Consider the following 216,738-nt stretch of genomic DNA (forward strand, 5'->3'; position numbering starts at 1 on the left):
CTGGATTTTTGATTTTCATGAGCTGTAAGCCGTAATCATCAAGAAGCAAAAAAAGGCTTGACACATTTCACTTTACATGCATCGAATCTAGAATATATGAAAGTTTCACTTTTTGAATGAAATCACGGAAAATAATGGAACTTTTCCACAATATTCTAATGTTTTGAGACGCACCTGCACTACTACAAGTTGAGCAGCCAACGAGTGTATTCAGCTGAGGTCGCTTTTTAGATAAGCAAGATGCTCAACCTGACTCTCAAAGGATGCGTCGCATTGCTGCGCTCGATATGAAACCTGTACGGAGACTCCCACGTGTGTCAGTGCCCGGGAGAGATCAAAATCCTAATCACACACTGTTTAAACAGGAGACTGAGTGTTCATTAAAACCACCAACCTTCACTTCCCCTTATCACACCAGGATATGAGACGATGAAAGACAGTAAATGAATAGTCCGTTAGCGGGGATGGCGTTGATCCACACAGAGCTCAGGCCAGCTGGAGCTTGATTTGAAAAACACAGTTGACGTTGTAGGAGAAAGTGACATGAATTACATTTTCTGCAGTGTTGTCAAGACACGATGAGGTTTTTTTCATCCATCAAACCCGTTACGCATTAAACATGCTACAGTAGGTGGGAGAGCAAACCTTCACAACGTCTCCAGTGCAGCTCCTCTTGTTATCGGTACACCGACTCCTTCATCCAAAAGCCCTGTCTGCAGGAGTTAGGAGAGGGTTTGGGAATCGCCTTCACCAGCTTATTTCAGTGATATCAGCCCCATGCCGAGGAGCACTATTTGTGGTTATAATTATTCAGCAAAGAAACAGGGTGTGGTTTTTTAACAAACTCCGGTGTCCTCTCGCCAGTTCTAACACCACGTGGCTTCTCGGCCCGTGTTTAAAACACATTGCAAATGGCTTTGGCCCGTAAAAAAAAAAAAGCCACGCGTTATATTTTCCAAATTCTGACAGAAGAAATGTGTCTGCTCAGTAGTTCTGGGAAGTGGTGAAGCGCAAATTGATCATTAAAACCCCCCGAAGTGAAATGTAATAAATTACGACTGTACACAGCTTTTATCAATCAATGTAGCCTAACTTGTGGACACAGCTGAAGCTGTGCAGCTGATATTACTTCTATACTGAGTGATTTACTCGTTATAGTATAGCCGTCTCATTTACCCCACTTTCATTTAATCCGTTTTTTTGTTGTACTGAAAGCACCAGGAGTGGCCCAGCTGCTTAACAAGGCACACCTACACCACACTAAAACCTCTCTCTGCTGTGTGTGTGTGTGTGTGTGTGTGTGTGTGTGTGTGTGTGTGTGTGTGTGTGTGTGTGTGTGTGTGTGTGTGTTCTAGTGAGCAGAGGGAGACGAGCCTGTTGAGCAGAGCAGATGGTGGGCCATGCCTCTGGACACTGTGTGCCAGACCTTTATATGAAGCCTGGACCAGGGAGCTTGAAAAGCCTAGCTTTCCGATTTTATCCAACGAGGGGAAAATGTTGGTGCACACTGGTCATACATGCTTTCGGACATGTGTGCGATGTATATATATATCCATGCATCACAGAGAAGGTTCGACAGGTTTAAATGGTTTGTATGTAATTCAGCAACACAGCATGATACAAAACGTGACTTCGCAAGGCAAGGATTTAATTTGGTTGTCAATTTTTCAACTTTTGCCTTCCAATTTTGAGCTGCGTCTGATTTCTTTCACTTCAATTGCATGGTGAAAATAATGTAAGAAAAAAACAAAACACAAGATTTAAGCATGAGGCTCACATTATGACAAGGCAATATGATAGCCTCCCTATATGAGGGGCCGTTTAGGCCTTATTTCATTCTGGCACTCTCATATACATATATTCTCACTCTCACATACATATATTCTCACTCACACATACCTATATTCTCACTCTCACATACCTATATTCTCACTCTCACATACCTATATTCTCACTCTCACATACCTATATTCTCACTCTCACATACCTATATACTCACTCTCACATACATATATTTTCCTCTTACATACACATATTCTCACTCTCACATACCTATATACTCACTCTCACATACATATATTTTCCTCTTACATACCTATATTCTCACTCACACATACATATATTTTCTCTCTTTCATATTTTATTTTAGCTTTTATGTAGGCCTATTTATGCGAGAGGAGAATATAGGTATGTGAGAGGAGAATATATGTATGTGAGAGAGAGAATATAGGTTTGTGAGAGTGAGAAATAGGTATGCGAGAGGAGAATATATGTTTGTGAGAGTGAGAATGTATGTATGTGAGAGAGAGAATATATGTATGTGAGAGTGAGAATGTATGTATGTGAGAGTGAGAATGTATGTATGTGAGAGAGAGAATATATGTGTGTGAGTGAGAATATAGGTATGTGAGAGTGAGAATACTGGTATGTGAGAGTGAGAATACTGGTATGTGAGAGTGAGAATACTGGTATGTGAGAGTGAGAATATAGGTGTGTGAGAGGAGAATATATGCATGTGAAAGTGAGAACATAGTTATATGAGAATGCCAGAATGAAATGAGGCCTAAACGGCCCCTCATACCCCTAAGTCAGCATGTGTTCTACATGCAGCAGCTCTGCTCTGCAGGGCAGCTCGACACAAGCACGGCCCATGCTCCATGTCATTCCAACAAGTTGGGCAGAAACATTTTGAATCTACATAAAGTCATCTATCATTAAAAACAAACCATTCAATTATTTGACAATATTATAAAAGAGAAATGTCCATTACATAAGAAACATATTCCTTTATTGTATGAAATACCGAATAATGCTTTAAGTCCTTAGATGCAATGAGGAAGGATTCAAGAGTTTGTAAAAAAGGGTGTTGGATGTGGGCCACTTCAGGCAATGATGCGGCACTGATGGCCCTGACAAAATGGATGTGACCCTGAAGTGGCCCGTGTGGTAAATGGTGAATATGGCCCACCTTTGGCAAATATGTGGCACATGCAGCATTGCTATGGCTTGGTTCTGGCCCGGATCTGGCAAACAGGAGCGGACCGCCCAAGTGCCATCATTCCGTGTGGTATGTGGGCCGGATGAAAGTGTCAGGTATGGGACGAGTCCGGGCCACAGCAATTTTGCTATCTGGGATGTATGGCATTATATGAGAGAGAAGGGGTCATTGACACTGTATCCTCTGGGGAACACACACACAAAACAGTCAACAGACGGATGAGTGCAAAGTTGTCGGGGTCTCCAGGCGCCATTTTTCATCAGATCATCGTGGCTCCATTCACAATAAACATCACAACGGTGAGCTGAGCCCGGGTTACTGAAAACGTGCCCTAGGAAAATCAGAGAGGCACCAGCCGGAACTCCAAAACTGATCCTGGGATTTTGTGTACCATCCTGGTATTGCTTTAAAAAAATAAAAAAATAAATCGTAAATTCAAAGCCCATGCACACCCTTGTCATTCTAAGTAAATGTAAATTATGCATTTACCTCAACCCCCCCCCCCAAAAAAAACCCAAAACAACTTTATGCAGGTTTCATCCTACTATAATAGAGTTTATATTGCACCCCAGGTTTAGAAAAATCTAGGTTCAAGTCCGATAGGACATAGGTGTCAACTAGCAGTACACAAAGGCAATGCATACGGTGCATAGAAGCATTTTGTATTTTATTAATACCATCAGGTGTGGATGTGTTCGTGAAAGAGCTGGGTCTTTAGCTTCTTTTTAAAGATGGAGAGAGACTCAGCAGATCAAATGGAGTTTGGTAAAGTCCCGCCACCAGGGAACTACAGAAGAGAAGAGTCTGGCTAGTGACTTAGGGCCCCGTTGTGGTGGAGGTGCCAGACGCCTTTCATTGGCAGTGCGTAGTGAGCGGGACTGAGTGTAGACCTGAATGAGGGAGTTCAGGTAAATGAGCATCAGGGTTTTGAATTTGATGCGGGCAGCTACTGGGAGACAGTGGAGGGATATGAACAGCGGAGTGACATGTGCTGTTTTGGGTCGGTTGAGACCAGATGCACCACCGTGTTCTGGATCTTTTGCAGAGGTTTGAAAGTGCATGTAGGGAGACCTGCCAGTAAGGAGTTGCAGTAGTCAATGCGTGATATTATCAGAGCCTGTACCAGGAGATGTGCTGCATGCTCAGACAGGTAGGGTCTAATTTTGTGCAGGGCAAATCGGCATGACCGAGCAATCAACACCACGTGAACCTTAAAGGTTAGTTGGTCATAAATCATGACACCCAGGTTTCGGGCAGACTTTGTGGGCATGAGTTGTGTTGATCCGTACTGGATATTGATCTCTTGTTGTAAGGATGGACTAGCTGGGATGACAAGGAGCTCAGTCTTAGATAGGTCAAACTGAAGGGGGCGTTCTTTCATCCATGCAGAGATGTCAGCAAGGCATGATTATATCTGTGCCGAGACTGTGAGGTCATCTGGCGGGAATGATAGGGAGATCTGGGTATTGTCAGCATAGCAATAGTATGAAAACCCATGGGAGTGGATGACTGCACCAAGTGAGGTGGTGTATATTGAGACAAGAAGGGGACTGAGCACTGACCCCTGAGGCACCCCATCTGGATAAGCTGTGCGGTTTGGACACTTCTCCCCTCCAAGAAACTCTTAAAGATCTCCCTGAGAGATAGGACATGAACCAGTGGAGGACAGATTCTGAGATACCAAACTCAGTGAGTGTGGAGAGGAGGATTTGGTGGTTAACCGTGTCAAAGTCAGCTGACAGGTCTAGCAGCAATAAAGCTGAGAACTGAACAGCAGCTTTAGCCAGATGCAATGATTCCATTACCGACAGGAGTGCAGTCTCGGTAGTGACCCCGCTTAAAGCCAGACTGATTCAGATCATACAGATTCTTCTCAGAAAGGAATTCAGAGACTTAGTTAAAAACTGTGCACTCAAGTATTTTTGATAGAGGGGGTGGGAGTGAAACCGGTCTGAAGTTTTCAACCTTGGCAGGGTTGAGTGTAGGTTTTTTGAGCAGCGGGGTGACCTGAGCTTGCTTAAATGCAGTGGGGAATACAACCATTGTAAGTGAGGAGTTGAGGATGTGTATGACTGCGGGGTTAAGTGTAGGGGAAATGGTTTGTAGGAGGTTGGATGGTATCGAGTCCAGCGGACAGGTAGTGGGACGAGAGTCCAGCAAAAGCTTGGAGACTTCCTCCTCGGTCAGGGAGGAGAATGAGGTGAGAGAGGCACTGTTAGTTGGCAGTGGAGTACAGAGTTGGTCAGACTCTGAGAACTGGTTACTGATGGCAGAAACCAAGTCCAAGTACGAGTCATCAGTGCTCAAGTCCAAGTTGAGTCACGAGTCCATAAAATCAGGACTTGAGTCAGACTCGAGTACTACAACACTGCCCTGAAGTGGCCCTTATGGTAAATGGTGAACATGGCCCAAATATCACAAAACAAATATGGGCCACCTTTGGAAAATATGTGGCACATGCCACATTGCTGTGGCTTGGTTCTGGCCCAGATCTGGCAAACAGGAGCAGACCACCCAAGTGCCATCATTCCACGCGGTATGTGGGCCGGGTCTGGGCCACAGCAGTTTTGCTATCTGGATGTGCTTCCAGATCAACCACACTGATGATTTTGCAGGCCGCTCAACCTCAAACCAACAGATTTAAAGCTGATGGTCATACTTTAGAGAACAAAGGTACTGTTCAAAAATGTTCTGGTTTTCTATAACATTGGTTTTTTCTTTAATTTTAGAATGTGCTCTTCAAATCTGTCACAGGAAAATGAGTCAACATTATTCATTACAAAATGTCTATTAAGGTTGTTTATGTATGGTTGATGTATTTCTGTAGGTCACAGCTCTGGATGGATCTCCTGAATGGCTTGTGGGACCGACAGCTCTTTAATGGCAGTCATGAGTACATATACTTAATTCGGTTTGTGTTCTCGGTGGTGCAACAGAGGGACCTTGGTGAATGCAGAGAAATATGAACACCCACACCATTAAACCAGTTACACAGTCTTGTTGCCCTTCTGGTGAACCAGGCGTGATTTACACACTGCCTCGCAGGGGGGATTATATTATGCCAAGTATTTTGACTAGTTTTCTTTTTGCAGTGAAATTTGTAAAAAGCAAAAAACTTTGCCAAAGTTTTATGTGAAGAAAAATCAGCCGTCTGTTCAGGTGGGCTCTTATTGACAGCCGAGTTTTACAGAAAAAGACATGTAGAAATAGTTACTGCATGCAGTACAGTTAACTTTGGTGTCGCTTCCTGGTTAAACAAATACACACATACACCAAAACACAGGCTTATTGCCTGAAAAAGGTTAACACAATAACACGTTTGCTTATTTTACCCCAGGTTTAATGGAAGAGACTGTGGGTTCTCTGTCTCACAGGAGGACTCGGACCAGTTTGTGGTTGAGCATACTACCCTCAATCCATGTGGAGACAACCAGCTTCAGGCTTTCTTTGAGAAATTTAACAGATGAAGTAGTTTGACACCATCTGTGACCTGGCAATCTGGTGTGGGGAACTAAATAACTCTTAAGAACATGGCTGGTTTTTAATCAAAGGTTAGATCAGAATGTGGAAATACATATTTAAATAAATAAATAAATAAATATATATATATATATATATATATATATATATATATATATATATATATCCATCTATCCGAACCGCTTATCCTGCTCTCAGGGTCGTGGGGATGCTGGAGCCTATCCCAGCAGCCTCTGGGCAGCAGGCATTGAGAGACACCCGGGACAGGCCGCCAGGCCATCACATTCATACCTAGGGACAATTTAGTACAGCCAATTCACCTGACCTACACATCTTTGGACTGTGGGAGGAAACCGGAGCACCCGGAGGAAACCCACGCAGACACGGGGACAACATGCAAACTCCACACAGAGGACGACCCGGGACGACCCCCTCAAGGTTGGACTACCCCGGGGCTCGAACCCAGAACCTTCTTGCTGTGAGGCGACCGCGCTAGCCACTGCGCCACCGTGCCGCAGGGGCCCAGCTACAGTGGATAGATGTGGGGACCCTCAGGTCCATATATTACTGGCCATATCCTTGCCTATTGCAGCCCTCCTGCAGCCCTCCTGCAGCCCTTCTACTGCTGATAGAAATGCAACAGTTCAGCACCCAGTTTTGTATAACGTGGCACAGGTGTCAAAGCTTGGCTTCATGCCCAATAGAAAACAATAGATTTCATAAATTGCAACTAACGTGGCTTGACGCGGGTAATTAAGATAGAAAAGTGTGATAGAAGAATATTTGCTACGCTGTATTAGTCACGTTTTGTTTAACTGAAACGTTTTCCGGGTTCCCTTGACCTTATGTAGCAGTTGCTGATGTGGTCTAAAGTGGTCTGTCAGCAAAACCAACACCGACTCCTTCATAATGGCCACAATCCAAGGACCACATGAACCTAATTCTCATCCCTCCTCTCTGTAGGTCCACGTGACTAATATGGGGCAATACCAAATTTCGATTACATCCAAAGTCTGCAGCTAATTAACTGACCATAATATCTACGTTCTTTTCCCTTCCTTCCTTTAATATGAGGGTCCTTCAGGAATGAGGATGGATAAAAAGTTGGGCTGATGCAGCAGTGTGTGTTTCTGAGCATGTGTGCACGTGTGTGCGCGCGAGCGCGAGCGCGTGCGCGGCGAGAGATAATAACGTGCCCTTGCAGTGCCCCAGCAGTAATTTCATCCAGGAGAATGGGCTGAGCCCTGTCACGCTGCGGTAATGAAAGGCTGATGACGTACGGCTCCGAGCCTCCGGCTCGCTCCTCTCTTTCTTCCTCTTAATGATGTGTCACAACTCAATGAGGCAAACTGCGAGGGCGATACAGGATACTGCCCAGAGAGGAGTTTCTGCCCCTTCACGCCGGTCCCGAGGCTCGGGATGAAAAGCTCTGGAGCAACTTGTGTCTTTACCTGTTTCCATCGACGCTCAGTTGCATCCACCGTGCCCCCTTTTACCCTCAGCTTCTACTGCTAAAATGGATGCTGGACTGACCCCCACCCTCAGACCCCCCCCCCTCCTCTGCAACTACTCACGCGGCTCATTGCTTGAAAGAAAGCAAGCAAGCACGAAAGACTTTCTCTGGTCTAAAATAAGGCTGCCGGGGTGTCCGGGTAACGTGGCGGTCTATTCCGTTGCCTACCAACACGGGGATCGCCGGTCCGAATCCTCGTGTTACGGGAAGCCGTATATGGGTATGTGTCCTGGTCGCTGCACTAGCGCCTCCTCTGGTCGGTCGGGTGGATGGATGGGTGGGTGGGCGGGGACTGAGGGGAATAGCGTGATCCTCCCGCGCGCTACGTCTCCCTGGCGAAACTCCTCACTGTCAGGTGAAAAGAAGCGGCTGGTGACTCCACATGTATGGGAGGAGGCATGTGGTAGTCTGCAGCCCTCCCTGGATCGGCGGGGGGGGGGGGGGTGGAGCAGCGACCGGGACGGCTCGGAAGAGTGGGGTAATTGGCCGGGTACAATTGGAGAGAAAAGGCGGGGGGGGGGTTCAAAAAAGAAAATGAAGTAAGGCTGCGGTCGTGTAATAATAATAATGATAATAATGATAATAATAATAGTCATTACATTTATGTAGCGCTTTTCAAGACAAACAAAAAGCCGAAGCTGTGACGTACAAAGCAGCACATCTGGGTGCTGCTTTGTACGTGGGACTCGTGTGCTACATTTAGTTGTGGGTCGTAGTTTTTGTGCTCCACCTACACCGCTTTAAAGGTTTGCTTTCTGAGTGAGTTATAATGGTCTGCGATACTGTAGTTATGACTTAACTGATCCAGATCAACCTGGTCTGTGCAGGACTTTCAGAGGGTGGGGGGTGGGGGGCAGAGGTCACCTCAAAACAAGCTAAAGCTAAACTGCTGTTTACTCAGAAGTGTTGTTCCACTGCACATCTTAGTTTTCCCTGTAACCACACACGCGCACGCACACGCGCACACTGTGGGAAATTGAGTTAGACAAGCAGAGACAGAGAGACACGTGAAAAGTGAACAGGTGTGTGTGTGTGTGCACGCGCATTCAAATTTGCTGCGGGTCCGACCAGTAATCTGCCACCCACGTGACAAATCACAACACAATCCATCCTGACGCGTGACCGAAACTCTTTGATATGCGCCGACATTAGCACGCGGCGGCCAGAGTGATCCACCACCATCATCTCCCGCGGATAAAGCTCTCAGAGAAACCATCGCCATGGGAACTGTTGCCCATGTTAATCTTGGTTGTCAAGGAAACGGGGCTGAGTAATGGCCCCTTACCCCCAAAGCGCCACCTTACCTCTCCATGCATGACTCACTACATGTGTGCTGTTCTTCTGCTACCCAATGTTATCACACGGCTGAGAGAGAGAGAATATTATTAATATTATTAATAATAATAATAATAATAATTACATTTTATAGAGCTTTTCTAGACACCCAAAGCGCTTCACACTGAAAGCGGGAAACTCGCCTCAACCACCACCAATGTATAGCACCAGCTGGGTGATGCACGGCAGCCATTTTGCACGAGAACGCTCACCACGCATCAGCTTGAGGTGGAGGAGTCACTGAGCCAGTTACATAGCCAGGTGGGGGGGGGGATTGCACTTTGCAATAAGTGCCACGGGAACTTGACCAACGACCACAGTGAGTCGGGACCTCGGTTTAACGTCCACCTCCTACAGCACAGTGTCCCCCTCACTGCACTGGGGCATTGGGATTTGTTACGCGGTTTTGGATAATGGATGTTTTTCATTAGGGCCAGCGGGAAGACCGCCTCCTACTGGCCCACTAACACTACTTCAGGCAGCAACTCATTTTCCAGAGTGGTCTCCCATCCAAGTACTAGACAAGTCCACACGTGCTTAGTTTCCGTCATTTGGCTGGGCCAGGGTACATGCTGGTATGGCTGGTATGTTGAATGCGACAAGGCGAACTGTATTGTGGTAGTTACAGCAGTGGCCCCCCTCATTCCAAATGCTCCCCGGGCTCATTGTTGCCACATTGGTGTCAGAAGTGGGATGGTGAGACCGCGAGGCCATCGGAAGCGCGTGCGCCCAGAGGCGCGAGGGAGCTGGTATGCTGATGAAGGGGGGGAGGGGGGGTGTAACAAAGCATGCATGAGTAGACTCGCTAGCCGGTTGGCGAACGGGTCGGGCCCTTTAGTCGACGGGTTAACGTCGTCGCCCGTGGTGTGGGAGACCCGGGTCCGTATCCCGGCGGTGGCGGTTCCCGGCTGCCTCCTAAATCCGCTACAATATGTTTGGGCATTCAACACTATCAATACTGGCATTAGAAATGATAATACCGTTAAAAAGAATAACACCAGCCAAAAAAACAAAAGTCATCATAGTCCCAATAAAGACATTTAATGATGCTCATAAAGGGAACGTCTCCTATCATTGTACATTTATGGTCATCTTAAGAGTGATCATATATCATATCATATCATATCATATCATACCATTTCATATCATATATCATATACCACATCACATCACATCACAACATATCATATCATATCATATCATATCATATCATATCATATCATATCATATCATAAGAGTGTTTTTATGTTTCAGTCTGACTGATTTGGCCCGAGCATTTATTTTGCCATGGTCTCTCGTTACATGTATTTTCTCATTACATTTACATTACAAGTATTTTTTCTTTTTTGTTCTTATTTGTTTTTGCCTTGTCTGGTTTCATTTATTTAGTTATTTATGTATTGGACGCACCGTGTGGCATTGTTTTAGAAAAGTGCTATAAAAGCGCTGTTTTGCTTAGGCCAGGCAGCCTGCAGCTGCTGCACGTCTGAAGCCCCGCATGGCAAAACAAACGCACGGCGGAGGGCCGCATCGTGACGACGGCCGGCGGCCGGCCTCCTGTTATTCATGGTGTGACCAACCGCTGTCCAGAGCCGCCATCTAGCGTAAAGCAACAACCAAACAGATGGAGGCTGATGACGGGACACCTGCTGTCCACTATCGCTGTTATTCCGCAGCGTCGTGTGTCCCCAACCACACACACACACACACACACACACACACACACACACACACACGTTGTCACAGCGCGGCCCCTCCTCCTCCCGTGCGGTCAGCGGTTGCCTGGTAACCAAAGTAAACAATCCCGTACCGATGGTTTGGAAAGAGAGTTTAATGCTAATTTATACGTCATAAGACGCAAATTGAGAGGGGGAAAAAAATAACAAAAGCTAAATCAGCGACTAATTTGCCCACATAACATAACACTATGGAGGTAAGTGAGGATTAAAGTCTCATTGGAGAATACAAATACACCTTCGCTTGTCGAGTTAGCTGGTTAACGTTATGTGCCGCTTAGCGCTAGCTTGTTTCCCCCAGCCGGCCACGGCCGTTAGCAATGAAAGGCAGGTCATCAGGGAGGTCCGGGAAAGCGCCTAATAACGAATTAAGTAGCCGATTTCCGGACGCGGAGGAGCGGGGACATTTATGTGGCCGTCTAGAAAAAGTATTGTGGCGAGCCGGCGTGAAAGCATGGAGAGCCACATTTGGGTCTTCATAATTCTATTATCCATCCCGTTATCCGAACCGCTTATTCTGCTCTCAGGGTGGCGGGGATGCCGGAGCCTGTCCCGGCAGCCACTGCGCGGCAGGCGGGGAGACACCCCCTGCCTTGTCAATAAACCCGAAACAGACTTGCCGGTGGTTTGACATGACTGCCTGGTTGGGTTTTAACTAGTTCTGGATCTGGGCAATGAAGAGCCAACTAACTCATTAAGTCCATAGCGCTGTCCAGTGGCGCCCCCAGAAATGTTTCATAGGGGGGGCCAAATGGGGCCACTGAAAATCTTGGGGGGGGGGGCACACCAAAACCAAAAGCCATGACTGAATTTCGGGAATTCTATGATGCTGCTGTAGTATACTGTATAGCCTAGTGGAAAACTGTCAATATGAGAGTTAAGAAAAATATACATTATTGATTTAAATGAACAGCACCTAATGCAAAATATCAGATAGAAGCATATTATGCATAATCAGAAGCATATTCTGCATATGCGACTTGTGGCTGGGGGGGCCAGCGGGGGGGGCAGTGGGGGCGCCACTGGTGTTGTTACAGGCGAGGATGGAAAGAAATGCGTAATTTCTTTCTATTTGAAATCGCATCACCTGGGGTAAAACAGCACATTTCCCTATAGCCGGGTAGGATGGAATAAAATAAAAGTGAAAAAGCATTGCTGGTTGTTTTCAAGTTTATAGCTAACCCCCCCCCCCACAATACAAAACCTGAAACGCTCCTTAAACCAAATGCAAAACATGCACTAAAGAAATCAACAAGCAAGTCAAAAGTCTTGGGGAAAAGGGAAATTAGTCTGGAAGGGAAAAGGCAAACATCCTGGGTTCTCTAGGCAAGCATCCTGGGTTCTCTTCTAACTTTTTTTTTTAACTTTTCTCATGCTGTGTTTGAGCTACATTCAAGCAAGAAAATGTAGTTAGCAATACAAACCTCAAGTAAAGCTCAGTTTGGGAGAATAGGAAATAATTGACATTAATGATGATTTATGATTGATGGACCCAATTAAAAACTGCACAGGTGTATTCTGCTAATATCTCTCTGCTGCCGTGTTACATATTGTCAGTAATGTAAAGCAAAGTCATGAAAAAGGCAAATTTATGCCATACTACAAAAGTATGGTATTTCATTTGGCTGCATAGCTTGATCATTGATTGACTCATTGATGTGCATGCTCCATCTGCATTCTACAAGAAGAGTGTAGTTACAAAGATATCTACAACGATTAGACCTACACCCCTTATACTTGGGACATTGTTCAGTGAGAGCTTGTACATTTCCTTTTTTAAATCCCAGGAAAATAGCTGCGAGGATGATGATGACACTTATGAGTCCTTGGAGAAGCATTTCAAGGATGTCCTCAATCAGCTGACTGAAGACAAGGACATGTGCAAGTTTCACATGGAATATGAGAAGCTCACCAACGCCCTGAGGAAGTCCCATGAGAGCGAGAGGAGGCTCATGACCAAATGCCGGGAGCTTAATGCAGAAATTGTGTCCAAATCAACCAAAATTGCTACCGCGCTTAAGTTGTCCCAGGAAGACCAGGCAACAATTATTTCTTTGAAGAAGGTAATGTTGTTATGACATGGAGTCCTACATTAAGGCTTGGCCTGTTACTTTAGGTGTTAATTTATTGTTGTAGTACACAAAAATATGATGATAAACTGTATGATGAGATTGTACTTGCACAGACTAAGAGCTAGTTGTGCGGGTAAATGGCTTTAGGGTGCCTGCCAGGTGACATTCATTCATTATTTTTTGTTATCATCAGCTCTACAATTTTTCTTATCAGATCATGAAGTATTTTGTATGTCTCCTCTTCTTTACTGTAGGAAGTAGAAAAGGCTTGGGAAATGTTTGATGCAGTCCACAGCAAAGAAACTATGGCCAAGGAAACAATTCAGTCTTTGAAAGAAGAAATTTCCAACTTGACAAAGCAAGTGGAAGAAGGGGCCAATTTGTCCAAGGGTAAAGACAGGTGACTGAATCATTGCATTGTCCTCCCTCAATGGCATCCTTCGATGGCAAAGTATCCTCTCTGAGTGTATCACATCTCTCTAAACTTAGGCCCTAAAAAAAGTCTCACACCCGTGCTCCATCTTGAGAATTTAGGGAACTGTGTTTTTTTTTTTAGTGTTCATGATCTGTTGAGCATGAATGACAAACTGACCAAGGAGAGGGATGAGCTGCTGAGTACTGTGGAGATCCTAAGAGAAAATTTAACTGAGGCCACCAGCAACCAAGAAGAGATGGAATCCCAGAAAGAGAGTACCTTGGAGACTGTTTCTAAGGTAGGTACATTTTGGATTTTTTTTTTGTTGTTGCGTGAAACCAGTTAAGTTTCTAAGTCCATCGGTAGTAAATTGCTCCTATGTGACTAATTTAACAGTGGGCTGTCTCCCCAACTCTCTGATAAAGAATGAGGGAGTATGAATGATGGATGTTTCTTAAAGGGAAAATCACTGAATTTCAACCTTATCTCTGTCTATCTGCAACAGGGATAGCACATGAAAAAACAGCTGCAGTTTTTTCCCCTCAACCTGTTTCTGCATCTTTGGGGCAGCAGTGAAACCAATTTTTTTTTTTCTGGCTGCCAAGTGACATATCATGATGTCATTTGGCGGCTGGAAAAACTCCAGCCTAGCAGGGCTTCTATTACTCTACTCTACACTAAACACGTTGTTCAAAAAACACACATCCTCGATCCCTCAGTTAAATTTCCAATGGTGGAAATGACATCCAACAGCACTAGCGCAGAAAATTTTATGGATGCCGATACAGAGGCTTATGCGCAATGCATTCTAGGTTCTGTTGAAAATACTCTGTGAGCAGGGGAACACCAATTTTCAAGTCTAACCGATAGACTTGGAAATGTGGCAGTGCGAAGATGAACACAAATCTGCTCAGTTTTAATCGTTTGGCAAAATACATGAAAATAAATTGAATATGTAGTTAAATCAGAGAACTTAATGACTCTAATATGTTTTGCTTTTTTTTTTACAATTCTGTAATAGATTAAGATAAAATACACAATCATGAGCCATTTTGCTTAATGAATTATGGAAAATATGTGAAAAATGTAAACTTGTACAACTAAACACACACTGGCAGAGATAAGAATGTGGTGCCCTGGAAAAAATAAAGTGAGAAAGGGGGAAAACTGTGTTAGCATTCATTTCCAGTCTGCTACCAGTGGCACGTGGGGCTCCAGTGGTAGTGGGTGAAGTGTTATAAAAGCTCTGGGCACCTTGCCAGTGATTTATTGCTTGGCTATACCAAACCCAGCTTCAGCAGGAGCTCCAGGTCTATCAGAGCAAGATCACCAGAGAGTCCTGGCGGAATGAGAAGCTGGAGAAGGAGGTGAATCAGCTGCATGCTGACATGGGGGCCAAGACAGCGGAGATCAAATCCCTCACCCTGCAGAGCCAGCGGGCCAAAGATGAGCAGCAAAGACTGGAACAGCAGCTGGAGGAACTGAAGGTGAACTGTGTGTGTGTGTGTGTGGTGTGGTGTGGTGTGGTGTGGTGGTGGGGGGTTTGCAAGCACACATGGACACACACACATAGACTGACAGATGAATACACACACAAAAACAGAAACACCAGTTGCACCATGTACATAGTGTAGCGAATTCGGGTAACCTGGCAGCAGTTGACTATTCCACAGAAAGACAGCCTGTTACCTGATCTTTGCCAAACCATGGCAGGCCATAGCTTAACTGCACATTCCTTAATAGCACAATTTACTTTAAGTTATTGCAACAAGCAATACCTCAATAACATTAAAGAAAGTATGTAAGAAGTACAGAATGAGTGACAGTGGCCACAATATCATTATATCCAACAACTCTGAAATGACAAAAAGTATATTTTGCAGCCCAGTGCAAATAAAAGCATGATCAGATACAGCCACACATACATATCATGCGCATACATGCACCATTTATATCAGCTCACACCTGTGCACAATCGTGGCCGTGCATAGAACACAGGCCCACACAACAGTGCCCCAAACTACACTTTCCTTTGCCTCTCTGTCTTTCATTCTCTGTTTTCCTATCTTGTATCCTTTCTTCCTGCTTTCCATTACTCATTACATCTGAACTGGTCCCTTCCCATAATCTCCCTGGACAGCCATTTGTTTCCTCCAGTCTTCTCACATTATGTATTATGGCATGACAGTGCCAAGTTTACCCATCTTGTCAGTTGGTTGCACTACCAGCTTAGATAGTGATAAATGTTCAGCTGTTACCTCTATGTTTTGTCTGGCACAAACATAAATCAGATAGTTTTTTCTTATTTATTTATTTGACATTTATGAGTTGCCATAACCTGGAGCATTTTGACATTTTACAAATGGTGGATGGTAAGCTAGCTGTCTGAATGATGTTGGACTAACCTAACTTAATTTACTTTCTTCCACTTTCTGCTTTGCCACCATGCACTCAAATTGTGAAACACGCCTGCTTTCAGAGAAATTACAGAATTTAAGTATTGTTACTTACTTTGTGCATCTCATCTCATGCATTGTCACATGTCTTCCACCCGCCACTGCACCCCCTTCCACACCTGGCTTGGACAGACCCTGAATGACCGAGCCAGCAGTAAGATGGAGCAGCTGCAGGTGCAGAATTCCAAGCAGCAGCAAGAGAATGAGCAGCTTTCCTGGGCCGTAGACCAGTTGTCAACGGAGAATCAGCAGAAGGCAACTGACCTGAAGGTATAAGGCTAGCTAACAAAGATGGACACACGTGCACACACATACAAACCACTAGAGCAGCAGCGGTGTGCATGCACGTGCCCTGAATGTGCAAGAGCGCTTTCCAGTTTGCATGACTTTTATACATGTGCATTTTAAGTATCTGCATGAGTTCACATATGTGTGTATGTGTCCCAGTGTGTGTGATACTGTTCGTACATTGTCATACAGCAAGAGCATTAATGAGAGAAAGGAAAGAGTATGAGACAGGGAAAGAGTGGTGTGTATGTGAGAGAGCGACAGAGAGAGACAGAGGGAGAGAGGGAGAGCTGTCAGAGAGTATAAAGGTTTTATAGGAAATTTTAGGTTCACGAATGAAAGACACCTATACAGCCCCACCTCAACTTGTTGCCCACTGCAGATGGAAGCAGCATGGCTAGTCTGCAGAACATGACATAAAATACAGTGCCGGGGGCTTAGGGTTGCTGTTTTGGGGATGCTTTTCCTTAGGTAAGCCATCTGCAATGAAGTGCATCACAGGTGAAAACAGGATGGATGGACTGTTTACATTTCTGGAAAACAGGGAATTGAATGATTTTGACCTTTTTCAAGTGGTTCATGGGCTCTTATCACCATCCCTCTCTGAGATAGGCTGTCTAAACCACCAGAGGCAGGAGAAGGCTTTTCCCCCCAGAAAGCCTCCTCCCGCCTCAGGCCTCTCCGAGTCCACTGGAACAATACAGTGGAAAGCTAGAGCTGCTAGACTGGCATTCAAAGTTCTCGCTTTTTTCACAGTCAGCACTCAGCTGTCATGTCTGCCAGACAGACATTGAAATTACGGCCCTGTATTTTATGAGTCACGCATAGCAGGAGCGTAGCTGCACTCAATACCGCCCCACAGCTCTTACATTCACATCCAGCTACATTTGTCAGCTGTAATTGTGCTATCTTATTCAGTACGTGACGGATATGAAGAAGTCTGAATACAGGGGAAGCTGCAGAGCCCCCATCACAACCATCTTGAAATAAACATTTTTGTCATATAATTTCATGAAGGCACTAAAATAGAAACTATTAGGGTGACAATATTTCCTCATCTTACAGCAGCATTTGAAAAAGTATGCATTATCTCTCTGAGGATAATATTAAGTTTAAATTGGACACATGCTATTGAACAATTAATCCAAGAAGACAGATTCTGTCATATCTAGCCACAAGGGGGCACTGCGTAGACACAGTTCAAATGGAACGAGAAACAAATTCCATCTGTGGGAACAGTTGAATGCCATCAACCACAAGCAGAGGGATGCATTCTGTTGTTATTATTATTATCAGAAATACTTGAAACATGAAAATATACTGCTCAGCCTTGCATTTAATCCAAACACATCAGCTATCAACAAGACATTTAACCAGTGTCAGTAGCAGAATATTCACAATGCTGGCAAACAAGAGGCCTGCCGATCTCGGATGACTAACTCTCCTCCATTGTTGTCAATTTCCTGGAGAGTAATTTTTAAAAGCAAAAAAAAAAAGAGAGAGGTCCAGAATAAGAAGGATAGAAGAGAAAAGGAATAAAGGGTGGCAATGGAGGAAAAAAAGGAAAGAAAAAGAGTCAAATTTTCTCCCAAACTGCTGCTAACATTCTCCTCTCCCCAACGAATCCACATGGGAAGGAAAACATATCCCCTGAACCATATTCTGAAAAAACAAACAAAAAAAAATAGAGGCAAGAACCCAAAAGCCTGCTGAGCAATCATTCTCTCTCTCTCTCTCTCTCTCTCTCTCTCTCTCTCTCTCTCTCTCTCTCTCTCTCTCTCTCTCTCTCTCTCTCTCTCTCTCTCTCTCTCTCTCTCTCTCTCTCTCTCTCTCTCTCTCTCTCTCTCTCTCTCTCTCTCTCTCTCTCTCTCTCTCTCACGTCCTCTATCTCTCCCCCTCGACCGTTTACCTCCTCACTCCCCCACACCTCCTTGTTGCCAGATGAGGGAAGAAGAGGTGAATCAGAAGCGCCAGGAGATTGTGAAGGTGATGAAGATGAGCAAGGCCATCCAAAAGAAGCTCCACCAGATGGAGGATCAGAAGGCGGAGGCAGACAGGCAAAGGGAGGTGCTGCAAACACAGCTCACCAAACTGGGAAAAGGTAAGGGAGACGCACAATCCCGCCACAAACACTCACACTCTCTCTCTCTCACACACACACACACACACACACACACGTGTGCACATGACAGGGCAGAAAGGAGGGGGGCCGTCTCTTCATCTGCTGTCAGGCTATCCCTCCTTGTGAAGACTTCTTCTCTCTCAATAAGGAACCATTCTGATGTCCCTGTTAAGCTCCTCACACCGGATCGCCCTCCGCCCCTGCCCCCATCCCCCACCCCCTTGGTGTTTTGGTGACATCAAAACCAATGCAGATGGTGACTTTGATTGGGTGGGGTAGGGTTGTTGTTCTCAAGTGGGCCACCCTCTGTCAACAACTGCCCCCCCTCTTCATCCCCGTTCCCCATCAGACCAAACTAAAATGAAACACTCATTCTGCCATGTGACAGTGATAGCTTCTCGATGAAAGGGTGACCTGCTCTTGTTTCGGATGATTGCTTCTCCTGAGTAACTTAAGAGCAAGGTGAAACTCTATTGCACCCTTTGGAGGTTCCAAACAGAAGTCACTAGAGTTTGTCCACTCACACAAAAAGAGCAAGGAAACTTTGGCATTCATGGTGAGGTGTGTTGTGTCTCTCAGTCAGGTTGCCTCAAACCAACTGAAATCCCCACCAACAAAGACTCTTCTAATTCATAGGAAACCAAAAGAAGCGATTCACTTTCACTCGGTCCTTGGCCTCCTTTCGAGCCGGGGAACTATATAAATACCACATGAATAAAACCAGCAACAACAACATTAACAAAAACGGGTCTGTTCTTTAGTTTAAAGATAGATATCTGTGTAATCCATCACCTTAGTGCTTGGGTTTGTCCATAACTGGGGTGGCGTTTTGGTGGGCTGTCTGACACGTGTTGTGATGGATGAGTGTAAAATGCATCATCACATTAACTAATGTCCCCAGGGTGGGGGTGCTGGGGTTGATGAATGATAGCCCCAAGAATGGACAGGGTGGGTTGGAGGGTCAGCACTCTCCCTCTCCTCCTGGTGACTGAGGGGAGTACACAGAATGCCCATTTCTTATGACAACCCAGACGCTCATGCTTCCTGACACCGTATGCACTTAGCAGTGTTCCCTGGCCACCCTGCTGCTTTCTGCGACTTGGCCTCTGCCCACTCTCAGTATTGATATACCTGCTTTCCCCTCTTTCCTATAGCCTCTAGATTTATTTTTCTACCCCTCTCAGGTGATGCCTTTTTTACTAGACTTTGCTGATCTCAGTGGATGTTTTGGTGTTTTTCTTAGCTTCTTGCCACTGCATGATTTCTTTGCAAGCGAGTTCCTCTTCTGAAAAAAAAACACACTTCCCTCCACCCACCCTCTCTGCATGCCTCTTTCTGTTATGTATCCTCTCATCGTGAAAATAATAGGCTTCCTCTCACCAGTGTAATATTTCACTCAGACTCCAAACCCCACATCCATCCACTTAGTGGTTGAAAGCAGGAAAATGGCACACTCCCTGTCACACAGTAAAAGTGGAGTCATCCAAAATATCAAAAACAAATATTGTCTTTGACCATAGCATACATACTGCATGTCCTACCCTTTCTTAGAGCTTGAGGCTTCTCAGAAGCAGGCAGAAGCTGACAGGAAGAGCATAGATGAGCTGGTGCGAGAGAGGGACATCTTGAATAAGGTACGTATTGCTCCCTGGGTTATTGAGACAGATGTAGTTGGGGCGAGGTATATACAAGCCTGTCATTCACGCTCACTCACTTCTGTCAAAGTCTTTTGGTGTAAAGGTCAACCCCCTGCACTTTCAACAAGGTATCACCAGCTCTATTATAAAACTCACGGGAACGTGTTAAAATCTAATATCACCTAGTTCTGGAACATAAATGTTGAATGCATTTCAGAATCACAGGGAGAATTACTTATATGCTGCAGTAAATGCTAAATTTACCATTTACCATTTATATGCTGCAGTAGCCTTTGTAGAAATTACTCCTATGTGCTTTTATACTTTATTATTGTAGATATTTCTATTGCAGACAGTTTGAGTGTTATTTGCCCGAAATAATTTCCCGTGTTTAAATTATAACCAAATCAGTGTATTGAAATTTCTCACTACCCTGATCCATTTGAAACCCAATATGTACTCATTATAGTAACTCAAAAATTTAGTTACACGTTCAACACTTTGAACGTGCAATTAAATAAAAAAGAACCATTTTAAAACGTGTTTCAGCTGAGGAAATATTCCTCGTTCAGAATTTTGCACAGAATCACTTTCAAGGCACTTTGACACCTACATATTACACAATGATGGACATTGTTTAATGAGTTAGCTAGTGTTCTTTGACTGCACGTTGAAAACAACTGACACAACTACACTGAAGACTCACCCTTAATGCCCACCTTACCACCCATATAGCTTGAATATTATGAGCTTCTCACTGGAACAGAATAGAAAAAAAATCTTCCTACAGCATCCATCCATCCAGCCATCCATTATCCAACCCACTTATCCCAATCGGGGTAACGGGATGCTGGAGCCTGTCCCAGCAGTCATTGGGTGGCAGGTGGGGAGACACCCTGGACAGGCCACCAGTCCATCACAGGGCCAACACACACACCCACACACATTCGCACCTAGGGACAATTAAGTACAGCCAATTCACCTGACCTACATGTCTTTGGACTGTGGGAGGAAACCGGATCACCCAGAGGAAACCCAGACAGACACAGGGAACATGCAAACGCCACACAGAGGACAACCTGGGATGACCCCCAAGCCTGGACAGCCCCGGAGTTCGAACCTCGGACCTTCTTGCTGTGAGGCGACTGCGCTAACTACTGTGCCACCGTGCCGCTCCTCCTCCTTTAACCCCATTACATCCCTCATTTCATATGTTTAATGCCAGCAGAGACCTAAACTACTGTTTAAAGAAATGTAGCTATGGTTGGTTTTCACCTTAAAAGTGAAATACAAGCAAAATTCTCAACAGCCACTTGTTATCTTCCTAAAGCAGTTTTTGCTAAAGTAAACATGCATTAAAAGAGGAAGGATTTTTTTCAGTAGCTGCATTTGTACACTGTATATACAGAAGAGTGACAAATGAAAGAAAACCCAACATAAAGTGTCTTAGTGAGGTGTTGGGCCACCATGAGCCTCCAGAACATCTTCAGTGCTGCTTGTCATAGATTCTACAAGTCTTTGACCTCTACTGGAGGGATGGACACCACTCTTCCAGAAGGTATTCCCTCATTTGGTGTTTTGATGATGGTGGTAGAGAGCGCTGTCTTAACACGTCAGTTCAAAACCTCCCATAGGTCTTCAGTTAGGTTGAGATCTGGTGACTGAAGGCCATAGCTTATGAGTTACATCATGTTCATCCTCATCAAACCATCCAGTGACTCCTCGTGCCATGTGGATGGGGGCATTGTCATCCTGGAAGAGACCACCCCTATCAGGATAGAGATGTCTCATCATAGGATGAAGGTAGTCACTCAGAATAACTTTGTATTGATTTGCAGTGACCCTTCCCTCTAAGGGGACAAGTGAACCCAAACAATGACAGGAAAATGCACCCACAACATAACAGAGCCCCCAGACCCCATCACTGTAGGGGTCAAATATTTAGGTTTACCTTTAATTTGTCACCTAACATTATATATATATATATATCGATATGCTAAATTATATACAGTTACATACAGCTGTTACACTGAGTAGAATGGGTTGACAGCCTACTTCTCGATCGGAATCAGAAACACTTTGTCATTTAACTTCATGCAGTTGTGCACATGAAATGAAACAAAACATCGTTTTCCCCAGCCCACAGCAGTGCAACACAGAGACAAAAACACATATTCAAAAACTACAAGAACACATATATCCGAACTAACACATATATCTATACTAAAACAAAAAAAAATCCCTGGCCAGGAGAACGATCGCCAGCCAGGATGACTGTCGGAACTGCTGGTCTGCACGGGCTAGCAGTTAGCTTAGCCTGCCCCGCTGCCGCGTCCTGTCAGACCGCCCTCAGTGCTTCCTCTTCGGGTGCAGCTTCGGTCAGGGCCGTGGTCCTTGGGCCCACAGGACGCAGCAGACAAAGCTCCCTCAGCTAATCCAACGCCAGCTCTCCCAGCCAGACACCTTCGACACACCTCTCCGCACTCCACACGACAACACTAAAAACACTGTCAAAGCTAGGCCAGGCCGCCGCCAGACCGCCCTCGGTGTCATCGGAACTGCCGGTCTGCATGGGCTAGCAGTTAGCTTAGCCTGCCTTGCTTCCTTGCTTGATGTGACGCAAAAACAAAAACACAACAGTATACGGCTATGACAGGCAGGCTCTCTGATATAGAGGGTTTCTGTTTCTAATACAGCATTCTTGAAAGAGTTCAAAAAAGTATTCTCTTCAAGCCTCTTCAAGGCTCTCAGTGTGGGATACAATGGAAAGAAGAGTGCTGCTGCCGCTGATGATGATCTGCAAAAAATATGGTATTGTTGCACATGAGCAGATGAATGGCCATTCATATGTGATTGGCTACAGTCAGTACCGTGTTGCATGCAGCACGCTGGTGTGCTGAGGAAACAGACACGGAGAGAAAGGTCGGCTGCCCTCAGCAAATGAGCAGATGTGAGAAACACCTGACACTGGACTGTTTGTTTCCAACAAGCTCACTGGCGGTTGAGGCTGAATGGTTCTCACCGTCATACGTGGTCTCGGTCTCTGCATCAGTTTGGCATGAGTATTCTGTTCTCCACTGCACATGCCCACATTCCCCTGTGGCTCGTTTCTTCTTCAGTGTGTAAAGACAATACATTTTATCCATTTTGCCAGCTAATATTAGGAACTCCATGTTGAGTATAGCATTGCCTTTACTAATTCTGTTGCTGATTCTGTTTACACAACAACGGTCTCGCTAAAAACGGAAAAGTTTTTCCTTTGCGTTTTAAAAAAGGTCCGCGTCCAGACGACGTCGTTTTGAATACGATCGCACGCCCAGGATCCGCAATAAACGACTGAAAACGCTGTAGTACGCATGCCAGGCCAGTAGTCGGCAGTGAAACTTTGTAGTAGAGAGCCTTTCCGGTGGACCCCCCCCCCCGATAACACCACGCGTCTGCGCACAAACGCTTTCTCCTCAGCGCGGTGAGTAAGCGGACGATGGCGGGTGTACGCTCGAAAACAGATAGTTTTGTCTGGACGGACGAGGAAGTGGCGTCGTTACTCCGAGTGACCCTGGACTATAAAGCAGCAACATTCCAAGAACGTCTGCGCTTTGCTGGAGGAGCAGCAATACATTTAGCAGAGCTAACGGCACAAACACAGCTCGGTAATCCGCCATTGTTAATGTCGTTTTACTTGCGCGCGCATGGCAATTTGACTGAAGACGTAACACGCATGTGTGAAGTGGAGCCGTGACGTCACTGTTCACGGTTTACACGTTTTCAAGATTTCACTCTGCAGCACGGTTTAAGAAGTTTGCCATTCAAGGCCCCCAAAACGCCGTTGTCGTGTGAACGAACGGCCAAAACGCAACAATATTTCGCCGTTTTATGTTGAAAACGTTTCCGTGTAAACGGCCCTGTGTGTGTGTGTGTGTGTGTGTGTGTGTGTGTGTGTGTGTGTGTGTATACATGTACAAGTTATCTTGTGGGTGTTTGTATATGTTTCTGCGTGCATGTAGCGATGTATATGTATCTCTGATAATAGAAATACAAAAGAAAATCGCTTCTGTTGCACCCTTCATTGCCTTTAGTTTCTTGGCATTTGTGTTGTTGTCTCCTGACTAGATCCTTGCTTGTGTTGTATTAACTGTCAGATGTCCGTCTCTTTGGATAAAAGCGTCTGTTAAATGAAATTCTAACATTGTAACATAGTAACACGTATGTCTTATTTCCACCTGGGTGTCTGCATGTCTCCCCTCTCGCCCAGAAAATGATCCAAGCTGCAGTTGCTAAGGAAGAGCAGCAGAGCTTTGTCAAGCTGCAAGAGCAGACCAAGAAGAATCTGGAACAAGAGATTCACAACTACCGGGAAGAGACGGAGAGACAACGCAAGACCATCCAGCAGCTGGAAAAGAACCGCAACCGTCACATCAACGAGACCAGCAGCCTCATGCAGAAGGCAGGTCCCACACGCCCTCATTCATATAGCTGAGTAACGGTACAATAATTCATGGTTGAGGTTTTTTTATTCATCTGACTGTGATGCATGCTGGGAAGGCTTAACTACATTGAGGCATTTCAAGCAGCATGATGTAAGTAGTAACAAAAAAACTTTTGTATTGTTTTCTTTGGAAAGGTCGCACTTTGAATCAGCTTGACCCCATCTTCCTCTCCTTTGGGTAGTAATAGTAGATTTATGTTAAAAAAAAAACTTCACCCATCTGCTACTAGAATAGGCTAAAACAAACACATTTAGCGGGCAATGTCTTGGAATTAAAAAATATATCGTGGGAAGTTCCCTGAGTATCTACAACCTCATGTCTGTGAAGACATCATTGTATTTCATTAAATACATAGAAGTCTCAGTTTAGATTTAGATGTTTGTCAGAATGTACATCCTTGACTGTTGTTGACATTCATTCTCATGTGGTCCTGAAAGACATTTTTATGTTCACTTACAGATGATATTAGCTGGACAATTGTTTCATGTGAAAAAACATGAAATATTTGAAATCTGTTTGTTGGAAATTCTTTCAGTAGTTACAAATTCATCCTCCTGGGTAAACTAACATAAGTTATCCACATTTTGTTTTCACAAAGTTGAATATTATTATTATTATTATTCTTAGTTTTAATGTAGCTCAATTCTTATGGAGAATCTTGTTTGTGTTGAATATTTTGTGGAATATATGCATTTTCTCTCTATTGTTACTCCACACACGCACACACACACGCACAGCAATTGTCCATTGTATCCGGTGATGACCATCTTCTCCTAATTGTGAGTCCTTTGGTGGCTGAATAGTCTGATCCTGGATGCACAGTTGCAGTTGTAGCCCGGGCATCATGTAAAAGTTGTGCTTTGGGGTGGGGGGGCAGGGGTGGCTTTGCAAACGCTGGCTGGGCATGCGAATGACATGCCCAAGCCACCTGAGTCAATGGTGGTTTAGGATAGACTCCACGCTGCAAATGCCTGCCCGTTCCAACACCTAGCGCTTCAGCTCGTTGGCAATAAGTGCTGCTCTGCGTTGAGGTCTGTCTGTACCATGGCTGATGTCCAAGAGTGTCCTTATGTTTCATGCTGCAGTTTTTAGTGGTTTAGTGTGTGCTTTTCAACCACATAGTGGAATGGCCCGGCAGGTGCAGTTTCCTGCCCAGGCACAGTGTTGAGTGGGCAATTTTTGGGCCACTTTTTCTAGGCCGCTCCCCAATTGGGGTGAGCAGTGTGGTCCCTAAATAGGGCTGCTAAGATGCACAGGGGCCTTCCGGAAACAGCTGCCACTCAATCCCAGCTGCTAACAACCGTTGCCCTGTGCAGCTGGCATGCAGAGTTCCAGCTAAGAGCTCCTGGCTTATTCAGACCTGCTCCCATCATTGGATACTCCATCGCCGCCAGACTTTGCGAGGTCGGGGACTCGGGTAGCAGGAGAAGATTCCTGCGCAGAGATGGTTTTTAAAGTGGCATGGGGGGTGCGCTTCTCCCAACGCCGCTGACTTGATTGTAGAGGAGATGATTCCGATGGCAAGGGGGACCACTAGACATCCGGCACCTCCACACAACTGCAGGAGGCTGCCAAATCCAGTTTTTCAGAAACCGCCTCGAAGCAGGTTGGAAGAACGCATGCACCTTCCCTCCAAATACATACTGCTGCACTAGACGCATCACAACACCATGTGGGCAGCCACGCACACACCACACACACCCACACACCCACGCTTTTCCATGGCATATGGGCTAGTATATGTTCTCCCCGTGTCTGCGTGGGTTTCCTCTGGGTGCTTCGGTTTCCTCCCACAGTCCAAAGATGTAGGTCAGGTGAATCGGCCGTACTAAATTGTCCCTGTGTGTGTGTGTGTGTGTGTGTGTGTGTGTCGGCCCCGTGATGGCCTGGCGGCCTGTCCAGGGTGTCTCCACGCCTGCCGCCAAATGACTGCTGGGATAAGCTCCAGCATCCCCTCAACCCTGAGAGCAGGATAAGCGGTTTGGATAATGGATGGATGGATGCTCAACAAAGCTGGAAGATACACATACAGGACATTCACCATACATTTACACACGTTGTTGATGAGGCTGAGAGAACTAGGGAGTAGGCAACTCCATATAAATATAATAGTTTGTCTTGTATGACAGAGCAGCCACACATGTACTGGTGCTTTGTCTAGATTATGAGGTCCAACCCAGACAGTTGTGTTCAGTTTTCCGTGTTCAAGTGATAATTTTCTACATGTTTGTGTCAAATAGATAAATAACAACCTCTCCATACATACAATGAAGCTATTATTGAGTGGATTAAATGTATCAGCAATTGAGTCTGTTTACACACACACACACACACACACACACACTAGAAATTATCATGCATCATGCACCTGAGTGTTCTGCAATCACCTTCTAAAAGGAGTGCGTGCAATTCTTAAAGATGATATTCAAAGCAGTAGCCTGAAGACAGACTTTTTGTTTTACCATAGCAGTAAAGTGTTGTAGCAGGCAACATAAAGACCCTCACCACAAGCATTAATTTGTCATGACACAGTGCTGTTCTGCACTGTCTAATTAGGGTGTGCTGCAGTCCAGCTACACTGATTAATGGCTATATTAGAACTAGCGGTACTGGACCTCTTGTAGTTTTCTCCAGCGCTCTTGTAGCTCACGTTTTTGTAGCAGGGTGGCCAAAGTCACAGAATGATGCCATTTATTGTTTTAATATCTATGTGAGAGCTGTTGTGTGTCAAGTTGAAAAAAAATCACTGTCTATTTTTAACTCAGTTCAGTTCAGCATCAGACTTTATATAGCAAATCCCATCCATTCCGTCTCCTTTCAGTGCCTTTTTTTTCTTTTCTTTTTGCATAAGTTACCCAGGTGCAGTATCGACAGTAGCTGTTCTACTGAACTTCCTGCCAAACGTTAACTTTAATATGGCTGACTGTCTGCTGTTTCTGCTCATTAATCTGCCGCTGCCTCTGTCATTATAGTGCAAACTTTGATTTGTAACTGTCATTTTGTCTAAATCAAAAATCCCGGTGATTTGTTTTAGTTTAAATGTTTGACATCCCGGCGGCATGGTGGTGCAGAGGTTAGTGCGGTCGCCTCACAGCAAGAAGGTTCTGGGTTCGAGCCCTGGGGTAGTCCAACCTTGGGGGTCGTCCCGGGTCGTCCTCTGTGTAGAGTTTGCATGTTCTCCCCGTGTCTGCATGGGTTTCCTCCCACAGTCCAAAGACATGCATGTCAGGTGAATCAGCCATACTAAATTGCCCCTAGGTATGAATGTATGTGTGTGTGTGTGTGTGTGTGTGTGTGTGTGTGTGTGTGTGAGTGTGTATGTCAGCCCTGTGTGGTGGCCTGTCCAGGGTGTCTCCCCACCTGCCGCCCAATGACTGCTGGGATAGGCTTCAGCATCCCCGCGACCCTGACAGCAGGATAAGCGGACCGGATAATGGATGGATGTTTGACATCCCAAGGTAACCATGAAAGCGAAGGCTTCCTGAGGTTAGTTAATATTATCCTTCCCCTAATACAGCCACAGTGACGATGGTTGAAAAGTGATATCAGTGTTTTCCAATATTGGAATTATTTGGGTGTTAAGTGGCCAGGGTGTGGCCTGCACTCATGGCAGACAATTAGCAATCAGTGTTCTTTAAATCACTGCTGCTACTTGGAAGTGTCAGGCAAACAAGCCTAGGTTGAAAGAAGGCTAGAGTGAACAAAGGTAAGCGTGACTTTTTCAAGCCAAGTCATCTGTATTTTGTGTACCTAGTATAGACTATATGGGTCCTTCGCATTCCTGTCCTTTCCTCTTCCCGGGGCTGGCATAGATGTTGGGTCACTCCTAGGCGCTGTGACCCTACCAATCTCATCTATCCCACTCTCTCCACTCACGTTGAGTAAGTGGTGACGGGAGGGCTCTGGAATTGCCAGTCTGCGGTGCCGAAAGCTGAGTTTATCCCAGGCTACGCATCCTTGCTCTCCCTCAACTTTCTTGCTCTAACTGAGACCTGGATCATGCCAGAGAACACTGCCACACCCACAGCTCTGTCTGATGTGTTCTCTTTTTCTCGCACTCCCAGAGCTGGGAGCTGGGGTGGTGGTACTGGCCTGCTAATCTCCCTGAAATGGAAATACTCTCTTGTTTCCATTCCACAATTTTCTCCGCCCTCTTTTGAATTTCATGCTGTTACTGTCTCTTATCCAGTCAAACTCACCATTGTCGTTGTGTACCGCCCACCAGGCCCCCCTGGTGAGTTTCTGGAGGAGCTTGACACACTTGTCTCGCACTTCCCTGTTGATGGCTCTGCACTTATCCCTCTCGGTGACTTCAACATCCACACTAACAAGCTAGATCCTCTTCTCTCTTTCCTCTCCTCCTTTGACCTTCACCTCTCACCCTCTCCTCCTACCCACAAGGCCGGCAACCAGCTGGACCTTATCTTTACTAACTAGACACTGTCCTATTTCCAATCTCTCTGTTACTCCCCTCCAGCTATCTTAACACTATTTCATGTCCTACTCTCTCTCCCTCTCTTCTCCCCCCTCAGCCCCTCCCCCTACCCACATGATTTCCACCTGAAGACACCTCCGCTCTCTCTCCGCCACTGATCTTTCTTCCTCTGTTACCTCTATCCTCCCTACACCTGAATCTTGCTCTCTCCTACCCCCTGACACTGCTACTGATCTTCTTCTCTCTACCCTCTCCTCTCCTTTGGACAATCTCTGGCCCCTCACCTCCAGGCCTGCATGCCCAACTCCACCTGCCCCTTGGCTGACCAACTCAGTATGTACTGACAGACGGAGCCTGAGAGTGGCAGAGCGCAAATGGAGAAAAGTCAAACTCCCAGAGGACCTTCTCAACTTCCAAACTCTTCTTTCCACTTTCTCCTCCTCCCTGTCTGCTGCTAAGGCTGCCTTCTATTGCTGTAAAATCCTATCCTCTGCCTCTAATCCTAAGAAACTCTTTGAAACCTTCTCTACACTTCTTCAACCCCCACCTCCTCCTCCTACTTCCTCCCTTCTCCCTGATGACTTCGCTAACTTCTTTGACAAGAAGGTAAATGACATCAGATCCTCCTTTTTTCACCACCCGGTTAGTGCTGCTTGCACTAGCCCACCCTCTGCACCCTCCCTCACCTCTCCACGTCCCACCCTATCCCACCTCGCTCCCTTCTCCCCCGACAAGGTTCTAAACCTCATCACATCCAGTCGCCCCACCACATGCTCCCTTGACCTGGTCCCCTCCCCTCTTCTTCAGTCTATAGCACCTGAACTCCTTCCCTATCTAATCCACCTCATCAACACCTCCCTCCAGGCAGGATGCTTTCCATCTGCCTTCAAGACTGCTAGAGTCACCCCCTTCTCAAGAAACCATCACTTAACCCCTCTGATGTCCAAAACTACAGACCGGTTTCCCTTCTACCCTTTCTATCCAAAACTTTCGAACGTTCTGTCTTTAATCAACTTTCTTTGTACCTCCACCAGAACAATCCCCTGGACCCCAACCAGTCTGGGTTCAGGGTGGGTCACTCGACAGAGATGGCCCTCCTTGCAGAGACAGAATCGCTGCACTCTGCGAGAGCAAACTCTCTCCTCTGTCCTGATACTCCTGGACCTGTCAGCTGCGTTCAACACAGTGAACCACCAGATCCTCCTCTCTACCCTCGAGGGACTGGGTGTCACAGGCTCTGCACTCTCAATGTTTGCAACCTACCTGACGGGTCGCTCCTACCAGGTGACATGGAGGGGATCTGTGTTGGAGCCTTGCAGACTGACTACAGGCGTTCTACAGGCTTTGGTTCTGGCTCCTCTCCTTTTCTCGCTGTACACAACATCCCTTGGTTCTGTTATTCGCTCACATGACTTCTCTTACCCATTGTTATACCGATGACACCCAGCTGATCTTGTCCTTTCCTCCCTCTGACACACAAGTAGAGACACGCATTGCTGCGTGCTTGACTTACATCTCGGTGTGGATAGCGACACACCACCTGAAGCTCAATCTGGACAAGACAGAGCTGATGTTCCTCTCGGGGAATGTTTGCCCACACCAAGACCTGGCCGTCACCATTGACAACACCATGGTTACGCCAACTCGGACTGTGAGGAATCTGGTTGTGATCCTGAAACGTTGCATCGGTTGCTCGCTCCTGCAGATTTCTCCTCTATAACATCAGGAGGATTTGCCCATTCCTCACCAACGAGATGGCACAGGTGCTCATCCAGGCCCTGGTCATCTCCTGGCTGGACTACGACAACTCCCTCCTTGCTGGCGCCCCGGCATCGGCCATCAGACCTCTGGAGCTTGTTCAGAAAGCTGCAGCTCGTCTGGTGTTCAACCGCCCAAGTTCTCCCACACAACTCCCCTTCTCATGTCCCTACACTGGCTCCCAGTAGTTGCTCGCATCCAGTTTAAGACTCTGGTGCTAGCCTACAGGGCAGTGAAAGGAACAGCTCCTTCCTATCTCCAGGCCATGGTCAGGCCCTACACCCCCGCCCGACCACTTCACTCTGCTGCCTCGGGACGCCTGGTTGCCCCATCGCTCAGAGGCCCCTGCTGCTGATCGACCTTGTCACGGCTCTTTTCTGTCCTGGCCCCACAGTGGTGGAATGAACTCCCCACTGATGTCAGGACAGCGGTGTCGCTGCCCATCTTTTGGCGCAGGTTGAAAACTCACCTCTTTAAGAACTACTACCCTGTTACTTGTTCTTAGCACTTATTGTATTCACTCATTTAAAAAAAAAAATCTCTTTCTTGCACTTTTACTTTAGTACTGGTTTTGCTCTTAGATGCTTGTTTAGATGCACTTATGACCTTTGATGATTAGTAGTTCTCCTGATTTTCTACATTAAATGCACTTATTGTAAGTCGCTTTGGATAAAAGCGTCGGCTAAATGACTGTAATGTAATATATATATATATATATATATTTTTTTGTACTGATGAGGTCTACATTGCTAAAAAAAAAAAATGTTGGCCCCCATGAATATTTCCTGTTTTTCTATGAAATCCGCTGCCACCAGCACACAAAACAGACTCAAACATGCGTGCGCACAGGTGTGTGTATGTCCACGGCTAATCTCGCTAGCAGTGGATCTATCAGACTGCATTTTTTTGTGAACAGTTAGGACTGTATAATCAAGTATCTCTTGTGATTGCGGTGATTCAAAACCTTTGAATAACATTTGTACTTGCTACCGCCGCTCCCTCTCTTCATTTATTCTTTTGCTCGCTTGACCAATGCTACTCTGTCACTGCCCGATCTAAGTCAACCATGCGTGTGCTTGCACGACTCACATCTGCAGTTTACTCGGATCGGACAGCAGCATAATCAAAAGTTATTAAAATAATTTTGATAATCCAAAAAAATGCTAAAGTTATAAAGAAACAATTTCTGTTACACTTATTTATTTATTTTTTGTACACTAACAAGCCGTACTTTGTATCAAATTAGACAAAAACTAGAACTAACATTTGGTCTAACCCTAACCCTATTCTTATTTTCATAGTATAATAAAGCTGGGTAAACAGTTTATGTTTGTACATGCACGACTCACATCTACAGTTGACTCAGATTGGGCAGCGACAAGAATATGCAACACTTCCTGTTTTGACTACAACCCAGAGGAAGTTGTGGTTGCACTTTATTTTATGGTACACTAATAAGAAGTAAAAAGCCATACTTAGGATCAAATTAGTGAAAACTAGAAATAATATATTCTTTATTAGACTGTAAACAAACTCCGTTATACACTAATTAGACACCATATTCTATGCTGTAATTAGAAACCGCATGTAATGCCATATTAGACCCAAAATACACTATACTTAGACACTATTATTTTAACGTCACGTCAAGTACAAACTGGCCAACATGGACTCGGCAGACTCCGACTCTCTGCGGGTGTTATGTCCCTGAAAAAAGGGGTGAAATAATCAATAAAGTGATAAGACGGGTGTTTCCTCGATGAGTATTTTATTGGAATCAGTTCTTCACAAATATGTAACAATTTACAAAATAACGTAGCTACAGGTAAGTAGAGAAGTGAGATAGTAACACACTGTATTTTAACAAAAACAGTTGTGGCTCAGTAACTCATAAAATTCATCAAAACTCACTAAAGTGCATGCCCTTTGGACTTAGAAATGCCCCAGCTGTTTTTCAGGCGCTGGTCAATGATGTCGTCTGAGACATGCTCAACTTATTTGTGTTTGTCTATTTGGATGATATCCTCATCTTTTTCCTCAACGAAGAGACCCACATTCACCATGTTCAGTGTGTCCTCCAGCGCCTCCTCGATCATCAATATCCTTCCTTGGGTTAATTCTTTTTTCTCCCCAATTGTATTCGGCCAATTACCTCACTCTTCTGAGCCGTCCTGGTTGCTGCTCCACCCCCTCTGCTGATCCGGGGAAGGCTGCAGACTGCCCACATGCCTCCTCCGATACATGTGGAGTCGCCAGCTGCTTCTTTTCACCAGATATTGAGGAGTTTTGCCAGGGGGACATAGCGCATGGGAGGATCATGCACCCAACCGACTAGAGGAGGCGCTAACACAGCGACCAGGACACACACATGCATCCGGCTTCCCACCCGCAGACACTACCAATTGTGTCTGTAGGGATGCCTGACCAAGCCGGAGGTAACATGGGGATTCAAACCGGTGAGCCCTGTGTTGTTAGGTGACAGACTAGACCGCCACGCTACCCGGACGCCCAGGGAGTTCATTATTTCTGAGGGGAGAATTCAAATAGGTTGTTTGCATATGATGTCATTAACTACAGTTGGAGGGCATGCAGTGATTTTCTACATAGGAAGCACTGTCACCAACTTTCGAAATACCTATGTTTGGCATCATTAACTGAGAAACCACAAGGAGTTTTTATTGAGTACCAAAAGTTGTTGGTCACAAGGGTGAAAAAAAATTCAAGAACTTGACCGAAACGCAGGAATTACTTTCTGTTTATACCTTTCTGTCATAATACCGTCTAAACTAGCACGGTTCGGGCTAAACTAGCTCCATCTCGTCCATTCTGCTTTTCACTTCCTGCCCTCCATCTGAATCTCGCGTGTCATCCGAATCACGTGCCTGCAAACAAGCTATAGACCTAGCTAAAGCTAGTGCTGTCTCGGTGTGGCCCATTTCGGGCAACCGCAAGTGCGCTTTTTGGGTTTTGCAAATTTCTGCCGAAGATTCATTAGGAACGTTAGTACTGTGGCTGCCCCGTTGCATACTAACCTCTCCCAGTGTGACGTTTCTGTGGAACATATCCACAGAAAACTTTTACTTTAGATTTCTGCTACTTTTGAAGTAGCGACCAGATGTGATTGGTTTCTAATTAGAGTATAATACTGTCTAAGTATATTGTAACGACCACAGATAAATAGGCTCGCTAACCCTTGCCTAACGGATTGGACCCTATAGTTGACTAGTTGGTGCAGTCGCCCCTGGTGCGGGTGACCCGGGTTCGTGTCCCAGATGTGGCGGTTCCCAGCTGCCCCTCCGTATTTGCTACATTGGTGTCAGAAGTGGGATGGTGAGGCCATCGGAACTGCGTGCTCCCCGAGGTGTGAGGGAGCTGATATGCTGAAGCGCGGGGACGCGCTTCCCGAAGGAGGGGGGGATAGTGTAATGATCACAGATAAATAGACTCACTATTCCTTGGCTAACGGGTCGGACCCTTTAGTTGACTGGTTGACGTAGTCGCCCATGGTGCCGGAGACCCGGGTTTGCGTCCCGGCTGCCCCTTGAATTTGCTACATTGGTGTCAGAAGTTGGATGGTGAGTCCATCGGAAGTGCGTGCTCCGAGACGTGTGAGGGAGCTGATATGCTGAAGCACGGGGACGCCCTTCCCAAAGGAGTGGGATAGTGTAACAACCACGGATGACTAGACTCGCTAAACGGGTCGGACCCTTTAGTCGACTGGTTAACGTAGTCACCCGTGGTGCGGGAGATCCGGGTTCACGTCCCGCCTGTGACGGTTCCCGGCTGCCCCCGGAATTCACTACAATATTATGAAAATGAAAATAGGGTTAGGTTAGACCAAAATCCCAGAAAGTTGAATCAGTTCCTCTGCACACAACGTTTAGCGGGAGAAACATTTCATAAGTCATCTAAGTAACTTTGTCAGTCTCTGATGAAGACTGAGACTGACGAAGTTAGATGAGTGATAAAACGTTTATCCCACTAAACGTTGTGTCCAGATGAACTCATTCACCTTTCTATGATTTTGTTACCTGGATTATTGACCATGCATCAAGACAGTTAGACCAACATGGTTGCATAGCAAACCTTTTCTTTTTGGAAAGTACAAGTTCGTAATAGACTTGGTCACATTCGTGCAAGAGTCCCCCTAGGAGGCTGCTCATCCACAGACTGAGAGGCAAAACTTCTTTATTAGGTAGATTTCTTGGCTTGAGCGCTGCCATATTAATTTTTTTCCCCCATAATCCCCATTCAATAGAATTGGGGGCTGCGCAAAAGTCTTGTAATGGCAGAAAAAACACTGGTTTTTCTGTCTGTGTGTGCAAGAATCTGTCTGCTGTTTTTTTTTTAATGCATATATTTCTTTTTTTAAAACAAATGGCAACAGAATCTTTGACAGTATTTTTAAATAAGGCTCATGCAACAGTTTTCCTTTCAAGAGCCTAACAACTGACTGAAGGAATTCAGTCCATTTTTTCTCAACTGTTGCTACAAAATAAATTCTTCACCTTTTTTTTTTAACAGACATTGTAAGACTTTCTTAAATATTGTGTTAAAAAAAAAACTCCAAGGCAGAATCAAAATTATAACAGGGCTCTGCAATATTGCCAACAGACCCCCCCCAACCAAATCAAAGAAACCTAGCAAAAAATACTCACACACCATCCCCACTACAACCCACTCCACACACCACACCATTCAACCAAAATCCAACATCACCCTCCCTCCCTCCCCAATCACAAAAGTGCTCCTCTCCACAAATCCACTAATAAACTCCTCTTCACTAACATAACTATACAACATATTAACATCTCTTTCCATTATACTTTTAAAAACATTCCACACCCCAGCTTTCCTCTTTTCATATTGGGTTATATTCCTCCTTAGATTTACACCAAACCTTGTATGGTTTAAAACACAATTTAATAAATTCACATTACATCCTCTCACTTCACCAGTCACCCCAAACAATCACAATTCTCTCCATTCCATTCTCTCAACAAACTCACCACTCTAACATCTACTTATTAATTCCTTCATTTTCATCATGTATCCCTCCAGCTCACAACATTGAACAAACTCATGCATAAATGTTTCCTCTCCCACACCACACACTTCACATTCTTTCTTCACATTCACATCATACTTACTAATTATTACATTATTGAACACCCTGTTGTGTCTTCATAAAAAAAAAAAAATTCTCACATTCAACTGTTCCACTTCACTCTGTTTCCTCCATAATCCTCCCTACATCCATCTCATTCATAACCCTCTCCCACACTTTCTCCGCAGCCGGTCTTCTCACTTCTTCCCCTCTTAAACATCTATACATCAATCTCGTTTTCACATATCAGACTCACTCTCCTCTCTCCTCCCACATACATTTCTATCTCTCCTTCTCATCCAACACAGCCTCTCTCTCAATCATACTGACCCATTCTCTTGGCATCCTCCCTTTGATCTTTCCCATCATCCTCTCCGCTGTTCCCAACCACATTTCATCACCCCTTCCCCTCACTTCATCTACCAGTACCTGTGCCCTTATAAACCCTGGTACATACTCATATACTAGATCACTTATCTTTCTAAACCCTGCTCTCCAAATCACCCTGTTATAAATTGTGTTCCCCTCAAATGTGATTTTTGGATTTAAAAACGCTGGTTGTTCCCACATCTGCTTCACATTCTTACATTCATACTGCACACATTTTACAAATTCTCCCCACACTCCCAGCACCTCCTTGTAAAACTCAAGACACTCCACTCAGCATACCTTTCTTCATTTGCAGATACACCCCACTCTTCCCACACCCACCACATTTATAAATTGCCTTCCTTAAAAACACCTACCATATATGATCCCTCTTGTTTCTTAAATATCTAACCATCATTTTCACCCCAAGTGCTTTCTTTTTCACCCCTAAATTGATTAACTTCAACCCACCATCTTCATACTCGATTTCCATCACCTCCCTTGCTATCCTAACTCCCTTCCCATCCCACAGAAACTCACCATTCTTTCCGCCTCCTTCAACACTCTCTCAGGCACATCCAAAACATTCATTACATACATAACTGTACTCATAACTAATCCATTTACAACCACCATCTTCACTTTCAGCTTCAACCCTCCAACCCTCCAAGTTTCCAAAACCCTAACATCTTCCTAATTCTATTCATTATCTCTTTGTGCTGTATATCGCTCCCTTCCTTATCCTCAATCCCTAAATTCACACATAACACCCTGAAATAATACTTCTTCTCTTTTAATCCTATTCCCAAATCTTCTCTACCTGCCCCTATATACATAACTTCTGACTTATCTATATTTACTTTAGCTCCTGATGCCCTAACATACAGCTCCAAACTATCTAATACCTCAACTACACTTTCCTTGTCCCTTACTGTAACTGTCATGTCATCTGCATATTGATAAACTAAACTCTCTTGCCCTCGTGTCTGTGAATGTTCTCATTCATCCAGGTCATGGTTATCCAAATGAATTGAATCGAGTGAAACTGGACTTGGTATATATCCGTGAGATGTTTCGCCTCTCATCCAAGAGGCTTCATCAGTTCGTGCCTTTCTGACTAGACCAAGCTAGTCTGACTGGCTGGTGATGAAACTCAGATATTTATTCTCTTTGGAGTTGTTATCAGAGCTAACGATGTCCATGGCTCTTTTTAACGATGTCCATGGCTCTCTCTTGCCCTCCTGGTAACTCTAAACCCCTAATTCTATAATTTCCCCTCGGTAGTGCCGCTAACGGTTCTGCTGACAAATTTCTCTTAACACCCTGTATAAATAGCCATAATCTACCCTATCAAATGCCTTATTCAAATCTAAACTCATCCCCCCACATGCTAATGCTAAGGTAGCACTTAAGCAGCTACAATGTGCCATCAGCAGACAACAGACCAAACACCCGGACAATGCCTTTATCATAGGTGGTGATTTTAATCAGGCTAACCTCAGGGCTGTATTGCCCAAAGTCCATCAGCATGTCTCCTGCCCCACTAGGGGACAAAACACCCTGGACCATCTCTATACAAACATTAAGGACTCATACAAAGCTACTCCCTGCCCCTACCTGGGGCAGTCTGACCATCTCTACCTGTTCCTGGTCCCAGCCTACAAACCCCTAATAAAATGGATCAAGCCAGCAGTAAAGACAATCGCTGTCTGGCCAGAAGGAGCAGTCTCTGAACTCCAGGACTGTTTTGACAACACAGACTGGAATATTTTTGCACATTCAGCTATCCATGGCTCCCATATAGACATTAATGAACAGACATCTGCCATACTAGCCTACATTAACCTTTGCACTAAGAGTATCACAAAAAAAAAAAAATCAACCTGCGCCTTTCCAAACCAGAAACCCTAGATGACCAGTGAGGTCCGGTAGCTGCTGAAAGTCCGGGATGCAGCGTTCAAGTCAGGTAACTGTGAGGCCTACAGTGCAGCCAGATCCAACCTCAAAAAGGGCATCAGAACAGCCAAACATAAATATTCCCTACGAATAGAAGACCACTTTCACAATAAATCCGATCCCCAGTGAATGTGGAAAGGCATTCGGTCTATCACAGACTACAAAAGCTTCAAAAGCGGTCCCACTGTCCATGATGCCTCCCTGCTAGACAAGCTAAATCATTTCTATGCCTGCTTTGACAAGGACAATACTGACCCAGCCACAAAAATCCCCTGCCACCCAGAAAACCAGGTGCTCACTCTACCGATCGCCAAGATCAGAGAATCACTGCGCAGAGTGAACACACGGAAGGCTGCTGGACCGGATGGCATACCAGGTCGGGTCCTCTGGGAATGTGCTGACCAGCTGGCTGAGGTCTTCACACCTGTATTTAACCTCTCACTGTGCCAATCTAAAGTCCCGACATGCTTTAAGACCACCTCTATCATTCCTGTCTCCAAGAAACCAACATCCACATGTCTGAATGACTACCGACCCATAGCACTCACCCCCATTGCCATGAAGTGCTTTGAGAGACTGGTTCTGGCTCACATCAAAAACATTACCCCCCCCCCACATTCAACCCACATCAGTTTGCCTACCGTGCCAAAAGGTCTACTGAGGATGCCATTGCCACTGCCCTGCCCTGCACTACTCTGACCCACCTTGAACTTAACAACACATACATCCGGATGCTGTTTATAGATTATAGCTCTGCCTTCAACACTATCATCCCCGCCAAACTAATCACCAAACTCCTCTCCCTTGGCCTCAACCCCTCCCTCTGTAACTGGACCCTGGACTTCCTGGCCAACAGACCTTAGTCTGTTAGGTTAGGTGACCACACCTCCTCCACCCTGACCCTCAGCACAGGTGCCCCTCAAGGCTGTGTTCTGAGCCCACTCCTTTTCTCCCTCTTTACCTATGACTGCCTGCCAACTCACCCTTCAAATGTTATAGTTAAGTTTGCAGATGACACCACAGTCATTGGCCGTATCACCAGCGATGACGAGACGGCCTACAAGGACGAGATTCAGCACCTCACATCATGGTGTACTACCAACAATCTTGTCCTCAATGTGCAGAAGACAAAGGAGCTGATTGTGGACTTCAGCAGGTCTAGAAGCTGCAGCCACTCCTCCATATACATCAATGGGGTGGAACTGGAGCGTGTTTCCAGCTTTAAATTTCTTGGAGTCCACATCAGCGAGGAACTTTTCAGGACATCAAACACCCAGGCCCTTGTGAAAAAGGCCCAACAACGCCTGCATTTCCTGAGGAGGCTGAGGAGTGCCCATCTATCCCCGAAAATTCTCACCATCTTCTACCACTGCACCATAGAGCGCATCCTGACCAGCTGCATCTCATTGTGGTACAGCAACTGCACCTCAGTAGACCAGAAAGCTCTGCAGCGGGTCGTCAAGGCGGCCCAGCATATCACCGGTACCCAGCTCCCAGCCATAAAAGACATTTATCACAAACGCTGCCTTCAAAGGGGTCTCAGCATCAGCAGAGATCCCACCCACCCCAAACATGGACTGTTCTCTCCCTGCACTCTGGGAGATGCTACAGGAGCCTCAGAGCCCACACTACCAGGCTCAAAAACTGCTTCCTTCCACAAGCTGTTGCCCACCTAAACCTAGCTACCCACTGAATGTCTGTATATATTTTTAAATATTTTGTACTCTTGCTCTTTTTTAACTTATTTTTAGCTTTTGGTCTTCATGTGTGTATATCTTATACTGTGTTTGCTGTGTTTGTCTGTGTCTGTCTGTCTGTCTGTCTGTTTGGTGAAGCCACAGCCCTCATGTCATTTTTAACATGTGCCTGCACATTGTTTTTAATGACAATAAATTGAATTGAATTGAATAACAATCCCTCCTTTGTCTCCCTTCATAAAGTCAGTTGTGTCTCTGATGCTGCTTATTTTATCTGCTATGTTCAAGTTCAAGTACTTTATTTGTCATGCACAGAACTACAAAGTAAAACATGCAATGAAATGAAGAGGGGTACTCCGTCTGTCATTATGTGAAAAAAGACAGGCCTAGATAAAAGACAAAAGATCAGTGCAATGTTTTTCCTTTTTTTAAAGTCAGAATAAACAATAAATAAAAAACAATAAATAACAAAAAAAAAGACCCCAGCTATCTCAAGTATGTGAAAGGTCGTATACGTTGAGAGTTCTTATGGCCTGTGGATAGAAGCTTCTCTTTAGTCTCTTTGTTTTGGCCCTAATACTACAGAGGCGTCTACCAGACCCCAATAGCCTGAATAGTCCGTTGTTAGGGTGAGAAGTGTCGCTCATGATCTTCTTGGCTCTCGTCCTCACCTTTCTGGTGTAAGTGTACTGCAGGATGGGGAGGGATGTTCTGGTGGTGCGTTCAGCTGAATGCACCACTCTCTGCATGTCAACTCGGTCACGGGCAGAACAGTTTCCATACCAGGCGGTGATGCAACCTGTTAGGATGCTCTCCACAGCCGAGGAATAGAATGTCTTCAGGATGGAGGGTGAGACCTTGAATTTCCTCAGCCTGCAGAGGAAGTAGAGCCTCTGTCTGGACTTATTTAGAGTGTGCTGAGTCTGAAGAGTCCAGGTGAGGTCCTCAGCGATGTGTACGCCGAGGTATTTAAAGCTGGAGACCCTCTCCACAGGTTTCCCGTTGATCTTTAGTGGGTTGTATCCTTTCCCCTGCTGTCTCCTGAAGTCCACCACCATTTCTTTGGTCTTGCTGACGTTCAGGGTCAGGTTGTTGGACTGGCACCACTGTGCCAGGTCATCTACTTGGTTCAGATAGGCCTGTTCGTTGTTGTTGGAAATAAGGCCTATTACCACTGTGTCGTCTGAAAATTTGATGATGGAGTTGGAACTGTCGGTGGCTTTGCAGTCATGTGTGTAGATGTTGTACGACAGAGGGCTCAGCACACAACCCTGAGGAGCACCTATGTTGAGGTCCAATATTCCGGAGGTTAGGCCGCCCACCCTAACCACCTGGGGCCGGTCAGTGAGAAAGTTGTACATCCAATTGCACAATGGGGTGTTGATTCCTAGCGACCTCCTCTTTGTGACGAGATTGAGGGGGACTATAGTATTAAACGCTGAACTGTAGTCAATGAACAGCATACGTACGTAGTTCCCTCTCCCCCCATCCAGGTGTTTTAAGGTGGTGTGCAAGAGGTTGGAGATGGCATCGTCTCTGCACCTGTTGTTTTTATAGGCAAACTGGAGGGGGTTCGAATGAGCTGGACAGGGATGAGCAGGTTAAATCTTTCACCAACGTCTCAAAGCACTTCATCACTACTGACGTCAGGGCCGCTGGTTGGTAGTCATTCAGGCATGATGGACTGTTGTTTTTTGGCACAGGGACAATAATGGACCGCTTGAAGCATGAGGGGACGACGGCTTGGGCCAGGGATGTGTTAAAGATGTATGTAAACACTGGAGCTAGCTGGTTAGCGCAGGATTTTAAGACCCAGCCAGGGATGTCGTCACGCCCTGCAGCTCTCTTGCCATTTACCCCCCTAAGGACCCTCCTCACATTGCTTTCAGTGACGGTGAATGGGGGTTCCCGCTGTCTACTGTGGCCATTTGGCTGTTGTTGGTGCCGTTAGCCTCGTAGCGTGCGTAAAACACGTTCAGTTTGTCAGCTAGAGAGGGATCCACACTTATAGCCGAGCAAGGCTTGTTTTTAAAATCTGTAATGACCCGTAGTCCATTCCACACGTGAGCGGAGTCAACTTAATTAAAGTTGGCTTCCACTTTGTCCTTATAGCGCCACTTAGCCTCTTTGACTGTCTTCCGCAGGCCGTAAGATGCTGCTTTATAATCAGTCATGTCACCAGAAATCAGCCCTAAATTGTAGGCGATGGTGCGAGCTGTTAACGCCGATCGAACTGCTCTATCGACCCATGGTTTCTGGTTCGGGAAGATCTTGATCTTGACAGTTGGAATGATAGCGTTTGTTCCTACCTGGTATACTGTAAGCCTGTGTGCTTCCCACCACTGTTCCTATAACTTTTTTGATCCTGTTGGCTAACACCCTTGCTAATATTTTGTAATCATTATTTAACATGCTAAGTGGCCTATAGTTTTCTAGTCTATTGCTACTCCCTTTCTGGAAAATAATGCTAACTAACCATGTCAACATACTAACTGGCATCTCGTTCTTTTCTTCTGTCCACCTAAATAATATATCTAACACTCTCTAAACTCTTATGTATTTTCCCTTCAGTATTGTCCCTTCTCCCAGTAGGTGAAAAAAGGGTGGTTTGTCGCCAAGTCCAAGCACCAAAGAAGGGGAGATATGCCTGGCAGGGATCTGTGCTCTACTTAGTGCAGTCTTCTAGTTTTAATCATGTTTCCTTTCAAGTCATTCACCCTCTTGTAGTGTTTATTTGTTTGTTCATTGCCCAAGGCTGTACATGTAAAGCGATAGCAAAAGGCTGTTCAACCATTTTCTACCGTAGAAGCACCAAAACAACAATAACTATTTAATGAAATTTAAAAAAAAATCAATTAAATGACAATGATTCACACTAATAATCATTTTGTTTGGCTGTGAGTAGGTTCTGCACTTGAGCCGTGGCATAGAAAAACATTAAGTTTTCTTTTCAATCTTTCCCATCGTCCATGAAGATATTTATTTTTCAAAAAAGTGTAATTATTTTTAGATAAATATTTTGGTTGATTCATTCCATTACAAGTATGATATTTGTGTTTGACAATCACTTAGGCTAATGTTTTATAGACATGCGACTCAGTAATAAGAGAGGGTTATCACTCTGATTGATTCATTCATAAATAGAACACTTTTTGAATAAAGTCTCTTATTTGATTCTGTGCATGTTGCCGGGGACTGAGGTGAACTGAACCCTGGAGCCCCATGACTGGATTAGCAGGCCCATGCAGAGAGCTGTATAATACAATCCTGGTAATCTAATTTGATTTAGAAAGGATTTGAGGATGTAATTTGATGTTTCTTATCTCTGTGGATTCACTGGAAAGAGATGAGTTGGAAAAAATGGGCGACATGAAAGCTGTATTGATCTAATTGAAATTGGCATAGGCTGTTAACAGAGCCTTTGGCAGACAACTCCAAAGGCGACAAGAGCAGCTGAAGTTTTGAGTTTACTGGTGTAACACATCCGTCTTATCTATGGACTGTCTTATGCATTTTTTTTTTTTAGCCGATGTTCAGACATCCAACTCTGACTTGAGAGAAGAGGAAAATAGACAGGGATTTTAAATGCTTGTGAGCATCAGACAGGCAGTGTTGAAAAAAGTAATTGTCCCCTTGGATATATAGTGCTGCTTGAAAGTTTGTGAACCCTCCAGACATGGTCACTGTTTTTGTAAAAAACATTAAAATAAGCTTATTACACATACATCCAAATCCCAATTTGTAAAGCACACCTTCCAAATAATGGACACACACACAAAAAGATATATTTTCATTATTTAATTCAACAAAGGTCGTTTATTTCACAAAAACTGAAAATGTAACATGTGCAAAAGTATGTGAACCCTTGTATTAGTAGCTTGTGGCTCCTCCTTTTGCAGCCATTACTTCAACCAAACGTCTTCTGTAACCACTAACCAGTCTCTCGCATCTGCTTATGGGGCTTTTTGCCCACTCCTCCTTGCAGAACTCAGCCAGTTGAGAGAGGTTGGAGGGACATCTGGTATGTACCAACTGCTTCAGGTCTCGCCACAACATTTCAATTGGATTAAGATCCGGACTTTGACTGGGCCTATCCAGAGTACGAATCCTCTTTCTCTGAAGCAATTCCTTTGTAGTTTTGCTGGAATGCTTTGGGTAATTGTCCTGTTGCATAATCCATTTTCGTCCCAGCTTCAACTCCCTGGCTGATGGCAGGAGATTCTGGTCAAGAATTTGTTGATATGCCGGAGAATTCATGGTTCCTTGGATAATATGGAGTCGTCCAGGTCCAGAAGCAGAAAAGCAGCCCCAGACCTTCACATTTCCACCACCATGCTTCACTGTTGGGAGGAGGTTCTTTTCTTCATATGCAGTGTTGGCTTTTCTCCAAACATGTTGGTTTTGATTGTGACCAAATAATTCTATTTTGGACTCGTCTGTTCAGAGAATGGACTTCCAGAAGGTCTCTGGTTTGTCCAAGTGCTCTCTGGCAAAGTTGAAATGGGCAGCTTTGTTCTTTTTTGAGAGCAGAGGATTCCTAGCAACCCTCCCATGAATGTCATGGCTATTCAATTTTCGTCTGATTGTAGACGCATGCACATTTGTCCCAGATGCTACCAGAGAGGTCTGCAACTCTCTAGAGGTGATGTGTGGGTTGGCCTTTACCTGATTTATTATTTTTCTGGTGCTTCTGGGTGATAGTTTTGATGGGCGTCCACTTCTAGGCAGAGTTGCTGTCATGTTGAAGGCCCTCCATTTGTAAATTATTTGTCTTATAGTGGATGGATGGAGCTGGAATCTTTTGGAGATGGTCTTATATCCCTCCCCAGACTGATGGGCTATCACTACCCTCTTCTTCATGTCCTCGGATATCTCCTTTGCTCTTGGCATTGTTGATTTGTATGGGACCACAGTGGTTTGGTTGGTTTCCTCTCTCTTTTAACTAGTGCAGGCCAAACCCTTCCCCAAGGATGTCTCATTTCATTGGTCTGCTTAAATGATTAATTAAGCACCCAAATGTGTTTCACCCGAGTCTGTTACCTGCTTGACTTAACCAATGCAGCTGGGGGTTCACTTACTTTTGCACATACACTAATTCCATGTTTCATGTAGTTTTTGGGCTACTTAAACAAGTCCCACTAAACAAGTACCTGCAACTGATAAACATATATCTGACATTTCATACATAAAAACTGGTGATGATAGAATAAGAAAATCATGGTAAAACAACAGAAAAATCTAAACTGCTCAAGGGGTTCACATACTTTCAAGCAGCGCTGTACGACAGAATAAGCAGCCCCATGTTTACAATGAAGTCTAAATATAAGACCAACGTAACACTCTACATGGGCATTCCCTTGTGTTTCCCTGCCTAAACCCCAACACCTACACAGGTGCAGCAGCACATGAGTGATATTGAGATAAGAGAGAAAGAGCTATTTGAGTACAAGAAGAAGACTGCAGAGATGGAACGCACACTTAAGCAGCAGCAGAACCTGTTTGAGTCGGTCATGGCTGAGAGGAACCTCTACAGCAGGAACCTCGTTGAGAATCAGGTAAGGTGAGGGTGGTTGAGGGACAACACAGTTATTTAGTTTGGTCAGTCAGTGAGTTGGCACTCACTGACTCATTCACTTACTCACTCCAGCTCATTCACTCTCCCACACAAGTGGGCTCACTTGGCATGCTGCCTGTTTTTAACAAGGTGAACCTCTCATGGTATACTCCAGAGCCATACAAAATGCAGAGAGGGGGGATGGGACAGTCTTACACAGGTAGTTTGCAATCTGCAACTGAAATCATTAGCTGATTTGTTTCTTTGAACTGCTTCAGTTTGATCCCCGATTTAAAAAGTTGTTGAGGGCCACTTCTGCCTGCCAAACCTGATGCGGCCTGCCAATATTAATGCTCTGCAGCAACAGTGACTAGAAAAGAGGAAAAATATGACTTTGAAGGACTTTAAGGCCATAAAATGCCAATTATAATGAGGGGGGAGGGTGGAATCAGCATATATCACATAATCTGTCTAGTGCCTTTTTGTCTGTTCAACTTTATTGTGTGCCTTTTAGAATTGGAAAAGTTTGCCCTTTACATTTCTCTTAGTGTCTTCAGTATCTGTCTGTCTGTCTGTCTGTCTGTCTGTCTGTCTGTCTGTCTGTCTGTCTGTCTGTCTGTCTGTCTGTCTGTCTGTCTGTTTCTTTCTGTTTCAGGTTGATATCACAGAGATGAAGATTAAGCTGAAGATCATGAACAAGGAGAATGACCAGCTGAAGGAGCAGTCCAGTGGTAAAGAACTGGCCCTTCTCAAGGAGCACCAGGAGTTCCAGCGTGTGGAGAGGGAGAACGAGGCCCTCAAGGTACTACTGGAGTCTGCTGTAGAGGTTCTCTGGTTAAGTTAATTTTACTATACTGTGGGATTCCACTCAGATTTTAAGAGCAACACATTTATTGTTGTATTACCTGAGATTACCTTTTAAGATTATTCATCTTGAACTAAGCCCAGCATTTTGTTGTATTTATAGTTCCTCTTTTATGAACATGCAAAACTTAATATAAATTCTTTATTGGGATGTAAGATGAACGAACAGTATGTGCAATTACAGCATGAGAGGAAACTAAATGTGATTATCAATCTATCAAACAATATCACACTCTGACCACATAATATATTTACTACAAACCTCAAGGACGGCAAATGTTAACATGAGCTAATAACAGTAACAATATAGTCATTTATCCCCATCAAGAATGAGGAGTACTTTCCTTGTCCTCAGTGTTTCAGCTGAATCAAGTCTGAGGACTCTGCTGCTGTTTGTGTCCACTTGCACTTTTTTCCCGCTAGTACTTTTGGCACTTTGAGATTGTGTGGTCTTTGGGCTTCTTGTAGAGCTGCTTTGTTTTTTCTTTGTTTTTACTAACATTGTTCTGATATTAGCTGGAATCCCTGCTCCCCCAAACAGTGAGCAATTTCTTAATACACCTTTTTGTTTGCGAACTGCTCGGTCAGGGTGCTGCTGACTGACGAGTGCCTAGATTTCGTTATTCAAATATTGATTTGAGACACTTTCAGTGGATATTGTCTTTAAAAAAGTAGGCAATGACCAACTCTGCTAGGTCAACCTGATGGCTCCAAGAACTTGTATTTAGCAGCACCTCCTGATGTAATACTTGATTCAAGTTGCTGGACCTATCTGAGACCGGGTTATCTATTATGAACACACTTTCTGAACCTGTTGGTGCAGTTTACCAGTATGGAACACAATGGCATGGGGCTACAGTGGAAAAAGGCCACTTATGTGTTGCATTCATTAATTCCAGGTATATTACCTAGTTGACCTAATTTACTAGTTGTCTCGCTCACTACTTGGCCTTGAAGTTACAATCCATATCTTATACATACAAATTCTGCCTTTTATTACTAATCTGTGACTAGCTGAGGAAAATGCTAGGATAATTAGTGCTCAAATACACTGCACTTACCAAGGATCACTGTAGGTGTCAGTAAGTAAAACACAAGAGGAAAGCTTCAGGACTATAACTTGTAAGTACTATTTTTGTATTATTGTTCTGGGTCTGGGTGGTAGTGGTGTAGCCGAGCCAAATTTCTTATTTTATTCTATTTATTTTCCCTGAAATCTTTTTTTTAATTGTTGTGAACTTCCCCAAAATTAGTTCCTACCTGTAAATAGGTTCCACCTTAGCGGTTTTAAATGCATACCTTTTGTTCCCCGGGGGCTCTGTTCTGGTGGGACACCTCTGAGCCGAGCTTCAGTGAGCACGTATGCTTGGAGCTGGTGGGTCGCGTTTTTTAATGCTCTCTCCATTATCTTACATATTACCTTCATTTGTTTGGTTAAAGTTATAGTGATACACACAGTATTGTGAGGTGCTAACGAATTTATTGGTCTACCTCCATTGTATAAATGATTTGTAATTTTGACTGACTATATTATTCATGTGTGTTTGGCTAATTTAATTAGCCTCGTGCTAGCTTCAATTTGGCTTTGTACATGCTGGTCTCGTGGATTAATAGGCAGCATGCAATGGTTAGATTTTAATGACGTCTCGTCATAGGTGATGTGATGTTTTGTAGAGTGTTTCATGTTAAGTTTGTATTATTATTATTACTATTGTTATTTTTTTTTTTTTGTAGTATAGAGAGAGCATTAGAAAATGTGACCCACCATCCGAGCATACGTGCTCACTGAAGCTAGGCTCAGAGGTGTCACACCAGAACAGCACCCCCAGAGAACAAAAGGTATGCATTTAAAACTGCTAGGGTGGAACTTATTTACAGGTAGGAACCTTTTTTGGGGAAGTTCACAACAATTTAAAAAAAAAGATTTCAGGGAAAATAAAGAAATAGAATGAATTAAGAAATTTGTCTTGGCTGCAGTGGCTACGGAGGTAGAGCGATTGATCAGTAATCGGAAGGCTGCTGTTTTGATCCTTGCTTGCTCCTCCGCAGAGATCCCCGTACTGCTGCTGATAGGCAGGTTGATGTTTTGCATGGCAGCCTCTACTGTTGGTATTTGTATTGTTTTAATGTGAGGCATTAGCTGTAAAGCACTTTGGTGCTCTGCTGAGTAGAAAGGGGTTATATAAATGAAGTCCACTAATGGGTGAGCTGTTGTACGCAAAAAAAAAGCACATACGTGCAGTTGCTCAACCTTTTCTTAAGTGAAAGAATGAAAGTTTATAAATCCTGTAAACGAGAGACTAGATTTGGTATTTGAGAACATAAAATATACCAATGCCTAAATTAATAATACTGATAGGCCCAGACATAACTACTGCATTGTAATTCAATTAAGATCATTTGGGGATATATTTAAATATATATATATAGATACACCAACACACACACACACACACACACACACACACACACACACACACACACATATAGTGTGTGTATATTGAATTGTACTACAGTAGAATTGTTCTACAGTCAAAAGGAAGAATTACTACAATACTACAGGAAGAATTGTAGTACTGCAGTTCTAATTGTAATTGTACTACAGTAAAAGAAAAAAAATCCTCATCCTTGAAAGAGTTGCCACTGGCCTGTAGATGGTGTAGACTGTGGAGTCCTGGCCTGACGTGTAGCTCTTCTGTGTTGTGTCATCCTCTTGGCCAGTGTCTGTTTGGTTTCCCTGATGTACAAGTCACGGCAATCCTACCGGCACTTAACAGTGTACGCTATATTGCTCTGTTTGTGCCGGGGTACCTGATCCTTGGGGTGGACCAATTTCTAGCGCAGCGTGTTCTGGGGTTTGAAAGCAAATAAGACGCAGTGTTTGGAAAATACATGTCTCAACTGTTCAAACACTCCCGCACTGGTTTACGCTTAGGCAGCTGTTGTCCTTCTCCTCTCTTCGATCGGCTGGTGCACTGTTTAGGCATCTTCCTGGCTTTGACAGATGCCCAGTTAGGATAACCACACTTAACCACGGCCTGTTTAATGTGGGGTTTCTCCCCTTCCCCGGCTGCTGTGTCAGTGGGGACATTGTCAGCTTGGTGGTACAGCGTCCTGATGACTCCTAGTTTGTGCTCCAGTGGATGATGAGAGTCAAACCTTAAGTACTGATCAGTATGTGTTGGTTTACGGTAAACATCAACAATCAAATGTCCCCCATCACCAACAGCAATTTCACAGTCTAAGAAGGCTAACCAGTCATTTTTCACATCCTCCCTGGTGAACTTGGTGTGGTTGTCCACAAAGTTAATGTGGTTGGTGAAATGTGGTACTTCCTGAGATTTAATTTTAACCCTGGTGTTGTCCACAAATATTAACCCAATGCTAGGTGGTTTGCCTGGATAGGACACCAGAGCCCTCTATTCCACTTCCTCTTGTACTAGTTGGCCGCTATAGATGAAATTGGGGGACCCATAGCACACCCATGCTTCTGCCTGTCGTACCTCCCCCTGTATGTGAAGTATGTGGACTGAAGACACAGCTTCAGCAGAAGACACCCTTGGTTGGCGTTAAGGGTGGTCCTATTGCAAAAGGTGGGGTCATCCTGTAATTTCATGCAGACCACCTCCACTGCTTCATCAACAGGAATGCATATGAGGAGAGACGTAACATCATATGAGACCATTGTTTTATCCACCTCCATAATGATGTCCCTCACCTTTTTCACAAAATCCATCGTGTTCTAATGTGATGTTCATTGTTGCCTACCAATGGGTTGAGAATAGATACCAGAAACTTTGAGGTGTTGTAGTGTATTGATGAGACTTACACACCGGGTGTTGTCGTCAGAATACTTTAATTGGTATACACATCCTCCTACCACTTCCAGTTACCAGGTTCTGGCCTGTTAAATGAAGCCACTGCTTAGGTAGCTGTTGTCCCTGTCCTCTCTTCGATGGGCTGATGCAGTTTGGGTGTCTTCCTGGCTTTGACACACGCCCAGTTAAGATAAAGGGATACCGGTCCGACTGCCATCTAGTGGTGTTAACTATATACAACAGTGCATATCAGTACATCTCCCTTTTTTCAAAAAAAGAATAGCTTGTAATATATGTAAATATTGTCACTCATCCCCATTGTCTCTGCCTCTGTCTATCTATTGATCTATCTATTTATAAACACAATTTGACAAAATGTTTTTTTTAAAATGTTCATGCAAACATAAACACTTGCGTCAGTTGTCTGTAGACCAGACGGATTATTTGAGGCAAAAAAAAAAAAAAAAACAAGTCCCCCTGATACTCTCTTTTTTCATTGTTTGTTGCAGCCTAGTTCCCAGGGTAAGACTACATTGAATTCAGTATCACCCATTTTGGTTAAAAAACGTTTAAAATGCTCTACCTTACACCAGATCCCCCCTGGATACTGCTGGAGTACTATAAGCTCTGACCTTAAAGGCTGCTTTGAATGTTATAACCCTGTTTTTCAAACTTTCTTATATTTCTTTCTTATACACGCCACCTTTACATTTCTTCAATTAATCTCCTTGGTCTCACAATTTGTCTTGTCGACCAAGTCAAGTCAAGTCAATTTTATTTTTATAGCCCAATATCACAAATTACAAGTTTGCCTCAAGGGGCTTTACAGCAACAGAACATCATATCCTTAGACCCTCGCATCGGAAAAGGAACAACTCCCTAAAAAAAACCAACCCTTTAACAGGGAGAAAAAACAGGAAGAAACCTCAGGGAGAGCAACAGAGGAGGGATCTCTCTCCCAAGATGGACAACGTGCAATGGATGTTGTGTTTACACAATTTACAGATACAACATTGAAAGAGGATAACAGAATTATAATGTAATTATAAAATGTATGAAGAATATGATGAGGAGGATGCCAAGCAATGTCCAGACGCCACCGAAACTGCCCAGGACCGAAGCCATTCTCTTGATGTTATGTCACCATCCTTGTTTTTGTTTGTCTCTGATAAGACTTAGACTAGACTTAGACTACTTTTATTGTCATTGCCTCATATGCATGTCTCAAACATACAAGGGAACAAAATTATGTTTCACAAGGACCACAGTGTCGCATAAAAACTAAAAAACACAGTAAATATTAAAAACAAAAAGTGCATCAGAAGCAAAAGTTACTTCACAGAAGCACACCTGACAGACAGTGAGTAAGACAGTCAAAAAGTCATTTTGTGTGTTCAGGCTGTTGAGGAACCTCACAGCCTGAGGAATGAAACTATTGCATAGTCTGGTGGAGGCAGCACGGATGCTCCGGTACCTCCTGCCAGAGGTTAGGAGGGTGAAGTGGATGTGTGATGGGTGGGTGGGGTCCTTCACAATGCTGAGAGCCTTCCGGGTGCACCGTGCGTCATAGATGGCCTGGATGGATGGGAGAGCTGTTCCTATGATCTTTCCAGCTGTCTTCACTATCCGCTGTAGCGATTTGCGGTCGGAGGCCTTGCAGTTCCCATGCCAGACAGTGATACAGCTGGTCAGAATGCTCTCTATGGTGCCTGTGTAGAATGTGATGAGGATGGTGGGGGGAGACTCGCCTTCTTCAGACGCCGCAAGAAGTGAAGACGCTGCTGGGCCTTCTTGGAGAGCGCAGTGACATGTGAGGACCACAAGAACTCCTCTGTGATGTGAACTCCCAGGAACGTAACACTGGTGACTCTCCACGTCCATACCATTGATGGTCAGAGGGGTATGGTGGGCGCTGGTCTTTCTAAACTCAATAATGACCTCCTTAGTCTTTCCTATGTTTAGGAAGAGGTTGTTGTTTTTGCACCTCGTCACCAGTTGATCCACCTCCGCTCTGTATGGTGATTCATCGTTGTTGCTGATGAGACCTACCACTGTGCTGTCATCAGCAAATTTTATAATGAGGTTGGAGGTGGATGATGCTGTGCAGTCATGAGTCAGCAGGGTGAACAAGAGCGGACTGAGCACACAGCCCTGTGGAGCACCAGTGCTCAGTGTGATGGTCCTGGAGGAGATCTTGCCAATTTGTACTGACTGTGGCCTCCCCATGAGGAATTCCAGCAACCAGATGCAGAGGGAGATGTTAACGCCCAGCTGGCTCAGCTTTTGGATCGGTTGTTGTGGTATGATTGTGTTAAAAGCTGAGCTGAAGTCAATCAACAACATCCTCACATAGCTGTTCTTTCTCTCCAGGTGGGACAGAGCTGCATGAAGAGCAGAGGTTATGGCATCTTCTGTGGAGTGGTTAGTGCAGTATGCAAACTGGAGAGGGTCCAGCGTGGAGGGAAGGCTGGACTCGATGTGCTTCATGACCAGCCTCTCAAAGCACTTCATGATGATGGGAGTCAGTGCAATGGGGCGGTAGTCATTGTGGCAGAACACAGTGGCTTTCTTTGGCACTGGTATGATGGTGGTAGACTTGAAACACGTGGGGATGACTGCCTGGGACAGCAAGATGTTGAAGATTTCAGCAAGGACATCTGCCAGCTCCTCAGCACAGTCTCTGATGGCTCGGCCTGGGATTCTGTCTGGACTCGCAGCTTTGTGTCGGTTGACTCTGGAGAGGGTCTTTTTCACGTCATCTGCGGTCACCTGCAGAACCTGGTCATCCATCAGGGATGTAGTCTTCTCCACCGGCATGTTGAACAGTCTCTCATACCGTGTGTAGAAGTCATTCAGTGTATCTGGGAGGTGGGGGCACCGCCACAGGTCTGAGAAGGAGGCTTGTAGCCAGTGAGGCCCTGGATGCCCTTCCACAAGTGCCGTGCATCTCTGCTGTCAGCGAAGTGGCTGTTGATTCTCTGTGCATATTGTCTTTTTGCCTCCCTGATGCCACACGACAAGTTGGCCCTTGCTGTCTTGAGTGCTGCCTTATCACCGGATCTGAATACAGCATTCCGGGTCCTCAACAGTGCCCGGACTTCTGCTGTCATCCAAGGCTTCTGGTTGGGCCACGAAGAGATTGTTTTGGTGACTGTGACGTCATCTATACATTTATTGATATAGGCTATCACTGTCACTTTGTATTCCTCCAGATCAATGTGCTCACCAGAGGAGGCTGCTGCTTTGAAAATGCCCCAGTCGGTGCTCTCAAAGCAGTCCTGAAGAGCTGAAATAGACCCCTCTGGCCAGACCCTGATCTGTCACTGAACTGGTTTGGCAAGTTTCAGAAGTGGCCTGTATGCTGGAATTAGCATAACAGAGATGTGGTCTGTCCAAGGTGGGGGCGGGGGAATGCTCTGTATGCATTCTTCTCATTAGTGTAAATGAGATCCAGTTTGTTTTCCCTGGTGGCAAATTTTACATGTTGATAAAATTTAGGAAATACAGTCTTTAGGTTTGCATGACTGAAATCCCCAGCAATAATGAAAAATCCATCGGGGTATACGGTTTGTTGTTTGCTGATGCCGTTGTGCAGTTTGCGCAGTGCCTCTGAGGCATTCGTGCTCAGGGGCAAGTACACAACCACATAGCATAGATAGATAGCATGGCCGGCACTTGACAACTGTGAACTCCACGAGTGGAGAGCAGTGTTTGGAGACCATCACAGCGTTTGCACACCATTCCTTGTTAATATAAACGCACAAGCCACCCCCAGGGTTTTACCTGACAAAGATGATGCTCTATCAGCTCGGTAGCACGCTAGCCCGTCTAGCTGTATGGCTGTGTCCGGAATGTTGCTGTGAAGCCATGTTTCGGTGAAGACAAAAATACAACAGTCCTTAGTTTCACGCTGGGATGTCCGTCGAAGCTGTATGCAGTCCTCTTTATAGGTCCAAGTGAGGTTGCTGCGTCTACATGTGCCGCCATTTAAGGCTTGTTCAATCTAGTATGTATGTGATATGTATATCTGTCATTTCTGGTTGTTCGATTTGACTTGGGATTTTCATGTCATCTGTGTTGCTGTCCATGACCCTGATTTCTTTCTGAGGCACTTTTGGTTGGTGTCTTCTGTTTCACCTCATTGTTTTCCTGTGTTCTGTGATCACCTCAAATGACCAGGGTGTTGTCTGCTTGACCACTTAAGCCAGTAGTTCCCACTGTCCATCACATCTTGCCCGCACTATTTCTTCCTGTGCGAGTGGGCTCAGTGGCTTGGCTGTTCTGTTGTAGGATCCCGTCTGTCTCACTTTAGGAAAGCTCGGCGCACTCTGTTCCATCTGATGTTTCACTGATGGGAGGTATGTCCTTAGCTTTCGTTTCACCAGCACTTCTGCTGGTGAAAGTCCATTCTCCAGTGGTGATGCTTGGTAGTTGAGAGTAGCCAGGTAAGGGAGATGCCTCATCCTACCACTTGCGGTTACCAGGTTCTTGCATGTTACAACAAACTGCCATCTAATGGTGTTAACTATATACGACAGTACATACCCAGTACAATAAGTCACTGAGTTAATCATACTAACAAGAGGCCGTGATGGTGCATCCGTAATGGCACAGTTTCAATGGCCATGTGCACTGTTCACAGAGGACTGGAGAATAGTTGCAATCACAGCATGTGTAAGATGGTGACAGATGTATGCTTAGGGCCCCAGGGCACATGGCCATCGTAGCTCTAGTTAATGGTCAGGGCAATTTGCATATGAAACTGATTGTTGGTTCTGTAGTTATGCAACTGTGCTGGTTATAATGGTGGGATACCTGCAGTCAGATGAGACTGAATAGGTCACTCAGATGAGTGATGAAACATTTCTCCCAGTAAACGTTGTGTCCAGATGAACTGATTCAACTTTGTAATTTCATTTCCTGGATCATTGAGCACGCATCAAGACAGCAAGGTGAAAACAATGTAAATGAATTAGCATTGAATACCACTGGGTTTGGCCTGGCACATGGGCCAGTGTTCTTCACATAAACAAGAGTGGCTAGCATATGGGCGATCATCTCACAGGGTAAGAGAGGAAGAATCCTCCAGGGAGTAATAATCAAGTGACAGATAACTCAATAAGGCTCAAATTAAGTAAGCAGCTATGTAAAGCAGGCACTCAGAAACTCTGTGTTTCCGTGTCTGGAGGAAAGCCCTTGATTATAACAAAAGGGGAAAAAAAATATGCTTCTACATAGCGTACCCTCATTTATTTTACTATACAGTCCTGTACATAAACTGTGTGGTGCAAAGCTGGCTCTCTCTCTCTTCTTTGAGGGAGAGAGAGACCAGTCAGTTGGCCAAATGGGAAGGTGTGTGGACCCAATGATTCCTTGCCTGTGTAGAGAAGAGGCAATTGTGCCGGCTTGCCCGGGACCAGAGGTCCGAACAGATGGATTTGGTGGTGAGCACCGGAAGATTTTCATGGAGAGAGCAGTCCTGATGTTCACGGCTAGCTGACTCCGCCACTGGGGGGGCTATAGCCAGGGTGTGTGTGTGTGTGTGTGTGTGTGTGTGTGTGTGTGTGTGTGTGTGTGTGTGTGTGTGTGTGTGTGTGTGTGTAAACTGTAGAGGCTTAATAGAGATTCCGCTTTTGCTTTTTCAGATTGAATGCATTTTGGCTGACCAACTCTGCCTTCCACACAATTATTAACAGATTATTATAATCATTGTGATTGAGTATATCACAAAAAGGTTCTGGGGGACTGAAATACTGCCCAAAGAGGAGGCTATGGGAGGATAGATAATTATGTGAAAGTCCTCACTAATTCAGTGGTGAATTTCTTTTATCATTCTTTCAGCAGTACCAAATCAACACAATAACAGCCATTAGTGAAAAAGACTAACACTGAATATAACATAATATGTTCTATTATACCCCTCAGAAAGTCTACCCTCAGGGTTCACAAATGGAAATAGTGCCCTCAATATAATAGTGTCAACCTATGAGTAGTTGTTGTGCTGTGATGTGCAGATGTCTAAAACTGGGACTAAACTTTGTAGGTATGGACTGACTGACCCCCCCCCCATAATTAAATAAAAGATAAATAAAAATAAGTAAAAAGCCTACAACCAACCATCAGAGCTATACAGTAATTGCAGGACACTGCCTGTTATTTTTATATACTTTATTTTCACTCATATTATGCAGAGTAAAAGTATATCTTTTCACAAAATAAAAAAAGTCATATTACCCTTGTTGATGTTGCAATATCCTTTATTTATAGCATGATGTACTCAGCTGGCATTCAGACAATTTATTCAAAATTACATTATTCAAAAACATTCAAAACAGTGTAATTGTATAGCTTGGGGTGTACATATACGTTGTTCCGCTCTAGTACTCGACCATGCTGTGCCCAATATACATGGGGCTGAGAGGCAAAATGCTGCCAAGGCTATGCTGCTCAGTCTGGTCTAGAAATGAGACCACAATTAATGTGGGATAGAGTCTGCTGGCCTCCACACCACTGCAGGATCTTGCCTTCCTGAGTCAGGTCTAGCCCATCAGCCCTTACCCAGCATGCTTCAGGGGCCAGCAGCTGTCACTCACAACGGTGACACCCTTGATCCCACAACTTCGACCGTGGTTGCCCTCTTACTGCTGAAGTACTCCCACTGTGTGCGGATCTTGTCCAGTCCCTCAGGAGAAGAGGATGCACAGCCAGCAGGGGCACTGGATTTGGGCCTCCACCAACTGGGCTGCCCACTCATTCCTATCCTCTGCCCTGACTTCTGAATGAATATGTTCAGGGAGCATGAACAGGTAGTGAGAGAGGAAAGCTTGCTACCTGCCCAGGCAGACACATGAACTTCCTCAGTGCGGTCATCTTTGAGTATTTGGATGACGGTTTCAAAAGCAATGCGGAGAAGAAAGGGGGTCTTTTACATTGTCACAGAGATTCTGGAGAATGGCAAACATAGAGGGGGCAGGATTACTTTTGTGACTTCCTGATAAACCATAAAGGGGAAGTGCATTGAATTGCAAAATTATATTTCTGACTCTCATCTTCCGTTTTTCTTTTTTTGTCACCTCCTATAGCACCAGTAGGCCTTTGCTCTGCATATCCAGTCAAAGTTTTAATTATTATGGGATACAACACAGGATCAGATATGGTTTTAATGGTTGACTCATGAGTTACCCCCAATAAATACATTCGTGGCATCACTAGAGACAGTTTAAAATTGAGCATTATTAATTTGAATCTCATAAATTATTTGTAATGGAGCTCTCCATCATATAGAATATGAGAATCCGACTCACACGCCAATGGATTTGAATAGTACACAGCTCAAGGTTAGGGCTTACATCTAAGGTGACATATTGATGCAAAATATTGTCCTGATAAGCAAAGAGAGCTGAACTTCATGACTCTGTAACTTCTGCTCAGTCACTGATTTTTGATTGAGATTGAGAGATAAAATGTATGTGTGTGTGTGTATATGTGTGTTCTTATACTGTATAGTTCCTCCAGAGGATTATGAAATGTTAAAACTCAGTTTAATTCTTTATTTGACTGTATAAAAACAACAGCAGACCTTAAATAGAGCACTTTGAAAACCATAAAATAGCAAATTGACACGGTGCCATCCTGAAAAGGCAAATAAAGGGAAAGACCAGAATAGAAAATTATACATAACATATATTTTCGCTCCCCTTTCATATTCCTTTTTTATATTCAATCATATTTTTGATGACAGAATTTCCTACCTTCCAGTTGCAGCTTTCAGTCTCCAGCTGCCTTGAGCATCAATTTTACCTCAGCGCCATAGTAAAATATAGTGCACACTGAGCTCTTCAGTCCTGTAACCATGGCTCCCTCATGATCCATTGCCTTCTCCTCCAATGACTTTTAGATAGGGGCCAAGTGCGCAGGAAAGCTTGCCATTATAATCGTCTTTAAGCTTCTCATTTTGTCACTTCACATGTCTCTATCGTCTACTTTCTGTCTCACTCTCTCTCCCTATGTCTCTTACCTTCCCTTGCTTGAAAAGCTGCCCATTATCTGTGATGGGGGGCCACTTTAGCAATTCTCTGTTTAGTTTTACTGTTTTGATCAATCATTTCAAACCCTCTCAGCCTCAGCGGCTCGATGAAGGTGCTTTTTATAGCTCAAGTAATTGTACATATGGACCGAAGTCAGTTTCCTTTAGACCATTTTTAATATTTCACAAAGTTCCAGACTGCAGTCGAACTGCAGTTGCAGTTTCTCTGAGGTGCAGCATTGAATGGACAAGCTTAAAATACAATTTCATGAATTTTGATGGATTTGCTGTACTTTCTCAGTTCTCCTGTCCCATAATCATGGTTCCATGGTTCCATTGGCTCTTTTTCCTGTGACTTGTAAGTGTAGTTGAAGTTTACTGGAAAGCTTGCCATCATAACTGTGTCATTAAGCTTTTCATTTTTGCCTGTTCAACACAATGCTTTCCCGCAGTTGCCTCTTTGTTACTGTCTCCTCCACCTTATGAGACAATCCTCTCTCACCATTTTCTTCTCTTTTTGTCTCCCTAGCTGAGACGAGTGTAGATTTGGTCGTCTGGGCCCGTCTTGAAGTGTAGATATACAGAGTAGGAGGAATGTCGGTAAAGTCGGTAAAGTCAAAGGATGCTGGATAAAAGAAAAGCCTTATTACGACAGCTTATCAGCATGGAGGAATTTTGCACTTTAGTGGATACCTTTCCTGTCAACTGTTTTCTATTGGTGATTTGTGGTGCAGCAGTTCAACAGTAATTTTTCCTGACAGCGTCATTGTGCTTTTGTCTCTTTTTAGTACATCTCCTTGAAGGTGACAGGGCGGCATGGTAGCGCAGTGGTTAACGCTGTCGCCTCACAGCAAGAAGGTCCTGGGTTCGAACCCTGGGGTTTTGCAACCTTGGGGGTCATCCCAGGTCATTCTCTTTGTGAAGTTTGCATGTTCTCCCCGTGTCTGCGGTGGGTTTTCGCGGGGTGCTCCGCTTTCCCCCACCATCAAAAAGACATGCATGTTAGGGTGCATGTCTTTTTGCACCCTAACATGCACCCTAACATGCTTTTGTTAGGAACTGCATTACCCAGAATGCTAGATGTTATGTAGCAGGCTAGTGACGGGCTAGTGCCCCTGTGCACGAGCTGTGCCCAGACAGGAGTCTGTGCCCCTGACCAAGGCATGGCAAGACGAACTGGAGTTGGTTCTCGGGTGCTGCACAGTGGCTGCCCACTGCTCCTAACTACAGCTAGGATGGGTTAAATGCAGAGTGTAATTTCCCTTCGAGGATCAATAGAGCATACAAAATCAAAGAGATGTGTTGTAGCAGAGACAGAGCGCTGATTAAATTGTGCAACTGTTTAAATAAGGAGGCTATCCACAGTCCTCATTGGGGCATTTTCTTTTTTTCCCTCCTTTGAGTCCTGCCCACAAATTTGTCAGGCATCTGGTATTGTCAACCTCTCCGTATTTAAGCATTATCCTTTGACTTGTCCGGTGACATAAAGTCAATAGCTATCTGTCTGTAGATGGTGACTAATTCTGCTTCAACCTCTCAAGGCTGATGAAAACGGGGGAAAAATAAGCTCTATCCGTTCATCTTGTTGCCCCAATCCACTGACCCTTTTTTCCTATCTGTCAAATTTACAGTATGCAACTTTTCCTTCTGTCAAAAAGTGTCAGTGTCAGAATGGCATTGCGGCTCGAGTTGTCTCAGCGCTTCACTGCTGCACCCACTCCATCATCCATTCCATTGTTCCACACTGAGTGTTGCCCCAACATCGATTTCAGTGCCCACTCAATGCATGTGTGCCACCCCCCCCCCCCCCACACACAAGCTTTGTTTAATGCTTTTCTCCCTGCCTCAGCTAACCCGAAACTTTGTTTTGTCCCTTTTCTTCCAAAAAGGGAAACATGTTCCAATGTTTCATCTTGGAAGGCGAGAAAATAGCGACTATGTGAGGCTGACACTTTCTCCATCAACATATCTGTTATTCAAACCCCATGTCCAAGACATTGGATTTGAATAACTGACATGGGGTTTGAATAACCCCTTGGGTGGCACGGTGGTGCAGTGGTTAGCGCTGTCGCCTCACTGCAAGAAGGTCCTGGGTTCGAACCCCAGGGTTGTCCAACCTTGGGAGTCATCCCAGGTTGTCCTCTGTGTGGACTCTGAATGTTCTCCCCGTGTCTGCAGTGGGTTTTCTTCGGGTGCTCCGGTTTCCCCCACCATCAAAAAGACATACATGTTAGGGTTAGTACTGTCTGTGCTCCTGACCGAGGCCTGGCAAGACAAACTGGAGTTGGACCCCGGGTGCTGCACGGCGGCTGCCCACTGCTCCTAGCTACACAGCCAGGATGGGTTAAATGCAGAGAGGAATTTCCCCACGGGGATCAAGAAAGTATCTCAAAATCAAAAAATGTCTTCTTTCAAGTGGGATATGTTTAATGTTTGACTATATATGCCTTCTTTCTCACTTGCTTTCTTTTTTTGCCATTGAGCATAGTATTGACACTTTGATATACCTTGTTCACTGGACAGCTGGGACAGAGAGAAAGGAGAATGCACTCTGCTTCTCTTTAAACGTATCAAACCAGTAGAAACACTACACACAGGTATAGCCTGCACAGTCTGAAACTCTTATTTATGCCGAGGGGAAATGTTTTATACATTGTCAACTGTAGATGCTGGCAGGCCATGTGTATTCCTTCCATGGCACAAGTACCACTGGAATGAAGAAACACACTTTTTCTGAAAAGTATTGTATCAATCAGCTCCTGTATTGCATCATTTCAAGGGATGTTCTGAATGCTGTGTTAAATCCTGCGTCCTCATCCCTGTCTGTGAATCAGCTTGTCCTGTATAGCTTTGAATAGGAGTTATGAAAGAAAAACTCCCCCTTTCTCCCTTGGATGATGTAAATGCTACCTATTAAAAAAAAATCCACCATTAATTAGGTCCTTAAATGTAAAACATATTTACTATGCTTCTGTTGCTCTTGGCTCCTGATAAAAGAAACAAGGACACCTTCTAAATGTTTATTCAGATTTCAGCAAATGAGCCTCCATTAATTACGATCATACAGAACACAGCTCATGCAGAACAAGAGTCCTATCCCTAGGTTTGTCCCCCTTGCAGCTGGTCTCAAGCGGGCTCTTCCATCTTATCTCTACATGCTAACAACTCCATATCGATGCTTTTTAGCATCTCATTATGCTTCATATGCTACCTTGGTGGAGATGCTCAAGTTCTGTCAGGAGAGGTTTGAAGGTTTGTTTTCTGACAGACTCACTGTCATTCAAGTGGGCAGGAAGCGCAGACATTTAGGATCTCTGCTAAAGTATAATTGTTTCCGTCATGTTTCTAGTTAACCTAACCTAGCTTGAAACTATCATTGCCATTTAAGGACATGTGATTTGCTGCTGAATTGGTTATGTCATTGTGGTGTTTTCAGCGTCAGCTTTTACATGTTAATTTTTGTGTCAGTTAAGGTAGCTTCCACTTATATGCTGTGTTCTCATTTATTCATACCCCACCAAGAACTCAGCCCATTAGTGTGTCTTCATTTAAAGATAGCAAAAGTTACTCAAAATTACATTTCATGTAAAGCCAGCTGGAAGTGTTGGCAAGGTGATTGCACTTTGCATTGGCAGAAAGTGGTATAGACCAGTTCATTATTCACAAAACTCCTGGGCATATGCACTACCCGATTGCAAAACAAAAAAATGACTAATTGCTGATGGCATGGATCATCTTTTGTGTTCGATAGATTGCTGCATTTTGTAGACTGTGGACTGCTCAATCAGGAGGCATTCTGTGGTTAACTGGCTCAAGGCAAGCAAGCTATTCCAAAAACCTACTCATATGGATGGATTTCAGTTCCCTGACTCCTTCTCACTGCCCTGCCATCAGTGTTAATGACTCTTTTAATAGCTGAACTCCTTAATGGCCGGACATATATCAATATTTAATTGTGAAACCAGGGGAACACGAGAAAATTAAAGGCTTACAGGGCACACGGAGGCCTACTATTCTATCATCTGTGGCCACCCCCAAAATATCCTGTATTCTGATTTAGTTGAGTAGTTTTGGTTTTAGAAACGTAAGTAGAGCCAAGACCAACACAGACACAGACACACACACACACACACACACACACACACACACACACACTGGGTTGCGATCCTATATACATGCAATCATATACCATAAGAGAATGGTAAATGATTGCATGTATGTAGCACTTTTCTTGCTGCAACAGTCACTTAAAGTGCTTTACAATCAATGAATGCCTCACATTCACCCATGGTGGTGTCAACCATGCAAGGTAACGACAAGCTCATCAGGGCCAGTTAGGGGTTGGGTGTTTTGCTCAAGGACACCTTAACATTTTTGCAAGTAGGAATCAAGGATTGAACTGGCAACCCTCCAGTTACCAGACAACCTGCTCTACCGTCGAGCCACTGCCGCCCTTGAGTAGAAGAACATGGTGTGCAAGATGAAGGCAATCATCAGCAACATCAAAAATTACATCTGGACAGTAAGTTGTTTATATGGCCAGGGAAACAACACAACAGCCTTTAAAAGTCTTTAAATGTCTTTAAAGATGAACTAAACCCTAGATCATTTTAGTGAGTTTTCTGTAATCTACAGGTTAAAAAACATGTAAAGGCTAAATACGTGGCAGGCTGATCTTGGTGTGTTATGGATCCCACTGCTTTTTTTGGCAAGACACACTGTTACATCTGTCCCTCCTTCCACAGCCTCCACCTCAAAGATTGCTTAACCTGAGCCACTCCCCGAGTGTCTGTCTGTCTGTCTGTCTCTCTCTCTCTCTCTCTCTCTCTCTCTCTCTCTCTCTCTCTCTCTCTCTCTCTCTCTCTGTTTGTGTGTGAGTGGAAACAGGTGAGCAGAGCCTCACCAGCTGCAACCCATTCCATAATCAAGCCAACCTGCTATAAAAGACCAGCACTTCCACCCTGCCAGATTGTAGCCTCTGATCTGTCAGTGCGCTGCATCCAGCCCTTGCATTGATTTCCGGGGTATGAACAATATCACCACTAAAAATAAATATCCCCTGCCACTCATCACCTCTGTTTTCTCCCCTCTCCATGGAGCAAAAGTGTATCCCAAGCTTGACCTCCGGAATGCTTACCACCTTGTCTGCATCAGAGAGGGGGATGAGTGGAAGACAGCCTTTAAGACACCTCTGGTCCATTTTGAATATCTGGTAATGCCATTTGGCCTTACTAATGCCCCCGCTGTCTTCCAGGCTTTGGTGAATGATGTGCTGAGAGACATGATCGGGCGCTTCATCTTTGTTTACTTAGATGATATCCTCATCTACTCCCCTGACCTCGACACTCACCAGCTGCAAGTTCGTCAGGTACTCCAACGGTTGTTGGAGAACAAACTGTATGCCAAAGCAGAAAAGTGCGAATTTCACTCTACAACCATCTCTTTCCTAGGCTACATAATTTCAGAGGGCCAGCTACAGATGGACCCGGCAAAGGTCACTGCCATCACTGAGTGGCCAACCCCTACCAGCCTGAAGCAGCTGCAACGATTTTTGGGATTTGCCAACTTTTATAGGCGTTTTAGCCGCAACTCCAGTCGCCTGGCAGCACCCCTCATGGCTCTCACTTCCACCTCCACTCCGTTTCGTTGGACCCCTGAGATGGAGACCGCATTCCAGGAACTCAAACGGCGCTTCACTACGGCTCCTGTTCTGACTCAATCAGACCCGGAAGCTCAGTTCATCATTGAGGTGGATGCATCGGATACCGGGGTAGGGGCTGTACTCTCTCAACGCTCTACAACGGATCTTAAACTGCATCCCTGTGCCTTCTTTTCCCGTAAGCTCTCACCAGCAGAGAGAAACTACGACATTGGCAACTGGGAACTTCTGGCGGTGAAACTGGCCCTGGAAGAGTGGCGCCACTGGCTGGAGGGTGCCAAACACCCCTTCATTGTTTGGACCGATCACAAAAATCTAGAGTACATCCAAACAGCCAAGAGGTTGAACTCCCGTCAAGCCAGGTGGGCCCTGTTTTTTTGGCAGGTTCAACTTTACTTTAACCTATCGTCCCGGCTCTAGGAACATCAAACCTGATGCCCTCTCTTGTCAATTCACCGCGGAGACCAGCTCAGAACCAGATGCCATCCTGCTGTCTTCCTGCGTCATTGCTGCCGTTACCTGGGAAATTGAGTCCTGTGTCCGCCAGGCCCAACAACATCAGGCCGACCCAGGTAACGGTCCACCTAACCTCCTGTTTGTCCCGAACTCGGTCCGCTCTGAGGTTCTCCAGTGGGGGCCCTCGACCAGACTTTCCTGTCATCTTGGAGTCAATCGGACACTTACCTTCCTCCGTCGACGCTTCTGGTGGCCCACCATGGAGAGAGACACCAGAGACTTTGTCGCTGCCTGCTCGGTCTGCGCCCAAAACAAGACTTCTACCAGGCCAACCTCCGGGTTATTTCTTCCAGTGTCTTGCCGTCCCTGGCCCCACATAGCCTTGGACTTCGTTACTGGACTTCCTCCTTCCAGCAGTAATACAGTTATTCTCACAATCATTGACAGATTTTCCAAATCTGCTCATTTCATTCCCCTACCCAAACTCCCATCTTCCAGGGAGACTGCAGATCTCCTGGTTAATCAGGTGTTCCGGTTACATGGCGTACCCTCTGATATAGTGTCCGACCGAGGACCCCGGTTCATTTCCCAGGTTTGGAAATCTTTCTGTTCTGCTCTTGGTGCCACTGTCAGTCTCTCGTCTGGTTTTCATCCCCAGACTAATGGCCAGACCGAGTGGGCAAACCAGGAGCTGGAGGCGGCATTACGGTGTATGATTTCTGCTAACCCATCCCACTGGAGTTCAGAGTTGCCGTGGGTGGAGTATGCCCACAATTCCCTCACCAATGCCTCATCAGGAATGTCACCCTTTGAATGCTGCCTTGGCTATCAACCTCCATTATTCCCGGCCCAGGAAGAGGAGGTTACAGTTCCCTCTGTTCAGGACCACTTGCGCCATTGCCGTCGCACCTGAAAAAGAGCCCGTGCAGCTCTCGTGAAATCCTCCACCAGAGCCCAAACCCAGGCCAACCGTCGCTGTATTCCAGCCCCTATATACACCCCTGGCCAGAAGGTATGGCTCTCATCCTGGGACATTCCACTGAGAGTGGAGTCCCATAAGCTTTCCCCACGATTTCTAGGACCATTTGAGATAGACCGTGTCATTAATCCCTCTGCAGTCCGGTTGAAACTCCCTGCTGCCCTTCGCATCTATCCCACCTTTCACGTGTCTCATATCAAACCTGTTCGCTCCAGTCCCTTATACCCCCCAGCAGCAGCTCCCCCTCCATCCCCGATTATTGATGACCATCCTGCTTACACTGTCCGGCGACTGTTGGATGTGCGCAGAAGGGATCGAGGATTGCAATATCTGGTAGATTGGGAAGGATATGGCCCTGAGGAGCGCTGTTGGGTGCCCCGCCGCCACATCCTGGATGCTTCCCTCATCCGAGAGTTTCACGCCCAGCATCCTGGCAGGCCTAGTTGGGCGCCAGGTGGCGCCCGTAGAGGGGGGGGGTACTGTTACATCTGTCCCTCCTTCCACAGCCTCCACCTTAAAGGCTGCTTAACCTGAGCCACTCCCCGAGTGTCAGTCTCTCTCTCTGTGTTTGTGTGTGAGTGGAGACAGGTGAGCAGAGCCTCACCAGCTGCAACCCATTCCATAATCAAGCTAACCTGCTATAAAAGACCAGCACTGCCACTTCCACCCTGCCAGATCATAGCCTCTGATCTGTCAGTGCGCTGCATCCAGCCCTTGCTCACTAAATCTGTTTTGTCAGTATTTTTGAACCCGCTGTTTGACTAACATCCTCCTTTTCACTGCAGTCATCCGGCTCTGCCTCCGGTCCCTGTTCTCCAGATTTTCACTTGCTCCAGATCTCTGCTCTGCCCGGCTTTCTCCATCACCCATGGTCTCTGCCCCCGGTCCTGTTTCCCCAGCCCAAGGAAGCCCAGCCCAATTCCCTCCACTGTGTGTTGTCGCCTTAGCTGGCCCCCTGTAATAAACCCCGAAGTCGGTTGGAAGCAAGTTCTGTGTCTGCGCCTGAGTCCTTCCTGAGTGTCCCGTAACACACACTCTGCTGCGTGGCTAGTACTACTTGTTGCCTCCATTGGTTAGTTTGGTTAGGGTGGGGTTAGAGTTAGGGTTAGCTAATCAGAGGAAGAGGAGTGACAGGTCTTTCTGGAATGGGTGGGGAAAAATTATGCCTGGCCAATCTTAGCGCTTGAATGCTACACAGGGCATGTTTGTCAAGAAAGACAGTAGAATCCATAATAACATGGGCTTGGCACTCTGTGGTGTTAGCATAGCAGGATAAACACAGCTACAGCTAATAGCCTTAATAATGGCTTTGTTGGATGTAGGTGTGCCAAAGAACCAGCACTTACAGTGCTATTCACAATTGTTAATGCTGGCTTTGGCTGGTTGTCTGTCAATGCTGATAGGTGTGCTGACACACCAACAACCTCTTTGAAGTTGATGTAACAGAGACACAACCTGAAAATCGGTCATGTTGTGTGTAACTGAATTATATTTATATTTATATTTCTACTTAATTCAGCAAAATTATTACAAACACAGGGAGTTTGTATAATGTGCTCTGTTCAGTTAGTACCTATTGATGCTTGCAGGCAAAAATGTCAGCTACTCCCCCAATTGTAAGTCAAGTCAATTTCATTTGTAAAGCCCATTATCACAAATTACAAATTTGCCTCAGTGGACTTTACAGCAATACAACATCCTGTCCTTGGACCCTGACATTAGAGAAGGAACAACTCCCAAAAACAAAACAAAAAACAAACAAACCAAAAACCATTTACGGGGAGATAAAATATGAAGGAACCTCAGGGAGAGCAACAGAGGAAGGATCTGTCCCCCAAGACGGACAGACATGCAGTTGATATTGTGTGTACACAATTTACACAATACAATATTGAAAGAGGATAACGGAGTTATAATGGAATTATAAGATATATGAATAATGTGACGAGGATACCAAGGAGTGCCCAGATACCATTGGAACAGCCTAGGACCTGAGCCATGCAACCACCATCCATCCCCATGCAGACCTGACAGGAGGACAGACTACACATGCACATAAGAGACACTCACATCACACTATTCACATACACAGGAGAAGAGACAAGAAAAAATATTGGTCACACATCAGTGGGAGAAGGATGTAACCAGTGGGAGAAGGATATAAAATTGAAACAAAATTATATGGATTTATAAGATCTATAAAAAGAAAATGTGATAAGGAGGATGCCAAGCAGTGTCTGGGTGGCAACCACCATCACCATGGAGACCTGGGAGGAGGACAGACTACATGTGCACACAAGGGAGATTCACATCAAACCATTCACACACAGAAGAAGAGAAAGGAGAAGACATCATTCAGAGAGAGAAAAGACATGAGAGAAGAGGTTGCAATAGTCATTAATACTCTAATCACGTCGGCAGAACAGTGCTTGGCAAATTTATTGAGACAGAAACTGACCCACCATGATGTACAGGTTGTGAAGCACTCAATTTAAAGGCAACTAATTGTAGATTAAGGCAAAAAAGATGCGTTTTAAGTTTGAATTTAAAGGACTCAACAGACTTTGATTATTTGATGGCAGCAGGCAGGTTATTCCACAAGAATGGGTCCCAATAGGAAAAGGCCCTGCCACCAGATGACTTCTTTTTAACTTTGGGTACACACAGAAGCCCTGTATTTTGAGCGTGGAGAGCTCGAGATAGAATGTACGGTTTAAGGAGATCAGACAGGTATAATGGGGCAAGTCTATTTAAGATTTTATAATTTTTATTTTATCCTGAGAATATGGTGCTGCCAGGTTAGAGGAACAGAGGAAAGCCAAAGAGGAGGTTTATGGATGTGATAAGAGAGGACATGCCGGTGGCTGGTGTGACAGAGGAAGATGCAGAGGACAGGAAGAGATTGAAATGGATGATCCGCTGTGGCAACCCCTGACGGGAGCAGTTGAAAGTAGTAGTAGTAGTAGTAGTAGTAGTAGTACACAGGGGGCAGCACTTGAGGCTGGGGAAAGTCACATCCAGCACCTGGACAATCCGCACTGGTGCCCCTGAGGGATGTGTGCTCTTCCCTCTACTCTTTTCCCTCTACACAAAAGACTGCGCCTCAGGAGACCCGTCTGTTTGCAGACAATGCAACCATCATTGCCCTTATTCAGGATGGTGATAAGGCTGCATCTGGACAGGAGGTTGAGCAGCTGGCCCTCTGGTGTGGCCATAACAATCTGGAGCTGAACATGCTCAAAATTGTGGAGATCACAGTGGACTTCAGGTACCAGCAAGAGTTAAAGGGAAAGTTTACAAGATGGTTGTGAGACCAGCTATGTTATATGGTTTGGAGACAGTGGCACTGACGAAAAGACAGGAGGCGGAGCTGGAGGTGGCAGAGTTGAAGATGCTAAGATTTTCACTGGGAGTAACGAAGAAGGACAGGATTAGGAACGATTATATTAGAGGGACCACTCAGGTTGGACGGTTTGGAGACAAAGCAAGAGAGGCAAGATTGAGATGGCTTGGACATGTGTGGAGGAGAGATGCTGAGTATATTGGGAGAAGGATGCTGAATATGGAGCTGCCAGGGAAGAGGAGAAGAGGAAGGCCAAAGAGGAGGTTTATGGATGTGGTGAGGGAAGACATGCAGGTGGCTGGTGTGACAGAGGAAGACGCAGAAGACAGGAAGAAATGGAAACGGATGATCCGCTGTGGCGACCCCTAACGGGAGCAGCCGAAAGTAGTAGTAGTAGACAGTGGACTTCAGGGGGAGCTCCCTAACACTGCCTCCTCACCATACTCAACAGCGCGGTGTCTGTGGTGAAAACCTACAAATTTCTGGACTCCATAATCTCCCTGGACCTAAGGTGGGCATCCAGAATAGACACAATCGTCAAAAAGGCCCAGCAGAGGATGTACTTTCTCTGCCAGCTCAGGAAGTTTAACCTGCCACAGGAACTGCTTTTTTGCTATCAATTATTTTATTTTCAAAAGAGAAGGGTGCAATACAGTTCAGAACAATGTAAACCACAGCAGTGGTTGTGAAAACAGAGAACACTTCCCTTCACCCTCCCCTCCCTAAATTCCCTCCCATGGCGACGACCCCCCCCACCCCGCCCCAACCAGAGCTTCATTGTTATATATATATCACATACGTATACAGTACTTAAAACAGCTGGTCACTACATTGCTCCGTAGGCCTATTCTGGTAAACAGGAGTAATGAACATAAATACATTTTCCAAACAGACTGCCATATACAATACATTCCTCATTCCAATAAGTCCTTTGTGGCAGGAATGAGGAAAAACACAGGAGACCAAGGCGAGTTTGATGTTTATTCCTCAACTCCAAAAACCAACTGCAGCAGGAACAATCCTGAAACGGCAAGCCCGGGAACGTAAACCATGCCCCCAGCTCACAGTCCTGCTGGGTGAGAGGCATAGCCCCTAGTGTCCGCCACACAGCCCCCCCCCCCCCCCAACACCCAGAAGGGACTCCTGGAAAGAAAACTAGTGTCTCACTGGAGGCTTAAGCAGCCTGCCACCCTGTGCGCCGGTTTAAGCCTATCAAGCGTGACACACTCCCTACGCCCACCCATATCTAGCACAAAATCCTTAGGACCCGTCTCAAGAACCCGAAATGGGCCATCGTATGGGGGTTGGAGGGGCGAGTGGTGAGCATCATGCCGTACAAAAACAAAACGAGCCGACATGAGCTCCGCAGGCACGAATGACCGCGGAAAACAGTGGTGAACGGGGCCTGGAACCCGAGTGCTGTCGGACAAAAAAGGATAAACGGCCGGACTGGGTCGAGGAGCGGAACTCCCAGGCAAAAATTCCCCAGGGACGCGGAGCGGCTGACCGAGCACCAGCTCAGCGGGTGACGCGTCGAGGTCCTCCTTAGGAGCCGAACGCAACCCGAGCATAACCCAAGGTAAACGATCCACCCAGTTACCATCCGAGAGCGCAGCGCACAGCGCTGCCTTGAGCGACCGGTGAAAACGTTCACACAACCCGTTAGCCTGAGGGTGATACGCGGTAGTGCGGTGTACCTGCACACCCAAGGATCGCGCAAGCGCCGACCAGAGCTCTGACATGAACTGGGGGACCCTGTCTGAGGTGATATCTGACGGAGTGCCGAAACGGGTGACCCAGGAGGAAAGAAAAGCACGTGTAACATCCGAGGATGTTGTGGAGGATAGAGGGACAGCCTCTGGCCACCTGGTGGTCCGATCTACCATTGTGAGCAGGTGCGTAAAACCCTGTGAAGAAGGTAGAGGGCCCACCAGGTCCACATGCACGTGGTCGAAACGTCTGGCCGGGATCGGAAACGGTTCGAGGGGCGATTTAGTATGCTGGTGGACCTTAGCGCGCTGGCACGCTACACATGCAGCTGCCCACCCCTTGACGTCCTTGCGGAGGCTAGGCCAGACGAACTTGGAACCGACCAACTTCACCGACGCCCGAACTCCAGGGTGCGAGAGGGAGTGAATCGAATCGAAAACTCGACGGCGCCAGGCCACTGAAACAACGGGGCGGGGACGGCCGGTGGAGACATCGCAGAGGAGGGCAGGACTGCCTTCCTGCATCACAGCGTCCTCTAGCTTGAGACCGGTACGCGTTGACCTAAGGGCAAGGACGTCCGGGTCGCTGGGCTGGTCGGCAGCCATAGCGGAGAAATCCACACCGAGGTGCACAGGGCACACAAGCACACGCGACAGACAATCAGCATCAGGGTTGGACTTCCCGGCCACATGCTGAATGTCCGTTGTGAACTCGGAGATCGCCGCTAGGTGGCGCTGTCGACGAGCAGACCACGGCTCAGTCACCTTGGACATGGCAAAAGCCAGCGGCTTATGATCCACATAAGCCGTGAATGGGCGACCCTCCAGCAGGAAGTGGAAATGCCGGGTTGCAAGGTGCAGTCCCAGCAACTCCCGGTCAAAAACGCTGTACTTGCGCTTGCTATCCCGCAGTTTGCGGCTAAAAAATGCGAGTGGCTGCCACGCATTCACCACACGCTGTTCAACCACAGCCCCCACGGCTATGTCAGACGCATCGGTTGTTAAAGCTATGGACGCCGTGGGTGTGGGATGGGCGAGGAGGGCAGCGTTAGCCAGGGCGCACTTAGCTCCATCAAAGGCCTGGACCTGTTCGGGAGTCCAGTCGACAGGGTCGTTAGCCTTATTAAGCCGCAGGGCTTCGTAAAGTGGCTGAAGGAGGTGGGCAGTGCGAGGGAGGAAACGGTTATAGAAATTCACCATGCCCAAGAATTCCTGCAATGCCTTAATAGAGACTGGGCGGGGAAATTCCGCCACCGCTTGCACCTTAGAAGGCAACGGGACCGCGCCTTGCGGCGAAATGTGGTGACCCAAGAAGTCAATCACTGGCAGTCCAAACTGACACTTGGCCGGGTTGACTATCAGGCAGTGTTCGTCCAGACGACGGAAAACCTGTTTCAGGTGCGCCAGGTGCTCTTCAGCTGACGGACTGGCCACTAATATGTCGTCGAGATAAACGAACACGAAAGCAAGGTCACGCAACACCGAGTCCATCAGCCTCTGAAAGGTTTGCGCTGCCCCCTTCAAGCCAAAAGGCATGCGCATGAACTCAAAAAGCCCAAACGGGGTGATCACTGCGGTCTTGGGCACGTCCTCTGCGCGCACAGGAACCTGATGATAGGGCCACCTTAGAGAAAATAGTGGTACCTGCCAGGTGTATGGAAAAGTCCTGTATGTGTGGGATGGGATAGCGGTCATTGGCGGTGACGTTGATCAGGCGGCAAAAATCGCCGCAAGGCCGCCACGACCCATCCGCCTTGGGCACCATGTGAAGCGGCGAGGCCCACGGGCTGTTGGAACGCCTCACTATACCCAGACGCTCCATGATGGCGAACTCCTTAGCTATAGCCAATTTTACCATGTTGAGGCGCCGCGCACGCGCAAAAACTGGCGGTCCCAGAGTGGGAATGAAATGTTCTACCCCGTGTTTAGTAACCGCGGTGGAAAAGGCAGGTGTAGTCACCGATGGAAAATCCACCAGCAAACGCTGAAAAACATCACCTAATGCTAAAAAGTTAGCGTGTGTTAACGGCCCGGCTCCCCCTGTCTCGCACGGAACAGTGGCGAAAGACACAGCATCAGTTAAACGGCGGTTTGCAACATCAACCAGCAGACCATTAGCACACAGAAAATCCGCGCCGATAATAGGAACAGTAATGGCGGCCACTACAAAGTCCCACTCAAAATGGCGCCCGCGGAAGCAAACAGTCACCAACCTTGTGCCAAACATCGCAATGGACGAACCGTTAGCTGCACTTAACTGTGGGCCGCCGCCTTCGGCCGACCTGTCTGTCTTAGCAGGAGGGAGTAGGCTCTTCTGCGAGCCTGAGTCCACCAGAAACCGTCTTCCTGACATCGTGTCCTTAATGAAGAGCAGCTCACTACGTCCGCCAGCGCCCACAGCTGCTACTGAGCGCTGGCCCTGGAGTTTCCCGCCACCTCAAACGTGCACGGAGGGGCGCAGCGCCTCGCTTTGCCGCCGAACCGCTGGTGGAAGAAACAGAGGCCGCTCCCGCGCCGTCTCCGGGCAGTCACTTCAGCCACCACTGCCGGGTCCGCGTCCTCCGACGTCGGCTGCAGAGGCTCCGATGCCACACTCTGCACAGAGAACCGTCTGGTAGCCAGCAGGACCCGATCGGCCTCCTCAGCCAAACCTCGGCAGTCACCAGCGGCCAGACACGGGGAGTTAGCCAAAGCCGCGCGCACAGGAGACGGGAGCTGGCACAGGAAAACGTGCGGGAAAAGGAACCCACCTTCGTCTGGGCCTAGCAGCGACAGCATATTGTCCATGAGATCCACAGCCGTCCCGTCGCCCAAACCGGATAGGGAAAGGATTCTATGTGCCCTCTCTGCGGTAGATAGGCTGTACCTCTGGAGCAGAAGATGTTTGAGGGCGACGTATCTATCGTGTTGCAGAGGGGCGCGCAACAGCTGCATGGCCCGGCGTGTGGACTGCTGGTCCAGCGCAGCGATGACCAAATAGTATCTGGAGTCGTCCGCGGAGATTCCACGCAGGTGGAACAGCGCCTTGACATGCTGGAACCACGAGGCCGGGTCGCTCTGCCAGAACTCTGGGAGCTTCACAGCCGCGGCGAGAACGGCCGGCTGTGAGAGTTGGGGCGGCGTGGCCGAAGTGGATTCACACACATCCTCTGCTCCAAACATGTTCAATTCGGGGTCACCAATGTGGCAGGAATGAGGAAAAACACATGAGACCAAGGCGAGTTTGATGTTTATTCCTCAACTCTAAAAATCAACTGCAGCAGGAACAACCCTGCACCGGCGAGCCCGGGAACGTAAACCACGCCCCCAGCTCACAGTCCTGCTGGGTGAGAGGCATAGCCCCTAGTGTCCGCCACACCTTCACCATTGTTGCTGTAGAGGCCCAGGATTGGATAGTTTTCTGGCTAGCTTCGTGCATTCTCGCTACAGATAACTCCATGTAAAGAATACTTAAAAATGATTGCAACCACTGGGTACGAGTGAGGGTGTGTGGGAGCTTCGAGCGCAGAGCCAGCATCTTTTTAGCTGCTGTTCAGCCCGCGAATAGAGTGTGGGCTTGGGTAGAGGTTAGGTTTAGAGGCGAGGTGTCGTTTAGGAGTAACAGTCTGGGACAACAGGGTATAGTGACCCTTAATATATCTGATAGCATAGAGGAAACTACTTTCCAAAAAGATACCACTTCCGGACACTCCCAGAACATATGTAAGAACAACCCTATCTGGCCCAGAGAGCAGAGGTCGCAGGTAGGAGAAGGTGTAAGCTTCATGAGGTGTCACCTTCTTGGTGTTAGATACACTCTGTGTAGAAGTTTAAAGTGAATAAGTTTATGGTTAAGATTTTTTGAGGTTCCATCTAAGTTGTCCCAGACAGTTACCAACAGATTTCATCACCGGATAAACCAAGGTCCCTAGCCCACACTCGATGGACAGCCAGAGGCCCACGTGATTGGTCTAACAGAAAGCTATAAAGGGCAGAGACTAGACCTCTCGTCCTCCTTACCCCTACTTCTAGAGATGTGTGAAGTTTATGCGTGGGAAGCTTAGAGCCCCAGGGCACACCATATGCCCGCATGGCGGACCTAAGGCACACGTAAAGGAAAAAAGAAGTTCCTGGCAGGTTATAAGTGACGCGCAAGTCATTAAATGTCCTAAGTCCGTTGTCATCGCAGATGTCCGACATAACATTAAACCCTCTCTCGGCCCATGCAGTAAAGGAGAAAGGCACACCGCCAGTGAGTAGAGCATAGTTATTAAAGATAGGACTATGTTTGTGCCATTTCAATATAGAACCCGTCGCCCTCTCCACTGAGCGCCATACAGTCAAAAGAGATGTCATAATGGGGCTCAGTTTAAGTTTAGAGCATTTAAGAGGGAGACCTGAATATACTAAGTCTTGCAGTCGGTGAGGGGAGGCCAGGTACTCTTCTATGGGTCTCCAAGATACCTGTACCTGGGGGTCAAGCCAAGTAGACAGTGGGCGCAGAACATAGGACCAGAAGTAGAATTTAAAGTTGGGGACAGCCAGGCCTCCATTCTGTTTACTGCACTGTAGGGTAGTTAGCTTTATACGTCGACGCTTCCCGCCCCAAAGAAATTTGGATACTAAACTATGTAATTTGTCCCAGTAGCCTTTAGGTGGGGGAAGGGGTATCATGTTAGAATAGAAGTTCACTCTAGGAGTGATGTCCATTTTAATTATTGATACCCGTGCTTGTTGGGAGTTTGGGAGTCGGGACCACCTTTCTAAATAATTTTCCACCCGCTTCAAAATACCCTGGTAATTCTTATTAGTGATGGAGAAAAAGGAGGGGAAGATATCTACGACCAGGTAGTTAAAGCTCCTAACCACTGGTATCTGTGTTGGTAATGTGGATGGGTCGAGAGATGAGTTAAGGGGCATCAGCGACGACTTGGTCCAATTTATTTTATATCCCGAAAGCGCGCTAAATTCTTCACACACCTCTAATATAAGTGGAGTAGACACTGGCACATTGTTTATGTACAATAAAATATCATTGGCAAATAATGACATGTGGTGCGAGGTGTTGCAAAATGATATAGGGGAGATAAAAAGGTGCTGTCTAATTATTTGGGCAAGAGGCTCAAGAAAGAGAGCAAACAGGAGAGGTGAGAGAGGGCAACCTTGACGGGAACCTCTCGAGATTGGAAAGGAGGGAGAAAAAAATGTTACCTGAAACCACCATAGCTGAGGGGTTGGAGTACAGCACCTTAATCACATTTATGTAATTAACACCTAAACCAAAAGTTTCTAGAGCTGACCAAAGATATTCCCACTCCAGTCTATCAAAGGCCTTTTCGGCGTCCAGTGATAGCAGTCTATCACATGGAGAAGTCTGCGGATGTTATCTGCTGCTTGGCGTGATTTTATAAAGCCAGTCTGGTCGTGGTGTACTAGTGTAGTCATGCGGGTCTCAATCCGTGAAGCCAAGACCTTAGCATAGATCTTAATTTCCGAGTTCAAAAGTGATAGGGGCCTGTAGTTGCTACAAAGAGCGGGGTCTTTGTTTGGTTTAGGGAGCACAGTCAGGGTAGCAGAGTTGGCATCCAGATTAAAAGAGCCCTTATCCACCGCTGTATGAATCATGTCTAGCATGAATTGACCCAGCTCATTCCAAAAAAACAAATAAACTTCAGGGGTTATTCCATCCCACCCGGGAGAGTTGCCCTTTTTCATCCTCTCAATGGCCTCTTTCAATTCTGCCAGTGTGATAGGCACCCCCAAGTCACCTGCTTCCTCTTGGGTTAAAGTAGGAAGATTTGCCTTTTGTAAAAGATTCCTGCACCTGTCACGATCTGGCTTGATTTCTGAAGTGTAGAGGTTGGCATAAAAATTTCTGAACTCTGTGTTGATAGCTTTGGGTTCAGATAAAATATTCTGAGTTGACCCAGACCGAATGGTTGTAATGTTGGAGAACTTTTCACTCCGTTTAAGTCTAAGAGCCAGAAGATGGCTGGGCCTTGAGCTGTCAAATTAATAGGTCCTTCTAGTTGTATGGATTAGAAATTCAGCTCTCTGTCTGAGAAGAGAATTAAGTTCAATTTTTGTTAGATCAATACTTTGCTTCCTGGCTTCAGTGAAGGAGAGTTGTTGTTGTTGTTCTAGAGAACTGAGCTTAGATTCAAGATCATCTATTCTAGCCAGCCGATTCTTACTGAGATGTGATGCGAAAGCTATTGTGGTGTTCCTGATAAATCCTTTCAGAGCGTAGCAAAAAATTCGGGGGTCGTTCACGGAACCAATGTTCTCAGCCACAAAACTGTTCAGCTCTCTTTTGAAATAGACACAGTATTCTTTATTTTTAAGCAGTGTCGTGTTAAAACGCCAGCATGTAGCTTTAGTGGGCGTGTCCATTAGAGTAAGTTTGACTAATACTATACTATGGTCGGATAATGGGACTGGGCGACAACACTGCATTATGTATTTCAGAGAAAGAGGAAGAGGTTAGGATATAGTCTATGCACAAGTAGGTCCTGTGCCTATTGGAGTAAAAGCTATATTGTTTGACCATAGGGTTTATTGCACGGAATACGTCAACTAGGCTAAAATCAGCTAAAATTTAACCAACGAGGCTGATGGAGAGCTTTGAGAGTGAGAACAGTGGGTTGAGGAGACCGAGCGGTCCAAAACTGGGTTTATTACTGCATTCATGTCTGCCGCCATAATTACATCAAATTCATGCATCCATACAGAATGTCAGACAGATTGGAGAAAAAAGTAGGTTCACATTGGTTAGGCGCATATACTGAAATGAACACTATTTTACGGCCAGCAATTATAGATTTTACATATGAAATGCGGCCATCTTCGCTGCCAAATCTCTCGAGGATAGTTATTGATAGAGAGCGTTCCAAAACAATTAACGAGCCACGCGTTTTGGAGTCGGTGGAAGCTGATGCTGCAACATAATACTGTCTATTGGCGAATCGTTGCACATCTGACTTTTGGAGATGTGATTCCTGGATAGAAGTGATGTCAATATGATTTCTGCGGAGTAAGTCTAAGCAGACTGCACGTTTCACAGGACCGTTCAATCCGTTTGTGTTCCAGCTTGCTAACTGTAGTGCTGTCATGGAAAAACTATAGGACTAGGCTGGGCAGAATGAGGTGTAATGATGCTTAGCAAAATTCATGTACGTAGGCCTACACTGCGAGCACATTCAAAAATAGTGACTGTAACGTTATAATCAATATGGTAAGAAGATCTACCCCGCTCCGATATCCCGTCGCCATAAACCCCGAAACTCACGCTAAGAAACATGTGAGTTAAACAATAAAGTAAAAGCAGGCATGAGCTAAAGAAAGTAGCCCTCCCAAAAAACATCAGACACCTGACACTGAGAGAGCGGGCAACTGTCAGACGAATCCACCCGACGCCCCCTTGTAAATGACTGTCAGAATTGACAGTATAAAAATAATCTACCCTTATAATAAGCGTAATACTTATGAATGAATAAGAGCATACTTAAGACAGTTGTTAGTAACGAACCAACCTGAATTGAAAAACTTAACGTTAGCTGACATGCATGACATGACCAAAATAGTTTCATCCCGTATGTAACGATATCAAGGCTGTAAGAGCCTTTAGAGGGTAACACGAATACAGGCTAAATAGAAAACATTACAGCATCATGACAATGTCTGCAGTAAACATACCCAGCAGTCCGGTACGGCCTGATAAAACTATAGCTAAGTAGGCTAAATCAGCTGTCCATAACAGGCCATGGGTCTGTTGATAGAATGCCACCGCCTAATTCCTGGAGTCACTCAGTCTCTCGCCTTGGCTGTCCTGTGTTGAGAAAGTCCTCGGTTTCGTTAGCAGCAGAGCCCTAGAAAGAGAGAGTTGCGTCAGTGAGGGGTCAGAACGCGAGAGGGTCACGTGGTTCATGTAGCCGCCGAATAGTTCCAAACGAAGCTTGGCGGGTCATTTAAATGAACTGCTTAGCCGCGATTTCTGGTAACTACTAACCAATATTTTCAGATTTTTACATTTATATATAGATATAGATATATTCCAACGTGACACATATTCTATGCACATGTGTAGGAATTGACGAGCTGTCACACTTTAAATTACATTGTTAATTTGATTCAAACGTGCTTGTAAAATGGTGATCGTTAAAATGTCAACTGTAGCTTCTTACCTGTAAATTAACCTTTGATTAATGCGAGAAACATACCTTCGCCATAGAAATCCTATTGCCCCGGGTCGCACTGTTTGGAACTATCCAGGGCTCCCGTGATCCGCCATTGCTGTTAAATAATTGGCCCATTGACGTCTACGGAGTTGACGCAACTCTCTCTTTCTAGGGCTCTGGTTAGCAGTGTCGAAGAAGCGTTGATCTTGACCGCGAATCAGCTTCAGCTTGGCCGGGTAGAGCAGGTAGGTCTGGAATCCTTGTTTTCTGGCTTCTTCCATTGCTGAGGAGAAAGCTCGGCGCCGCGCGACTGTATAGCTGCTGAAGTTGGCGGTGAAGCGAATGTCTTGGTCACGGAGCTTGACTGAGTTCTTCCGCGATGCTTGTAGTATCTTGTCACGGTCATTGAAGCGAAGCATTTTACATATCAGTATCTGAGGCCCCCGATTCCTGGTAGCAGGAGGGCCGATGCGGTGTGCATGCATTATTTCCATCTGTTGCTCACCTAGGTTAGGGAACCATTTCGGGAGATTTGTGGAGATGAACTGGGCGGCATTAGGTCCCTCTGCGCCCTCCGGTACCCCCAGTATGCGCACGTTGTCTCTGCGGCTTCTATCCTCCAAGTCAGCTAGCTTAGCTTCATAGTCGGTTAGCTTGTTTCTGTTGGTCTCCAAGGTCTTGTCCAATCTTTTGCTAAGGCTGTTGTGGTCTTTGCGGAGTGACCCGATATCTGCGGTGCAAGCAGCCAGTTCTGTTCTTATACCATCAAGTCTTTCATTCAGCCCTGTGAACTGTAACTCAATGAACTCTTGTTGTTTCCTCCATGGCTGTTTCTAACATGGCGGCTACCTTGGTAGGCTCATCTCCCTCGCCTTCGTCAGATAGCTCGGTGAGGTCTGGCGTTTTGTTGGGTTTCCTCGGATGTTTTCTTTCTTTCTCAGGTTTTCCATTCGGCATTTTGCTCAGTGGTGGTCCGCGGACCGTATATCAAACTTGTATGAAATATATATGTGGGTTGAGGGTAGTTTTAAAATGAAATCGGGGGTGTGAGAGCGGGAGTGAAAGCACTACACAGCCATCCCTGCCACAGGAACTGCTAATTCAGTTCTACACTGCAATAATCCAGTCCGTCCTCTGCACATCCATCAATGTCTGGTTTGGATCGGCCACCAAACAGGACAGGGACAGACCACAATGGACAGACTGCAGAGAAAATCATTGACTTCTTTTTAACTTTGGGTACACACAGGAGCCCTGTATTTTGGGAGCAGGGAGCTTGAGATGGAATGTATGGTTTAAGGAAATCAGACAGGTATGATGGGGCAAGGTCATTTAGGATTTTTTTTCTCTATTCAGGACTTATACACTGCTCAAAAAAATAAAGGGAACACCTAAAAACACAATATAGACCTCGATGAATGAAATATTTCAGCTGAAAATCTTTATATATTAGACAGAGGAATGTGTTTAGAGCAAAATAACCTAAGAATGATCAATGGAAATCAAAATCATTAGCCCATTAAGGTCTGGATTCAGAATCATACTCAAAATCAAAGTGGAAAATGAGAACATAGGCTGATCCAACTTCTGTGGAAATTCTTCAAGACGATTCAAAATGAGGCTCAGTAGTGTGTGTGGCCTCCACGTGCCTGTATGCACTCCCTACAACGTCTGGGCATGCTCCTGATGAGACGACGGATGGTCTCCTGAGGAATCTCCTCCCAGACCTGGATCAGGGCATCGGTCAACTCCTGGACAGTCTGTGGTGCGACATCGCGTTGGCGGATGGTACGAGACATGATGTCCCAGAGGTGCTCGATTGGATTCAGGTCTGGGGAACGTGCAGGCCAGTCCATAGCATCAATGCCCTCGACATACAGGAACTGCTGACACACTCTGGCCACATGAGGACGAGCATTGTCATGCATGAGCAGGAACCCAGGGCCCACTACACCAGCATATGGTCTGACAATGGGTCTGAGGATCTCATCCCGGTACCTAATGGCAGTCATGGTACCTCTGGCTAGCACGTAGAGGTCTGTGCAGCCCTCCAAGGATATGCCTCCCCAGACCATCGCTGACCCACCGCCAAACCGGTCATGCTGGAGGATGTTGCAAGCAGCAGAACGTTCTCCACAGCGTCTCCAGACTCTCACGTCTGTCACATGTGTTCAGTGTGAACCTGCTCTCATCTGTGAAGAGTACAGGGCGCCAATGGCGAATCTGCCAACCAAGATGTTCTCTGGCAAAGGTCAATCGGGCTGCACAGTGTTGGGCTGTGAGCACAGGCCCCAATTGTGGACGTCGGGCCCTCATACCATCCTCATGCATTCTGTTTCTCACTGTTTGAGCAGAAACCTGCACATTAGTGGCCTGTTGAAGGTCGTTTTGTAGGGCTCCGGCAGTGCTCCTCCTGTTCCTCCTTGCACAAAGGACCAGATAGCGGTCCTGCTGCGGGGTTGTTGTCCTCCTGCGGCCCCCTCCACGTCTCCTGGTGTACTGGCCTGTCTCCTGGTACCTCCTCCATGCTCTGGACACTGTGCTGGGAGACACATCAAATCTTCTTGCCACAGCACGCATTGATGTGCCATCCTGGATGAGCTGCACTACCTGAGCAACTTCTGTAGGTTGCAGATACCGCCTCATGCCACCTCTAGTGGTGAGGGCACTAGCAAAATGAAAAACTAACCAAAGATCGGCCAGAAAAGATGAGGACAGGCAAATGGTCTGTGGCCACCACCTGCAAATCCATTCCTTTTATAGGGGTTGTCTTGCAAATTGTCTAATTTCCACCTGGTGGAAATTAGACAATTTACCAACAGGTGAAATTGATTCACAAATCAGTGTTGCTTCCTAACTGGACAGGTTGATATCTCAAAAGTGTGATTGACTTGGAGCTACATTGCATTGCTTATGTGTTCCCTTTATTTTTTTGAGCAGTGTACATCACCAGGGAGGCAACATCACTGCAGACCCATCCTGGTCACAACCTGTTCCAACTCCTCTGCTCTGGTAGTCGCTACAGAGCACTGTACTCCAAAAAACCAGATATAAAATTAGTTTCTTTCCAGGGGCTGTCATTCAAATGAATGCTTAACACTGTCAAATAAATCCAACCCTTTTGTATATACTGTACTGTATGTTGTACGTATACTGGTATGCTCTGTCATGTCCTTCTACCTCATGCATGTATGTAAGTAACCTGCTAACATCTTTTTCAGCATCACTGATATATTCTCTGCACCATTGCACTTTATCACCTATTTCACCTGTATATAGTCAATCCTTGTTTATATTTCTGAAGATTGTTGTGTTGTCATGTTGTTATTCTATGTTAAGTACTTTGAGAGGGCCATGAAACCAGAGTCAAATTCCGTGTATGACCAAATCTACATGGCCAATAAACTTGATTCTAATAAGTAAGCAGAAACATCTTGAAGTTTGATATAACATGAATAGGAAGCTAATGAGGGGAGGCAAGAATTGGTGTAACATGGTCAAATTTCCTAGATTTATTTAGCATTCTAGCTGCACTATTGTGAAGCATCTGAAGACTTTTAATACTAGCATGTGGCAGACCTGGAAACAACATTACAGTAATCAAGTCTGGATAAAACAGATGCATGTATTGGAGTCTCTGCATCAGGCATAGACAGGAAACACTGAATTTTAGCTGTTGCGTTAGTGAAAAATGACTGATTTGGAGGCCTGCTTGGCTCCTGTGAGGAATTGGGTGTCACTAAATTTCCTGCTTTTAAATTCAGATAAAACTAGGATGCTGGTTATTGGCCCTGCTAGACAAAGACACCAATTTGATCAAGTAACAATAACAATCAATAACAGTGATTTCACAGTGTGGCAGCCAAAACTGGGATCAACAAAGTTGATCCCAGCCCTTCCCTTGATAAGCACATTAAAGAAATCTCCAATACTGCCTTTTTTCACTGACGTTCATTCATTCATTCATTCATTCATTCATTCATTCATTCATTCATTCATTCATCTTGAGCTGCTTCTCTGGGGTCAGGTCGCAGTGGTAGCAAGCTAAGTAGGGCACTCCAGACATCCCTTTCCCCAGCAATGCCCTCCAGCTCCTCCTGGGGGATCCCAAGGCGTTCTCAGGCCAGATTGGACACGTAGTCCCTCCAGTGAGTTCTGGGTCTACCCTGTGGTCTGCACCCAGTTGGCCGTGCCCGGAAAACCTCCAAAGTAAGGCACCCAAGAGGCATCCTAATTAGATGACCGAACCACCTCAACTGGCTTCTTTCGACGCGAGGGAGCAGCGGCTCTACTCCGAGCACCCTCCGAATGTCTGAGCTCCTCACCCTAAATCTAAGCTGAGCCCAGACACCCTATGGAGGAAACTCATTTCAGCCACCTGTATCTGTGATCTCACCCTTTCAGTCACTACCCAAAGCTCATCACCACAGGTGAGGGTTGGAACAAAGATTGACTGGAAAATTGAGAGCCTTGCCTTCCGGCTCAGCTCCCTCTTCACCACAACGGTCCGGTACAGTGTCTGCATTACTGCTGATGCTGCATCAATCCGCCTGTCAATCTCCCGCTCCATCCTACCCTCACCCGTGAACAAGACCCCGAGATACTTGAACTCCTTCACTTGAGGCAACAACTCATCCCCAACCCATTTTGCAGTAGAGAACCATGGCCTCAGAACTGGAGGTGCTGACTCTCATCCCAGTCATTTCACACTCAGCTGCAAACTGCCCCAGTGTGCCCTAGAGGCAATATTCTGATGAAGCCAACAAAACCACATCATCTGCGAGGAGCAGAGATGCAATTCTGAGGTTCCCAAAACAGACACACTCCTCACCTTGGCTGTGCCTTGAGATCCTGTCCATGAATATCACAAACAGAATCGGAGACAAGGGACAGCCTTGGCGTAGTCCGACACTCACCGAAAACGCGTTTGACTTTATGCCAAGAATGTGTACACAGCTCTCATTTTGGTTAAACAAGGACTGGGCACTGGCTGCGGGATGATGATGATGATGATTATTATATTTAACGTCAGAGAATTTCGATGTAATATTATTATAGCAGACAAAATGTGCTCGAGAGAGCTAAACCCGAGACACAAAAATTACAATTTATTCTGCCTAATAGTATACAATGATCTTCTCTGTGGATTGTCGCGTTGTAGTGGTGGAGAAGCTTGCATGGTTCTGAGATCCTGAGAGCAATGCCGTCTGGAGCTATGCTACTGGTAGGGTCACCCATGGTGGTAAGGTCAAGGGGAGGTCCCTAACAAAGCAAGCCAAGCAAGACCTCAACAGTGGAACAGGTGGAGGAGGATGGCTGACTTTAGGGAAGCATCACAATGGCTGGGAAGGTGGATGAAGGCTGCAGCAGAAATGGGCCCCCAGTCATCTTGGACTCCATGCCACTGGATCCTGTCCCAGATGGCTGGTGGCTGTCTGTGCACCAGTCTCCCTATATTAAACAAAGTCACGCACAGGCATCCTGCATAAAGGGAATTCACCCTAACATCCCAGATTAAGTCCTATGGCAACCAGCTCACCCCACCTGGGGAAAGGGCTAGAAAAGGTGCCATAAAAATAGCCTGCCTCAAAACTCCTGACTGGATTGCCACAACCAGAGGGATCACCACCTGCTCTCAGAAACATAGAAACAAGAACTTTGGAGCCTGGAATGTTCATACACTGATGGATAGTGCAGCCAGTGACAGATGAGAGAGGAGAACCACGATCATCGCTAGAAAATTGAAGAGATGCCAGATTGACATAGCTGCCCTTTCTGAGATCCGACAGACAGATGAAGGACAACTGAAGGAGAAGAAGGGTGGCTACACTTTCTTCTGGGAAGGAAACGGTGCTGATGAGCCCAGGATCTGCCATCAGGAACCAGGTCGTCAGCCACCTGTTTGCAATTCTTGTGGGGATCAGTGAGCGTCTCATGACCATCCCTCTGGTGTTTGCCAACAACCAGATGTCAACAGTTGTGCGTGCCTATGCCCCTACTTTGGACTCTGAAGAGCAAGTAAAAGAGACCTTCTACACCTGCTTAGACGAGACAGTCAAGAATCCTCAAGAAGGATGAGGTTATTCTCCTGGGAGACTTCAATGCCAGGGTCGGCCGGGATCAACACCTCTGGAAAGGCACTATAGGAAAGGAAGGCATCGGGAACATAGAACCAAATGGTATCCTGCTTCTAAGCAAGTGTGCTCAGTATGACCTCACCATCACTAACACTGTTTTGCCAGAAAAAAACAAAAACAAATTTAAGGCGTCTTGGAGACACTCCCGCTCCAAACAGTGGCATCTTCTTGACTCTGTCATTGTATGAACCAGGGACCACCGTGATGTTAACATCACGAGGGCCGTGATTGATGCAGATGACTGATGTCCATCGAAATCAAGAGGAAGAAGGGGGTTCAAAAGAAGCAGATCCGGCCAAGACTGGACTTTGAAAGCCTGAATGAAACTGTTTTTTTGTTTTTGTTTATTTTATTTATTTATTTTTTGCACCTCTTAGTCCCGGGTATTTCTGTCTTCCGTTCAGCCTCTAATTTCTACAGTTTATTTTCCAACCACTGCCATATTCTGACATGACAGACAGATAAATAAATAAATAAACAAACAAATAAATAAAGTTTTATCAGCTCATCACTCAAGGATTTCTGAACATTCCTGCTTAATTTCTATGAGAAAGTCTTTCTCAAACAAAATTAAATATCACAAGTACACCTAATTAAAAATGGAATACATTTGTACATCTCTTAAGCAGCTTAATTTTTTTAAAGTTTGAACAGTGTTGCTGCATCGAAACATCTGGTGGACAAATAGTGGCAACAGCATGAATATGCTCGCTATTAGAATTCAAACTAATTGATGTGTAGGGGGACAGAAAGAAATCACAACTAACCCTCTCTTTTGCTCAAGGGACTGTTTTATTCAGTCCTTCATTTTGTTGAAAATGTCAACCCCACTACCATCACTTCTAGCACAGTGCTTGGGGGACCGAGGACCATTCTGGGCGCACAGCCAGTCAAAGGGACACCTGATTCGGGCACTAATGAATATCTTAAGTCCTTTTCAACCGCATCAGCCCAGCAGTCTCTCGCTGCAGTGAGACTTTCCTCACTGTCTCTTTAGGCACAACAGTGGGACAGGGGTTAGAATTTATTAGACAGAGCAAAATTACCTTACTTTTCCATCTTGCATTTGCCCTTCTCTTTTTGTCTCGGTGCTTCTTATATGGTTAAACTTTACTGTTGTTACTTGTTAAGGTAGAACTTGTATTTTTTTAAATGGGACATTGAAGTGCAGCAATGGCCATTTTGCAACTTGTAGTTTTCATTTGAAGATTTTCTTTTACTCTTTTCGTACCACCTTGCCTTACAATGTTATAGTTACAAACATTCATCTAAAGCCATGTTGTACCCACAGGCGGCCTGGTGCCACGATACACTTCTTTGTGATCACTTAGCAGCTTGACTGAAACCATTGAAAATAGGAGCTTGTTCAAGGGAACATTAGCAGTATTTGTTGAGGGAGGAAAGAGGGTAAAATTTTTACACCCCCCTCCCAGATCTTCCCAGATCTTCCCAACCTGTGCACAGTGCTACAGACACTAGCTCATTTCTCCAATCTTATGCAGGGTCTCTGTATTATATCTTACATACCTGACACCTTTCAGATAAACAACCTCAGTATAGTGTAGGTAAATATGTGTGTGTGTGTGTGTGTGTGTGTGTGTGTTTGTGTGTGTGTGTGTCCCTCTATGTCCTGCTACAGGGGGAGCTGCAGCTATTGAAGCAGCAGGCAGAGGAGGCAAAGCAGCGCGTTGACAGCCAGGAGGCAGAGGAGCAAAAGCTGCACAAGATCATAGCCGATGCTGACGCTGAGAAGCTGCGACAGAAGCAGGAAATGGACCAGGTGAAGAAACAGAGAGAGTCACTTTGACTTTTGATGTTAATGATCAGCGTCACCTCATAAAACAACACAAACTAATTACATAATTAAAAACCTAACATACAACCTACACCTCATAAACCGCCACACCCACAAGCACACACACACAAACACCAACGCACCAACCGCCACCATCCCCACACGTTGTTCAGTTTTACATATGGTTATGTACATATTGATCACACCAACCATTACACATATATAGTCTTTTATTTTATTTTATTTTATTTTATTTATTTATTTCCCCTTTTTTCTCCCCAATTTTTCTTGGCCAATTACACCACTATTCCAAGCCGTCCTGGCCAGGGCTCCACCCCCTCTGCCAATCCGGGTTAGGGCTGCAGGCTACCACATGCTTCCTCCGATACATGTGGAGTCACCAGCCACTTCTTTTCACCTGACAGCGAGGAGTTTCACCAGGGGGACGTAGCGCATGGGAGGATCACGCTATTCCCCCCAGTCCCCCCCCCAAACAGGCACCCCACCCTACCAGAGGAGGCGCTAGTGCAGCGACCAGGACACCTACCCACATCCGGCTTCCCACCTGCAGACACACGACCAATTGTGTCTGTAGGGGCACCCGACTAAGCTGGAGGTAACACGGGGATTCGAACCAACGATCCCCATGTTGGTAGGCAACTGAATAGGCCGCCACGCCTCCCAGACACCCTACAAGCATAGACAAGCCCCCTCCCCAAAAACTCATACAGCCTCCCTACACACCAGACATGTTCAAAGTCTACGGTATCGCTCACCCAGCTGTAATAATCATATTCTGCTCTCAGTGTGCAGTGACCAATGTCCTGAATAGGGCCACTGGATCCACACCCACTGCCTCTCCCCCTGCTCCTCCTTGTAGGCCATGTGGTAACCTTAGCTTGGCCAAACAAAAAGTTCGCAAGTGTTCACTTTGGCCTGTTCCTATGTGAGCATCTCAGCCCCGAGACGTGCAGACCCACAGTGAAGCCCACCCCCAGCTTCCCACATACCATCAACAGCAGGTCAAACAATGATGTCACACCATTATATTCAGCAAAAACATGAAAAACATTAGTGGCTAAAGCCACATGAGCCACCCTCCACTGCACATCCCCCTCTCTTTTTGGGAGAGGGGCTTTGTGAAAACCCCTCCACCTGAACCCCGCCATGCCCTGACCTGGCACATGTTGTTGCCACTTGTGTTCCCTCACCTCCTGTAGCTCCAAAGGTATGTGACCTTCATGGCCACCTCATACAGAGAGAGAAAGAGAGAGATGATCAGGTAGAGAGAGAGACTGAGAGGGCGAGAGGTGTGGGGGAACAGAGAATGAGAGTGTTGAGAAGGAAAGAATCTGTCAAAGGGGTCTTTCCTTGCGTCAGTGAACTGACTGGCTGCCTGTATAGCTATGGGACTGAAAGAGAGCAAGGTCTTAGTCCACTCAAAGCTAATTTAACACAGAGCCGGCCCCTCTCACTCGAGCCTATAGGCCCCAGTGACCCCTCTGACCCTGAACGTTATGTGAATACAGCTCTGAGCCCTCCTTTGTGTGCAGGCATCAGGAGGAAGCGGGGATATAGAGAACACTAGCGTGAAACAGTTGAGGAAGCAGATGAAACATTAAAGGACCCAATCAGTTAAATGGCAGAATTGTGCTGATTTCTTAATAAGGGGGTCATTGTCACAGGCCTAACAGTAGGGATAGTATACATATAGATGGTGTGGTCATGTGTGGAGGAGAGATGCTGGGTATATTGAGAGAAGGATGCTGAATATGGAGCTGCCAGGGAAGAGGAAAAGAGGAAGGGCAAAGAGGAGGTTTATGGATGTGGTGAGGGAGGACATACAGGTGGCTGGTGTGACAGAGGAAGATGCAGAGGACAGGAAGAGATGGAAACTGATGATCTGCTGTGGCGCCCACTAACGGGAGCAGCCGAAAGTAGTAGTAGTAGATATGTGTGTGTGTGTGTGTGTGTGTGTGTGTGTGTGTGTGTGTGTGTGTGTGTGTGTGTGTGTGTGTGTGTGTATTTGCATGCAAGGGTGTGTGCGCATGAAGTGTTTGTGTGCGCAAGTGAGGGCTGGCATAATTGTGTCTATGTGTATTTTTAAGTAAGTTGTGTGTGTGTGTGTGTGTGTGTGTGTGTGTGTGTGTGTGTTTGTATCCATCACGTGACACATAATGAACAAAGACACTTCCATCAGCCAGCAGAACTGTCACAGTGAGATCTTTTTACACAGAGCCAAAATAAAATTGTGTTGATGAGCATATTCATTTTTTGCCTCCTTAGGGGTGAATCATTGTTTAGTGGGGTAATGACTTTTGACTCACCACACAGCAAAAGCACAGAACCACACTTGCAGCATACATGGCTGACAGCCAGTAGAAAGTCTAAAGATTCAGCCTTCTAAGAGAGATGCTAAACTATGGTGTCATCCTGAGTTTGTTCAAAAGAACCTCTCAGCAGATAGCAGTAACTGCCTAACTTGTATGTGTATCTAGTGTTTTCCACATCCTGGGGCCACATGCATAAAACTCTGTTTAGATCCATGACTAAAACTGTCTGCATGCACAAAGACAGAACTACGCATATGCATTTTTTTCCTCAGATTTGTAAAGCCGTGCGCACGCATGGTTCCCGCTTCCGGTGTGAGAAGATGGCTGTGCAAATTCATGTTTGCAGCGGCCTCACCCGCTACCGGTGTGGGAAGATGGCTGTGCAAATTCATGTTTGCAGCGGCCTCACCCGCTTCCGGTGTGAGAAGATGGCTGTGCAAATTCATGTTTGCAGTGGCCTCACCCGGTACCGGTGTGGGAAGATGGCGGCACGAACGTACGTTTGCAGCGGCCTCACCCAATACCGTCCATGTAGTGTCTTTGTCCACGTTTGCATCTAAGTTTGTTTTGTCTTCGTTTGATGGCTTGGAGAGCTGGCGCTGGATCAGCTGGGAGAGCTTGGTCTGCCGCGTCCTGTGGGCCCAGGGACCTCAGGCCCGGGCCCTCTGCTGTTTAAAAAGAGTATCACAGTTCATTTTTCATCTCCCCCATTTGAATCGTCACATGTACGTACGTATCGGGACTTTCCTGTCTCGTAAAGTATTGTTACAGTCCTAGTATAGATATCTGGAATGGCTTTGGAATCAGGAATCAACAAGTGGCATATGTCAAGTTTGCTATGGTTAGCTATGCAGGAAAACCTAATGTCTGCAGTCAGTTAACCATGCTTTTGCTAATTATACCTTTATGAGTTTCCTTAATATCATCCAGAGTGTGTTTTTTCTCAGAGCAGTGGTCTTACACTATTGATTTTTTTCAGTCGCAAGTTGCTGAAGAATCAGGACGATACCAAGAGACTAGCTACTTAAAAAAACCAGAAAGATTATTACAGAGATAGTTTAAAATCAATACTCTGAAAGAAGGAGGGGTCGCCTGCAGAAGTTAGCTGACTGAGTGGACCAATTTACACGCCACGTTCAAAATTTAAAAAATATATATATTTGGCTGGCAGTGGGGTATGAATTACCCACCCAGTCATATGTGTTGATTGCTTTTTGTTTTGTGTTGCTTTTTCTGTCATCAAGGTGATCCATGATAGAGACATCTTCGGCACCCATCTGCTGCGGCGCAACGATGAACGGGCTCTGCTGTACAAGAAGATCAGCATCCTGCAGACCATCCTGAACAAGGGCGACCGGCAGTACAACCAGCGTCTGGACGACATCCGCCTGCTGAAGCTAGAGATCAAGAGGCTGAGGCGCGAGAAGGGCATCTTGGACAAGGGCGAGGTCACCATGGAGGACCTGAGGTAAAAGACAGAACACACAGGGGAGGAAGGGGAGGGTCAGAAGGGAGTGAGAAGGCGCTTGACGCGGAGGGGGGTTGAAGGGAGGAGGGGGCAATGATGAAGAGACAAATGAGGTAGAGGACAAGACCAAAGACAGGGTGCTGATGAAAGAGAATTTTCCACCCTCAGGGAGGGAGCGAGAGAAAATATGGTGGAGGAGGAGGGTGTAGAGCGAGAGCAGACAAAACAGAAGTGAGGGAGGGGTTGGGATAAGGGAGGGATAGAGAGAAATCCAGGTGAACTGGCGATGAACAGAGGCTCCTGACTGTTTAGTATTTAGTTTAGTATTCAGACCAGAACAATAGTGGGATTGAAAGAAAGGGGAGAGATGGGTCGCTGGGGGGGGGGGGGGGGGGGGATGAGCATTGGGAATGAGACAGAGTGACTGACTGAGAGGCCTTCCCTTCAACTCACTGCTCCAGAACTCACGGTGAGTTCATTTATATCAAAATGCAGTTATTCCCCCTGCTTTTGGGGTATTTTCTGTAGCTCAACGCTTTGCAGCACAACCTTTCAGAGACTGCAGCCAGTCCTCAGCCGCTTCGGTAAATAGTCATGAGCCTGAATTATGCACTAATATTCCAAAAGGGTTTCTTATTCTGGATTATTTTATTATTAAATTTAAATATTTCAGGGTTTTCACGGGTGCTTAAGGAAGATTATATGACCACAGTTGGTACATGATTTTTGATATAATGGATGATTTTTCTTAGGCCAAATGGTAACACGGTGGACAGGATAGTAATATGCACTGCCCATGAGCACTTAGGGCGAAAGGCAAACTGAAAATTCTTGACCTGCTTTTTTGTGACACACTTGTCTCAGAAGCAAGCAGTCTCCATTTTAAAGACGAGATGTGAGTGACAGCTCGCCAAGTTAGCATCATACACAAGTAGATTAAATTACCTTTTGTTTTTTTGATTTTTCCTCCTTTTTCTCCCCAGTTGTATCTGGCCGATTACCCCACCCTGCTCCACCCCCTCTGCTGATCCGGGGAGGGCTGCAGACTACCACATGCCTCCTCTGGTACATGTGGAGTCGCCAGCCGCTTCTTTTCACCTGACAGTGAGGAGTTTCACCAGGGGAACGTAGCGCGTGGGAGGATCACACTATTCCCCCCAGTTTCCCTTCCCCACGCTATTCCTCCCAGACCCCCCCCCGACCAACCAGAGGAGGCGCTAGTCTTGCAACTAGAACACATACCCACATCTGGCTTTCCACCCACAGACACGGCCAATTATGTCTGTAGGGACGCCTGACCAAGCCGGAGGAAACACGGGGATTCGAACCGACGATCTCTGTGTTGGTAGGCAACGGAACAGACCGCCACACCACTCGGACGCCTGCCCATTACCTTTTTAACATAAGTGAAGAAGGCTAAAATTCATTTTTATTTGATAATTGGGTTATATTTCGCACGGCAGAATTCAGCTTTGCCCAGCAGAGGGTGTGGAGTTTTCTGCATGTGTGGTATTTAGTTGGAGCAAGTGGGGGGAAGCAGTTAGCTTTGAAGAACGTTTCACAGCAAGCGTTTGTCAGTTTTAATGAGCGGGGCCTTTCCATTTGAAAGGATATCAAAAGCAGTGAGAAGTCAATTATGTGTTTGTTTTTTTATGTTTGCTTCTGACCCGAGTATAAGCATTAGTCTCTGCCTGTTGCGTTCTCTCGCTAATTACACATCTCTACTCTAACGTCAGCTGATGTACAATTAGGGTGTCGCCCCTTTGTAACGAGCGTTCCATGAGATTAAATGGACGCGGCCGCAATGACGGAATTTTTTTTCTCTTGCTTTTAGTAACCCTGCAGATCTTTCTGCTCGTGGCCTGCTTGTACAGCTCCCCCCCGGGGGGGGGGGGGGGACTCTGTAACTATTGAAAGCCTTGTGTGTCTAAGTAGATACATTTCGTGGATGCATCTCTCCCAACCAGACCCCAACCCTCAGCTCTCCCCGACTCTCTCTGCCAGTAATGGCGGAGCCAGGAGAACAGCACGGAGCAGACCATATGCTGTTCCCAGTAACCGCCTCATTAGGTGCCAACCTACTTACTCTCTGCCTGGATGGAAAGCTGAAGCTCTGCAGACACACAGATGGATCCCTAGCAGTCTCACACATGCAACGGACATGTGCGTGCATGCCCATACACGCTCTCACACGCGCGTGCGCACACACACACACACACACACACACACACACATCATGTACATTGCATACACTCAATAGCTCACACAGCTCGACGTGTACATCACCTTCACGTGTGAACACATGGAAACACGTGATTAGAGAAGTCGAGCATGGCTATGTCTCCCTTCCGTAATTACCATATTACTGTGTGGCACTGTCTGATTCCCACGGCTGTCTCTCCCAGAGCGCTGCATGGCTTTATGCCGGGCTCTGGCTTCCTACAGATAGCCTTTCACCACCGTGTCCATTATCCTTTTTCAAAGGGCTTTTGGGGCCAAATTATGTGTCTGGTAGGCTTTTTATTTGTGTGTGTGTGCGTGTGTGTGTGTGTGTGTGTGTGAGTATTTTTATACAGGCACATGCATCAACTAGAGCTTTAATGTGTATCAAAAGCCTGGAACATTTCCCTCAAGTTCTTCTTTCATTTATCTGCTTTGCTCCCCTGTTCTCTATTTTATTATTACTCCTTGCTGCCTTTGCCCACAGCGTCACATTTTTGTGTTTGTTATTCGCGAGAAATCTAATAATAGTATTACAATAGATTCCCCCCTCCCCTTTTTCTCTGCAATTGGACTTGGCCAAATACCCCCTTCTTTCGAGCCATCCCGGTTGCTGCTCCACCCGCTCTGCCGATCCGGGGAGGGCTGCAGACGACCACATGCCTCCTCTGATACATGTGGAGTCGCCCGTCGCTTCTTTTCACCTGACAGTGAGGAGTTTCACCAGGGGGACGTAGCACGTGGGAGGATCACGCTGTTCCCCCCAGTTCCCCCTCCCCCCTAAACAGGCACCCCAACTGACCAGAGGAGACGCTAGTGCAGCGACCAGGACACATACCCACATCCAGCTTCCCACCCGCAGACATGACCAGTTGTGTCTGTAGGGCTGCCTGACCAAGCCGGAGGTAACATGGGTTTTCGAACCGACAATCCCTTTGTTGGTAGGCAACGGAATAGACCGCTACACTACCCAGACACCTGTGATTACAATGGAGTTAACGCGGTGGTCAGACTCAGCCCCGTGTTTCCTCACTGGTAGAGATGACTGTGTTCTTCCATCCTTTCTAATTTACATCAGTATCACTTCCGCATCTCAAAAAGCCAGGTATTATAATCAACGATGCATGCTTTGTTTCTGAAGTGCTTTTTTCCCCCATCAGCCCCCCCCCGTCCCCCTTACTCTAATGAAAGGATCACAGCAGGTCATCAGGGACAGTTTTGGGCTAATATTTTGCACGCACACACACACACACACACACACACACACACACACACACACACACACACACACACACACACACATGCCCAGAAGACCAAGAGTACGGAGTTCTGTGTGAGTGTTCGCGCACACAGAATCAATAGAAATGCAGGGAAGTGACAGCAGTAGTATGAAGCAGTGGCGGTGCTGGGTTGCCATCTAAGGTGTTGATTAAACTTTGAAGAGGAAGAATAGCAACACAGCAGCAGCCCCTGACAAGCAGAATGAATCAATCACACACACACACACATACACACACACACACACACACAAAGTGCACACTGCGTCACCACACAAGCTGCATCAATTTCCTCAACCACTGTCAATTTATCACAATGCAAACTGTTTTGAGCTTGGCAAAGGAAAAGCGAGAATTAGATGTATTGTTATGGTATATTTCCCATAGAAAAAGGTACAGTTTGTGGTGACAGGTATTGATGGATTAGCCTCTGCACGACATTCAAGTCGATTTTATGCGAAAAGCCCAATTTCACAAATTACAAATTTGCCTCATTGAAATTGCTGATATTGCCGCATTTCTGCATATTTAGTCCCATTTTGATCCAATGGCGTCGGTACGACCAGCATGCTGTTAATAGCGCAATTAAAACATAGATCCAAAGGCCAGAAAACCAAACAAGCCTATGATTGCTAAGAGAAGGGTAATGTTGGTCATGATGCCTGCTGCATGCTGATACCGGTTTTGTTTTACCTTGGCGCAACTCGTTGTGAAAAACAATGTCTTCCCTGTTTACTTGACATTATCCGAAGCTCCCATGTCACATTCCAACCATCACTTAGACCTGGTTTCCCACGAGCGGCACAGTGGCCCAGTGGCCCAGTGGTTATTACTGTTGCCTCACTGCAAGAAGGTCTTTGGTTCAAACCCCAGGCCGTTCTAGGTCCTTTCTATTTGGAGTTTGCATGTTCTCCCCGTGTCTGTGTGGTTTCCGCCAGATCCTCCTGTTTCCTCCCACCATCAAAGTCAGTCATGTTAGGGCTAATATTACTGTCTGTGCCCCTGACCAAGGCAATAGGAAAGAAGAACTGGAGTTGGTCCCTGGTCGTTGCACTGTGGCTGCCCACTCCTCCTAGCTACACAGCTACAATGGGTTAAATGCAGAAGATGAATATCCCCATGGGGATTAATAAAGTATATCTTAATTTTAACAGTGGGAAACCCTTTTTTTTTTAAATCTCCATTTGCTGTTGGTAAGAGTATCAAAAATCCCACCCATTGCTTTGAGTTTTTCATGCCGTGTTTGAATATAAAAAGCTCTTCAACAGACTTCAGAAATACCTGCCACATGGGAGATGGAACTGCCTCATATTATTAGCCAACAACCCAAGTTTGACACACTAACAGTGATAATTGGCCAACTTCCATGTTCTCTTAAGTGGCTTGATAAGTCTCTGGCTCATGTTGACAAGAACATTAGTCAAACAATTGTTAAGTCAAAGCCTAGCCTCCCTCCAGGGTATTTCACCAGAGACAAGGACAAACTTACCTTAGTGGTTCTGCGTGAATGGCCTTTATCAAACAAGCAATATCCTCATTTTGAGCAAGCTAATACATGGTTTTCAAACACAGTTCTCTCTACCAGTATTTGGCTAATGGCCCGCACATTATCACCATTTGTCTCCCCCAGGAATGTAAGCATAAAATCTTTGGTGCGTTAGACATTGAGAGTGAGATTATACGTCTTTGGTTTGCCAGTCAATTGGTTAGCATATGGCTCGTTTGACACAACCTATCTATCATGTGAGAGAGAGAGGAGGCTTAGTAGTAGCATCTTCCATGGAAGGAAACACAGATGAGAAGTATTCAACATGCCTAGACGGTGATGCCGGAGTCTGAGAGGAACTTGATTAAGCCACAGCAGCTGCCTTGACCACAGTTTCCTCCATTTAACTCTACAGTTCAGGGTTCAGTGATGAAGAAAGGAATAGCCCACAAGGAGGGAACTCCCAAACAAATTGCCCATCTCCCTTAACACATACAAAGCAGTCCTATGGCCATGACTCCCTCCACTTGACTCATACGGTTACTTGGATCTTTTCAAGGCTGTAATAATTTTGCACAGCTAACAGGTAAAAGGAACAAAAAATCTTTTTCCTCTTGTTTATTCTCACACATGGTGACACTTTGCTCTAATCACCTCAACAGCTTTTTGTAAAAAGTTTAAAACTCTCCTTTGCCAACAAATTTCATAACTTATTTTTATTGAAAGGCTGCATTTGCTTTTGAGACACATAATAAATAGTTCACTCAAGTGGATGTTCTCTATGTGACAACAGTTATCACATATAATGAATTTATGAACTAAAATAAAATTGTAAATATCATTTCAATATGTGTACTGTGTAAATAGAACTGTAAGTGAGAGCATTGAAATACCTTGTTTGACAGCAGTTGACTGGACTGTGTTGCAGGAGGGAGCTATTTCATACGGAGAGAGAGCTTCAGAAAGAGAGGACAAGGTGCCGCGCCCTTGAGGAGCAGCTGAAAAACCCCATTCAAGTACATCGATGGAGAAGGCTGGAGGTAAGGGCCTGTATTTGGGTGTGTGTGCTTGTGAGGGCAGCCTAGTCATTAGAGAAACCGTCCTGTAGTTGTTGGCTCAATCCTTGCAATGACTAACGTGTCTTGTTGATGTGTCCCTTGAGCAAATCACTGAACCCTTACCTGCTTGCACATAAGGTACTTTGGTTGAGAGCTTCAACTGAGAAGGGGGACTTTGTTTGTTGTAAAGCAAGGGGAGACTCAGTCAGACAACAAATACAGGACATTTCTGTAGTAGCTCCTGGTCATCAACCAGAACTGACAGATTTTTGTTTTATCTCCTGCTATCACCTCAAAGATATGTGGATCTTCCCGCTCCTGGCTGCCCTCTTGAAAGATGTTCAAAACCTTTGCTTCAACAATTTTTAAGACCCTTCAAATTTTACAATATCTCAACAGAATGCAGATGAGAGATATGGAGAGGAAAAGGTCGTGCCTCCATCTGTGGTTACCATTAACACCCTGTAAATGACTTTCCTCCGCAGGCCACTGACCCTGACAAATACCAGCTGATCCTGAAGATCCACTCCCTACAGAGACGCCTGATCACTAAGACCCAAGAAGTAGTGGATGAAGAGCTCTTGCTGCAGGTAAATAGTCCCTAAACACACACACATAAAAACACACACAAACAACTGCAGATTTAACTGTTTTGTCCTTTTGGTCTAGCAATGTGGGCATTTACCATGAGGAGCTTGGTTGTAAAGTGCTGTGACAGGTCTGGTCATATACCCAGTAGACAATTGGAATGCCTGTGGGAGATGGATATATTTTCTCATATTTTAAACCTTTTCTACAGACATCACTGCCCGTAAGTGTCCTGTTGTTCTTACGTTGTTTTTTGGTTTTTTTCTTATTCATGCTTTACTATTGAAGACAAACTGTTTTTTGTTTTTTGTTTGAGAAGAAATTTTAGCCTTAATAAAGGGTCTTGAAAAGGTTATTCTCATCAATTGCTGCCCTACCTACACCAAAACAACATCTTGAAAATACTTCAGTCAGGTTTTAAGGTTTATTATAGCACAGTCTGCCTTGCTGAAAAGTGGGCCATTCTAATTCTTCTTGACCTCAGCACAATGTTCAAAACTGTGGATGTGACATTTTGATAGACCGTCTCCAGTACGAGGTGGGTGTTGATGGCTCTGTCTTGGAATTGCTCACATTCTACCTCAAAAGTAGGTACTTCTCCATTAGTATAGGCAATTTTTCCTCTCCCCCAGCTTTTATCTCCTGCGGGGTCCCACAAGGTTCTATCCCAGGTCCCATTCTTTTCTCTATATACATGCTTCCTCTCGATCAAATCATTCGAAAAAATACACTTTCTTTCACTGTTAGGCTTTATCTCCCCCCTGAAACCAAACAGTCAGCCCAATCTAGTCAGGCTCTTCAACTGTCTTGAGGATATAAAGTGCTGAGTGGCACAAAACTTCCTAAAGCTGAATGAAGGCAAACCTGAAGTTGTCCTATTTCATATAAAATCAAAGTCAATTTTATTTGTATAGCCCATTATCACAAATTACAAATTTGCCTCAGTGGGCTTTACAACAATACAACATCCTGTCCAGCATTGTAAGATGGCGACAGATGTACTCCTAGGCCATCTATGTGAAGAGGGAACGACTATGCCAGAACCTGGGGGAGGGGGGGCTAAGAGTACATCTGTCGCCATCTTACAATGTTGTGATTGTAACTATTCCCTAATCCCCTGTGAATACTACACATGGCCATTGTAACTCTAGTTAATTGTCACGGTAATTTGCATATGAAACTGATCGTTGTTTTCGGTCGTTATGCCACTGTATTGTTTATAAGGGTGGGGATACCAGCAGTCATTTGAGACTGAAAAAGTCACTTAGATGAGTGATGAAACGTTTCCCTCAATACATGTTGTATCCTGATGAACTGATTTCAATTTTCTGTTATGTCCTGAATACTGTACTGATAAACGAATGAACGCTACCTACTTATCATGTGTCAGCAGGCCCTTTTGTAGTGGTACTCCAAATGCTTGCTTGGGCTATTTATTGTAAAATGAGTGTTTCATATATTGCTAAAATAGTTCTTGATGAACTAGGTTAAAAAAAAAAGAAGAAAAAAAACCCCTACTGTCTTGTTTGAGATCACAGGTCTCTTTCCACAAACGTTTGGCATGCAAAGCTTGCTGAAACCGGTGCAGAATTTGCACAGCTTTGCTCGTGGCCTAGCTTGCCCTGTTGCCAGACTTGCAGCTGATTGCATCAACACTGCAGCGTCCACTGCTGCCAAAGCCATTGTTGTCTTTGTCTGTTTTTTTGTTGTTCTTTGCCTGACATAACAAAACATTCCTCAGTAGAGATTATGTTTGCTGAAGGTGTACTTGGAGTACGGTGGTCTCTTCAACACCTAAACCACCGTCAACAGTGCAGCTGGACTTAGGGAGGCAGACCTGCCTCGCTGCCTAACTGCATCTCAGCCTGCCCTGCATCCAGTTTGCCCCAGTAATTTAGTCATCTGTGTTGTTCAGGGCAAGGATTGGAAAACACACAACCATTTCTATGACAAAAGCCCAGGCGAGGTTAGACACCGAGATTTGCTACTGCAATAATTTTGGTCTGCGTAGCCAGCATCACTGAGCTGATATAGTCTATGAGAAAACTCAAGAGCAGAGTGGGAGAGAGAGAGGGGGGTAGAGACAGAGATAGTTGGTGAGAGATGGCTAGAGAGTAAGTGAGATAGAGAAAGAGAGAGCCAAAGAGGGAGAGGGAGGGAGAGCTCATCAATGAGAAGAATAAAGAGGTGGCGTTAGAGGCGAGAGAGGGAGGGAGAGGGAGAGTGTATGTGTGAATGGGTTGGCCCAAGATGTCTGTGGTGGTGTGAACATATTGGAGTAGAGCCTTGTTTTGACTACACAAAGAGAAACAATTAAAAGGAGAAATGAAGAATGATGCTCTGTCATCTTCTGCCTTTACTACATAGCTATACACACACACACACACTATCCTGCAATATGTATTCTGCCATTGTGACCGTGTTACAGGAGGCTATACAAAAGGGCACAAACTCCCATCAAACTTGACCAGTTCCAATCTGTGGACACTATGAGTATAACTGGAGGTCCATCATGCCTGGATTTACTCCAGCCGTTCCAGCGGGTTTACATCTTCTTCTTTTAGGTTGCAGCCCCAATATTCAATTTCATAAAAACAACCAAAGGGGAAAGTTTCTGTGCTGGAACAATAACCTCTTGTTAAAGTGAGTTAGCTGACAGCGATGACAGGGAGAGTGATTCACAAGGCTGTGGTTTCTAGTGCCAACCAAGCAGCTACAGTCTGTCACTTTGTCAGCGGTCCCTCAGTGCCAGCCAGAGGTCGAAGCCATATGGGCTGTCTGAGGCAGCCATTGTCATTTCGTACTAGGGGTGAGATGATATAGGATTTTGTCTCAGATCGCGATAAAAAACACCCGTGAAAAGTTGATTGTGGTGAATTTCCATTATTGGGATCGTTGTAAATGGGGATAATCATGAATACCCTCACATGAGTGACTTTAAAAAGCTGTCTACCTCTCTCTCTCTGCACTGCATGCTGGGAGTTCCTGGTGAGTATGAGTGGAGGTGGTTGTGAGTGTACTCTGTTTCTAACTTCAGAGATTTTTTTCCTCCTTTTTTCCATCTGTCTTTTCTGCATGATCAGGTAAGTGGTTCTTCAGTTTGTTGACTGTTTGATGACTGTTCTGCCATTTCAGCGATTATGCATTGGTCGTGTGTATGTGTGTGTATGTGTGTGTGAGAGAGAGTGTATCTGTCCGCGGCTAATCTCACAAACTAGAGGACCTATCAGCCTAAAATTATTTGCACAGTTTTGACTGTATAATGAAGAACCTCTCGTGGTTGCGGTGATTAAAACCTTCAAAAACATTTGTTTTCACTATTCACCATCGCCGCTCCCTCTCTGACAGGACGTGTAGTCGGGGCAGGCTAGGCTAACTATTAGCCGATGTGGACCGGCGGTTCTGACAGTCATCCTGGTGTTTGTTCCCTTGGACAGTGATTTTTTTTTTTTTGGTTTGGATATACACTCACTGGCCACTTTATTAGGTACACCTTGCTAGTACCGGGTTGAACCCCCTTTTGCCTTCAGAACTGCCTTAATCCTTCATGGGATAGATTCAACAAGGTACTGGAAACATTCCTCAGAGAGTTTGGTCCATATTGACATGATAGCATCACGCAGTTGCTGCAGATTTGTCGGCTGCACATCCATGATGCGAATCTCCCGGTCCACCACATCCCAAAGGTGCTCAATTGGATTGAGATCTGGTGACTGTGGAGGCCATTTGAGTACAGTGAACTCATTGTCATGTTCAAGAAACCAGTCTGAGATGATTCGAGCTTTATGACATGGCGCGTTATCCTGCTGGAAGTAGCCATCAGAAGATGGGAACACTGTGGTCATAAAGGGATGGACATGGTCAGCAACAATACTCAGGTAGGCTGTGGCGTTGACACGATGCTCAATTGGTACTAAGGGGCCCAAAGTGTGCCAAGAAAATATCCCCCACACCATTACACCACCACCACCAGCCTGAACCGTTGATACAAGGCAGGATGGATCCATGCTTTCATGTTGTTGACGCCAAATTCTGACCCTACCATCCGAATGTCGCAGCAGAAATCGAGACTCATCAGACCAGGCAACGTTTTTCCAATCTTCTATTGTCCAATTTTGGTGAGCCTGTGCGAATTGTAGCCTCAGTTTCCTGTTCTTAGCTGACAGGAGTGGCACCCGGTGTGGTCTTCTGCTGCTGTAGCCCATCTGCCTCAAGGTTCGACGTGTTGTGCGTTCAGAGATGCTCTTCTGCATACCTCGGTTGTAATGAGTGGTTATTTGAGTTACTGTTGCCTTTCTGTCAGCTCGAACCAGTCTGGCCATTCTCCTCTGACCTCTGGCATCAACAAGGCATTTTCGCCCACAGAACTGCCGCTCACTGGATATTTTCTCTTTTTCGGACCATTCTCTGTAAACCCTAGAGACGGTTGTGCGTGAAAATCCCAGTAGATCAGCAGTTTCTGAAATACTCAGACCAGCCCGTCTGGCACCAACAACCATGCCACGTTCAAAGTCACTTAAATCACCTTTCTTCCCCATTCTGATGCTCGGTTTGAACTGCAGCAGATCGTCTTGACCATGTCTACATGCCTAAATGCATTGAGTTGCTGCCATGTGATTGGCTGATTAGAAATTTGCGTTAACGAGCAGTTGGACAGGTGTGCCTAATAAAGTGGCCGGTGAGTGTATGTGTTAGTTTGAATATGTGTGTTCTTATGGTTCTTGAATGTTTCACTTCATGTGCGCAAATACATGAGGTGAAATGACAAAGTGTCCCTGATTCCTCTCTTCATTCACCAACACTGCTTTCTGTCGCTGCCCGACCTGTCTTATGGAGAAGGTTGACCTCTTTTTGAACTTTAAAAAAAAAACAACCACTGTTTGACAGCCATGCATTTTTTTCTTTTTTTATGGTTTTGTAAATATTTCATAGGCCCCTAGGGCCCTGAAACTTGCTCTACCCATGTAAACCTTCAAGTAAAGACAGGGAAATCAGCAAAAAAAAAAAAAAGAGTTCCAAGGTTTCCCATGACAATGCCCTTCAGCATTAGTGAGATTTCAAGAGCCGCTTGTGATCCCTCCTTCCTTCTCAGCTGAAAAGTTGCGTCTACTCTTTCAGTGGCTCATTGCTTTCTTTCAATTAATTTAATTCCACGATAAGATAAAAAGTAGACGCTAGTGTTTTAATTGTTTCTGCGCAGGTTCAAGAAAGCACAGAGTAGAATGGTATTTAGAGATGGTAAATGAGAAGGAGCCCTTAATAAGATGGAGTTGTACCAATATGTTAACAGGATATGTCCCTGAAAGCCAATAACTACTGCTACGGAAACTGAAAAAGGTGGCCTTATGGAACTTAGAATTAGAGGTTGGGATGGGTGTTTTCAGTCATTTTTACCAAACATCTTGTGTATGCATTTTTTCTTAATTTTATCATGTCAGAATGTTTATGCTGCTATTATTGTGTGTTGATATTACAGAACATTGAAATACATTTTTGGGAATTGTTAGCTTTTATATGATAGGAAAATACAAATAGACAGGAAACAAATAGTGAGGAGAGAAAGCGATGGTATGCAGCAAAGGTTCTGAGCTGGATTCGACATTGGAATGCTGTGAGCAGGCCTGAGCATCCGTGGTCACCAGGACACCCTTATCTTCTTGTTCTTTCGGCTGCTGCCATTAGGGGTAGCCACAGCGGATCATTAGTTTCTATCTCTTCATGTCATATGCATCTTTCTTTGTCGCGCATCCACCTACATGTCCTCCCCCACCACATCCATAAACCTCTTCTTTGGCTGTCCTCTTTTCCTCTTGCCTGGAACCTCTGTCTTCAGCATCCTTCTCCCAATATGCCCAGCATCTCTCCTCTGTACAGGTCCAAACCATCTCAATCTTGCCTCTATTGCTTTGTTTCCAAACCGTCCAACCTGAGTTATCCCGCTAACATACTCATTCCTAATCCTGTCCTTCTTCATCACTCCCAACGAAAATCTTAGCATCTTCAACTCTTGCCACCTCCAGCTCCACCCCCTGTCTTTTCGTCAATGCCACTGTCTCCAAACCATATAACATAGCTGGTCTCACTACCATCTTTTAAACCTTCCCTTTAACTCTTGCTGGTACCCTTCTGTCAGAAATCACTCCTGACACTCTTCTCCACCCACTCCACCCTGCCTTCACTCTCTTCACCTCTCTTCCACACTCCCCGTTACTTTGAACAGTTGATGCCAAGTATTTAAACTCATCCAACTTCGCTGCCTCTACTCCTTGCATCCTCACCATTCTGCTGTCCTCTCTCTCATTCAAGCATATGTATTCTGTCTTGCTCCTGCTGGCTTTCATTCCTCTTCTCTCCAGTGCATACCTCCACCTCTCCAGGCTCTCCTCAACCTGCTACCTGCTCTCACTACAGATCACAATGTCATCCGTGAACATCATAGTCCACGAAGAATACTGCCTGATCTTGTCCTTCAAACTTTTTATCACAATTGCAAACAAGAAAGGGCTCAGAGCCGATCCTTGATATAATCCTAATCTCACCTCATTCCTACCACACACCTCACTACTGTCACACTTCCCTCTTACATAGCACCACTCCTACATACTTCTCTGCCACTTCCAACTTCCTCATAAAGTACCAGACCACCTCTCTCGGCACCCTGTCATATGCTTTCTCTAAATTCACAAAGACACAATGTAACTCCTTCTGGCCTTCTCTATACTTCACCATCAACACTCTCAAAGCAAACATCGCATCTGTAGTTCTCTCTCCTGGCATGAAACCATACTGCTGCTCGCTAATCATCACCTCTCCTCTTAACGTAGCTTCCACTACTCTTTCCCATAACTTTATGCTGTGGCTGATCAACTTCATACCTCTGTAGTTACTACAGCTCTGCACATCACCCTTATTCTTGAAATTCAGTACCAGTACACTTCTTCTCCACCCCTCAGGCATCCTCTAACGTTCCAAGACTGTGTTAAACAATCTAGTTAAAAACTCCAATGCCATCTCTCCTAAACATATCCATGCCTCCACAGGTATGTCATCTGGACCAAATGCTTTCCACTCCTCATCCTCTTCATAGCTCCCCTCACTGCATCCTTGCTAATCCACCATACTTCCTGATTCACTATCCCCACATCATCCTTCCTTCTCTCTCTCTCATTTTCTTTTTTTAACAAGGCTTGTTTTCAATTTTCAAAACACACCCTCAACTACAACCCCAACCCACTGCCCTCCCACCCTCCCCACAGACCCATACAACATCACCCACCAAACTCCCACCCCGCCTGGCATGCCACCCAAAATAACATGAATTAAATTAAACCAGAACAAAAGCTAACAAAGTAAACAAGTAACAAGCATAAATTAAATGAACAAAAGAAAAGGGGGGAATTAACTAACAAATATAAGTAAATATATAAGCAATAGGGAAAAGTAGAATAATAATAATCTTTATTTCAGACACACAGCCAGTCCATAGCATACAAGCAACAATACAATAAAAGAAAACAATACAATTAAAAAAAAAAACATTTAGGCCAACATGACACCCCTACACTCCACGAGCATACACCGTGCAACACAGTCAGTTCATAACAGAAACAGGCTGTCTCGCCAGTGCTTTTGAAGTCTGGATGTGAACCGATAGCAGCTTTTCGTAAGGCTGGTTAGAGCCTCTATGATGCTGTTCTTTAACATATCCAGGCGACACATAAAATTATACATTAGCCATCTTAAAAGTACATCACATGTAGGCACATCTGAGGACACAAACAACTGACTGGCACTATGCCATCTGGGGACATGAAGCAACAACCTCATAGCATCATTGTAAGCTACTCTGAGCCTCTGCGTACTTCTCTTCCTGTAAGAAGACCAGAGATGAGCTGTATACAGAGGTGTTACATAAGCTCTAAACAATGAACACTTGACATCAACAGAGCACATAGAGAACTTCTGAAGTAACATATTTGCCTGGGCATAGATTTTACAGCCTTATATATATATATATCTCTGTCATCCGTCAGATCATCAGAGAGGACACGTCCAAGATATTTTATTTCCTTGCATGTGTCGAGAGGACTATCTGATAACTGAAACACAGGAAAATTTGATTTCCTGTCCTCTCTAGTTCTGACAATCATGACATTCCTTTTTTTGGCGTTATATTTAATGTAATGTTCTTCACCATACTGCGAGCACACCTTCAGTAGCTGCTGAGGTCCAGTACTATATGGGCTAACTAAAACTAAATCATCAACGTACATGAGGTGATTGACGACAGAGCCACCCACAAGACAGCCCGTGTTACACCCATTCAGCTGTCTTGACAGGTCATCCATATACACGTTGAACAAAAAAGGATATAAAATTCCACCTTGGCGAACCCCATTGCCTACATGGAATGGGGCAGACACATCATTGTCCCATTTAACCTGAAACATCTGATGAGCATACCAGAAGACAAGAATTCTGACTATATAATTTGGAACACCTCTAGCCAGCAATTTCATAAATAATTTCTCATGGTTAACCCTGTCAAATGCCTTGGAAGCATCAGAATAGAAGAGAAAGGGTTGAGAACTAGATTGCAATCCTATCAACCCTAGCCACGAACCACACATCTAACTCCTCCACAAAGTCTAAAAAGGGCTTCTATATCAGGTAGAATTTGGATATAGATCCTCTCATGGTATATCTTATCTTTTCTAATGTCTATGTCTGCATAACCTCTGCAATCCAACCTGTGAAAGTAGGAGGGGACGCCTCCTTCCATTTGAACAGTATCAATCTCCTAGCTAATAGAGTGGTGTAGGCCAACAGATTTGCTTGAGTAGCATTTAAATATGCACCAGCTGGAACGGCCTACTCAGAGGAGAAGGTTCAAGCGGGAAATGTAAAACAGCGGTCAAGGCCTCAAAGATAGAATGCCGTAACTGAGTTAGTTTCGGGCAGGACCAGAGCATATGTAAGAGACTGGCTGTGGCTTGTTTGCACCTGTCAATTGTTAGGTCTAAATCTGGTTTAATTTTAGCCAATTTCTATTTGCACCAATGAAGGCGGTGCACTACTTTGAACTGGATTATGCCATGTCTTGTGCATATAGAGGTGGAGTGTATCCTCTTAATTACTACATTCCAAGTTTCCTCCGGAATGGACATTTCCATATCACTCACCCATCATTTTTTTTTAAGATTTCAAGTGGTATTTGGCCAAAAGTGTTAATTGCATAATAAGATTTACCGACATACCCTTTTTCAGCTGGATTAATGTCAAGAATGTGGTCCAGTTGGGTCTTTTGGCGGCAGAACTGGAAAACAAATTTAGATAGGTTTAAATTTAGAGTAAAATCACGACTCTGTAAATATCTATTGTCACTTTATATAAAGCACATTGTATTGCCGTGCGTATGAAATGTGCTAAATAAATAAAGTTTGACATGACTTGACCTTTGAGGTAAATTAAACCTCTCAGACAGCTGATCGAAACATGCAAATGCATCATCAATGGGTCCTCCAAAGTGAATGTTCCATTGTGTCTCCAAAGCTCAAAGGCTCCATCATAGAAATAGACAGAACAAAAGATGGATTTTTTGTTACCAATAGGGATATCTTTAAATTTGAAAGCCTGTCTAAATGTTTTCCAAATCTTAATAGACTCACATATGACTGGGTTATCAGTAAATTTGGATTAAAGAGTGGGCCTAAGCCTGTGTGATGGGCTGGTTGGCCTGTCCAGGGTGTCTCCCCATCTGCCACCCAATGACTGCTGGGATAGGCTCCAGCATCTCTGCGTCCCTGAGAGCAGGATAAGCGGTTCGGATAATGGATGGATGGATGGAGTGGGCCCAAGGGAGTGCTGAGCAGAGAAGTGAGTGCAGATACATGAGAGACAGGTGACATCTCAAAGGCTAACCAACATGGAATTTCAGGGCCTGTGAAATTAGACTGCCAAAAGTACAGTGCCCTTACATTACAGGGCCAATAATATTGCTGAAAACTTGGTAAGGCCATTCCACCAGCTTCACAGAGTTTCTGAAGGACCACTTTGTGTATCCGAGGCATTTTTCCATTTGAAATAAATGATGAAATAAATGTATCTAGCAAAGAGAATAATGTCTTTTTAATATAAACTGGTATAGACTGAAAGATGTATCAGTAATTTGGTAAAATTTCATTTTAACTGCATTTATACGACCTGTGAGAAATAGAGAGAGCCAAGACCAGCATTCCAGATCAAGTTTAGTACGGCCTAGCAGAGTTAGAATGTTACGTTTAAAAAGATCACTATATTTCTGTGTTACAATAATTCCAAGATAACCGTGGAGGAACAAAACCCCCCAAAATTGGAGGTTCCCCTACCCGGGGTACAGCAAATGCTGACCTTGTTTTTTCATAACTTTAAGGTGTCCCCTTCATGAAATGGATGGTCAGCAGTGTTACTTTTACTGCAAACATCATGAAATTGGTCCATGAAGTGATTCACCACATAGGAAAAAGTGCAAAAAAAAACGCCTCCCCTAAAAGAGGGAGTTCCAAGTTAATCCTTGTCATTTTCTACCTGATGCTTGTTTTTACATAGAACTTGCTCATAAGGTCTACAGGTAGTGTCTCTACATCGCAAAGTAACCAAGATGCCAATACTTGGTTCTATAGTAAATCAGAAGCCTTTTATATAAGATTTTATTATAGGCGGAAATAGCAAAAAGGGATTTTTTTCTAAGGATTATTCACTTGTAATCCTCGTCCTACTCTTCTATCAGGGATAAAACAAAACCTGACCTTGTTTTTTCACATGTTTAACATGTACCCTTCATGAAATGGATGATCAGCAGTTTTACTTTTACTGAAAAAGTCATGAAATGTATCCATGAAGTGATCCACCACATAAACAAAAAGAGCAAAAACGCCTACCCTTAAAGAGGTGGTTTCAAGTTCATCCTATTATTTTCAACCTGATGCTTTTTTCAGACATCAAACTTGCGCAGTATATTTTTCTGATGAGTATTCACTTCTCTCTATTATGGTAAGAAAACCTGACCTTGTTTTTTTCAGAACTTTGACTTGCCCCCTTCATGAAATTAATGATCAAACCTTTAAGTTTTAATAGAAAAAATGGTTCAATAAATTGATTCACCACAAGGTCCAGGAAAGTATGCGTCCAGTGCATAAAGCAGAATACTAGCTAGCTATTAAAATATAGTTTATAGCAGTTTCATTTAATTTTTAAATGAAACAGATATAGTCTAGGCTCAAATTAAGAAAATACCAGAAAGTACTGATATGAACATGTACCCTGCCTTTGGTTTTTTGAGGCAGTGAAAGTGTTAGGACTTGGGAATTTTAAAGTGTGAAAGCAAACTGACAAATTGCAGAGCACGTGAATTTATGTGAATGTATCAATTTGGAGAAAGTAAATTTGTTATGTGGAATCTTGAATGGAAGAGAGATAAGCAGACATTTACCTGCCACAGAGATAATTGGGATTAGTTTACTTTTATAGAAGTTGAGTTTATATCCGGAAAAAAATTCTAAAATCCTTCAATAATGTCAAGCTCTTTGGGATGCAGATTAAGGGGTCAGGTACAAAAACCAACAGGTCATCAGCAAAAAGTGGTACCTTACAGGGTTCAATGTTAACATTTTGGTCAGGCAAGTGGGTCAGAAATCAACTTGCCCGAAGTCAATTTTTACTTGCCCCTATACAAATTGTTTTATTTATTAGCAGTTATCGAATAATAACAAAGACTATAGTTACGTTTAATCTGTTTATGTTTAATTTGATTATGTTTCTTTATTAAGTAAATGAAACATAATAAGGGCACAATGTGTCATAGATGTGCAGCAACAAACATTCTTGTATATCGAAAACGGTATGACCCATCCCCCCCATCTATCCATCCGTCCTTCTCCCCAACGATTGACTCATAAATTGTGAGTGACTGAGTGAGTGAGCTTAACCATGTGTGAGTCAGTGAGTGAAAGAACAGGCTATAGCAGATGTTTCATATCTAAAAACCTAATGAGACCATACAATTACAAATTTTAATTACACTGACGTGCTGTCCGCCCTACTGACAGCCATCTTTGTACAACGCGCTCCACATGAAATTGGCAACTGCTGGCCCCTCAATGCTAATATATAGCAGTTTCCAAAATATTTCAACTGAAAGGTTGCTCCACCAATCTGTTTTAATGCGCTTTATGGTACTGAAGTCACCCCCACAGGCAGCGGTGGATAGTGGGAGCACGAAGATCAGCTCCACCACCATCAGCAGGTTAGGGAAGCTCTGCAACCTATCAGGGTCTGTTAAAAAGTCTGCACATACCTTGCTTTGTTGGATTAGGGCAATGCTTTGAGCACTATTTTTGTGCTTGGCCACTCCTGGTGCCTTGCCTGACTCAGTCAACAAATGTTTCTTCAAATTAGTTTAAAACTTAACTTACCAGCTGCACAGTGTTCGACAGCAGTGGCATGGTGGAGTTCTTCTACTGCCAAAAACCCATTCTTTTGCTCCCCATCTTTTAGGATCCTGACATAAACTCCCTCAAGGTCATGGATGCTCACATCAGTGGCGGAGTCTGCCAGGACACTGATGAACTTGGCAGCTCTTAGGTCCTCCAAGAATAGTTCCCAAAGTTCGTCAAATATGACCATGGCAAACCTTGAGACAAGTGGATAGCTTTCATGAATCCTAATACAATTTGTGGTCTGTCACTCACAAAATTTAATCAAAATTCATCCGGCCACCTTTGTTTTTAAATCATAGCCATGCAACATTTATAGCATAGTACAGAAGTTGACCAGATCTAAGCCCCCCCCCCCCCCACACACACACACACGCACACACACACACTTCGTAAACCTTACATTGTGTCTGGGAATGTTCTCATTCATCCAGGTCATGGTTATCCAAAGGAGTTGAATCAAATGCAACTGGACTTGGTATATATTCACGGATATATACCAAGTCCAGTTGCACTTGATTCAACTCCTTTGGAAAACCTTACATTACATACCTTACATTAATTTTTCTTTTTCTGTTTTAATAATTTATGTGAGTACCATGTATATATGGTGTTGTTAATTACCTTTTCATAGCTGTGATGTGGTCAAATGCAAATGATGAACTATTCATAACACCAGTTGTAAAATAATCAGTTTGATCTTTAAAAAAATATTTTCTGGAAAACACAACCCATAGAAAATGAACTGCAAGTGCAAGGTTTGACTGACAGAATGACAAATAGTGTAACATTAGATACTTGCCTTGTTGAGATGATGGCGGCACGAATTCACGTTTGCAGCAGCCTCATCCAGTACCGGTGTGGGAAGATGGCAGCGCCAATTCATGTTTGCGGCTGCCTCACCCAGTACCGTCCATGAAGTGTCTTCGCTGGCGCTGGATCGGCTGGGAGAGCTTGGTCTGCTGCATCCTGTGGGCCCAGGGACCACGGTCCTGCCCGAAGCTGCGCCCAAAGAGGTAACACCGAGGGCGGTCTGACAGGATGCGGAAGTGGGACAGGCTAAGCTAACTGCTAGCCCATATAGACTGGCATTTCCAATTACACCAAGGGCAGTCTGGCAACGGCCTCACCTAGCATTGACTGTTTTAGTGTCGTTTTTTGTGGAGTGCAGGGAGGTGTGTCAAAGGTGTCTGGCTGGGAAAGCTAACGTTGGATTGGCTGAGGGTCTGCTGAATCTGGTGGGCCAGATCTTGTGAGGGTCTGCTGCATCCTGGTATGCTGCATCCAATGGGCTGAAGGACCACGGTCCTGCCTGGAGCTGCGTTCGAAGAGGAAACACTGAGGGCGGTCTGAAAGGACGCGGAAGTGGGGCAGGCTAAGCTAACTGCTAGCCCATGCAGACCAGCAGTTCTCACGGTCATCGGCTGGCATTCGTTCTCCTGGACAGTGATCTTTTTTTTTTAGTTTGGATTTATGTGTTAGTTAGGATATGTGTTCTTGTAGTTCTGGTAGTTTTTGGATATGTGTTTTTGTCTTTGTATTGCACAGCTGTGGGCTGGGGGAAACAATATTTTGTTTCATTTCATTTATGCAAGTACATGAAATGAAGTTAAAAGAGTTCCTGATTCCTGATTCATTCGACAAGCCATGTCGGTATGGTGCTGCGTACCCAGGTCAATCCCATTTTTCTGTTGAAGAGCGATCACACTGGAGTATGCAGCGAATGGCTGCAAATTCTTTTAAAACGCGATACACTATAGTGATCAGTTTAGCAATTACCTGACTTGCCTCAGCGTTCATGTTTCATTACAAGCATTGGCAAGGCCTCAGAGGAGGGGTTGTCGGTATCCCTCTTAGCTGCCATGCAAGCCAGATGCTGTCAGCTCTTGTCATGGCACTCCAGCAATGTTTTTCAGAAACTTGACATGCCTTTGGAAAACAACCCTGGTTTAGCCGCCTTGTTCTCAAACTTCTGATATACTGTGCAATACATAGTTGGAGTTTCACCCACATCCTCTAATGCAACCCAACTAAACTCCTGTTTCCAGGATTATTGAAATACTCTCTTGCGCTTCAGTTAATAAAGTTTGTCTTTATCCACTGCCATTTTTCGTGAGTGATGAGATTGACAGCCATACACCACATGACTAGCCTAATTCTTGATTGGCCAGTGGCTCGTGCCAATATTCTCCAATGCATGCAAGGGGAGGGGAGAGAACGAGAACATAATTTATGATACAATGATGATCTGACTGCAGGCTGAGGTGGTTAAAAACAACTAACATAGCCAGGAGTGCACTTAACTTTGTTGGTCTGGTTCTCACGGGAGCACATGGAGATGTTGCGTGGTACTCAGTCTTTATGTGGCATGGTTATCCTACAAGCTGTTAGCATCACTACCCTCCTGAATGCTCACCTCACTGTCTTCCTCTCTTTCAAACATGGCAGATGAAGATGTAGGCCTACTTCTATTTCCCTGGTTGAGTCTATGATTATCTGTTTGCATCCATAAGTCAACAGCTGGCTTTGGGTCAAAAGTCTCTGTTGTCACCTTATACAAGTGGATGTACATCAGGGATGAGAGGCAAGAGTCTGACAGGTGGGATCTGTACTTACTTTGTATTATATTAAATGGGAAAATCCCCTCTCACATGCAGCACTGCTCAAGGGCAGTATAATGGACAACAGAAGGACTTTATGAATGTTGGAGCAACTATCTGGATTACTTATCTTCACTGTGTTGAATCGTACACAGAGGAGGCTGTTAAACATTTTCATGCTTGCTTTAAATGTATCCATTCTTTTATAGTGGAGTCTCTGTCAACAGACAAGCTGGCCTCTTATTTCTGGAGGATGTTAGTAAGTGTTGTGTTGCCAAAACTGTGGAGGTCTAGCATTTCTTGAGGCCAAGTTGAAGGATCAAAAATTAAAAAATTGATCACATGACTTCTGGGACTCATATCTGCTTTCAAACTCATGAATTAGACCTCTCAATACATCAGCCTTGTCCCTGTCAGCATCAGCATTTGAAACAGTCTCGTCCCTGTACTTGCCTTCACTGTCGAGCAATAGTGTCAGCTGTCCAGCTGCTACTATGAGCTCATCTTTGCATTCACCAATAGTCAATTTATCTTGCTGGAACCTGAGGGAGGTGAACTGTAATTTTTTTCCAGTGTCAAGTATGTTGGCTAGGAAACACTGAAAACGCTCTGTGCAGATATGTTTTAGGTCACTGTCATCACTTGTAGCCACTTGAGTTTGAATGAGAGGTAATAGCCTCCATATTTTCAACAGTCTCTTGCCTCCATGCCATTCTCATCACATACTATCTTCTTTAGTTGTTCTGTTCTTTTTGCGCCCCGTCTCTGTAAATAAAAGCTAAGCATCTTCACAATGGAGTGATTAAACTATGGTACCATGCGATCAGCAGTTCTCGAGGGTGTGGGCAGTACACTGAATATGCACAAGGGAATCCCTGATTGCCACCATCTGATGCAATTTTGGAACGACCCCACTGTAAACTCCCGTGTTGACTGCTGCTCCGTCTGTACACACTGAGACCAACTTCGTCTTCCACTGATCCCCTAAACCACAAGTATGGAAGATCTGCTCCAGTCCATTGACTGTGTCCTGTGCCACTCGGTTCACACCCAAATTAATTATTCCTCCATGCATCCATCATCCAAACCGCTTATCCTGCTCTCAGGGTCGCGGGGATGCTGGAGCCTATCCCAGCAGTCATTAGGCAGCAGGCAAGGAAATCTGAGGTAAATTCTCCATAGCTAGACACAAACATAATGTGCACAATTTTCTGCTCCACTTGTGTTATGTCTTCTGATCTGTCAAAGAGCACGGCCCAAAAGCTGCCTTCAAATTTTCACTCAGTTCTAAACTGATTGTGCGATTCTCTGCATGATGCCCCCCCTTTTCGTAAATGATATGCACTCCCGACATTAACTCCAAGCCTCTTGAAAAGTGCAAAATTCTCCTCATATGAATGCATCAGGCGTGCATGTTTTGCTTTGTGAAAGGCCAACAGAAAAATATTACACAGTGCTTGATGTTGTTCGTCATTCAGTATTCTATTTGTCCTGCCATGTGTCAAGAGGGCAAGTGGATTTCTGATCCTGCTGCATGTGTTACCAATAGTTTGCACTATGTTCATGTGCTCTTTATTCTTCTCATGCTTTTCCAAAGCTGGATGACTGAACGTGTATGTCCCTATAAAAAGGCACTGCTTTTATCCGCGAGATTGGGATTTTCAGGGCATATTTTGTACCATATCTCTGTGGGGTCATCATCTGTTTGGAGCCAGGCTACTTCCTGCTGCCACTTTTCCGAGAATACACGTTTTTTATGTACAGGTTCAGTCTGGCATTTCTTTGGAGGTGGTGCAACACCAAAGTAATTCCTTAATGTATCTTTCTTCTTGGACTTTCTGATGAATGGACAACAATCCTAAAATCAGAGAAAAAAATGTAATGTTAGGCTAGTTGTAACGTAAGCTAACTATTTGCAGGAGCTCAAGGTTTAACAGTTAACCTCGCTAACTTGGAAAAAAAATGCATCCACTTAATCAGGAACGAAGGCTAAAAGTTGCACGATTAAAAGCTAATTATTCAAATTGACACATGTATCATAACGACTTTCTTACCAGTGATATATGGAGAAAATCCTGTTCTTTCAGTAAGTAATTGTGTCCCAAAAATTTTGGTACACAAAAGTGCCTCTTTTCGTATTATCTGCTGCGTATCATTTATTTTGACAGCATATGCGCACCTGTGCACCAGTTATGTGCACTTCTGTTTATATTCCTGTCTGTGGTCCTGACCTAGGCAATGGGAAAAGAACTGGAGTTGGTCCCCTGGGCACAGCATGAAGGCAGCAGCCCACTGCTCCTGGCTCCACAGATCACAGCTAGGATGGGTTAATTTGCAGTAACTGAATTTGCCCAAGGAGATTAATAAAGGAAACATTAATTCATTCATCATCAGCTGCTTCTCTGGGGTCGGGTCACGGTGGCAGCAAGTTAAGTTGGGTACTCCAGATGTCCATCTCCCCAGCAACGCCCTCCAGCCCCTCCTGGGGGATCCCAAGGCTATCCCAGGCCAGTTTGGACATGTAGTCCCTCCAGCGAGTTCTAGATCTACCCCAGGGTATCCTCCCAGTTGGACGTGCCCAGAAAACCTGCAAAGGAAGGCACCCAAGGAGCATCCTAATCAGATGTGTGAACCACCTCAACTGGCTCCTTTCGACATGAAGGAGCAGTGGCTCTACTCCGAGCTCCCTCCAGATGGCTCCTCACCCTATGTCTAAGGCTGAGCCCAGACACCCTACGGAGGAAACTCATTTCAGCCGCTTGTATCCGCGATCTCATCCTTTCGGTCACTATCCAAAGCTCATGACCATAGGTCATGGTCAGAGTAGAGTTGGCTACCTTAGGTGCAGCTGCGGCAGCCATTGTTAGCTTAGCTGCTGGAAGCATGGCAGGGTCCGTGGTTGAAGTTTTTCCTTTCTGGGTATCTGTCTTATTTTTGCCAGACATTATCTGGAGTTAGATTGTGGCCCATTCTTACAGCAATGAGTACACTCAAGGTTTGCTGACAGTGTGTATAATAGGAATTTAACCAGTTGCTCAGGAGCTGCTCTCTGTGCGTCTGCTTCACTCGGTCGCCATACTAGAAGTCCCACCTGACAGCTACTCTTTCAAGCATTTTTGAGAACAAAGGGAGAGTGGAGATTGGTATATAGTTGTTTAGCACAGTAGGATAAGACCTTTTTTCTTTTCTTTTTTTTTTTAAGAAAAGGAGTAACTGCATTAGTTTTGAGGTTAGGTGGAACAGTGCCAGAGGAAAGACTAGTATTTATCCAGTTCAGCAATGAAGGCAGAAAAATCAGACAAACAGCAGGATCTAACTGGCAAGAAGGTGAGTTAGATTTCTTAATTAACTCTGATAGAAGAGGGGCTGAAGGAAATAAAGGTAGAAAGAGAAGAAACAGGCCTCAGGAAGAAAAGTATGGAAGGGTGACTGGGTACTAAATGTCGGGAGATAAATCAATTTTGGCTTTAAAAAGTTAAGAAAGCATTCACTAAGCTTTATTGAGCTAGTAACTAAGCTAGAAGGGGCTGGGACAAATTTACTGATTGTAGCAAAGAGAATTTTAGGCCTATAGATAGGCATTATTAATACCAGAGGACAAGTAGGAGGCACATCCTGCAATAAGGGCATCCTCATATCTGGGGATGGTCAGTAAAGGGTTAGTGAGGCCAGATCTCTATTTTTCTCTTTGGTATGAGTTCACAGAGCAGTATGACTCGTTCTCTGTTTAACTGCTAGAAAGTTGCTGGTAGAGTTGATCTTCTTTCATCTAGTTGGGCAGTACACATGATTAATGTCCTATTTTTCTAAGTAAATTAGAATTTAAATTCTAAAGCTTGATAGTATGTGGTTGAAGTAATTTGAGTGTAATATTATGAAACATTTTGGTTTGTTCCTCAAAATTATAATAGTGATCGGGACCCGGTTTCTATAAGAACTGGATTCGATAAGGAGAATTGAAATCAATAAAACCCAAACCACACCCAACCGTAGGCAATAGGTAAAAGAACTGGAGGTGGTCTACGGGCGCTGCAGCTGCCCACTATTCCTATACAGTAGGATGGGTTAATGCAGAGAACAAATTTCATTGTAACCTTCAATTTCACTGTAACCTGCAATGACAATATAATGTGGCTTTCTTTCTTTTTTAAATCCATATCCTGTTTCAATGTTTTTTTCTTGTCTCTTCTTCCACATATGTGAATGGTGTGAAGTGAGTCTCCCTTGCATGTGTAGTCTGTCCTCCTGCCAGGTCTACATGGTGATGGTTGTTGCGTGGCTCAGGTCCTGGGCTGTTCCCAGGGGCGCAACGGGGGGGAGGGGGGGTGCAGAGGGTGCAGTGCACACAGGTGTCACATCAGTGGGGGCGCCAAAAGTACAGTGAACAGTAAACAATTTCTGGTTATAGGCCTATTAGTTTTTTAAAAGTTTAATATTTATAAATATTATTACTTAGATGAGAATTTTGGAGTAGAATATATATTTACATGTTATATTTTTAATTATATAGTATATATTTTTTGCATACAGTCTTTTGGCACACTGGCCATCAGCGGGATAAAGCCTGTGTGCATTGTACTCTCTGCAGCCCCCCTCGTTGCACCCCAGGCTCTTCCAATGGTATCCTGATACCACTTGGCATCCTCCTCATCATATTTTTCATATATTTTATAATTCTATTATAATTATATTGTCCTCTTTCAATGTTGTATTCTGTCAATTGCGTACACACAACAGCCATTGCACGTTGTCTGTCTTGGGAGAGAGATCCCTCCTCTGTTGCTCTCCCTGGGGTTTCTTCCTATTTTTTCCTCCCTGTCAAAGGTTTTTCTAGGGAGTTGTTCTGTATCCGATGCGAGGGTTTAAGGACAGAATGTTGTGTTGCTGTAAAGCCCACTGAGGAAAATTTGTAATTTATGATAATGGGCTGTACAAATAAATTTGACTTGACTTGAATTGACTTGACTGACGCACTTCCCAAACCTGGAAAGAGTGGCACAGAATGTGACAGAAGCTAAACCTGAACAGTTCTGTGCCCATTTGGATAAAGTGGCAGCTGAATTTAACAGGCGTTTTTGGGAAATACATGTTTTAGAAGACATTGTCAAATACATCACAAATCCATTTCTTCCCATTGACATCTGTCAAGCTGTAGGATGCATTTTCTTTACCAAATGGAGTGGACATGGGAATAATTGAACTGCAAAGTGACACTGAAATGCAAGCCAAGACAAAGAACAACAAGTTTTGGGGACTTGTGAGTAGAGCAAGGAAAAAATTCCTCTCCTCTCCTCCTGTGCACTGAAAGTGAAAGCCTTCTTTTGCTCCACTTATCTATTTGAAATGGTCTTTTCACAGATGCAAATAATCAAAACAAAGCACAGGACCCAGCTGATTGACAGGCACTTTATTGACTGTGTGAGACTAGGTGTCTCTAACTATGAGCCAAACTACAGAGCACTATCTGTATAGTATATACTATCTCTGCATGGATGAAAGAATGCCACCTCCAGCTTAACCTATCTAAGACTGAGCACCTTGTCATTCCAGCCAGTCCATCCATACAACAACAGATCAATTTCCAGCTCTGATCAACCCAACTCATGCCCACAAAGTCTGCCCGAAACCTGGGTGTCATGATTGATGATCAACTAACCTTTAAGTTTCACATGGCCTGAATTGCTCCGTTGTGCTGATTTGCCCTGTACAACGTCAGGAAAATTAGACCCTACCTGTCTGAGCATTCAGCACAACTCCTGATACAGGCTCTTGTAATATCACGCATTGACTACTGCAACTCCTTACTGGCAGGTATCCCTGCATGCACTTCAAAACATCTGCAGATGATCCAGAACGCGGTGGCACATCTGGTCTTCAACCAACCCAAAACAGCACATGTCACTCCACTGTTCATATCCCCCCACTGGCTCCCAGTAGCTGCCCGCATCAAATTCAAAATCTTGATGCTTGCTTACAAGACAGCAAATAAAATGGCTCCCGCCTCCCTGAACTCACTCATTCAAGTCTACACTCTGTTCCACTCACTACGCTCTGCCAAAGAAAGGCACCTGGCACCTGGCAAATTCCATCCCCACATAACGAAATCTGTTATGCTCCTCATGTCCCACCTGAAAAGCTGTTTTGAGGCGGGGAATGACTGTAGTGGCAAATGTGTGCGAGCCACCCCAAATGAAGTCATTGACATGACAAGCAAGGATGCCAGTTACACTTCAGTGTTCATCAAGCCAGTAGAAAACAGCAGGATCCACTTGACATTGTGGCCCCTGTTCTCAGCAGTGTTGTTTTGACTCTGTTGTACCAGTAGAGTGATGCGTCAGCTAGTCCATAGACACATTTCCTGAGCTACCACAATATTCCTTCGCTTTTGGCTTCAGGAGGAGGAGGAATGTAAATGTCCAAGACAGCTCATCTCCCCGAAGAAAAGCTGACTTGATGTCCATGGAGTGTAGTGTCCACTCTCTCTGGCATATAACTGACATAAGTAACTCGAGTGATGCTGAGGAGCACTTAGGAGAGTCTTTTGGAAGTTCTTTAGTGTTAAATTCCTCAAAGCCCCTTGCTACTAGATGTGCTTTGGGTATTATACCATCAGGGGTTTCTTTCAGTGTATACAGCCACCTGGTGGATACCTGCTTTTGACCAATGTCTTTTACCTCCTCAAACACTGCATTTCTCTTCCAATTACTAATTTCATCAAGTTTTGCATTGTCAATTGAAACATCCTCTGTGACTAATATCATTTTTGTGCACAATTTCATCAGGTTTTACATTGTCAAATGAAACATCCTCTGTGCTTAACATATCATTTTCATGTACTGTATATCAGGGCATATTTCAGTATTGTTCAGTGGCTCAATCTGAAGATTGTCTACATGAGTAAGATCAGCTGACCTCATAGTACCTGCAATGTCAGCAGGTTCTGAGTACTGTAGGTTGTACTAATTCTTGTGCTTTCCTGTAGCCTTTCCTGCTCTTCCCATCACTTTTGGTGTGTGAGAAATACCGGTGTCATTGTCCACATAGCTAATTGTCTGTCCTGTTTTTAGTGCTAGAGAGCCTCCCACTTTTAAGCCTAGTGGCTGTTGATCATCCTGATGATCGACACCCTCAGTGGCATCTATAGCATTGTCGAGGACCCCTGCAACATTCCTAGCATCACTGTCATTGTCCATATCATTATCAGTATTAGTATTGCCCTGAGTGTCATTTTCTGCAGGGTGCTCTAGACCTTCAACACCAGCTACTTCACTGTGATCAGCATTAGCATTCCTTAGTCTAGAGTGATGAACCCTGATATAGGTCCCACCCGGATGTACAAATACCACCACCCCATCTTGTCCTATCACAACTCCAGAGCCTTTCCATTCAACACAGTCCATCCTCTTGTAGAAAACTTTGCCCCCAGTTTCATACTGTTCATCTGTGGGACGAAGCTGCTTTATTAGAGCTCTCCTTATTCTCTCTGAGCACTCTGCCTCTGTGAATGCTTTCCTTACTGTGTGTAGCGCTGTTATGTGTTGTCCCACCCATGCACTCATAGTAGTGCCTTCCAAAGCAGGTGGCTTATCCACTAAGACAGAGGGAAGATTTGGATTTTGTCCAAATACCAGCTGGTATGGACTGAAACCGTACACATTCTTTGACATGAGTGCCCAATCCAGGGGTGTTCTCCAGTCACATCCATTGTCGGGTTTTTCTTTCAACAGTATTTCTGTGAGCGTTTGATTATGGTGCTCCAGCAAGCCAACACTCCATGGACTGTAGCCAGCAGTGGTCTTAATCTCAATATTGAAGTTCTCTGCCATGTCGCTCATTTCCTCATTGTTCAACTCCCCTCTGTTGTCACTGAAAAGTCGCTCCATCGGACCATGGACACTGATCCAGGAGTGCATGATATGTTTCACTATCACACTTGGTTTCTTGGAAATGACAATGCTATCACGCTGAACTGAGTGAAGTGATCGATAATGTGGAGGTACCACACATTTGGTTGTAATTCGTGTAAATCCACTGCCACAGTCTTGTTGTATCGGGAAGCCATGGGCAGACCCAACAGCAGGCTTGGGCTTAGGCTTGCCGTGTTTGAGACATATCTCACATTTACTTACTATCTCTTCCAGAATAGCAGTGCTCTCATCATCCACATTTCCAGCATTCATCAGCAGTTTTTTGAGTTTATCAGCTGACGCATGACCAAACTGTCTGTGAAGTTTCAGTAAAGCTTTGTGCTTTTGTTCCTCAGTCATATTTTCTGTAATGGCTAGTACCACCTTCTCATATGTATGACTTTGGGAGGGTTTATCTGATATGTTTACACAATAGTGCCCTGAGGAAGTAACCTCTAGAGCTAACGATTGTTTAAACATTATCGCTGTATCATTATCTAAGTCCAAAACAGCTCCTGCCCTTTTTAATGAGGTTTTGCGTAGTAGTAAGGGGATGTCAGATGGGACTACTTCTGTTTCTATGCAGCATTTTGTTTTTCCTACCTTGGCTGGGATTTTGACGTTTCTTGTGGATGCACAACTCGTCCGTCCCCAAACTTGAAAGGCCTGCTAGTCTCCGTGTTTGTCACTTCTTGTACTCTCTCATTTAGTCCCTACATAGTTATTCAGCCATTTTCACCACAGACTGTCTTTGTGCAAGCTGCATCAATTATAGCCAATCCTAGAGCTTCAACCATGAATACGTCAGACTCTAATTCCTTGGAAAACAGTGCTATGTTCCACTCCTCAGGTTCTTCACGGCATTTATTTTCACTTGTCATCTTTACGTGTTCTTTCTTGTGTGGGCAATCTTTTACCCAATGGTATGTGCCTTGACAAATTCCACACTTTGTCCATCTTCCATACTTATCAAGCAAGTTAGTGCCAGTGAGTTGTCCTCTAGCTTGGCTACTTTGGGCTCGTAACTGCTCTCTTTTGTGATCTGTGTAGTAAACAACATCTTGACTCACGTTAATTGCTCCCGCCTTTTGCTCACTTTTCTTGCCAAATACTCATTTGAGCGAGGACTTCATATCGGCAAAAGTGTGAGTACTGCATGCAGTTAAAGCCAGTTGCTTGTCTTTTACATCAAGGCTGGCTGTATCCAGTAGTTTAAATATTAAAACCGCGTCGGGCAGAACCATATTAAACTTACGGACCTTATTGTATTTCTGTTCAAAGTCCGCAATATATTCAGCCATCGAGATGCCATCTTTCCTTGATATATATGATCAAACTCCGAGTGTGCTTCATAAGCATGGTCCTTCTCTTCTCTCGTAAAAACTTTGTCAAGTTCCTGAATCAAAGTGGTCATTCCATTATCGTTATCAAGATCGTCAGCTTGTATTTCTAGAGCCATATCCCTGGACCTACCTTTCAGCGATAAAGCCACAGCCAATGCTTGTTTTTTCTTGTCCAAGTCTGTCACCCTTCTCCACATTTCCACTTCATTTTTCCAATGCTCGTAGGACTTCCCCTCGTCGAATCTCAGAGGCAATTTGTAGTTATTAGCAACCATCCTCTGCCGTGTTAATTTACAATAATGACACGTTTTCTCATTTAATTTAGTTCCTTCACTTTTTGCTCTCAACAGCAGGTCACATCAGCATGGCCACCGGCCCCATCCACTACAATACACGTCATCACATTGCGCGTGCCACATAACACAGAGAGGGCTACTGTTAAGAGTGGTATAGAGGCACTGTAGCGCTGCATTATGTAATAACGCCGCATTATGTAATAATGTAATAAATTTTCACATCATTATGTAATAACGCCACATTTCGTAATAACTTTTGCATTTTGTAACAAAATTCTTGAACGCAATATGTAATAAAGTTTGCCGCATTTTGTAATAAGTTGTTACATATTGCACCGGTTATTACAAAATGCGGATGTTACACTTTTTTATGAAGAAAATGTAATAATTTGGTGCATTATGTAATAAACCACCAAAATGTATGTCTTGATTTGAAAAAAATATAACGAACAACAGTAATTTTAAGCATTCTAGCATGACTCAACTAAGAATTAATTTTTCTAGTAAGATGTTTCATTAGTCAAAACTTATTCAAATATAACTGTTTATTATAATCATAGAGAATGTGTTTGAATGTTCAGAGACAAAAACTGCACTAAATGCGTGTTACAGACACAAACATTATCAGTGAGCTGAAATGTCAGGAGACATACACACATCTGCTTTATGTTATGCATATATACGTGATAGAAAGCAGACAAAAGATAAAAACAAATATGAAACAGCAAAAATAATGCAGTTTAATTAATTTAATAAACCATCAAAATTATTGTCCTTCATCTGCATTCATAATATGTATAACAATTAGGAAAAATTAAAATTCTCTAACTGGACTAGCATTATACATTATTTTTTGGTTTGGTTCACAACATAGTGGTGATAGCATGTGTGCGTGTACTAAAGCCAGCCACCAGGGGGCGATCCAAACACTTTGGCTTCAGTTTTGCCATGCCCTCTGACCACTTAAGATGGAAAATATTTGAAAGGCAACACGATGAAAGGTATGAACAAATATCAGATTTCAGATTCAGAGAATCTCTCAGAAATGTATGTTGATTGATTTGCAACTAATAGGAAATGCTAACAGATTAAAGCCCAAACTTTTAAGTTAGTAACCATGATCTGATTAGCAATGATAAACTAAACTAGCAGATGCTAGATTGGTTTTAGAAAGTTTCTGAAATGACAGATTAATTTCGGGGACCAATAACAGCAAACTACTGTAAGTTACCGCTATAACATAATACAACAACGTGATATATTCAATTAAACAAAATATTTTTTGACAGCTCTACAGTTCAGCATAATTGTGGCCTGTACCCTTTGGGTTGTCTGCATGGGATATGGACAACAACAATCAATGACTAAAGATGTCTATGAAGTCATTGTGAAGAAACTAAAGGGAGAGTTCAATGTTCCTGTCAATGCACGTACAAGAGTGCAACAAAGTGCTCTGGTGAGGCTGTGGAGAAATAGGAATCTCTACTCTCTGAGCGAGGATGGAGAGACCTTGCTATGTGCCGGGAAGCCAGTAGCTATGAAGTCTGCAGTTGGTGGCATTGTAAAAAAAGGTCTGGATGACACAAAGGGATCAGGTGCGAGGAAGCTGAATAAGCGACTAAATGAGCAACACTCTGGCATTAGTGAAAGAAAGGTTCAAAAACTCAAACTCCACAAGGCTAGATTTGGAAATAAACCCATTCCGAGTTCCATCAGGGCCAAAGAAGCACAGGATCGGCATCAGATTGACCTCCTTGATATGGGAAAGTGGAAGATCAAGCATGGCCATTTCACATATTGATACATCCTCACTGTGATTTATGTCTTTAGTCGATACACATGGCTTAAACCATTAAAAAGTAAAGACAGCTCAGAGATTGCAAGACATCTTTATGATATCTACACTGAACATGGCCCACCTCAAGTTTTGCAGCATGATCAAGGCAGAGAGTTTAAAGGAGCTGTGCGAAGGCTGATGGAATCAATGCAAGTGAGAATAATTGAGAGTTCACCGTACCATCCCCAAAGCCAAGGAAAGGTAGAGAGGACCCACAGAGTGCTGAGAAAAAAGATCATGTATGACCTTGTGAATTGTCAGAGGAAAGGGGTTAACTGGGTTAAACATTTGCCTTCATATTCCCGAGTGCTAAATGAAGACCCAAAGGAAGTTTTAAGTTGGATGTCTCCATTTCAAGTATACTATGGGAGAAAAAGTAACACGGTGATGCATCCCCTGGCAGGTTCTCCATCCAGTGTCATTGGTGAACAATCCATGAATGATCCACAAAATAATTTACCCTCCCTGAAACAGCGGCTCAGATTTGAGGAAAAACGAAGAAGACAAAGACAAATGGCAAAGAAAGCCACTGAGGATTGCAGTAAACGGATGATCCGGCATGCATCTAAACAAAATCCTCCATCTGTTTATCATGTCAGTGAAGCTGTTTTGGTGAGAGTGAAAGATGGTGCCCATCGAGTTTCAAAACGGTATCGCGTGTTGCCTGGTAGGATCATGAAACGTAACATAAAGCTTTCAAAATACAAAGTTCAGTTCAAGATTCCTGGTGATGCTAAAGTGCAAGAAAAATGGTTCTTTGTTTCTGATGTGACCAGTACAACACGGCAACGACAAAAAAAGCGCTCTAAATCTTCGAAGTCAGTTCTAACTTTGCATCCACTTTTGATGACATACACACATGAAGACAGACTGAGGGACTATAACTCCTTAGACGTGAGTGTATGGTTTGACCCAGCACCCGATGGAAATTGCCAGTTTAGTGCCATAGCTGATCAGCTTGCTTCATTAGGAATATTCAGATCAGCAGCAACCCTAAGGGAGGAAATAGTTCAAGATCTCAGGTCTAATCCATTTACCGTAAATGGAACACCTTTGTCTCACTATGTTGATGGAAATGACTTGGACGTATACTTGGATAGCATGTCACAATTTGGGACCTACGGAGATCACATCACACTACAAAGGGCAGCTGAGATTTTCAATGTCCAATTTCTCATTATCTCCACACTGGGAACTGATGCCTCTTCTATTATATCTCAGTCTAACAGATACTCAGAAAGCTTGCCATTGCTGGTCCTTGGACATATTGCAGAGGAGCATGGAGCACATTATCTCAGTCTGGAGGGGTCAGTGTCTTCATTCATTGAGAATATTGTGGAAGCTGAGAGGGAAAGGACATGTCAAATATATGAGAATGGATCAAACCAAGAAGATGATGAACCAGATGTTCTCCATGATGATGCCCTGAATTAATGCCATGATGCTACGTTTGTTGAAAACCATCACCATTTCACGGATGAACCAGATGACTGTGCTCTGGATGAACACCATCATGATCCCCTGGATATACCCCATGATGATGGAAATTGTGACATGCCCAACCTGCCGACAGAATTGCTGGCATATGTTATTCAGTTGACACTACATGCTGACATATCAATGATCGGTGTATTCAACAGGGTTTCTAAACTTGTTCAAGACCTTGCATCACGATTTCTTCCTCAAATCTACATCAGGGAATCTTTAGCTGAAAGCCTTCAGTTGGAACATGACAGTGACAGTGTCATTAGTATTATGAAGCTATATAAATCAGCTGGACGTGGGAGTGGTCTCTCAGCGAGATTAAAGGAGCTATTTGGAAAAAATAGCAAGTGGATGAGGGCCTGGGTCTTGTTGAGGCACACAAGCTATGGACATTTCAAAATCAAGGACATTTTTTGGAAAACATAGTATGGGAAGGAAGGAAGGAAGGAAGGAAGGAGAGATATGATGCAAATAGTGAATGAATAAAGGAAAGAATGATAGGAGGAACTTCCAAATGTGACAGATCACATTTAACCTTGAACAGTATGTGTCTGTTGTACCTAGTTCAATAATTTTCTGACAGTTTATCTTTAATCTTACTAAGTGATGGTTGTTTTAAGAGAAGTTTATGTTGGAGGAAAAGGTATTTCTACTGTTGCTACTAGAGAAGATGTTTTTTTTCAAGTCGTAAGTAAATTTCTTGTATATTGGAAATATTGCAAATCTTTTTGTTAATCGGCAAGTGTGGCTAGCCTTCTTTTTTATTTTAATAACATGATTAGAAATATCTCATTTTGATTTGAAAGATTGTTTAGGCTGTTTTTAGTCAGTTTATACTATTGTTAACCACTATAGAAAAGGACATCTATGTTGCATTAACACAAGCAGTTTATACTATTGTTAACCACTATAGAAAAGGACATCTATGTTGCATTAACACAAATGGAGCTGGAATAAAGTTTTTGCTGTTTCATATTTGTTCCTGTCTTTTGTCAGCTTTCTATCACGTATATATGCATAACATAATGCAGATGTGTGTATGTCTCCTGACATTTCAGTGCACTGATAATGTTTGTGTCTGTAACACGCATTTAGTGCAGTTTTTGTCTCTGAACATTCAAACACATTCTCTATGATTATAATAAACAGTTATATTTGAATAAGTTTTGACTAATGAAACATCTTACTAGAAAAATTAATTTTTAGTTGAGTCATGCTAGAATGCTTAAAATCAGTGTTGTTCTGACGTTGTTTTTTTCAAATCAAGACATAAATTTTGGTGGTTTATTACATAATGCACCTAATTATTACATTTTCTTCATAAAAAAGTGTAACATCCGCATTTTGTAATAACCGGTGCAATATGTAACAACTTATTACAAAATGCGGCAAACTTTATTACATATTGCGTTCAAGAATTTTATTACAAAATGCGGCAAGTTATTACGAAATGCGGCGTTATTACATAATGCGGCGCTACAGGCACCAACAAAAGTTAACTTAACAGTTTTCGCTCCATGCACAGTACGGAGACAGGCTTGGTGAAAATCACTAATGATCTTTTGATGGCAGCTGACTCTGGGCTCTTAACCATACTTGTCTTCCTTTATCTCAGTGCAGCCTTTGATACCATCTCACACAACATCCTCCTAGAAAGATTAGCTTCCATCGGAATAACTGGCACCCCACTTCACTGGTTTAGATCATATCTGTCTGGCCGCGCTCAGTTTGTCCAACTTAAAAATTTGAGATCTCAGTCCTTTCCTGTTACTACCGGTGTTCCTCAGGGCTCTGTATTGGGACCCCTCCTCTTTATTATTTACCTACTACCTCTTGGCCACATTTTCAGGAAATTTGGCATTCAATTTCACTGCTACGCAGATGACACCCAGTTTTATCTATCCACCAAACCTACCTCCACTCTTCCGCCCACTTTCCTTTCTGACTACTACTACTACTACTACTACTTTTGGCTGCTCCCATTAGGGGTCACCACAGCGGCTCATCCATTTCCATTTCTTCCTGTCTTCTGCATCTTCCTCTGTCAACCCAGCCACTGAGGATGCACAAGCCAGTGCATTCTTAGTGCCAGTTCCAAGCCCGGATAAACGAAGAGGGGTGTATCAGGAAGGGCATCCGGCATAAAATCATTGCCAAATCAAATATGCGGATCATAAATAAGATTTCCTTTCTGACTGCTTACTAGAAATTAAATCCTGGTTTTCATACCACTTCCTCAAACTTAATAGTGATAAAACTGAGGTCCTCCTAGTTGGCACTAAATCTACTTTGACCAAAACTGATAGTTTTTCTCTTACTATTGACAATTCTATAGTTCCCCCATCGCCTCATGTTAAGAGTCTGCGTGTCATCCTGGACAGCACATTAACTTTTGAAGCCCACATCAACAATGTTACTGCATACTTCCACCAATGCAATATTCATCATCTTCGGCCGTCACTTAAACCTAAAAGCACAACCATACTCACTCCCACCCTGGTTACATCCCGTATTGACTACTGTAATTCTATCCTCTTTTCCCCTCAAGTGTCTTCATAAGCTTCAGTTGGTCCAGAATTCAGCTGCCCGTATCATTACCAGATCTCCTTCCATAGATCATATCACTCCTGTTCTTTAGCAACTCCATTGGCTCCCTGTTAAATACCATATTGACTTCAAGATCCTGCTTCTCACCTTTAAGGCCCTTAATAACCTAGCTCCTTCATATCTTTCCTAACTCCTTCATATCCACACACCCTCCCGCACTCTCAGATCCTCTTCTGCTCTCCAACTCACACCATCGGCCCGCTTGACTACTATGGGGACTAGAGCCTTCAGTCGTTCTGCCCCCCGCCAATGGAACTCTCTCCCACAAGAAATTTGCAACATTGACTCTCTGTCAACCTTCAAATCCCATCTTAAAATGTACCTTTTCAAACTGGCATATTCAGTCTGATCCACACTTCATTGACTTTTGTGCAGATGTTGATTTTATGCTTATCCATTGTATTAACTTTTCATTGTCTACCCTGCTTTGTTTTGATGTTATGCTGTGTGATACAGTGCTGCTTGTTTTTTATTGTGTTCTGTAAGGTGTCCTTGAGTGCTCTGAAAGGCACCCACAAATAACATGCATTATTATAAAATCAGAATTAAAATTTTTAAAATGGACTGGTTGTAAAATATAAATAGAAAAGAGGCAGCATACAGCATTAACATATGTGGGGTTTTATTTCTTCTATTTCTGAATGGTAGATCTTGGCCTATATTTGGACATGAGAAGGTATCTTCGCTTGGCAAAGGTTGGAGGCCACTGCTTTAGAGGGATGAAGTGATTCAGAGGAATTTATGTTGTTGAACTGTGATGATTCAAGTCAAGTTTGGAGGAGAAAACGTAAATGGCATTGAAAAGACTGGGGGCTACTGTCACTGCTGAAACATCTGAATTCTTCCCCCATCCCCCCCATCCCCTTGCAACGTCACATCAGGAGTAAAGTGAATTCTGCACAAAGATGCAAATCTACAGGTCTCAATGTGACCAATGTTTCTCACTTGTTGATAAACCACTATACCTACTATACACTATACCCACTATACACTACTGAACCACAGGCTTGGACTCAAAACACAGACTCAGTCTCAGTTCACAAAAATCAGTCCTTTTAATAAAAAAGAGGTCAGTACACAGGTGATCAGATAACAAGGCAACAGTGTCCAAATCGGCAGGCGAAAGGCGAGATTAAAAAAACGCAAAAACAGGTCAGGAAACTATAGGGCTCCAGAAACTCACACAAGGGGAAAAATCCTGGAACGCTGTCACAAGGAACAAGACAAACTGGCACAGAAGGAAGGGAACACTAATACTATATACTCTGGAGGAGGGGAGACAATGAGACACAGGTGCAACACATTAGGGCAGGGCAGGTAATCACACAGGGGGAGACACATGAGGGCCAGAAGTAAAGGACTTGAAACGAGACAAGAGGTGAGTATCAAAATAAAACAGGAAGTACAAGACAAAGAACACTGGGAGAAACAAAAGATAACTTAACGATCCAGACGGGGTGTGACAGTATCCCCCCGCCCCCTACGGCCGGCTCCAGACAGCCCAGGGTCGCCAGGGTGGGCCCATATGGAAGTCCCGGATGAGGGAGGGGTCCAGGATGTTGCTGGCCGAGACTCAGGAACATTCCTCCGGGCCGTATCCCTCCCAGTCGACCAGGTATTGGGAGCCCCAGCGCAGGACCGCCAGGAGCTTGCGGACAGTGTAAACCAGGCCACCATCGACGACCTGAGGGGGAGGAGGGGGACTGGAGGCAGGGACCAGAGGGCTTTCTATGACCGGTTTGATCTGACTCATGTGGAAGGATGGGTGGACTGTCATGGCTCTGGGGAGTTTGAGCTTGACAGCAACTGGGTTAATGACCTTGGAAATAGGGAATGGCCCCACAAACCTGGGAGCGAGTTTCCGGGACTCCACTCTGAGAGGCAGGTCTTTAGTGGATAGCCATACCCTCTGGCCACTGCTGTAAGTGGGGGCAGGGATCCGCCATCGGTCAGCCACCTTCTTGTAACGCTCGGAATTGCGGAGCAGGGTGCATCAGGCCCGGGTCCAGGTGTGGCGACAGCATTGCACCAGAGCCAGCACAGAGGACACACTGACCTCTCTCTCCAGGGCAGGGAAGAGAGGAGGTTGATATCCATAGGCACACTGAAAGGGGGAGAGACCAGATGAGGAACATGGGAGAGAGTTGTGTGCATACTCAACCCAGCTGAGCTGACTGCTCCATCTGTTAGGGCTCTGGGAGGCGAGGCGACACAGGCTGGTCTCCAGCTCCTGGTTCAGCCGCTCTGTCTGATCGTTGGTTTGAGGATGGTGGCCAGATGAGAGGCTGACGGATGCTCCCAGGAGTGAACAGAAAGCCTGCCAGAACTGTGTCACAAACTGCGGGCCACGGTCAGACACGATGTCCCTGGGGAAGCCATGGAGGCAAAAAACATGATGCAGCATCACCTCGGCTGTCTCCTTGGCTGAAGGCAACTTGGGCAAGGGAACAAAATGAACCATCTTTGAAAATCTATCCACCACCGTGAGGATGGTGGTGTTATCTTCGGAAGGGGGGAGACCAGTCACAAAATCCACGGGGATGTCTGACCAGGGTCGATGTGGCACAGGGAGTGGGCGAAGCTGACCAGAAGCTGGGCGTCGGGAGACCTTACTGTGAGCACACACCGGACAGGCTGCCACGTACTCTGTCACCTCCTTCTCCATGACCGGCCACCAGAATCACTGTCGTATGACAAACAAGGTCCTGCGTACTCCAGGGTGACAGGATAACCGGGAAGAGTGGGCCCAGTGGATGACCTGTGAATGCAAGACAGGAGGCACAAACAGCCGGTTCGGTGGGCAGCCGGCCGGAGGTTGACAGTTCACATTGGCCTCGTTGACCCTTCTCTCAATGTCCCAAGTGACAGAACCCACAACACACAAGGGAGGAAGAATGAGAGTAGGATTTTTACAAACGGGAGAGAGCATCAGGCTTTAAGTTCTTGCAGTCAGGGCGATAAGACAGGGTGAAATGGAGCCAGTTGAAAAAGAGAGCCCACCTTGCCCGCCGAGAGTTGAGCCTCTTGGCCGTCCTCAAGTACTCAAGGTTTGTATGATCCGTCCAGACGAGAAAAGGCTGTTCGGCCCCCTCCAACAAGTGCCTCCACTCCTCCAATGCCACCTTGATGACAAGCAGCTCACGGTTGCCAACATCATAGTTTCTTTCAGAGGCCGACAGCTTGCGGGAAAGAAAGGCACAGGGGTGTAGCTTATTGTCCTTAGCTGACCTCTGAGATAGAACGGTTCCCACCCCCACATCGGAGGCATCCACCTCCACCACAAACTGCAGGTTGGGGTCAGGCAACGTGAGGACAGGAGCTGAGGTGAAGCTGGTCTTCAGTCTCTGGAAAGTGAGCTCAGCCCGGCGGTTCCATTGGAAGCTAAGCTTAGAAGAGATCAGTGCATGAAGGGGGGCAGCAACAGAACTAAAATTTCTGATGAACTTTCTGTAAAAGGTAGCAAACCCCAGGAATCGTTGAACCTCCTTACGGCTAGTGGGAGTGGGAAAATCCACAACAGCGCTAACCTTTTTTAGGTCCATTCTGACCCCCCCCCCCAGACACGATGGACCCCAGGAAGGACATGGAGGGCACGTGAAACTCACACTTCTCAGCTTTGACAAAGAGTTGGTGGCGGAGGAGGTGCTGGAGGACCTGCCAGATGTGCTGAATGTGAGTTTGCTCACCAGGGGAGAAGATTAAGATGTTGTCCAGGTAAACAAAAACAAACTCATTGAGCATATCCCGGAGGACGTCGTTCACCAGGGCCTGAAAGACAGCTGAGGCATTGGTAAGTCCAAACGGCATGACCAGGTACTCGTAATGACCACTGGGAGTGTTAAATACTGTCTTCCATTCATCCCCCTCCCTTATTCTAACTAGGTGATAAGCATTCCTTAAGTCCAGGTTAGTGAAAACCTTAGCACCATTTAGTAGTTCAAAAGCAGTGGAAATTAAAGGGAGGGGGTACTTGTTGCGAATGGTGATCTCATTGAGTCCTCTGTAGTCAATGCAAGGCCGCAGGGTTTTATCCTTCTTGTCAACGAAAAAGAATCCAGCGCCAGCGGGAGAGGAGGAGGCCGGATAATCCCTGCAGGCAGGGATTCCTCAAAGTACTTTCTCATGGCCTGGGTTTCAGGAGCTGACAGGGAATACAGGCGACCCTTGGGTGGTGAAGTTCCGGGGAGCAGGTCAATGGCGCAGTCATAGGCCCGATGCGGAGGCAAGGATATGGCACAGGCCTTGCTAAAAACCTCCTTAAGGTCATGGTAGCAGACGGGAAACTCTGGATCCAGGCTGGGGGAGTTCTGGGAGGTGATAGGAGGTTGAAGCTCTGACAGGAAAGGTTGAGAGGGTGAGAAACAGTTCTTTGCACAAGTCTTTTCCCCATGAAATTACCTGCCCCGTTTTCCAGTCTATATGGGGGCTGTGGAGTGTGAACCAGAGGTATCCCAGGATAAGTGGGTGCTGAGGAGCTCAAAAGACATGAAAGCTGATTCTTTCGGTGTGAGAGTCGGGAAAAGACAGGTGCAGTGACTGAGTGCGATGGGTGACCTTACATAATAGCGTGCCGTCCAGGGGCTGGTTGAGGCGGAATGTTTTGAGGCCTAGCTTCCTGGCTAGATCAAAGTCCATTAGGTTAGCATCTGAGCCGGAATCAACTAGGACTGGATGCTTAAGGGAAAATGCAGGGGAGATGAGAGACACTAGAGGTTTCAAACGAGCGGGATTAGAAACAGTCAAAGTATGGCTCACCAGTGTCCTCACCGTCACTGGCGAGCCCGGTCTTTTAACGGGCAGAAGGCGTTGAAGTGGCCCAGTTGGCCACAGTAGATGCAGCGACCCTCTGAAACTCGTTGCTGGCATTCCTCTGGGGTCAGGTGGGTTCGGCCAAGCTGCATAGGTTCCTCCGTGTCTGGGGGAGACGCTGTGATAGAGTCAGCAGAAAGAGTGCGTTGCCAGGAAGAAAAGGAAGAGCTGCTGACCTGTTGCCTCCACTGAAGCGGCGGGGAACTGCAGGGTCTGGTTCTGCCTCTCTCTCATACAGATGCTTGTCAATCTTTATAGCCAGGGCTATAAGGGAATCCAACTCTGCAGGTAGGTCCAGGGGGGCTAATTGGTCTTTGAGAGTGTCAGAAAGTCTTTCAAGAAGAGCGTCAAACAAGGCTGGCTGGTTCCAATCACTCTCTGCTGCTAGAGTGCGGAACTCTCTTCTTACCCTGTTGCAGTCTCACCAGGGCTTGGGCTGCCTCCCGTCCAGGGGCTGTCTGCTGGAAGATCTGGGTGAAAGTCTTGGAGAACAGCGACAGTGAATTGCAGACAGGTGATTTCCGACTCCACTCTGCCGTCGCCCAGGCCTCAGCTCTTCCAGTCGGGTGAGAAATAATATATGCAATCTTTGAGCGGTCAGAGGGGAAGGCAGCAGCCTGAAGCTCAAAATGCAAATCACACTGGGTTAGAAAAGCTCTGCAGTCACCTGTGTCTCCGGAGAAACGCTCTGGTCTTGAAAGGTGGAGAGGCAGGGACGGAGTGGCAGGCGCTGGAGAAGCAGCATCGGACCCAGAACCAGGAGGTGCCGCTGGTGTCGATTCGCCAGAGCCCGGTGGGTTCTGCATCTTCCGCATTTGGTCAAAGAGATGTTTGAGCTGGGTTCCGAAATCTGCCAAGAGGGACTCCTGATGGTCTGTCAGCTCCTTCACTTCATGGCGAAGAAGACTGATCTGTTCATCTTGATGCTGGATCTTGTGAACCTGTGCCCAGAGCACAGAGCGTACTGTATCTGAGTCCGCTGAGTCCATGTTATGGCCAGTTCGTACTGTCAGTACTGAACCACAGGCTTGGACTGAAAACGCAGACTCAGTCTCAGTTCACAAAAATCAGTCCTTTTAATAAAAATGAGGTCGGTACACAGGTGATCAGATAACAAGGCAACAGTGTCCAAATCGGCAGGCGAAAGACAAGGTCAAAAAAGGCAAAAACGGGTCAGGAAACTATAGGGCTCCAGAAACTCACACAAGGGGAAAAATGCTGGAATGCTGTCACAAGGAACGCGACGAACTGGCACAGAAGGAAGGGAACACTAAGACTATATACTCTGGAGGAGGGGAGACAATGAGACACAGGTGCAACACATTAGGGCAGGGCAGGTAATCACACAGGAGGGAGACACAGGAAGTAAAGGACCTGAAACGAGACAAGAGGTGAGTATCAAAATAAAACAAGAAGTACAAGACAAAGAACACTGGGAGAAACAAAAGATAACTTAACTATCCAGACGGGGTTTGACAAATGGTGTGATTCTATTTTCTGTTGTTGTTTTTTTTTTGGGGGGGGGGCTATTGGTTTTTCAGGAGAGGTGTGTGCGTGTGTGCGTGTGTGTGTGTGTGTGTCTGTATGTGTGTGTGTGTGTGTGTGTGGTACAAGACAGCTAGTAAACAGGATCCTTGCTGGCTTTTATTTTACAATAAAGATTTGTACCCAACAGAGGAACACCACATGGAGACACATATTAAGCCACATATTATTATAGCATTTTTTGAAACTACAACTAGACTGAGGAAATACACACCTATCTGAAGTGCCGTTCACCAGTGGAATGTGTAAAGATTTAAAAAGTGTCACAACTCCAGCCAGCTGCAATTCAAGCTCCAGCTCCAGCATATTCCAGCCCAGATTTTCTTTCATCCTTGCCAGCTTTTCACATGGCCCTGCCATCACTACTGGTCCCTTACTGCCCTAATCACCTCCCTGCAGTATTGACATCGGCCCTTTACTCCCACTTCATGTGCCAGATTGTCCTAGCCTTGCTCCAGTCCATTCCCACCATTCTCTGCCAGCCTGTTTATTTGTTCTGCCCGTTTTTTGTTTGTTTTTTTGTTGTTGCTGTTTTTTTTTTTACCTCATCTTGTTTTTGGACTATTGCCTGTTGGTTCTTTGCCTTCATATGTGTTAGGTGGCTGGTTTTGAGCACTGCCTGCCTGTACCAAGATTCAGCCTGAGCGTCTTTTAAAACTGCTGTGTGAACTTTATTCCGGTCTCTGCCTCATGTCTGAATCTGAGTCCCCTGCTGTCTACCTGCTGTCTACCTGCTGTCTACCTGCTGTCTTCCTGCTGTCTGCCTGATGTCTGCCTGATGTCTACCTGCTGTTTACCGGACAAACGGTAGCAGTGCTCAGATGACTCAGAATCATCATCATCATTAGTTCTGTAACCTGTGGCGGTTGTACGAGCACAGCTGATGCCTCAGTAGGTTGAGTCATCATTGTGTTTCAGTAGGGGAGTACCTGGTGGTCCCTATCTCCTCTCCAGGTATGGATGGCCGTTGGTTCACAAAGGAACTCATCCGCCCTTTGACAGGTTTTGTTTTTAGTCCTGCTGAGTGTCCACACACCCTCCTCACAACAACCCAAGGGTTGAAGCGGGGATGCCGGTTTAGTCGCCAACGACCCGATGGTTCTAGTTTAACATTTTACCCAGAACACACGTCGTACCCAGGACACAGAATGACCCATGACTCAGAATGTCTTTACTAATTCTAACATTTCTGTACAGAGGCTCTCTCCATTGTGACAGGTAATAATAGTCGGACAAACATTCTGATGGACAGGCCAAAGTTTCAGCAACCCACAAGCCTTCATCTGGGTACTGATACCCTGCTGAAAATGGCCCTCTCTGTCAAAGTGTTGACACAAGCTCTGTGTTTGTTCTGAGTCTTGTTCTGAGCTCTCTGCAGCAACACTGATGACCTGCACTGTGTAATTGCACATACACTCTTAGGGCAACTATGCACAACTGCCTCTATGTTTCACAGTATCAGAAGGATGAGCAGGTTAGATTTATTCCCTGGAGTCCACTTCTATTATCTCTGAACCCTCACCTGAATTTGACACTACACCTGCTGTATAACAGCATGACATCACCTGCACAAGCTGTGGAAACACCGTGTCTCCATTTATGTCTGAACTGGTAGAAAACAGAATGAAGCACTGCAACATGAAGTAGTCAATAAAGACATTGCCAACTGTTGGCCTACTACTACTACTGCTGCTGCTACTACTGCTACTACTACTACTTTTGGCTGCTCCCGTTAGGGGTCGCCACAGCGGATCATCCATTTTCATCGCTTCCTTTCCTCTGCTTCTTCCTCTGTTACGCCTCTGTTAAGTGTAATGATGATGATGATGATTATTATTGTTATTACCTGCATGTCCTCTCTCACCACATCCATAAGCGTCCTCTTTGGCCTTCCTCTTTTCCTCTTCCCTGGCAGCTCCATCTTCAGCATCCTCCTCCCAATATACCCAGCACACATGTCCAAGCCATCTCAATCTTGCTTCTCTTGCTTTGTCCCCAAATTGTAGGACCAGCACTAAGAATGCGCTGGCGTTTGCATCCTCAGTGGCTGGGTTACATAAACACACAAACACTTAACACAATATCAGCCATTTTCACCACTGCTATCAGAGATATTTCTGTGAAGACAATGGACATGAATGGGCTGGTTTCTGTTTACCCACCAGTCATGAATAGATGGGTTGACAGGTTTGGGTCACTATCTATCTAGTTATAGGTCACTATCTCATTATACTAGGTCACTATCTATCTAGTTATAGGTCACTATCCAGTTATACTAGGTCACTATCTATCTAGTTATAGGTCACTATCCAGTTATACTAGGTCACTATCAAGTTATAGGTCACTATCTATCTATACTTGGCACAAAAAGTAAGGAAATTTGTGTTTGGTAGATTATTTCTTTGTTGTAACAATGCTTCTTGACAATAAATCTTATACCGTTGGAAAGCCTGTTTATTTCCCTTTTAAAGGGCGCCACATTTGTAAGGAACATGCATTTGTGGGATGAGCAGCAGAGCTGAGTATGTGGGTTGCGCCCATGAAAAATTTGCCAAATCCTCTCTGCCAATGCCAAACAGCTTATTTTGCTGTTGCTATTGACTTGATTTGAGCTTCTGGTACACCAGGTGCTGACAATCAGGTGCCTGATATAAGATTTATTGCCAAGAAGCATTGGTACAACAAAGAAATAATCTACCAAACACACATTTCCTTACTTTTTGTGCTAAGTTTAGTTATAGGTCACTATCTATCTATCTAGTTAAAGGTCACTATCTAGCTAGTTATATGTCACTATCTAGTATGTAGTGGGCAGCACAGTGGCACAGTGGTTAGCACAGTTGCCTTACAGCAAGAAGGTCTTGGGTTCGAGCCCCGGGGTGGTCCAACCTTGGGGGTGGTCCCCAGTTGTCCTCTGTGTGGAGTTTGCATGTTCTTCCCGTGCCTGTGTGGGTTTCCTCCGGGTGCTCCGGTTTCCTCCCACAGTCCAAAGACATGTAGGTCAGGTAAATCGGCCATACTAAATTGTATCTAGGTGTGTGTGTGTGTGTGTGTGTGTGTGTGTGTGTGTGTGCACGTGTGTGCACGTGTGTGTGTGTGCACGTGTGTGTGTGTGTGTGTGTCAGCCCTGTGTGATGACCTGGCGGTCTGTTCAGGGTGTCTCCCCGCCTGCCACCCAATGACTGCTGGGATAGGCTCCAACATCCCTGCGACCCTGAGAGCAGGTTAAACGGTTTGGATAATGGATGGATGGATATCTATGTAGTTATAGGTCACTATCAATCTATCTAGTTATCGGTCACTATCGATCTAATTATAGGTCACTATCAATCTACCTAGTTATAGGTCACTTTCTATCGATGTAGTCATAGGTCACTATCCATCTAATTATAGGTCACTCTCAATCTACCTAGTTATAGGTCAGTATCTATCTATCTAATTATAGGTCACTATCTATGTAGTTATAGGTCTCTATCTAGTTATACGTCACTATCTATCTATGTAGTTATAGATCACTATTTATCTATCTAGTTATATGTCACTATCTATGTAGTTATAGGTCACTATTTATCTATCTAGTTATATATCACTGTCTATCTAGTTATAGGTCACTATCTATCTAGTTATAGGTCACTATCTCATTATACGTCTCTATCTATCTATCTATCTTGTTGTATGTCACTATCTGTGTAGTTTTAGGTCACTATCTATCTCATTATACGTCACTATCTATCTAGTTCGTTATATGTCACTATCTATCTCATTATATGTCACTATTTATCTATCTAGTTATATGTCATTATCTAACTATGTAGTTATAGGTCACTATCTATCTAGTTATAGTGTTGCATAGTGTGTGTGTGGACGTACAATATTCTTCACAACATGCACAAATGTGCAAATATGCACACACTATGATCCAAGATCATCCATATCTCATACATACTGTATGCTATTCAGACATGGATCCAGGCACACACACACACATGGATTTGAGAGCATTCCCATGCCAGATAAAGGAACTTTCTCTCACCTTCACTCCCTCCCTTCCTCCCTCTCTCTCTCTCTCTCTCCTTTTCCTCTGTACATAATTTCTTTTTATCATTAATTATCCTTTAAAATTGATGCATTAACGACTCGACGGACCTCATTAAGACTTGACGGGGTCAAACCCAATCTGCGGTTCTACCACGGTCTGCCTGATTACGCTTTAACTACAGTGATTTACAGTGACTTTGATTCTGTATGCTCTCCCTGCCACACAGGGAGTCATGTCTTATTTGTTGATAATACCCTCAGTGCCAGGCTTCGGGGGGGGGGCGGGGAGCAGATTAGTGTGCATTACTGGGTACGCTTGGAGGACACACACAGGACACTTGAGGGGACACCGGTATATTACCAGAAGCAATCTTGCCTGGCTGAACGAAACACTAAGGACCCGGCAAAAGTGCCGATGGAGGGGCCGTGTTCCTGGTGATAATGCCTCTCTCACACAAAATGTGCATATGCATTGAGAAGCTGTAATGCTGGCATCTCCGATCCGTTTTATAAAGAGTATCTTTACTACAGTCCAAACATGTGAGTCTTGCACTGGTAATGAGGCACCCAGTGGGATATTTGTGCAAGATTAGAAAAGAGCTCCTCCTGCCGAACTCAATACAGTTGCCTCACTAATTTTGACTATTTCTCTGTTTTTCTCTCTCCCTCTTTCTCTCCCTCCTGCCCACCACAAGGAGAAGGAGAAACAGTATGGGGAGCTAAAGCAAATTATGGCCAGGTGGCCTGGTCCAGAGGCAGCAGAGAAGCTCCAGGAGTGTCAGAGGACCATCAGGGACAAGACAGACAAACTCAAGGTCTTCAGCGCCATCCCTGTTTCTCATTGTCTTGCTTCTACCTCTTCTGCTCTTTCTGCCTCCCGCTGTCCCTCTATCTTTCTTTTGTTTTTTCCCTCTTCTCTTGCTCCATCTTTTCCGCACGCTAATTTGCTTATTTTTCTACCCTTTTAAACGTTATCTTTGCTTGCCAGTCTTCCATGCTCTCTGTGTGTCTCTGCATGTCTCTCCCAAGATATTCTCATCAGCATGGTAACTCCTTCTTTACTCTTGTTCCTTCCATTTCCTCCCTCTAGCTCCCTCAGTTTCCTTCAGCCATCCCTTTCTGCCCCTTCCACGTCTCTTCTCCTCCCCTGTCTGCCTTCTGCCTTGTCCTCATTTCATTTCATTTTTTTTCCCCCCTTTTTCTCCCCAATTGTACTTGGCCAATTACCCCACTTTTCCGAGCCCCCCGGTCACTGCTCCACCCCCTCTGCCGATCCTGGTAGGGCTGCAGACTACCACATGCCTCCTCCGATACATGTGGAGTCACCAGCCACTTCTTTTCCCCTGACAGTGAGGAGTTTCACCAGGGGGACATAGCGCATGGGAGGATCATGCTATTACCCCCAGTCCCCGCCCAAACAGGCGCCCTGACTGACCAGAAGGGGTGTCAGTGCAGCGACCAGGACACACACCCACATCCGGCTTCCCACCCACAGACACGGCCAATTGTGTCTGTAGGGATGTCCGACAAGGCCGGAGGTAACACGGGGACTCGATCCGGCGATCCCCATGTTGGTAGTCAACGGAATGGACTGCTATGCTACCCGGATGCCATTTTTCACTTTTTAAGTCATTTTAGCATCTCTGACCCCTGGCAAAGGAATGGTACACAAGTATAGTGGAGCTGAGCTGGATATAGTCCTGCCCGTGGACATCATGGGATTAGGGTATTACCCAGCAAGCCAATGTTCTGTTAACTTTATTTATTTATTTATTTATTCATTCATTCATCCATTCACTTTTTGGGGAGGATTGGGGCAGCCTCTGTCCCCGTCTCTGCCTCCTCATCTCACAACACTGCTGCTGGCAGTGTCCAGCCGCCCTGCTTCTACATTCCCATCTCTCCTTCTCTTCTTGCTGAGGGCTTTTCAGGGCTCCCATAAATCATTCCTCTCTCTCTCCCCAGGCTAGATAGGAGGTTCACTTAAATGAATAATTAGTTGTCTTCTCTGCCTACCCCTTGTCCTGCCCCGCCCAGTTAAGAGATCAACCAGAAAGATCGACGGAGGCTTACTTAACAACTGACAGTTTGGATTTTTTTAAAAAGACCTCCACCCACCCCAGTGCATATCTTACTCCCTCCCTTTTTCCCTCCACTACAGCCCCCCCCCCCCCCCCCCAGAATATTTAATTCGGAAACCATTAAAATACTTAGGATGGATTTTGGGGGAGAAGAAAATGTTCTGAGCTTTTTATCTTGATTCAGGGAAGGCATGGGTACCTTCACTGTGACTGTCATGTTGAATTTAGTTTTTTATATTAAAAATGGAAAATACTATGAAGGGGTTCTTCAAAATATCTCGGGTTTTCAGAATTGTCTGTTCTTAAATGTATCTGCAGCGTGCAGCACATAACTTTATAAAAAATGCAAAATACAGGCCTAAGCCTGCCAATGCCCACAGGTGAAGTCACTCTGAGCTTAATTTGCTAAGAATGTATTACTAAACTTAATTACATGTGGACCTCGGGCACGGTTGGCAAGGTGTTAGCTAAACAAGCTTGCACCCAGGCAGTTGCAATGCTAATTTATAGTATAAACACCATTTGTGCAACCAATTTTTTTTTGGCTGATATTCAAATGGCTGCTGTAGCATTTGTAATATTACTGATAAGTATGCTATATGCTCTTTAGGTTTTGACCTAATGATTGTGGTTAGATTTACATTACTATTACAAATAGAAAATTTGATTCTTATATTTAACTGAAGAATGATAAAACGGCTGTTTTTTTACCCAGGTTAACCCTTGTGTTGTCCACACTGCCCTTGTCTTAAGGGTCATTTATGACACGCTTTCATTAAACTAAACTCTAAAATTAAACTAAACTCTAAATTAAAGCATTTTGATTTAATTTTACACCCCAAATATATTTTGCACGAAGAAGCAACCTGTCATTCATCACAGACTTTGTGACTATTTGGGTTTTTCCTCTTCACAGTGCAGAAAGAAAGTTTTGTTGTTATACATTTATAGCCGCCACTGGTTCCCCTCTTCCACGTGCTTGATCAGCTAAACAGCCAATCAGCATCGCTTCTTCAAGAGGGAGACAATCACCATAAGTAAGACAAGGAAAGGACAAAACATACTTAAATCGTTATTATCAGTTTAGAATAACAATTGTAGTCTTAATGGAAAAGACAAGAAGAAAAGGAAAAAACAGGGAGAGAGGACTAGGTAGAAGTTATCAAGGGAGAGTTCCAGGGAGTGTGAGGTGGATGGTAGCAGTGTATATATTCATGTGACATGTCCACCTATGTGTATGTGAAGTGTCCGCCTGTGAGTGCACGGAATTAGTCCCAACAAATTCTGTTGTCTGATAGGGCTGATCGTTGTCATGGTAAGCAACGGCTAAATCAGAATTTGATTGTTTGGTTTTTTTTTTTTTTTCCGGGAGACTGTAAACGGCAGATGGCAATACGGCACAGAAAAAACCACAAACTGCATGATCTTCATGCAAATTAATCACATTCAAATCTTCACATTTCTTTATTTTGTCAGGGTGCCTTCGTTTCAAGTGGGTTTTAAAATCTGATGCCGCTGCAAGAGAGCCACACGTTATGCTATAAAAAATGCAACTTGATTGATTGATTGACCTTTTTTTTAGAGGCTGAGTGTCAGCTGTGCACCATCTTTCGTTTGGGATCTGCTTCAATATTTGGAAGTATTTCCCATCCAGCATTGCACATATGAGCATCGGTATGGCTTCTTCTTCTGCAGATTTGGTAGATGATGGGCCAGCCTGGCCAGGCTCTGATGGTTCATTGCTACTCATCCCCTGAGATGACTTCTACCTAAAGATAAACGTATAAAGATACTATTAAATTAATTAGGTGTACCAGTTGCAACTTAAAACCAACAGCATTCAAAAAACACTAACAAGTCACATCATAGACACTCAAAACACAGTCATTTATATGTTACTTAAGCATTATCCAGGAATGGCGTCAATTCACTTTGAATTGTATTAACTCTACAATCCATATTGTAAAACGTTTTGTACGAAAAGATGAACAGCATTTAGCTTGAGAGTAAAGATCAGTGTTTCATTCAGTTCTGTTCTTAAACTACACAGAATGGATGGTTAAAGCACTTGGAACTTGCTTACTTGTGTCTCTATTCACTTAAACAGACTGCACGTTACATTGAGCTCTAGCCAGCTTACTCTTGTGGTGTGTCACACTCAAATTGGTCCCCGGAACAGCAAACTAGGAGCAACAATACTATTGTGACATCTTTTTTTTTCTTCAAGTAAACTTTACTTGAAGAAAAAATAAGTACAATATACAATAAGTCTCTTACATATCGCTTATGCTCAGTGATCAATATCTTAAAACAAAAAACGTGTATGCTTAACGTCATTACAGATATGAATTTCAATATCACAACAAATAAAATCCTCTTTTCAGAAAAGACAACTCAAATCCTCTTTTCAGGACTCTCGCCGTGTGTTGTTTTTGTGTGTGAGTTGTCTCAAAATTTCACAATCATCTGACAGGTGATCATAGAATTTTGACAGGTAGTTTACCCCCTCTGTACCCCCTTTCTTTCTGTCAGCCTTGGCATCTTCCTGACTGCACGTACTTTTTCCGGGTCAATCCACAGTCCCTCAGTCGTCAGCAGGTGTCCAGCGGGTGTCCAACTCGTGTTGCTTCCACATCAAAGAAGGTCCAACAAAGACTTTTTTCCTGAGGAAAATGTGCATATTTAATGTCTCCTCCCAGATGATGACTCTCTTTTATTGAAACAGTTTTAATGTACTTCATTGTTGCTTGGTTTGTTAATTTGACTCTGGCCAATAAAAAAGGCTTGATAGACTCATCAAATGGGCTAGTAAGATTTCAGGGAGAAGTCAAGCCCAGCTTACTGACCTTTATAATAGGAAGGTGTTCAGAAAGGCTACTTCCCTTCTGGAATGCCAAGGTCATCCCCTTCAGCCAGAGTTTGAGCTGTTACCCTCAGGTCGTCGGTTGAGGATGCCCTGTATCAGGACTAAAGATACAAGGCTTCCTTTGTCCCCACTGCCATTCAATTGTTAAATAGTAGATAGTATTCATCCGTTGTCTGCAGATCGCTTGTTTCCATGGTCTGTTTATTTGAACTCCTTTGGTTCTGCTTGCCCACTATGTCCTGTTGTTTTTTTTGTTGTCCATCAGTAGTGTGTCAATTCTGCCTTGGTGTTTGTATGTTGTTGTTGTTGTTTTTTTTTTGGTTTTTTTTTTTGGTTTGTTGTTTTTTTGCAAGAGAATGTGGTGAGGTAGCTTGACTGTTCCTCTAATTTGATGTGCCAGAAGCCATGCTTTACATCACTGACGATAAACACTTTAGCCTTTGACATCTCTGGGAGGAGATCAATAGACATCAATAGTGGGGAGGGGAAAATGGCTCCTTCTCAGTGCCTGATTTAGTGATTTCGGGTCTATGCAGATCCTTGGCTTACTGTAGAGTTTGTCACTGAGACCATGCTACTTATCCAGTCTGTACTTCATTCCACTGGTGCTATGATCCCTCTTTTCTCCAGATCCTTGAGTTCCTCTTTAAGAGGTGCCATCATAGCAACTGGCACTCTGCGTTGTGGCAGTTTCACTAGTGGTACACTGTTGTCTGTTTCAATGCGATATTTCCCCTCCAAACAGCCATCCTCAGTGAACACATCTTCGAAATCTGTTTTGATTTTCTCCATCGTCATATGGTGGACCACATCTTTCCTCACTTGTTACATGACTAAGTTCTTTTTTCACTATGCTGTCAATGGTCAGGATATTTTCGTACTGCACCTTTATTGACTTCATGGCTTTGCTGGCCTTCCTGCACAGTAAAGGAATTCTGCCTTTCTGGTCCACCACTTGAAACGCCAGTCTGTACAGGTTATTGTTTCTGGGGTTTCTGACCTTGACTTTACACAACTTGGTCTCGTTGTACATCACAAGCACTTTCTCTGTGTGCTCTGGGTTTAGGAGATGTATGGGAATGACAGGGCAGGTCACTCCACAGTCTATCTGAAATTCAACCAGGGTTTTTTCTATCATCATTCCTGCAAAGAGTTGCTGGCCTCGGCTGTGGCCCTCTTTCACTTGGTTGACTGTCTCCTTCTCTCCATTTACTTCTTTTATGGTCATAATGTCCTAATATGTATCACTGTCTTGTTCTGTGATGGCATGCACTGGCTTATATGTCCTACTGTTCTCTGTTTTTGTTTTACATTTTGCAGCAAAATGATTTTGTTTTCCACACATTTCTTACACTTCTTGCCAAAAGCAGGGCATTTGTTCTTGTTTCTCTGTGTTTTGCCACAAATCTTACAGCTGATCTCGTTGTCATTGCTTTTCTTTGCTGTATGTTTCAGTGCATGTATTTCCTCCACTGTATGTCGTTGTAGTGTTTTGCTGTTCTCCTTTGACAACTTTGTAGCTCTACGTATTTGCAGGCATTTGTCAAGTGTCAGATTCTCTTCCCTGAGTAATATCTCCCTCAGTGCAGAGCTGTTTGTGCCACACACAATTCGAGCTCTTGTTAATGAGTCTCTGATGTCTCCAAAATTACAACTGCTGGCCAACACTCCCAAGTCCGTGACATACTGGACAATGTTTTCTTCTTTTTTTTTTTTTTTTAAATTTATTTCTGATTTTTCCCTTTTTTCTCCCAATTTAGTGGCCAATTGATCCCTATTTTAATTCAAACACCCACCCTCGTATTGCATGCGTTCGCCAACTGCATCTCTCCGGCCGGCAGTCTCGAAGGAGACGCCTCCCCACTTTCGTGACAAGGCGAATCCAAGCCGAACCACTGTTTTTCCGACACACACAGAGACGCATTCACATGACGAACACAAGCCGACTCCGCCCCCCTCCCGAAGACAGCGTTGCCAATGATTGCTGCTTCATCGAGTCCGGCCATAGTCGGATCTGACGAGACCGGGGCGACAATGTTTTCTTCTGATCCTTGGTTTCACTTAAAAAAAAATCTGTATCTCTCAACAGTATCATTCAGTTTTGGGTTATAATGATCGTCAAACAGCGCCACCATCATACTCACTGGCCTCTTCACTGACGAGCTGCCACTCGACAGTGTTCAATAGCTCCCTTCCGCTCTCCTATGAGACAGCTTGACTTTCGTAGTTTCTTCAGCATCGGGCATGCTAAGGTCCATATACAGTAGAAACTCCTTCCAACTCTTCCATGACTTTGCTAAGTGGTTGGAGTCCAAAGCAAGAAACATTGCTGGAGGTTTCAGTCCTTCCATCCCGACGTTAGCTGTTTTTCCCGTTCCCAGCTGCACTGCTACACCCGTCCACATCAAATGGCAACTAAACCTGTTGACACACCTGCCGCCATGTTTCATTCTGTTCTCTTCTTCTTAAACTATACAGAATGGACGGTTAAAGCACTTGAAACTCGCTTACTTGTGTCTTTATTCAGTTAAACAGACTGCACGTTACATGCAGCTCTAGCGAAGTTACTCTTGTAGTGTGTCACACTCAAATTGGTCTTCGGAACAGCAATACCATTGTAGCGAATTCGCTACTGTATAGTAGGTTGCAGTATCACGAGGAGTCAAGATATAAGTTTACTGGTTTAATAGAGGACGACTGGTACATGGGTACACTACGATCAGATGCGCTGTCACTACACTGAATGCCCTCTAGCGGCAACGTAGCATTTATAGGCCACTGTATTAATGCGAACAATAAAGTAGTCCCACAACACATCTCCTTTCCTTTGAGTCTTTGAGACAGTGCTTTCTATATGAACATTTTATAAGGAATTGTTAAAGTTAACTTAGGAAACATTTCAAAATGATTGCATTTCCAAACTGAACATCAACAAGTCATTAAACAGGAATTAGTCCTACTCTAAGATGATCTGGGTAGACTGCCAGTCACCAGCACAGTTGCAGTGGATTATTCTGCCACTCAATGCATACTGTGTACTATTCTGGAACAAAGTCTTTAAATCTTTCTGGGGGTCTAACAACTCGGCCACGAGATGTCATTTTCTCTTGGGCTTGTGGTACCTCTGCTGCAGCAGGCAGATCCTTGTGGGAAGCACGTAGGTCTGGCACGTTGTCGTTGGCAGCAGGTGGGTGTGGTACATCGCTTTCAGGTTGTCCTTCAGGTGGAAGCGCATCAGTGCTAGTGATTGGTTTCAGGTGACGTCGGTTTCGGCGAAGGACCACTCTCTCCGTCTGTGAAAGGTAAGACCTAGGTGTGTCACATTGTCATATGACTGTTGCATTTCTCACCCATCCCTGCTCATTGTCCAGCTTTACAGCCACTCTGGCACCCAGATGGAGTATTGGTAAGTCTCTGACATTGTTTCTCCTATTGTAGTTACGTCTGTAGCTTTGTTTTGCCCTTTCATCAGCTTGTCTCACCTGCTCAAAGTCTGGCCATGCTGGCTGTAGGTTTGACTTGAGTGTGGGGACTGTTGTCTTGATTTGCCTGCCCAGCATGAGTTGTGCTGGGCTCACTCCAGTGGCTTGAAGTGGTGTTGCTCTGTAGCTCATCAGAGCTGTGAAGGGGTCAGGCTGTTTCCGGATCTTTTTTGCTGTCTGCACCGCCCTTTCTGCTTCTCCATTGGATTGAGCATAGTGGGGACTCTAGGTGATGTGCTGGAAATCAAAGTCAGTAGCAAACTGGTGAAAGGCTTGTCCAGTGAACTGTGGGCCGTTATCTGTTACAAGAACATCAGGGCATCCCCAGCGTGAAAACATGTTCTTTAAGCGTGCTCTGGTAGTCTCTCCTGACAGGTTCTGTAGGTAGGCTATTTCTATATATCTGGAAAAGTAATCTACAACTACCAAGTAATGTTTCTTGTCTACCTCAGAGATGTCCGCAGCTACCCTCTCCCATGGGCGGTTTGGTAATGGAGTTGTCATGAGAGGTTCTCTCCTTTGACTTGGCCTTGACTCTTGACAGTATCTGCAACTACTTACCCTGTTCTCAATATCTTTCCCTATCCCAGGCCACCAGACACTTTGTCGGGTACGCTCCCTGCATTTAACGATGCCCTGGTGGCCATCATGAACGCGCTGCAGTATTTCTCTGCGCATAGCTCGCAGTACGACTATTCTTTCTCCGTGTAACAACAGGTCTTGGGAGTAAGAGAGGTGCTGTTGTGCGGTGTAGTATGGCTTTACTTCATTGACCACACGGGTGAGACATACTGCAGCATAATGGCCTATCTTTCTACAGTTTCTACATTCTACATTTCTGACAGGACAAAAGTCTGCTTTTCCATGAGGTCTGCCACATCTGTTACACTTGTATCCATTTGAGTTACCTCTTGTTCCTTGTGCATTTGTGGCTCTTCTTTGTCCAGTCCTGTCGTAGCCTGCTGTTCTCCCTCTCTCACCACCACAGGGTGCGTATCTGCTGCTAGCCACTTCGTGTAGCTGTGTGCTACAGTTAGCTGCAGCCCCTTGCTCGCTAACATGACTCTTCACTTGCTCTGACTGCCTCACTAGCTCGACTGCTTTGTTTAGAGTCAAATCCGGCATCAACTGTAATTTCTCTGACAGCTCTCTGTCTAATATCCCTATGACCAGTCTGTCTCGGATATTCTCCTCCTTTACAGCTGCGAATGAACATGTGGATGCCAGCTCATGCAAACTCCTAATATACTCTTCTGCAGACTCACCCTGCCTTTGCATCTGCTGGTGAAACTTGGCGCGTTCGTGAATAACACTGACTTTGGGCACAAAATAATTTTCTAGTTTCTGTAACAACATTTCATAATCATCTTCCTTTTCATCCGCTCCGAACGTGAACGTCTTGTAGACTTGTTCAGCCTCTTTGCCCAATGAATATAGCAACGTACTGACTTGTACCTCTCCGTCTTTCTTATGGAGCTCCGTTGCAGTCCTGTAACGTTGGAAGCGTTGGCGCCACTCCGGCCATTGTTCTGGGTGAGTGAAATCAAAGTTTTCTGGCGGTGAGAATTTCGCCCTTTCGTCCGATTGTCTTCTGTGACTATGGGTATGTAGACTTCTGACACCATGTATAGTAGGTTGCAGTATCACGAGGAGGCAAGATATAAGTTTACTGGTTTAATAGAGGACGACTGGTACATGGGTACACTACAGTCAGATGTGCTGTCACTACACTGAATGCCCTCTAGCGGCAACGTAGCATTTATAGGCCACTGTATTAATGCAAACAATAAAGTAGTCCCACAACACAGCTACATTGGCGTCAGAAGTGGGATACACGCGGACGCAATTTCTCGAAGGAGGGAGGTAGTGTAACGTACAAGGATAAGTAAACAAGTTGGCCCTTGGTTAACGGGTCGGACCCTTTAGTCAAGCGGTTAGCGATGGTTCGTGTCCCGGCTGCGGCAGTTCCTGTGGTTGCACCCCGAATTCGCTACACTCTTCTTACAATCAGAATGAGAGATTTTTAATTGATATATGACTTACTTTCTTAAGAACTATGATGATTTTTTTTTTATTAACCTGAATATTAACCTGATCATCCCGTGGCATAGCAAACACTATAAAATGTTATCCTTATCCTCAAGAGGACAGCGCGAGCTACTTCCCTGACAACTATTAAGAATGGCCACTATAAAACACCTAAACGTAGCTATGTTAGAAATTAATTTTGTCCTTAGTTACAGAAGTTGCTGTAAGTTAGTCATTATGGGAAGCTTCATTAGCAAGATTACTTCTACTACTTCTGTCGGCTGCTCCCGTTAGGGGTTGCCACAGCAGATCATCCGTTTCCATTTCTTTCGGCTGCTCCCGTTAGGGGTCACCATGGCAGATCATCCATTTCCATTTCTTCCTGTCCTCTGTATCTTCCTGTGTCACACCAACCGCCTGCATGTCCTCTCTCACTACATCCATAAACCTCCTCTATACCCTTCCTCTTAATTGCAATTAATCTCGCTAAGGAAGCTTACCATATGATGACTAACCACGAGATGCCACTGTTGCAGGCTGCCTGAGTGTATCTGTGATGTTAGCTGGTATGCTAACGTTACTAGCTAGTATTTGCCAGTTCTAGCCCACATGTGTTTGCTAATTGCTCTTTTCTTCTGTTGTATTTTAGATTCAGAAAGCTTGCCTTAGCTTGCAATCATATTTTGATCACACACCTTTATCTTAGGGGAAATTTGCACCAAACACCAAAGCAGCTTCTTTCCTCAAGCTACTGGTAACTACTACTTTCAGCTGCTCCCGTTAGGGGTCGCCACAGCGGATCATCCGTTTCCATTTCTAACTATCTTCTGCGTCTTCCTCTGTCACACCAGCCACCTGCATGTCTTCCCTCACCACATCCATAAACCTCCTCTTTGGCCTTCCTCTTCTCCTCTTCCCTGGCAGCTCCATATTCAGCATCCTTCTCCCAATATACTCAGCATCTCTCCTCCACACATGTCCAAGCCATCTCAATCTTGCCTCTCTTGCTTTGTCTCCAAACCGTCCAACCTGAGCGGTCCCTCTAATATAATCGTTCCTAATCCTGTCCTTCTTCGTTACTCCCAGTGAAAATCTTAGCATCTTCAACTCTGCCACCTCCAGCTCCGCCTCCTGTCTTTTCGTCAGTGCCACCGTCTCCAAACCATATAACATAGCTGGTCTCACAACCATCTTGTAAACTTTCCCTTTAACTCTTGCTGGTACCCTTCTGTCGCAAATCACTCCTGACACACTTCTCCACCCACTCCAACCTGCCTGCACTCTCTTTTTCACCTCTCTACTGCACTCCCCGTTACTTTGGACAGTTGACCCCAAGTATTTAAACTCATACGCCTTTGTCACCTCCACTCCTTGCATCCTGACCATTCCACTGTCCTCTCTCTCATTCACACATAGGTATTCCGTCTTGCTCCTACTGACTTTCATTCCTCTTCTCTCCAGTGCATACCTCCACCTCTCCAGGCTCTCCTCAACCTGCACCCTACTCTTGCTACAGATCACAATGTCATCCGCGAACATCATCGTCCATGGAGACTCCTGCCTGATCTTGTCCGTCAACCTGTCCATCACCATTGCAAACAAGAAAGGGCTCAGAGCCGATCCTTGATGTAATCCGACCTCCACCTTGAACCCATCTGTCATTCCAACCGCACACCTCACCATTGTCACACTTCCCTCATACGTATCCTGCGCCACTCCGACATACTTCTCTGCAACTCCTGACTTCCTCATACAATACCACACCTCCTCTCTCGGCACGCTGTCATAAGCTTTCTCTAAATCTACAAAGACACAATGCAACTCTTTCTGGCCTTCTCTATACTTCTCAATCAACATTCTCAAAGCAAACATCGCATCTGTGGTGCTCTTTCGTTGCATGAACCCATACTGCTGCTCGCTGATCATCACCTCTCCTCCTCTTAACCTAGCTTCTATTACTCTTTCCCAAATCTTCATGCTGTGGCTGATCAACTTTATACCTCTAGTTGTTACAGTTCTGCACATCGCCCTTGTTCTTGAAATTCAGTACCAGTGTGCTTCTTCTCCACTCCTCAGGCATCCTCTCACTTTCCAGGATTGTGTTAAACAAGCTAGTTAAAAACTCCACTGCCATCTCTCCTAAACATCTCCATGCCTCCACGGGTATGTCATCAAGACCAACTGCCTTTCCACTCGCCATCCTCTTCATAGCTGCCCTCACTTCCTCCTTGCTAATCCGCTGAACTTCCTGATTCACTATCCCTACATCATCCAACCTTCTCTCTCTCTCTCATTTTCTTCATTCATCAGCCTCTCAAAGTATTCCTTCCTCCTTCTTAGCACACTCTCCTCGCTTGTCAGCACATTTCCATCTCTATCCTTGATCGCCCTAACTTGCTGCACATCCTTTGCAGCTTGGTCCCTCTGTCTAGCCAATCAGTACAAGTCCTTTTCTCCTTCCTTAGTGTCTAATCTGTCATACAACGCACCATACGCATTTTCCTTTGCCTTTGACACCTCTCTCTTCGCTTTACATTGCATCTCCTTGTACTCCTGTCTACTTTCTTCATCTCTCTTACTATCCCACTTCTTCTTTGCCAACCTTTCCTCTGTATAATTTGATGTACCTCCTCATTCCACCACCAAGTCTCCTTGTCTTCCTTCCTCTGTCCTGATGACACACCAAGTACCTTCCTAGCTGTCTCCCTCACTATTTCTGCAGTGGTTGTCCAGCCATCTGGCAACTCTTCACTACCACCCAGTGCCTGTCTTAACTCCTGCCTGAACTCCACACAACAGTCTTCCTTCCTCAACTTCCACCATTTGATCTTTCGCTGTGTCTTCACTCGCTTCCTCTTCTTGGTCTCCAAAGTCATCCTACAGACCACCATCTGATGCTGCCTAGCTACGTTCTCCCCTGTCACTACCTTGCAGTCTCCAATCCCTTTTAGAGGGCGCCTTCTACATAAGATATAGTCCACCTGTGTGCACTTTCCTCCACTCTTGTATGTCACCCTGTGTTCCTCCCTCTTCTTGAAATATGTATTCACCACAGCCATTTCCATCCTTTTCGCAAAATCGACCACCATCTGTCCTTCCACATTTCTCTTCTTGACTCCATACCTTCCCATCACCTCCTCATCACCTCTGTTCCCTTCACCAACATGTCCATTGAAGTCCGCTCCAATCACCACTCTCTCCTCCTTGGGTACCCTCTCCACCATGTCATCCAACTCACTCCAGAATTCTTCTTTTTCATCCATCTCACACCCAACTTGCGGGGCATATGCGCTGATAACATTCAGCAATAAACCTTCAATTTCCAGCTTCATACTCATCACTCTGTCTGACACTCTCTTCACCTCCAGCACACTCTTGACATACTCTTCCTTCAGAATTACCCCTACCCCATTACTCCTCCCATTCACACCATGGTAGAAGAGTTTGAACCCACCTCCGATACTCCTGGCCTTACTCCCCTTCCACCTGGTCTCTTGCACACACAGTATGCCTACCTTTCTTCTTTCCATCATGTCAGCCAGCTCTCTCCCTTTAGCAGTCATAGTGCCAACATTCAAAGTTCCAACTCTCACCTCCACATGCCTACCCTTCCTCCTCTCTAGCTGCCTCTGGACATGCTTTCCCCCTCTCCTTCTCCTTTGCCCAACAGTAGCATAGTTTTCAAGCTACTGGTAACAAGAAACAATAATGAAATCAGAGAGCATTGCTGGACCCAACATGACATATCACGTGATTCACTCGCATTCCTCCCCCTTCCATTTTCTCCCCTATTGTAAATGGCCAATCACCTCGCTCTCCAAGCCTTCCCTGTAGCTTTTCCACCCCTACTGCCGATCCGGGAAGGGCTGCAGACCACCACATGTCTCCTCCGATACATGTGGGGTTGCCAGCCACTTCTTTTCAACTGACAGTGAGGAGTTTCGCCAGGGGAACGTAGCACGTGGGAGAATCCCCCCCCCCCCGAACAGGCGGCCCTACCGACCAGAGGAGGCACTAGTGCAGCGATCAGGACACATACCCACATCCGGCTTCCCTTCCCATGACACGACCAATTGTGTCTGTAGGTACGCCTGACCAAGCTGGAGGTAACATGGGTATTCAAACAAACAATCCCCGTTTTGGTAGGCAACGGAATAGACCACCACGCCACCTGGACGCCTTCACTTGCATTTATGAATGAATGACGGAATGATGCTTTATCATTCAACATCATTTGTGCTGTGTTAAATTCTACTAAATCCCTGAACTTCAAGGCACTTGAATTTAAAAATAGCTTGTTGGTGTGTTCATGAAGTCCTACATTATTAACTATCCTTATGGCTCTTTTTTGTAGTGTACATAATGGTAGGTTGGTTTTGTAGGTGTTTTGTAGGTGTAAAAATAAATGAACAATTTAACAACAGTTTAGCCAAAGACTGTGATTAGGCTAATTGTTGTACTTTATTTTTCTCTGCAGTTTAGAACGGCATAAAAACGTGTGTTATCTTAAGTATTTCAAATACACAAACACAAGCTCTTGAAGTATTTTGTTACAAATACATCTTATTTTTTTCAGCAATTTATTTTGTTAGCAAGCAAAGAAGATGGTGGCGTGAACTCAAGTTTGCGGCGGCCTCACCCAGTACCGTCCATGCAGTGTCTTTGTCAACGTCTGTGTCTAAGTTGTCTTCGATAGATGGCTGGGAGAGCTTGGTCTGCTGCATCCTGTGGGCCCAGGGACCACGGTCCTGCCCGGCACTGCGCCCAGGGAGGAAGCACTGAGGGCGGTCTGACAGGACGCGGAAGTGGGGCAGGCTAAGCTAACTGCTTGGCCATGCAGACGGGTAGTTCCGATAACACCGAGGGCGGTCTGGCAGTGGCCTCGCCTGGTGTTGACTGTTTTTGGTGTCGTCGTGTGGAGTGTAGGGAGGTGTGTTGAGGTTGTCTGGCAGGTAGAGCTGGCGTTGGATCGGCTGGGGGAGCTTGGTCTGCTGCATCCTGTGGGCCCAGGGGCCACGGCCCTTCCTGGAGCTGCACCTGAAGAGGAAGCATTGAGGGCAGTCTGACAGGACGCAGAAGCAGGGCAGTCTAAGCTAACTGCTAGCCCATGCAGACCTGTAGTTTCGATAACACCGAGGGCAGTCTTGCAGTGGCCTCGCCTGGTGTTGATGTCGTTGTGTGGAGGTGTGTTGAGGGTGTCTAGCTGGCAGGGCTGGCATTGGTTTGGCTGGGCGAGCCTGGTCTGCGGCGTCTGGTGGGCCCATGGACCATGGCCCTGACTGGCGCTGTGCCCAAGGAGGAAACACCGAGGGCGGTGTGTCAGGAGGCGGAAGCGGGGCAGGCTAAGCTAACTGCTACCCATGTAGACCAGCAATTCTAACAGTCATCCTGGCTGGCGTTTGCTGTCTTGGACAGTGAAATTTATTTATTTATTTGATATGTTGGATATATGTGTTGTGTAGTTATTGTAGTTGTTTGTAGTTTGGCTGCATGTGTTCTCGTAGTTTGGCTATGTGTTTTTGTCTTTGTGTTTCACTGCCGTGGGCTTGAGGAAACAATATTTGGCTTCATTTCATGTACGCAAGTGCATGAAATGAAATGACAAATAAATGTTCCCAATCCCTGATTCTGTTCAGCAAAATGAAAATTACAAAATACTCAAAAAGTAATTAAATATGTATTTTAAAGACATTGAATACTGCCCATCTCTGACTACTACCACAGTGTGTGGCTAATACTGCCTTGCAAAATCATGCCATGAAAAATGGAAGTAAGAAAAAAATATGTAAAGGCATGGTCAGTGGACATTATATGTATATCAGAGTGGTTAGTTGTCAGCCTGTGGTGTCACACACAGACTCTGTCCACTGCTCCCTGCAGGTGGTTTTGTTTCAGGTGACATTGCATTGATGGCAGATGTTAGGCCTTGTGGAGCTTTTGTTTATCAGGTCATCTGGTTGTCTTTTCACTGTCCATTAAGTGTATTTGTTCTTTTTGTACAGCTGTGGTTACAGTCTCTCTCTCCACCTCCCTACACTTGCACTTTTGAGTGTAATTAATTTGCCAAAAAAGAGATAACCTGCACATTAAACAAAGTTTAATGTGAAGTTTAAAGATGGTTTTGATTGATTCTATAGATATCTTAATATATTATCGTTAATTCTTTCGGCCAGCCCTAGTTCATGCCAATCTTAAAGAGTATTTCAGTGTGTGGGGTGACTCTGTGGAACGGTCTTGATGTAGAACTCAAACAGAGTAAACATATTAAACAGTTTAAGAGGATGAACAGAGAAATAGTATTTGTGAGGTACAGGGGTGAGGAAGGGGCCTTGCTTGTCCCACGAAGGTGATGCTTGCTGATGATGAGGATGTTGCTGTTGTTTCCAGTGTTCTTTCTGTGAGTTTTGGACATGCCTGATGAGCACCTGCATGTTGATTATGCATGTATAATGAAGATGAAAACTGAGGTAATTATTTAAGTTGTGTATGGCGGACACTGGGTTGGATAGCTGGACTAGTCACGATGAACATCATGTACAGTGATTAAGCAGAGAAAAGGGGCAAGGCTAGATGAGTGATTTATTCCTACTCCTTTTCAGGCATGTACAATTTATTTTTGTCTTTTACTGAAATTTTGTTGTATATGTTTACTGTTCATTTTATTCTATATATACACACACTCCTATACATAAAGTTTGAAAGGCTCTAAACGACCCTCTTGGTGTTTTACTGCCAGAAACCCTGTCATAAACTGACGTTTTTATTTAGATTTTAGCCACAATTTTACGCTACATTTAACCACTTTTAATTGATTTTCTGGTTTGCCTGTACTATTTTCTGGAGTTTATCCGATCATCAACTGTTGCACGGACTTGATCACACTGGAGTCTCCGACTCCGTAGTGCTTGTGTTGTATGTGGCGAGAACTGTATGGACGTAGCTGTAATCGGAGGTTTTATTTACACTTCCTCGCAGACCTTTTTGTCTGATTTTTGGAAATACAGCCGTGTTCCCATTTTAGTCTTGCAGACAGACGGCTTAAAAAGGTAGTCAAAGAAGTGGGAGTGTTTTTAATAGTTTGCTGGTCAGTGAACAAATGAATTAATAGAGAGCATGAGCATTTTAGTGTAGTTTGCACAGCAGTGAATCTGCTTCAAGCTCCACAAAAACAAAAGTCGGGACATCACACATGAAGGAGTACACGCCGCAGAAAAGATTGTATACACTACATAAAGAGTAAAGGCAGCTCAACAAAAGCCATTGTCTCGGCAGTAAATGTCCTCGTGTGTGCCTGTAGTAGTTATTGTTGAGAAAGTAACCGTGTGTCCTTCCCATTGTGTTTACGCTCCAAAGCTTCAATCCCATTGGCTGGTGCCAGAGCCAGTCTCGGATTTCAGTCTTTGATCCAGTCACACTATGGGATGAAGCCGTGAAAAAATTAAACATACTTAAAAAATTAGGCCGCAACGACTGGTCGAGACTCAACCGGGGGGGGGGGGGATCTTGAGTCTTGAGCTCTTTCATACTAGAGGATAATCTGCCCCATATTATTGGTACCCTGTGGCTTCAGTTGACAAGGATAGCTCAACAGGAATCAGTTCGATTCTCGCCAAACATAGAGCCACCTTTATACAGCTAATGTTTTGTATACGTGCCCCCCCCCACACATACACACTGTCTCTGCTTCTGTCAGACTGGTCCTTTTCTGACCTTTCTAACTATAGACTGTCTCACTTTTGTTGATGGGGCTTTCTGTGTAGCTGCCCCCAGATTGGAGCGAGCTTCCCCTGTATATGAGGACTCTGCCCCATTCTGTCAGAACTAAAAACTAAGGTTTAACCTCTCTCTCACTCATTTACATACAGCCAATCAGATCAACTCATCAGAATATAAAACACTGCCCATCCGTACTGCCAAAACTTACTTGTACTTGTCACTCAAAGGTCAGCTCATGAATATTAATGAGGACAAAACCACTCCTGCAGCTTGAGACAACTCAGAACAGTTATGGATAAAGGTATATATGTATAAAAAAAACCACCACAATATTCACAGTTTACAAGTAAAAAAAAGTTGCTGAATGTTTTATGATGCCTTCATTTCTTCCGTCGGTATTTAGACGTGAGCCACTTTCAAACACCTTCTGCAACATTGCTGGGATGATTTTTCCAGCACCAGTGGTGGGGATCCCTGTACACACAGCTTCTTTCTGTAATAACAGAAAGTTGAATCAGTTCATCCGGACACAACCTTTATTGGGAGACATGTTTCATCACTCGTCTAAATGACCTCTTCAGTCTCAGCTGACTGCAGGTATCCCCACCCTTATAAACAATACAGTGGCATAACGACCCAAACCAATGATTTGTTTCATATGCAAATTCCCATGACCATTAACTAGAGCAGGGGTCGGGAACCTTTTTGACTGGGAGAGCCATAAAAGCCAAATATTTCTAAATATATTTCATTGAGAGCCATATAGTATTTTTAACGTATAATAAATTAAATATGTCTTACTTTTAATGCGACTTCTGGTGCTGCATGGTTTTGCTGATGGCCTTGTAGTCTGGTTCATACGTGGTGAGGTTGAGCTTCATGCAGGCGTTGAGGCTTCCATCAGTTAAACGTGAGCGTAGGTTGGTCTTAATGTTCCTCATATGCGAGAAAGACTGTTCACATGCATATGTAGAGCCAAACATGGTCAATACGGCAATACTCACACGCTGCATTGTGTGGTATGTCACAGGAAGCTCGTTCCAGGTTTTAAGAATCAGCTGGTCTTCAGGTTGAAGATTTTTAATTTCTGTCCACTTGTGTTCCCTCGCCAGCTCTGCTCGCTGTCGCGCAAGACTTTCCAACTCTCCATTAAGTGACTTGAACTTACTCATCCACATGTCTGATGCCTTCAGGTCAGCAACTTCCAGCTCAGAGTCTCCAATAGAGACCCCGGGGATGCATGTCAGGTCGATTTTGTCCACTGCACACTCATGTGGATGAGTGATGAACTTGAAAAGACCAGTGCGCGCACGAAATTCTCCAAAACGTGCTTTGAATGACTGCAGGAGATTGAACGTAAAGCCAGCTAGCTGCTGGAGATCCAGATGTTGAGTGGAGTCACTTGCTAAGCATGCATCTCTAAATTGTTGCAGTCTTTCAAAGTGCAGAAGACGACCTGTTTCAATGTCCCTGAGAAAGACTTCCAGCTTGCTTTCAAATGCAAACACTGCTTGTTGAAGGGATGAGATTGTATTTCCAATACCTTGCATTTTCACATTGAGCTGGTTCAGATGGCCAGTTATGTCCACGAGATAGTGAAACTGCAGGAGCCAGTCAGTGTTGTCTAGCTCAGGATGCTTGACGCCTTTCATTTCAAGAAAAGTCCGGATTTCACTCAGGCAAGCTGCAAAACGGCTGAGCACCTTCCCCCTTGACAACCAACGCACGTTGCTGTGTAAAAGCAGACCGGGATAATGATTCCCAACTTCTTCTAACAGAGCTTTAAACTGGCGATCATTTAAAGCTCGGGCAACAATAAAGTTGACCACTCGAATGACCAGAGACATCACCTCGCCAAGCTCCTGGCCACACGTCTGAGCGCAAAGCGCCTCCTGGTGCAGGATGCAATGAAAACTTAGGATGGCTCTCTTTTCATGTTCACGGAGAAGCGCTACAAATCCTTTGTTCTTCCCCAACATACAGGGTGCACCATCAGTACAGACAGAAATAAGTTTATCCATCGGTAGTTTTTTTTCTTTAGCAAACTCCATGAAAGACATGAATAAATCCTCTCCTCTTGTTGTCCCTTTCATTGGCAAAACAACCAAGCTTTCCTCACGCAGTGTGTCACCTGCAGCATATCTGGCAATGATACTGCACTGAGATAGATGGCTAACGTCTGTTGACTCATCTAACGCGAGAGAAAAGTATGTCCCGGCGTTTATGTCCTTAATTTGTGTTTCCTCGACTTGATTTGCCATCATGATGCTACGATCGTGCACAGTTCTTGCTGACAGGGGCATGTCTTTTATTCGTTTGATTATCTTGTCTTTATTTGGGAAGTCATCAAGCAGTTCATTGGCCACATCAAGCATGAATGTTTTGGCATACTCGCCATCTGTGAATGACTTTCCATTCCTTACTATTGCCAAAGCCCCCGCAAAGCTAGCGGAATTCCCGTCACCTTGCTTGGTCCACACACGTAGTTGCTGCTGACTCGTCTGCACTCTCCGCTGTAGCTCCTCGCATGCCCTTTTCCTGCTGTCCCCCGCTGGATATTTCGATGCAAATGAAGCATGGTGCGTATCGAAGTGCCGCTTTATAATTGACCGTTTCATCGAAGCAATTTTATCATTGCATATTAGACATACCGCAGATCCTGCTCTCTCCACAAATGCAAATTCCTCTGTGCACGCAGCCTGGAATGCACGGTAATCATCGTCTTTTTTTCTTTTCGCCATCTTTTCCGTTACAAGGGTTGAAGCGGATAAACTAGTTGGCTATCTGATAAAATTGATTTCTTCACCTTTACAATGACCCGGACATGCTCGCGAGCCATTGGTTCCCGACCCGACCCACGGGTGACCCGTGACCCGTGAAATTTATCTTCAAAACTAATTTCTGTTTACTTTAAAATGACACAGTATTATTAAGAAATATCACAAGTATTTTAAAATCAGTTCCAAACTGATTTTTTTGAAAAAAAAAAATTTTTCAACTCAAAATTGTCTGGGAGCCATATGCCGTCACCGGAAGAGCCATATATGGCTCGCGAGCCATAGGTTCCCGACCGCTGAACTAGAGTTACAATTCACAGAGGATTGAGCAATAGTTGCGATCACAGCATTGTAAAATGGTGACAAATGTACTCTTGACAGTGGTGGAGCAAGTACTGAATCTCAGTACTTAAGTAAAAGTACAAATAACCAAAGAAATATATACTCTAGTAAAAGTAGAAGTACCACATTGACAACCCTGCTTAAGTAAAAATAAATATTACTTGCTTTTAAATGTACTTTTAAGTATTAAAAGTACTTGCGTATTGATTTATTCTCTTAATGTCTACATTATAATAAAAACAGTATGGACTGTTGCATTTTAATTAAGCTAGTTTTAGGTTAATGTAATTGTGCTTACCATCTGTGTTACATTATGACTTACAATTCTTGATATTGTAAAAGGTGATCTGGAGAATTAAATAGCATTAAGCAAAATCAAACAAAGAACACTGGTTATACATCTTTAAAATATTTATTTCATTTCATTTGAAATTGTTAAAGATTTTATACTTCAGTTTCCAAAAAAACTTGTGTCAGACACATAAGCAGTCCCAAACACTGAATTCAAATCACTTAAAGCAGTATTATGCGGGAGTGCTTCCTCTTCAGGAGAAGTTGTGCATTATGCTATATAACAAACACTAACTGACTGTAAAATGCACATTTGGATTTGTTTACAAGCTGTGGAAATGGTTAGCATAAGTTTGGCAAAATGATGTGGACTAATAAGGTAAGAAACAAGGTTTAAAACGAATAGAATTTCTGACTCGAGGTGTGGCGGCTCGCCGCCACCAAAAGTTGCATTGGTGTGTTTTGATTTATAGACAGTAGAGGGAGGTGAGACTGCCACCTAATTAACCCGGAAAATGTTATAGAACCATCACAATGACTTCGAAGCTGTTTAATTACGGTAAATTAAGCTAAATAAAACTGCATTGGGCCTCTTTAATCAGAACTCTCCCAGGTGAGGCATAAGGCTTAGAACTGCCTCTGAGGCTCTCTCAAAACCAAACTGTCACTTTAACACATCCTGTGCCGAACTTGTACTTATTCAAGATTGAAGTCCTTTCACATTTTCCAGTTTAAACTTCACATTACCAGTATTTTTTGTTGAGTTTCAAGAGGAGTTTGTTTTCGAAGTTCTTAGAACCACGCCTGCCTCTTTTGGGGGTAAAAATTTGCCCCGCTGTGTTGAAAAGTCTCTCACAGGCAGCAGAGGCAGGTAAAGGCGTATTTACCTTAAGCGACAATCTGTAGATTGCAGGCACTGATTTTAGAACATTCATTGAGGTAGCTGTGCTGGCCAGGTAAAAATCCCGCTGCTTTGATGTCTCCTGAACGTTGTCTTTCATCATGTCAAAGTAGTCGTTGTCATCCTCCTCCTCCATCTGCTCTGACTGGTTAGACTGTAATGGCTCCCGCTCCAACAGAGTTTTGATGTAGTTCATGCTTACACAGAAATGTCCATTACACCAAATAAGGGAAAGAAAGAAAAGAATACTGTATGTGTCTCCAGAACCAGATATGACCGGGAGACTATAGGCTAGGTCATTTTGCTCCTTAGTAATCATACAGTTTTATGCAAAAGTTTGGGCAACCTCAGTAATCGATGGGTGAAGGAGAAGGTCTGCACACTGTATGCTCCAGTAAATATACTTTAATTAACTCTAAAAAGTAGCAACGTTTCGATCACACAGGATCTTCTTCAGTTAATTAAAGTATATTTACTGGAGCATACAGTGTGCAGACCTTCTCCTTCACCTTCTGACTTTCTTTTGTCTGGCACCTGAAAAATATTTTCTGGATGTGCGCGCCACCTCTACAAAACAACCTCAATAATCCACATTTGTCAGCCATCAAACCTGACTGACCTGGAGATATTTTGTAAGGGGAGATGGTTTAAAATACCTGCAGTCAGACTTAAGTGTGGTTAGTTGAATAATCTACAGGCTGTTATTTCACTAAAAAAGGGGCTCTACTAAATACTGATGATGTGTTTATTCCATTAGGACACCTAAGCTTTTGCACCTGTCTGTTGTTGTCTGATGCACATTACATTGTTAATGTTGATTCTATAAATATTATTTTGGAACTGAAATGTTATTAATTACATAAGGTGTATAATGTGTTAAAGGATGAGCAGCAGATGATAAACTGAAATCCAGGCGCCCAAACCTTTGCATAAAACTGTAACAATAGATTTTACATTTTTGGATCTACTGTTAGGAGCTGCTCTTTGCAAGGCTTAATAAAATAACCTCTTCCACTACCTTTCCATCTTGCAATTTAAAGAGCTAATGACTTACCCAGTTTCAGCAAGTCTTCATCACTTGTCCAGGATGTGTGAAACTTGGGAAGTAAAATTGCAGCAGCAATGAGTTCAGGGTCAGAAAGCATGGGTCCAAACCGCTTCTGTATTCCTTCTTGAAGAGCAAAGATCAGTGGCCAGCAGAACTTGGATGAGGTTAGGAGGCGGTCAAGCTTCACAATTAGGAGGGTTATATTGGGCACCAGCCATCCCATATGGACATCCACCTCTGTCTGCATTATGTTCAGTGCCTTGGCGATTGGGGTCATAGTTGCAGCATATTCAGCCAAGAAGGAAAGTTCTGCAGGGCTGAACCTGTTACACAGTGATAGAAAATTAAGCAAAATGTCATATGGCAATGCAATATGTAACATACACAGATGGCTATTGTTACTAAATATAACATTAGGTAACATTACATGCAAATATTGATGATAACTATGTTTATACAAGACAATGTGTTTGGCAGCATAACACTTACATGGGGACTTTTAAGTGCAATGGTAACAGCTCTGATGCTCCTTCTCCACTGTCTTGGATGATTCTTAGCAATCGTTCCACTGAAAGAAAGAGGGAATTCCATCTTGTGACATTTGGGCGAATAAGTTGGAGCTTGCACTCCCTTTCAATAACCTCTGCAGCTGTGGAGGAGCGAGCACTTTTGTTCCACAGTGCCGAGCACTTTGCAAATGCTGCATGTGACATTTTTTGGTAGATGTCATATGAGTTGGCTTTTGCGGCATCAACTGTTGATCAAGTTCAGGAGATTACACGCACAACGGTGATGCTTTGGGAGCTGATATTCGGAACAACCATCCTCTTCATCCATGAGACCTTCTACCTCAACACCCTCTATCTCCTCTTCCAGATCTAAATCTTCCTCACTGTCACTCACATCTTCCTTCTCTCCCTCGTCTAAACGTTCTTCATCAAAGCCATAAACCCTGAAGGCCTTCACAAAATTTGAGGCGTTGTCAGTAGTGGTCCTCACGATCTTTTCACGAATGTTGTACTCTGTATGGATGTCATTAAGGGCAGCAGCTAAGACATCAAACGTATGGGATCCCTTAAGCCTCTTGCACGCAAGAGCAACCGAAACTCTTTCTAGGCTGTCTGGCACAATCCAGTGGGCGGTCACTCCAATAAAACATTGACGAAAAGCCATCCAGCAGTCAGTGGTTGTTGCAATGTATTCAATGTTCTGCATCACTTTCTTTACTTGCGCTTTCATATCCTGTGTTGTTTTTACAATTTTGGCTCTGACCGTTGTTCTGGACATCACTGTGTAGTTTGGCATGGTATGCTGCATTAAATCCTTGAATCCTGGTTGCTCCACAACTCCGAAGGGATGCAAACCCTGGACAACAAAGTTAATTACTGCCCGATCCGTGCTCTTTTTTGAGGCTTTGGTGTCCTGAAGTCTCTGCTGCTTACTTGTTGATGCACTCTCACCAGCAGGCAAGCTTCCCTTCCTCCTGATTACGGTTGCTGTCAGCTGAAGGTATCGGTTGAGATGATGTCCATGTTTTCTCTGAAAATAAAAAATAACAATATACAGTTAGTTAATTAGATAATTCTAACTCATTTACATAATACTCCTATTATGATGGAGGTTACTGTCCAAAATGTATTACAATACCAGTGGCAAAAAAAATATTCATAAACTGTTGATGAGTTTTAGGCTAATATTGAAAATGTGGATAATTTAGAACACCATCTCTGACTAAAGCCCCCCAAAATGTTATTAAATAATATGGCTCTTATTTCATTGCAAGCTTTCACAGCAGCTATGCACACTTTATTACACAGTATCTGCACCCCTCTATCTTTCTCCATCTCCCGCAAGTATCTGCCTATCCATTGCGTGCTTTAGATCTACAATTACATGCACACAAAAAAGCCCTGCAAAGAGTGACAAGGGTCAATTCGCTGTAAAATTCGGTTAGCATCATGATCACACTTGACTTTGCAAATCACTGCGCTTAACTCTGCCATTCATCAAGCTTTGGTATATACTATTTTCATGGCTCTGGGATAGCCCACCTAAGAAAATATGATTCATGCCACGTTCTAGAATGTATGAATCCACTTCACTCAATCAAAATATGACAGGCGGGACCCTGTTCCACGACCACTGCAGATACCACGACGTTGCTAGCAAGCAGTCTACTAATCTACTAGCTTTATCTTCCCACCATTTAGTTCTACGCTGAATTTATAATAGCCATAAACGTGTTCTTTTGTTGATATTGCCATATGTCAGACACATTTTGCTAGATTGCAGCATAAATACCACATTACTCACCAAAATGAATAGCACTACAACAACATGCAAAAGCGGGGACATTGACTAGCGTAGTACTAGAACTAGCTAGATAGCATACAGGTTTGCTTACCTCAACATGCTTCTTCAAATTTGAAGGAGAGTTCTTGAACGCCAGCAGCAAATTTTTTCGTGGCAGGCATAGATACTGGAATCTTCACGAGTCGTTTTATGATCCTTTTATTTCAAATAATTCCTGTAAATAGGGTCATGGGTGGTTCATTGATTCAGATGTTGCTTCAGACATGTCTGCTAGTACTAGCCTGTGAGTGCGAGTGCGCGAGTTGTTGCCGCTTGAACTAGCCTATAGACGCCCGATGCTGCTGTTGGAAGGATCATACCTGATTGGTTCAGAGCGGGATGGTCCTGTTTAGTGCTAGAGATCCACCAACTTGCGGATGAAACAAACGTGTGCCGGTCAGATAGCATTTTGACGAAGAAAAAAAAACTGATCATAAAATGTAATGGAACATATTGTAGAAGAGTAGTAGAGTAGAAAGTATAAATAACTGCTGCAAAATGTAACTAAGTAAAAGTCGAAAGTATGCATTATTGATTGTGCTTAAGTAAAGTACAGATACGTAAAAAATGTACTTAAGTACAGTAAGGAAGTATTTGTGCTTCGTTACATTCCACCACTGACTCTTGAATCCATGCCTTGACAGGTCAGAGCTGTTTTGGTGGCACGAGGGGGGTCTACACAATATTAGGCAGGTGGTTTTAATGCTTTGGCTGGTCAGTGTATAGTGTAGATAAGGTCTAATGATATTTTAAACATTGCAAGATTTTGGTATCATAATTCCTGAGTATTATTTCACATTATTTAAGTGAGTTTTGAATGAGCATCCATTCTACAAGTGTAACATTGATCAAGTATGTGAACCCTCCACTGAATGGATGCGTGCACCAGAAACTCCTGACTTAGATCAGACGGTTTCAGCTTGTCTGAGCTCGGTACTATATACCTTTAAAAATGAGATTATTATTTTTTGTTTTGTGGAGAGAGGTCGGAGAAGGGGGTGTTGTCTCTAAAAGGGTGGGTATGGAGATGTGCGTCTGACTCTGAGAGCTTGTAATGTGTCATAGTTTCTGCCCACTAATGTCAGACAACTTCAAAATGTTTGGCACTACATCATCAGTCAGGGTGGGGTGAGCAGTAATCTTGGTCAGTATTGAAATGATGCGCAGTATTATCTGGTAGCACCAGGTAGAAGGCATGTAGACAAGCCCATAGCTCAAAAATGAGTTTCAGGGTTTGGGATCTTCACAAGAGAGATAGTGACAAAATGATCGACTCATTCTGTATCCCTGAGTTCATGACGTTAACAGCAGGGAAGACAGTTGATGATAATGAATTTATTTGGTTAAGTACAAAAGACAGATTTTATTTCATGCACCAGAAGGTTGATTCCTAATACTAGATATCACGATAATAAAAACATATATTAGGAAGAATTGTACAATTTTCTCAAAGCTTTTTTTAACAGAATTTGAGAATTAAACCCATAACAATATCAAACCATCAGCGATAATAGAAGGCAAGACATGCACTGCATTAATGATGTTCAACAGAGAGACACAACTGACTGGGATATTATCTTAACAATACACATTTATATTAAATATTAATAAAAACACTAGGCTCAACAATTACAGGTTCAACAATTGCCCCTCTGGGGACAAATAAATCCTATTTGACTTGACTTGAAAGAGCCACTTAATGGCACAGGGACTTCCAAGTACCACACATCATCAAACTGAAACCAAAGGGACACTGACTAAGGTGACGTTCAAAATTCAGTGTTTAGAAACTGTATTGGAATTAAAACAGATATGTCCACAACTATGTTGGCGGCACGGTGGCGCAGCACGGTCGCCTCACAGCAAGAAGGTCCTGGGTTGGAGCCCCGGGGTAGTCCAACCTTGGACTACCCCTGGGGTCATCCCAGGTTGTCCTCTGTGTAGAGTTTGCATGTTCTCCCCGTGTCTGCGTGGGTTTCCTCCGGGTGATCTGGTTTCCTCCCACAGTCCAAAGACATGTACCTGTAGGTCAGGTGAATGGGCATTACTAAATTGTCCCTAGGTGTGAATGTGTGTGTGTGTGTGGGCCCTGTGTGATGGCCTGGCGGCCTGTCCAGGGTGTCTCCCCGCCTGCCGCCCAGTGACTGCTGGGATAGGCTCCAGCATCCCCGTGACCCTGAGAGCAGGATAAGCGGTTTGGATATTGGATGGATGGATGTCCACAACCATGCTGGAGCGTAGTGAGGGCAGTTAAACTCAGCTTCACAAATATCCGGTTACCTTTATGTCTTCTAAAGAAAAGACAGTTTGCTCATCATGTTTTCTTAAGTGAAGCCTCATGTTTGTCTCTCAGCCGTTTTAATGTTAGCCCGTTGATTAATATTTTTTTCCTTCGTCTTTTCTGGCTGGTTGTTTTGCCAGGCGCTATCGGCAGAGGTTAACATGTACTACGCGCAGACAAAGGAATACAAGCTGGAGATCCAGAGGTTGAACCACGAGCTGCACAACATCAAGATGAAGTACTTGAGTCAGAAGCAGCAGCAGAGGTGAGACGGCAGCACTGGGGAGCTTCCCCCATCCTCTGAGGTCTGTGCTGGACCTGATTCACTGACTGGTGCAAACGTGAACAAGAAAGCTTGAGAGAGAGAGAGTGCGAGAGAGAGAAGAGAAGCAGAGAGAGAGAGAGTGCACGAGCCACAGAGAGAGGCAGAGAGTGCGCAAGAGAGAGAGACAGACAGGCAGACAGAGAGAGAGAGAGAGAGAAAGGCAGAGTGTGAAAGAGAGAGGCAGAGAGAGAGACAGTGTGGGAGAGACAGAGGTAGACAGACAGAGAGAGACAGACAGACAGACAGACAGACAGAGAGAAAGGCAGAGTGTGAAAGAGAGAGAGGCAGAGAGAGAGACAGAGGCAGACAGAGAGAGTGAAAGAGAGGCAGAGAGAGAGTGTGAAAGAGAGAGAGTGAAAGAGAGGCAGAGAGAGAGAGAGTGTGAGAGAGAGAGGCAGAGAGACTGAGAGAGAGAGAGCGACAGAGCACACAAGGGAGAGAGAGCGAGAGAAGCAGGCAGAGAGAGAGAATGGGTGAGAAAGAGACAGGAAAGAGAGATGTGTTGATGCTGGTGACACAAAGTCAAGTCAAGTTTTATTTTATAGCCCCAAATCACAAATTTGTCTCAGAGGGCTTAACAAACATAAAACACAAATACGATCAGTACAATGTCCGACACCTCCATCCTCAGAACTGCAACTCGGGTGAGAAAAAAAATCACCCAAAACAAAAATGGGGAAAGCCTCAGGAATTAGCTGATAAACATGAATATAAGGTGAATACTGAACGTTGTCCTGTCTTTACTTTTTACTTTATTCAAAATACTTGTGTTTGGCACAGTGGGATTTGTGACTTTATCCCATGCAGTGTTTGATGTGCGTTGTATTTAACAGCGCTGTGAAATAAAACAGGAGCACACTGGAGATATAGAAAAGCCTCTATATTACTCAGTAATTACCACTCACCGTAGTTCAATCACATCTGCCTCACTCGTATTTTACTCAGCTCCATTACATCATTATGAATGGCCTGTAATCTAAAGCGTCACCCTCCAGAACTTCCTGGTACCAAACGGGTATTGTGACATAGAGTCTTCATAGATTCCCCATTCTATATACTTTGCATTTTCTCCCGACAACGACCGGGATTTCCCTCCTGCCTAAAAAGACCATGGGCGGTCAAAATGACTGCCGTTTTTAAACCCTATATTCTGTCAAGATAAATACCCAATTGAGATATTAATGCGTTGCATATGTTAGCGTGTCTGTTAGGAAACAACTGAAACCAAAATTAACATTGTAACAACTATAATGCTGTTTTTAAACTTCAGAGAGACATGGTCGAACATGGTGACACAGCCTTGTCATCAGCGTATCTATATACTCTTGTGGTGTGTGTTTGCCTCTGCGTGTGTGTGTGTACGTGTGTGTGTGTCTCCCTTTTGTGACCGTGTCCCCAGGCCCCTGTGATCGTTCCCAAGCATAACCTTCAAAATGGCCGAGTAGCAGCCATCAGTGAGGCCTCTTGACATGTGGTAAATGATGCCCCAAATCAGGATCTGACAGGCAGACTGGAGAGGCAGCCAGGGTAGAGGACCAGCCAATCAGTGTGAGCTAGATGAATTGGCTGACCCCTCTCACGTTGATACCTGCTGTCTTATGCCTGAGTTTTATTATAAAGCAAGCCATTGAAGATGAGACGTGGCCGGCCCTCACTGTGGACACTTAGAAAGACAGGACCGCCACCGAGGACACACAGCCACTTCCTGCATGTGACTCATATGTTGCTTCTCTGTTGGGGACCTCTTCTCTAATCAAATGGTATGTTAATGAATCTCCATAGTAACGTGTCTTTATCCTCCAGGCAAGAGGGATGTAGGAGTTGGAATTGTTTTCTTACGTATTGATGTATTTTTGTACAATGGCTTGGCCCCTTTTTTTCATCTGCAGGAAAGTAATTGAACAGATTTTGTTATTTTCCTCTCATTAAACACATGCACAGATGAGTGATTGCACTTGAGGCGTGCTGGCACACACACACACACACACGCACACACACACAATTTAACCAGACTCGCATTTCCCATCCCCTCTGTATCTCAGATTCACTGCTGCCTTCATATGAAAATCATCCGGTTGAAAAAGGGGCTCGAACAGTTGCTGCTGCAGCTACGCTTCCAGGTGCTCTCAGCACACGTCCTCCTTCCAAAGCTTCATTTTTTATTTGCCAATGCAATCAGGTGTTACACCCAAACACTATTAGGCTGAGTCAGCAGTACTTTTCCTCTGATCAGTTACACACCTGCAGAGGCACTTTAGGGCGTCAGATTCCTGCAGGACACGTTAGTGTTTTTCCCTCCAGAGAGCACGATGGAAGAGACGGGCTTGTCTCTGCTCGTAGGAAGTTGGCCCACCTCGGAGCCAATGGTGAGGGATTGGCCCGCCATACCCAGTCAGCCCTTCTGCGATCAGCAGGTGCCATGGGGATAGTGGTGTAGTGGAGGGTATACGCAGGTATAGGGAGTATACGTATCCACCTATTTTTACATCAATTTACAGTATAATCACCTATCAGCCAAAAAGCCATTGAAATATATATAGGACAGTATGCCCAGTTTCTCCTGATTGAAATATATAGGAGCCTAGTTTCTCCTTAGTGAGACACCTATCTAGGTCATAGTATCAGGAATCATGGACACTTTATTTGTCATTTCATTTCCTGGACTTACGCACATGAAATGAAACAAAATGTCATTTCCCCCAGAAATAAATAAATAAATATATACATATATACATACACATACATACATACATACATACATACATACATACATACATACATACATACATACATACATACATATATAGAGAGCCCTTAGGAGTAGTACAGTTTGTAGCGCTGCCTCTCAGAAGCTGTGGGTAGTGTTAGTGTTTTCATGTGTTAGTGTTTTCATGCCCCTGCCATCTTCTCTCACCGTGTCCCTCAAAGCCACTGATTTTTTTTGTAGTACACAGTGAACCATTTCATGTAAGGCCCCCACACACTCTGGGACTTCAGCCATGTTTAGAACCCTACACACTACACAGTTTTGGCTGTCTTAGCGCCATCTCAGACAACCCTTTCAAACCATGGACACAATGTGAGTGGTGAACAAGTGAACGAGGGTTGGCTGACTTGGTTTGTTCAGTATGACAGGGTTAGGGACCATTGATCGAGTGCTAATTTAATTTAATTTAATTCAGTCGAAGGTTCCGACTAAATTCTAGCCACGTCAACACATTTGCACCATGATCGTGTAGTGTGTCAGTGCTGTAATGATAAAAACTATTATTACACCGTCCTGATGAACGACCAATACGAGCATGGAAGAAAACACCACCTTTTACCCATTTTAACAAAAGGGTCACCCTGCTCTCTACACCGTCTCTTTCTCTCTGTGTGTGTCTGTGTGTGTGTCGCTGTTAGGACATCAGATAAACTCTTCTGCTCATCTAAACATGTGGGTGTATAGTTACATGACTGGGTCATGGCCTCACCGGTCATGTGACGGTAGTCTCACTTCAGGTCGCTCCGTCTAACAAGGGGCATATTCCAGGATTTACCTTTTCCTGTCATGCGGCGTGACATACAATAAACACGCAAGATGGCTAAAATTAAGGGGCGGCACGGTGGCGCAGGGGTTAGCGCAGTCGCCTCACAGCAAGAAGGTCCTGGGTTCGAGCCCCGGGGTAGTCCAACCTTGGGGGCCGTCCCGGGTCGTCCTCTGTGTGGAGTTTGCATGTTCTCCCCGTGTCTGCGTGGGTTTCCTCCGGGGGCTCCGGTTTCCTCCCACAGTCCAAAGACATGCAGGTCAGGTGGATCAGCCGTACTAAATTGTCCTTAGGTGTCAATGTGTGTGTGTGTGTGTGTGTGTGTGTGTGTGTGTGTGTGTGTGTGTGTGTGTGTGTGTGTGTGTGTGTGTGTGTGTGTGTGTGTGTGTGTGCGTGCACGTCGGTCCTGTGATGGTTTGGTGGCCTGTCCAGGGTGTGTCCCCACCTGCCGCCCAATGACTGCTGGGATGGACTCCAGCATCCCCGTGACCTGAATTCGGATAAGTGGCTTGGATAATGGATGGATGGATGACCGAAATTGCAAAGAAAGTATGAGCCCGAGTATTTATCCATTGCTAAATGTCTAAGGAGTTCGTTACCCACAGTGCACCATGTTACACAGTTCCAGTCTTGCACTTCTTGTTTTTATAGAATCTCCTGATGAAATGTCCTCTTTTTTTATTTTGTATTTAATTAAAAGGAGATTCTTTTACATTGCTGAGTTGTTTCCATCTTCGGAAGACTACTTTACCAGCCTAGCTGATGTGTTTTATTACTTCAGAGAAGAGGTATGAAATGCATTGTCACCATCAACACTCGTATGTCTTGTGTTTTTATGTAGTGACTTGGCTTACGACCGCCCGGCTCAGGGACCTGTCACAAGTGGAGGGACCAAAAAATCATTAACTAAATGTTTACTGACGGAAAAAGGGTACAGAAAATGGTGTCAGTGTAAATGGATATATAAAAGCAAACATGAGCTGTATATGCCGCGGGTTCCACACGGCTGCAGCACAATCAGCTGATCACACATACACACCTCTCCAGCAATCCACCTTTCACTGCAAGGGTACACAAACTGACAACACATGCTGACTGGCCAGGCGTGTGCCACTTGAGAGATAAGATTTTTTAATTTTTTATTTCCTGGTTTGGAGAGAGGATGCCTTCACTTTCACACCACTGATACTACACCACAGTAATACAATATTGTGGTTATTATTTGTCAAGGACAATTTACAACATCAGAAATATTTGTCAGTATCTTACATTCAGTATAAACATTTTACAATCAGTACCCAAGAGTTCACCAGTATGCATGCCAAAATGCCAACAAGGAGAGTCCCTGTGCAGTTTTTTTTTTTTTGGGCTGGACCGCGATAGCGGGGCAAGCCCTACACATGCGGTTGTCCCTGAGTGAAGGAGTTTCACCATTGGTTGGATGGCCGAGTTGGAGTTTCCCCATTGGCTGCTGCTCTTTCAAAATGAATTGGCCCAAACAGGTTTCTACTACATCATCAGGGGGAGTTGACAGTGCCTCCACTGTAACGTCCATCCATCCATCCATTTTCCCAACCACTTATCCTGCTGTCAGGGTCACGGCGATGTTGTAGTCTATCCCAGCAATCATTGGGTGGCAGGCAGGGAGACACCCTGGACAGGCCACCACACAGGGCCGACGTACACACACACACACACACACATTCATATCTAGATACAATTTAGTACGGCTGATTCACCTGACCTACACGTCTTTGGACTGTGGGAGGAAACCGGAGGAAACCCACACAGACACGGGGAGAACATGCAAACTACACAAAGAGGATGACCCGAGACGACCCCCAAGGTTCGACTACCCCAGGGATTGAACCCAGGACCTTCTTGCTGTGAGGCAGCTGCGCTAACCACTGTGCCACCGTGCCGCCCACTACATAGATAGTGACCTTTAACTAGATGGTGACCTTTAACTAGATAGATAGATAGATAGTGACCTAGGACCTAGGATGACCGCCAAGGTTGGACTACCCTGGGGTTCGATCCCAGGACCTTCTTGCTGTAAGGCGACCATGCTAACCACTGCACCACCGTGCCGCCCACTGTAACAAATTGACCAAAATTCTGCACTTTAACCATACGTGGTCCAGCCATATAACCATACATTAACCATACATGGTCCAGCCTAGGTTTTGACCTAGTCTTGTTTTCCACTTCAAGCACTGCTTATATGTGTATATGTACCACAATACATGTAAAGTATGGCTGTTGTAAAACCATAGTCCACAGCAATCGCAGAGAATTCTGACCTCATTTAAATACTGCTTGGGCCTGTGAATTTTAATGGTCCCTTGATCAGCGCACAGCAGCTGCAGACACACAGCGGCGACTACATCCTTAATCAGGCGGCAGAAAATCTTTGATGGCTTAAAGCAGCAATTACAGTAAAGTCAATCGATAATGACAGTTTTTAGAGCAGACCAAATGACTTTTAATGAATTTTAAAAGGTGGCATAAATAATGCAGGGACTTAGGTGTATAATTATGGCCGACCACTGGCAGCTGTTCACCCGATTGCATGTTAAAAGGAGACTATTACCCTATCTCCATCCATTCTATCTTAGTAAGGAAAAAAAGAAAAAAATCACGGTACTAAGGTCAGCCTTTCTTATGCAGCATTGTGGCCATCGAGAGCCAAACTGTCACAGCGAATTAATGGCATTCAAGAGCTCCGACATGGAGGCAGTGCCTCCACATCAGAGCGCTTCCTGTCTGGGCCCAGCATGTGGACCAGGCTGCTGTCTCTATTACAGCTTGGTGTCACACTCCAGACCCAGCCAGACTCATGTCAGGCATCTCAGTCTAGACGGCCTCTGTGGCCTAACATCTATTCCAGCACACTGCAGAAGACAGTACATATCAATATGCTTGAGTCTGTATCCAAAGGTGATGTTACATCCATCTCATTGGGTACTCATCCCACACCGTGTCTGGACCGTCTAGTTATATTTTATTTATGCCTCCTGTGGTGACCCACATCATTTCCATCTCCTCTGCCTATTCCATTTCCTGTGTTTGCTCTGTGCCCGTGATGTAAATCAGCCATTTTATCAGCAAACAGTGCGCGTTTTGCCTTGTTTCCCGCCTTCCCGTTCAGCTCCACTGACTCCGTGAGAGCTGTGAGGCTTGGAACGCCGACTCCCAGTAAACACGATGCCACCTCAAACCACTTCGGCCTGGGATACCATAAACCCTAGGTTCCCAAAAGATGTGCCACACCAGTGTAGTGTGAGGCAAGTCCAGGTGGATTTTGTGAAACCATACATTATTATTACAATATACAACTAAAAAGTTGTTAATGAATTTTTAATTTTCTGTCAGTATTTTGTACACCCTCGTTTCCCAATACAGAGATGAAAATAATTTCTTTAAAAACCTTCCGTCAAAGGGAACCCCAGCCGTAAACCACTCCTCAATGTTTCTCCTTCCATCGCAGGACTCATTCAGACCCTCATTTGCCGGCGATCTCCACATCCGTGGCATGTTCAGATCAGCTGTGTGAAGAAGAAATGTGTGAAATAAAATGGAGCATCTATGGCTGCCAGCAGCTGTCCAACTCAGATCCAAGGAGTGGAGAAGAAGAAGAAGAAGAAGAAGAAGAAGAAAAGGAAGAGCCTCTGACACATCCAAACCAAGAACTTTCTTGAAAGGGTAAATCAGCTGCAAATAAACTCAAATCTCTCATCCTTGCCTTGTTGTGGAGTCATTTTACATGACATCTGCTCACCCCCCACCCCCCAGTGCATCACCCTGGTTTCACTGAGAGTGGTGGAGGGAGTCTTGGGAACTGATGGAGAGGAGCAAAGCTGGCCCACGGGGCAGAGGTGGGGATAAAAGGAAGATTCTCATCTTAGAGAGAAGACTGCCGGTGGAAACTCAAGATTAGGGAGTTTTGTTTTGTTTTTTTGTTTTTTTCTTCATTTTTGACAGTGTTTTTCAGTCAGTGTTTTTCAAGAGTTGCCAGGTTGGATATGACCAGTACCCCTTAATTGTTAAGAGTTTCTTCAACTTGGTAGCACATTAACTTCATGATATGTCTGTCATGTAGTGTCATGTCTCCTCTCCCTGAGTCTCTGGCATCAAGTCTTGTTTGGTCAGCTGGCGGTGGCGTGACGGAGAAACATTGTCGGAGTTTTGCAGTGTGCGAAGTGGCAAACATGAACAGATCCCTTTTCTCTCTTTTTGACTCTGGGCGGCTTTTAGAAAACTGTGGTCAAAGGCTTCACATTCACACCATCACCCTGTTACTAGTTCATCCCCTGCCCCCACACACATTCCCTTTCTTACGGTTGCTCTTCCATTCTCACTTTTTTTCTCGCCTCCATCACCCATTTTTAACCATTTTCCCTCTTTCCACCCCGGTCTACCTCCCTTTACCCATAAGCCCCCTCTGTTTTAGTTCTTATCTCTCTTTAAAGAAAAGGGCTGGAAGCTTATGCTTGTGGTGACAGTGAAAAACAATTAAGGATATTAATGGAGGTGTCTGGATGTGTATATGTGTGCATGCATGTGTTAGTGGAAGGTAGGTAATGTGGATTGATGTAGACCTTGCTGGAGAAGCAGGTCTGGTCATTTAGAGAAACTCGCGAGTGATATCTCAGTCCAAGAGGAAGACTCCAGTTAATCCACTGTTCACCAGCCCCACAGAAAAGTGTGATTGTCCATCCATTATCCAAACCCCTTCCCCTGCTCAGGGTCATGGGGATGCTGGAGCCTATCCCAGCAGTCATTGGGAGGCAGGCGGGTAGACACCCTGGACAGGCTGCCAGTCCATCACAGGGCCAAAAAAATGTGATTTTTGTTATTTCCAATAAGGATAAGAAAAAAAGTTTATCGGTTGTGCTGTATATCAGTGTAGGTGAATGTTGTGGTAGAATACCACTTTAACAGCAACCTTTAACAAGAGTCCAGGGTCATGAATGATGAGCGCTCAAGAACACGATTGGGATATTTCTGGATGCTCGACCCTGAGAGCACAGTTGGTGGGGAACAAAGCCTATATCGTTTCAGAAATTGACTAGAATGAACGACAGGACGCATCTCCATCCAAGGTGAAGTGACTACTCTTTAAAATAGTTCAGATGAGCTTGAAGAATTTCTGGTCAGACGTTTGCCATTGGGGCAACAATGTCATTACCAAGGTCAAAAACAGTTTCATTCACAAATTTGTGTTTAACACAACTTTCTGAAAACTTGTCAAACGTCAACATAACCCATCATGACGGGAGCAGGAATTGAGGACCCAAATGCAGGTGAAACAAAAGGTTTACTGTTAGGAAACATGAGGGTATCTGGAAAACACATGGCAAGTGCATACTACAGACATGAGAACATGTTGGTACCATGGTACAGAGGTGGGACGCTGTGACAACGAACAAACTATACAACCAAACTTAAATACATAGAAACTTGATTGAATAATGAGCAACAGCTTTTGGGCGAATGGGTAACAGAGGAACACTGGACAGGACTTCAGACTGGAATGGCATTGTTGGAGCAGGAGAAGACATGATACATGGAAACCAGGGCTGGGGTGGCCGGAACCGGGAGCAGCCACGACAGTATCCCCCTCTCACAGACGTCACCTGGGTTCTGGAGCTTAGATGTGTGTGTAACTGCAGCTCTGGCCCTAGGAAAACACAGATTCCGAGGAATCAGGAACGTCAGTGTCAACTACACCAGGGATGGGCAACATGCTCCAGAAAGGGCCAGTGTGGGTGCAGGTCATTGGGCCAACCAAGCAGTTACATACCTGGGTCTACCAATCAAGGTACTTGGCAAATACTATTGGTTGACTAAGAGTCAGGTGTGTAACAGCTTGGTTGGAACAAAGACCTGCACCCACACCGACCCTTTCTGGATCAGGTTACCCATCCCTGGACTACACGAACTCCAGAGTGGCCACGACATTGGCTTCGGGGCACGACCTGGACAGGTGACTGCAGCTTCACCGTAGGGGAATCTGAACAGAAGCTTTAGGAAATCCCGCAGCGAGATCAGAACGACAACTTCGCCACAGAGCAAATCAGAACAGTAGTGTCAGCCGTGGGAAAACAGAGGCGACCCTCAGCTGCAGGGGAATCAAGAACGGCAGTTTCAGTTGCACAGGTGTCGGGAATGGCTGTGCTGGGCCACAGAGCTGATGGACAAAACAGCAGGACTTGTGATAGACGGTCATCCAGTGTGAGGGACAGCACCCTCAGCCGCATGGAAAGCTCAGACACAGCCCTCGGCTGCAGGGGAAAGCCAAGAACAGGAGGGGCAGCATCCGCTGGGTCCAGGAATGGTCAGAGCTTTCTGTCACGATGGGAGCAGAAATTGAAGACCCAAATGCAGACGCAGTAGCAAGTGAAACAACGGGTTCACTGTTAGGAAACATTAGGGTATTACGAAGACATATGACGAGAACATGGTACAGACATGGAACACTGACAATGAACACACTAAAAAGCCAAACTTAAATACACAGAAACATGCCTGAATAATGAACAACAGCTGTGGGGCAAATTGGTAACAAAGGAAATCTGGACAGGACCCAGGACTGGGATGGTGCTGTCAGAGAAGGACAAGACATGACACATGTAAACCAGGGCGGGAGTGGCCGGAACCAAGAGCGGCCATGACAGCAACCATGATACAAGTTGAGCATGCTTTGGCCATCTCTTTCCCTTTTAACTAACTGGACCAGTCTGCAGTTGGCTTTCAGCAGTCTCTCTATTGATTGCTGGAAATAGGGGGCATCCACTGGGTAACCTCATATCGCCATACGATTTCAGAGCCTGCTTCTTCCTTTAAATAAAGGTCATCCATTCTCAGGATTTATGTGTGTCAAGTTGATCCTTCCTAATGGGCAGAAGAAAATCAATGGCAATTAAGAGCATTTAATCAGCATTTGTTGACATGGGGCTAACCATAACACTGACATTGTGTTCTTGAAAACCACACAGATTGCACCGTGAAATAAAATCATTTAATCAAATCCTGCAGATTATGCTTGTCTTGTTAAGGGAGGGAGAAATTGACGTTTTAAAATATCAGCTTCAAAATTTAACTCCTTTATATAATATTTAATCTTGGCAATAATACAAGTACCTCTTGTGGCATGGGAAAAAATGTGACAGGAAGCCAAATCAAAGACAGGTCCTGAAACAAGGCATTAAGTGGGACACATGGCTACACGTATCATTTTACAAGCAATGTTAACATTGAGGTACAGATACATAAATGGTGGTGGAATCACAGTAAACCACAAGGTGACATTTAGATAAACGTTTATGATCACATCAAAAAGAAGAAACATACACGTAACTTAAACATGTCTCTAATCCAGCTTCCATCCATCCATCCACCCATTATCCAAACCGCTTATCTCAGGGTTGCGGGGATGCTGGAGCCTAACTCAGCAGTCATTGGGTGGCAGGAGGGGAGACACCCTGGACAGGCCGCCAGTCCACCTCAGGGCCGAGACACACACAGACACACCCTAGGGACAATTTAGTACAGCCAATTCACCTGACCTACATGTCTTCGGACTGTGGAAGGAAACTGGAGCACCCGGAGGAAACCCACGCAGACACGGAGAGAACATGCAAACTCCCCACAGAGGGCGACCCCCAATGTTGGACTACCCTGGGACTCGAATGCAGGACCTTCTTGCTGTGAGGAGACTCCGCTAACCCCTGCGCCACCATGCCGCTTCTTATCCATCTTGACATAAAAATGAGAAACCAAATTACCTAAAATGATTTCAAGTATGGATACATGGAAATGGTTTACAACAGCCGATGAACATTCAATCATAAACAGATGTGAATGTAAACCTTTAAATATCATCAAAAAGTAGTGTCACATCTCAAATAGATGCTTCACTTACATGTCTCTCTACCAGCATGACATAAAATATAGATTTCCAAAGCTGATTACTCATCAAAGAGTAAGTTTGCCATCTACAGGTTAAAAGCCATGTAACCATGATCCACTGTGGATGTGCAACATCGTTACTGGCAAGTAGAACTTGAACAGGAAAATCACAAGAACACCACATTTACGATAGGAAGTGGACTCTATCACTTCAAGGTTATGCCTATGGGACTCGGCAACATTTCAGAGATTAGTGGAGACATTCCTTCATGGTCTCCCATGGAATACATGTCTCGTGTATTTGGATGATGTCCTAATCTTTTGGAGAGCTACCGTTCTGCTGGTTTTCACTACAACCCTAATTTAACACACCTGGGTCTACTAATTACCTAATTACCAAGACCTTGATTAATTGAATAGGATCAGGTTTGTTAAGTTATGTTTGGAGTGAAAACCATCAGGATGGTAGCTCTCCAGGAGTAGGGTTGGTGACCACTGACCTACAGCATCTGGAAGAAGCTCTCCGCCTCAAGATCAACCTTGCGAAATGCTGCCTTGCCAAGGACAATGTCTTGTGTCTTGGGCACAGAGTCTCCAAGAATGGCATCCAGCCTTATCCTTGTAAAGTGAAGAGTGTGAAAGAATGGCCCACTCCACATACACCCACTGAAGTGAGAGCATTTGTGGGACTTTGTTCTTACTACTGCAAGCTCATGAAGATCTTTGCTCACCATGCTTTACCACTTCATGAGGTTACGGAGAAGAATGTGCGGTTCTGTTGGTGATCAACATGCCAAGAAGCATTTACTTACCTGAAATATATCTTGTCCAACCCTTTTCAGACTTCAGCCTATCATTCTACTTCTACACAGATGGTTCCTGCTCCATCATTGGTTCTGTGTTAGTACAGAAACAGGACAACAAAGGGATTGCCATTGTCTATACCAGCTACCAAATCTGAGAGAAAGTGGTCGACCTTTGACAGAGAGCTTTGGGCTATCATCTGAGCTCTTAAGCACTTTTGCCATTTTCTTTACAGCCATTTGTCATTGTTACTGACCACAAGCCTCTTCTGGGACTGAGAAGAATCTCCATTGACAATGACAGGACTGGACATTATGCTTGCTGGGCCCTTGAGCTTGACTCCTTTTAATGGACAGGGAAGGTCACATTCAACACATTGCAGTTAGCACAATGCAGTCAGCAAACCAGAAAACTTAATCAGACAATTCCACTCCTCCCCCAATGTCTGCAGTACTGAACCTCCATCTGAGTCGAAGACCACAACTGAGTCAACACCATGGATTGGTCTAGAACAATCTGATGCCTTGCTTCTTGTATTCCCCCTCCCAAGTGATGAGACAGACTTGCAGGAAAAAAGCAGAAGGACCCCATTTTCTCAGAAGTCATGAAATTGAAATCAAGAGGTCAAAAAACCCCACACTGACAGATGAAGAAACAACCAGCCACAGAGAAAGTACTCTGGAGGGAGTATCACACACTTACTTTTACAATGGTCTGCTCTGACATAGTAAATTGCCTCACTCACCTTCCAAGTCATTGACCTGCCAGGTTTTTGTCCCTCAAGAATTGACAGATGTTTTGAAGCTTCTGCATGGAACCCTGTCACAGGCCACATGGCAGTAGAGGAGTTCCTGCAACCTGTATGACAACTATGTTACTTTCATGTCATAAGATATACGTGCCTGATGTAAGAAGTGTATACCTCTGATGACTGTGGACTCTGATGCGCCATTCTAGAAAGTGGCAGCTGACATCTTAGAGCTGCCTGTTACCACTTATGGCAACAGGTATGTGCTAGTAGTTCAGGAATACTTTTCCAAGTATGTCAACCTCTATGTCATGCAAGTCCAGAAGGCAACAACTGTCACCAGGTGCCTGTTTGAAAACGTCATCAGAGAACATACAGATCAAGGAGGCCAGTTTGAGTCTGATCTTGTCAAAAATATATGTCAACTCTTAGGCATCAAGAAGACCAGGTTCAGCCCTTACTTTCCACAAGGTGACGGAATGGTCGAGCACTTCAGTAGGACATTCATTGACGAACTAGTCAAGATGCTAATGCAACAGTTGAATGAGTGGGATGAATGTCTCAATCAAATTCCCCTGGCCTACAACACCAGTCCACACTCGTCTACTGGTTTTACACCATTCTTCCTCATACACAGTCAAGAAGCCCACATGCAAGCTAATGTGCTGTTTGACTCCAGGCCACAGTCATTCTCCTCTACATCTGGTTCTCCTGCAGCGTATGTTGCCCAGCTGACTCAAAAGTTGCATTCTGCTTTTGGAGCTGCTCATGCTCAACAGAAGGCTCTATGACCAGCATGTGAGACACACCCCTCACTCGCCAGGTGACCATGTATGGTCTAGTGACCCCGCTACAGCTCGGCAGAAGCTATCACTACATTGGAGAGGTCCTTTTGAAGTTTATAGTGCCTTGGAGCTGCAGATAAAGAATCTGATGTGACATATAGGCTATGGTACCTGTTGGACCCACCTGAGAAGACACGTGGTCAACTATAACCGTCTACGGCCATACAACAGTAAGCTCCTCCTGCAAGGAAGACATGGTCTGGTATGACACTTATCTGATGTTGACTTACCTGTGCCTTCCTCATTTCCTGGACTCACCACTTTATCTGGATCCTTATCTTTCCAGCCATCCAGCATCATTGAGACTTCTGAGCCAACTCAAATACTTACTCTAAGACCAACCTGCTGCTCACCTGGTTTATCTACAGGTCCCACATCTTCTTCTTGCCGAGTTCATCCTAGGGGACTGAGATTGTCCTCTGTGATATTGCCTACTACAGCTAACCAAACGGCTACAGCCACCTCTTAGGCCAAAGATACAGCTCATATGAGCCCAGCACACCAAATTAGACTCCTTTGTCATTTATATGACTATGTGTTAAAGAAAGAAAGAAGAAGAAGCGGCATTATTTTTTTGTCATTATACAGGTTACAATGAAATTTGTTCTCTGCATTTAACCCATCCTTTTTCTTTTTTTTTAAACATTTATTTCTGATTTTTCCCTTTTTCTCCCAATTTAGTGGCTAATTGATCCCTATTTTAATTCAAACACCCACCCTCGTACTGCATGCGTTCGCCAACTGCATCTCTCCGGCCGGCAGTCTCGAAGGAGACGCCTCCTCACTTTCGTGACAAGGCGAATCCAGGCCGAACCACTGCTTTTTCTGACACACACAGAGACGCATTCATGTGACGAACACAAGCCGACTCCGCCCCCCTCCCGAAGACAGCGCTACCAATTATTGCTGCTTCATCGAGTCCGGCCATAGTCGGATCCGACGAGACCGGGGCGCGAACCCCAGTCCCCAGTGGGCAACTGCATCGACACATTTAACCCATCCTATTGTATAGGAGCAGTGGGCAGTTACAGCACCCGGGGACCAACTCCAGTTCTTCTTTCCATTGCCTTGGCCAGGGACACAGACAGGAATGAATATTAACCCTAATATGCATGTCTTTTTTTATGGTGGGAGGAAACCGGAGCACCCAGAGGAAACCCACACAGACACAGGGAGAACATGCAAACTCCACAGAAAGGGCCTGGGATTCAAACCTAGGACCCTCTTGCTGTGAGGCAACAGTGCTAACCACTGGGCCACCATGCTGCTCAGATGGAAAAGAAACTGGCCCCTCTGACACACACACACACACAATAGTATTTAGGCAAAAACAGACAGACTGAAATTAACACACATGCATGCTCTCACAAACATGCTGACACTTGAACATGAACGCTGATCTCATGGAAACCACACTAATTCACTTGGTCCTTCACGTGCACATGCCCATGTAAAGTGGAGTCAGTTTAATTTGCCACCACTGATGTTGTGTATTACATTATTATTATGTTGCAGTTACAAACGAGGACATTTGTGTGTGTGTGGGGGATGTATTTTAAATTAATCATGAAGCTTATTATTTTGGCTAAAATACATTTAATTTTAGGGAATGAGTAGATCATTTTCCTTTGTGTTTACTTACCTTAATATTTTTCTTTTATCTGATTGGTTAGTTGCACAGTAACCAGGACTTCCTGTTGGGATGTCTTGTGTCCGTGTGGGGAAGACATGAGAGCTTTAACGTGTGCTGGCGAGCGAAAGCTGCATCAGCGGTAATCTGTCTCGATCCATTTATTTGTTTGCACGGTAGAGTAATCCAGGGCCCAGAAGGGAGGGAGGGCCTCGGGAAGCCTGAAATTAAATATTTGTTTTGGTTTGTCATAAGTGTCATTAGTGTCATAACTTCAGTTAGAATTGACTAATACTTCAGTTGAGGGACTTAACCCTCATAGCACCTGACACTGGGCCGGATCCGCCCACAGTCCGGCAGATCCGCATAGGAATCACATCCGCCCCATAGACTGCTTCCTGCCTCTGCACCGATTCCGGCAGATCACTATAGCAATCAGATCCGGTCCGAGATCGCCCCAAAAAGACACTGGGGCGGGTCCGTTTTGCAGATCCGCTCCAGTTGCTGTGATACATCCGGCCCGGATCTGGCTCAGTTTCATTTTGCTGTCTGGGAAAGAAAATAGTGGAGGCTCTCTGAGGCCCCTCTCACCCCTCTCTGAGGCCCCTCTCACCCCTCTCTGAGGTCCCTCTCACCCCTCTCTGAGGCCCCTCTCACCCCTCTCTGAGGCCCCTCTCACCCCTCTCTGAGGCCCCTCTCACCCCTCTCTGAGGTCCCTCTCACCCCTCTCTGAGGCCCCTATCACCCCTCTCTGAGGCCCCTCTCACCCCTCTCTGAGGCCCCTCTCACCCCTCTCTGAGGTCCCTCTCACCCCTCTCTGAGGCCCCTCTCACCCCTTACAAAAAGTGCAAAATGGTTTAGTCCCCACCTCACGAGCATCTCTCGGTGCAGCTCATCTAGTCCTGTCGCGAGTGACTGCTGATACAAGCACAAGCACGGAGTCGTGTCTTTCCCTAAGAAAGCAAAATCTGGGTTCCAGAAAAGAAAAGAAAAAAAGGAAGGGGAGAGAAGGCAAAATGAGGGGAAACAACTGCTGAGTCATTTCTTCTAAAAGAAAGGTGAGCTAGGCGCTTTTTAAAGAAAGGTGGCTAGCTATCCATTTTTTCAATCACTGCAAGATAGTTAAGTTAGGTTAATGTGCTGTGATTGTAAATAATATACAGTATGCTAGAACTCAAAAAGGTGATGCGTGAGAGACAAAAGAGGAAAGGGGCTCATAGAGACTGTTCATCAATAGAGCCCAGAATTTTGTGCTACAACCCTGGAGTAATCCACCAACAGATATCAACCCCAACCTTACATGAGCACTGAGTAATAGTGAACATTAAATTACAATCTTACTCAATTTATCACAAAAAATATATCATGACATATTTTCTCCTCTCAAAAATGTAAGATAGATTTGTTTCTGCCTCACTCTTTTTTTGTTTGGGTGCACACCTGAAGTGTGTCTATAATAGCTTTTTTTGGGGGGGGGTTTCCCTCGTTTTTCTCCCCAATTGTACTTGGCCAATTACCCCACTTTTCCGAGCCGTCCTGGTTGCTGCTCCACCCCCTCTGCCGATCCGGGGAGGGCTGCAGACTACCACATCTCCTCTGATACACATGGAGTCACCAGCTGCTTCTTCTCACCTGACAGTAAGGAGTTTCGCCAGGGTGATATAGCGCGTGGGAGGATCACACCATCCCCCCCAGTCCCCCTCCCCCCGAACTGGCACCCTGATCGACCAGAGCAGGCGCTAGTGCAGCGACCAGGACACATACCCACATCCGGCTTCCCACCCGCAGACACGGCCAATTGTGTCTGTAGGGATGCCCGACCAAGCCGGAGGTAACACGGGGATTCGAACCGATGATCCCTGGCCAAGATAGCAAAGAATCTTTGGCCCAAATATGGCCCACATTTGCAGTTATCTTAGGGCTCACATTTGGCCTTGAATGACGGCGTTGACTCAGGGTGAGTGTGGCTGCCTCAACTCAGCCACAGGTCCACCTTATATGGCCCCCATCTGGCCCACATAATATGTGCTGTAACCCAAGTCAGGCCCGGTTCATTACATTTGGTCCATGTCTGGCCCACACAACAGTTGCCAGTGCCGTAACGGAGACGTAAGTACCAAAAGTGCCCAAGATTAGGCCCAAATGTGTCTGCTATCTGGGGCCGTGTTGGTAGGCAACAGAATAGACCGCCACGCCACCCCGACGCCCTACAATAGCTTTTTGATTCTGATACGTGATGAGTGATCCCAGCTTGACACATCCTCATGTGAAGAATAACAATCACAGCTTTGCAATAAATTGTATGCAAATGAAGCTTTCGGTTATTGCATCTGGCACGGGTGCTTGCGTGCGTGTGTGTGTTTGCATGTCTGCCACTGTGTGCAATCATGTTTATGAGCTCGTCGCACAAACTCAGAGGTAATCAGAGATGATCGAGCATGAAAAACCAGAGAAATTGAATGAGTAGCGAGGATTTGCAGACCCACTGAGGTGAGGCTTTATAGTAACGACCAAGCGAGCAGTGGAGTAGCATGAACACTTAGGGCCCCACTGGCGTGTGTTGTTACCATAACAACTAACGACAACCACCATTTTCTTTTGAACGACTCAAATGATCACAGCAAACAGTTCAATATCTGTTCTACTTTCGTTCAATTTCTATGTGACAAACACACTGTGGCATCTCTGTTATCAGCTGGAATAGAAAACGGTCCCCTCTGACACACACACACACACACACACGATAGCATCGAGGAGCAAGCGCACAAACAAAAAGCTTGAAACTAAGATAGGCATATGCATGCTCACGCAAATATTCTGACAGTCCAACATGAACACTGGTCTCGGGGAACCCACACTGATTCACTTAGTCCTCCACGTGTGCATGCCCAGGCCCACTTTCTTTGTTTTCTAAGTTCTGTTACCTCTCTTAGACGACCTGAAACAGAAGAGACGTGCCGCTACGAGCTCCTCTGTGCAGAACAGTCAGTGTGTTTACATGCACAGTTAAGTCGAGCTACGGTTAAGGCTCGACTAGGCCATGTAACTAGACGACCGCTGTTGTCCCAGTATACAAGAACCGGGGAGAGAATCGATTTGTCTACGGAAGTATGTCCCACCCCGGTACGGTAGGTGGCGATATGCCCCCTTTCAGCTGGTTGCTATTTTTTTCAATCCCCACCCCCACTTTTTTTTTTCTTCTTCTTCTTCTTCTTCTTCTTCTTCTTCTTCTTCTTCTTCTTCTTCTTCCCAATTGAATCTGGCGAATTACCCCGAGCCGTCGCTGCTCCTCCCCCTCTATGCCGACCCAGGGAGCGCTCCGACCGACCAGAGGAGGCGCTACTGCAGCGACCAGGACAAATACCCACATCCGACTTCCCACCCGCAGACACGGCCAACTGTGTCTGTAGGGACGCCCGACCGAGCCGGATGTAACACGGGGATTCGACCCGGCGATCCCGTGTTGGTAGGCAACGGAATAGACCGCTACGCTACCCGGACACGGTAGAGGCCAGTTCCCATCGATGCAGAGAACGGTCAACTGAGCATGCGCGACATGCCTCTACCATGCCTCCACACGCGCCGCGTAGCATCCAGGCGCTAGGATTCTAGGAAGACCCACCCCTACTCTACGTCTGATTGGCCAACTTTAACCCTAACCACGCCCCAACCCTAACCTACCCAAACAACGGAGGCAACGAGTACTTGCTCAGTTGACCGTTCTCTGCATCGACGGGAACTAGCCTCTACCCCCGGACACCCTCAGCTGGTTGCTATTGGACCTTCTTCCGGTTGACATATTGCGTCACATACCAATACAGCCATGTGCTCAACTCCGGCGCCCGGGTAGCGTGGCGGTCTATTCCGTTGCCTACCAATACGGGATCGCCAGGTCGAATCCCCGTGTTATCCCCGGCTCGGTCAGGCGTCCCTACAGACACAACTGGCCGTGTCTGCTGGTGAGAAGTCGGATGTGGGTATTTGTTCTGGTCGCTGCAGTAGCGCCTCCTCTGGTGGGTCGGGGCGCCCCCCGGACCGGCAGCGAGGGGGTGGAGCAGCGACCGGGACGGCTCAAAAAAACAGCGGGTTAATTGGCCAGATACAACTGGGGAGAGAAATGGGAGGAAATTGAAAAAAAATTTGGATATTCAACTCCTTTAGCTAACACAACATAAAGTTTGTCTCCTCGTCTGTCCAGAAATGCGTGGTTCTCACTCCAGCACTCGCCATGTTGATACTACGCTGTTCGACTTCCGGGTGAACGACCGCCGCGGGAACTATGGATCATGCGCAGAACGCATAGGCCAGCTCGGGGCCGATTGAAGCGTGTACATGCCGGTGTAAATCGACCCCCAACCGCGTTATCTGGGTGTGTTAGTCCGACTTCGAGAAATTCGATGTACTACAATTTCAGTCGGGCTAACACGTTTACGTGTAGTTCAAAAGTCCAGACTAACACAATAACTCGACATTTTCTAACATCATGTGAACGTAGTCAGTGTTGACACAAGCGTAACGCTGGGCTGCTTTATTTCCGAGCAGGCGGGGAGAGAGTGATGGGGAGAGGAAAGAGAGTGATGGGGGGAGAGGAAAGAGTGTGATAGGGGGGGGAAAGAGAGTGATGGGGAGAGGAAAGAGTGTGATGGGGAGAGGAAAGAGTGTGATGGGGAGAGGAAAGAGTGATGGGGAAAGGAAAGAGTGTGATGGGGAGAGGAAAGAGTGATGGGGGAGAGGAAAGAGTGTGATGGGGGAGAGGAAAGAGTGTGATGGGGAGAGGAAAGAGTGATGGGGAAAGGAAAGAGTGTGATGGGGAGAGGAAAGAGTGTGATGGGGGAGAGGTAAGAGTGTGATGGGGGAGAGGTAAGAGTGTGATGGGGGAGAGGAAAGAGTGTGATGGGGAGAGGAAAGAGTGATGGGGAAAGGAAAGAGTGTGATGGGGAGAGGAAAGAGTGATGGGGAGAGGAAAGAGTGTGATGGGGAGAGGAAAGAGTGTGATGGGGGAGAGGAAAGAGTGATGGGGAAAGGAAAGAGTGTGATGGGGGAGAGGAAAGAGTGTGATGGGGAGAGGAAAGAGTGTGATGAGGGAGAGGAAAGAGTGTGATGGGGGGAGAGGAAAGAGTGTGATGGGGGAGGAAAGAGTGTGATGGGGGAGGAAAGAGTGATGGAGAAAGGAAAGAGTGTGATGGGGAGAGGAAAGAGTGTGATGGGGAGAGGAAAGAGTGTGATGGGGGAGGAAAGAGTGTGATGGGGAGAGGAAAGAGTGTGATGGGGAGAGGAAAGAGTGTGATGGGGAGAGGAAAGAGTGTGATGGGGAGAGGAAAGAGTGTGATGGGGGAGAGTAAAGAGTGTGATGGGGAGAGGAAAGAGTGTGATGGGGAGAGGAAAGAGTGTGATGGGGGAGAGTAAAGAGTGTGGTGGGGAGACGAAAGAGTGTGATGGGGGAGAGGAAAGAGTGTGATGGGGAGAGGAAAGAGTGTGATGGGGGAGGAAAGAGTGATGGGGAGAGGAAAGAGTGTGATGGGGGAGAGGAAAGAGTGTGATGGGGAGAGGAAAGAGTGTGATGGGGAGAGGAAAGAGTGTGATGGGGAGAGGAAAGAGTGTGATGGGGAGAGGAAAGAGTGTGATGGGGAGAGGAAAGAGTGTGATGGGGGGAGGAAAGAGTGTGATGGGGAGAGGAAAGAGTGTGATGGGGAGAGGAAAGAGTGTGATGGGGGGAGGAAAGAGTGTGATGGGGGAGAGGAAAGAGTGATAGGGAGAGGAAAGAGTGATGGGGAGAGGAAAGAGTGTGATGGGGGAGAGGAAAGAGTGTGATGGGGGGAGAGGAAAGAGTGTGATGGGGGAGGAAAGAGTGTGATGGGGAGAGGAAAGAGTGTGATGGGGGGAGAGGAAAGAGTGTGATGGGGGGAGGAAAGAGTGTGATGGGGGAGAGGAAAGAGTGTGATGGGGGAGAGGAAAGAGTGTGATGGGGGAGAGGAAAGAGTGTGATGGGGGAGATGAAAGAGTGTGATGGGGGGAGAGGAAAGAGTGATGGGGGAGAGGAAAGAGTGATGGGGGAGAGGAAAGAGTGTGATGGGGGAGATGAAAGAGTGATGGGGGGAGGAAAGAGTGTGATGGGGGGAGGTAGAGCATTTAAGGGCAACGAGATAGAGTGGCCCAGTAAAAACCCAGGAGAGGAGCTCCGGGGTGGAGAACAAAGGAGAAAGCACAGAGAGGAAGGAGGGCATCCCGAGAGGGTGTGGACAGCGGATATATCTCCCCTTTCTCAAACGCTCTGAGCTCTTTTACGGTTCACCTTTTTCTCCCATCTTTACCCCGAGGAGCAGGGTTGTAGGGGGTAACACGGCCTCCCGATTCAGTGTCACATTTACAGCACAGCCGTATTTCCTGCGCCGCTCTCGAGCGCTGTGTAATCAGAGTTTAACAGGGTTTTAATGGGACCTTGGTCAGCCAGAGAGCTTGCAGATGAGCTCGCCGATCCTCCGCAGGGGCGCGTATCCTCGGATAAGGAACCGTGAGAGGGAGCAGGTGGTGATGGGGAGGAGGGGGGGCGGGGTCATTGTACGGGTGGGATTACCGGGGAGAATGAGATTCCTTTTTCAACTGGAAAATGGGAAGTTAACGGATTTTGAGCTTTCCCCGAGTGCCGTGTGCTCCAGATGAGGCGGCGCGGCGCACACGAGGTCAGGGGGTGGTTTCTCACAGAGCTCCTGCTCCCCCTCACTCGGCGGCTCGCATGGCCATCCGGGGACCCTCAGACCTGCACGTGTGTTTTTTTCTCGGTCCGCACGGGTGCATGGCGGGTGTTTGGTGGCGTGTGTTAGCGTGTGCGTGTTCAGCGTGTGTCGTGCTGCTCCGTCTGATGCGCTTTGGGCCTTGTCAGTGCTCCGCCGCAGAAGTGTGACGGTCCCCGCTCCTACCTACAAAGCAGGTAATTAATTTGGACGGATCGATTTGGGGGCCTCGGATAATGACCTCTCTCAGACGTCTCACTTATTGCTTTGCAGCGGGACAGACAAGGGCGTAAACGTGGGCAAATTGTCGAGACTCTTCTCGACGATGAGATACACGGGGCGACATCATTATGCAAATACCGCTGCCCACCTGCATGAGCACATACACACACACACAGAATGATGCGCACACACACACACACAAATCGCAATTACACACGCAGAAAATTCAGTCGAGACACACTAACACTCACACCCACACGCCTACATAACATACACATGCATGTACACACACATGCAGCTTTTGCCAGTGTAAGTAAATGAAAACGCATCCTATACTCAAGATCCCTCAGGTGCCTTTGCCCAGTAAATACCCGAAAACAGCTGCAGAGCGAGCGAGCCAGCGAGCCCCAATTACACAGATCACAGACATTAGTCATACTAGCAGCGCGCGCTGGGACATTTACTCGGACACCTTTTTATGGATCTACAAACGAGGCAGCTTTTACTAATGAGCATACACTCGGCACAACAAGTAAGGAAATGTGTGTTTGGTACATTATTTCTTTGTTGTAACAATGCTTCTTGGCAATAAATCTTATATCCGGCAGCTGGTGGTCAGCACCTGGGGTACCGGAAGCTCAATACAAGAGTCGATAGCAGCAGCAAAATACACTGTTTGACATTGCAAGAGAAGATTTGGCACATTTTTCCTGGGCGCAACCCACATACTCAGCTGTGCTGCTCAGCCCACAAACGCATGTTCCTTACACACGTGGCGCCATTTTAAAGGGAAATAAACAGGCTTTCCAACGCTATAAGATGTACTGCCAAGAAGCATTGTTACAACAAAGAAATAATTTACTGTAACCGTTTATCTTCTTGCCCGGTGCGGAATTCGATACGAGGTGTATTGCACCACAAGGCGACATCACTAACCGCTCGGCTAAAGAGCCAGATCCGTCAGCTAGGGGCTAACGTGTCTTATTAGTAGTTTACAGTTGTCACCCTCTCGCGGAAGCGCGCCCTCGCGCTTTGTTATTCCCACGCTCCGAAGAGACTACTGAGGATCTGCACACGTCCGGATCCCACCGCTGCCACCAATGTAACCGGTTATTTTCTTGCCCGGTGCGGGATTCGATACGGCGTGTACTGCACCACAAGGCGGCATCACTAACCGCTCGGCTAATGGATCAGACCCGTTAGCTAGGGGCTAACGTGTCTAATTAGTAGTTTACAGTCGTCACCCTCTCCCGGAAGCGCGCCCCCGCGCTTTGTTATTCCCGCGCTCCGAAGAGACTTCTGAGGATCTGCACACTTCCGGATCCCACCGCTGCCACCAATGTAACCGGTTATATTCTTGCCCGGTGCGGGATTCGATACGGCATGTACTGCACCACAAGGCGACGTCACTAACCGCTCGGCTAAAGGGTCAGACCCGTTAGCCACGGGTCTTATTAGTAGTTTACACTACCAAACACACATGTCCTTACTTTTAGTGCTAAATGTATATCTGTAGCCTATAGAGTTTATCAGGGGTCATACCCCTGATAAATTTACCCCTGGTAAACTGTCCTGCCCCCCCCCCAAAAAACAAATAGCACTGATAATTTGTCAGATGCAGTTGGCTTCTTGACGTCGGCTGTTTGCTTATTAGCTTAGCGGGGCTGAGCACGTCGTATGCTAAGGACACAGGCAATAAGGTGAAGCTAGCCGTTAATCCCTTGGGGTTACCTGCACTGATACTGCGCCGAGGCAGTTTACCGTATTACACCATCACAGCGACCAGCGCTAATGTCTCCTCTTAACGCCAGGGCTCTCGAGTTTTGACATGAGTTCAGAGTGAGATTTTGGCGGCGGCGGCGGTGGTGGTGGTTTGGTTGGGGTGGGGACGAGGGTCTGGTCTGATAAATGACACATAAATTCATACAAATAAAAATATTTATTTAATTCATCGTTTTTTAGTGCAGGTAGAACTGGTGACCTGAACGAGAACGGGAGAACGTCACTGGATATGCGCAGTAAGCCCGCATACATGTTCGTTATGAATACAGACGACAGGGCTGATGTCAGGTTACAATGTGTCTCACAGTAAAACACCAAGCTCATCAATCTCACTTTTTTGAATAGTCCAGATGTATTTCCATGGAAATGGAGAGCTCATGAGATAACTTACTGTACACATCGGATATGGTCTTCTCCCACGTCGTTGTCGTCCTACTTCGGATTTGTGATTAGTAGACAGCTGTCCTCTTCTGTCAAGTTGTTGCAGCTGGAATATCTAAATGTTACCCGGATACAGCAATGCTATTATTTGATTGGCTGTTCGGCAGCTCTATTCTTTAATTTGATTGGCTGGTGCGTGGCAGGCCCTTCTCAACGCTATGGGGGATCCACTTGATTCCCACCTGTTCCACTGGTATAAAAAAAACTTGGTGGGCGTTACCCTGGTTCTCTGCGTGAGAAATACAAGGTGTGGCGCGTGAGCGTGTGAACGAGTCGAAATGCGTGTGTCTCACGCCCAATGCGTGAGACTTGAGAGCCCTGTAACGTCGTGTCTTTGATTAGCAAACGAGAGTTTCATCGCTTCATTTCATGAGGCAAATGATAAATGGTGACAAGCCCCTCGAAGACCCACAGTTAAGTGACGACATAGTATAAGGGACGACATAGTATAAGGGACGGGTTTTACCGCCGACAATAAAGTCACGGGCGGCTCATCCATCATCACGCCCAACCGCAGCTGCCGTGAGTTGTGACGATGACTGCGGTTTCAGCTGCGGAGGAGGAGGAGGAGAGGAGAAAGATGGCTGTTTACCGCAGGCTCTTTGTCTTGAAGCTCTCGAAACGTACTCAAGCTCCCGCTGTCCGTGTTCCCACGTGGCTCACACGTCTTATCCCACGGCGACCCGTCGAGGCAGACGGGTGGCGGCGCGGCATCTACACGGATGCTCGGGAGGACCGGAACATCACACGGGCCCGCCATCTCCGTGGGTCATTACCAAATGGTTTATGATGACAGCGCCGAACACGTGATAGACGGAGCCCTCATCCACCATTCAACCCAAGGGAGCATGTGACAACAAGCAAACTAAGACCGGCTAACGGACTCCCTGGCAGACCGGGGAGTGGCTGGTTGGTGATCCTGTGATTTCACACAGATAAGGAAAGAGGATGACGCAGGGCAACTGGCACAGTTGTTTAGGCTGCAGATTAAGCCAGTGCCACCATGCCCTCCCTCCAATGTTCAGACACAGCAACACAGAGAGAGAGAGGGAGAGAGAGAGAGAGGGAGAGAGAGACATGGGTGTGACACAGGGGCCCAAAGATGGAGAAGGGGATCTGCGGCACAGCCTAGTTGCTCTCTGTGCCAGCGTGCCAAGTGGCACTGACAGCACTGCACAGTGAGCTATATGCCAGAGCTTGTCAAACAGAGACCGTCCATCCAATCCAATCTAATCCGGTCCACCGGCTGAGGGGAGGGCTCGGTGCCAGTCATCTCAGCAGTACAAGAGCCCTCACCACCCAACGTCACGGGGCTATAAAGCACTTGCGATTGTAAAGGTCCCGCATATGTTATAAAGGTCTCTATGAGGCACTAAGAGTGCAGGTGCCCACGCACAGGGGAGACAATTACACTTAATTGCCACTCGGCTTATAGCAGAGTGAGATATATTTGGAATATGTTAAAACATTGAGAGTTGAACCTTAAAATGTATGTGATATTCTATATATAGGGTGGCACAGTGGTTACCACCGTCCCCTCACAAGAAGAAGGTCCTGGGTTCGAGCCCCGGGGTAGTCCAACCTTGGAGGGTCGTCCCGGGTCGTCCTCTGTGTGGAGTTTGCATGTTCTCCCCGTGTCTGTGTGGGTTTCCTCCGGGGGCTCCGGTTTCCTCCCACAGTCCAAAGACATGGAGGTCAGGTGAATCGGCCGTACTAAATTGTCCTTAGCTATGAATGTGTGTGTGTGGGTGTGTGTGTGTGTGTCGGCCCTGTGTGATGGCCTGGTGGCCTGTCCAGGGTGTCTCCCCACCTGTTGCCCAGTGACTGCTGGGATAGGCTCCACCATCCCCGTGACCCTGAGAGCAGGATAAGCGGTTTGGATAATGGATGGATGGATGGATGGATTCTATATATATATATATATATATATATATATATATATAGATATAGATATAGATATAGATACAGACTAGAGATAAAATCTATAGGCTACATCGTCCTTCTTAATAGCTCTCCGACTGTGCGGACATTAAAGCAGCTGTCAGGTGTGCTGCGCCGAGGTAAATTGCGCCCCCCCCCAAAAAAAACACTGCCACTGCAAATTATCACCTAATTTCTTATTACAATTAACTGTTTCCCTACTCACCAAATTTACAGTGCAAAGATCACAAAACAGCACCACCGCACAAACGTATGTTCACTTTACTGCCCTTGCTGTGGGTTCCCTTGGTCTTTCTGGTGAGCGCTATTAGACTATAAACGAGTCTGCTACAGGAATCTAGGGGTAATATCCGATGCTAACCTCTGGTTAGATAATCAAGTAGAAAGTGTTGTTCAGTCATGTTTTCTTCAGCTCAAGGTAATCACTAAAATTAGCTCTTTTTTATCAGTTGCTGATGTACAAAAAGTTGCACATGCTTTTCTCTATCCTCGGCTTGACTATTGTAATGCACTTTACTGTGGTATCAGCCAGGGCTCCCTCCACCGTCTGCAGTTGATACAAAACGCTGCTGCTCGGCTCATTACCGGGATGAGGAGGCATGATCATATCACTCCCGTGATTGCCTCCCTACATTAGCCCCCTGTTAGATTTCAAATTGATTTTAAAATTTTATTGCAAACTTTTAAGGCCTTAAATGGTCTTGCTCCTACATTCATTTCCATTTTATTGACCTGGTATGCGCCCCCTTGACCATTAAGATCTGCAGATGGAGCCCCGCTGGTTATTACCCGGTCTCGGTTTGTCACAAAGTGTGATTGGGCTTTTGCTGTTAGATTCCCCACACTGTTGACCTCTGTTCCTGCTGAACCAAGACAAACCAAGTCTCTAGCTTCTTTTAAATCTCGTCTTAAAACTTTTCTTTTTATGAAAGCTTTTACAAATGTTTGATATTTGTTTTTATTTCTCTATACTGTTTTTATTTTTATTCCTGTTTATTTTGGTCTCATTTATTTATTGTCGTGACCTCCTCTGTGTTCGTGTCCTTTGGCGTTATTCTCATTTTTGCCTTGTCTGGTTTTATTAGCACGTTGCAACAGTGTTAGGAAAAGTGCTATATAAATAAATTTATTATTATTAAAAGTTATTAACCCATCTATTTTCTGAAAATGTATTTTATTTTATTTTTTGCACAACTTATCTAATAAGAGCTGTCACATTTATGTGGTTTATGAAGACTTTCAGGTGTGCTGGGTTAAGGTTAGGTTGAGGTTAGGTCAGGTTAAGGTAGGTTAGGTTAGGTTAAATTGAGGTAAGTTCACTGAAATGGGGTTGAGGGAACATAGACATGCTCCTGTTAGGTAGCTAGCTACCACTAAGAATAAATCAAGACCGGTAGTGTCATGGTTACCACTAAGAATAAATCAAGACCGGTAGTGTCATGGTTACCATTAAGAATAAATCAAGACCGGTAGTGTCATGGTTACCATTAAGAATAAATCAAGACCGGTAGTGTCATGGCTACCATTAAGAATAAATCAAGACCGCTAGTGTCATGGTTACCACTAAGAATAAATCAAGACCGGTAGTGTCATGGTTACCATTAAGAATAAATCAAGACCGGTAGTGTCATGGTTACCATTAAGAATAAATCAAGACCGGTAGTGTCATGGCTACCATTAAGAATAAATCAAGACCGCTAGTGTCATGGTTAACACTAAGAATAAATCAAGACCGGTAGTGTCATGGTTACCACTAAGAATAAATCAAGACCGGTAGTGTCATGGTTACCACTAAGAATAAATCAAGACCGGTAGTGTCATGGTTACCACTAAGAATAAATCAAGACCGGTAGTGTCATGGTTACCACTAAGAATAAATCAAGACCGGTAGTGTCATGGTTACCACTAAGAATAAATCAAGACCGGTAGTGTCATGGTTACCACTAAGAATAAATCAAGACCGGTAGTGTCATGGTTACCATTAAGAATAAATCAAGACCGGTAGTGTCATGGTAAACAGAAAACAAGCATAAGTTGACGGTCTTGTTGTTTTGTGGACTGTTAGATGGACAGATGATCAGAGATGCATGAACGATGCTATTAATAAATACAAAAATAGACCAGTAAACAAAATGCTCCTCTTGTGTAAACCAGCTTTCAGGACTCTGTTGTGCCCTCGTGCCTGTTTGTGTTGCTGGTTAAAAAGCTGTTTCCGATTTCACTGCAAGCTGACACAGAAATGGGCTAGCTGCTGATTAGCTAACAGCTAGCTGCTGATTAGCTAACAGCTAGCCCGACTAGGTGACCAGCAGTCTAGTGCTCCTATGCGGTGAATCTGCAGCCACCCTCCACAGTCACGTTACACACGCCACATTTAGCAGTAAGATCGGTAGATAGTGAACATTAGTTGTCTATATTAATAGACAATTAATGTCCACTTGACTTTTGTCAAGTCGAGTTTATTTGAATAGGCCAAAATAGTAGCCCTGTAGTGCTTTACAGCCAGTTCAGGGACCTCAGACCCTTGAGTCCAATAAGGAAGACGGTCATTTGCGGCCTGTTTTTGACCTGAAAGTCTTCATAAACCACAGAAACGTGATGGCTCTTATTAGATACGTTGTGCAAAAGACCTTTTTTGGAAAATAGATGGTTTAATAACGTTTAATAACAATATATTTATTTATGGTGGCACGGTGGCGCAGTGGTTAGCGCGGTCGCCTCACAGCAAAAAGGTCCTGGGTTCGAGCCCTGGGGTAGTTCAACCTTGGGGGTCGTCCCAGGTCGTCCTCTGTGTGGAGTTTGCATGTTCTCCCCGTGTCTGCGTGGGTTTCCGTCCACAGTCCAAAGACATGTAGGTCAGGTGAATCGGCCTTACTAAATTGTCCCTAGGGGTGTGTGTGTGTGTGTGTGTGTGTGTGTGTGTGTGTGTGTGTGTGTGTGTGTGTGTGTGTGTGTGTGAGCCCTGTGTGATGGGCTGGCGGCCTGTCCAGGGTGTCTCCCCGCCTGCCGCCCAATGACTGCTGGAATAGGCTCCAGCATCCCTGAGAGCAGGATAAATGGTTTGGATAATGGAATGGAAAAACAAAATATCTTTATTTATATAGCACTTTTCTTAAAAATGTTACAAAGTGCTTTACAAAAGAAATAAAACCAGACAAGACAAAAATGAGAATAACACCAAAGGACACAGGGACAGAGGAGGTAACAACAGAAACATGGTGCTGGGGCATGTGTCAGGTTTTGCTCAGCCATGTGTTCTGACTGATTTTTATCCTTTGTGGGTTTTGGACTTGGAATATAAATCTTACTTCCATTGGTCTAAATGATGTAAAAGTGGGTTTTCATGGCTGTACATACCAATCGGTGCCACTGAAAGTGTGTCTCTGTGAGAGGGAGGCAGCAGGGACAGCTTCGGGGCTCTTGAGGAAAATAACTTTGCAACTGCTGTCTTAGTAAGATGATCACACAGGTCTGAAGTACCATCCACCCCTATGGGAAACCGTGGGCTCATTCTTTTAAAGAGGTTGGCACACTGCTCTGCTTAGTGTTGTCTTCTCACAGCAAGAAGGTCCTGGGTTCGAACCCCGGGGTTATCCAACCTTGGGGGTCATCCCAGGTCGTCCTCTGTGTAGCGTTTGCATGTTCCCCCCGTGTCTGCGATGGGTTTTCTCTGGGTGCTCCAGTTTCCCCCACCATCAAAAAGACATGCATGTTAGGGTTAATACTCCTGTCTGTGTCCCTGAGCAAGGCAGTGGTAGGAAGAACTGGAGTTGGTCCCCAGAAGCTGCATGGTGGCTGCCCTCTGCTCCGAGCTACACAGCTAGGATGAGTTAAATGCAGAGCATAGGGGCGTCCGGGTAGCGTAGCGGTCTGTTCCGTTGCCTACCATCACCGGGATCGCCAGTTCGATCCCCGTGTTACCTTCGGCTTGGTCAGGAGTCCCTACAGACACAATTGGCCGTGTATGTGGGTGGGAAGCCAGATGTGGGTCGTGTGCTGGTTGCTCCTATGGTCGGTTTGGACGCCTGTTAGGGAGGGGAGAGGGAACTGGGAGAATAGCGTGATCCTCCCACGTGCTACGTCCCCCTGGTGAAACTCTTCACTGTCAGGTGAAAAGAAGCGGCTGGCGACGCCACATGTATCGGAGGAGGCATGTGGTAGTCTGCAGCCCTCCCTGGATCGGCAGCAGTGGCGGTGGCAAAACGTTTTTTTGGCTAAATTAAGGTGGGGTTAATCCATACAGTGGCGGGGCTCAAATCAATGTCAGAATTTCAATGTGAAATATACAATAGAATAGCGCCCCCTCCCAACAGCTAGAAATACCACACATTAGGCGACTATGGGTTAGATGATTGCACGCTCCTTTTTTCACACGCAAAATTACATCGAGAGCAACAGACGTGGACGGTCACTACTACTACTGAGTTTAGACAATACTGTAACGTGCATGGTAGACACATTAGTAGTAGACATTAGTAGACACACTGGCCACTGGCTGACGGGTCTGACCCTTTAGTCGAGCGGTCAACGATGTCTCCCGTGGTGCGGGCAATACGGGTTCGCATCCCGGCCGTGGCAGTTCCTGTGGTTGCCCCCCCAAATTCGCTACATTACCCCCTCCAGTGTGTCGCCTGTCCTCAACCGACAACAAAGTCCCTATAGCGAAGGGGAAGCCGTCTCCGCCGCTGCAGGGGCACGGGTCCCTGTTCCCCACTGTCTGTCCGGTTGGTAGGGCCTGTGGGAGTAGGAGGGACTGTCCCGGGTGGGCTAAACTGATCTGCAGGTTCTTCAGCCAAGGGGCGGTAAGGTGCCAAACGGTCCCGGTGCAGAACTACCACCCGCCCCTGGACACACAGTTTCACCCGATACACAACATCCGAAAGCTGCTCCAACACCTCACAGGGCCCCACCCGCTGGCTGGCGAGCTTGGGGGAGACTCCTCTCTTCCGAGTTGGGTTGAAGACCCACACCTTCGCTCCTGGGGTGAAGGAGCGGCCCTGACAACGAGCGTCATACGCCTGCTTTGTTTTGCACCTGCCTGTTCCTGATGCTGCCGAGCAAACTCGTGTGCCTTGGCCAGACGTTGTTGGAGGTCCCGCAGGTACTTGAAACCGGGTAACTTGGGAAGGTCAGTGCCAGGGGGCATGCCTAAGGCTAAGTCCAAAGGGGTCTGCAGTTCTCTCCCGAACATGAGCGCGGATGGTGTACACCCAGTACTTTCTTTTACTGCCAATCGGTACGCCCACAGGACCAGGGGTAGATGACAGTCCCAGTCTCGCTGGTGCCGTGAGGTGACAATAGCGAGTTGTGTTGTGAGCGTTCAATTGAACCTCTCCACCAGTCCATCGCTCGGGGTGGAGGGGCGTTGTCCTGGTCTTCTTCAACCCCATGCGTTGACATACCTCAGCGAACACCTGTGCCTCGAAGTTCCGCCCCTGATCACTGTGTATTTCTTTGGGTGCACCGAACCTACAGAACATCTCACACACCAGCCAGTCGGGTGTAGTGGCAGCACTCTGGTCTGGGACCGCATACGCCTCAGGCCATTTGGTAAAGTAGTCCATGGCCACAAGTACGTAGCAGTTTCCATTGTCTGTGGTGGGAAATGCGCCAAGGAGGTCCACACCGACCCGCTCCATTGGGGCCCAGGCATCACAACAGTGCACAAAGAGTTCAGTGTCATGCCTGTATCCGGCCCAGTAGAACCATTGGCGCAGTTTGTTCAGCATCTTTGCCACCCCATAGTGACCTGCCCCCACCGAGCTGTGGGCCGCCCATAGCACTCGTTGGCGCCAGTCCTTGGGCACCAGTAACTGCCACACACTTCTTCCCCGGCCCAGCGCTTGCCAGACCCGGTACAACAGTCCATCATGTCGGGCCAAGATGGCCCACTGAGAAAAGTAGGCCTTGGTCTCCACCGACATGGCAGAGACAGCTTGCCAGTGGGGCGTGCCTTGGCGTCGACCCACTGTCCCACCCTGGCCAGGGTAGGATCACTATCCTGCACTGTTTGCCACTCCTGCTTGTCCATTGCCATCAGCCACACCTCCTCTGGCTCAACCTGCGGCATGGTGGACATTGGAGGATTGCTCTGTCTCGCTCCTCTTGGCGCTCACAATGTCTGCAGTCCTTGCAGGGACAACGTGAGAGGGCATCTGCATTGCTGTGCAGGCGCCCAGCTCGGTGCTGTGTCTAGAAGTCTTAGTTCTGCAGCTCCTCAATCTACCTAGCCACCTGGCCTTCGGGCTCCTTAAAGCTGAGCAGCCAAATCAGGGCCGCATGATCCATCCGCAGGAGAAAGGCCTGGCCATAGAGATTGGGGTAGCCAGGAGCTCGCGTCATGTAATGCAGTAATTGCGTTCAGGGCGGCTCAAGACACGACTGTAGTAGGCCACCACTCTCTCACCCTTGGCAACCTCCTGAGACAGGACGGCCCCCAGCCCCACATTGCTGGCGTCTGTGTCCAAGATGAAATGGCACTTAGGATCAGGAAGGGCCAGGATGGGTGCAGTGATCAAGGCGGTGCGGAGCAGGGCAAAGGCAGCTGCACAGTTGTCATCCCAGTTGAACTCCCATCCCGTCTCGGTGAGACGGTGTAGGGGACTGGCAATGGAGGCAAAGTTGCGGACAAAATGTTGGTAGGAGACGAGCCCCACGAAGCTGCACACTTTGCTGACGTTTCGTGGAACTGGCCATTTCTCGACCGCCTCCACCTTAGTAGGATCAGGGGCCATGCCCTCTGCCCCCACCACATGGCACCAAAAACTTGGTCTCACGTCGAAGGAGGTTGCATTTCCTGGGGTGCAGGCGCAGGCCCGCCCCCCGAATGGCTTGGAAGACCTGACGGAGGTTCTCTAGGGCCAGCTCGAAGTCAGCGGCATGAACCAGAAGGTCATCAAGGTAAACCACGCACCGGTTGCGGGGAATGTGAGCCAGCACCCTCTCCATTAGTCTCTCGAACGTGGCGGGGGCATTGCAGAGACCAAAGGGCATCACACGAAACTGCCAGAGTCCCTGGCCAATGGTGAAAGCCATCTTGGGTCTGGCTTCTGGTGCCAGCTCCACCTGCCAGTAACTGCTCCGTAGGTCAAGTGAGCTGAACCACTGTGACCTTGCGATGTGGTCCAGAGCGTCGTCAATGCGGGGCAAGGGGTAGGAGTCCTTAAGAGTTGCATTGTTGTAGTGTCGCAGTCTAGTGGGCGGGGTTGTGCCAGTGTCGATTGTGTGCTGCACCAGGTTGGTCTGGGTGCACTCCTCTTCGCGTGCAGCGAAAATCTCAGCGAACTGTTGGAGCAGGTCTTTCAGCTGTTGGCTCTACTGAGGGTCCAGCCGTTCACTGCTCCGCTGATACAGATCCTGGATGGCGGCAACGGTGTCCGGTGCGGGCGATACGGGTTCGAGTCCCGGCCGCGGCAGTTCCTGTGGTTGCCCTCCCCCCGAATTCGCTACAATGCTATTCACCTCATTCATGTTGTCAGGCACACCCGTCCACTGCATGCTGCGCGGCGGCAGCATTTAAAACAAGAACACAACACATAGCGTATAAACACAAACAATGTGTCACATCGGCCTATCCGTAGTGCTGAACACCAACAGTAAACAATGTGTCTGAGAGTTTCATATTTGGCACCGTAATTGTTCGTATGAGTGATTATAACTTACAATAAATGTCAATGGCACTAGCTAGCAAGCTTATGTATCCGAATGTGTGTCCGTTCTGTTTACGAAAATGATGTCATCACTTTAATAGCGGTATTTGGTGCGCGCCCGTTGATAACACCGCTTGGAGATTGAAAATGAGGGCTTCCCTTCCCATTTGCGAATTGGTCTGGCGATGCCAGGCTAACGTGGAGGCCCTGGGTTGGCTAATTCTGCTTGGTAATTTTCTTGGTTGTTCCATGGTGGGACTAAGGTGGGGCTTACACAATTCTTGGTTGGGCTAGCCATACCCTGTCGCCGCCACTGGCAGAGGGGGTGGAGCAGCGACCGGGGCGGCTCGGAAGAGTGGGGTAATTGGACAGGTACAATTGGGGAGAAAAACGGGGGGGGGGGATGCAGAGCATAATGTCCCTACAGGGATCAACAGAGTAAATCAAAAATTTGAAAAAAATCTAAAAATATATCAATCTACTTCTTCCTCTTAAAGTCTCGTGGTTGTAATGACTGCCTGTCCTAGTTAGGAAGCGCCGACTGAGAAACGAGGCTCGTGCTTTAAGTCATACAAATGGATTCAGATGTTGACAAATGTCTGGACTTGTTTTCCTCGTGCGGCCATGTATTTTTGAAACGTTATGTTAGTCTTTACCACACCATTTTCCCCTCACCCCTACCGACCAGAGGAGGCGCTAGTGCAGCGACCAGGACACATACCCCACAGCCGGCTTCCCATCCGCAGACAAGGCCAATTGTGTCTGTAGGGACGCCCGACCAAGCTGGAGGTAACACGGGGGTTCGAACCGAAGATCCCTGTGTTGGTAGGCAACGGACTAGACCGCCACGCCACCTGGACGCCTTTTTTTACATATATATATAAAATACATCTTACTGAATTATGCGAATCAGCTCCTTGAAAGAATCCCATGACTGTCTGTGGATGGTCTTTGAAGGCCTCGCCACATTTCAGAGGGGAGACGTGAGGAGCCCCTGTGGACCTGCCATGAGAGCTCGCTGCCTCTTTGGAGAGCGGCTGAAAGAGCACCAGCTGCTGGGAGAGAGAGAGAGAGAGAGGGAGGGAGGGAGGGAGGGAGGCTTGTTATAACCAATCACTAGATGGTGAGTGACAGGGAGTGTGGAGAGTTTCCTGTGTAAGTAAACCTGTGCAATTATTTGCACACATGGGCATCACGTCTTCCTATAACAGCATGCTTTTTCAACCACCATTTTGCATTTTTTTGATAAGGATTTTTTTTTTCACCACGTCCCAAGATGTGAGGTTTTTGGAGCCAGTTGTTTGTGTGTTTGCTTGTGTCTCAACAGCCATCCAGCCTCATCAACGACCTTTGTACGTATATGGTGAATCTTCCAGCCTTGTTGTGTTTTTGTTGTGTGTATGTGTATCTTCCAGCTTTGTTGAGCATCCATCCATCCATCCATCCATTTTCCAAACCGCTTATCCTGCTCTCAGGGTTGTGGGGATGCTGGAGCCTATCCCAGCAGTCACTGGGCGGCAGGCGGGGACACACCCTGGGCAGGCCGCTAGGCCATCACACACACATATTCATACCTAGGGGCAATTTAGTGTAGCTGATCCACCTGACCTCCATGTCTTTGGACTGTGGGAGGAAACAGGAGCCCCCGGAGGAAACCCACGTAGACACGGGGAGAACATGCAAACTCCACACAGAGGACGACCCGGGACGACCCCCAAGGTTGGACTATCCCGGGGCTTGAACCCAGGACCTTCTTGCTGAGAGGCGACTGTGCTGACCACTGCGCCACCGTGCCGCCCTGTGCCGCAACATCGTCACATGAAAATGGCTGCAGCAAATTGCATGAAATGTCCAGAAAAGGGGGGCTGTGGTCATTCAATGACCTGAGGAAATAATTACAATTTTGTGATAATTGGGTCAAGGTCACAAAAGGTTCACAGTCATATTTTGGCCATACCTTTGTCAAAAAGTGCTTAAACTTACACCAAAAATGTTTGACTTACTGTTTCAAAGATATGTTCCTGCCCATCACTGTAGAGAGTATGCTGGAGATGGGTGGTGGTCAAGGTTCAGGGGTTCAAGGGGTGGGTTTCTTGAGCCTGGAAAGACTTTGTTTTTGGGTTTTTTTCCATTACTGTCATATTTCCTGTTGCCCCATGTGTTTACCCAGAGAGGAGAGTAGCAAGGCCAAGGTGGAACATCCAACCGCTCTGCCCCCCATCAGCAGCAAACTGGCTTTAACCGGAGGAGGCTTCAGACTGGACAAACTGCGCAAGAACTAAGTCATCTCCCAGAGTGCAACCCGGTCAACGGCATGCCTCCATCACACCACATCGCATCATGCCATCTCACATCACGTCAAGTATTCCTTATTATATTGTATGAGCAAAAAAATGTAATTTGACGGTGTCTGTGTGGCTTAATAAAACAGGAACTTGTTGACAACATCCTTCAATGTGGAGACTTAACAGCCTCGTTTATGTAAAATGGCCATGTTTGATTTCTACCTGAGGGCCGACCTCCATCGTTCAGCTGTGGTAACAAAAGCAACAATTCAGAAATAATTTCATGGCTTGGGGGGCAAAAAGCAAGCGGGGCAGGAAAATTCAAATGGAAAGACCACAGATACCCAGCACATTCTGCAAACAGCAGCCATTTTCAAATGCCTTCCATAGATGCTGCTCACTGCAGTAGTTCTCTGAGGGCTGCAAGTGTTAGGCTTTCGGGGGTCAGGTGTCAAATGCCCCTTTTCCACTGCATGGTACCGGCTCGACTCAACTCTACTCACTTTTTTTTGGTTTTCCACTGGGCAACAGTTAGGGGTGTCTGGTACCAGGTACTTTTTTTGGCACCACCTCCGTCGAGGTTCCAAGTGAGCTGAGCCGATACTAAAAGGTGACATGAAAATACCACTATAAATAAATAAAATAAAATATAAATATATTTATTCATATTTATTTAAATATAAATAAAATCTTAAAAAAAAAGAAAAACTAGTCAGCACGCCCACAAATGATCAGCAGGGCTTCGCCGTGAGGCGATACTATCTCTAGTGGAAAACGAAACCCCAAAAAAGTAAAGCGAGTAGAGTCAACGAGAGTCGAGTCGAGTCGAGCCAGTACCATGCAGTGGGAAAGGGGCAAAACTACAATGGAAGTGTTTTTGGTTGTGAAATGTGGGCCTGCTCATATTTACTAGTCACGTTGTGCTCGAGGAAAGCCAAAAATGTAAAACACAGGCCTTTCTAGAATAAAAGAGGGTGCAGTGGCGATAAGCAGAAGAGAAGGGTCTGTGAAAAGAGAGCAAACTTTAATTAGAGAGATGAAAAGCTGAAGAAGAGCCAGGAGGTAGAAAGAAAGCAGAGGCTAGGGAGCAGAGGAGAGATGCCTGATCATAAATCTGTCATCTTCTGTGCCAGGACTTCCCTTTAAGCCTTCTATCATAGTGAATATTCACATTCCCACTAGTTTTGAAGCCTCTTCCAAACAGTGTGCTAGGGCATGTAATATAGCATGCTTTCATGGGACCTGGGATAGTGACTGTCAAGAGGTGGTGCGAGAGAAACTCTGCACAAATCTCTGCACTAAGCCAACCACCGTGATACAATCGTTATGCACATAATGAGTCCATCTGAGAAATATGATTAACCGCTTGAACTCAGACTGCTGTAATTAACAGATTCAGGTCATATAGAATGAAAATGTGCAGATAAGAATAGGTGACGTTTTATCATCAAAATGACGTCCGTCGTATCGCCGCAATCAGTCTTCGCCCAAAGCAGCGTACCCTCTGCCCTGTTCGCCTTCGCTGATAAATGGATTCCCGCCGCGTTGCTGCAGTTTGTAGTTGCAGCTGATTTCATAAAGGCGGCTAGTTTTATCATTGCGATGGGCTTAATGGGTAATCCGTAGAATGTGGCGAAACGAGCTAATGGTTTGGGCGGGGAAGGCCGGCTGCCCAACCACACCCCAAAATGTGGTGTTGTGCGTGTAAAGACTGAATTAGCTGGTACAAAAATATCGCCCTGGGTTCGAGCCCCAGGGTAGGCCAACCTTAGGGGTCGTCCTCTGTGTGGGGTTTGCATGTTCTCCCCGTGTCTGCGTGGGTTTCCTCCGGGGGCTCCGGTTTCCTCCCACAGTCCAAAGACAGTAGGTCAGGGGAATCGGCTGTACTAAATTGTCCCTAGGTATGAATGTGTGTGTATGTCGGCCCTGTGTGATGGCCTGGCGGCCTGTCCAGGGTGTCTCCCCGCCTGCCACCCAATGACTGCTGGGATAGGCTCCAGCATCCCCGCGACCCTGAGAGCAGGATAAGTGGTTCGGATAATGGATGGATGGATGGGAAAACATCCTTGTCATCCTTACACACTGTTCATCCGCAAACAAAGTGTGGGTGTGCAGTAATACACCGCGGGATGCTCCGGCATCAGATGGACGGCTAGAGCACGGCACAATCCATTCTGTAGGCATGCAAACAATTAGCTTGGAAATTAATGTAAAATTTCCCCTTTTTGTAGCTTAAACAATTCAACACAAGCAACCCTGAGGCACGTGTAACATCTGAGAAACTATTCAAGCTGTCAGCAGCGTGAAGCGAGCCAGGGGGCTGACAGGGACCAGGCTCGGCATAACGAATGCTGGAACATGCTGGCTGACTGAACTCGGTGTCACCACTTTGTACCAGTAGCACAGTACACTTACATGACAGTGGAAAGGCGTAATTTCATTTAAGATGTGTGTGATGTTAAGCTTTTTTTTTTACTGGGGGTATTATAATTCCGATCATACCCCCTTGTCACTTCCAAGTCCTCAGCCTCCTCCGCCTATCCCTGCTTGGGGAATAAGGTCCATTACAAAGTGCGATTCTTCCTCCTTGGAGCGACTGCAGCCGCCTGTCAGCATAAATGAATTGGCTGCCTACTCCCAATCCAGAGATCAAGAAAGTGAAGAGAAGAGATTGCCCTCAACCGTCCCAAAAATGACAAGCAGGCACCGTGGAGAGAGCCCACTACTGAAAATGGGAACCTGAAAATATTGCTTGGAGCTCTGAGAGGCCCCGCCAGAATGGCAATGGCTTTGTCTCTTTGACCAGAGGTAATAACTTTGGCCTTTCTGTACCGTTCAGTTTTACAACAGACAAAAGTGATCAGTTTGACTCGCTTACTTTTTGATTCATCTATTTTTTTGACATATAATGAAGTATATATGTATATGCTACTATATAAAAATATATAAAAATATATATACATATTGTTTTTGACATATGACACCACACTGGCACTGTTGGTCACGTGGCGGCTCAAGGCTTCGGTAACTTGGTCAAGACTTTGTGAGCTGTCTGGGGAGAAGACAGTGTCACCTATTTCATTCCCCAACCCTTCTCGCTCAGGTAGGTGGTGCCTTGCTTAAGGGAACCCAACATTCAAAGCTGGTTTGGGGATTCAAACTGGGAACACTTGTAATCAAAAGCTCTTTTCTTAACCCATTGGACGACACTAACCCTGGGGACTAGGGATAAAGTAGGAGTTTGCTGGTGTACATGATGAGGCGATTTATCACACTGTGTTACTGGCCTATGCTGGTACATATACATGGAATGAAGGGAGCGATGACCCGCGGCAGGTTGTGGTATTTGGGGATTACATCACAGCTGGCATGTGTTATCTGGCCGGTGAGCAGTGTGTTAGTGATGACAGAAGATGGAAGGTCATTCACGGTGGGGTCACGGTGGCAGCAAGCTAAGTAGGGCACTCCAGACGTCCCTCTCCCCAGCAACGCCCTCCAGCTCCTCCTGGGGGATCCCAAGATGTTCCCAGGCCAGATTAGACATGTAGTCCCTCCAGTGAGTTCTGGGTCTACCCCGGGACCTCCTCCCAGTTGGATGTACCTGGTAAACCTCCAAAGGAAGATGCCCAGGAGGCATCCTGATCAGATGCCCGGACCACCTCAACTGGCTCCTTTCGACACGAAGCAGCAGCGGCTCTACTCCGAGCTCCCTCCGGATGTCCGAGATCCTCACCCTATCTCTAAGGCTGAGTCCAGACACCCTACGGAGGAAACTCATTTTAGCCGCTTGTATCCGCGATCTCACCCTTTCGGTCACTACCCAAAGCTCATGACCATAGGTGAGGGTTGGAACGAAGATTGACTGGTAAATTGAGAGCTTTGCCTTCCGGCTCAGCTCCTTCTTCACCACAACGGTCCAGCACAACGTCCACATTACCGCTGATGCTGCACCAACTCGCCTGTCAATCTCCCGCTCCATCCTACCCTCACTCGTGAACAAGACCCCGAGATACTTGAACTCCTTCACTTGAGGCAACAACTCATCCCGAACCCGGAGGGAGCAATCCACCAATTTCAAAAGGTCAAAAGGAAGGTCAATTTCAAAAAGCATAAATCTACAAACGTTGACTGTGTTGACTACAAACTCATTTGCTTTGACAGTATTTGAAAAATAGAAAATAGCTAAACTTGGTAGAATAAAAAAAAAATACATTGAACAAATAGAGAGGTGTCAAGAGATATTTTTAGGGTAAGAGTGTCTGTCAACCAATCAGAGAGCTGGACGAGGCATATCCATTACACAACCAGAAAAATTGCACATATACCACTTAACTAATTTCCAGGTTAACCTTCCACCTTTTACTGTTTCTTGAAGGCCATGGCTGAAAGACCTCGTATTTGGGTTTAATATTTCCCTAGTGCGCGCGCGCGCACACACACACACACACACACACACACACACACACACACACACACACACACACAATCGTTTTCCTATTTTCATCCACAGGGTTCATTCTGTACTCTACTGGAGGACAATAGCATGCTGAGTGAAATGGCTATCTTATTGTCTGCAGCCATTTTCTGCATAGCTAATGGCTGATATATTTCTTCAGAAGTCCTTTTTATGTTTGTATTGCTCCCTATAAATATGAATGCCCATGCCCCGGGGAGTTGTTCCATTTTACATTCTCCCTCGCTTGATTGCACATGTATTGCCTCTGTCTTTCCTCCTCTCTCTTCTTCTGGTGTATCTGATACCACCATGTTGGTATTGTTGCTACGACATCATAACTAATTTTGCCCCACGATCAGGTCAACTGACCAATCACGTTGTTGTGCTGTCTTGCCTTAGTGACTCGGGGGGGGGGGGGGTTATGGCATTTGATTGTGAGGTAGCTTGGGTTAGCTATTGGTTAAAGTTAGGGTAAGGTGAGTGCAGTGGTGGGCTGTCAGGTCTACCAGGGCCTTCTCTGGTGGCCCTGTCAAAATCCATCCATTCATCCATTATCCAAACCTCTTATCCCAATTAGGGTCGCGGGGATGCTGGAGGCAGGCGGGGAAACACCCTGGACGGGCCGCCAGGCCTGTCAAAATCAAAATCACAATTTGATTTTCATAGATAATTGAGGTGTGCCTGCAATGTTTCTGAATTCAATCACTTGTGTTCTCGTGGGGCTGAGCAGGGATTTCCCATCTCATCTAAACACATCACAGCTCCTTGGGCCAGCACTAATTTGTATTGCTAGCCTTTCCTTGAAGCCTGAAGCGGCAAACACAACTTTGATTGACCGTATCATCAGCCAATCAAATGTTGATGTGTAGTGACAGAACGCCCTAGGGCCCTGCTTCCCCCCCGGTTGTACTTGGTCAATTACCCTACTCTTCGCATCCGGCTTCCCACCCGCACACACGGCCAACTGTGTCTGTAGAGACGCCCGGCTAAGCCGGAGGTAACGCAGGGATTCGACCCACCAAACCCCGTGTTGGTAGGTAGGCTATGGAATAGACCGCTACGCTACCCGGGCGCCCTCCCCAGGGCCCTGTGATGCGTGCCTGGGCGGGGCCCTGTGATGCGTGCCTGGGCGGGGCCCTGTGATGCGTGCTTGGGCGGGGCCCTGTGATGCGTGCCTGGGCGGGGCCCTGTGATGCGTGCCTGGGCGGGGCCCCTGTGATGCGTGCCTGGGCGGGGCCATGTGACGTGTGTCTGGGCGGGGCCCTGTGATACGTGTCTGGGCGGGGCCCTGTGATGCGTGTCTGGGCGGGGCCCTGTGATGCGTGCCTGGGCGGGGCCCTGTGATGCGTGTCTGGGCGGGGCCCTGTGATGCGTGCCTGGGCGGGGCCCTGTGACGTGTGTCTGGGCGGGGCCCTGTGATACGTGTCTGGGCGGGGCCCTGTGATGGGTGCCTGGGCGGGGCCCTGTGATGCGTGCCTGGGCGGGGCCCTGTGACGTGTGTCGGCGCGAGCCCCGGTGTCGTCATCAACTTTGAGTTTGAGCGGGTTGTGAGTGAACAAAGCGCCATGGCCGCCACCCTCACCGCTACTGGCGAGCTTGTTGCCGATCTACTTCGTATTTTCTGCGAATCTTGCAGTTTTCCCACACGGGCTGAATCGCTGGATGGATTCCTTGAGAGAAGGCCGCCACGACCCTCTCAAGTGAGGCGGGACTTCAACTCCAGGTCGGTGAGCACGTGTTTCATAATGAACTGAAGGCGGCGCGCTGATAATGTTGTGGCTGCACTTTACACTTTAATGCATTTGTTGAAGTTGTGCGGTCGACTGGTGAACTCTACATCCACTGTGGAAACTTGTTTGTTAGTGTAGACTACTAATAAGACACGTTAGCCCCTAGCTAGCGAGTCTGACCCTTTAGCCGAGCGGTTAGTGACGTCGCCTTGTGGCGCGGCACATCTCGTATCGAATCCCGCACCGGGCAAGAAAATAACCGCTTACATTATCGATAACGTGTTTGGTTCTGCGGCTCATCTAGCAAACTAATGGACCGATCAGCCCGAACTTTTTTTGTGGCTTTTATGACGGTATGATCAAGAACCTCTCGTGGTTGCCGTGATTAAAAACCTTCGGGAAACGCTTGTTCTCGCCATCGCCGCTCCCTCTCGCCATTCAAGCTCTAGCTCGCTCGACCAACGCTGCGCGCTGTCGCTGCACGCATGCGCACTGTCGATTTGTGGCAGGCAGCGAGTGTCCATTATGTGTTCAGGCATGTGTTGAAAGTAAACGAGATGTCGATCGTATTTTTCAAATCAGCAAATCCTTCACTGCTGATCTCAGCACAGGAGAACTGGAGGAACAGAGGATGAACCAAAAATATTCGTTTTGTTTACCTCGCCGCCACGTTTGTTTACCTGACATCTACTACTACTAAGTACTACTACTACTACTAAGTACTACTACCACTACTATTGCTACTACTACTGTTACTACTACTTTCGGCTCCTCCCGTTAGGGGGCGCCACAGCGGATCATCCGTTTCCATTTCTTCCTGTCTTCTGCATCTTCCTCTGTCACACCAGCCACGTGCATGTCCTCCCTCACCACATCCATAAACCTCCTCTTTGGCCTTCCTCTTCTCCTCTTCCCTGGCAGCTCCATGTTCAACATCCTTCTCCCAATATACCCAGCATCTCTCCTCCACACATGTCCAAGCCACCTCAATCTTGCCTCTTTTGCTTTGTCTCCAAACCATCCAACCTGAGCTGACCCTCTAATGTACTCGTTCCTAAATCTTCATCGAAAATCTCAGCATCTTCAACTCTGCCACCTCCAGCTCCACCTCCTGTCTTTTCGTCAATGCCACTGTCTCCAAACCAGTTGCAAATCACTCCTGACACTCTTCTCCACCCACTCCACCCTGCCTGCACTCTCTTCTTCACCTCTGTTCTGCACGCCCCGTTACTTTGGACAGTTGACCCCACGTATTTAAACTCATACGCCTTCATCACCTCCACTCCTTGCATCCTCACCATTCCACTGTCCTCCTTCTCATTCACACATATGGGTTCTGTCTTGCTCCTACTGCCTTTCATTCCTCTTCTCTCCAGTGCATACCTCCACCTCTCCAGGCTCTCCTCAACCTGCTCCCTGCTCTCACTACAGATCACAATGTCATCCGCAAACATCATAGTCCACGGGGACTCCTGCCTGATCTCATCCGTCAACCTGTCCATCACCACTGCAAACAAGAAAGGGCTCAGAGTTTGTTTAACTGACATCACGAAGGGGAATAACACTGCCATAGACTCCAGTGTCAGAACTCCGCTATAAAAATACAAATTCAAGAGTAGGATTAATCACAATCAGAGCTGGAAATCATCTCTGTAGGTGCAATAAAACCTGAGCTGTTTTCTTACCATTGTTTTATTGCTTTTGAATGACTAAACATTTGACTACATTCGTTTTATATCATGAAAACTGTGACATTTAAACACATAAAACCACTTTATTTATTTTCTTTGTCATTGTATCCCCCCCCCCCCCTTTTTCTCCCCAATTGTGTATCCGGCCAATTACCCCACTCTTCCGAGCTGTCGCAATCGCTGCTCCGCCCCCTCTGCTGATCCAGGGAGGGCTGCAGACTACCACATGCCTCCTCTGATACATGTGGAGTTGCCAGCTGCTTCTTTTCACCTGACAGTGAGGAGTTTCGCCAGGGGGACGTAGTGCGTGGGAGGATCACGCTATTCCCCCCAGCCCCCCCCCCCCCAAACAGATGCCCTAACCGACCAGAAGAGCCAGTAGTGCAGCGACCAGGACACATACCCACATCCGGCTTCCCACCCACAAACACGGCCAGTTGTGTCTGTACGCCCGACCAAGCCGGCTGTAACACGGGGATTCGATTCGCCGATCCCTGTCTTGGTAGGCGACGGAATAGACTGCTACGCTACCCGGACGCCCTTTGTCATTCTGACAAAGAATTGTATTATTACAATGAATGTGTTCTCTGCATTTAACCCATCCTGTTGTATAGTAGCAGAGGGCAGCTGCAGCACCCAGAGACCAACTCCAGGTCTTCTTTCCATTGCCTTGGTCAGGGGCACAGACAGAAGTATTAACCCTAACATGCGTGTCTTTTTAGTGGTGGGAGGAACGCGGCCCACCGGGGGGGAAGTTCGGGAAACCCACACAGACATGGGGGAGAACATGCAAACTCCACACAGAAAGGACCTGGGACAGCCTCGGGTTCAAATACCGGACCTTCTTCCTGTGCGGCAACAATGCCAACCACTGGGCCACCGTGCAGCCAAGGGCCCCTTCTCCCAGTAGGCGAGGAAAGGGCTGGTTTGTCATCAAGTCAGAACACCGGAGAAGGGGAGCTACGCCTGGCGGAGAGCTGCACTCTTCTAGTTGTTCTTATTGTTGTGCCATGTGGTGTGTGTGTGTGTGTGTGTGTGTGCAGTCTGGTTGCTGAATGACATAGAGGAAGATGTGATGGTGATGCTGCAACAGCTACTATAGTGCACAGTGGTGTGTGTTGTGGTTGTTGAAGATCAGCTGTCTTGTTGGTGTTGATCCAGTAGTGCGTAGTGCGGTTGTCTATTTTGTATGTGGCTGTGTGGTCTGTATCAGCACCCATATGAGAAATGTGTGTGTGTGTGTGTGTTTGTGTGTGTGCGTGCACACAGGGAATGAAATTCGTTACTGAAGGCTCTGACTACAACCCAAGGGTACCCTTCTGGGTAATTGTTAGGTTAAGGTTAGGGTTAGGTTATGTTAGGTAAGCTTTGGTATTTTTCGGGTCTTTTCCCCCCGAGTTGCAAAGGCAAGACAGCACAACAACGGGATCGGTCCGTTGCAATGATGGTTCTGGAGCAATATTAATCATGATGTTGTGGAAACAACACCAATACAGTGATGTAAGATCGTGCCTGCCTTTCCCTTTACCTCTCAGTCAGACAACCCCCCCCCCCTCCACACACACACACAAAATTGTCTAATAGGGTTTACATTTTAGTATGAGTTGTGTAACCCATTAGCAGGTCAGTACACAGGGTGGGCCTCTGGCATAAACAGTCTATGTGATTGTTCAGAGCCACAGCTGCTGGCCCTAAATCACAGAATCAGTGTGACTTTCTGTGTTGCTCCTGGGTAACGTTGGGTTCGTACTGAGGCATCATCTTGTTGAGTCAGTCTACTGGTTAGTGCGGCAGTTCATCTCCACTCGCAACTTGTTTCGGTGAACTGAGTAATGATCTTTTAAGTTGGTAAATGACACTTCGTCTGCGTACCCGTTTGGATCCGCAGGATCTCAGTGCGCTCCTTATGTGACTAGACGGATAGACAAGTGCTCAGTGAGTAATTGCTAACCCGGAGTAAATGCTAACCCTAAACCTAACATAAACACTAACACTAGCCCTAACTTTAATGCTAACCCTAACCCTAAATCTAAACCTAACTTTAACACTAACCCTACCTTTAACCCTAACCCCTAGCCCTAACCCTAACCCGTTTGGCTCTGCAGGATCTCAGTGTGCTGCTTATATAAATAGACAGAGAGACAAACTTTCAGTGAGTAAATGCTAACCCTAACACTAACCCTAAAGTTAACACTAACAGTAACCCAAACTTTAACACCAACACTAACCATAAACCTAAAATTTAACATGAACACTAACCCTAACCCTAAACCTAACTTTAATACTAACCCTAACCCTAACATTAGCACTAACCCTAATTTTAACACTAACATTAACCCTAACTTTAGCACTAACCCTAACCCCTAACACGAACTTTAATCCTAACCCTAACCCTAACTTTAACCCTAACATTAACACTAACACTAACCCAAACACTAACTTTAACACTAACACTAATCCTAACCCTAACACTAACCGTAACCCTAACATTTACACTAACCCTAACATTAACACTAACTCTAACACTAACCCTAACTTTAATACTAACCCTGACCCTAACCCTAACATTAACACTAACCCCTAACACTAACCCTAACCTGAACTTTAACACTAACTCTAATCCTAACCCTAACATTAACACTAACCCTAACTTTAACACTAAAATAACCCTAACCTTATTTTTGTCCTGATAAGGTTTCTCTTGTGGAGTTTTCCTCATTCGGGTCTAGGGTCCAGTGATAGAATTGTATGTTGTATATTGTTGTATATTGTACTGATTTTAAAGCCCTTCAGGGACTACCTTGTGATTTAGGTTTACACAATAAATTTGACTAATGAATGTATTTCTGTTTTCCATGCTGAAACTCAGCATAAAATCAGCTTCTAATTTGTTGGAAAAATACTTGGAATGCTCATGTCTAGGGTATTAATTAGAAGTTTAAGGCTAGATTTGGAGCCTTCATTTATTGTGGGCCACTCCAACCTATGTGTTGCCTGATAGACTATCTCCCTTTGTGTACCCCAACATAAAATTTAGCCTCTTCCCACATGGGTTTTCATATTAAAAATTGTGATCCAAAAAAGCTCTTTGAGCTTTTTCGGGCCAGCATTTGAAGAGTTAAATCGTTTTTAGCCAGATAAAGTACACCTGTTATGTATTAAACTGGACATCTACTCCTTAAGTAATGTGTTTCCGTCTTTGCTGTTTGTCATTCTGAAATTCACAGCTTAAAACCCTGTTCCTATTCACCGGAAAAGACAATGTTCATGTGGTATGATTAGCAAGTTTAAGGCTGGATTTGAAGCCTTTATTCAGTTTAGACCCGTCAAACCTATGAAAGAACATCACACCTAGTGTACCCCGTTAGGGTACAGTTGGGGTGAAGTTGGGGCCCAAATGGTTTTTCATATTCAAGTGATGCTCCAAAATATGTCTTGAGTTTGTTTTTTTTAATAAATCTGATTTACTAAGTAATAATTACGAGATTCTAAATCGTAACCTCTAGTTACTTAATCCTAATTATGAGATACTCATGAGAATTGTTTTTGTCATTTTTAATTTTTCATGTATGAATTAATTTTCCTGCTGGGTTCCGTAGTTCTTTACTGGATTAACTAACAACATGCTCATTCTGCCATAAAGCAGTTAACAGGTGTTACACCAAAACCCGTAACCCCTCCGATTATACAACCATGCTATTAAAAAACACTGTTTCAGACAGGATAGATAAGGTAAAGGTTAAGCACGAGATTGGAGGCAGCACATTTTAGACGAGGGTTTGGTGTGGTTAAGATCAGGATACCCACCTTGGGGGCAGCTCAGACATCGTGTTTTTAAGGGCAAGGTCGCACAATCTGACGAGTCATTAATTTTGGTGTCCCCTGGGTTTTGAGTCTGGGGACATAAAACAAAAAAATAAAAAAAATAATGAAAAATAAAAGTAGAATAAACCCGCTTTCACTGCCATCGTCTACTATTGATTTTTTTCTACAGATGAGCGTGTGCATCGCAAGACATTTGAGGATGATGCAATCACATAAAAAATTCTTCATAGAGCCTCAAGAAATAATGTTGAAGACATCAAGACCCAATATGTTCCCAAAATACGTCGCACGATGCCAGGAACATCTCTGAACTCAAGAAGTGCAGCAGGGCACATTTATCAACTCACCTTCCTCCAGCCAGCTGGGCCCACCGAGGCTGAAATTCCTCTGCTTTTACTGCTTCATCCAACATGCCCATTAAATCTTTCATTTCATGTGGATTTAAGGCTCATGGGCTGTCTTAAGGATCTTAAATATGCGGCACATGGCTAAATGTTATGCAGATATCCATTTAATGGGCAGCGGAAAGACCGCTTACTCGGTTCTTGATTTCAGACTTTGAATTCTAATGCTCAACTATACCTCAGCCAAGTCTGGGTTTTTTTGTGAGATCATTAGTCTGTTTTTCTGAAACGGCAGTATTAAGCCACAGTTCTCTCCCAATAACTTTTTTCCCACATTACATAATGTCAAAGATGCATCCCGCTGCTGTTGTGTTGATGATTATCCATCCATCCATCCATCCATCCATCCATCCATCCATCCATCCATCCATCCATCCATTATCTGAAGTGCTTAGCCTGCTCTCAGGGTCGCAGGGATGCTGCAGCCTATCTGGGCGGCAGGCGGGGAGACACCCTGGACAGGCCACCAGGCCATCACACAGGGCCCCCCCACCCCCAACCCCACCCCCAACCCACCCCATGCACACACACGCACATTCATATCGAGGGACAATTTAGTACGGCCGAGTCAGCTGACCTACATGTCTTTGGACTGTGGGAGGAAACCGGAGCCCCCGGAGGAAACCCATACAGACACGGGGAGAACATGCAAACTCCCCACAGAGGACGACCCGGGACGACCCCCCAAGGTTGGACCACCCTGGGGCTCGAACCCAGGACCTTCTTACTGTGAGGCGACCGCGCTAACCACTGCGCCACCGTGCCGCCTTGATGGTTATTAATTAATTAACATATGAATCTGTTAATTAATACAATGTATCATTAGCATTTACTGGCATTCTTTATCATGGTTAGATAAACTAGGTGTAAGTTTGGACGTCTTACTTAACAGCTTCTTGTGCAGGCTCGGGTATGTTAACTACCACATGGCCGAGGCAAAACGTGCACGGCTGGAGTAGAGGGAGCAGAACGGCCTCATTATAGTTCTCACTATGAAGACGGCACCAGCCTTCAAGGCCATCTCTTCCCGTTTTATTTCCACCAGAGCTGCTGCCATCCCCACCACCACCACCACCCCCAACCCCCCATAGCAAAACATCAGCGGGTCTTGAGAGGCAGAGTAAAGGCAAAGAGCTGCACTCTTAATGTCTCCAACCAGGCACGGCTCCGACAAACCCCCAGCTACCAGCAACTACCCACTTCATTAAGGGTGATGATGGTGTCCTGTTTATTAGAAAACAGAGCTTGATAATTCCAATTACACAGCCGGCATGGCTGCGGCCAGCATGCTGGAATGCAGGGGGAGGAGAAGAGTGGAGGAGAAGAAAAGGCGAGGGGAGTCAGCAGGATAGACATAGGTGGCGCAAGGGAGGGGCTTGGGGGTTTTGTAGCTTCCCCTAGGATAGTCATAGAACCACCCAGCACCCCAAAGAAGTAGCTGTGGTTTATTTGTCATGTTTAATGTGTGAATGATATAATTTATAATTTGAAAGATGAATAAATACATTAATAGATAGCGTAACGGTCTATTCCATTACCCACCAACACGGGGATCGCCGGTTCGAATCCCCATGTTACCTTGGTCGAGTGTGCGGGTGGGAAGCTGGATGTGGACATGTGTCCTGGTTGCTGCACTAGCGCCTCCTCTGGTCGGTTGGTGGTGCCTGCTCAGGGGGGAACGGGGGGAATAGCGTGATCCTCCCACGCGCTATGTCCCCCTGGTGAAACTCCTCACTGCCAGGTGAAAAGAAACGGCTGGCGACGCCACATGTATCGGAGGAGGCATGTGGTAGTCTGCAGCCCTCCCCGGATCAGCAGAGAGGGTGGAGCAGCGACCGGGACGGCTCGGAAACTAGGGTAATTGGCCAAGTACAATTGGGGAGAAAAAGGGGG

The 216,738-nt window shown here is 45.6% G+C and overlaps 1 protein-coding gene across 1 annotated transcript; it reads left to right on the plus strand.

Moving 5' to 3' along the window:
• Positions 1-11,253: 11,253 nt before the first annotated feature.
• On the plus strand, positions 11,254-202,736 carry cfap58 (cilia and flagella associated protein 58). The gene is made up of 18 exons (XM_056280568.1): positions 11,254-11,259; positions 12,850-13,125; positions 13,389-13,534; positions 13,691-13,847; positions 14,842-15,036; positions 16,138-16,275; positions 18,235-18,394; positions 19,967-20,049; positions 24,305-24,496; positions 45,255-45,416; positions 46,071-46,217; positions 86,202-86,342; positions 89,935-90,158; positions 96,070-96,181; positions 96,685-96,789; positions 138,423-138,542; positions 166,033-166,157; positions 202,625-202,736. The coding sequence occupies exons 1-18, from the start codon at positions 11,254-11,256 to the stop codon at positions 202,734-202,736; spliced, it is 2,601 nt and encodes an 866-aa protein (XP_056136543.1).
• The last annotated feature ends 14,002 nt before the right edge of the window (positions 202,737-216,738 follow it).

This window comes from Lampris incognitus, chromosome 5 (genome assembly GCF_029633865.1).
Source record: "Lampris incognitus isolate fLamInc1 chromosome 5, fLamInc1.hap2, whole genome shotgun sequence".
NCBI classification, from domain to species: domain Eukaryota; kingdom Metazoa; phylum Chordata; class Actinopteri; order Lampriformes; family Lampridae; genus Lampris; species Lampris incognitus.

What these genes read in the sequence shown, in the direction of transcription:
- cfap58 (XM_056280568.1), top strand. An exon ending in TTGTCCAAGGGTAAAGACAG is followed by an intron (nt 13,535 to 13,690) that starts GTGACTGAATCA and finishes TTTTTTTTTTAG; the next exon opens with TGTTCATGATCTGTTGAGCA. An exon ending in ACAAGACAGACAAACTCAAG is followed by an intron (nt 138,543 to 166,032) that starts GTCTTCAGCGCC and finishes TTGTTTTGCCAG; the next exon opens with GCGCTATCGGCAGAGGTTAA.